The following is a 278,251-nucleotide window of genomic DNA, read 5'->3' on the forward strand; positions in this document are numbered from 1 at the left end:
ATCATAGATAGCTCCAACATTTCTAAGATTAAGCCCTTGACAGAGAGAGATGAGGGCTTTTCAAATTTCGCCTTACACTTCGAAAACTATCTCTGCGACTTTTCAAATACATAGCATTTTCCCTTTTCATAAAAAAGTGATCCTCATGTTCTTGATAACCTTTGCTTTCTTCCGACAACAACACAAAGTTTGTCCTTGTATTACTTTTAAGTTAAAAAAAAAGAACTTTTGAGGGAAATATTCCAGCAATTGCGGGTTAAAATGCGGTCTATATCCAATTAATAAATATTTTAATAAGTCAGTCAGTCGTTTCAATAAATGACACCGATAGATACATTTTGAAAAATCTCTGTGTAAACCTGTGAGTACTCAAGTCGCGTCGATTACATTTTGAGATAATTGCAAATCTCGTTTATTATAATAATAGTTTTGCTCGCAAATCTTATCTGAAACAAGACAGATATTATCAAGCAGTTAAGCACAACAGACACACAAATATAATCATGAAAACGCATGCATGAGTGTTTATTAAAATATGTGAAAAAGAACGAGTTTTTGCGGCAACTCTCTCCAGCAGCTGTTCATATGTTTTTATTGGCACAAAATACAAATGAACAAGTAAATTAGTTTACATAAACTTTTATTTATAAACCTTCAAGCGGGGCGCTCTACATTTTATCCACATTGGCTGAACGAAATGAAATTAAAACGCAAATTATCAACTCTCACAAAAAGTTGTAAACTGATTCTTATCTAAATGTTTGCCATTTGCACAGTGCCACCAAGGTTTCTTTTCGTTTTACTATACTACTTATTCTAATAAGATTAAGATGCTTGAAATACATAAATAAATGTGCCAAACTTGAATCAAGATAAAAAGAGTGTCTCTGCCAAAAAAAAATATATGGCAGAAAAAGTGAACAAAGAAAAATTTTAATCAGTATGGCTTGTGGTGTGTCCAGAGAGATGAGAGTAGAACTTGATTTTGAGACAATTAGCACAGGTGTGCGGTTGAATTGTATACAACCAAGTTAATTTATTTTAAAGCGATAAAGCCAATTTACAAGATATAGGCGGAAATGCGTTTAACATGAAGTTAAATGAGCAACATTCGAAAGCAGCAGACATCTTCTTGTGACGCTGGGTAAATTAATAAATTTCAAGTTTTAACAAAAGATACTCAGGTAAAACTAAAGTTTTTTAAAAATTGAAAAAAAAAAAAATCGCAGAAACGCGCAGCAAAAAAGACGATGAATATACATTGTATACATTGAATGGAATGTAATAAATGAATATATTTATGGTTTTATGACAGTCACTTAACTCGACTAGACTGGACATCTAAAGAAATCCAGAATGCTACATTTGGTAAGCATAATTAATGTAAGCTTTTGAAGTCTTATAAACCAAATAATAAATGTTTATTAGGCTTCTATGAATAAATAAAAAAGAAGATATCATCAAACATCATTATTATCTATTTTAATGTAATAAAATGTCTGTTGAAAGCTAAGTTTTAAATTGTTTAAGGTGTAACCAAAATATTGCTGCAGTAATAACACTCATTACAAGGGTATAATAAAATAAATGACAGCACACTTATCTACAACGACCTACAAATATACAAATTATATCTATGTATTTGCTGGTAATATATGCGAGATTCGCCCGGCTGGATTACTTGTTGTTTTATCTTTAGATTTTCGTATTATTTTTGATGCGACGCGAAACGCATTTAACCGGTTCTCGCATGAACATCACAATAAATTAAGCCGGCCGCTATGGTTTCGGTGCCAAGCCATGTCGCATCGCTCACGTGCAAAAGATGCTGAACTGGACGGGTTTGGACTTGGATTGAAATCGTGAATCATCCGAAAAAATCCCATGGAGTCTTCTTACGCATTAACGTAGCTCCAGGTCGTATTAAACTCGCACTAGACGCGTGAACGCTGGGTAAATTAAAATCCCCCAACCTTGCATATGAACTAATCTCAAGAGTATTTCCGTTATTTAAAGCAATGAGACAGAATTAATTGATGTTGTGGTTTTAAGAACTCGAATTTGGAGGTGTGGTTCAAGTAACAATATATTTGTTACAGTAATTTATGCGAAAATGAGTGATGCCAAGTGTAATTTGCGTGGAAACTCACCCTTGTTGTGCTATTTGAAATTGAATGTGCAAATATTAAGCAAATTTTTATGAAACTGAAATTCGCGGGCTTTTACTAACAAATAGATGAACGCAGCCCTGAAAGTAAATTGCGCGCTCAGTGTGTTATTTTAATAGGTGGCAGCACTAGGCAGCACTCATGCGCGTTTCGTTTTTGCCGTATGGTCACTCTAGATAATAAAACGTAAACAAACGGAGCACGTGTACAATTGTTGCGGAGCTCGTCGTTTGAACAAATAATAAAATGGAGCTTTTTACAGTCAATCGGTAAGAAATAGTTTTAAAACCTCAACCAATCTATACTAATTACCTGATTTGGTAACAGTTACACCGAAGAAGATTTCAAAACCAAGCCAGCTGAGGCCGAAGACCAAATTTTAGAAAAGTTGCTGCAAAAAGCTGAAAAACGCAAAAGAAAGCAAAAAAAGGATAAGGTAGAAGAGCCATCGCAAGAAAGTGCCGAACACCAGACCATCAATGAAGATGTGCCGCAAACATTGGAAACGCGCAAAAGAAGGCAAAAAGATGATAATGCCGACAGTGCTTTTCAAGAACCAGAATCCGATCAGCCACTGGAACAGCAAGAAGCAGCAGATTCTGATAAACCAGCCGATGCAAGTTTTGAAGTAATTGGAGAAGATGTCGGCGCTACGAAACGACAAAAAGTTGAAATGGTGTTGCCCTCCTGGTTGGCACATCCGACTATTATTCCTGGTGATAGTTTGAAACGCGACGAGGATGCGACTGCCGATACCGACGAAGCTGCCCTTAAGAATCAGCCCTATCTGGATAAGCCAACACGTGATGCTCTTAAGCAAATGAAGATTAAGCGTCTGTTTCCCGTGCAACGCAGCGTAATACCTTGGATTCTGGATGCACATTCCAAGCCGGCGCCCTTCAGACCGCGCGATATTTGCGTTTCAGCGCCCACTGGCAGCGGTAAAACGTTGGCCTTCGCTATACCCATCGTACAGTTACTGATGAACCGGGTGAAGTGCAAGGTACGTGCCTTGGTAGTACTTCCTGTTGCCGAGCTTGCTATGCAGGTATACAAGGTGATCGCGTCACTTTGCAACAAAACCGAGCTAGAAGTATGCTTGCTCTCCAAGCAACATCGCCTCGAGGCGGAGCAAGAGGCGTTGGTAGAACTGTATAAGGGCGAATACTATTCAAAAGTGGACATTGTTGTGACTACACCAGGTTTGTGGAAAACACCTTATTTCTATTTCTCTTCTTATCTTAAATATCCCTCCAATTCAGGTCGTCTGGTGGATCATCTGCACGCCACAAAAGGTTTCTGCTTGAAAGAGCTTAAGTTTTTAGTCATAGATGAGGCTGATCGCATTATGGACGCCGTCTTTCAAAACTGGCTGTATCATTTAGATTCCCATGTGCGTGACACCGCCGACCAGTTACTGGCTGGACGCACAGCCCCCCTATGCCTCGCCGAGCTCAGGGAAAGCTATGGCAAGAAACCTCATAAGATGCTATTTTCAGCCACCTTGTCGCAGGATCCGGAAAAACTACAAAACTTGCGTCTCTTTCAACCGAAACTGTTCACCACGGTGCTTATACCTGCACCCACCACATTGGAGCCAAACGCATCTGCTTTGGTATCGACGCAGACCGAGGAACGCGGTCAATTCATTGGGAAGTACACCACGCCTGCTGAGCTGACGGAACAATACTGCATCACCGAACCACGTCTAAAGCCTTTGACGCTCTTCGCACTCATTAAGCAGAACAATTGGCAGCGCTTCCTCTGTTTCACAAACAGCAACGACACTTCAACACGTCTGGCATTTGTTCTGTCCCAGCTCAAGGAAAAAGGAGAGGACACTATTGCTGAACTTTCCGCTAACTTATCCGCCGCCAAGCGACGTGCTACCCTCGATGCTTTAATGCGTGGCAAGCTGCAGGGCATTATTTGCTCAGATGCCTTGGCGCGTGGCATTGATGTCTCCAATATCGACATAGTGGTCTCTTACGATGTGCCTCGCCATATTAAGACCTACATCCATCGAGTGGGTCGAACGGCGCGTGCCGGTCGTCCTGGTACTGCCATTACGCTGCTCACGCCCAAGGACCAACCGCAGTTTAGGAAAATGCTTAGCGAGGTGGGCAAGCCAGTTGGGGAAGAAATCACGGTGGATACCGAAGTAGAAACGGGATATGCACATTTATATCATACGGCTCTAGAGACGTTGCGCAAAACTCTGGAGGCAACCAAGAAAAGAGAGATTGTGAGCAAAACGCGCAACACACAGGCGGCAGCCAAACTACACAAGGATCCATCGCAGCTGACGCTGATGGAAAAACTTCAGCAGGTCACTGGCGTGCATACCAGCAAGCCGAAGCCGAAGGAGCCAAAAAGTCATCTAAAGATGCCCAAAAATAAACTCAAGCCGAATGCGAGTCAGCGTAAGATTGTTGAAGAATAACAACAGCAGCAATTGTAAATAACATAGTATACTCGTATATGTATGTATGTAGCTCTAAGTTTTTAACTGCTAGTAAAAAAATAAATTTGCATGCAGTTGAAGTCGCTTAAATATTCAATGTCGATATTCGTTCAATATTTTAAGCCAATGCAGTACGGATGTAATCAAGCGTTTTAAATATATATACATGGTCTAGATCAGAAGGGAGTAAGAAATGGAACAATATGTTGTTGGGCGACAAAAATGAATCTCTTTGGTAATGAATCCAGATGACTGTCAGTCGCCCCAAAGGCAACGAATTCCACGTCCAGCTTACAAACAAAACTATTAATGTATATGCTGAGGTAAAATGGATCTTCCAAGACTCCAGTTACTGACTCAAAGCCCTCCTTGATGCTAGTCCAAGATTGACTAAAATTTTATAACGTAGTGAAAAATAACATGAGAAAAAGATACAAATATTGTAGCCTATCTTTAATTTTAAAACTTTACAAGTTTTCTGATTGTGGTTCTTCCTTGGGAAAACTCTTTAATAGTAGAGATACTGCGATTTAAAATTGCATCCAACTTCAGACCAAAGCATATAGACATACTTGTATACGAATATAGAAGATCTGCAGTTTCGGTGGTATACTTTTTCCAAAATGTGCCTCTGATCTTTTTTTAGCTTTAATTGCTTGGGACTCCCATTCCTTTCTCCAACTCTAGAATGTTAACAAGTGTTAAGCTTGAGAACAACTGTTGCCGTGTGTGTGTGTGGCGCGTGCTTCCCCCAGATGATGTTATAGCAACAATTAAAAAAGTAAATAGCATCATCAGCAGCTTCTTATCAGCATTTACGTATATTTTGCTAATGAGACAACAGCAGCTATTTAAGAGGGGCCTACCCGATGCTGCCTCACAATCGCAAAGCAAATCCCGTGTACTGAGAATGGCGTTGGCAAGATTTCTAACGACTCTGATGCTAAGCAGCTTAGGTAATCAATCAAAGTGAAGCTAACCAACCGTTCGAATAGCTCTTAATGTCTGTATTTTCTTCAGCACTGACTACAATTAGCCATGCGCTGACCATCCAACCACGGAGTAGCTGGGGAGCTGCCTCGGCGCGAACTCCCTCCCGTATTCGAGGTGCCGTGGACTATGTTATCATACATCATTCGGACAATCCGGGCGGCTGCTCATCCTCTCAGCAGTGCCAGCGAATGATCAAATCCATACAGACAGATCACCAGGGAAGGCGTAGGTTCAGCGATATCGGTTACAACTTCATTGTGGCCGGCGATGGCAATGTGTATGAGGGTCGTGGTTTCGGACTACAGGGCTCCCATGCTCCCAACTATAATCGCAACAGCATTGGCATCGTCTTTCTGGGCAGTTTCGAAAGTCAAGCACCCTCGTCCCAAATGCTGCAGAATGCCAAGGATCTCATTGCCAAGGCCAAAGCTGATGGCTATCTGAAGGACAACTATACGTTGCTGGGCCATCGCCAAACCAAAGCCACTGCCTGTCCCGGCACTGCGCTCTACAATGAGATTAAAACCTGGCCCAAGTGGCGTAATTTGTAGGTCAAAGGCTACAGATAGGCAGCTGTATTATGAGATTAAATTTATTAGTTTTAGTTTCTATTTTAAATCAATGACTGATGAAGAAGAATTACGAAAGAATATCGCAGTTATGTGTAAATTATAATATTGTAAATATTTATTTTTTTAAACCAATGTATGTGTATTCAAATATTTCGTTGATTAAAAGTGGAAAAATAATGTAAAAGTTTCGGAAACTGCTGATCAAATTCCCTAAGCACTTTATATCCTTAAATTAAAGGACAGAGTCCGTTATCGTAGATTTATTGATTTGATTTAGCAATGCAGTTTCATACACAATATTATAATATTGTAATATTATAATATTGATTTGATGATGAATAATTCGTATACAATTCTATTTACGTTTTGCAGGTAAACCTTTTAATACACTGAAGAGGTTGGGTAATAAATTAATCATTGATTAAAAAATTACATCCACCATTGCTTAGAAAAAAAAACACTTTTTAAGTACGTTAAATATTTACTTATCCACCTGGATTACAAAATTTATGAAATTGCATACAAATTTAATTTAAATTTAACAATTTATGTTAATGACTATTCACAGCATGTGCCTATGGGTGTCTCTGCCAACGCGGCCATTTGCTGATCTCATCGAGCAACCGGCGTCCTGGACAAACAGTGCTCTTGGTCTGGCAATGCCCAAGAAGGACGAAGTTGGGTTGCACGGCCCGGCGCTGCTGAGCAATGCTGATGAGGGTGCGTGCTGCCTGCAACATCTGTCCTGGCGGCAAGGTAACTGAGCAAAAGCATAAACGGTGAGTTATTGCTGTGTCTTAGGTGTTATCTCTGATAACTTACCATGGTAATTGCCGATGAAGGCCACGCCTATGCTCATACTGTTGTATTTGGGGGCATGTTCGCCGCGTATGCCGAAGCCAAGACCCTCATAGATGCGTCCATCGCCTCCAATGAGAAAATTGTAGCCAATGTCGCGGAAACGGCGACTCCTGTGGTTGGCCTGAATGCTTCTCAGTATGGCCAGGCATTGTCCTGGATTATAGCAGGGAGGTGTCACCGTGTGGTGAAAGATAATGTAACGCGCTGGCGCATAAAGGCGTGGCAGTCGATGGGTCGGCAACCTTGTCCAAGTGGCGCGCGAAACGATCTGCCCGTATCCCCCACTGCACAGGCAGAGGAACACCACACAGAGTCCAAGGCAGAGCTGCAACTGCATTTTCTTTAAGCTTTGTAAGTTTAACACTGAGCCTTGGTAGCGCCCATTTATACCCCCAGACTACATGATTTGGCAGATGGTGCAAGCGGCGCTTGTTTACGCAGCTGCGCCTTAAAATCCATTCATTCCACTAATTGAAATATTAACAACAAAAAAATGATAAAGGCTTACAATGAATGAATTTTATTGTATAACCACAAAATAAACATAGAGACAAAAACATAAATCATAAGAGATATTAACTTTTACATTATGTACCCGTATGTATTTCAATTGTTCAGGTACATGGAGTTATTTGGAGATTCTTTAAAATTATACATAGAGATGGAAGGTACTCTTTGCTCTTTAATATTTTCCTTCGTTAGTTTCAGAATAACCCGACTTGCTGTACAAATCGCGAATGTTGTCTAAAAACAAGTTTAATCTTTAGAAACTTTTCGTTGTTTTTAAGACGATTAATCAGCACATTTGTTGGAGTTGCTTTAACCATGAAGAGTAAAAAGAAGGAATTCCCAAGTTTAATCTTTAGAAACTCTTCATTGTTTTTAAGCTAAAAGTAAATTCCATTTAACCATCAGCACATCAAAGCTGTTATTAAGCACAGTATAGATATCAAGAAGCCAGTGGTATAACTCTTTAGACCAAGAATAAGATATTTAAGCCCTTTGTACAATAGAATAAGCTTTAAGTTAGAGACTTTTATATTCCTGAAAAATAATATTAATTTTTTAATAAGTTTACTGAAAAAGATTGAAAATCCAGACAGTTCGACAACCTATGAGAGATTTACTTAGATGCTCAGCAAGGGCGCAGGCAGCTTTTACCAAAGGGGGGCCAAAAAAATAAAATATTTATTAAAAAATGCACGATGCATTTAAAAAATAATTTATGCATATGATCAATGAAAAAACTTCAACAAATCCAACCCAGTTCCATTCTAAGGCGAAATAGTGCGTTATAATAATGAACGTGTGGTCGACTTTGTATGGACAAATTTTTTGTAGGGGGGGGGGGGGGGGGGCAACGGCCTCCTGCCCCCTTTCCTACGCCCAGTTTTTCATTTTCAACTACAAACTGCAGGTGTTGTAAGAGTTTCAAAAGCTACGGATCTAGGCGATCGAACTACCGCTGGCTCTTCTTTATCTGGCTGATCATTTAGATGGACAAAAAGGCGTAGACAAAGGGGGCCGTTGCGCCCCAAAAAATTTCGCCATATGAACTCGACCAAACGTTCATTATTATGGCGCACTATTTAGCCTTAAAATGTAACTAAGTTGGAATTGTTGATATTTTTATATTAATCACATATTATTATTTTAACGCATCGTGCATTATTAAATCAAAATTTAAATTCTTTGGCCCACCCCTATGGAAAAAGCTGCCTACGCCCTTGGATGAAGCTTTAACTTCAAAATCACTCACATTATTAAGACCGCCTGATCATAATCATAGGCGGGATCTAAGTTCATTTAAGTATTATCGGGGACTCTCAACTTGTCTGCCAAAATATAAAAGGAAACCTTTTATAGATATTACAGATCTGAATATTAGTAGCCTTAAAAGTAATAATAATAATACTCACAAGTCACTGAACCGTTTGCATAACATGGCTTTAATTTTGTAATGCTAATGGACGCTGCCCTTGGACTGCACTTTGTGCAGCGTTTGTGCTCCCAAATGGGCAGCTAAAGCCATATGAGGGGCCTTCCAAAACGGGCGGAATTTGAATTTATTCGTTCAGTAATAGCAACAAAGGGATCAGTTTCGTATAAAAGGCGGACACACTGCAGCGAACTGGGCAGACATTGGAATCGCGGTGGCGTTGCTACAACGAGACGTTAATTCTGAAACTTCTACAACATGAAGCCCGTAAGTAGGGAAAGCCTATTAATAATTTATGATTTCTAACATCCAATTGTTTTTTTTTTTCTCTGCAGCACCAACTGCTACTTTTCAGCTACTTAGTGCTCACCACCGCGCTCTGCCAGGCCAGCGTTATTCCTGCCACTCCAATTGCTGGAACTCTTCCGCTTGCAACCAGCCATCAATTTGTCACACGCAACATCAATCGCATTCCCTATGTCCCAGTGGGGACGCCTTTACAACCGCCAACGGTGACCAAAACATATGTGCCATATCCCACGTATCCCACCTATCCAACGTATCCCACCTACCCCTATCCCGTATACTCTAGTTATCCAACAACTTACTATAAATACGGCGGTACTTATCCTTATTCGTATGGCTACTATCCCAACTATGGTTACGGCTACAGTTACTCAACGGGTGTCTGGTGAAAGCTCACAATTATTGGGTTGTAACGTCATTATAATATTCTACTAAACTATCATTATTCTCAGTGATAATAACTGAAATGTTTACAACTGATACCAAATATCCAGTATTTATCTATTGTACTATAAACTTACAAGTATAACGACATGCAGAATATATTTGTAACTCTTTTTAAAGAGTATTATATCAAGATTTGAATGCTTCATTTTTTATAATACTGACCTTCAATAACTCCCGTCTTTCTTCAGCAAAATCGGAATCATGTTAGTAAGGTCTATCTCAGATGGACTTAGGTTTTTGGTACTTACTTTGACAGCTTCCGCTTGAAGTTAAAACGCTTTGTCTTCCTAAGATGTTTCCTGCGTCTGATGTGCTTAGTGAGAAGTAATGTCTTCAGCTTGACAACATTTTAAAGTAAATAAATTCTTCCTACATCTTCAGATCTCTTCAGATTTTTCATGTCCCCAGCTTATTCGATTTTTTTGAATGCTTTGTATTGGTGGCAGTTTCTTATTTGCTTCAACTGCCGAGTATTCCATAATCCATAATCCTCTCAATTTTTCTTAAATAAAACTTCTTTAGACATTAGGCGGCATTTGGTAACGTAGAAAATAAAGTTTTCTAGGCTTTTTTTTATCGGAATAACAGACTAAAAATCGTTCTACAAATTGAAATATAATACAATTTATATTTTTAGAAAAGTGTGTTCTTAATTGTTTGATCAACTTTTCTGTAGACCTTAGTTAGATGTTTGTAATTAAGGCAATATTTCGGATATAAGTTGATCTAGAACTTTTCAGTTCGAAAAATGTGAACCATCCCAAGTAGTTACATTTTAACGTTTCCCTTCAAAATATAAGGTCGTTTAAAATAAAGAGTAAATGTAATGTTGTACGAAATATTTTGAATTACAAAATCTAAACTGAAGTACTTTTTATTTTATATACCTTTTTAATCTCCAAATCCTTGAGTGCATTGATTATTGAAAAATCTTTCAACAAGAAAGTTGCATTCGATTGCTTTAAAGCTCTATAAAGCGTTCTTTTCTGATTTATTTCCGATCAGTTTCACAAAATTGTCGAATTGGCGTACAATTCTTTATAACTAAAAAAATATAAATATACATCTAATTCTGTTTTTACACGGTAGATTGGTTCCAGAAACAACCGTGCAAAAAAAGACATTGATCAAGAAATTTTTAATTTTCAACCCGAGTTATTTCAAAATCGTGTGAAAAATGAACGTGTAAAAACAGAATTAGGCGCATACATAAATATAAAGAACTTTTTTCGTGTATTCATTAACTTTACAAAAGAGTTTTATAAAAAGTCATGTCTGCATTATTTTAATAATATCCTGCAGATTCTTTAGTTTCCTTTCTCAAACGTAAAACCGTAATATTTTCGGACGGCTTAACAATTCATATTGGAATATTATATAGTAGAAACGTAAAAAGAATAGCAAACATTTTACAATTTTGGTTAACCAAAGTTTTGTTTTTATTGGGAGAAGAAATCTGTTTAGCTTATAACTAATACCTCCTATTTAGAAGAAGAAGGGGGCAGGAGCGATTAGGCGCGCTGGCTGTATGAGTCTAGCAGGAGCAGGAAATGTCGGCACCGCTGCCAAGCCAGCAGGTGTGGCCACCAAACGAGCAGGAGGAGGAGCGAAGGCGGCATTGAACTGGTTGAAATAATCCAGACGTTGGCTGCTCGATATAGCCAGAGGTGCGGGAGCGAAGGGGCCGGGCGCAGTGTAGGCGGCGAAAGGAGCACCCGCTCCTGGAAAAGCGGCGAAAGGTGCGGCCGGTGGAAGGGCAGGCAGCAGGGCGGGCTTAGCCGACACACAAGACGCCAAGGCCAAGCACAAGAACAAAATCTAAAAAGGATATGTTCATAAATGAATGATTCCAACAATTGCCAGTGCCTTACCATTTTTTGCATTTCAGTGGAAACTTTCGAAGGAATTGTAGATTGTAGACCGAATACTGCCAGTCGTCGACTCCAAAAGCTGAATATGCTCCAGCAATGAATTTGCATTGTTTTTATAGCCAAGAAAATGCCACTATTGCTGGGCAACTGGGTCTCTATGCCGCTGCCAGAGTCAATGCATTTGGCAGGTAATTTGCACCCAAAGTTGTCACGCATTTGGATGCGAAATTAGTAGCTGGGCCAAATAATCCAAAGATAATTTGCATATTTGGTTGCATTGTTGTCTTTGTTACGTCATCGATGCACTTTTATGGTCGGCATCTGATTGATGGATATATTGGGGTTAGCTAAATGGCCTAATGAGGCATTGCCGAAAAAGCTGCAACAGGTGTCTTGGCAAAAAGCCAATGAAAGAGAGTGAAGGCAATGGAAACTAGAATTATCACTTATGTTTCGAAATTTGAGAATGTTTAGAGAAGATTAAAAATAATACAATTCCAGACCAATTGAGATGGAGTTAGATATCATTTTATATTTTATTTATTTATTTATTTTCTCCTGGCGCAGAGTTTGACTTTTCGATGAGGATGCCCGGCAACACTTGGCAGCAACTTGTGTCTATAGGTTTATAAATATTTCTTTTTATTTGGAAATTGTTTTTTTGTATAGGCCTTTTAACGGGTCTGACTACCAAGTGCAGTGATTCGGGGCATGGCTTCCCATTAAGTCAGAAACGTTGTTTAAATATTATTGTAATTTGATTAGATTTTTCCAACATAAACCATCCTGGCTTATAAGACTTTTTTATAACTTCTACTCTAAAGATTGTTTTGTTCCTAGAGCTGTGGATATTTCAAAATTAGCTACGTTTCGTAATCATGAGTTTGCAATGTAAAATAGGAATTTAGGTTGTTTGCATTTATAGAGTTTGTTCACGTTTTTGATAAATTAAACAAATATATTTCATTTTATTTAGGTATCTTTAATAATAGATATAATGTAATGTTAATAATAAAGCGATTTTTGATCTGTATTTGATCATTCAGTTATTCGTTTATTTAGCTGATCTATATATGTAGGCAAATAATACACTTATTTTTTCTTTTAAATAATTATGCGCACTGAAGTTGAATTAAACTAGTCATTTTGTTCTTGTAGCTATTGTAGTTTTAACGTATTCCTCTCCTGAAAGCCAGGCGTTCAGCTATGAGTGTGTATGTATGTATGTATGTGTGTGTGTGTGTATTTAATAGTTATGTATTGTAGTATGTATGCAAATATTATATGCACTTTGGATATACATATCGTTACGACATTTAGCATAGGCCTTGGTTAGTTGCTTTCGTTAGTTTCTCGAAGGGGAACCCCAATTAATGAAGATGAGTATTTTGGTTAGCTATGAGTACATGCTGAGTATCGATAACAAACGCCACACAGTATTAGTACTAAAAGGGTTAAAGTAATAAACTCTATTGGACAATTCCCCGATACTATACCCACACATCGTATCTGTGTGTGTGTACATTAAACACTAAACTTAGTGGATTGTTAATTAAATAACTAGTTGGGGCTTTCTATGCAGCCCACTATATACAATTGATGAGAAAACTATGTAAAATTATTAACTAGTACTGTTTGCTTACTTACAAAGTAATTGTTCGTTACATTTCTGCCTCGATGCTCTGATGCTTGTGGCAAGGCATTTGTCGACACTCAAAAGGATTCCGTGGATAAAAATATCTAACTAAGAATCACAGTGTATATAGTGCTGAGCGCGAACTCGGCTGATTGATAGAGACTTGAGGAATGTTGGTCAGCACAAAAGCATAATTAAAACGTTTTACGAGACGTTTTAGAACTGAACTTAGATTGTAGATTGTATGAGATTTCAATTAATTAAAAATAAAATATGCGTTGCTACAAATAATTGCCAATTCATCGACTATACTGAGTCGAGCTGCAGAAGGTTTAGATGGGTCCAAGTCGATAGCTGGAACTCCATTAATGCCTTACCACAAGACATCATAATCGTAGACATGTTCGGAAGAGGCTATAAGCAGACACTTGACAAAATCATCGAAGGTGCGTTTTAGTTTCCATTTCTTTGGCTTGCGCAGCAACTGCAGCTTCTGCCTAACCTGCGCTTTGGGCGTCAATTTGTTGGCCACGCCGGCGACATGCCAGGGGCTAGTGGAAGTCGATTTTGTTTGCTTTAGCGGCACATTGCAGTAATCGTGCTGTCTGATGTCCTTGTGCTGCTGCAGACGTTGCTCCTGATAGTAGTGGTTTAGGTTGGCCAGATAGAAGAAATCGCAGTCGTTAACCACATCTATTTCGGCATAGTTGCCATCACTTTCCCGGTCCATTGATGGCTTGTTGGCTGCTGCCGTGTTGCGAGCGTTCTTGGCAAAGAGTTGGTCAAATCACATGTTTTCATCAAATTTGGCAAAGTTGTTGTCCTCGGCCCACTGGAATTTATTGGAATTGCCATCGCTGCCACCATTACCAGCACCCTTGTCCCCAGCACCAGCCTCCTCTTCGGCGGTAGGCGATTTAAAGAACTCATCGTCCTCGAACGGATCCTCATTCTTTTTGGCAAATATATTAACCGATTCGGATTTCTTAATCAATTCCTGACGTTGCTGGAGCTTGCTGTTCCGTATATTCTGCTTCCTGCTCATGGCAGCGCTGGCCGGCGCCGCGGCGCCGTTGTTAGACGCTTGTGTCCATTGCTGCGTCGCCTCCTCCTTTTCAAATTCGAACGATGCCTTGGCAAAGTCATCTTCGAAAGCTGCGTCGTCGAACTGCGAGACCTTTACATTGTCGTCGAAGCGTAGTTTTTGGGTTATGGGAGGCGTCGACGTCTGTGGCGTTTCCATGTCAAAGCTCGGCGGTTGCTGCTGTTGTTGCTGCTGTTGGAGCTTTTCACGCTCTGAGAAATCATTGGAGAATCGGAAGAGCGACTTGGAAGTGCTGCCGCCGGCGACGCTGCTGCCGGACACCGGGCCAGCGGGCGTCGATGTGCAGCTCGAGGCCGTGCCAGCTGGGGCTGGTGGCGGCGAGCTCTGATTAAAGTCCGACTCGAAGCCATCGTCGAAGTTAAATTTGCCGCTGCTGCCGTTTCCATCGCCGGTCATCACCGCCGAGCTGCTGGCATTCGAGCGCGGTGTGGGCGTCTGCTCGTAGCTGTCCACGAAGCCATAGTCAGTGACACCGCTGCGTGTGCTGCCCGCATAACGCTTGACATCCATGCCCAAGGAACTCTTCAGTGCACTTAGTGGGGGCGGCGGAATCTTGCCCAGACCCTGGGCGTGCATCTGGCGACGTTCGCTTTCGAGCATGCGCTGATGCATTTCATGGCGTCGCCGGTTTAGGCGCTCAAATTTGTCCTCATCCGTCGGTGGCTCTTCTTCGTACTCCTCGTCGTCTACATAGTCCTCATCGTCATTGTCCTCATCGTTCTGACAAGCAACATAATTGTCCCTCACGCCGCGACCTCGGTGGCCGCAAGGAATATTGCCAACATTTGCCAAATCCTTGGCGCTGCGAGCTCGCGTCTTCTTGCGGAATCTACTAGAAAAGTGAGGGGAAAAAGATTTTATTTGGATTATATTTCAGGGATTAGTTTTTTTTTTGTTTTGGCTTACCTGCGATCCTTCTCGCCATCGGAAGGCGTTTGAGCCAAGGCTGCAGCGCGTCTACTTTCTGCCAAGCGACGTTCTGTCTCGGCCGCGCTCGAGGGACGTTTCCAGGATTTCTGGCCAGGCAACGAGGGCTCTGAAAATGTAGGGAAAAATATGTTTTTAATATTCTTCAAAAGATTATGTTGTGTTCACATACCCTCGCCATCCCAGGGACTGGATCCGCTGCTCTTACGCAGGCGAGGCTGTGCGCCAGCACCTCCGGCTACTTCGCTGCCGAGCTGACTCGGTCGTTGTAGACTCCGTGTGTCTAAGGACCGACCACCACGCGGTTGCTGCAACGGCGGCGGTTGCTGTGGGTGATGAAAATCGTTCTCCGAGTCGTGTTCAAAGTCGATGTCGCCGGTGGCGCGCAGCTTTGATGGTTTTCGCAGCGAGCGTGTTTTAAGCTCCGCAGTACTACCGCCTAAATAACGATCCCGATAATCCTCTCGGCTATCCAGACTGCCGTATACATCGCCACCACTGCCAAAGCTGCGACGTCGTCGTGTGGCGCTCTCAAAGGATTCAACACTTTCGCGATCGAACGATTTGCGTTCGCGTTCGTACATATAATCACCACGTCCCTTGTAGTCCATGGGTGAGCGCCGCCCGTCGTAGACATTCTCGTAGTCGGTGCGACGATTTAGTTTCTCGCCACGATATTCTCCGCCATAATCATCAAAATCGTAGTTGGGCCGTTGGTAATCACGATGGAGACGGTAGCCATAGGCACGGCGATCATAGCCAGCGCCACCAGCAGCTGGTCCGGGAACTGGATTGCCACGCTTATCATAGATGGGCGGGCCGTAGGTAGAGCGCTCGTAAGCACTGCGCTCAAAGGAGCGTGCCCGAACCCCCTGCTCTATTTCCTGCGGCGACCAAGTGTGATGGGCCGGATGATGGTACCAGCTGGGCGAATCTGCACGCGAAGGCGGCATTAGTGGAGGAAAACGATCGTCTTTGTATAACTTACCCAGTTCAAAGTTATCTCTGCTGCGGGACAGCACGTGCTTCAACTTGCGTTGCTGGTCTCGCCTAGTGGCATACTCTTCATCATAGCTACACACAGACAGATGATTAGGATTTAATGAAGGTTGAATTAATTTCGTATACTTACTCGTAGTCTTCGTCGCAAGAGTTCATGCGTCGTGCATGGCGCGTATAAAAGCCAAGCCGTTCGGGATGCGTGACCTGGGCCTGCATTCCGGGCGGCAGGCGTCGCTGCTGCTTTAGATATTCAGGCGTCTCATCATCCCATGGGCTAAGGTCACGGGATGAGGATGATGTCTGTTGGCGCTCCTTCTTTGGCCAGCGGCGACCACCCATGCTACCCGGCTGCTTCGACCAGCCCTCATCACGTGGATCCGATGAGCAGGGCGACTCTGCTGTGTCCTGTTGAGATGTGTTCGAAGGCGGTGGAGGCGGCAGATTCAGCGTATTGGAACGTACACTCGGCTTAAGAGTCTGACGTGCACGCTTCTCTGATGCCAGTTCGTAGGCCGCTGCCTTGGGGGAATCGAAGGTTGCCCACGAATCTTTGGCTGCTTTGGAAGCATCGCTGTCGCGATCTCCCATCTGCTTGGTGGCGGTGTCAATTAGCTGTGAAACAGCCGATAGATGCGAGGGTACGGGCGACACTTGAGCGCCATGTGGCTGAGGGGACTTATGGAGGGGTATGGGCGAGGTGCTAACATCGTTGAACTGCGAAGGAGTGTGCAGGGTATGTGGTCCTCGGGAGGGGGCCGAAGCGGCACCTGTAGAGTTAGCCGGGGAGGTGCGATCGCGAGAGTCTAATGACAAATTTGAAATGGCTCGTTGCATTAAATCATCAATTTCAATATCGTCCCTGGGGCCGATTATGCCGCTGGCAGAGGTAACCGTCAGGAATTTGTGATCCTGCTTGGTCAGCTTTGTAACATCGCTAATATCGTCAGCGTCGGGTTTCGAGTCAACCTTCTCACCGTCCAGTTGCTGTGTGGAGGCCGACAACTTTTCATATTGATCTTGAGCGCTGGTTACTTCAGCGTCCTTGTCATTGCTATCCAGACTACTCTCACCGCCCGCATCCTCGTCATCATCATCATCCACTGTTAGCGCCGATGAGGAGGGCTCTGCTGGGAAGCCTCGACTATCTACCAAGCCTCGCCTATCAGGACCAGTACTGCTTGCCCTATTATCCATGATCTGCCTGAGGTCCTGATCCTCGTTAAACTCATCACTAAACTCCGGAAAGTCCTGCATGAGATCCTTTTCTCGTGACGCTCCACCAGCGCTGCCAGACTGCTGCTTGTCAAACAAATTCTCAACGAGAATGATGTCGCGTAAGGCAGCATAGCGATCCTTGGCTTGTGCCACTACCTCCGTGATTTTGGTGTCAATCTTAGGCAGCGGTGGCTGTTCAACTTGCTGCTCTGGCGGGCTTATAAACCCATCTACGTCCAATTTCTCTTGTGGTACATTTCCAAGCTCTTCGGTGTCAGCCACTTAAATGGAAGAGAATATAATTGTTATGCATATGCTCGCTCAAAACCTTTGACGGTATTTTACTTTGAAATAGTAACTATTATTTACCCAATTTTTAAATTATCTCCCACAGAGACTGAAGCTATGATAACCTTTCTGATATGAATTTTAATGTTTAATTTTATCTTCTCAAGACTACGAATCAATTTTCACTTCTATTTCAATTTTCACCAGCTTAGCTCGCCTCAAGATACAGCTCACAGTTTTTCCCCATCGCGGGTTAGGTTAGAATTCAAGTGATTGGTTGCCCTTTAATACTGACAGGTTTGAAATGAATAGTTTACCTACATTACACCATATAACCTACAAATGGTGTTTGACTCTCCCAAAAGCAATTTTACTTTCTATTTCTCTAAGTAACTTAAATTTTTCTGTGGCTTTGAGAGAGTTGCGTAATTTTCGTTCTCTCTTTCCGGCCCAACGTAGTTTATATGAAACAATTTATTTAACAGTTGAAAGGTTTAATTACCTGGTGGAGGGGTCAAATCACCCATTAAGTCGGTATCCTGGTGTTGTTGTTGCAACTCCTGGTCGATGATCTCTCTGAATACGGCATAGCGGTCTGCGGGGGGAACGGCTGGCACTTGGCCGCGATTCTCCATACCGGGTGCTGTGGTTGCTGCAACGGGCGTTTCATTAAAGTTGGCGAAATTTGCCACAAAAGCATCCTGCGCGCCCGCCCCCATATCTTCGCCAAAGGTATCGTCAAACTTGGCCACAAAAGCGGTCTGCTGATCAAAGTTCACCTTGAAAACGGCTGAAGTGGGTGCAGTTGTAGAAGATGCGGCCGCGGGTATGGGACTAGCACTCGGCACCTGTCTGGGTAACGGACGCGCTTGCTCGGTGGATAGGTATTCGGAGAGGTAAGCAGTAAGCTCGACTAGTGTCATTGTGCTCAGCTTGGTTGTGGGCACATTCAGTTTAACGGCCAGTTCGTCAATCCCTAGTGTTAGCAGCTGGGTCAGTGTAATATCCGGTGCCAAAGCGGCAGCCTCGGCCTTCTCCCGTGCCTGCTGTGCCTGCATTATCTCGGCCTTGTTCTCGTATATATCTTGCGGTTTGCCCAACGACTGTTGACGTTGGGGTCGCGCGCGTGTCGAGCTTTGTATGGGCGGTGGCAACAAAGGTGGCACATCCGCGCTTCCCGCTCCAGCACCGCTCGCTGTATGGCCGACGGGCGCCAAATAGTCGTCCTCTGTGTGGCCAGGCTTCCGTGGCCGGCCGGGTCCAGGAAAGTAACCATCGGAACGGCCCACACGCCTCGAGGGCAATGGTATGGGCGGCACATCTGTGGCCGCCGCAGCCGCTGCTGCGCTACGACGCAGACTCGACGTAGTGTTGTTCAAGTATTCATAGCGGCCACCAGGAGCTGATGATGATGGCATCGCAGCTGGGGTCGTGTGCGGCCTTATAACAATGTCGCTAAATTGTTTTTTGGGCGGCAGCGGCGGCGGTTCGGAGTAGGGCGCCGAATCTGGTCGTGGCGGCGGTTCCGGTGCCGTCTCATTCTCGCTCAGCGAATCGCTCTCCTGCAGACGACGCATGTTAACGCTAGAGTTGTTGTCACGCTTTGAGAAACGTGCCTGTCCGAACAGATGGGGCATCTTCTTGTTACTAATGCTCGAAATGACATCAACCGTCTGTTGCTTCAAAGCTGCCCCGGGCGGCAGCGCAGCCAGTCCTGTGCCTCCACCTCCCGCCGTGGGTCGCGTGCGTACGGAGCTGGTAACTGCCTCCGTCATCTGTCGCTCTAGTCGAGAGATGTCAGCCTTCCAGGTGGCCGTTGTTGCTGGTGCTGGTGGTGGTGGCGTTGGTGATATGCCACTCCCACTTTCGGGCGGCAACTGAACTTGAAGCGGTCCATTGAAGCTATTGTTGCCACCAGTTGCAACTCCAGACTCTGCGACGGCCGACGTGGCGGCCGTATCAAACTCAAAGGCATCCAGTTTGGAGAACAAATCACCGTCTTGGAAGGGATCAGGATCGCTCTTTTTGCGCGTCGGTGAGAACGGATCTGTGTCGCGGGGCAGCAGCACGGGATCATCTAGGACGCTGCATGTCGTTGATGTTTGCTTGGCCGACGCACCCACTGGTTCTAGAGTATAATAGTTCACTTGTGGATTAGTGGGGTGTTTCAAATGGGACGACTTTAGAATAGCGGTGCTAAGCATAAGTTTTAATTTGGCCGCCGAGAACTCATCAGTAGACGTTTGGGAACTGGGAAGTGGGACCGTTTGGACCGAACTGGACAAGGACGAGATATTGGTCTGAGCTGGGGCACTGGAAGAGTTGGGTGGGTGGATAGTGGGGCTGGTGTTGGGCTTGGAACTGGAACTGGAGCTGGTGGTGATTAGTAGGTGCTGGCTTAGGCTTAGAGCAGTTGTTAGAGTGTTAGTAGCGGTGACATAAGTAGCAGAGGCGTTGATGGCATTAGCGTTTCCTGCGGTGCAAGTGCAAATAGTTTTGTTAGCTGTGTTAGTTTGGTTCAAGGCGTTATAGTTAGGATGTTGATATTGGCGATAATATCGATATTTGCAACATTTACAATTAATATTATAGTTTTTGAATATATACATATTTATGTACAGAGTGGTCGATGGTTTGGTACGAAAAATATACACACTAGGAATAAAGGCAGCCCAGAAACTTGTGGACTATTCAAATATTGACATATCGATATCAACCACCCTAAGCGGTAGCACCTGTTGCCGCAGTCGCAGTTGCCGTCGCTGCTGCAGCTGCTGCTGTACCTGGTGTGGATGTGGTGCCTTGGTTAGTAGTGGCGCACATATTCTGTGGCCTGGTGTTAGTAATCAGGCTGGTTGGAATGGTTGGAGCCTCCTCGAAGAGACACTCCTTGCTGAGGAATTCATCGACCGCCACTGCCGTTGCTGTGCTGTAATTAGCAGCGCCACCCTCGCCACCTGTAGCACCACCGAGTGCCTGACTACCGGTCAAATCTTTGAGCACTTTCTTGGGCGGATTCTTGAGCTCTTGGAAGAAGTATTTCTTATCGACATAGGGCCGTGTACGGCCAATGCCTAGCGGGTCCAGATCTGTAAAAGCATCTGCACATTTTGAGAGAGAGACTCGAGTCAGTGACACTGTGGTGGCTAGGCACGAGTACACAGCTCAAAAGTGCAAGCACGCACCAAATGAGAAAACAAACCAAAAATGTGAGGAAACTCAAGAAAACCATAACACAAAGTTAAATTCAATTAAAAGAACACGAAATGGTCCGCCACAAAAAATGTTGTAAATCGCAGCCAAGCTTCGATTGGGTGATTATATTTTTAAAAAGAAAAACCATACATGTTATGATTATATAGTCGAGTTCATTCGACTATACGATAACCTGTACCAAACAGTTATTTTATGAACACGAGTATACTGGCCTGCTTTCATTTCTAACTTCAATCAAATTTATAATGATTTGATTAGTTGAAGCAAGCTTAAAGTTTAAACTTAAACTAAGCGAATATTTGGTTGTCTTTTGTGGACCTTAGCAGCTATTTTGATATAGCTCGATCGCCATTTCAGACTTATATAAGCTAATACGGACTGACCGACGCAAATGACTTTATTGAAACCCAAAGTACAGGATATAAAAAGTACATTTTCATATCTGTCATGTTGTTAGTAGTAGTTGGTTACTTTATTAATAGTAAGGTACATATTTAATTAAAGTCGCATTCACACTGGACGAAATAAAGCAACAGATTGATATAAAGGTGCTGGTTTGAATCAAATTACAAAATAAATATTGGAAGTGGATGTGGCTTCTTAGTGTTAGACTAGCTGTTTTCAAACTAAAATTTAAGCCAATAACAATTGAATTAATATTGTATAACTAAATGTCCATAACATGCGGAATCGCCTTTTGTATACGTTAACTTTATCTTCCCCCTCTCCTACATCTCAATAAAAAACGTCGGAATCGTTCCTATGTTAACTGTAAGATAAGATTTTATTAAAACTTCAGAAGTTCCTTCTACCTGCTACATAAGGATGTCCTTTTCTTAATGTGGAATTACCATTGATTTAAAATTTTATAATTAAATGTCTATCGAAGTTACACTATTGGTTTTAGAAAATTGACTTTAAGAATATTTTTCTACCTACTTGTATATAGTCTGTGGCAAACATAAAGCAATGAACATACTATAATCATAGCTTGACAATGAAAAATAAACAAAAACTAAAACAAGAGCACGCACCCTCCCTAACCTTTAATCTGACCCCAGAATCGAGTGCCCAGTGTGAATGGCGGCTTTTCATTCATTAACAACAATGCCATATACTTGTTTGTATGTTGATATATATATATGTGTATAATGTACAAGTGTATATAGAAACATGTATGTATGCATGTATATCTACAACGTAATGAAATAAGCCACTCTGTCCACTCACCCGACATGGTTGCCGCTTGCGCTGAATCGCTCCCAGCCGCTGCAAATTCCGTGCCAGATAGCCCCAAACTGCTTAGCTCAACATCGGCGAGGGCGGAGGCCTCACTTAATTGCTGCGTGGGCGTCGATGTTGACTCGCTGGCGGCCAGGGGTGCCATAGGCAGACCGCCAGTTCCACCGGTGCCACTTAATGCGGCCAAGCCCATAACACCCATGGCAGTGGCCTTGGTGGTATCGAAAACATCACTCTGTTGCTCCAATTCGTGCAGCCAACTATCATCATCGTCTGCCTGGAGGGTGGCCGGCGAACCGCTGGCCCCGGGCGCAGGCGATAACAATGTCGACATGGCTTCGAGTGCGGAGCCACTTTCTGCTTTATTTGCAGGCTTGTGACGCGTGCGTCCCGAATCCGGTGGCGGTGGCAAGATATTGTATGACTAAAAGAGATATTTACAATCAGTATGTATCCCAGCTAGTGACAGTATGATTGCAACAAACCGGTACATAGATAAAGGAGTCGCCAAAGGGATCATCCTCGCTAGCTGATTTGCCCAAAGCAGCAGCAGACTGCCCAGCGGCCGACTCATTGGGTGTGATGCGCTCCATTTGTGTGATGCCACGCTGCAACGAAGTAAGCTCCTGTTCCAGATCAACCAGATCGGCGACAGATTCGGGCGACAGCTGCAAAGATTGGCAGTTGTTGGATGACATTTCTTTAAAATCCTATGCGTATCTTGGTTTTACCTCTTTGGCAGCTGCTCCGCTTGTCTTGGCCACGTCCAAGTTGACACCCAGACGCGTTTCACTGCTGACACCATTGGCGCTCGCACCCAAACTACCCAGCATGGTGAGCGTATGTGCGCTGCTTGTGCCCGTTCCGAGCTCACTGTGTCCGCCGGCCGACTTTAACGATGACAATGAGGCCAGCTGACTTGCATGATCGTGCAGTGTTTTTCCCTGGATTTGTTGGCGTGCCATCTCAATTTCCTTCTTTTTCAGCTCAAACACAACCTGGAAGAGATCGCGCATGGCCAGTACCACCTGGCTGGCAGCCTTGTCTGTTTTAATACCAAAGAAGCGATGCCCGCTATCGGGCGATCCAAAGATATAGCCAAAGGCACGCGAATCCGTCATGTCCTGGGCAATGAACGAGATCTTATGCACAGGATGATGGTACAGTGAGTCCCCTGTCTTCTCGTCCCGCAATCGTAACCCATCAATGGTCACGTGTATGGTGATGCGTTGCTTGTGCTCTCCGGCCGCGCGTATTGCCATCTTCAAGTCCTGCAACGCCTCCTGGCACATGCGATCGCCACGCGCTTCCCCCACCTCCAAGATGCCAATGAGCTTAGCCTTGAACTGCACGCCATCGCCAAAGAAACGGCCGGGATCATTGCGATCTATGGAGGAAATAAAAATATTGCATCAGCACTGTGTACGAAAATCCATAGATAGATATATCTATGTATGTATATATTGTATATAAGCAAGCAAACAAATGGTTTCTAGATAATTGCTAACGTTTTGCGTAGTTCGTCTCCTGTACACCAGATGATCCGCTACCGCCGCTGCCTCCACCTACAACAGAGCTGAACGTGCTGGCCAACGATAAATTCGACGATGCTGTGGATAGTTTGGACACGAGCGACTTGACCATTTTCCCTGCCAATACCCAATTGTGACTGCGTCAGAGTCAGCGTCAGAAGCGCACCCACAGTACCCGTCGGGTGTGTCAACAAAACAATCTAGTTACGAGATTCTAGATATTAATTTCTCTGTAGCATCCAGCTACTGGATAGCGCAGCTTCCGTCTCATGACGCCGCATCACCCGTTCGCGTGTGCAATTGTGTGTGTCTCACTTTCATGCCATTTCCATGCCGCAGACAAAGGCAAACAAACAAGCAAACAATATGATTTTCGCGTATTTCTTTAACTTGTTTGTGTATGTGGTTTTTTTTTAGACTTTTAATTTAATTCTGAATCGCGCAGCTGCGACGCATTGAATGACGAAACGAAACCGAAGCGATCGCGCTTCTGGAATGACAACAAACGAATGTATAGAATAGAACGATGCTGCTGCTCTGTTAATGCCTCCACTGGACCGAACCGAATTAACGTTGTGCGGGTGGCCGCGGTGGCGACGGCGCCGTTATTTGTAAAAATTTAAAAACAAACACAAAGACACAGACACACTTATAAACACACATGCACATGCGCACTGAAATTCCACTATTATTAAGCGCTTTTTCTTGCAGCAGATGCAAGAGCGGTGAGAGAGAAAGAAGAGCGAAAAAAAAAAATTTGTTGTCGTTGGTCGTCGCAAAAACAACAAAACTACGTATAGTACAACAAATACAACACTCGAGAAAGCAGCTGCACCGACAACACCACCTGCCGACGACTCGTTAGCTCTATTGTTGGGCGCACAACGACGTTCAGACGGTATTAGTGTATGGGCAGGTGAACGGCGTACGACTGATCGTGTATGCAATGCCTTCAGTCGATCGCCGATACAAAAATATTAATGTCTATCGATACTTACATTTACAAGGACTCGTCTTCTTTCGTAGCGTCTGCATGGTTGTTACAATGAATTGATTAGCATTCGTGTGATGACCTGTGACCTTGCGTATGGTGACGGCAGTTGTGGCTGCTTTATGGCAGCGTTGACCCTCCTTTTATTTATAAACCTATCACAGTTTAATTAATTTCCTTGCCGTGACTCGTCATTTGAACGAAGTCTGTCGTTAAATATATGGATTTTTAATGTGGGCTGCTTATTCATATGCTTTGTTTACACCCGACTTCTTCGTTATTGTTATTGGTATCTTCTTCTTTTACACTACAAAAGTGTAACGGGTGTACGTTGTGGGTTGTTGTTGTTGTTGCTTAGTTCGGTCGATAGTACGGGCCGGCATTTATCGTACTACAAATACACATCATAGATTATTGATTTTTCAATTGCCGTCGCATGGGCCTGCGTGTGTGTATGTTTGGCTGAATTTTTGCTGGCTAGTGATGCCTACTTTTCGGCGTTCCTAAGGCAGACTTTGTATTTGAAATCACGTATTCCGCGTAGTAACTGACTACGACTTAAGCGTTGAATAATCAATAAATTACGCTCATGCTTTTTGTAAGCCCTAATTTATGTTTGAATACCGCATGTGGTTGTTCCAAACTACTTCACATGAACAGGAAGGCGACTTAATTCCGTTTTGATTTAAGTTTATATGATGAAAGCCTTTTGAAACATCCTTTTTACATGTCTGGCAGACAAATGGTTCCAATTTGTTACACACACGAAATCCCAGAGACTGCGAAAAATTACCACGAAAATTACTACGAAAAATTACCATTTAAGCAGTTATTAACCCTATTTCGTCTATTTACAATTTTCAATAGGTGCACCTGGCATTCCAGTAGAAAATGTGTATTTTATTTGCTAATAGTTTGCGGTTTTTGTGATTTTTAAGCAATTTTTTATATCCGCCCACAATGCACGAAGTGCACACAAAAAAATTCGATAGTAAACTCCAAGGATACAAAGTGGTGGTGCCTTACTTGAAACGCCCTGTACAACCGGTATGAGTCATCTATCGATAAATTATTGGCGCGCACACTAATTTTAAAGTTTAAAACAACTGTATAATTACTATACTTGTTTAAGTAATATTCAAACAAAAACAAATTCAAAGCATATTTTAATTACCTACTTTCCACTTTATTTTTACTAACAACATTGTTTAAAATAAATTAAAGCCTTTCCTCCTCAGGTTTGCTGCCGGACCAAGTATCTATAACTCACACTATAATTTCGGACTATAATATACTACATTAAAGCACCTATTCTAAACATAAATTTCCTTTATTTTACATTTCATGAAATTACAAGAGCGGTAAGAAACGTTATAAATTCAAAAGCGACTAAACTGTTATACAGTGCGCATAGCTATTCGATGGTGCTCTCACCCCTATCATATCGATTGACGGCCGACTACCGATATATTGTGCTGCCAGACATATTGCAACCGCTCATAAGAAGTATTTCACTCGACCGCGGCGGACGTGCATTCTGTTGAGCGGAAGAGCAACGAATAAATTTAAAGTTGTTAATGCCAATTATTTAATGCAATAATAGCAATCATAATTGTGCTCAGCATTATTTAGAATCTGTACCGTTACAACCATTCGTGACCGGTGGCGTGCTTTTTAAGTGGAGTTTTTAGCAAAACGTGCGCGCGTCGCTTAACAATAGCAGCGCAACAGTTATTTTAAAAAATTTTTCCTTTGTGCAAAGGTATTATTAACAAAGTGCTAAACGTGGTTATAAAACAACGAGAAAAATTGATTAACAACCAAGCAAACCAGTTAGCAGCTGCCAAGTTTCAAATTTATACAATTCAAGCCACACTACGACAGAGGATTTCGTTTCGTAGTGTGAATATTCTCGGCCAGGCAACAACACACACAGCACAGCAATAGAAATAGTTACTTTTGGTCCATCATTTTGGTTAACAAACTAGCAATCGCTATGCGAAATTGAGCAGCGTCGCGTTATATATAGTGTACATGTGTTCTCAGTGAAATTTCCAAATTATAAGTTACATTGGAAAAGTGTAAATACAAAGAGTGAGTGCTTGCAGCCTATACCAACACATATACACAACACACACGTACACTAACACAACACACATACAAATAGTGGAGCAACAGCAACAAAATGAATAAAACCTGTGCGCGTTGTCAAAAGGTGGTTTATCCCATCGAGGAGCTAAAATGCTTGGATAAGGTAAGTTTCGATGCAGTTTAAATTGAACTAATTTGCGTAACAAGTAAATAGATGCCTACCAGATAAATGACAATAAGCCTTAATTCTTGTACATCCCAAATAGAATTGGCACCATTCTGTATGTATGTATGTGTGTATATTAGTATTTTCCAGTTTTGCTCCTTTGCTTTATGCCGCTGCTTCGCACTTGTTGCGCGCGTTAAAGCGAGACGGATATACATCCCACTCTACACTGTGCTCATGCGTAGCAATCCTACGCAGTGGCGCTCTTGATGTGGTTTTTGTTGTTCTTGTAATGCTGCGCCCACAACAACACCACCAGCAGCAGCACTAGCACTAACAAAAACAACAGCAGCATAGCTTGATAATTACAACAACAAAGGCAATAAAAAGCTGTTCGGCTAGTTTAATTTGCCAGCCTGCTCCTTGCTCATAAATTACATACCGATTTAGCTTGCAAAATGCAAAAGCGCACAACGCAAAGTAACGGCACAGTCCATACACACTGAATTGACGACAGTCGAACTTCTATATAACGTTATTCAGCTTTCTTTTCTCTTTTTAAATATATGTATGTAAATTCGTATTACAGAAATAAATGATCACTTTGGCATATTTTTAAAAAGTAAACATTATTCTTACGCATTCTCTTAAAATAATGTATTTTGCGATTTGGATTGACAATATGCTGATTATATAGTATGTACATACATACATTCTATTCTTCCTTTTGGGCTTATGCATGTTTATGCATATATGTATGTATCTACATATATATATTTTATTATTTATCAGGTATTCTACGAAAAGTTCAAGGAAATTACTCAAAATTTTGAAATATGAGTGTTGAACAGTTTTCTTACATTTTTTATTAATCTGGTTAAGAATTTTTTGTTAAAAGGTTGGGTTTTTAGCGAAGCATTGCTTTTCGATTGGTTTTATAAAGTACTTCGAATGTAGTTCACCATTTTCGTTCGTTCCAAATATGTTTGACTGTAAAAACTTGTATGCATGCGAACAAATGTGTGTGGGTGGGTGTGAGAATAAGTGAGTGGGTGAGGGTATTCCGAGTGCGGGGTACTGTCTGGCCCGTCTGTTCTGCTGCTTGCAACAAATTTTTCAATTTTCGCCAACTCAGGAAATTTAAAATTGCTTTTAATTCGTGTCGCTGTTATTTCCGCAAAACAGCAGCGCAGTCGCCGGCCCTCACTCTCCTCTCTTGAAATTTTGAGTACGCGTGAAGCTGGAGGTGGAGGTAGAGGAGTGGAACAGAGGCGCCTGCCAAGCGCATCTTTTGATCTTAGTAGCCCTTCTGCCCGCTAGCTGCTCGCGATTTGCGTAAAAAAACAACAAAAGTAACAGCAGCAAACCAAACCAATCCGTTGACCGACCTTGAGCGCATATTTTCGAGACCAGTTTCGCATTCATACACACACATACTCGGAGCCTAACACACTTGTGTTGGTCATGCGTTGCTTTCTTCGGCATCTCCGCCGCCACCCCTTTGGTCCGACTGTTGGTCAGTTTTGCTGATTATTGGTTTATTCTTGATTCCAGTTTATTTTTATTGAAGTGTTTTCCGTCCGTCCGACGGAATGACAAGCTCGACCGCTCGTCTGAGCCCGTTCTTTATTTGTTTTTTGCTGGGTTGTGTCTATTTTTGCTGTTGTTCTCAGTACCTCTTTTGTGTGTGTGTGTGTGTGTGTGTGTGTCATGTATGACTGATGTGCAAATGAAGCTCCAAAGTACATGAAAATCATGATGACCGAAGCAGCCTCAATTGAAGAAATTTCTATTGTGTTTTTCTGTTGTTGCTTTTACTACTGCTCTGAAATATTTCGATTTTGGCAAAGAACATTCGGGGCTTTCTGTTTAATCTTAGAACTATGTTTGTTCCATATGTATGGCTGATAACGCCATGACAAAGCACCAGTGTATGTACCTACAATACGTAAATAAACAATAGCAACGAGCGCACGTTTATCAATTGCAATAAACAAAGTTGTTGCTACTGTTGCCTCAAAGCCCCCTACGCCTCGTTCCACTTCCAACGACAAGTTCAATTCCTACAAGTAATTAGCATTCAGAATAGCATTTCGTGTATTGTAATCAGTTACAAAAGCAGTTGTTGTACATCAACCTTCACCCTATTTACAAAACCGAGGAAACCTCTAGATTTGTGTGTCTTTCTGTTTATCTACTAAGCGGAGTTATTTAATTATAGAGAAGAACTATAAAGACGCGTGCGCGCATTTTGTTGTTCTCGCTCTCAAACGTTTTCTTCTAATTATAGACATGATGGAGTAATGAAAACTATATTTAAAGTCTACGCAATGAAGTCAGTTATAAAATATGCATGGCCCTGTTCTTGTTAATGGAAATGTTGAAATACAAACACAGACAGTCTTACAAATATGTAAACTCGTACTATATTTATTTGCCTCACATGTCCGATAGACGACATGTGGCAGGCGTTGCATTTTCATTCTAGTCTCATGTTTGACTTCAAGCATTTTACTGTGGCTGGCTGGCATGGAACGGGGGGAAGGGGCCAAGAAGAGAACGACAGAGGAGTTTAATGGTGCAGATAGGGTGTGTCATAGTCTCATTGCTGTATTGCATTGATATTACATTTATGTATATTGTAAGGTGTGAGAAAGGAATGAAGTCATGTGTATACATACATATTTCAAAAGATCATGAAACAAATACATTCTGGGCGTGAGTCATTGCTGGATGGTTAAGAATGCGAGGCAATCGGGTATTCATACATATTTATTTGTTTTTTGTTTAGATTCCGAAGTTGTTGATTAAATCGGTCTTGTGCACCTGTAAGTCATAAGCAAGTCACATGAAAACGTTAAGTGCTATTCATGTATTAACTAAAAATAGGCACTGTAGTCCAGCTGTTATAGGCAGTCATTTTTGTTTTAGAATCTAGATATTTCGATTGTTTGAATATGTGTTAAGATGTTGGTCACTATGCAAGGGTAAGACGGGATGAAAGAATCTTATGCCCATGAAAGCAGAAGATGAAATAAAATTATATTTGTTTACGTTTTAATGTTGTTTGTCAATAATTGCTCCCAATATACCAAAACTGTACTTATCACATGTCCTTGCAGCTCAGCTTCTCTAAGTCGACCTTAGGACAAAAAACTAATTTTAATGATGGACCGGGGCAATATTCCAGCGCATCGTGGCTATGAAATACCCACATATAAATATATAAAATGAGACTTAGGAGCTTCGTCGCTGTTGTGTATTGGACATTAATATCTTTATTTGTAGTTTAACAGGAAAAAAAAACTTAAATATAGTGAACAGATATCAAGTCGGTGTCAGCAATTTATTTAATATCAATAAAAATGGACATTGATTTGATTAAATTGTTATCGCATTATCAATATAAATAATATTTCTTTTGCTTTTACTTTAAAATGGCTTTACATTCGAATAAATTTTGTTTATATAGATATTATAGATATTTTTAATTTCCTCACAACAATGAAAATCCAGAAATAGTTTCAATTGTTGCACCACCCTAATTTTCAATTGACTATTTGTGGTAAAAAAAAAAACTCTAAGTTTTACACGTGACACATCCTGATATAGAAATCGATACTCGTGACGGCAATAAACGAGCATTTTATACCAATTATCTTTGTCGTCCTCCCACTTCCACCGCCATGCCCCTTTACCTTAAAACATTTGTACACACGGTTCGGAACTTTGTCTTGTCTTCTACCGTTGTTGTTGTAAATAAAAAAATGCTTTTTAATACCAACGGCGACGCTGTGAGTAACGCCGGCGCTTTGTTAAGCGATTTTTGATACGAAACTTCACTCAACTTGTCGCAGCTTTTGGCAATTTCATTTAATTTTGTTGTTGTTGTTGTTGTATTTTTTCTGCCGTTTTCAATTTGCAAAAATTCACGAATGTGAATTTGACTTTTGCGCTTTGCTGTTTTGGTCGGGTTGCTGCCGCTGCCGCTTCCACTTCCACCATCCGTGGCATGACGATTATTTCATGCTCGAAATGAAAGTAAATGACCTCTTTGTTGTGAGTGTGAACGATGGAGTGGGGGAGAGTGAGAACTGCACAGTGGTTTTGCATTCAAATACATAAAGCTCCCATTTTAAGGCTAAATTGATGTCAATTAATTTTCCAAAGTTTCAAAATACTTGACGTACTGCAAAGGAAACATTAAGAGCTGACTACACCTCTGTAATCAAGTATGCTTCCAAATCTTAAAAACCTGCTTCCGTTGGCAAATTTGACCAAATTATTTGAAATCAAAATTGATTAGCTAACCAAGCCTGAAGCAAGAATTACCTCAGAGAGTAATTAGTGATACAAAATTGAAAAACTACCTCTGCATATTTGCTTTCCGAAAGAAATTTCATTTATCCATCTTGTTTTTACATAAGTCGATCGAATCTAGAATAAGACTTAATCACTTATTAAGGAATATATTTGGGCGGCCTACTGGGCTAGAGTTATTGAAAATCATTTATAATCGTTTCAACAATTTGTAAAATTTCATCATATTTTTGAACTTTTTGTTGCTGATAAAAATGCATTGTTTGGCTTAAAAATAAACACACACAAGTATTTTTGAATTGCCTCTATATATTTCCCGGCACTTTAGAGAAATTGTTCGTTTTCAAATGTATGGAATAGGAATGCAACTTTATTTAAGTGAAATTGTTTTGAAATTTTCAGCGCAATTTGTTTGCGCTTAAGGTCCACTGTGCGCTGCTCGACTCTGAATTGAATATGTTGTTGTCTTTGTGGACGTGGTGTGCTATGCTGTGCGCCAATTTTAGCCAAGAGCGTCGACAACGGCGGCATTTTGGCCAAATCGTGCCTAGTGTAGGCTCTCGTTCTCAAGGCACGAGTCATTTGAAGTTGAAGTTGAACTGGCTATAGCTAGCCTATATGGCTGTCTGGCTGGCACACAGTTTAAACTTGGGGCAACGAAGCGTCAAATCCAAGCAGCAGCAGCAGCAGCAGAAGCAGGCAACGACTCTCGTCTGTCGTCCATTTGACTCCGTTTGCCACTTACTCGCCCGGATCAGCGACAGCCAGCTGTCAGACGACTTTGTCGTCGGGTCCAAGTCGCATGTGTGTGGCACACATTTCGGGCCTGGCCTAATGCGAATGCGCTTGTTACCCCTATATACATACATACATACATATATATAAGTATGTACCATACGCTTGGTCTTTTGTTTAAAATTTTTATTCTTCCCTGCCTGTCGCTATCATTGGGGCGTTGTTGTTTTTGTTGCTTTTGGCCGCATGACAAATGACTACAGCAACAAACTCTAGCCCACCGCTTGACAGGCCAGGCTGAGTGTCTGACTAACCGACTAACTGTCTCTGTGTCTCCCTTTCTCTCTCTCTCTCTCTCTGTCTCTGTCTCTGCGCTTTCGTGCATATTTCCCCATTTTTCAATTTTAAGCATATTTGTGCGCTTTTGTTGAATTTCATTGGAAGTTTTTCTTTGTGGATGGCCTGCTGGTAGTTCCACGTGCCGCTGCGACACTTGAAAACGTTTCCGCTTTTGAACTTCGACTTCTTTCTTCTCCCTTGCTCTGTATTTCTCTGCCACCTTGGTGCGCCCTTTGACAGCATGTACTTCTCTACTTCTTTGTTGTTGTTGTTGTTGGCTGCCCACTTCAGTAGCAGCAACAGCTTCAATAACAGCAACAACAATAACAATACATAGTGTTGTTATACCCTGTACTTGACGCGTTAAAGGGTATACTAGAAAGTCTAAACGCCAAATGTACATACATATGTAATAGACAGAAGGAACTGTGGCAGACTCTATGTTATATACTACTTAATTATAAGTTTTGTTATAACTATCATCAACATTGGTGCGCAATATAATCGGCATAGGAATAATTAGTAGAATAAAGTTAATTTTAGTGCATAGCTGCAGCGGGGAAAAGGGTGTATACAGGGTATACAGGGTATTCATTAGTCGGGCTAGCACGACATTAACGTTCTACACGCCTTTATTTTACTCTTCACTGAACTCGACTCAAAAACTCAAGTTCACTTTAGCATGACAATCAATTTTTGTTGTATTTTTTCTTATGTACACCCCTCTTTATTTAAATTTTTATTTGTAAGAAAGAAAAAATATGATAAAACAATAACAAGAAGAAGACAGAAGAGAATGCAATTTCATAAACAATTCAAGCATGAAAATAAAAGTGGTCAGGCCTCTTTTATCTAAGCTTGTGCATCTTCCTTTGCTATTGGGCGGTGGTATTTCCTGTGACAGACCCTCTCTCTGTGTATGGGAACTATTTTCATTTCATAACATTATGCAACCGAGCAAGATTTTGCATGTCTTCCCAGCAGCCCAAGTAACTTTCGTCATGCCACAATTCCAGGGCGCTTTAATCAGAGCTCATCTAATTATTTGCTCCAATTTCATTCTTTCCAACCCGCTCATAATAATTAGCTTGTGCAGCTTCTGTAGCTTATATAGCCATGAACACAACGTAAGTTTGCCAATTTTTGTCTGTTTGCTAACTACAGTGGAGCTTTGATGTGGTTATTCTATTGTATTTAGATTTCTTTATTAAAAGAATAAAGTCTCAAATTTTATATATGTACATACGTGTTTAAATTATGTTTAAATTAGACAATGTGGCGTTAAAACGAATTCCAACTCTGATTAATTATTAAAATGAGGTGAAGTATATATTTCATGTCATCTTCTGAATGTAACCAACAGCCATAAACATTTCAAAAACTAATTTAATTAACTCCTGCTTCAAATTTCAAAAATAAATAATAATTATCAGTCAGATACGAAATGTATTGTTTCTTTAGGAAAAGATCAAGAGGTAATAAAACAAATTTTTAGAGCTAATTAATTTATGTTTGCATCACTTATATACCTTACTATAATACAGATATCTTTTATGTTCAGAGATGTTGTGTTTTTTTTTTTTTCTTCATTACAATAGGCCTGACTGTACACTGACTTACTTTGGCAACTTTGGAGCTAAAGCTTGCCAAAGAAAGTCCAAACATATTCCTTCTCTCTTCCTCTTCTCTTTTTCTTCTGCTTTTAGTGCGCAGAAAAAAATACTTTATTGTGTTTTATTTTTCCACTTACTAACTTAGATGTTTGTACTCGTAGATTTTGTCTTGTCTGTTGTTGTGTGCCCAATATTTGCATTAAAAATGAGATAAAAGTTGTTGGCAACTCAAATTGATTGAAAGTGGAAGTCGTCGATGTAAACTGACCGACTGAGTAACTGACTGACTGACTGACTGATTTTCTTGCTACACATTTATTATTGTTGGCTACCGGGTATTAGACATGCTTTCCCCCAATTAAGCATTCTTACATTCTTTTCTTTGTCTGCCCTATCTTCCAACCAAAGAATGGGCAACAATTTCGCTGTAATTAATTTGATGCACAAACTTTGACTAATGATCAAAAATATGAATAGCTACCAGGAAACTTGAGGCTTCTACCTGGCGGCATTTGCTTGCTTTGTAGTGCCACCTACCTTGCCGGACGCAGAGACGCGGCTTTCATTTTCCGGCAGACAGACGTTCTTCCATTATGTGGGTCAACACACTACCACTCGAATTTTGAATCTGTGGATCTTCACCCATTTCTTCATTGGTTGGCCGGCAACTTCTGTTTGTTAGCTACAAATTGTGCGAAGCTTCTTATTTTTTGAGCATTGTGCGCGCGTTTTAAGCATGAGCTTCTGAATCTCGGCTTCTTGACTCCCAGAGTCGGTTACCAGATCGTCAATTGCTATAACTTGCCGCGCTTTGTTTCCTGCCTCATTTGTGTATTGTTGCTGTTGTTGGGTCGTTTAATTGTTTGCCTTCATTTCTTTTGTTGTAAAATTTATGTTTATGTGCATTCGTTTGACACGCCCCTCCTCTCCCGCTCTCTTCCCCTCGGTGTCGCAGATTTTCTGGACGCCCCTTTGTCACTTGTAACAAGATGATGATGATGACGGCGGCAGCGGCGTCGACGATGTTGCATTTACTTGACTTGACCTCTTTGCCAGGCCGTGCCGGGCAACTGCTTTGTTTAAATTCAATTGATCTTTATTAACTCAACGAGCGGACAGACGGAGGGTCGGGTCGGGTCGGCTGGGAACGATCAGTAGGGTGGCGATGGCGGCGAGGGCCTGCACATCCATTCACTCGTCCACTCGTGTAATGCAGTTAAAATTGCTAAGGGGACTCTCGAAGTGCTGCTCGTTTTTTCCTCTTCTTTTCTCTTATTTTATTTTTTTCTCCATTTCGTTCCTTTTGTTTTCAAGCATTTGCATGACGTTGTCCAAACGACGAATCCCACATGTAGAAGCTCTGAAGCAGATGAAGCGACTGTGTGTGTAACTATGCATGTGTATCTATGTGTCTTTAGAATGCAACTGTATGTGTGTTCGATTGTTTATTTATAACGCTGCATCGCTGTCCAAAACGCTTACTCTAAGCGATGTTCAGATGACGGAATTAGTTCTATAAATTGCGTTTTAATAACTAGCTTTTTTCAATTTCTGTGAAAGACAATTTTTGAAAAGATTGTAGTCGTTTTTTATTTATTATTACTAGCGGCCCGGTACGTGCTTCGCTACGTAAAAAGTAAAATAACAATAAAATTTAATCAGATTCATTTATTCAAACAAAAAATATTTTATTAATTGCAAGCTATTTTAAAACTTCATCCAAAACATTTGGATAAATAATATTTTTTGTTTTTCCATTTTGAGCATGATAAACAAAGGGCTGGGGGTACCGACTCTGGAACAGGCAACATAAAGTTGGCCATGTGATGATTCCTCCAAATTCACATCACAATCCCTATCTGAAAAAAGTTTCAATTTGACAGCAAAATCCCCATTAACAAAATGATCCGCCATTTATTGAATTCATTTGTTACAAAAAATTGTGATAAATGAAGAACCCCTCTACCGATTTTGTTCAAACTTCACATAAACCATCTACTAAATACTCCGAACAAAGCCTAAACATTTGGTTTGGATAGGTGAGCCCGCTCTAGAGTTGTAAAATTACAACGAAAAGTGGAAGTGGTAGAAGATAGAATTTGTTGTTATTTTGTGTGTTTTTATTTAAAACAAGTAAAAAAGCTAAAGTCGGGTGTCCCGACTTTGAAATACTCTGTACATATGTTTACAATAATTATAGAAAATAAAAAAAATTAAGAAAATAAAAAAAAAAATTTGATCGATTTTACCTCTCTCGGTATTCGAACTCACGTAAAGGGTGTATAATTGCACATTTACATAGCAATTGCGTCTGTGTGAGTGTATGTATGCCTATGCGCATCAATTCGTGTCTGTGTAAGCATTTTCGCAGTCAACCAAACAGCAACATCAACAACAGCCGCGGGCAGCGCTTGAGCAGCGCTGCATCAGCAAATATATTTATGGCTATAACTTCTTGTTAAATCGGTCTATCATAATGAAATTTGGCATACGGACACATAATAACTAACTGAGGGTATTTCCAAAATTTTAGTTCGAAATTCCAAGAATTACGGGAGTTACGATTTGCGGGGTAGAGGGGGGAGGGAGGGGAATTCCAAAATATACATTTTCTGCGTATTCACATAAGGCATCTGGGACTAAAATTTGGTGTTCCTAGGTCTTATAGTCTCCGAGATATAGGCGATTATACGAATGGAAAATCGGGAAAACCCCCATAGGGGGGAAGTGGGGGGGAAAATCAAAAAAATAAAACAAACTCGTATAGAATACACACATAACGCATCTTCGTGCAAAATTTGGTGTCTCTATCTCTTATAGTCTCTGAGATCTAGGTGTTCATACGGACGGACAGACGGACAGACAGACAGACAGGGCTAGATCGACTCGTCTCGTCATGCTGATCAAGAATATATATACTTTGTGGGGTCTGCCACGCCTCCTTCTGCCTGTTACATTTTTCAGCTCCCGCAAACCTAATATACTCTTGTACATTTCATGTACAGAGTATAAAAACGATCCGGGTAATTCTAAACCAGAAAAGTAGATACTCTATACTAGATACGCCAAAAGAAGCATTCATTTAGAAACTTTCATCAAAGTTCGTTTATATTGCCATAATATTTTTAAATCGGGACTTATAAGTGTGTGTAATGCAGCCAACTTGTGCTAATAATTCGATTATCATTAGTTTACTATAATTAGAAATGTAATTTAAATTGTATGGATATATTTGTGTTATGCCGGTCAAACACTAAGAATTGGTATCCAAACCAAACGGAGCATTCAAAGGATTTTTTTTCGAAAAATCGTGTGAACCCAGTATGCTATTTCTGGGAAATGTACTCTCACAAGTTTCTTAAAAATCACTGTTTCCCCGTCTAAACGGTTCTTAAGTGTTCCTGGGTGTGCGTGTAGTTGAAGTGGTTGGCCGTTTGTGTTCCCCCGACTCTTGAGCTGCTGCCTTGCACTTGAGGTTTTCACGCTCACACACACTCACACAGACACAGACACACTCATATATACTACACTACATAGTTGTAGAAAACTGTAGCTACAAAAAGTACAGCACACAGCGGCAGTTGTCATCCAATATCTTATGGTCGTTTTACTATTAGTTTGCTCCAATTCTTGTTCTCGTTTACGTTTCGGTCTCGTTTCCTTCTTGTGTGCCACATTCGACTGTCGAAGTGCAGTTCCAGTTCCCTGAATACCGCCCTCAAACATGGCTCTCGCCATTTGTCACTTCATCAGCAAAAATTAATCATCTTCAATTCGCCTTTTTGTTGCTCATCTCGCCCCGACCCGGATCGGCTCCATGTCTTTCGTTTGCTTTGCACATTCAAAGCCGACCCCTTGCAAATGTCTTTCATTATTAAAATTGCCCCACTAGACCACAATTGTCATGTCACTACGTCGCTTCCCTGCCCCCCTCCAGCTCACCAGCTGTGCTCCAGATTTAGCCGCCTAGTCCTCATTGTATGTGTTGAGTTATTCAAATCTTGACTGCGGTCGCTGGCAAAGTTTCTTTATTTCTTCATCATGTTGGCTTGCTGGTGCTCCTCGGCTCCCAAATATTAATTGAGCGTGCAACTTTAAGTAGTTGGCATTAAAAGCTTTGCGCTGCTGCAAAACTAAACTAATTTTCTAACCAACCAAGTTGTGTGTGCGACACACTTTCAATGAAAAGCCATTAGCTATTGGAAAAACGCAACTAATTTGATTGACAGGGGCGGCATAGGGTGTGGCAGGCAGGCGTGCGGGCGGTCGGGCGGTCTGGCGGAAAAACTTTGTTCACAACTGCACTCTAATCGCATAACATCAAAGACAACGACGAGCAAACAACGAACGGCAAATGGCAAACAATGGCAACGGTGGCGACACACGAAAGATGCTCAGAGATAGACGGACCAACTTGTAGATACATAATTGCAAAAGATACATACAAACTCGCCGCTACTCTGCCTGCCTGCCTGCCTCTCTGACGGCTGATTGCGTGCATATTTGCAGTTGGACTTTGGTATATTGACTGGGGGAAGTACACACATACATACAATACTATATGGAGGGTAGTCCCAGGAAGAGGTGCCCGCAATTGAAATAGACAAAGTGACAGACTTTTGCGCAGCTCAGCTTTTGACGAGCTCATGTGTGTTGTGTGTGGAGCGAGTTTTTGACGTTTAATAAATTAAACAAATAAATGCAAAAAGTTGCACATCCAGCGAATGCGTGCTGTGCGTCACATGGATGGGAAGTGGAGACAGGGGCAGCAGCAGCTCTCTATTGACTTTGCTAATTGACTGCGGAGTTGCTTTTTTGAAGAGCAGAGCCACAGCGTTTAATTACCAAAAATAGCTTGAATAGGGTTGAAAAAACACTGAGGTGTGCTGCACACAAAAATAAATGAATAATAATTTGCGCATTTTATAATTTTAAACTTCTGCAGCAGCAATACCTAAGAGCTATATGTCATGTAGCTTTTAAAGTAACACAGTTAGATGTTGCTGACTTGATTTGATCGGCTGTTGATTGGGTTTTTTTATTAGGGACTTACTTTAGTTCCTTTTTCTGCTGCTGTAATAAGTTTTCTATCTTATTGTTGTACGTAAAAGGCAGCAAAGTAGTCATCAATTGAAGACTGTTCCTAGCCCGACTTCAACCCAAGAGCACAAATAAAACAATGAAACAAAACAGAATTGAGGAGGATCAAGAGGACGATAAAGATTTAAAAAGGAACATATACTGTCGACTCAACTATGCCCTAAATCTCCAGGTATTTCAACAGACAGGTGGTTGGTTATAGGGTATTCAAGTGTTAAATCACAGTGCGGCTATTTTACCCCCTCCTTCAGACCTTCAATAAATCGATTGATTTGTAGGTAAATTAGGGCCAGACAATATACTATGCATACATACAAGAATGGATATAATAATAATAATAATACTAACTATAGCACGACCCCATCATACTGTCCTACAATTCCTCTTGTTGCTCGGCATTAAGGACTTTTGGGTTAGTTCAACCTTCTGCCACATACAAGGCTGTAATTTTTTACTCAATTTAGGGGGTTTCCTATAATTTGTGGCAATGATTGACCCTTACATTCTTTACGCATACGTATCCCCTATACACTACCGAGCAATTTCTTATACCATATCATTCAATTATTTGCTTTGTGAAACTTATAGCGGCTTATGGAAATAGTTTTATTGTTAGACAAACAAAGCGCAGGGAGTCGGAGGCCAGACAAACGAGCCACTAAAGGAAGCGTACATATATCAGTGTTTTGCTTGATTCATTTTTTTTTTTTTTTTTTTGCATGTCAAAAGCAAATTGTTAGTGATTCCAATTTAAATATGTACATATCATCAGACAAACGGGCTATGACAGTCGAACGGACAGAGACACAGTGAGTGAGGCATGTGGGACACTTGCGCCCGATACGAGTGCATTTTTTCTGGAAAAAAAAAAAACAAACTGCCGCCAACGTTTGATGACGCCAACAATGATGGTGCTGGTGATGGTGATGGAGATGATGACGATAGCTGTGTAGTAGTTGTGGAGAAGAAGCGACAGCAGTAACTGCCACCGACCCACGTGTTGTGTGCTTGTAAGCGAAACCCACTTACACTGACAGCTGGTAGCTTTGTTGGCGTTGATGAAGAAGATGCAGATTATGATGGTAGGCGTGTGCAGAGCCACATATGTACATATGTAAGAGACGACTACTAACTAGTAGTAACCCGCTTGGCTCGACTCACGCATCCAGCTGATGAAGCGGAAGTGAAAGCGTCGACGTTGGTAGCGACTAATGGCATAGAATTAAGTCTCCTACTGAAATCATCCATGCCCCTAAAGAGCTCTTTTTTCCTTATTTTTTCCCCCTCCTGCTTTTTTGGCAAATGCGTATCTTGCCACATTCTTTGGCTTTAGCCAAGCCATGCAAAAATTAAGTTCAAGTTTGTTTTCAGCGTTGCTGCCGCCAACGCGCGTTTTGGCCAATTTAACACGCAGCCAAATATATTCCGACAATCTGCTTTGCAATTTTTTGCTATCTGTTTTTTTTTTTTTGTGTGCATTTATTTTGCACGCTCTAGTAAATTTCCAGCGAATTGCTCCAATTCCCGAATAATTGTTGTTTGTATGAATGCGTCGTTGTGGTTGTGTTGTTATTGTAAGTACTTGCTGTTGCTGTTTGTGGCGACCATCAAGGTCAAGGTGGTGTTTGAATGACCATATGCATGTAGAAGGGGGCTACCAGCTAGTATACTAAGTGTGAGTATGTTCAGTAGTAGTGAGTCATCTTCATGTTCCCCTCCTCCCATTGTTTTAGCCCACACTTGACAATGACGGCTATTGAGCAACTGGCGCCGACGTGAGGGGCATACAAATGCTCATGTACTCTACACTAACAGCTAATTAGAGATGGTTGTAAATAAGAATTTTTGCTCAAATAAAAAACCGTTATTTAGAATTATTATTGAGCAGCAATTTTAGGAACTCAACGCTGGATTTTTTTATATATGACTAACCACATATGCATGTTTGACTGTATGAACCTTTTGATCCCAGAAGATAGAATAATTGCTCTGAGTTTCAAGCAGGAAAACAAGTTTGCTTTTTATTTTAGATACATATTTGTATGTACATATGCAGATAAGGAACTGAAATTCTTTTGAAGATAAAAAAATAAGAAAGAAAAATAAGTATTCTAAAATAAATAATGTTGAGAATAATAAACTAAATACAAAATAAATTGCAGAATACAAAAATGTTATAACGCTTCCAAATCATAATAATAAACTAAAAATATTTGGAAAACTCGTTCTATATATTGTTTTATTTTCTGACGAATCTAGTTAATATTTATACCCAAAGAGTAATAGGAAGTTCAATTTCTTGTAAGTCTGTTAATTTAGAGGACTTCAGGAACAACAATATCTTTAATCACAAAGTTGGAATCTAAGCTGCTTATGAGCCGACTAAAAAATCAAAAATAAATTTTAAATGTACCTAATTTTATTATAAAGCCATAGTAGTGAGGAACGTTCTTCATAGTGATTGGGTTAATTCACAAAAAATCGTACAGCTCTTCTATTGAAGTCATAGTCACGAAACTACACACGTGCTCGCCAAGCAATCGAGCCCCGCCCATCTCTATACTCTAAGTTTGTCTGGCTATTTGTCTAGTTGGCCAGCTAGCGTGAGTCGATCAGATACAGATATGGGTACATTCAAGTCCGTTACGAGTCGCACAATTGTCATTGCCTTATATGGACTTTAGACACACACACATACATACACATACACACGTTAACACTCACTCTCTCACATGCCATAATTGTCATTGTTATCAACGATGCTGATGAGCGTTAAGTAAGCCGCAAATAGTTTTAATTGTTGCCTCATTGACGTGACTGGCCAAGTGAAGACTTGCCTGCCTGCCAGCCTGCCTGGATGGATGGCTAGTGGTGGGGTTTGCTTTGTAATGTAATAATTAAATACATGCTCGGCACAATATTTGTTGCTTGTTGTTCGTATTTGTTGTGTAATTTTCACTTTGTGTTATTTTTTGTTTCTACTTTGTTACTTTTTTTTTTTTAACTTTTTCTTTCAATGCATTTTCATATACATTCGTTCATTTGCAGCTGTAGCTTTTAATTTTCACACGCCGACTGAACTTTTCCACCAATTCACTACATTATGTATGCATGTGTGTGTGTGTGTGTGTGTTTGAATGTATGTGTTTATTTATTTGCCCTGCCTGTCGTTTAATTCCCATTCTTTATCGCGATCATAGTTACGGCATCTACAAGTTTCTAATTTGTTTGGCCAGCAGCTTTCTATTTCACTCAATTGAGTTTATAAGCTAATTAAAAGCACTTTGTTTATTTGATGAGTATGGATGGAAGTGGATGGGGTGGGTGGTAGCGGGTGTGAGAAGGGGGAGGGGGAGATGGATAGCATTATAGTGTAATAAATTGAATTTCGTAGATGCTCAAGTTGATTTGCTGTCGTCGTCCATTTAAAGTCATAAACTGACTGAATGAGTGTCTGACTGACTGAGTGAGTGAATGACTTGAAATGGTTTTGTCTGAAACTGGAACTGCTATTAGATTTTGCAATTATTGTGTATGTGCATGTATGTATATGGACATATATGATTATATACACTTAAATATGTATGTATGTCTGATATTTCGTGCCACTACTGTTGTTGTTATTGTTTCTGCTGCTGCCATTTTCCGTTTTGTTGTATCTCCACAATCATAAAGTTGGATAAAACAACTCGTGCGCCAGCCATGACGCAATCCCCAACACTTGAATAATGCTCTGCAAAATGTACGCGCTCACTCGCTTGAAATTAGATACTGCAAGCTCTCGAATTATTGCGGAAAAACCAAACGTGGAATTGTTTATATGTCTCTACATACGTGTATCTATTTGCGTATGAAATAACCTCACTATACCCAATGATCATTTTATTTGTGCGAAAATAAAAGTACTCAAAACATATTCAAAGATATTTCGAATATGTTCCATTTCACATAGATTATCTTTTGTTCATGTATCATTTTTTAAATGTCCTCAGATGTTTGCTATTTTTGAGATGAAAGAAAAGGAAGAAAGTGTAGGGAAGAATGCTCTGGAAATGCAAATATTCCAGAAAAGCCGAATATGATTTGTTTTGAAATTTTAAAAATTGTGTTTGAAAATGTCGCAATATTGAAAATTATGAAGACATTCATAAGTGTGTCCATTTCGTTTATAGAAAATTTGAACAACCTTAAACTACTTTCCTTCCTTTTTGTAACTAAATATTTTAGAGTACATTAGTACATTTTACTCTTCTTACTTACTTCTTTTCATTGTATAGGTATTTGGAACGAGTAAATCGTTAAAACCCCGCAAGGCCTACTCTTTTATAGCCAACTTTGTTGCACAAATCTTGTTTATGGCAGCTATGTGATATAGAGCATCAAATTTGATGAATCTTTATAATATGATACTTTCACCAAAATAACAATGTTAATCACAATAATAATATAACTGCTTCATACCTATGTTTATAGATAACCAGACTAGATAACGCGAATGCATTAATCGATAAAGTAATAAATACCAAATAAGCATAGAAAATATTGAAAATGTACTGAAACTGTTTCTGATTCATCAATAATAGACAGATTGAGTACATGATTGAGAATCAATAATATTCGAAAGATTTCCCTTTGAGAAAATATTGAAATCTATAAATACACTTCGAATTATTTGCTTTCACACTTCCTTTTTCAATTAGGAGGAGCATATATTATGATCTCAACATTTCAATAATATCATTCGATAAGAATTATGCATTGAAATCTATAAATACACATAGAATTCTTTGCTTTCACACTTCGTTTTCAATTAGGGGGAGCATATCTTACATTTCAGTAATATCATTCGATAAGAAGTATGCTTTGCCCACACACTGTGATTTCCGCACACATACTCGTATCTGGCGCATCATATCCATATCCCATAAATTCTTATTGTTGTTGTTTTCTTTTGGCTTCGCAATCACATTGCTGACTGATCTGATCGGGACAGCAAAAATAAATATCAGCAACGCACCCCATGGTTGATTAGAATGGAATCGGCTGGCTATAATTATTTTGCCGCACATATTTGCACGTACGCGTGGTACGAACATTATATGATTCGTAGATACAGATACAGATACAATTGAAAGGCATGGCAAATGCTAAAATTGAAGCTGACGCTGGCGTAATTCATTTGTTTATTAATTAATTGTATTATTATTATTTTTATTTATACGCCATTTTGCCATTGTTGTAAACAGTTAAGAGTGTGTTGAACGAAAACCAGCTGGGCTCAGCTGCTGCTGCGTGTTATTCTCGTATCTTTGCACTAGTGATTCTCTTTTTTTCATTTTTTGACTGCTCTTTTGCATCATCGAGAATGAAGAAAGAAAACAACATTACATGAACTAATGCGAATGACTCACTCGAAAGCAATGCCAGCAGCTCTGGGAATAAAAGACTTTACTGACTGCTGATTTTTAATGAATGACCACGGACTTGGTTGTGCGAAAAGAAGTTGGAATATGTACATATATTACATTGCTTCGTCGTCGCATCTATCTATGGGTGCCTCTTCTCTTTTTATTAATTTCTCACACAAAGACACAGCCAGAGACATTGCTTAGATACGCACGCAAAGAAGGCGCCCAATGCCAGAGCCCCAAGATACGGACAGTCTTAACCCGCCAGTCAACACTAAATCATGATAAATATCTCTAAAAAAAAAAAAAACAAAACAAAACGAAAGGCTAACGAATCTTTTTGCTGCTGTTTGCATTCGAGCTGGTGCTGCTGCTGCTGGCTGGCTTCTTGATAGCGCATAACGGTACTAGATATAGATACAAATAACAGCACTTAACCGCGGCTGTGGCAACAACAGCAGTAGCAGAAGCCACATGACATTCGCACCCAACTCCCTTTTTGCTGCCTGCTCCCAAGTCGTCCCAATTGTTGTTGGCGTTGTCATTAGCAACATGCTATGTGTGTTGTTGTTGTTGTTGCTATTGTTGCATGCAAATGGCCAAACGTTTTGTGGCACACAACGTCAAAGTTTAATTTCTGTAAACAACAAGCAAAAAAAAAGTAATAATAGCGAACAATAAAAACATTCCTGCTGCCGGCTGTCTCTTTGTCAATTCCATGAAGTTCTTCATTTCAGCTCCACCGAATTGTTAGTCAAAAGAAATGAATTGCCATAGAATTTCGACCATAACAATACGAATATCTGTAAAGTGGCATATTTCGTTCTGCCAGCTTATTGTCTTTTAGGGTATATTGTGCCAATTTTTTTAAATAAAACTAAAGATGACGGGCTACAGGAATGTTTACATATATACAACTTCTAAATGTTCAGACAAGTATTCTTTTATTTCAAAAATGAATAACTACTAGAATTCTAAGTGATTATCGGATTTAGATTTAGAAAGCTGATTAAAATATATATTGTTGTAATATTTAGATCAAGCTTTCTACAAAAATGCAGTAATTTTACGCAATTTCTTAAGCAATATTCAAAAAAGCTTTGAATGAATTATGAATATCGATTACGTATCGTTATCGTAGTTGACTTTACTAACTAGCCTCAAAGTACGGCAGAATATGTTAATGATACCAGCACCATATCTATGCAATAGAATTATTTTATATAATTGAATAGTTGAGTCATATTATTATAAAGTTATCAAAAGTTATATTATTTATCGAAATTGATTTGTCAAAAAGTCTAAATTTAAGCAAATTGATTAAATTTATCGAATTGAATTCGAGATACTATGCGACAAATTGGCTCGCGATAATTATTTATTTATTTATTTATAAAAGAGAAGGTTAACAGCATCGCGATAAAGATTGCGCCTGAGCTTGAATAATAACAAAAGAGGTGCTCTATACTTTTCTCCTCTTTTCTTTATACCTACAATTCTGCAGAAACTAACCGTAGCCCATAGGAATCTACTAAAAAAAACAAGTATTGTAGATAAACTATTTAAATAAATCGATTACAATTGACTTCAAAATTATAAAAAATTAATAACATAAATTAATAAATTATTACAATAATTTGCGATTTCTTTGGTTTTAAAAGTCCTTTGCTTCACCCTTAACACCTAACTATGAGTTTCACATTGACAAATTTAAAATTGAGGATGTGGGGTTCCCTCCTTAGAGCCCCTCTCTCTGAATCTTTCGTTTTTTGAATAAGTTAAATAAGCGGATTGAAAGTTTGTTAATATTTTGTGCAGGCTACAGAGACAGTTTTTTAGTAGATAATCGTCTTTGTATTCGATAAAGATTTATATTTATTGTAGCCATCTTGCTTCCACATGTTGAATAAGCAATATCGACTCCCATCATTCACAATTTCCAACAATAATGTGATTTATTAGCTTCTCGTGTTCAATTCAAATTAACACACTTTACCTCTAGCTTATGATTTATAGGTTAATCTGTAAATCGTTTGAGATACAATCAAAGCCAAATCTCGCTGCTGCACCACTTGGGATTATTTGCAGAGTGGTGCTCTCTTCCGGCACCACTTTCCCAGCCGCCAACCGTCCCGTTCAAGCAAACAACATTTGTAAGTGTTCGATGTTACAAATCGAAGGCGATCTGTTTGACACTTAACGCCATCGTTGTTTATAAATAGATTTTTACCGTTGTTGCTGTTTATTTGGCTCTGCCCTCATTTTTCATTTTGCTGGTCGCTCTTGTTTTTACTGTGGTTGTTGTTGTAACTGGCGGTAATCCAATCCAAAGGCACGCTTGTTGTTATTGTTGGCTGTGCTTTATGTTCGCTGGCTCATGCCAATTGTTTTTATGCGCTCGAGTGCCGCACTCGGCGTCGTGCCACAAAAGCCAGCGATAAAAAAAAATATATTTAAAAAGAACTGAACAGCAGCGAAAATTGAAGCGTTTTAAATGTTGAAAGCGTGCAAATTCGAACGCAAATTTAACACCTCGTCGTGGTTGACAAAAGGGGCGAAAAAGAACAAGAAAACACTGCCACATACGAGTATATCGTTGAGTCGCCGAATACTTTATGCCCTCATAAGCAGAAAAATTTACAAAATTAATGAGCGTATCCTTAGTTGAGTTAGGGCGGCCTCTACACGCCTACAACACATTCAAAAAAATTGGTTTATTATTGCTTCAACAAGTAAATTGTACTGGAATTGTGTTTTCTTTCCTTAAAATTGAACATATTTTGAAAAAATGCAACTTAAATAACATAAGCAAAGAACTACACGAGAACGGTTACAATCTCTGAAAATGTTTAATAATTTTGATATAAAAAATACCTGTACGGGCAGAATAACCGTTCCATTCGGGAGCGCAGAATTTAATCTAGTCGGCATGTTTCAAACATTAAATACACGTATACTATACATATAGTAGTATTTATCTCCAGTAAACAAAACAATCACAAAGGGATAGTAAAAAATATAATTCAAATTCTTCTTCTTGACTGATCGGGCTATGACCTGAAGTACATAAAGCATATTTATTACTTAGCCCAATAGGCCTAGGCTTTTATTTAAATTAAATAAATTAAGTAAATCAAACTCATCAATAGATGTATAGTTAATATTTGAGGCATTTGCAACTTTTGAGATTGTGACATTATTTAAAATAAGCATATTTATTTCCATATTTATTACCACGGCATTACTGGAAGATGTTGGCTGTTAAGCTCATTTTTAACGATTTCGGGTGGCCATTGTGTCGAATATACACGTAATTCTGTTTTTACACGTTCTTTTTTTCCACGGTTTTGATTTAACACGGTTTGAAAATTAAAATTTTTTTATATGGTTACACGTCCTTATTCCATTTAGCACGATTTAAAATAACATATGATCACTGTCTTTTTTATACGGTTTTTTTACACAACTTTTTCTGGAACTAATCTGTAAACCGTGTAAAAACAGAATTAGGTGTATTATAAACTGGCTTGTCTCAGGAATAATACCTAGAGCTCCCAAAATTGTTTTTTTTTTTTAATTAAAGAACTTACATTTCTGATAGAACATACTTTTATCACATGAGATAGACTTTATAAAGATCTCCAGTAAACATATGGTAGAATATAATTATATCACATGTAATAGACTTTATAAAGATCACTGTTAGATAAAGAATACATTCTCAGTGCTGCCTTTAAGTCTAAAAAATTGCATTTGCAAATCATTATGTGTTACAAATATCTGATTAAACCTGAAATACTCATTGCGGCGCGATATGAAAACAAAAGCATTTTAAACGTTTTGTAATTGAGCTGCAAATTGAAAAGCGAGCCAAAAGACCGCACGTAGGGCTTCAAAAGTGGGTTAAAGAGTCTGAGCATAGGAAATTGAATGCAGCCGTGCAGTGATTACCTCAACATGCGACACACACACCACAACACACAGACACACACATGCACACGCACACTCATACACGGTCCCATTGGTTTTTATTGCATTTTTGTGAAAGTAAAATTTGTGACCGGCCGACAACGGTGGTCAGCATCGACAACAGCAACAACCACGGTCGATTATGTTGGCACCAACTGAAAATGCAGTAGTTTAACTATGTAGGTGAGTGTGTGTGTGTGTGTGTGTGTGTGATCCAGTGCGTGTGTGTGTGTGAGTTACGCATGCGTCTCAAAGAAAGATGAAAGTTAGTTATGACGGGCGACTTAACGTCGCACAAAGCCAAGCCGTTCATTTATTTTACTTTTCTTACTGTTGCCGTTCTTCTTATTGTTGTTATATAGTTATTATTATTGTTATTGTTGTTGATTGTCTGCTGCCCTTCGCCCATAATTTGCCAGCTTGTCGCCGCCGTCGCCACCGTCGCCGCCGCCGCCGCGAGCAGCCAAAGCTCAAATGGCGGAAAAAATTGTTTCGCTTTCGACTTTCGGAGTGGAATGTGGTCGCCCCGCCTGTTGCTATTATTTACCGGCAATTAAATGCTTTTTTCCTATATATGTATATATATATTTTACACTTTTTAATTTGTGTCTTTTGAAAACGAGTTTGCAACGGGTGTTGAAATCACTTTATCGCGCTGCTGCTACTGCGGCAGCGGCTGCTGCTGCCTGCACGTCTCATTCACAACATTCTCTCACGTCGCGAGCTCTCGATTAGAGGTTGAAGCTAGTTGGGTGTGTGTCTAGATTGAGTTTATGTCTAAGCTGCTGCAAAACCAACAACAACATCAATTAACGCATATTTCTTGGCAGCGAGTACGCGGTTTTTGCTAATCCGCAGACAAGTTAATCGTTTGTTGACCTCCGCGTTGCCAGTGGAAGAAAAGACGTTGCCAAAGAGTCGACAGGCGTTGCATAAATTTGCATAAATGGAGATGCAGACTCAGACGCACCTTGATGGAGTCACATATCACGCCAATTCTCATCAGCGCTTATGGCCATGTTTGCCATTGCTGTATCCATCTGTCTGTCTTTCTGTCGTCTGTCTGTCTGTCTAGATAATTCCCTGTCTAACTATCCGCTCGGTGTCTGTGGTTGCTGTAAGTCGTTGGCCAAGATTTGTGGCTTGTTCTGCCTTCCTCCTCTGTGTTAGACACTGTAAATCATTGATTTAATATCTTAATGCGCTGCAGACGATTTGCCGTTTTAGATCTAGCAGGTTTTCCCTATCTGGTATTAGAACTACAATCTCTAGCTTTGAAAATTAAATTTAAATTTGAAACTACTTTCGGTTAGAAAAAAATTAAATTTTATTACTATTTTAGTAGATTTTAACGTTTTTGGTCATGTTTTTAATTTATTTTAACTATTAAAAGGCTTTTTCAGTTATTGGTCGTTTAAGCTTTGTTATAAGTATTTAATGAGACTTCTATTAATATATTCAATTCTTTTTATACTTTAGGGCCTCCAAAAAGTTTAATAATTCATGAGTTATTTATATAAGAAAACTTAGAAAACTATTTCAATGACGTGAGCCTTCTAGGAATTACACATTTATTATACATTTAATAACTATTTTGAATACTCAGTTCTTAAAGTTACCCTTAATTAGGGACTGAAATGTTAGATAGAAGGAGATAAAAAGTTATCTTCGTCTGCACCGAAGCTATATACTCTCCACTCTACCTTACAACAAAACTAGTTTCCTCCATGTTCCGGGACGCGATCTATACAGCCGTTTCTGGACTATTCTATTTTTCAGAAGAAGTATTAACTACTTACAAGTATATCGCTTTTAGTCATTCATGATCACCATTCGCAACCAAAACCATCAACATACTCAGAAGGCAATTGGATTTAGATTTAGATAAGCAAGTTGTTTTATAATAAAGCGACATAATTGGTCTCGATATAATAATATCTGTATCCGCCAAAAAGAAGCTTCTGTGCTAAGTCTTAATGAAGAATGATTAATAGGAACTGACAAATTTTAATTCGTCTTGCCGTATGTTGTTTTAACATGTAGTCTACTCTTCGTCCACCTGGGGGTAAGAAACTTACACACCAAAAACAATATAAAATTGCACTTTTCAGAATACTATTATGTAGTGGAAAATATGGATGCCTTCCACTTGTATAATGTGGTTGGCGAATGCTACAGAAAAAAGTTCTCAATTTTTCAATTTCCTCTTTTATTCTACGAGTACTATTCATCTAAGAGGGGAGGTTATTTGTATCTTGCCTATCCAACTATGCTAATCAACTATGCATTTTTAAATGCATCGACTATTTGTAAAACACGCTAAATAGATGCTTAATATAGCGCAAAGAACTTGCTTTAAGCCAAGAGCTCGGTGCTATTGAGTTTGTGTTTCAGCCGAATCCAATTATTATTAAAAATGTATGCCCAATTGCAGAGTTGCAGTTAGTTTTGGGACTGCAGGTTGCAGCTTGCAGCTTCTCGGTTGCCAGTTGATGCTGCAGAAATGCTTGACGGCCAATTTGCGAACGCCAACCACAACCATTTCAACAATTTGAACAATTTGCTCACAATTCTTAACACACATTTTCTTTTCTCTGCCTTCGTTTCAGACATGGCACAAAACGTGTTTCAAATGCACAGAATGCGGCATGGCGCTCAATATGAAAACCTACAAGGGCTACAACAAAATGCCATACTGCGAGGCGTAAGTATTTTTTTTACATTATTTTTTTTTTCTTCTTCTTCTTCTGCACTCCCACTATGTATTACGGACGAAGCTTATCTGCGTACACTCTTCATTCATAATGATGGATCAGGGGCGCATGCCTGTGGCGTGACTGGGCAGAGGCAGCCGGTGGCCAACCTTGATTTCTTCGTAGTAGCCGTGCAATCTTTCATTAGTGTATTTATCTTATCGCTCGTTCATTGTAAAAAAAATTGCCAGATAAAACCATATATACATGAACAGACTTAAATAAACACAACCAGCTTGGGCTCAGGCCAGTTCCCTGGAGAACTTTAATGAGCCGCAGCAGCTGTCCGTCCGTTTCACTTGTCACGTGCACGTTTCACTTTTTGCCCAAAACACCCACACAGACGGACCGACAGGAGGCATCAGGTGCGGAAATGCGCGCTGCTGTCATAGCGCGTGACCCAACCAATAGACCAGTGCATCATCCCCTCGCTGCCAGCAATGCAGCAACTTTGCCATGCGCTTTATTTCATTTCTACGTCCCTTTGTCTTTAGCACTGGCAGCGATTGTTCCTTTTCCTGTTGCCGCGGCTCCTGTCGCTGCTGCTGTTCTTGTTGTTGTGGTTGCTGTTGTTGCTTCGGTTGCTGCAGTGGCAAATGTGTGTCAGTGCGGAATGTGTTGCAACCTGCCGCGGACAGCTATTCCCAGCTATTCCCTCTACACTCAGAGAAATACAAGTACTTCCTTATCAATTGTATTATGAAGCTGAAGAGAAACAGAGAAGGGATAAAATATAATTAAAAATTAAAGGTGAAAAATCACTTGCCCCTTTGGGGGCAAGCTATGTCCTTCCTCCCAGCAGTGGTGATCAGTGATTCTGCCGGAGGTAGCTGAAAATAGAAGATTTTAGTGAGGGCAGAGGAGCCTCACTTGAGATTAAAAAAAAAAAAGTATTATAATTAGCGCATAATACTCGAAAAGAATTATGCATGGCATAAACACTGCATCTGTTAAGTAGAAGAGGCAAAAAGTTCCTTGTTGGCCTGAAAGGAATAGAAAAATTGATACGACCTAAAGCATAGAGTGATTCCTCCATCTCCGGTGAGCTGAAGAAGGCCAGTTAATAAGGAGAAGTCTACTGGAGTAGGACGGTAATCGCAGATTAGGATTCCAGTTTAGACCACGAAGAGCAAAAAGAAGAAATTGTTTCTGGACCGACTCAATTCGATCCTGATGCAATTTATACTGAGGACACCGAACCGGGGTGGTTAAATTCTCTGGACCATCGTTTAATAAAACCAAGAACACCCTTAGCTTTGTTAGCGATAGTGGAGATGTGAAGATTGAAATTCAATATGGGATCAAAAAGAACTCCAAGATCTTCAACTGTGAATATACGTTGCAATGGTCTGGACCGGATAAAAGTCATAAACTTGCATTTAGAACAGTTAAGTTAAATTAAGATTGGCAGGCTCCCTTGTTATTAGTGTATAATGAGGAATGAAATAAAATTCTAAATATTATCAACTTTTCTTCTGCTGCTTCAAGCGCTAAAAGCACGTTTTCAATTATAGAGAAAACTGCTTGCCCGGGAGTGTAAGGAAGTCTGCAGCATTGGTGCTATGCCTTTCTCTGCTTAGCAAAATATATAGTTAAACTATAGTATTTTCCGACTAGTGCATAACACCCCATTGCCTGCAGTTCAAGACAATTTGAAACAGTTCATTGACGGCGCTTGGTTGGGCATTGTTATGCAAGTGTTTTGCTGGCTTTTGTTGTCAACAACAGAAAACCACGAGGAAGCAACAGTGGCAACAATCTCCGGGAGCTTCGCACTACTATTGCTGCCCCACACTGCCGTGCCACACTAGTGGCATTAACCAGAGCCCCAGAGTATGATTCGCAGTGGGCATTGCTGCAGTGCGTGTGCCATTTGTTGGCCTTGAGCCAACTCCTGGGTAACGGGAGCCGTAAAGGCTCGATCTGTCCTATGCGTTGACAGTCGCTGCTAATGCAGATTTATTGGACTGACGCAGCGTCAGCGACGTTCAGCGGGAATAAAAATTCCATGTGGATTGAAATATGCGTCCGTTAGCTCCATTTTGAAACTGGCAATATTAGTGGCGACGATGGTGGCGCTGGGGAACGTCTCCGTTTTCTTCGATGATGTCATATGCCCCACACATGCATAAATTCTATGCAACGGCAGCAGCTGCCACACCCCTTCCGTTGAACGCCCGCTTGCCACTTTTACTTTTGCCCCACTCTTTGCAATCGTTGCGCCTCATCCCCCTGACATGCACCTATTACGTGACTCCACGTACTTGCAGCTACTTTGTTGTTCTTCCGATCCAACGATGACTATGCGAGTGTGTGTTTGTGTTCTTTGCTGGATTTTATAATTGCTTGAGAACTTTTTCGCTTTTTTTTCTCCTGTTTTCCCGCCTTTGCCGCATTTCTCTACATATAGTACGTATCTATGATTGTACAATATTCCGACTGTGTGCCTGCCCTGGCGCTTTGGGTCAGCATGTTGAAAAGTTTTCCTTGTCTCTGGTGGTGGAAATAGTGCATCAATTTTAAGTGGGGCCAGGAGCGATTATAATAAATTTTAAAGTTGATAATAGGGAGTGCCGTCGGAGACACGCAATTAAAGTGGCAAGGAACTCCTCGCAAACGGACGCTTGGGTTAACAAGTTGTCCTGAGATTGTAGAGCAAATTGTCGGTGTTTTCATTCTGACTTGTAAATGGAAATGCCATCAATTTATGGTGAAAATTATTGCCACACTTTCCCCAACTTAAGCCATGAAATAGGAATGCTGTCAAAATGTGAAATAGCAAACATTTATTGAAGCTTTAAATGAAGCTAATTAGAAAATTAAATTCATTTGTGGTTCAACGTTGGCTCATGAATGCAGTAGAGTTCATTGACCACAGAGAGAAATGTGAAGAAATATTTGTTGAATTTCATGTCAAGCCGAGTTTTTGCATCATTAGCTAAAAACAAAGACGACAGATGGATTTTGAGTGCGGAATTGTAAGGACAGATGTAAGGACAGTCAAAACCAATGCCAACTGTTTTGGAAAATATAATGTACATATATATCAAACCATTCTTTTACGTACTTATATTAAGAGCTTTACTCTTTATTTTTAATGCAGATAAAGAAAAAGTGACCTGTTCTTTACTTCCCGTATTTGAGATAAATGAAATGAAAGTGTCTTGTGTTTCCATTTACAAATACACCTAATTGTAATGTTTTTACACAGTTTTGATTTAACACTGTTTTAAAACTAAAAACTGTATATAATGTTACACGACTTTGTTCCATTTAGCACGATTCATTTTGCATATGATCAATCTCTTTTTTGTACACGACCTTTCTACCGTGTAAAAACAGAATTAGGTGTAGGTACTTTTTTAGAAAGTTTGAAAGAATATCCAAGAAAGTCTCAAAATATAATGAAATTTACACTGAAGTTGTTTCAAAGAAAAGATAATGAGTGTGCACTTTAAAATATTAATTATATGAGTTCATTATGTAGTTATTTTTCCTTTTGTTGGACTGACATTAAATAGCTAAAAATATTATAGATATAATTAACTAGATTTTTAAACGTTTTAAAAACTGACTTACATTTAATATATTTTTGAAATCATTTTTATTTTATGAAAACTATATACATATATAATAGACTGGCAGCGTTAATCAGATTGCTTAGTGGAAAAAAGTTCAACCTTATGTTGTGAGTATTAATTGACGTAGAGACTATAATCGCTAAATGGATCCATTCCGTCATATAGATATGTATAGTATGTGTTGTTACCATGGGAGGGGGAGGGAGGCTGTCAAGCTTCTATTTTTTTTTTTTTTTTTTTTTTTTTTTTTTTTTTTTTTTATTTGTTATTGTTCACAGCCCTAATTGTTCACAACCTTCCACTTAGAGTCCCGGAATCGCATCTGCGATTTATATGTATATATATATATTTGGAAATTGAAATCGAACCCTAATTTTGCCTACGTGCGGCTCGATTTAAAGAGAACTTGATAATATAGCGAGTTAAGCGGAATGGGCAAACAAATGACGGCTATTCATAAAAGAGGCACAACACACCCTTACCCCGCAATTTTCCTCTTCTCCCGCTCTCTGCACATGTGTGTGGCAACATATCCATTGCAGCAGCTGTCGCCCGTTTCGTCCATTTGGTCGCATTTAGTTGGAATTGAACTAGAAAACGATGTTTGCAATGTTGTGGCTGCAAAAATGTTGCTCGTTGGCGATGTCTGAGTGTGTGTGGCACATTTAGTTGCATTTCATTTTCTATGAAAACATATGTGAGACTGTGTGTCTGGGTGTGTGTGTGTGTGTGTGTGTGTGCCACATACTTATATCTGGCATTTATTTATTAACATAAAAACCCAGTGAACCATGGCCACCATATAATATACATACATACATACGTACTTACATATATTCAGCCAAAGTCGGCTGAGTTCAACTGTGCCACAACCGTCCATGCTGCTCACCGCTCCAAATTCCGTTGTCGTCGCTGCCATTGCCGTTATATGTTTTGTATTCGCTACCTAACTATCTGCCTCGGCTCCGCTCCTTCCTCCCTGGTCGTGGCAAGGGGGAGCAGCTTACCTCATTCACTTATTTTTCGCATTTATATGGAATATTTTTTTGAGCACTTCACAACATACCAATACATTTGTACGAGTGAATGGAATATTTTCCCTCTCTGCCGGCATCGTCGTTGGGTTACAGTTTTACTTTCATTTCGAAATGAGGCTTAAAAATTGGTCGTTGACAATATTTGCATAAGTCGCATTTTAAAAAATTGTGTGATGACTACTCATACACAATACACTATACTACATCGTATGTAAATTAGAAATCAGAAAGCTGTTAAAAACTGTATGCCGCAAATAATTTGCCCAGAAATTCTTCAAGTTACCTAATTTTGTATTACATCTCTTTTGTTTAAATAGTTTTCTAAAATAAAAAGCGTCTTTTAAATTAACTTTTCATAACATACTACATAAGTACTAATAAAATACCACCAGAATGTGTGCAAATTATTTGCCTGTCTGAACGTTAACTTATAGGTTTTTTTGTCTAAATAGAGATTTGTAAAAAATTATACATTATTAATTGGCTGCAATTTTAAAACCAGTATAAGACTGTGGTCAGACAATTGATCAAGTTTCTGAATTACATATTAAACCAGTTTTTTTTTTTTTTTTTTTTTTTTTTTTTTTTTTTTTTTATATATTCCTTTCCTGAAATAAGCATCGTATGTATTGGAAACCTATTCTGTTCAATAACAATGAATTCGTTCCGACTAATTGGTAATATAATTAAAACAATAGTAATAGTTTCTCTAAAAACATATCAATCCGGACCGATTATGTGAACCTCTTTGCAATTCACTTTTTCTGCCTTACATGCGAAGTATCTTTAACGAAAAGGTCGATAAACTATTGGCCTGTACAAACACAACTTTAGGAGTAATAGTTTTTTTTTTTTGAATCCTAGAAAGGCTGACCAAAAATATGCAACATTTTTCATGATACATTTTGTCTGTTCGAAATTCCATTGCATTGCTTAAGAATATCTGACGGAAAACGATCCTCAGAAAGATCTTAATCTAATCGAATCGAATCTAATGATACATTTTGTCTGTTCGAAATTCCATTGCATTGCTTAACAATATCTGACGGAAAAAGATCCTCAGAAAGATCTTAATCTAATCGAATAAGTATTTAGAAGAATTATGTAATGCCCTAAAATATTCAAAACTTCCGTTTAAAACTCGTATTATTATAGGTTCAACATAATTTTTATTTTTTTAGGGCACTCATTCAGTCTTGTATAATAAATTTCTGATGGGAGCATAAGTGCGATTGCGCAACATTTCATTTTGTGGCTGATTACTTAAGCCGCTGAAACAGCAATGCCGCCAAAACAAATGTTAAAAATCGAAAACAAAGGCGGCAACCGAAAACCTTTTCAATTACCCAAATGTATGTGTGACGCACATGGCTTTGCCTCTTTTTATGCTAAATACGCCCTAAAACAAAATAACACAAAAGACGAGACCCGTAAACCAATTTTGTTGGCACAATTGCGGGCATTTGCGTTTAGCTTTTGTTGCTTTGTTTTCATCCATACGATGGACAGGGAAATAAGCTGAAGCCGGGAGCTGGCATTGCAACTGGAATTGCTATTGGGAGTGTCATTTTTGTTGGGTTTCAGTTGGCGCCCCCCCCTCAACCCGCCTCCACTCATATCACATGGCCGAGACAACGGCTCGCGCTTAATGACCAAAAGCCGACGAATTTTCGAATTTTATGTCGGCTTTGATTGACTGCGTCGCGGATTATGCGCAATTCTGGTAATGTGTGCGTAATCGCCTTTTGACTGATTTAAATTCATTTGCTCCTCCTGCTTACGCAATTGTGTCAATTGATTTTTATTTTGCTTTTGTGGGTTGCTTCAGAAGTTTGCGCCGATTGGAAATTTCAAAATATACATATATAGTGCAGTAGTGCGATGGATGGATATATGTTATAAATATAAGAAAACTTTAACTTATACAATACGTTGAGGGATCATATATTATATTGAGATATAGCTTTTAAAACTACAATTATTAGAGAGCACCAAAACAAATGTTTTAAAACGCACTTATGTACATAGAAAAATGGATAAGATGAACTCGTGTTGCTCTGCTGAAATTTAGCAATTTTTGTTGGTTTGGTTCGTAACCTAAAATTACGATTACAAATAGGACAGACAGGAGGATACAATTCTGACCTTAAATTAGCCGCATAAGTATTACAACAGCTAAACAATTATTATTAGGACAGCAAAAGAAAGAATCAAAATGATTTCTAAACTTAAAACTCACAAAAAATTTGTATTAAAAAAAAATTAAATATGTATACAAGTTTTTTGCTATGATGTTCAGTTACTCTAGCATTATCACAAAGTCTTAATTTTCAAGCTAATATTCACAGACAGCGTTTACCAAAAAAGTGGAATTCAACAAACTTTTGCATTAGATATTTTTTTACATATACAAGTATGTATGTAAATCCATAAAAAAGGAATAGAGGAATTATATTTGCATATTTACGAATATTTGAATAAGAATCGGATTTTTCATGACAATTCTGAATATTTTTCAGCTTCGAAGCACACTAAACTTTTAAATGCTATGTATGTTTGTAACTGTCCCGCCCATAACGATCCACTCAAATATTTAAAACTGACAAACATTTAACAATTTGAATGCTTGAAAGTCTTTTAAATGGAAAAAGGCGTCGCTCTCAGTAAACTATAGAAAATGCGGCATTATGGATTTTATTAATGATACATATAGTAGTAGTATATGCAGACTATACATCGTTGCATATTCAATACGCCTTTATGTTGGAGCCGTTGCGCCAAAAGCGAACAACAACAACGACAGCAACAAAAACAAGAGAAATAAAAAAAAAAAGAATAGGAGCTGCCATGAAACTCAACACCAATCACATGCAAAAATGTTGACATCAATGAATGTGCGGCGGTTGGTTCGCCTCGCTCAGCCGCTGTCCAGTCGACGGTCGGCGGTTGGTACGCCTCTCCTCTGGTGGTCACTCCAAATTGCCACACATTGCAGCGAGCATCCGTTGCCGTTGTTGCATGCCACATCAACAGCAATTTTTGCTTAAATTATTTACAAAAAAATGAAAACAAAAGCAACAACAATGACAGCAAACTGTTCGTCATTGTGTGTGTGTGTGTATTGTTTACAAATAAATTAAAATTCTTTGATAACAAAATGTGCAACAAGAACAACAACAGCAACTATGCTTCATATATCTGCTGTCGTTGCCGCCTTTGCTGATCTATTGGGAACGTGCCGAGACATGTGCTGCCATCGTTGCAGCCGCCAATGCCGCCGCAGGCGCTTAAGCATTGTTATGTCATCATTACCAGCTACCAGCAACAACAACAACAACAACAACAGCAGCAACAATTGTCGTTGTCTGCAATGTGTGCCAACCTCTCTTGCCAATGCAGCAGCAATGCGGCGCTTTTGTGGTTGCTTTTGCTGGCCATAGTGTCCAGAGACCGTCCCCCCCACCCCATACGCATATCGAGCGATAAAGCAAAGCTAAGTAAAGCAATGCAAAAACCATGCCAACCTCTATGGCTGTTGTTGTTCTTCTTGTTGCTTTGTTTTCGTTGTTTTTGTCGCCGCGGACATTTGCAATAGAGACCTATATTCATACTCAAACATGTACATACATACATACAAGTATGTCCATGCATGGTTGTTGTGGTCAAATGAATGGTTAATGTGTTCAGGCATTAAACGGCCTTGTGCCACACACACACACACACACACACACATCAGCACACCTACAGCTGAGCGACCCCAAATGTGGCCGATATGGCTGGACAGGCCTTGTCAACTGCTGCCCTTTTCTCAATTACATTTTAATATCATGTCGTGCAATTTGTTTCATTATTTTAATACAGTCGAGCTCAAACTAATAGAAATTTCCCACAACTAATAACCAATAAATAAGCGTATTATTTAACTTGTCAGCGCAACAGTTTGGAATGTAATATATACATAGTTGTACATACATATACAGAAGCGCCACATTTGTTTTTGAAAACTCCCAAAGAATTCGTCGTCGCCACATAACTTCGAAAAATCTTATTTTTTCGAACTTCCCCTCCAAGCAACAGGTGACTGTCGACGCTCACATTTGACAGACTAATTCTGTAAAAATCCTGTAACGCACTATGTTAACTAAAAAACAAATATGCCATTTGCATAAACGCCAATTAGTTGTTGAAAAAATACAACACAAATGCATCTGATCCCACAAAAGAATGTTGCTTATTCAAAATTACATTTATTTTACATTTTTTCTAACATCATTTCGATTTTTTCGCATTTACGGGGTGTACTTCCATAAGTTTGACGAAAATTGCGTCCTATTGTAGCGATCTACGTTTTGCAAAAATTTGCATTTGAAATTAAATTCAGAAATTACAAAAATGTACTTACATTTTGTTTTCCTGTCCAGCCATTTGAATATACAAAAATGGCAGGACATTTAGTAATTTGCTAATTTAATAATATTTACGTAGGATATATTTTTGATGCAGATTGTTCAGAAAAACTATAAGGTTTATATTCCAATGATTATTTTTATTTGGAAAAATGTCTTAGTTAGTGGTTTTAATAAAAACTCCTAGAAAAGTAAACAAGATTTGAAACTTCCCAAAATCAATTTCTGTGTGTGTCCGTGAATTGGTTTTGAGGCGAAACTTGGGCGGAAGAGATTTCTGTGGCACTCCTGATAAGGTCAGAAGCTGCAGCAACACTTTCTATTGTACAGTAGTGCAGTCTGTTTCTTCACAAGTCTTTTCTTCTTCTTACATTTTAGTTTGTATTCATACAACAGGATCTGCAATGCTACGTCTTTCTAAACAAAGTATTCGATGGGAACATGCAGGCATATCCTATAAAAAAATTATTATAGTATTTGTAAATAGTAGTGGGCGAAGCATCGATCTAGAGTCTAGACACTCCTCCTTTATTCCTTTGAATAAAAGCCTAAATTTTAGTAACCAAATTTTCATGGAAGCCAGAAATTTGAACAAGAAATGGCAATTAAAATGTATTGTTAATTTTTTGCGAAAGTGTGCAATTTTCTTCTTTCTGCATTTCTATGCTTTTGACCATAGCTGTAGTACAAGTATTTGTTGCTTGTCTCTATACTCTAGAGTCTAGACTTAACCACCATTTGGTTAGCAGTGTATTTCTAATTGCTGATGTTGTTCTTGGCCGAGTCAGTTAACTGTTGGACAGCAGCTGCGTTTGATTAGAACTGGCGTATCAATTTTTGCATCATAAATTATTAAATAAGCCATTCATTCAAATCCAATTACCGTTACAATATTACGGAGCTCCCCCCGACACTAACTCGAGTCGAGTGGGTTCCATTGTCAAAAGCACCGCTGTTTGTTCCTCCGATATACTCAATATATGAGTTTATCAACCTCTTGCAATTGCAGTCCCCGTTGTCCACATGACCATATATACATACATATGTATATACTATATTTATTTATATGTAAACATGTATGTATGTATGTATGTATGTACTCCTATATATGGGTGCGTGTCTGTGCAGTTTTCGATATTGTTGTTCCCGTGGCCGTTGTCGCTGCCGTTGCCGTTGGCGCCGCTGTTGCTTTTATTGTTGTGGTTATCAGCTGCTGCCATCGCGCCGTAATCAATCGATTAGCCAACTGATAGGTTAAAGTACTGAAATATAAACAAAAGCACACACATACACGCATGCATATAAACATAAATACTTGTATAAGAGTATGAGATATGAAATATGTACATGTTTGCTCAATAAAACAACACATGAGATTGTTATTTTTGTGTGCAGATGCGCGGCTCTGTGTCTCTGATTTTGCCATAATTACGGGTATAGTGATGTATTAGTCTACGGGGATTCCTGGTATGAGTGAAGCTTTTAATATGCAACATTTTCCATATCTCCAATATAACTATTCATTAATGTGGGGCTTCAAAGTAATTGCAGAAATGTTTGATCAAAAACGGCTCATAGGCTAATAAGTCACTAACTGATTAAACGTATTAGTTCTTAGAATTCATCTATTCCAACTTTTTCTAAGATTTTCTTACATCATTTAAAGATGAGTAATAATATACTCATTTACATATAAATTGTAAATAAATAGCAATATGTGTGTATTGGAATACATACAACAATATAGAAATAGTAATTACCAAGAAAAAATATGATAATCTAAGGGGATGCAAAGGCATTTAAAAAAAAAAAAAAAAAAACGCTGTTCTAGTGAATCTTTGAGGAAACTCAAAATATTATTTTAATGAATTAATTATTATTTTGTTGTTAAAAGAAAAATTCTATTAAAATTACAATAATATCCAATATTTTTCAGAGACAAATGTAGTTAAACCTAAAAAAAATATAGGCTATCGAGAAATATGTAGTTTGGAATAATCCATACATCATTTTAACTTAAAAGATAATCGTATAATTGTGTTTCGATCATATAACTAATATACGAATTTGCTCTTATGGGGTTGCTACTATGGTTCACTATTGATTTATTATCTTTTCTAGCTCCCACAATTTTTTTTTATATTTTTTTGCAATGGTTGGCACTGCGATGCATCATTCCGTTAGTGGCTTCGGGGTAGAAACCATATTCGAACACTACCAAATTATTTCTGCAGCAAATCTGTTGTTTTATGCTGCCCCCTTTAATTGATAAAACAGTGTCGGGTCAAAAGGTTTTGATGCGAAATTTCAAACCAGATGATATACGGGCCCCGGGCTTGTATGTATTATTTGCAAACCCGTTTGCTTCAACTGCCAACCTCTGGGTCGACGCATTGTGCGAAAATGCCAACGAAATTTCAACTGCTAGTTGCGGTTGTTGTGCTGAGCTTTGGCGACGACGGACAGTTACCGGAGGCAACCACTCCATTCCTTCCACACACCCACTGCTATAACTTGTCTTGTCCAGCTTGGCATGCCACTCATGTTGCCATTTCTTCTCTCTATCTCCTCCCGTTGCAGACACATCCCGAAGGCCAAAGCAACAGCAATCGCAGATACGCCCGAACTGAAGCGCATTGCGGAGAACACAAAGATCCAATCGAATGTGAAATATCATGCGGACTTTGAGAAGGCCAAAGGCAAATTTACACAGGTCAGTGTTGCGGCTTGAACTCTACGGAGAGGAATCTCAACTGTGCATTATTATTAATTTTCATAAATTCCCTCTAATTGGCATGCACATTACTATTACTGGACGGACAGGTGGCAGACGACCCGGAAACGTTGCGCATCAAACAAAATACGAAGCACATATCGAATGTGGCGTATCACGGCGATCTGGAGAAGAAGGCCGCCATGGAGAAGCAGCGCGGCTCTGCCGAGGTCTCCGATAGCAGCAGTGAGTATCCCAATCTCTCTCTCCTCCCTCTATCCTCTATAGATATATAGATAGAAGGCTAACTGACGTCATTGCCGCAAAAGCTGCTTTCATATTAATTTAGTTAGTTGGCTAGTCAGCCGCTCAGTCAGCTAATTAGTCATAAGGTTTAGGTACATACTATCTACCTACCTCCTCCAATTGAAGCTTTATTGTTTGTTTTTCGGCTTGATTTAATGTTAAACATTTGTACATTTCACACGCACCACAGAACCACCGCGCACCACACCACACACGCATTTCCTTCCATTGTCAATAAATAAATTTAATTTCAATTTGTGCGTGATAATAATCTTAAATTGCGGCTGTCCGTTATGTGATATGTGACTAACTTCCATAGTTTAATCAAATAATATTATACAAAATTAATGCACATCGAAATCCTTACGCACAGTGGTGCACAGTTAATTTCTCTGTTTGCGTTGCAAATAAATGTAAATAAATTCAAGCGAAACATATATCGTAATATCTGTATGATATGCTTATGTACTTGAACCGTAGCTCAAACGTTCATAGACCGATTTTAAAGTCGTTGACTGAAATTATGACAAAAAATCCGAATTCGGTCACTCCAATTATTCTAATACTGATCTTGGAAATTTCAACTTTGATCCAGGAAATAGTAAAAACGTTATCTTTGTGCTATACATATTGGTGAATCTTTTAAATTGATAACTTTTTCTGAATAGAACGAACAGCTCATTTTTGTTTTTACTGATTTATTACACTTAAGGAATTTTAGTTTTTTTTAACTATGTGCTGTTACTTTTCAAAGACTATGACTTCATATATCGATGATCTAATCAATTAAGTAAACTTTAGTTAAGCTCTAACTCTGTTCAAGTCTTATTAGTGACTTACCACCTTCTATCCGTTTCCTTGGGCAAAAGAAGAGAAATATTTGCACAATGCCACAATATTTTCATGGGATAGTTTTCTTTGTCTATAGTATTAATTTTTTGTTTTGCAATCAAATACACTTTGCACCACTGTGTACCTATTTCATTTCTGCATCGCATACAGCTGCTACACACACATGTCATCATTAATATTGATTATATATGTATATGTATTCTTTTTGTTTCTTTTGTGCTATTATTGCGGATTTGAATTTTGTTTTGCCATTTTTGTACGTCATCACAAAACCAACAACAACAACAACAACACGAACAACAACAAATCATCATTATGTGTGTTTAATTAAACTATCGTTAAATGACAATAAATAAATAAAACACTCACATAAATAAAACACTCAAACCACACACACACACACATACACCAATCAATGCATCACAATCAACCATGTATGTGTGTATATTTAACCAACACTAACAATTGCAACAACAACAACAACAACCAACTACTACCTCTACAAAAACAACAACCACCTTGCGTTGCTGGGATATACTTGTATTTAATGCATATTAACAACGTTGAACGCAAAAAAAAAAAAGACGAATCGGAATATTTCTCTGAGCAATTGGCAGCTGAACAATTTTCGCAATATGCACCCACAGCCTCGCCGATACCACCGCCAACAGTGCAGCATCACCAGCAGCAGCAGCAACCACCACAACAACAACAACAACATCACCACTACCAGCAACAACAACAGAAGTTGTCGCCACCATCGCCAAATCACATACCACAACAACAACAACAACATCAACACTATCTGCAACAACAACACCAGACACTGCCACCGCCACCCATACAACACCAACAATACAATACAGCGGCAATTACGCCCACATATCAACACCAACAACAGCAACACCAACAGCAAAATCACAACAACCACCACAGGCAACAAGTGCAACAGCAACCGCTGCACGATCCATACGCACACTATCAGCAACCACAGGCGCTGCGTCAGCAACAACAACAACACCAGCAGCAACAGCAACAGCTGCAACAGCAGCAGCAACATGCTATTAAACAAACATCACATCTGTATCCCGCAGCACAATCCCAACAGCAGCAGCATCAGCAGCAGCAGCAGCAACAACATCAACAACAATTGCTCTTGCAACAGCAGCAACAACAACAGCCCTCGTCGGGCAACAGTTATAGTCAATTGCGTTCGGCAATTTTGCATAACTCACATCATCCCAGCGGCAATGCCACCGATCAATTCGATTCCATGCGTTCCTCCTCCACAATGCTGCCACCGCCTCAACAGCAACAGCAATTGCAGCAGCAGCAGCAACAGCAACTTCAACAGCAGCAGCAGCAACAACAACTGCAACAGCAGCAGCAGCAACAACAACTGCAACAGCAGCAACAACTTCTGCAGCAGCAGCAACAGCAGCCGGTCCATATTGCCAGCAGCGTTCTGAACAATAATGCGAGCAGCACCAACAATAATTCCGCCGCCTACCCACAACAGTCGCGCTCCAACACCAACAACATCACACCCTATGCCACCAGCAGTGCTAGTGGCACATCCATGTCTGCCAATGCCGCAGCAATCAGTGCCAAGCAGAGCGCCGGAAATGTGCAGCAACTTTATGCGGCCAGCAATTACAATTCGCAGACACCTTCGGAGGGTTCGCTGGCCTCCAAGGCACCACACACAACCAATGGCAGCAACCACGCCTTGCTCAACAACATGAATCCAGCGACAAGCACGATTAGTGCCAATGGTGGCTTCCATGCCGCACCGCCCTCCAACATGAGCGCGGCCAATAATATTGGAAAAATAGCCGACTACGATCCACTAACCGATGGACCACGTGCCATGCCCAGCACCGGACGTTCGAGCACTACCCTGGTCTACAGCTCCGAGCAGCGAGGCACAGGTGGTGGTAAGTAGTAGTCGAAGCTAGTTATGCTAGACACCAAACAGTATACAGTAGCATTCAAAATAGTTCAGTCCCAATCATGTTGTCATTCGAACTGTGTCCCTGTCTGCTATAACCTGTAAAGCAATGTGACAAATTGTCTGACTTAACACTCCCAAATACTTGTATTAGACAGAGTCAGTAACCACAAAGTCTTTCCCCCGCAGGAAACAGCATCTATCCGAAACGTATTGGTTCGGTTCAGGACATTGATCCCGCTAATGGCATTTACGGCTCGCTGAGCAGCGAACAGCTCTCCGCCCAGCAGAAGCAACAGCAATACTATCAGCAGGTCCAGCTGATGCAGCAGGAGCAGCAGCTGCGCCAACAGCCCTCCTACGACTCCTTGCAGGAGAAGACTTCACGCCAGAACGCACTGGTAAGTAACACAAGGCAGGAAGACGGTTAGACAGGAATAGTAGCACACAGCTCAGACAATGGGCGCGTTCACCAGGTTGTAGCGATTTCTGATTTCTGATTTATGTTTGTCGATTATTGATTGTGATCTGGTGACCGCTTGTGATGACTGTTTTACAAAAATATTGTGATTTTAGTATTTTCTGACAAAAAGTCGCAGTCGCAGGTAAAAATGTAGCTGTCACTGTGTTTTAGATAATTGGTCACATTATGCATTTGAGCATCATTATCCAAAAGAATTTGCAAATTTTCTGCAGGCAACTTTTTCATTATTGAACGCGCCTATTAATATTCTTTGCCAAAATCGGGCACATAATAATCCCAGAAATTTAAAAGCAAATGGAAAATATTTTAGCAGGCTTAGAAAAATATATTTCTGATATTTAAGGAAGTTGAATTTGAAAGTAAGCAGATTATTTATTTTTGAGACTTTTCCAGTAGCAAGTTGGAATCAAAAATCGGGAAATCATTAAATAGCTTGAAAGGAAATATTTATAGGTAGTTGAAATGCTCATATCACTACAGGAATATAGAATCGTTAGTCGTGAAATTATTATGATAACACACACAAACCCAACACTTATTGTTAAAATGGAAACCTATGATTTTTTTTCTTTTTTCTCTAATTAAAATGTAAAATGTTCATATTTTACTTATTTAGATGGATAAAAATATTTAATTAAATTACTACAAAATAATATTCAGGGCTATTTTCGATTGCGAATTATCTCAAAAGATTCGAAATTGTCAAGTAACGCAATTTATTTTATTTAGCATATATTTTGAGACCGAATAAATTGATCGATTTAGACTTAACTGTATTGATCAATTTCTAATTCAATTCATCTACAATACAAAAGCCCAAGGGGGTTCTACTATAGAGTATTTTATGATGGAAATTTTTGTATTCTCCCAAAATAATAAGCAGAGAAAATGCTAGCTATACTTTTCTATTACAATCCAGCACCTTCAAACTTATGATTAATGAATCTTTTTATAATTTACAGCGCGTTTATCGCGCCATCTACGACTACGAGGCGCAGGACGTCGACGAGGTCAGCTTTCGTGAGGGTGATGTCATCTTTGAGGTGGAGTCCATCGATTCCGGTTGGATGACCGGCCGCGTTGAGCGCACTGGCCAGACCGGCATGCTGCCTGCCAATTATGTGGAGCAGGCGGTTATATAATAGGGAATGTTCTACTACTGCTGCTGCCGCCAGCAGTTCGTGGTCATACTGATCTGCCTACTGTACATACTGTTCGTGCTAATCTTCTTCATCAACGTCTTTCTGGCGGACAGTAATTTACATGGCGCGGGCGGCAGAGCCGGCGGCGGCAGCAGCAGCATGGGAGGAGGCAGTCATCACCAGAATCCCTATGATAATATGCACGGCTACCATGGCAATCACCAATACAACAACTATCATCCACAAATGAATGCCAAACAGCAGCAGGACGCAACACGGAAGACTCCCAACCAGCAGCAAGTGGAGCAGGACATTTATTACTATTTCAATCATGTATTCAAGCGACGACGATGAAAAATTGAAGCCCGACCCAATCCGAACCGTTTCAGTATCGCGTTGTCAGACTCCAACATAGTATATAGTAGCTAACTATATAGAAAGCAGCAAAGAACAAGGTAGAACGTGTAAAAAGTGCAGCAGCAAATAATTGTAGAATTAATAGCCTAACACGCTGTTCTAATGGCGACCGTGCCAACCGGTTACTAAGACTATATAAAAAGGCAATATATCTGATTAAACCAACCAACCAACCAAGCAATAACTGCAAATACAAAATGAATATTTAGACCAATAATGGGTTTTTTGAATTGGATTTACACAGCTGATGGTCTGAAACTTACAATACAAGTACATGCCAAGTTTGCATTTATCTACAAAAAGGCAGCAGTCTATATGTATACTATTTATTGATCGATAAATATACAAACCTATAGTAGCGCTCTATCATCTAATCATGTTCTATACTAAACTAAAATTTCAATTCAATACAATGCAACTAAAAGTAAACTCTTAAACGTCGTACCAATCTTCAACTTGAGCTTGAAGCCAACAGCAATTGCTAGACAGAAATTTCAGCAATAGTATCTAATTAAATTAGATTAATAGAGTCTAGTATTTGTAAATGTAAGATATAAACTCTATTTGCTAAAAATGCACGCACTAAGAACGCAGCTAGCAACATTTATGCCTAGAAACGAGGAGGAAATTGTTAATTAGCAGAACTGCCAACTGGTTTTGCACTGAACCGCTCCAGAATCGAAAACTGCGGACTTTCGCTGATCCAGAAGCTAAAATCGAACCAATTATAATATTTATTTTTAAAATTATACAATCTTACGATTCTATTTCAAATCAATAAAATCAACGATACACAAAATATGAATTTTAGGTTCACCGTGAATTTCGACAGTAGCCTTCATGGAAATATATTCGGAACTTAAGCCTAGCACTTGGAAATGAATCAGAGCTACAATTTCGCTAAACCGAACTGCAACCATTACCCTGCTCGCATAAATGTTGAATTACGCTTTTTAAAAGCCTAATGCTAATGCGCTCTGGTAGATGTGGGCATATAGTATATCCCTACACTTTTGTCAATTTAAACAATATGTAAAAATAGGAACAATTCTTGTTGCATACTTTTTGAGGTGAGAGCTAAACAGCGCAAACTTCAGCTCTAGTATATACTTATATATATATATGTTTTTTCTTTAATTAATTGTTTTCATCTGTAGTATTAAATCTTTGTTTCGTTTCACAAATTGAAATCCTTGAAGTGCCTTTGATTTGCTAAAATGTTTTTTAGATAAAGAAAATTGAATAGGCTTACGCAAAAGGCAATTATACACAAATAATAATAGTTTATAGAAATATCTATATACACATACTTACATATACATAAATAATACTAAATGTTTAACACAATATGGATAATGAAAGTGAAAACGAATTTTAAGCAACTGCAGACTTAATTAAAACGTTGAAAGCCTACAATATTCTATATACATACTATAATTATTGTATACATATTGTGAAATGAAATGAATAACAAATTATATACACTAATTTATAATGCTGGATTTATTGTGATGGATGTTAGAAAGTGGTGAGAAAAGTCGCGTCATCAGTTGTAACTTAAACAAATATATACAAATATACTATTATTTAATGGTCATCTCCACACAGACAGACACACACATACATACACATAAATATTCAAATATGCTCACACTAAATAACGTAATTACTATCGTAAATATTAACGCTGCAATTGTATTATGAAATAAATATAAATAAATAAATATATATATGTATGCCTATTAACTAACCCGTAAACGGAACAATTACATTTATAAACAAAAGCTGAAGCAGCGCCAAAGGCTTCGATTTGAATGTGTTACAAATAAATAAAAAGAAAACTCAATGCATGCACTTTTTTCCTTAAATTTTTAATTCAATTTGCAATATATATGGCATCGATTCTTCGCCTACACACATATAGCATTTAAAAGTACAATAATAATAATGCAATACGCGTTTAAAATTTCAAATACTGTCGCTGGTGGGCATATCGGGCAATGCCGTGAACTTCTCCCGAGTGGTTTGGATCGTGTCTAGTATTATCGTTCTGGTGTTCAGCAACGATTCTTCGAAGAATTTGGCATCGTTGCGCTTCTCCTCAGTCAAATAATCAAGTTTCTCCGTTAGCATCGTTATCTTTTCCTGTGCCAGTTCCAATCTATATAAAATCCCTCACCCATTTAGCCGCCTGTTTAATACTTAAGGAGCAAATAACACTTACTGATTTTTAATGTCTTCAATTTTGGGCTCAGCCACACCCACAGAGTTGAGCGTGGATACTGATTGGCACTGCGATTGATTCTCGAAGGTGAATGAGCTGATGGAGCTACTGAGGGAAGTACGACTCAGAGAGTTGGCATAGTCGGCCATGCGTTGTGTGCGCTTCTTGCGATCAGATTGCACGTCCAGCTCCTTCTCCAATTCACCTTCAATGAGAATATCTACATATATCTAAAGCCTCCTTTTACAAATCTGTATATATATACTTACGTATTTTTCCTTCCATGCGACTGATGCGCGCCTTCTGTTTGCCCATTTGTTCTGCGGAGGCATCATTCTTCACACGTTCCGCCTCCAGTCGTTCGGTTAGTGTTTTATTCAGCAACATTAGCTGGTTCTTCTCTACCTCCAAGGCATCCAATATGCTCACGAATTCTTCCTAGAAAGTGATAAATTATACACTTAGAAAGTTAATACATTTACGTATATAGCAAGAAATGTTTATAATTTGTTAAACAATTTTTAAAAGAATATAGTCATAATAATTCGATTCTTTATAATGCAAATTTAAAATGCTTCCAATTATATCTCAAGAAAACCAAGAAGTACATGTTTCTTATTAAAATCTTTTAAGGGAAAGATTTGAAAATCATTTAAAGAACAACAAAGTATTCTACAAATTGCATCTCAAGATCATAAAGATTGGATCTTTAAAAAAAGATACACATAAAATTGTTTGTAGAATTCAAATGGTATTCTCTCGTTAAACTTAAATTCTTAAGATTATATATAAAGAGAATCAAGAAGGATATATTCTTTAAACAAGCAGATTTCAATTCAATTCAACTCTAAAAATATCTGAAGAGCATCTAAATTGCATTTCCATGCTATTTACACTCACCTTGCGAAACTCGCGACAAGAGAAGAGAAAGCCGCCAGACACGGAACGCAAATCAGTCTCCAGTTTCTTAACCATTTCTTGCAAGGTATCCACAAAGACCTCCTTTTGCTTCAGACTGGTCTCTAGCTCCAGATTTATTCCGGCCAACTCTTCCATTTGCCGCCTAGCTGCATCGCGTTCTTCAATAACTCGCGCCAAATCGTTGCGCACATCATCCAAACGATTCTCGTACTGATGGCGCTGACGATTCAATTTCTCATTCATGGTACATATATTGATGCCATTATAATCGGTCTGTTCTTCGAGCTCAGAAGAGCGATGCTTATACTTGACCATTTCATCATTGAGAGTCTTATTGCGCACCTTGAGCGCCAATGTTTTATTGCGCTGCTCCTCCAGTTGGGCCTGCAAGGCTGCAATTTCCTTCTCCAATGCCTCCACCTTGGCCTTGTGCAGGATCTCGCTTTTGCGTACGCCGGGCGTGAAGCGATCAAACGTGGCCACATTTGCATCACCACCGCCCAGACTTGCGTTGGCGCAGCGTGGCGTTGTTTTCGTAGTAACCAGATCCATGTCGGCGCCCACTGGTATAGGCACAAAATCGGAGCGGTCGGAGAGGCGGTCCTCGTACGATTCCAGGCGTGCCTTTAACTCCTGAACTTTTTGCTGCAATGAGAGAATTTGTTGAGCACGGCCACGCCAGTTGGCCTGATTGAGATTGGCAGCCAGAGTGTTGATGTTGAAGCTCTCCCCAATCTCATGTTGCAGGCACTTCTGTGCGAGCTTCAGCTGATTCTGCAGCTCGAGGTTTTTGTTGCGCGACTCAAACAGCTTCTGCTGCATGTTTGAAATCTTCAACTGCAGATCATCGGCGGCATTGCCTTTCTTTATCAGCTCCGAATGCTGGTGGGTCTTTTCCTCGTTGCTCTTAAGCTCCTTTTCCAGCTTATTGATCTGTGCATCCTTTTTGTTCAAGCGACTCTTCATCTGCACCAGCTCGGCGCGCATCTGACGGTTCTTCTTGCTTAGCTCAACAATCTTGGTGCTGGCTATGGAGGAATTGCAGCGCAACTCATCAATGGGTACGGAATTCAACACATCGTTTAGGGAATCGACTGATCGCTTGAGCGCTGTAATCTCCATATTTTTTTCACTTATGGCCTTTGCAAGCGTCTCATTTTCTTGCTCGAACTCGTGCAGCTTCTTGCGTAACTTTTTGCCCTCCGGCTTCGGCTGTCTAGGCTTCCCAGCAGTGGTTCCTACGACGACGTGTCCATCCAATTCCTTGTCCTCTCGCTTGCGCCTAGCTGATTTCTCAGTCTTATGTTCATCCTGTAAGCATTCGCTGTGCAAAACATCCATGAGTTGGTAAAGTTGTAATTAAAAAATAAATATTATTAAGATGAACAATATCTTTTACAGGCGCGCAAAATGTACATGTATGTGTAAGTGTTTTTATTATTTAATTTGGAGGCTGTTGTACATATGCTCTAGCAATTTTTATTTGTTCTTCAAGCATTTAACGTTTAAAGCAATGTCTGTGTTCACATACTAGATATATGTATATAGTTTGTTTCTGCCGTTACAAATCAAAGTAGACATAATTTTATACTTTGGATTAGGCACGACGGTTAATTCCAACAAAAAAGAACCAGCTGATGGTACACAATTGAATTTTTAAACCAATGCATTTTCAATTAGGAGTGAATTAAAAAAGAACGGGTTTTTCCCTCAATGACCACAAAAATGAGTCAGTTATTTGTTCACAACTGAATCGTTGTGATTTGAACACAGTGGCAACCGGCATTTACAAGAAGGTGGCAATGCTATCGTCTTTCGATAGCACCGATATACTTCGATAGATTTCTTACATCCCTAGTGACGTGTAAAACATTCACGGCGCAACAATTTACACGAAACCAAAGCGAAATGGACGGTTTTATGATGGTAAATATACAAATTTCACAATATATTATTACTTAAATTAACTCAACTTACTCCCGTTATATGTGCATTCGCTACTTTGCTCAACATACGGCCACGCAGGACATAATCAAAGGAATGTGTATTATGGACAATGATGGCAACAGAATTCTAGCAAAATATTACGACAAAAACATATTGTCGACGCTCAAGGAGCAGAAGGCGTTCGAAAAGAATCTGTTCAACAAGACACACCGTTCCAACACCGAAATCATAATGCTCGACGGCCTGACGTGCGTCTATAAGAGCAACGTGGATCTGTTTTTCTACGTCATGGGCAGTGCATACGAAAATGAGTTAATTTTGCTCTCTGTGCTCAACTGCCTGTATGACTCGATTAGCCTAATTCTAAAGAAGAATGTGGAGAAGCGCTTGGTGTTAGAAAGTTTGGAAATCATAATGCTGGCCTTCGACGAGATCTGTGACGGCGGGTGAGTACCATATAGAATAACAACGGATACGAATATCATACATAAAACCACACTTTTTCTTTCTGCAGCATTATTTTGGATGCAGACCCATCGTCCGTGGTGAAACGTGTTGATCTGCGCAACGACGATATACCCATTGCCGAACAGACTGTAGCGCAGGTAACTAACACACTAAATGGCATATTTTGGTAGTTGCACATCTCTTCCAGTCTCTCTATACTCTAATATTGTTTGTTGGTTTCAACAAACAAAATAGAACATTGAACATATTAAGCGCGCTCGGCTCGAACAAATTATTTGTATACATTTAGTATGTTGTGTGTAGTTTAATGTATGTGTATCTACTTTTTAGTTTATCTATTTTGACATTAAGTGACTCATTTTAAATGTGTATTTGGCAAGAATACTTTTACGCTCGTTATGAAATAAATGTTATCACAGCGTTTTGCTCATTCTTCTTATGAGATGTTTATTTTCTTTTCCGTTTTTTCTGTTATCTGAGGTACGTTCATGCTATTGATGATGTTTGTTATCTCTTCTTACAGGTGCTGCAATCGGCGCGCGAGCAGCTCAAATGGTCCATTCTGAAATGAGGGTAGTGCCCAGACCCGTAAAACTGTTACCATATTGTCGCAATACATTCGATTTTCTATGATATATAATATACATACACACATATATTTAAATAGTAAGCGCCGTTGATTTTTTGCATTTGTATATATATAGAAGGTCACGTTATAAACCTAAACAGGCCCATACTAATGTTTTTCAATGTTTATTTCCACACACACAAAACCTTGACAATGTAAAGTTGAGTGGGTTATGGTTACGTGCTTGGCGTCAAGAACTATGTATGTTTAGACTTTACAGCGCTGGGGAAAAGCAAGGGTTCTTTATGATCCTAAAAGCCTGATATCAATAGATTAAATGCGTAGTCTGCGAACGAACCCTTCACAATTAGCATTATGTATTACCTAGTGCCCCAGTGCTATGCAGTTTGATTTTGTAACTTTTATAGAATCAGTCAATTAGCAAGTGACTGCAACTGCTTTTGCGTTGTACTTATATTAGCAGTATCAGGGCATTTGTGGCAATAAATCTTACCAGCCAAAAGCCTATCAGTACTGGTAGCGTCAATAGCCTCCGATTAACTGATCTTACATATGTATATGTACTTCTCCCAGGCACTTGAATGTGGCAAGAACTTTATGATGGGGGTTATTATAAAATAATTTTCATTAAACCGGGACAAGAACGTTAAAGACCAAGTACAAGTAATTGCGAAGTAAAAATAACTATTGAATTTAAGTGCTGGTACTCATTCAAATATCTTTATTGTATTCTAAAACTCTTTATGGCAAGTACTATTAAGGTGATCTTCAAACCTTGTTAGTAGGGGAACTACAAGAAATACTGAACTTGGCTTAAAGGCTCAAATAAATTTCATTTTAATAACGCTGATTAGAATTCGCAATCTGCTTAGAACCGTGAAACTCTTGAAATTGTCTTTAATTTGAAAGAAGATTAATAGAAACATAAGCCACCAATTTATTTTTCATCCTTATATCAATGTTTCGGTCAAATATTGATTTGAAACACATACACATGTAAAATAACATATAGGCGCAAAAAAATAGTCACAATACATAAATTTGTTGTATTTGTATGTATTATCAGTGGAAAAAAAGGTTTTCTTGGAAATTTGCTTTACTACTTTTTTGTATTTCTTTTTATACCCTACAGTTAAGTGAAAGGGTTCATTGGGTTGGGTTGGCATGATTGTTATCTATCAAGGTGAATTTATGCCTGAGACTTTGTGTATAGTAGAAGCTGTCGCCTCTGATCTAGTCAGACTATTTTGTTATATTATTTTCTGCAGTTAAAAGGTCAGAGCTTGTTTTGTTTTTATTTCCAAAAGCTTCCAATATAACAAGCTTCGTCATTAACTTCGGCATGTTTGCTTAAATTGTTTTAACATAACCGCTTAATAGGTACCAAAACAAGATCTTTAATGGGATATAACTTTGCCATTTGTCTATAGATTTTATTGCTATACAAGTATATTGACTTTAAAAGTCAATATTGTGCCTAAAAATTAGTTCAAAAACATTTATTTGTAATATAATCTGCTATGTATGTCTCTTAAACTGTGAACTATTTTTACAAAGCATGAAGCTTCTTCGGGATTTAAATTATTTGCTTGCCTGCCTATATCCTAAGTATTATCGAAATTATATTTTCGAGCTACATTTAGGGGTTAACATTAGAGGGTATTTTAATTTGATGCTTTTCTAAATGAAATTTATGCACTGAATACTGATATCATATTTCCCGAACAATATTTGTATTTTGTTGTTATTCAATTAATAGTCTTAATATTTAATACAAAATAGACCTAAACATCTTCATCATAAATCAGGAAAGGATTGCTGATATAGATTTGATTTTGCTTTTGTTGACAAACTCTTCCACACGACCCCGCAATGTGTTCAAAAAAATCCGCGACGAATGCGAGCACACATAAATATTTAAATAAATTACGAGAATGAACATTATTTACTTTGAAGTCATTAATTCGGTTATTCACCGCTTAAGTTTCATTTAAAATGCATTTGTTTGTACTGCATTTGGTTATTGCTTGTACTTATTGGATTTTGTTTTTTTTTTTTTTTTTAAGTTAATTAAATTCTATTAAATGCACGTACATGAACAATTGGAGGTATTAAAAACTCAAGTTTCGATTTAGTTAAATCTTAATCTATCTGAAATAGCCTTAATATATTGATGCTGAAATATAAATACTGGCACACTTTTAATTGAAAACCAAGGCGTATAATTTGTGGGAGATATGTACTTCATTTGAAAGTGCCATATTTGATTTGAATACCATTAGGAATGACATAGGTATCTACTTAGATAGCCAGGCAAATAATTTGTAATTGAACTTGTTAAAGAACACTGCAGTCTAGACATTTCATATGTAAATGCAATTACGCCCACGAAACGGGGGTAGTATTCCAATTATAATTGAAGCCTAATTATTTACATATAGTACATAGGTAAACCCAATCAATCGTGTGAATCTCGTGACTGAATCTGCTTTGGCTATCACTCAATGGGAACACGCCACAGATAGATGTTCGCCACTCATTAATCAAGGGCTGTCAGCGTGGCTGAACGCGCTATGTCCCGGACTACTAATGGCGTACGATTATCTAAAACTTTATTTTTGTCATATCAAACCAATAACATAGGCATTGACTCCACAGCCCATGTAGCTTTTATCTACCAGTTGCATGCTGTCTGACATGACTTTTGTGGCTTGCATCACGTTTTTATTTCTGTTTTTGTATATCTGCCATTACGATTATATCTTCTTGTGCAAATATATATACACACACATGTATGTGTGTATGTGTATGTATGTAACTGTGTAGAATTTGTGTGCCTAAGCTCTGACTGATATTTAGTGATCACTAAACTGCTATTGTTGTGGCGAGCCTCTGCCACTCATGGATGACCAAAGTTAAGTGCAGTTGCGACGTTGGGGTTTATTGAGAGCGCCGCCCATTTTGAACACTTAACACATACAAGTACATATACATATGTACATACGTACATACATATATGCAAAAGCTTTTCGCACGTAACTATTTGTGTTTGAGGTACGACTTAAAGTGTATTATTTTTTGATACACTTCAACATCGGGTATGCATTAGGAACGTTTGTGCAGTCCATACTCGCATTCAGTCATATGAATTGCTTTCTTGTTACGGTTAAGTCACAAATCCTTTCTAAGCTACCAAAGGAAACTTACATGTGAGGTTTATAGCTTCTTGAAGTCCTCTGCGATTCTTAGTATACATACTATCAACATACAATATTTTGTGTTATAAAAACTATTTCATAGAAGCCTTGAACTAACTTAAATGTCTTTGAATTCTTAAACCATCTAATCTCCCTTCATCTGCATTATAACGATAAAACAGGATTACACATTTCAAATTTATTACCTAGTAAGAAGATAACAAACTATATTGAAGATAATCTCCAATGATTTGCAATATATATATTATATATTGGTTCTAAATGCATTTTGGATTATTAACACTCTTCTACATAGTCTTCTTAGACAACTAATAGCAAACTTTTGCTTCTTAATCTTTCATCATTAGCAACATAGAACTCTACTTGGAGTAGTTTATCTTCACTGCTAAGGCCGACTTAACTTTCCTGTTCCTTGTAGACCAACAAGGAATTATGGTTCGTTTATCTTGACTATGTGCATTATATGAATTATTAATCAATAGACAACACGACAACCGTTTGAAAATATCTCAAGATGATGATAGATGATCATCTGTGAGGAGTTTGAAAAACTTCCTGGGGCACATTTAGAACCACTATGAAAGAATGCCCGAAGATGATTAAAACAGATTTATTTTTTCTTTATTCATTTCAATCGTTAGAAGGACTATACAAAATAAATTCAAAAAGGAATGTAACGCTTGAAGGGTATTAAGTTTTCGCGAAACCGAATCTAACACTTTCTTTAAATTCCATTTTGTTTTCTTGTTAATATCATGCACGACTTTATCAATTTGGCTGGCTGATTAAAAGTTGCTCGGCATGATTAGCGCCACTTGCGTCCAAGCCCCTCCAGAACTTCTTTCTCTTGACCAGAAGCGATTAAATCGCTTGCCCATTAATATTTATGACAATGTATACCCCGATTTTGATTTATATAACATAAACACATGTATTTCAGCCCAAAGAGATTGCCACCGTCTTTTTCGGTTGTTGCTCTTGGCTTCGGCAATACCAAATAATGTTCAGTTGTTGACGTTGCGTCAACGCCGTCTCATTTGAAACGTCTCGTGATTTGGCTGAAAGTTCATATTATTTTGTATTCACGCAGACTTGCAAATATTTTTAAGTTATACACTTTGTTGCATTAACATCGACATCTAACAAAACAAGTGAATAAGTATACTCGGAAATGAATGGCGATTCGCTTTTTCGGTGCGTTACTTCTTTGAAAGACAGCAAAAACACTTATGGCATTAATTCCTTGTATTGTTTGTTAAACCAAATAGTTAAAATTCCAAAGCAATTGAAATTCCAATCACATAATAGTCACCTGCCTCTCTATCTGCCTGAAATATAAAATTAAAAAAAAAAAAACAAACAAATAAATTAGTCAAATTATTGTGAAATGTGTAGCAACAACATTGAATTGCAAACGACAATGACACTTGTCTCATTAAGATAAGAATCGGATAGCCATTACTAAATTACTAGTCAGTCAGCTGGTCCTTAAATCAACAATTATTATCCACACGTGGCTACACGTGGCTTTCCTAATCGTGCTGCAAATTTTGCATTACGATCCCCCTCAATTTCTTTAAAGTGCGATAAAAACTAGAGCTGATTTATTTTTATGGTGCAAAGGAAAATTTTCTTTTCAAGAGATAATATTTCGTTCGTCGATTTTGAGGGCCTAGCCCACCCACAAATGTGTATCAGTGATTTGGATTTCAATCCAGACGCAATGTAAATAAACAAATAAAATAATTGAATTTTATGGCCAGTTGGCAGAGTAAACCTCTATACCTTGTTGTTGGTGTGTTAATGGGAATGGGAGGGAATTTTTTGTTCACGTGCTCCCATTCGGATCGACGGCATGTACGATAAGTTCAATCCCCGGGAGGCTATCATCTCTTTCTGTGCAAACTTTACTTCACTGCCTTACTAACAAAGTGCATTTCAAAAATTTAATAGGGCTATACAACTGATAATAATGACAATCTGGTAATCTATGAATCATTACAATACTTAATGGAGGTATCATAAGTTAAGGTTTATTTTTTTAGCATTCGCAGGCTTTACGCAAAAGTAGATTGCTGTTTTCGTAGGACCCATAAAGTTTTATCAGAAACCCTACCGAGAGTTGAAGAAATTTTGATATTAAGAGTGTTTCGGATTTGATCAGAATGAAAGCGGGCAATAATCACAACAACGAATAATAGATGACTGTATTTAACTTCAGTTGACTATGAAATTTTCCGTCATTCTTCCGTGTTATTACTTAGGCAGCCATTCATGATAAAGCCAATTGATAGTTGCGAAAAAAATTTATGTATAATGTGTTTATTGACTTATGTACATATGTATGTATGCACATACCCGTATATACATATGTACTATATGTATCATATAAAACAAAATGAAAAAAGAACGGCCTTTATTTCGACTAATCGGCTTAAATTTAACTGAATTAGACTTCACAAAACAGGCAATTAGTCCAATTAAAAGTTATAGACCCAAATCGTATAAAATAATAATTTTTCTGCTAATCAAGCATTTTCTAAGCGATAATTTAAGCTACTGAGCCAAAATAGAGATTTCAAAGTCCTTAATACCATTTAAGTTAATTCCTTGATCTTCCTTTGCACATGTCAGCTTTCTAACAGTTGCTTAATAACAGCATCATTCACAATAGCAGTTGCAGTCACAATTTCAACCTCAATGTGTGGTTAACATTCGCAGTCTCACTAACAGAGGAAAATAACAGTTAAATTAACAGATGGAACAGGATCCATTGAAATTAACATATAAGACGAGAATCAATAATATTTATATGAAAACAATTATCAGTCACAGCTAAATTTATCGCACAAGAAATAAAATTATTTAATTCATACACTTAGCTGAGATTCTACATTTTGAGGACTCTAGAATGTAACAAGTTTTAAAATATTTTAAAGCCAAAACGATTCGTGAATCTTTTTGTTTCACCCTCGCGGTTGACAAGACTACGACGCCGCTTTCTACACGAAAGTTCAATGAGTCTTCGTTTTCTCAAGAACATAAACAAAAAGTTGAGCAGTGAAGTGGGGGGTAAGAGTGGGAATGGGAATTGCCGGTGACATTGCGCAGCATAACATAATTGTACATATATTGTCAGTGCCATCATGATTATGATTTTGTCGAGCTCTTGAACGTTCGTGAACCTACGCTGCTTGACAACCAACACAAACATATCCATTTATTAAAATGATTGTGATAAAGGGCCCCTCACAATAAATATTACGCATACGACACGTTGTCTGTAGTTGCTAAGTGCATTCGATCAGAGATTTATAAACGATGCCAAAGCTAGTGGTGCAACCTAAAATTGTGGTAACCAAGGCGCCTCGCTCTGTGTGTCATTCGAGGCGCTCGGTTACAACGATCGTATGTAGAACGAATGGTAAATAATTGTTTCCGTTCTTGTTTTTATTGTGATAAGAGCTCGGTTGGTAATATGGTAAAGTCAGGTATTTTAATTACATGTTTTTTGAAGTGTTTAGATTTTGTTTTGTATATGGCCGGGCACTTATTATTGTGACATTATTTGTTTACCTTCTCTACTATATGGCCGATGATATATAATAGAAGTACAGTGTAAAATAAAGGGCTGTCTATCAGCAGCTGCTCGTTCTGTTCTTTTTCATTGAGTAGCTCTTAATGTCCATTTGATAACTGGATAATGCACATTTAACTGCACAGAAATATAACGTTAATGTCGTTAATGTAGTCGTCTCCCTCTTCGCCATATTCATTGAAATAAAATATACTAAAATATAATAGTTGCTATGGCAGCAAAATGTTGTAATGCACCGAATTATATGATACTACGGGATAGCGTTAGTTATTAGTATACAAATTCGGTTGATTTATAAAGTAATATTTAAACAAAAAGATTATTCTATTGAATGTGATTTTTCCGCAGATTCCAGCACTTCAACAAACAAAAATTCCTAATAGTTATTGAAACTCTTAGTTTTGTTTTTATTTAATATAATAACAATTGAAAATATTATGGAAAAAAATCGCAATATTAAAATCATGATGGGCAATTTTTTAAAATAAAATCGATAACGCCTATTTGTTTAACTATTATCCATGCCACGCTTTGAAATAAAGAAAAAAAGTTTATTTTAAGTGGATTCGGAAATTGCACGTTTGGTTTTTAAATGATCGCTATTTTCTGATAGCTCTGAAACGCATTTATTTTAATGATAATTCATTTAATATTAATAATACAAAAGCAAAATGCTGAACTGCTTAAAACAAATGCTTTCTTGTTATCTTAACGGAAAATGGCATTACGAATTAAGTATATTTATATGTATTATGTCAAGGTATAATGATTAATGGCCTCCAAACTTATCTAACAAAATTGATAGATGAATATATACTTAAATAATAAAAATATATATAGAAAAAAAAAAATTGAGTGAAATACCAGAGAATAAACTGTAGGTACCATATTGATTTTGATATCCCAGAAGAGAAACTTTAAATCAGCAAAAAAGCTCTCAAATAATAATAAATATATCGAATAATTTCGATATTCTATTCACATAAAGAACAGTTTTGTGCCAAACATTTTGTTAGCTTTCTTCTTGAATGCAATTCTTCTGTTTGCGTTGGCAATTTATTGTCCAAGTGTTTAGTCTACAATATCCCTTAACCGTTCGGGCATAAAGCCAGAAATAAATTACAAGTACAGCTGTAATGTTCGCAGCTACCAGATCGAGTTGAAGTGCACCGGAGCCGCCAAGTTATGCTAAGTACTTGACAATGACAGGCGGAAATGTCACTGTCAGTCAGCAACATACATATACGAAGTGAGTCGAGCCTCTCGTGGAGTGTTTTCTTGAATATTTAGGTCTAGTATTATGTACTCTATGTTTGTATGCATATGTCAAAATTTGCAGCTACTCGCTGTTTATGACACGAATTGCGAATTTTGAACAACAAACACAAAAAGCAAGTAAGCCCAACCAAATCAGCCAGATTGTACAATAACTGATTTTTTTTTGGATTCCAGCTCCCTCTTGCTGTGTTGGCAGATAAGCTTTAACTACTCTCTCCCTCTCTCCCTCTCTCTCTCTCTTTCTCTGTGTGTATGATAAACCTAGGCATTTAGGCTCTCTCCGATTCGATTCGCTGCAGCTGGTATTCTCTGACCAGCTGGATGTACCGAGAGGGTTCAGATAGCACTTCCATAGCTCTATTTATTTACCTATGTATTGTAATCTTATCGCCGATTTTGAACATTCTTACTTTGTACACCCGTGTACAAGCAATTAACAAACGATTCGAGCCCGTGGCTTGTCAGCCAGTTAGCTGTTCAGTCGATTCGATTGGATGCCGTGCGGCCCAGCGCCCAAGTAGCTGACTGATACTATATATGTATACTATATGTATATATGTATACTCGTACTATTTAAGAAAACGGCTCGTTCGTTCGTGCTTTCAGTTTACTGAGACCATAAATCGACGTTAGACGTGCTCGTCGCACCACAAATAAAAAGCGCGCAGTGTACAAAAAGTGAACATAAAACTCAACCATTGACTCACACACATCAAAATATTATTGATGAGCTCAAGTGTTATCTAAACATAAGAAAATTGAAGCTTAACTGCACAATCAATCACTGCTCTAGACTAAGGAATTCAAACAATTCAAAACATTTTGCAAAACCTGAGAAAATATAGTGTATAGTGCTAGAAGTACAGAATTCAAAATCACAAAAAAGTGATTACAAAATAGATCGAATCGCCCAAAAAATGAAGCTAAGGTGAGAAACATTTTTTAAAAATCACTTTTAAATAAAAAGATGACATACGAATGCTACAAATTTTGTAAATATTTTACGATCTAAAAGTAAACTTCATCTCTCTATATAAGTAATCAACCAATTGAACTTTGAAACAATTGAAGGAAAAACTTAAGAAATTAACTTCATCTCTTCATATGAGTAATCAACCAATTGAACTTTGAAATAATTGGGGGAAAAAAACGTTAAAAATTTAAATGTCATTATTAAAAGTGCCTCTAGTTGTTGGCAGACATATTTATCAAGATATTGTTTGAATTGTTCCAAAAGTCATTTCAAATTATTTGCCATAAAGATAAATTTCGAATTTATCAGCGACCAAATGTGCAATTTTTTCTTGTTAGTACATACAGGAGTATATTGCAAAGAGATTCCCCCTATGGGGCACTCTTTTATCTTTAATTAATTTCGGAGAATTTTCATGTCTATAAAATATTATATAAAGCAACATATTCAATTGATTTCTACACTCTTTGAAAGATTATTATGTACAGTTGATAGAAAATCACCCTAATAGATCCCTTATATGATGTGCTAGACGAGACTAATCGGTGTCATAAGATTCAGTTGGAATCTTTTCAGTTGATATAGCTTTATTTTATTTTATTATTGGAGTCTGCAAGTAGAACCTATTTACTAAAATTCTCCATTTAAAAATACAAATTTGAAGTGAACATAACCGTTTTGGCGAAACTTTCGCGATAGCTTTTCAACGACTTAGAACAGGCGTTATAAGTAATCTATAATCTAGGGAACTTAGACGTTTTTTTTTCGTTGATAGTAAGTATAGTGGTTCAAACTATTATATGATATAGCTATGAAAGAAAAAACCCATCCCGCCATGAAAATGACATTCATTGCTTCTTGAGATAAGATTTCCTGCCATTCCCACTATACATTTTTGCGATATATTCAAATACTAAGGTCCTGATCCATCAGTTTTTATCAGTTTCTAGATCAATTCCGAATGCCAACGAAACTTCTCGTGTAACGTGTAATGGCTGAACAAAATTATAAATAGCATTTTATAGGAATTTCATTACAGATTAGGGAATCTAGTAGCACCTTTCCGTGTAATACTCATAGTTTCCGACAATGAAAACAGTTGCTAGGCATGTGTGGCAATAACAGAGGTCAATAGCTCTGTGAAGAGCCATAAAAGCGACCATATGACTGCAGAGGCCCATAATATTCGTACAATGCCAGTTAAAATCAAATAATCAATTACAGCTGTAAACATAAAGATAGCGCTAATATACGAATAGTATGTCAGCAGGCCGAGGCCTGGGGGTGCATTTTATGAATCTTGGGAATGTGGAATGTGGAAAATATGGGTAAACATAACTAGACGATATGACCGATAAACTGACTCGAATAGCATTTCCTTGAAATCCCAATTGCTTGGACAGGTTATGGTTCAATTGAAGACGCGCCCACTGCGATTCTCCGTATCAATGGAAAGTAATTTCGTTTCATTTATCAACAGCCCTAATATCATACTATGGGTTTCTGTTTAGCAGAAAAAACCATTTCATCATCATTTAGCGAGCGAGCAAAATGGTAAAGGAAATAAAATCGAAATGAGCGCCGCCAATTAACGACGCCAGTCGTTATTGATAAGTTCGGGGTGGCTCAAGTATTGAGGAATGGCAAGAGGGCCAACAATTGGCATATAAACTAAAACAACAATAGCAAGTTGCCTTCATTTTGGCAATCAGCGATTAAAATTTGGGCAATAAAAAAGTTTGGAGGCGCTAACTTGCATGAATGATTTCGAAAAATGATAAAACAAATCGCATGTACCATAGTATTTATATTTGCACATGTATTATTCAGAAACATATATACACATACATATGTAGTATGTACCGTGTAAGTGCAAAGTGCAGCTCTGTTTACTTAACTTCTTAAGTGCCTTCTGATAAAACCCTCGGTGTGTCGAACACAGCCAATTACTGCTCCAGATATTAAAAGGTGTAATTTATCGGTGGAACCAAAGTCGAATCAATAGGCACGAGTATAGTACTATATAGTATAGCCAATTAACGGTTAACACGCCAATGCCAAGAAAACGGTGACAACTAAACAAGAACCAATAGTGTTTGCCCAAAAAGACAAAACCCTAATTAATATTTGTGCCTGGAAAATTGCCAATTCATGTTAGACAAGCAGGAATGTAACAGTGGGGCATGCCAGACTAGAAGATACCCTGCACCCCAATTAGAATGTGAAATATATAAGATTTTACATAGACTTTCAAATGATGAAGGGGAATTATAATACGAAGAAACAATAATACTTTTTTGCCCGAAGAAAGACTTTTTAATATCTGTCAAAACCAGCTATCTTTGTAACGTCTTTATTGTATCGGATAATATTTAAATCAATGGTTTTAAGTTTTTCCCACTAAGCTTCTTCTTCGAAAGTTTTCCTTCGATTTTAATAAAGATAAGTAATGAAATAAATTTGATATGTGAGCAGACTAGGTGGAGCCTCATAATCAATTTAAGGCTTACCTTTGCAGATAAAGAGAATTCGAAACTCATACCCATAAACTTTAGAAAGGATTTCTTGCTGATCTGTAACTATACTAGAAGAGTACACATAATAAATTTTCGGGCTCCAGCTATTCAAAATGAGGAGATTTCAAAGCTCATACCAACAGACGTTTGAATGTATGAACATCGAAAGGGGGTTTTGGGTTTCATTATTCTCTATAGCTGGAGCGCACTTCAAATACTCTACTCTAGACGAAAGTAGCTACCGCTTTCGACTCAATTGGGATTGCGGCGCGTCGCGTTTTATCTATTACGCATACCCGGGAGTGGGGCGGGGGAGAGGGAGCGGGCGTATTGTCTTAATTAAATATGCACACATCAAGCCAATATAAATATATGCCGATCTATGACTATGAATGTGCGTTGGTTTTTAATTTAAAAGGCATAACAGTGCAAACATTTGCATTTACTTTGCCTATTTATAGGCCTGGACGCTCTTGACTTTTTCCTTAGAAGTCGTGCCTAAACAAATTTACCATCTTATCGCCATTCTTAATCCCCAAAACAATCCACAATTACAGACTCTTGCGCTGTTTGCGCCAATCGAAGCACCATCAGGCGAAAGACGAGTCTCAGACTCAATCAGCGAACCACAATATGGAGCGTCAACTGAAAGGATTGCAGGCCCACTTCAAGGAGACGGTCAAGATTCTGCTCCTCGGCACAGCTGAATCCGGCAAGACGACTATCATCAAGCAGATGCGCATATTGCACATCAATGGCTTTACTGACGAGTAAGTTGAGGAAATATTGATTGATTGCTGAAATGGGCAGCTAACTTATTTGGATTCTGCTCTGCGCCTTTCAGTGAACGTCGCGAGAAAATACCAGAGATATATCAGAATATACACGACTCCATCATCCAGCTGGTGAGACAAATGAGCATTCTGGGTCTACGATTCGGGAGCTGTACCAGCGAGAAGAGTGCTGCCTATATCCTCTCTCTAGAGAGCGAAGCGCCCGAGTATATGAATGAGGTGAGTGAGTGTTCATGATATGAATGGGTGGGTTGTTGGCCAACTGCTGAGTTTCTATCTGAGTTATTTATCTTATCCAAAAACAGAACAAAAACAAAAACAATAAACTGTAAACTGAAAATCCAAGTACGTTGCCATTCAAGTGGCAGTTGTAGTCTAGTATGCCATTAAATAGTCAAAGGCGCTTATCAAATGACTTTGACATGCTTGAGATTTGCGTCAGCACGTCAGACACGTTTCCACAAACGAAACGGAAGGGCGGGAGATACGGGATGACGAATTATGTATGAAGATTCCAACTGACCAACATTTCTTTCTTCGACTCTGTATAGACAAAAAAAAAAAAAGAAAAGATTTGTCAACTGTTATCTATCTGGCAGCGATTTTATTGGTGTTAATCTCTAATCAGGTATTATAACTCTATCAGAGTGTGTCTGTGTTTGGAAACTTTCCAACAAGAGTGTTTTTATTTATTTTTGTGTGTGTGTTTATTTTGTCGCAAACCGACACTTCCTGGGAGGCATGCGGTGCAGTATTTGTAGAACTTCAGGGGCGGCCTTTGCTCCACGTACGGCGCACGCTCCGCCGCTGATTCATCATCTGCCTGTTTATATTCCCATCATGCCCACGCGATAAGATAAATTTTGTGGCAGTCGCAGTTTGGGAATCTCTATAATGCCTATTATGAGTAATAAAACGCACAAAGAATATATGACCTGCCTCTCAAAGCTTTACATACATTTAAATAATATCGAACTCTCTCTCCCTATCTTTGCAGGAATACTGCGATCATGTCATGACATTGTGGAATGATGTGGGCATACGCGCTTGCTACGATCGCTCCAATGAGTTCCCACTGCTGGATAGTGCCAAATAGTAAGTAACACGATCACTGACTAATCCTTTGAATATCATTACTTACAATCGATCGCACTCTCTTTTTAATATTCTTCAGTTTTCTCGACAATTTTGCACGCATTTGCGATGTCGCCTACATACCCAGTACGGAGGATATCCTGCATAGTCGGAAGATTACGACAGGCATCTCACAAATATCCTTCCGCGTACAAATCCCAAAGAGCTTGGGCGGCGGCGAGCAGGAGTTTCGCATGTATGACGTAGGCGGTCAGCGGGATCAGCGGAATAAGTGGATTCAGGTGTTTGAAGGCATACAGGCCGTCCTCTTTCTGATCTCATGCAGCGAATTCGATCAGAATTTGCGTGAGGACTCCACACAAAATCGTCTGCAGGAGGCTCTCAAGCTGTTTCGTGCCGTCTGGCAAAATCGTTTCCTCTCCTCCGCTGGTCTTATTGTCTTCCTCAACAAGTACGACATTATGGAACGCAAGATACGCGCCGGCAAGCATATTGTCGACTACTTTCCCGAGTTCGAGGATTTCTGCAAGCGACCGCAGCAGGACAATTGCTTCGATGAGTGCGATTGGACGAAGATGTTTATCAAGCAAAAGCTAATCGATATTACACAGGAACCTTTTAAACGCACCTCGCGCCACCGCCATGTCGACTATACGCAGAGGGAGTGCTACTATCACTTCACCGTAGCCACAGATACGCGCTGCATTCGCGACGTTTTCAGTGATGTCCAACAGATGATCCTGACGGATAATTTAGCCGCCAGTTCTCTGCTGTGAGACGCTTATATTGTGTTTGGCCCTCCCGCCCCTCACAAATGATTTTCCTTTAAAAGCTGTGATCTAATTGCTAGGCTATATTTTGAGTTGTTAAGTTGTTTGAGCGAAAATAATTTAAGAGTTTAGAGTATAGAGCTATTCTTAGAATTATGTATAACCATCGTAGTTGCTATGAATAAATATAAGACAAAACTATCGACAAATGATTGCGGAATTTTTGTTGTTTATATTATTATTTTACAATTATTAGCTGATTTTGAAAATCAGCTTTGTTTTATTGCCTCAATTAAAATTTAATAATTAAGGCGGTTCATCATTTATATGCTTATTATTTTTGATTATTTTAAATATGTAACAGAACTTCAGATTTGATATTTGCCTTAAACTTCAAATTCAGTGGTGCCAATTCAATGTTGGTTTTGAATTTTTCAGTGTTGAGCAATTCGAGAAATTATCGATTTACTTGAATAGTATATTGTCGATAGCGATGGCGCTACCTTTTTACACTTATACTTTCGATAGAAAATCTATCGATAGCATGCCACCCCTAGTTGTGTCATATATATGGCTCACCGTTGCCACTGACTGTCACTGATACGCCGGCTGCTAAAGAGAGAGCAATTTGAAGAGAAGCGCGTGCGTTGTTCGTTGTCAATAAGAAAGTATTTGGCAGCATAATCACATTGCGAAAAAAGTAAATATGAGTTAAAAGTGTAGATATAAGATTAAACAACAATTGCACATCGTTTGTCTAAACAATTAATGAGTGTTCGTGCGTGTGCTGCTGTGTGATTATTACATATCGCTGTATGCGTGAAACTGCTAGTGTGGTGGCTGGTGGAGGCGCGGCCCCCAGCATAAAAACATGGCCTGCCCAGCCAATTTTTACTTTGCTGATTTTCCGTGTATTTCATATGTATTTTTTTTTGTATCGCTTTTGTGTACTTTATCGATTACGTTTACGTCGGCAAAAGCAGCAGCAGCATTAAATGAGATAGCGAAAGAGTGGGAAAGAATGAGAGATTGAAAGCAAGAAGACGAGAAGAGCGCGCCATCAGCTGCATTAAAAAAAAACATTAAAAATCATAAATACAATGCGCTAAATTCAGCGTCAAAATTTAAAATGAAGTGAATAAGAAATAGAAATTTTGAAAGCGCACGCTGCTGTGACGCTTGCTAAAATGTGCATGGCATTGTTGCTCGAACGTATAAAATATTAAAAAAAAAACCGGATATGTTAACTAAAAAGCTGGCTGGCTGCCGCAAGTGGAGCTTACACACAAAAACAACAACAAAATGAAATGAAATTGCTGCTGCGCGCTCGTGTGTGAGTGGAGAGTGAATGTGAATGAGTATATGGGTGTTGGATCGCGCGAAGGTGGAGTGGAAATGGCGGTCATACCCAACACACGAAAAAAGCAACAATAACAAAAATCAGCGCCGCCAATTTCACGTAGCAAAAGTGTCGCGTGTCTGGCATGCAATTAGGCATTCAAATAATTTCTTGTTGCCATGTTTGTGGTCACCACCACGACCACCCCTGGCCAACTAGCCGCTGGACTGTTGTTGTTGCTGCTGTTCTTATGTGCGTGTGTGTAGACATTTTAAGTGCGTGTGCGCGTTTTTTATACCCTTTACGCGAAGGGCAAAAGGGTATTATGAAATCGTTCAGTTCTTGCAACAGCTAAAAGTAGGCATGGCAGACCACAAAGTACCTGTATGTACATACATAAATAAATAAATATTTCTCTGCAAGGCGATGCGTTCCAGACATGTGCATCCGCCTGTATTAGCGCGAGGATCTGCGAAAGTATAAAAGCTAGAGCACTATAATTCTTGGCATAATAATACAAAAATTTAAATCATTTTCTTAAAAAATGTATTGCCTTATATTACAACCCTGAAGAAAGCCTTAGCCAAAAATTTAAATTATTTAAAAAAATAAATAAATAAATTAAAATAAAATAAAAAAATAAATCATTTTTAAAAATTGCTTTCTGGGCCGTATACAGTGTATTTAGAAGTCAGATGCGTGCGTTTCTAGCATCTGAAACGTTTTCCTTGGTGCTGTAATTTTTTCGCATTTTACTTTGTTTTATTTTTTGACCTCCTCTTCAGCGAGGCGCACGAGACTTGCCCCCTGACAACAACAACAACAACGGACAGCGGAATTGACGTATTGAGCGCATGAATGAATGAAAGACTGACGCATGCTTGTCTCTGTAACTATTTTTGTAGTTGGTGTTTAGAGCACGCGCTTTTCCATTAGACGCTAGGGGGATGAGAGGGTGGCGATTTTTTGTCGCCACACACATACATACATACAGGGTGCGCCATCTTTTATGTCGGTGTGTAAACATTGAATATCTTTGAAAATAAACAGCCGATTTTCAAGTATGAGATATTTTTATTTAATTTGGTTCTGTGCAATTTCTTGAACTGAGGTTTTGAACACTTGTCTACTCAAGTCAATCGGTCCACTAATGACAAAGTTATTCAATGTTTACATACCGACATAAAAGATGGCGCACCCTGTACATATCTACAAGCATCTCGAAAAATACCCCTCATTGTGTATTCGTGTATCTAAAATAGTTACAAATGGTTGTTAGCAGCAAGAGAGCGGCCATGAGGTACGCAATGCAGTCCGTCGCGAGGCTGGTGTGCAAAGCGGAAGTAAAACTCGCGCGCCATTCATAAAATACAGTGTTGCACATGTGTGGATGAGTGCGTCGAATGAATGTGTCTGCAAGTGTATGTGTTTTTGGCAAAATCAATGACCAAAGAGAGAGGACGAGAGAGTGTAGCGCTGCTGGAGGTCGCGAAGCCGTTTAAGACAGAAACTAAATTTCCAATTAAACCATAAATATTATTATTTTGATAAAAAAAAAAAACTTAGTTCCATATTTTAAAAGCGATCGCATTTGTGTTACTTTATTTGTTGTATCTAAAAATAAGAAATTAATTTTGGCGGTAAACTAAAGAAGTTATTTAAATATGGAGTTTGAGCAATTCAATTTAATTTACGCATTTTGATTTTGAAAGCTCCAGATCGATACTTCTACAAATACTCTTTAATACAGTCATAAAGACATAATGGGTATAATTTATAATCAGACTGATTTTTTGTCATTACATGAAAAATGTATTATTCTCCGCAAAATATTGTTCGTCTGCATAAACGTCGATGTCTTTAGAACCAGATGCGCTTGACACATCAAATCTATCATATGTACCCCTTTTGCCTATATGCAGATAATGCTTATTATATATACCTCAAAATATCGAAACTCTTTCTGTAATTCTACAAAAAACTTTAACAAATTTGGTGAAAAAATAAACAGTAGAGGAAAATGATAAGCTTAGATCATAATTTAATATCAAAGTTCATATAACAGACTGGAATAATTCATGATATACGTTATATTTGTGAGTGATTGTGTTTTGCATAAGTAATGTAAAATGATGAGTTGTGTGCAATATAAATAAAGACAATACCCGGATTTAAAAGTCTTACAACTATTCTAACTGAAGATACAAATATGTGCTTTTTTGCCTTTCTCGAATAAACAGCTAACAACAACACGCACCCTGACCTCTCACAGCCGCCAAATTTGTTGAGACGAGAGATCCCCCTTACCACCCTGCAACACTGATACACACACAACACACACACACACCTCGGCACAGACACACATACTCACACACAGAGGGAGGCACTTGAGAAGAGTGGGGCAGGCAACAAAATGATCAACATGGACATCAGCGTAACGCCCAACTATTCGTACATTTTCGACTTTGAGAATGACTTCATACACCAGCGCACACGCAAATGGATGGTCGAGAATTGGACCTGGGTGTTCTACTATTGTGGCATCTACATGCTGGTTATATTCGGCGGTCAGCACTTTATGCAAAATCGGCCGAGGTGAGTGTCTATAAACATTTATACATTTGTTGCCAATACCAGTGTATTCGTGCACTTTGTCGCGTGTATGTATGTTGTGCAACAGTAAACACATGTTAATGTTAACTGCAAATTGAAACGTGAAATTTGCATGCTTGCACAATTCATCAGTAAAGTTTAAAAGTCACTTTCTATTTTGTATACATGGTATATAATTTTCTGTATAATTTCGGGGCTGACATTGACAAAGTCTCTGTATGTCTGTTACTGTCAGTATGTGTGTCTTGCCCGTTGTAATGCTCGGCACATTTATTCAAAGAGACGTTTGTCTAAAAACCTTGAACCCTATGCATATGCAGATGTATATACATATGTATCTCTTCGTACCACCAGCTCGTCCCTCTCTGACGACCAGAGTGACTTATGAGTGGCTCTGTAGCTGTCGTTGTTGTTGTTCTATACGGCAGCTTGGCACATTGGCCACTGATTATTTAACTTTCACTTTGCGAATTCACTTGGCTCTCCGTTCACTGCTCTTTTGGCTAATTCGTGGCACGAGCCGCTTTCTTAAGCAGAGAAGATGGCTATATATTTATTTTGGTGTGCCGAAAAGCTGACTTTTGCCCAAAATTTGTCTTAAATCTTCCATAGACTGAAAGATATTTATACCTTGTATCCAAAGAACACAAAATTTATTTTTAATCAGTATGAAAAGACAAGCTGATGTAGCTAATTCCTACAAGCTAGAATAATAGTCCCAGAAAGAAGTTGGTGTTTTTTCCTGATTTCCTCATTTTAAATTCGAATTTAAATAAATATAATCATATACATATATTCAGGGGATCCTAAAGTATTTTCATACCCTGCAGCCGATGGGTATATTAGCTTTTCACAAAGTATGTAACAGAGATAAGAGGAACCATATCGGACCCATAAAGCAAATACGTGTACTTGTAAATTTTTAATTAGCAAGACGAGGCTACTGAATTTCGTCAATACTGTCTACAATTCCAAAACTTCATAAATAAAACTTTCTGATATACGTGTATAACTTAAAAACTTGATTTCTTGACATTTAAATGCAACTTATAACATTTCGTCGTTTTGACTCTATATGTTTTTAAGTTCTTGCCACTAATATAGTCTATGTATATAGGTCTCTTTAAACTTTCGAGGTTTTACTAATTTCAAACTTTGCTCACGTAGCTATCTTTGTCGCTAATTAAATTGACAAAAGTGTGTTTTTTCAATGTGCGGCCACCCACGCATCTAATTTGACTTTCATAACCAACGCGTCTGGAGTGTAAGGTACAGCCCGCTTTTTTTCTACAGATTGAGCAAAGCCCGCTGACATCATTATAATACAATGACGACATTCACACCAAAAGCAGCGGCGAGTGGCCTTACTTATGTACTAGCTTTTTACTTTTTTTTTTACTGTTAATACAAATAAAACGCCCCCGCAGTTGTTTGTTGTAATTAATGTTTACTTGCGTAATTATAGTTACGAGGCGTTCAGACCGCTCTACCCCAACTAAATCCTTCTTCTGCTCACGGCTAAGTCTGCATTTAAATGCACCTGAATTACCAATTTCCCGGCAAGTCTGTTTGGCAATTACACGAAATTCGCTGGCTCATTTGGGCCAATCAAGCCCGCCCTTTAGCCACAATGGAAGTGGATGCCACTTGTGGCTCCCCATTCCCATTTTGCAATTTCCCATTCCATTTGTATCTTTATATTTTGTTGTTGCGTGGGCCAATTGCGCTGAAATTGTTGCAATTTTGTTGATTACAACAACTGTCTGACAATTTGATTATCTATTCAGGCTGCCTTTTAGCCAAACGTTTTTCTAATTACGCTCATCATCTAAAACGTCAGCCACTTCATCATCGTCTTCAAATTGTTTCGGCGTAGGCTTCTGTCTCACCATATGTGGTGTTTTCTAAAAAAAAACACAAATACAAACGCACATAATATTAGACTTAAATATGTGGTATGTATAGTATGTGTGTGTTTGTTTCTGGAATCGAACAGGTGCGTCAGCGTGCTTTTAATTGATAGTATTCAGAGCCATTGGGGAGCGGAGTAAAAAAAAAACATTAAAAAGCATACGGAAAGTCCATTTATTATTTAAAAATAATCATGGAGTATGATTGATTTGTGACTCAAGTATACTTTTTAGTAAACACCCCAAATTTCTATCCATTTTGTATGCAAACTGGGAACTATAGAAAGCTATAGAAATATAGCGTCATCTAACTATGAGAACTACATGTGAATGAAAGAACATTTAACCACATTTTTAGTAACTTTTTTATATCTATCTTTAATTTATATTTACTGGGATAAAAAAAAAAGTACAGTTTTGGGTAATTGAAAAAATCAAAAAATCGTTCATCACTTTCTGGTGAAAATATTAAATTGTTTGAATTTTGTGCCTTTCGGAAACCATTTCTACCTGGATAACTATGATGCTATTCATAGAATAGTGTAATTATAATATTCTCAATAGCTATAGTATTTGTACTAGTAATGGTTAATTTAATTTGTATGCCCAAACTGTTTAATTGTCTAATATATGTGCATAGTGCTGATGGGGTGTTAGAGTTTCCACAAAAGCCATACATACCTTTTTATCAAATTATACTTTTTCTTTGTCTATATCGCCAGGAAAAAATTCTTGTTCGATTTAGTTTAAATGCCGGAAAAAACATTCCAATACTGATAATAGAAATATATAAAAAGCACATGCAATTTATTGGTGCACATAGATATTAATTGATAAAGTGGCAACACAAACAATTTAATCTATTAGTGAGTTATTAAATGTTAGGAAACGAAATTTCATCGAAGCTTCAAACTTAAACATAAACAATCACATTATTGTTTTTTATTCCCTGAAATTCCAATATTTTCCACCTAAACCTATGAAGTGGTCGAATAGACCTATTCAGAACAAACATGTGTGGATGATTTTATTTTTTCTAGTGCTCGCTTATCAATATATTTGATTAGGTTTTTTTTCTAGCCACCCGATAGTTGTTTGAAATAAGTATAGGCGCATTCATTTTTTCATAACTTGAGACGCAAGTTTTATGGCGTCTTCAATTTTCCATGCAATTTGTTTACATTTCTACTCTTGTACATACATACTCGTACATATGTATGTATATCTTCGAAGTGGCTTTGAACGGGCCCTAGCTGATTATTCAAAGTCTCCGAATTATGAGTAGATATCACTCATTGGGCATGTACTGTCCGGCTCAGATCCGCGTGATTGTGTGTCTCTCCTCTATAATTCGAGAATACTCGTAAATATAATGCGGTATTTTGTCTTTGAGCTTAAACGTTGCTTAAATATTTACGCAAGCGCTGCCGCTAAGAGGGGGAGAGGCGATAGATAGACAGATACTCGAAAACTGAGAGCTGAAAACTGAGACTTCAGATACTTATATGCCTATACCTACATTTGTACATACATAGGTGTGAATTATGAATAAGGCGCAACAAATTTTTTAAGGGCTGGGCGGAGACGCACGCGCTGCCATTATTCTAGAAGAGAGATTGCGATGACCGGGGGGGGAGGGGCTTTGAACACTTTTGTTGACCCCCCTGTCTGTCACATGTTAATGCAAAAACAAATCAATTAAGAATCTCACATTTATCTTTCTGTTTAAATTTATCACTTCGTTACGCTTGACCTTTGCCCGAACCAAACCCTGTCAACAGGGTTGCCACGTGTGCAAAAAAGTAAAGCTGGTACAGAAACAGAGCCGTTTCAGCTGTGATTTTTATTTCCCAACCGATTTGGTTTTTGATAAAACTTTATCAAGCTATCCCGGCATGTATTACATACATAGTAAAGCTGAGCGCGTGACAAAAACAGAACGCCTTCATGATCACGGACATTCACGAGATCGATAATTTGATTCCAAATTCAAGTACAAAGTAGCGGTGTAATAATAAATTCAACATGCAAAATTTTTGCATGATTGTTAAAATCCACGTTTAATTTATCGGTGTAAAATTACTCTTAGTGCTATAAGTTTATTGTTTATGAAGATATGCTAAAACAATTTTTTCTCCTGAGTTTTGTATAGTGCGTATGTATATTCTAAAGCTTCCATGAATCCGCTCACTTTATCATATAGTTGCCAAATCAACCAAAAAAAAAAACATTTATTTTCATAAATATAATTTAATCAACTCTGTTATTTATGGGTTTTCTGTAGAGCCTCTTTATTATTTGAATAAACTTTATCATATGGTTACCATAGAAATGACTGATAAAAAGAATTTTTAATTCAAGGTATTTTAGAGTGGGGCTGGAACCACTTTAACGCTCCACTCGTTTACAATTCGCCCGAATGCCGAGAGTAAACATTCGTTCATTAAAAAACAAAATGCGAAAGATAATCGAGCGCATTTCAGTGTCCGTCTTGCATTATTCATCTCACTTAAATGTCTAATTTGCTTGCACATCCAATAATGTAACCTGATTTAAATATATTGATATACCAAATGTCATGTGCTTTCAGAAGATACTAGATAGTAACAAATTACGACATTCTGAATCTTTGTGGTTCCGCGAAGTCGCACATTTAACGTTCACGACTATCACGACAATCACGCACTGCTCTAATACACACATCTATCTATATTTGTATACATACTACTTGTATATAGGTGCTATATACTGTACGCACTATCACGGCCACAACTAAGTACTATTAGAAATAAAAGTATTTCGCTCCAAATGCTTATCATAAATGAGAAATGTTGTGGCATAACGGCAGTTCGGTTTCGTTTATCGTCAAACTGCCGGGCCATGTGCTCAGTTGGCAGACTTTGGTAATTGCGTCTAAATTATATCATTTGCCATGATTCACCAGACATAGCGTACAGAAATCGCGATTGTTTATTGTTTTGTTTATGCATTTAACACTGCACTTCAGCAACTAATTTTAGTCGGTCTATTTAATTTCATATGCATTGCCCCATTATGATCAATTATCTGGACCCGACCCCAAGTCTTTACCTGCCACAACGTCCAACTAAATTGGCCACATTATTCAAACGCCCCAAAAAACACGTGCAACATGCATTTGCATATCTAAATTCTTTTGCTGGAATCGCTTTAAAGCAACGAGCAACGAAAATTAAATGAAAACACAAACCACAAAAAAGCACCTACAAATACACAGTGAGAGGGAGAGGGAGAGGGAGAGAAAGAGCGCCCAGGGGAGGTCTCACTCGCAAGAGCGACCAGAGACCAACGTCATGCGATTAGTGGGTGTGTCCTGCTGTTGGTGGGCAGTCGATTCGCGGCTGGCAACAAGATTCAGATGTAGAAATATGTAACTTTACAAAAGCAGCTAAAAAGGAAGCACATGTCGGCGCCACCGCACACGACATATTGCTCATACGCCCGGTTGTAATCCCCCAACCACAGGTCTGTTCAGCTGTAAAATCGAGTAGTTAGATGGCTGGAAAATGTTATATATATGTACATAAGAGTACTAAAATATGAAAAAAATTAGAATCAGATGGAGTGGGTTTATTTAACATACTATATTGATAACATATAGCCAATATGCCACAATATGTACCCTTGTTTCAAATAGGCTTCTTCACAGATTTGGCAAACAATATTCATTGAATACAAGACATTTAGATGTACAACATAAATAATATATAGTAGCGTTCAAGAATACATTCTATATACACGTATGCATAGTATAAATGATAAGTGGATTAACAGAATATACATATATATCATTATCTACCACCAGAAGTGTCGGTTGCTCCCCTCTTGATAATCATTTGTACCAAAAGTAATTGCACAGAATTCTTCTAATAAGTTCTTAAATCGCTTTTCAAACAAATATTTGTATTAGTAGCAGATATTACAAAAAAAAAAAAAACACCTAATATGAAATACCTTTTTCTTTCCTAATAAAAAAAAAATTTTAACCCAAAAAAGGGGTAATTTTAAATTTATTTCAGCGTAATATTCTTTATGAAATTATTATAGTTTAGAATTCCTGCATCTTAGTATTGTGTGTATTGCGCGTGGCGGTTAAAGCCACAACTGAATAAAATACTTAGTTTTTTTTTAGTAATAGATGGGGGCTTGAGCCCACTATTGACCATGGGGACAAAAGCAAACATGCGACACGCAAATGTTACCGTGGGACTAAGTGCTGGCGCCTTCCCGTTTAGAAATTTTAGAATGCAAACCAAAAAAAATTAGTCATTATTTATCAATGATACGCCTACGCCTTTACTGTTTGTTTTCAACCGTTCGAATACCGGTTTTACTCCAATAATCAACAATTTAATATCACTTGTTTACTGTATATGTCAAGGATAAATTTGATAGGTGTATCTACATTTGGGAAGAGCAATTTATGACTACCAATTCCATTTTTAAAACAATTTATGGTGTATGAAGACGGTCTACAAAATTGTATTACTTTTTTTAATGAATAAAACACCAGGTAAAAATCAAACCCTTACTCTTCAATAAGAGATTTATATTGTATTTATATTAATATATTTGTATTAAACGATGAAGGTATATTAGAGTACATTTTTATACGAATTTTTGTAGGAGAAATCTGAAATAGCATTATTGTTCTTATAATTAAAAGTGTGTGCCATTTTCTACGTATATCTTCTTGTTCAGACTTATTTTAGAACGTAAAATTGTGTGAGATTTCGGCTGCTTATCTCCTTTCCCTGCAGAGAGGATTATTAAAAAAAAAAAAATTGAATACTATAAGCAAGAAAATTGTATTTGAATTTCGCATCTCTTTGGATGATTAATGAAAATAACTCGTAGTCTGACCAATAAATAGGTTACTGACTGATAAAAAGTTCCAGATTTCAACTGCTTTTAATTGTACCATCTTTTGTGGTGGGTTGTTTAACATCAAGGATGTGTCAGGAATGGTGTCTTTCCATGCCAAGCTCCTTTATGTCACGGTCTTTCCACCGTTTCCTACTGTCATCCCATGTCTAGGATTCTGTCAGTTTTTAGATAAATCTGTGCATATAGTATATGGTATCATATTATATTTCTTACATATTAATCCATATGTGAAGTACTTTGTAACCTTGAGAACACACAAAAGCAATAATTTATCGACGACTTGTATATTCTAAACGATCTCAGAACCTCGGGGGAAGCCCAGCTTAGCATATTTTTTGATTTTACCGCAAGGTTAAATCATGATATACGTTGAATCTAAAGCTCACATTAAACTAACAAGGCATTATTTTTTTTAATTGCAGTACACTGTGCAAAACTTAATTTATTTTTATACCAACCACATGAGACTTTGTAACTATTTCTGTAAATTACGAACACGTGTATGTGTTTGTGTGTCTGCTTAGAATATGAAAAGGGTAGTGTACTTTTTTTTTCCAACGCTGTCACTGTCGACGCTGCTCACTCAGCAATGAAAATGTCCTTTAATGTTGGCACAGCACGCAAACAGGCGACGCTGGGTCCTCCCCTGCAGCGCCCCCTTTGCATGTTTTATCGAACTTTCAAGTTTCCTGGTATCTCTGTCTTTGATGCTTTTGAAATGAGCGCTCACAGATAGTTATACAAAAGTATAAAACAGAAAAACTCACATGTCTGTAGAGGGCTTGTATACTTATATGACCGTGTGTGTCTCTGTGTGTGTGTACACGTGTACATTTTTAAGGCATATAACAATAACGTGAATGGACACCACCCACTTAATTTATATAACGATAAATCGCATGATATTTATATTAAATTAGCGAACAAAAAGCTGCGACCATCGGCTAGGGGCAGGCCGCAGTTAAATAATTACAGCAAACACCTTGCAAATTGTAGGAAACTACATAAATATAGCCAACAACAAAAAAAAAATCATAGCTTTAGCTTCGCCGCAACTACAACACCCTTCATAAACAAAACTTAGTAAGCTAATGCGTGAAATAAGACATAGACTATTTGAACAAAGGGGTTAGATATTCTCTCAAGCGAAACTTTAATATCAAGTTAAAAGTTACTTATAGTATTCAATTAACTTTATAAATCATAAATTCTATAGTTGAGAAAAAGCATTGCTTTCAATATTTTTATTGAACAAATGTTTTGTACAGATTTGTGAATACCTTTCTTTGTTGTAAAAATATCGGCCATAGAACCAGCATAGAAGAGAAACAGGCCTTTCTTTGTCAGCTATACATAAAATAAACATTGGAGTTCAGCTTAAGCATAGCTTCCTAGCTCTTACTGTTTTGGCTGAGCATTGATTCCAATATCGTAAAAAGCGCAAAAATTAATCTCAAAATATACAAACCAAGTTAAAAGTTAATCGGATGAGAAATTAAAATTCAATGTGCTACGATTTTACATTGAAGTATGTTATATATATATATATAGATAGATATTTAACTAAAATTAAAACGATCTTCTATATATAAAAGTAAACATTTTTCTAACATATTAGAAATTCTATTTATGCCTGTACCTCAGTGAAGTCGTTTATATATGTTTAACTCTGCTGTAAAAACTAAAAGTACTCACTTTTGAAGAGTATAGAGACTACAATTGCAAGTAATATTTATTAAATAACAATTACAAGAGCGGCAATAGCGAAGCCACAACAAAAACACGTAAAATAATTAAAGCAACAATGGCAGTGACTAACAAGTCTGACAACAATTACTAGTGCAATACATACACGCACACGCACATAGCTCTATATACGAATGTATGTATCTAGTATCTACAATATAAGCCAATGTCTCTTATTTTCTGCCCTCAAAAGAGTGTCAAAATGTTTTTATAAAAAAAAGTGAAACTTTTACGCTTAAATTGACTTTGAATTTTTAATACAATTCCAAGAAACTAAAAAAGGCGCCACAATTTACCGTTAGCAATGACGCTGAGAGTGAACAGCATTGTTGTCGGTTTTGCTTTCGGGCCTACTTGTCAATATTTTTGTGGACAAGTGTTGACGACTCACCTGCAGCCAGAGATCACAGAGAGCGGCAGTGATGTTGACAGTAAGAGTTGTGAGAGAGAAAGAGAGAGAGAGAGAGAAGAAGGGAGATGAGAGCACGCGTTGAAAAGTGTGTCATTTAAATATTGACCACGACAACCAACAATGACAACGAATACAATCAAAGATGAAGCCGCAAATGGAATTTTGGGGCCAGTGCACGTGCTGAGTGGCTTAGTGAGTTTTGTAGTTGTTTTTTTTTTTTCTTTGATCTTCAATGAAGTTGGTAGCTGTTAGTTTCCCATACACTATATTTGTGTAGGGTCTTGCTGCATTTTTTAGCTGCCGCTCTCGCGCCACTCTCCCACAGCCCTCGCTCTAATACTCTGTTCGCACTTTCGTTTTCATTCATGTTTACTGGCTTACAGGTTGGCCTATTTGGGAACTTACATACATACATAAGCGTGCTATTGGCCATTGGCCCTGTCGCATCACAGCATCACGCCACTTTTTCCCTTTTTCACATTGTTTCTGATCCGCTCCAAAACGTGTTTTCTTTCATCTTATGCTATTATTTGAAGTTGTCTGAACAAGTCTCCGAAACTCTTAATTTAGTTTGTATTTTTGCAATGTCGTCAGACTTATCAAGAAGTCGAAAATTTCAGTAATTTTCGCATGATATAGCTTGCTTGAAACTGATTATTCACTCTAAAGGTCATACTTCCTTGTAAAGTGAGTCACTTAGTTAGTTAATGACTCGTAGGTGATAGGAAACGAGTCAATGAATTAATCATGCTTACTTTATTGTACGTAGCACCTATTGGAGAGCTCTTCAATAAAACTAATCAACCACTTAGAGCCTTTATTTTTTAAAGCTGAGACTAAAATGTTATTCTTTAGTGCACAATCTGAATCTTACAACTTATTGTCATTGGAAAAATCCGTGAGAAGTTAATACAGATGTTTAATAATCGTATATGTTGTATAGCTAGAATATAACTAGATTTTGTTTGCACACTCACAAAACCTAAGAGACGTGCTAATAACTCTAAACAACACTCAATGATCACAAAGTGTCGATATGGCTGCGATAAAATCATTGAATTAGCAAAACGCTGGTTTCCTAATTACAAAATTTACGACATTTATGTAGATAAAATTAAGTTGCAATGCAATGTTATTTAATAGGCATAATAAAACCAGTTGAAGTGTTATGTTTAAAGTAGAAAACGTTTTTGACACGCTAGCTAAAATAATGGTCTTCATTTTCAATTAAATTAAGCTATTGTGATACGAAAGCAGAGCAACATAACCTGTCTTTTGAAAATCTTGAAAAAATGTGGATTAGAAATCTGAAATACAGGTATGCTCATATAAAATATATGAAAAGCCCAACCAGTACATCAGTACAGAATTGTAGTGGAATTTAAATTGTATATTACATACTTTCTTTTAAACATGCACTCAACAAAAGAGAGAAAAATTCTTTAAAATTTGGATAAATCCGCATAAAAAATGTGGCAAAGAACCGAATTTGGGACTAAAGCAAAAAATTTCATCTAGGATGGGTTACCATAAGTAACGTACGTACCTTTGGGACTCTGAGAACTAGAGAATTAATCAATGAGGAAACAAAACTAATTTGGTTTGAAAACAGTCCCAAATTTTAAGCTAATCTCTTTTTAACATTGAATAAACTGCTTTAGTATATTTTAGTACTTTTAAAGTTAGTTAATACCTTTATAATTTATCCAAAATGTAGTCTATTCATCCATAATATCCCAAATCTTAGCAATACACATTTTTGGAGTTTACGGAATTAGAAATATGATAACAAAATGACTTATTTAGGTTTAGACAATGAGAGTATTTTTCAACAAAAACATGACCGAATGCTAAACTCAACTTTATGTATTCAAAAATCAATGAGGACTGCTGCTATGATCCAATATTTTAGAGTTGTCTTTGACATTACAAATGAAGAATTGTTAAATGGAAGTAAAAAAGCAAAACACCCATCTCCGATCCATTTGCGAATGTTAATGAACTTTGCGTATTCAAAGATGCTTGCGTAAGCCACGTCCACGTGGAACAGCGACTGAAATAAAAAATGGAAAAAGTCGGTTACCAAATTTGGTCAATGGCATCAAACAAATTTGTCTCGAAACAAAATGGCGAAACGTTTCAAATACATGCATAATTATAAGCAAATTAAAATTGGCAGTGGTAAAGCATAATGCTAAAAGTTAACGTAACCAAATCAAGGAAACTAAAAAATGTTGCAACTAAACACAAATCCAAAGCAAAACAAAATGCAAACACAAAAAAATAATCAAATTGAATGCATACACATAAAAATTTGAGACTAAGTTGCGAATTTGTTGTCAAAAGGCAATGCAAAAAATGTTTAGCTGCAATAGTTGGGGTACAAGTGCACACACACACACACACACACACACACATGCACAAGTCGCGTAGCATAAATCAAGTTTAAGACACAAAAATGGCTCAGGCTAAAACAGAAACAACAACGCAACAAAAATAATCAATTGGCCAACATTTTAATGTCGTTTGCTTACCGCTATTGTTGCTGTAGTCGTTCTTCTTGTTGTTGTTGTTGCTGTCATTTCAGTCGCCTTGCATAATCCGCACAGTGCCTGCCAACCTACCTCTCAGCCCGTGCTCCCCTCTTTCCCCACACTGGCAGTGTTTACATATTTTCGCGAAATCAGGTTTACTGCCAACTGTAAACTCTTTCTCTTGCTTTTCGCCGGCGGAGAGAGCTTACGTGCTAACTACTTGTATCTCTCTCTTTTTGTCTCTTCGATGTTACTTATGCAATATTCGCATACATATTTATTTCATTTACGAGCTGCCTTTTGGCCAAAAGTGAAAACTGGAATTTCGGTCCAGCCCTAGCGTCTTGCGAGAAAGTGTGTTAGTATCGTCGGTGGGATTTCATCACCATCTTTCCCACACCCGCACCCACATTCGCATCTCAACCCGTTGAGTTGACAACCTACAGACACAAGTCCCAGGGTCAACGTCGTAAACATAATTTGATTTCAAATGCACAAACATACTTACAATATTTATGCGCTTCGAATGGAATTACGACCCATATGGGATTTACTGTTTTCTGTGTTTAAGAAATTGAATGCTACAATTAAATATTTTCATTTACATATACTGTATTTGCGACTAATAGTATTCCGAACCACTTTCAATTGAAAACTCTAATGATATTGTCTATCCAAATTTGATTGACCTTGACTGACTTACTATATTATATTATTGAATATTCTTAGCTTATTGGACAGCACTACCCTATTAGACGTCATTATAGTATTGGCTATCCTTACACTATTTCTATATTATCAATTCAACATATTTCAATTTTTACTATCCTAATAAATGCGACTCGCTAACTTTATTTAAGTCATTGGGTTATCGTAATGACTCAAATCATAAATACACCTAACTCTGGTTTTACACGGTAGATTGGTTCCAGAAACAACCATGTAAAAAAAAAACATGCAAAAATAGGTGATTGGTTCCTTATCTCTAAAGAAATTTATATGCAATTTTTAATTTTCAAACCGTCTTATATTAAAACCCTGTGAAAACAGAATTAGGTGTACATACAAGTAGTTATCCCATTTCCTGACATCAGGATATTTTCAATAATGAAAAATGCATTGACCAATGGGCAGATCGCTACACCCAAAGCTGCCTTGGCATCCCAGCACGAAAGTAGTGTGCTGATTCTCCAAGGCCGCTCGTCGGGGACGACCTGTGCCCCTACAAAAATTGAGCTTCAAGGGACTCGGGCCGCACTGAGCTGCCCTCATCCCTCTGCCTTGAAGCCAAACTGCCAAGCGATTAGCAAGGCCGATTGGTTTTCCTTACTCATTAAATTTAGGCACGAGTTTTTCATAGCCATGAAACGCATACCCTTGCAGACGCTGCTCGAACCGTTTGAGAATTACTGGGAAAATTGTGTAAAAAAGCTTTTGCACAGGAATATATGCGAAGATTTTGTTGTGTGGGCATGCAACGCTTAATTATAGTTAATAACAGATATATTTTACTCTACTTAGACAATCCAGATGCTTGAATTAAATGTGCACATGCCTACAAAATACTACTTGTATCTCACATTTCCGCTCTCAAAGCTCTCAGTATCAGAGACAAACTTAGCTTAATTGCCCATTATAGTGAGTTTTATTTTTTTGTTGTTGCGTTCGTCTTATCTGCGATGCGACATTCGAGCGTGATGGCAAGCCATAAAGATGGCACCGACGTAGACCAGACATAAATGGCTTTGATGGCGATTCACCCGTAGGCATGCAAATCTAAAAACTTGCCACCACGAATCGCATGTGATTTTTGTGATTGTTTCAAAGCGAGTGCTGCTTTGCTTTAATGATAGGTAGTGGTGTCCAGCCTATTGTTTCGCTGATAACACCACAGTCTGCATAAATTCAACTAGTTTGAATAAAAACGGAACAACAATCCCCAACATCATCTATTATAATCTTTATAGTCAGTATACCAGCTTTTATTTTCATAACAAATGCATATACATTTTTATAAACCCCTTCTATTGTAGATTGACCCGAAAAGCCTGAATAATTTATTAATTCAATAGTTTCACAGAAAGAATGAACCTGCTTGATTATTTATTCAGTCTAATTTATGAGAATTTGCAATTTTGCAAACTTTGATTTGATTTTCATTAACAATTGCGCACAATTGTTGGCCCATGTGGCAATTATTCAATGAATGAAACGCTAGAACAGTTAACAACTAAAGCCATCTGGCTGAACATTCTATGGTTTCTCTAGTAAATAAGCATTCTTTGATATTAACTTTAAGCAAACTTTTATTTTTTTTATCACTTTTTGGGCTACATACAAAGACCTGAAAAGTCAGAAGAATGCATAGAATAGTAAGGTGTTTTTAAACAATAAATATTTATTCAAATTATTTTATGAAAGCTTTAAATTATAATAGTTTTAGCTCAAAAAAAAATTTGTGTGGCTTGGTAGTTTGTTTTTGTTAACAATTGCGCACATTTGTTAGCCCATTTGTGGCAATGAATGAAACGTTAGAACAGTTAACAATTAGAGCCACCTGCCCTGACATTCAATGGTTTGTTTAATAAAATATAAAAAAACACATTCTTTATTGTTTAACAAATGGCATTTCAATCAGCTATCTATTTTAGATTGCATTTGTCAAATACATATACTTTGATTTTAATTTCAATTTAAATATACGATTAAAACGAAAGGGAATTTACCTTTGACCTACCGCCTTAATTTCATTTCGTACAAATTACGAAGTCATAAAAATGTATTTTTTGAAATTAAATTAAGCATTAAATTCAAAAGTGGCATAGTAAAAACAGTTGGGTGGGTTTTAACGTAATAAACCATATGTAAATCACTCTGAAATTTGAGATCGTACCTGTTGTGATTACAGACTTTTAAAAGCGACAAAATGTTCCCAAAATATTGTAAAACTGACTGCAGCTGCAAACTAAAAATAAAAGGCACACAGACAGCTGTAATTCGCTGAGATTGAGGTCGAATATGATGATTGCTTCCTTGAAGCTTTTTTAATGCATGCCTAGACTATTAAACTGATCAATTTGTCGTGCCGTAATTTGTTTAAATTACCAGCCGATGTTAATCAAATGCTATAATAATGCAAACAAATGAAATGTAAAACAGCTTAAGCCCCACTTGACTTTTCCTTTTCCTATTACCGTACTTTCAATTAATTTCTTCTAGAACTTGTTGTATAATTAGACTAGAACTTCCGTTGACATCTGTGGCCACCTCGAATTCTCGCAAACATCGTAAAGCGTGCAAACTTTATGACAATGAATTTTTAGTTTATGACAAACACAATTAAACTGAAATGTTTTTTTGGCATTGGCAGTGATACCTTCTGACCCCTCCATCCCCGACGACTAGATAGTCTTGTGCTTAATACTATTTGCTCTTGTCAACGCTTTGAAGAAAGCCGAACGCGCGCTCGCTATGTTATCAATAGTCCAGACTCCCAGATGATCTATATGATCCCCACCAATCGGAATCTATGCAAATATACAAACAAACTAATAAAAACTTAAATAAAGGAAGATGGCATAAAAAAACACGCGCGCCTTGCCGTCATTTTATTAGACAAACGGTAATGGGTGGTAAATGGAATAGAAACTAATCGAAATCATACGGAACCGAAATTTTTATTATTCATGACTAATAGAATAAAATTACACATACAATTTTAAAGCGATGATAAGGTGCCATAAATCGAATTCCCAAAACTAACACCTGTAGATATCGGGGCAGACTAAATGAATGGGCCAGGTGGTCAATAATTGATTTTATTTACAGATTAGCGAAAACACTTTCAGGCTAGCCTGATTGGGAAGTCGTTGACTTGTTATTTCAAACAAATAAATAACTTATTATTATTTCTCTGTGAAAATAAAACTATATAACTTTTTTCTTGAGTCATGCGCCAACAGCTTTACTCAGTGGTTTTTTTTTTTATGCCGCCCGCTTTTTTTTTGCCAATTTCTTGGTTATGCCTCAGAATAGCGTATCGCATTAAGTTTAATTTAATTTAAAAACTCATTAAGTTACCAACATACAGAAATCCACAAAAAACACAAACACACAATGCCTCGTTAAAATGCAAAACATGTGGTGAAAACAAACCTTAAAATAAATGTGTAAGTTAAAATAAAATTTAACAAAATGAGCTGCTTATTAACGCAGTGTCATCGACACGTTTAACTGTTGAACAACATTAAATTTTAAACGTTTTTACACACTTTTTTAAGTAAGAGCATTAGATTTGTCATAACTTTAATACGATAGAACGAACAAAAAATGGTCTAAATAGGCTTATCTGGCATTTTGATTTTAATAGGAAACTACAAAACTTCTATAAAAAGTATATAGCAATAAAAAAACTAAAGAAATATGTGTTCCTCGAATTCTTTTCAATTGTTTATACAAGATTGCTTGCAATCCAATTATGCACTATTAATACAAAGAAGAACATGAAGTTGTTACCCAGAAACCAGTATTAATATATAATAATATTATTATAATAATATTAATTATAAATACTAGACGCAGAAAGAAAGAGAATGAAAAAAATTTAATGTTTAAAAATGTTTAATAAAAATTTGAAAACTTAAACCGCAGTCTGAAGAATGCAATTATATAGTTCAGCATATATTTCATCTAACTTAAAATATTTCCATAAACATAGTTTGCAAGTGTTTGTGTTGAGTTTAATGGAACTGAACCTTACTATAGAACTTTTTGTTCCATTCACTATCAATAGTATTTGAATGTACAAGATCAAGGCCTTAACATAATTATAGTCTAGATTTCCATTTACTGATCGCAATCTTTTGCCTTCATGAAGGGTAGTCAAAGGCATAGCTTTGTAGTCTAATTCGACTTGCTTGCCAACTAGGCCCTGCTTTTCCACTAGTATGCATAAATCAGGCGATTTTTGACGCGTATTCATAATCGCTGTATTGTGAGCGATGGCTCAGGAGAGGCGATCTGTGACAAATCTGATAACCAAATCGGCAAGCGATGACGCCAATCAAATGCATATGAGTTTTTGCTTATATTTTTTAATTAAAATGTCGCGCGCTTCTGACATGAATCCAGAATAGGTTTTTGATTGAATTTCTGAAATTATAATCAATATTTTTTAGTTCGCTGCCCTAGGGGCTTAACTAATTATGACCAGCTGGACGACAATTGCTTGAACCGGTCGATTGTAGATATTGTTAATAACAAATTTGCTTTGTCGTTTATTTACGACCTTTTCGTTGTTGGCATTGCGAACAAACACACACGCAAACACATACCTACCTATATTTATTTAAAGTTGTCAGAACCCCTCGATCTTTGACTAAGGTCCCCTGCTGCCTTCGCCCTTTCCCTGATCATTAAATAGCACTTGTTTTCGCACTGCCTTTGGCGAAATGCGTCAAAAGTTTGTTGATCTTAGCCAGCCTCCGTTGTTTTTGTTATCTTAACATTAACTTTTGAGTTTGCAATTTTTGCCTGTTTGTAAATGCAAATAAATGCAAGCTTATAACACATATTGTTTGCATATTTGAGAATTATTAAAAACATTATTTGTTTAGACCGTTTAACGTTTAACATTAGTGCGTATGTGTCAAGTGAAAATTGCAATTGAAAAAGCGTTTCTGGATTCTAGCTCGCTGATGTCAGCACAAAGACATAGAGGATTTACACATTTATTTAGAAAAGCTGACGTGATTTTTAGTCGCCTCAAAATAAATTAAACACCATCTAAAATTAAGCAAAAAATCGTGTTTTGTCGTAATTATTCCATACAAACTTTTTATCTGCACACGTGTACAATTTATTAACAAAATTGCAGTACTATTAATGGGGTTCATGGATTTAAATTCTGATGTTTGTTAAAATTTTAAAATTTTAATTTTTGAATTGGAAAAATAAACATTTTTTATTATCTTTATTATTCAGCTTTCATATTGCTGTGATTACAATGTCTGTTTTATCGTCTAAATTGCCGCTGAGGTGATTGAACTCTTTAGATAATCGATCTCATTTTCACGAGAGGCCTGTTTGCAAGCGTCTACCAACACTAAATAAAATATGCCATCCCTGAAATCGAATCAGCTGTTTTGTATCACTTTTGTGTTTAGTTAACGGTAAAATTTAATAACATGAAAATAAACTAAAAATGTAACAACTTAAACCCAAAAAAAAAACTAAAAATGCAACACAATTGGTGAAATCTATTTATTAAACTATATTTATTAATTTTGGGATGCCATTGTTAAAACATTAAAGTATCAACTGGCGGTACGTTAAATGCTGACGATCCCTTTTGATTCCTTTCCGATTCCAAAAAGAAGAAACACACTTCCTAAAGACCATTAACTTGATTTCATTAATAATATTAATAATATAAGTACGTACATATGTACATATGTGGATAATTATGTACGTAAAAGCTCTAAAAACATTCACTTAATGCCAATAAGCTAAGTTAAAACAAAATGTTTAATGCAAATTAGGCTTAAAAATATCTAACTTGGGATACCTTAACATAAAAAAAATTGTTCAACACACAGTGAACACCTTTTACTAAATTGTTTTAGCATGCAGCCAGGGCCAACTAAGAGGGGTGGGCGTAAAATAATAAAAAATGACAGGCCTCTTGAAACCCCCGTAATTGGGGACCCGCTCATTTTCACTTCCCTCTTGACCTGCCCGATTACAGTTAATATATTTTGCATTCGCCTTAAGGTAAAACATCTTGACAGGTACAAATGTATATTTAATATTAACAACGGCTATTAAAGGGACTATTCAATACAAAATTTATACATAAGGGCTTTGCATTTCTAAATTGCTCCTTTCGTTTTACATTGCAGATTTCAGTTACGCGGCCCACTGATAATATGGAGCACACTGCTGGCCATGTTCAGCATTATGGGCGCGTTCCGTACGGCGCCGGAACTGTTGCATGTGCTGCGCCACTATGGACTTTTCCACTCCGTTTGCGTTCCTAGGTGAGTGAGTGGTGTGAGATGATGGAATATTTTCAAGGTTGTGTCGGCAAAACACGCACTTCGCCATCGCGTTCGTCCGGTTGACCTTGCCTGAGAAACGCAGCAACGGTGAAATGCCTTTTGCAGTGACACTGAACTTGATCGAAACCTGATTCGGTTACCGATTCAAAATTAATTCCATATACTATACGCTTCACTTACAAAAAACACAGACATTAATTCGTTCTTCTCCTCTCTCTCTCTCTCACTCTTGTTTGTATCGGCAGCTATATCGAGCAAGATCGCGTTTGCGGCTTCTGGACCTGGCTATTTGTGCTCTCGAAACTGCCAGAATTGGGCGACACGATATTCATAGTGCTGCGCAAGCAGCCGCTGATCTTCCTGCATTGGTATCATCACATCACAGTGCTGATCTATTCGTGGTTCAGCTACACCGAATACACCTCATCGGCGCGCTGGTTCATTGTGATGAACTATTGTGTGCATTCGGTGATGTATTCGTACTACGCTCTGAAGGCGGCCCGCTTTAATCCGCCCCGCTTCATTGCCATGATCATCACGTCACTGCAGCTGACGCAAATGATCATTGGTTGTGCGATCAATGTGTGGGCCAACGGTTTCCTTAAGACGCACGGGGCCCAATCGTGCAACATCTCGCAGACGAACATCAATCTATCGATTGCCATGTACTTCAGCTATTTTGTGCTCTTCGCGCGCTTCTTCTACAAGGCGTACCTGTCGCCGGGCGGCAAGAAGAGTCGTCATATGGCTGCCTCCCTGGCTGCCCAAAATACCGCCAAACTCTCCGCCGGACCCAACGATGTCTCCAGCAAGTTTGTGGCCAGCGATGCGGCCGCGGCTTCTGCTGCCTATCTGCGCAAGGCCAAGGCGCAATAAATACACAAACGCACCACACACACCCACATCCACAAAAGGAATCACATCCAGACACATACACACATCTACAACTACTACTACTACATACCACAAGCCCATCCCTGTACTGCTAAGGACATTTATTTAATGATGCTGAGATGAGTAACGGTGGAAAAGTTGTTTTTTAATTTTAAACGACGCAAAAGGATACGGCCGGGAACACGGACACATACACGCACGCACGCACACACACACACACACACACACATAACACCTGCATAAAGGGAGGGGAGGGGGAGCGTTGGGAAAATTTATTTATAAGCATAAAGTTTCACACAAAAGCAACGTGCAGCGACAAATTTATAACAACTTTTTTTAAACTATGTTTGTAATTCTTACGACGTTTATACGAAGCCTGAAAATTGTAAATTCAAAACAAGCTCGATTTAACAAAAGAGAAACATAACTATCCTCAAAATTATGTTGTAAATTAACTCAGCGAACACAAATCTAAATTTGTTGAAATGCTAAGAAAGGCAAACAAGTAAAGTTGTAAGTGAAAAAGTTCTGTTCAAAGAAAAAAAAAACATTGTATCACTCTAAATTTGCTGTATTAGTTAAATAGACACTATTTTGTAGGTCTATGGACCGTTTATAAATGTTGCATAGTTCGATACTTAGTAACTTTATTGCCAATTGTGTTTTCTATTTTTTTGCCTCAGGTGGGGTTTTCACAACGCTCAACAAACAAGAACTATACAGAACCTCCGTAATGCTCGTGTTGCTCCAAAAATTTTGTTAGTAAATTCTCAAATTGTTTGTTTGTTTGCCAAAGTGCTGTGTAAACCGTTCAGTTTTGCATGGGAAAGCAAAAAAGACATACATATATGAAAAATATATAGTGTTCTCTATATATATATATAATTCTATTGTTTGAACGAGCAGCAAAACCGCAACAAATTTTAGATTCGTTTGCAAAAGTTTTAAATTTTTTCGTAGTTGGGTCGGAAACTTGTACTCTAAGTCTCTACACTTATATATATGTATGTATATTTATAACTCTAAATATATAAAATAGAAGCGAAATGGAAATGAATGAAATATTTTAAAGCATTACAACAAACTATAAGTTTAGTCTATAATGATCAAGCGCAAATTGTTATTGTAAAGTAATAAAATGTATGCTATTTTTGTTTAACATTAACAAACAAACAAAAAAAGTAAAGGGAGAAGCTGCATTTTGTTTTGGTTTCTTTTCTATGAACACTCACCTTCTTTTTACTGCTGCAGAACGAAAGAAAAAAATAGGATACGAAAAATATAAATATTTTTGAAATATACATTTTTGAATGGAGGAGGAAAACAAACACTAATGTAACGTAAATACCAAACCCTCAAGCGAAGAAATTCAAATGATTTATATTTGTAAGAAAAAACATAAACAAAAAGTCCTATTTGGAAAGATAATTAAGTGTAAATGATGTAAAAGAATAAGAGATGAATGCAGTAAAATGAAACTTTAATGCGAACATTAAATGAACATATTGCAATTTTAGTGTGAAAACCAAAAAAAAAAATAAATAAATAAAACATGATGAAAAGGTAATAACAACGGATTAATAAAATGTAACGGAAAAAGGATAAATGGTTTGCGTGTATTTTTTAATAGGAATCTTATTAGCATGTCAAAGGACTGACAACTGGTTGGTATTTTATGAAACTATTTGAAATTTCTGTAGATATATAGGAAAAATTTTAAAAGATCCCACTGTGTATTGAAACATTATTGCCAGAAATGATTGATTAGTATGATACAACAACTTATTCTTGGTAAACATGTGACCAATCAGATTGACATGTGGTCACTAATTTGATAATATAATGAAAGATCCGATAAGAATGTAGATCTTACAATTAAAGGTTATACAAAATTTTCTAATTTCACACTTTCTCTGTCTACTCGTAGCAAAAAAAAGTAAATAAAAATAATTTGGTAGGGAAAATTCCTGTCTTCGAATTATACTCACTAAATCGAAACATTTTTGTAAGAAATATTTGATTATTATAATGAGGGAATGGATAAGCCGTCAGATCTTACAATTCTCCGCCCAAATGTATTAAATATCAGATTAAGTTGGAAAACTTGACAACTCCTTGAAATATTCAGCATAAAGCGAATATTTAATAATATGATAATAAGCATAGAGTAAGTATTTAAATGAAATTTCATATTTAACAATTCCCCTGACAATCGCAGCAAATTCTGATTTTCTCGTAGATTCAAAACGTATTACTTATTAATTTAAATATTAAACAAATAGTAAACTATATTCTTTATTTTAAAGCATGAAAGAGTTGCATGGAAATAAAAATCTCACATTTCTGTCCATAGTTTCCCGACACTTTCTTTTTACATTTCCTCTTTTATTTCCATAGATAAGTCTATATTGGAAAAATAAGAAAATTCGAGTTACAATTTGAATACATCTTAGATGGCAAAACATTTATTATTTGGAAAATGCTTCACTACACAATTGGTAAGTATTTTATCTAAACATTTAAGTTGTTTTTATTGTGTTTTCTCAATTTGAATTGCTTCTGCAAAAAATTGATGCTCCACTAATGCCGAACCACTTAAATTTTAATGTAGACTAGATATATGTCTAAATACATTGGTACATATATATGTCTATATATATGCATTTATGCATGTGTGTGTGTGTAGAGAAACGCACGTTTCGAGACTCTAGGACCTAAAAATTCAATAGACAAAGACAATAGATTACAAAACCGACTAAGCTCTAAAACTTTACATATGTATTTAGTTTGGATTTCTTCAGTAGGTATGTATCTTGCCACAAGTACACCGTTATCTGTGTGCGTGTGTGTGATTAATGTGGGTGTTTTATGAAAGTTTTGTTATGAGGTGTGTGAGTCAGCGAGTATGTGTAGTTGATCGAAATAAAGAAATAGTATGTATCCAAATGTTTTTCATAAAGCATATATATTGAACAATTAATTCAAGTTCAACTCGTGTTTATAACAAAGTACAAAAAAAATATACCAAAACCAATTTCTTTTTGTCTTTTGAGCACAGTTGTGAATGTATTCTTTTAATATCATTGTTTTTTCAGAGGCTGTTGTGCTATTAATTTTAAAAATGTTCTGAATTGGTTTTCGCGGCATGATAGTGCGTTTTGAACGAAATTTTAATTACAATGGTCAATTTGCAGAAAAAAAATCAATAAATGATAGAACAATTTGGAGGAAAAAACGCGATGTCAATAATTTTGTAATATGCGTTTTAGTTTTTAATTTGTTCAAATTCTGCACTCATAGCTGTTTGTTTTGGTTGCTTGATTGATGGATTGACTGGTTAAGTGATTAGTTTATGTTGAAGTTTTGCTTAAACATTATCCCTCGTTCGTTCGCTTTAACTGCTTGGCCCGATTTTGTTTGGTTGCAGCCTCCCGATAGTACTTTATTTACGTCTACTGCTTACGGTGCTCCAGCCGGACTCATTTTGTTGGTGTTGTTGGTGTCTGGCGTTTCTTGTTGGAGGAGGAGCAGCGGCGGTAGACGCAGCAGCATCATCTCACTTTTTACCGGGAGGCGCTATTGGTTGGCCGCGCTCCTTGCCACGTAATTTTATGCCAAGCACCCGCTCCATTTTACCTAGTATCAAGTTATTGGGGATGCCGCGTCCAGCTTCATAATCGGTGACCACTTGCTGCTTCTCGCAAATTTTCTAAAAATCACCAATTTACAAATGTGTTGAATTGATATTTTCAGCGACAGAACGCTTGTGTCACTCACCGTGGCCAAATCCTTTTGGCTGAGGCCTTTGCCCTGGCGGCCCTGCATTATCAGTTTGCCGACATCGAGCGGAATTTTATCGTGGCGTAGTTCCTCAGTCTCACGGTCCAGCTTGGCAGTGTTCTTCGTAGTGACATGCTGCTTGTTGGTGCCCGCACCATCTGGGGATCGAATCAAAATAAATCAATATGAAATGCAATACTTCAGCCCCACGTTTATAGGTCAGCGGTGACTGAGGAAACTTGAGCGGTTTGGTTTGCTTCGGAGTGGTGAGGTGTGGTGGGCGGGTGGTAAGCAGCTCATTGCAAAAAGCTTTAAAGCACGCGAGTTACTGCCGGTTGTGAAAATGTAGAAGGCATTGCGAAATGCCATACATACATAATATGCACACACACAACCTAACAGTAAGTTTGTGAAAATAAAAACAAATGCCACGCAATATGTAGCATTGACTGCAGCAGTCCCCGCCGCCGACACTTTCTCATGTAATGGGGTCGGTCGGCAGCGGCAACGATGTTGTATACATTTGTCACTTACATTTTTGTTGGGTATCGACGGCAACTCCTTGGCGGCGAGCCTGGTTAACCGCCGACTCCGTCTTCATCGCAGAAGACTTTGGAGCCTTTTTCCTTAGCACAGTTACAGCGTCCCAGTCAGACATATTTATATTGAATTCACTTACGTTGCCTGCTTTGTTTAATATAATTTGTATTGTAATTCTACTTAGCAAATAACCTTGCACTGTGGAATTCGATTTTTCGGAATATTTATTATCGAATATGGCATGCTCTAAGCCAAGGAGAGTGCTGTGTAACGTAACAAAAATCCACTAGGCCGTTAGCATAAGGATAACACAGCGCGCCAAAGTCATATCATAGAATTAATTTAGTACACACCTAGAATAACATTGGCGCTGTTTAGAAACATTTAGAAAATAAGGCCGTCAGTTTGTGCGATAGCATGTAAACCGTTTTGATTTTTTAGAGTAAGTAATTCTAACTTCGACACCTGCTCATCTCTACTTATACACCTTTCAGCAGTGCTGGAAAAGAGCAGCTGTGAGAGATGAAAACATAATTTATCTATTGTGAATGAATTTTTCCAAAAGGTATTTTTGTTCAATCTTTATATAAGACCTTAAACTTGCAGTAAAGCTTCCCACAAAGAATCATTAAATTCGTCCAGAAATTAAGAAGATACCGTTTAATGTTTTCGATGTCTGTCAAATATCGATACATCGATATGTTGTATAAGCGAATCGGTTTGTATCGATATCCCTGCTTCTTTCAGCGCTAGCCATCAGTACCAAAAAATTTTCGTGCTTGTCAGTATCGTACGGGTGCGGGTGGTAATTTCGTATGTGTGTGTAATTGGAAAAATGCATAGATAACTTAGCTGAGCACAGTGAAAGGGAATGCTTTTTATTTAAATTAAAAGTATGTGCTATATGTAATTTGTACACAAAATATGTGAGAAACGCAGCGCCAAAAAGGCGAAAAGGAAAACGCTGCGGCGAGGAGCAAAACTCAGCCGCAGACAAAGTGCATTTTAGGGCGTGTTTGTAGCCCCCCACTTGTCTACTTGCGACAACGGCTGTCAGAGAGAAAAAGGCCACTGCCTACAAAAATTATTAAATTGGCGCTTGAAATTTGTTTAAAGGTCGTGCTCAGTTTGCAAAAGTCGAATGAAAAAGTAGCAAATTGTTGCCAATTTCACAACTTCCTTGGCTCCGTTTTTGTATACTCCAAATTGCGAAGTGAAGTAAAAGAGGCGAGAGGCAGAGAGCGTATCTCGTCAAAGAAAGAAAAGAGACGCAAAAAGAAATGTGTGTAGAGTGGAGCAAGATTTGTGTGCGTCGTCGTCGTCGAAGTAATACAAAGCAAAGACGATAAAAAGTGCATAAAATTGTTTATCATCATCATAAATTAAAGTTGCAAGAATTGTGCAAAAAAAATATAAGAATTAAATAAATTATAAAAACTGTTGCGCGAAAAACAGCAGCCAGCAACTAGCAGCTATCCATCAACCCACCCTCAGCGCCTGCTGCTCAGCTCCATCTCCATTTAGCTTTGTGTCACCGTATCCGTGTCCGTCTATTGTACAAGAGGGTACGTATACGTGCGTGTCGTGTTTGTGCGTTGATCTGCGTATGTTAAAAGCGACATGGGCGCGCAGCAGGGCAAGGAGCGCGGCTCACATTCGAGCGGTGGCCATGGAGGCACGGCCAGTTGCATTGGCGTCTCTGGCGGCAGTCCAGTGGCCGCATCTCCACACTGCATAAGCGTGGGCAGCGGCAATGCATTGGGCGCTGGCTCCACATTACGCGGCTCACGCATCAAATCGTCGGTGGGACATGGCAGCGGGGGCGGCGGCAGCAGCAGCCTCTCGCATCGAGGTGTCGGCAACTCGGGCGCTGTCCACGGTCATAAGGATAATCGCTGTCAGCCGACCGTGGGTCACAATGTGTTTACCGAACACAATGGTGAGTGTGGCTTTATTTTCACATTTCAAATTATATTCTACACACCCACGAGAACATAGAAATGCACTTACAAATAAACAGAATTTGTACATACATAGTTGTAGATACATAATGCTTTCGGCAAATATACAAACCGACATCCATTGTACATAATGCACCACATTTTCTTCATCACGCACTTCTATCTCTGTCTCTCGCTGCGTTCGCTCTCCATGTTACTTTCCAATTGAGCCAATTTCTTTTTTCATTGCTTCCGATTATCATAGAAGCGGAATGTGCGCCTGCTGTCATTGTTGTTGTTGCCTTGCCGGCTAGTTCCATTTGTGGTTGTTGTTATTGTGCACTTTTGTTTACAGCAGCAACACAACACAAGCAGGAGGGTAGGCGGGCAGGCAGGCAGGCAGGCGGCACACGCTCACGCACAAATAAATGCGAAGGCGAAGTCGCGTGGGCGGGCGCTGTGTGCCAGTTAAAGGGATACATTTAGCAGCAACAGCAATGCCAGCAATGGCAGCTCATTTTATAAATTGTTGCCGCTGGGGCGGACTCTCGACTTTTTCATCCATTAATGCGTTGTGGTACTGCCTGCTTCACTGTTGTTCTTGTTCTGCACCCTCTGCACAGTGGTTGATGCTATTGCCACCCCCGCAGCCAGCTCACCCATTTCACGCACTCACGCATTTTCATATAGTATGTATGCATGTATTAGTCGTCCTTCCGCTTCCCCGTATTTGTACAATACAAGTATTTTCCTTTATTATTTGGCTTGGCAAGTTGCAGCATTTCCCCTTTTATTTTGTGATGTCCGTATGCTTTTATTCCTGTAAGTAAGTATGTATGTTTGCCCTTTGCTAATAAATTTTTTACGAGTATGTCCTCAACATTGTCCTACCGCAAGGGCTCTATTTGTTTTCCTGCCTTTTTTTTCTAAATAAAGGGCAAATTATTAAAATCATAAATAAACACTTTTGCTCCCATGTACAAGATCAATTAAATTGTGTACAATTTGAAAGATTTTCATTAATGTTGTAATAAAATTTCGTTCGTTTATCCAGTCTCCCTAGAAGTACACACTTTTTCCAGCAATATACTTTAATTTCTACCTTCAATCTTCTATTGATTTTCTACAAATTCCGCAATTATCGCAGAAAGCCATTCTTACTGTGACTTGTAGATTTAGTTACATTCATAAAAACTGGATGTAGAAATTGATTTAACGAATGTCAGTAATGCCAAAGGGATGGCCAAGTCTAAGTTACATTTCACAAATTGTTAGCTCTGATTGGATATTAATTATATCTGTGTATGCTGTAAACTATTAAATGTGAGTTAATGATTTTAATTTCAGTTGCATGGCATCACCATATTTTAAAAAGCGACTCTATTAGGCTTCATAGACATAGAATAAACAAACTTGACAGATACAGAGAGCCTTCGAATAAGATATGAAAACCAGTTAGATAATTAGCTACTGATAAGGCATTACTTATTGGGCCGCATTGCTATCAAGTTCACTGACTCAAAGCTAATTTGATTACTTTTTTTTATACAATAGACATGGTGGATTGTAGAGCAACCCATATGTGGCTTATCACGAGTCTTTTTTTCGCAAGTTCAGCTGTTTTTTATTTTCTTTCTTGTGGAATCCACTTAATGGCTGTTCGTTTGCTCGTTCGGTCACTGCAATGTTTAACAAAATCCTACATACTATATACACACAATTAGCTGCTCAATATGTTTTACATGAGTCGTGTTGATAGTCATGCCCCGATAAATTAGTCGACAAGCCACGATTATAAAGTATGCGAATGCGAACTGTGAGTCACAGTTTGTTTTTGCAAATCCATAAATTCTTTGTATAAATGCGTCTTCCCGTGCATTGTTGCTATATCCATTAGCCCTAGGCATGTTCGCAGGCATTTCTCATGCTACCATGCATTCATGTCCCATGTATGACAAGATTTTCCAGTTCCGGACAATTTCCCAGTTATTTGCAAATTTTCAAACTACTATAACTATGAATATGTACGACTTTAAGGTGCAATTGCACATGCTTATACGAGTACTTATTGTTGTTCGCCATTTTGGCGCGTTCGTAACTCTCGCTGCTAATGTAATTACGAAATTACATTGTAAAACTGTATCTAGGTATAGATTACCTCCACAATTCCGACAACTACAGCACAGCAGTCACAGCAGCCGATCCCAGACAGACATGTTGTCTGCTTGACGAGTTCGCCAGACTGGCTGACTTTTGACTGGCAGTCGCGAACTCGGAATCAAAAATCACACAAGCGACAAACAAACTAACATGATTGACGAACATTGCACAGTGGGCCAAATAATGCAGAATAGTACTTGCATGTGGTATTGTTTGGATGCTTCCAGGAATGCTAAATCTAGTTCTCAGTTGGGCAATCTTGGCTTATACCGCTACTTAGTTCTTGTTGCAATGTTGGTATATGTTACCTATAAATAAATATTTAACAAACAATAATTCAGCTTATCTGTGGGGAGGTTTTGCCTCACTTGCGCTTATAAAAAGCAATTTAATTGAAGCATGTTAATCAGTCGAGCTGCTGTTTATTTATTTTCAACTTCAAGAGAAGAGGAACGATTGAAACAGCAAAATAATTTCCTTTTTCGATTTTAAAAGAATCGCGCAAACTTGCGGTGGTTTTTTATGAAAGAGTCTTATTAGCTTACGCTCTTCGTTAAAATTGGAATTTAAGCTTAAAAACTGAGCCCAATTTTGATAGATCACCAATGTGGAAGAGTTTCTGCCTATAACTGTATTGACAATCGAATATAATGTGCTTTACTAAGGTAGGAGTAGAAGTATGAATGTTGCAGAATTGCAGATGTATGTGTTTCTGGTAGGATCAAAAAGGTGTTTGTTGAACTTTGCGTACTCGTAGATGGTTCTTTTTTTGATTGATTAGGGAGTGTTAGTTGGGATTATATTTTTCGTACTTCTTTTTGAAGCTATAAGCTGTGTCGTGCCGTCTATTTGAGATTGGAATGTGGCACCCTCTTTGTGTTTTCATTATTAAGAATTGGACCCCACTGTTTCCCTTTGGCTATGTGTAGGCGTTGTTATAGGGCAGCCAATGCGGAATTTGAGTTCACTCAGAGTCGCACGACACGATGTAATTAGATACTTTTGGGGCACGAACGCAAACACAAACCGCACTCGCGGCGTTGCGGTGTTACGAAAAACGCTGGGAAAATTGCAATTCAATTGTTGTTGTTATTATTGTCGGGAACTACTGCTGTGCTGTGTGACTGCAAATGCTTTTCTCGCACTGCTTCAATGAACCTGCCAATACGTGTATTTCCACATACAGTAAAACCTTTGAACCATAGTCGAAGAAAGAATAATAATAATAATATTGTACATGAATACATAGGTATATTTTTAAAGGAGCCTTAAGCAAAAGATAAAAAAAAAATAAGAAAAAACGGAAAAGTTTCCATTTGCCTTCATAGAAAGTGTTTGAATGGAAACATTACTTCATATACATTTTATATTTGTAACAAAGGTAATAGGCATCTATGTATGCACAACAGAAAAATGTTGTGGAAAACAAAACAAAATAATATTAAACAAAAAAATAGTTTTTAAATAAACATTTTATGAAAACGCATTAAGAGTTCAACCCTATTTGCCAATGACCCCTCAAAGTCAGCCAAATCAAGGAGTTGGGCAAAAAAAGAAAGAAACTTTAGCTGTGCATGGCTAATAAAGCATGTTTGTACTGTAGATGCAGATGGAAATGAGGCACTTGCACCCGCTCTTCAGACACTAGACACACCCACTGGCGTTGTCTCAAAATAGCCTCAAGTGAGTGTTGCCCCAAAGTTGGTGTCGTCGTCATCATATGGCGTTTCCTTTTTGCCCCGGCAACGTCGTCATTGTCGTGTGTAAGCAAACATTGCCATGCCTTGGCTTGTTTTGGTCAAAAGTGTGAGTATTTGTCCACTCGTCGTGGTGTGGCTGTGCACGTATTGTAATCTAAACCGACGCCTCTACGTGCCAACGTCAATGGCCGCTAGCAGAAAACTTCACTTTGGAGCTGCTGCTGTAGCTGCTGACATGCAAGCGGAAAATTATGAGGCAAATGAACTTTTCCATACTAGCATGTATGTATGTATGTACAAGTATGTGTGAAGCTTTGGCTAATAGTCGCCACACGCACAGCCAAGTGGACAAGCAAACAGGTGAGAGCAACGTTGTTGTTGTTGCTAAGCTTTTCCAGGCTTCACTTTAAGGCAGAGAAACATTTCCTTTGTTTGTTTCGATTATGCATAAATATTTCTTCAATCGTTTTAATGGGTTTCATTGGCATAAACACAATCGCTGTCATAAAACGCTCAACCTCAAAGGCGCTGTCTCCACTTTGTTGCCATCTGCCCCCTCCATCCCGTCCACCCCCTCCCCCGCTGGTACGTATAGTTTACAGTCTTTGGACTCGGCAGGCATTTCTAAAATTAGCCAGCAATATCTTGTTGCTTTTTATAATTTTCTTCACTTTTACTTGGCTGGCAACTTTTGTGCCTTTGTGTGCTTCGTTGCAGCGTCATCGTACGCTTCCAGCGCCTGACTGCCTCCCTGCTTGCCACCTCCTCTCCTTTCCCCTCCCTCGACTCATCCACTGTGGCATTTCCTGGCGCATGGCACGCCAACCAACTCCCAAAGTGCTGTCATGGTTGCTCTTATTGTTTTTGTTGTTGTTTCTTCTCTAGTTGGCGTCGCCATTACATTTCATTTCCATTGCATTTTCATTTTTAGTGCTTGTACTTTGCATGTTTCAAATACATACATACATTTGTATGTATGTATATGTATGTGTGCATTACACACACACACACACACACTCACTCATCGCTGGCTGGGGCCAAAGGGCTGTCTCGATCAAGCTCGTAAATCCTTTTCGTGCCTCAAACTCCGTTTCGATGCACTTTGAAGTTATTTTTAGCTTAGCAATTTTTATAGATACTTACAAACAAATATTGTTCTCTCTCATATTTCGTTCCCATGCGCCGAGAAATCCAATAAGATTCAAACGATTGCCAACAGCTGTTCAACAGTCACATTTTAAACGCAATCGGTTATCGTCCAGCTGTTTGAAACTCGAACACATAATTGAGTTGTAAATAACGTTTTCTTTATTGGCATAGGTTTTGTATCTACAGCTAAAAGTTAAAAAAAAAGAAATATTTACGCTCTGAGTAATTTCTATGATCTCCTGATTTACTGAAAAAAAATTATTGGATTCGGTGGCTAGAAAGGCTCTAATTGCTATAGCATAAAAACTGTTGCTGAGAAAGTTAGGGAGGGCGATAAAGCTTAAAGCAAGTCGGAGAAAATGGAGTGCTTTACTGAGCTATTTATGCATAATTTTATTGCTTCGAGAATCGCTATTATGACATAAAATGACAGTATTTAATAGGTCTGTCTATTTCAGTTTATACGCCAGAGCGTGTAAGAATTGACGATTGAATTATAGTTGACATTATTAGGAAATCGTTTGATATTTTAGTGATGGTGATAAAGTAATTAAAAATTTAAAAAATAAAAGCTGATCAAATTGTTTGCGCAATAATTTGTTATCAATATATATTTATACAGATATTGTAATTATTTAAAATTAGAATAGAATTGCCCATTCAGAGCTTAACAATAAAATAAAACAAGGGAAATTAATTTTTATATGTATATATATGTACATAAAAACTTTTTCGAGTTGCTTAAATTCGTATATTGTACAAAATATCAAGAGAGCACTTTATCTAACCAGAGTTGTTGAGAAGTAGCTAAGTGTACTTATACGTAATCCAGAATTGAATATCCCAAGGAAACCAATTAACGCTCTTCGTGTCTCGGCTCTGCAATTCATCGTCATTACCAGGCACTTTAATTTATATAATTTTTTCATAATTCCCCAATTGGATTTCGCCAGAAGCAGCACATACTATACTATGTACATCCAAATACTATAAATACATATTTGTACAGCGGATGAGAAACAGTAGGAAGGTACCAGCATTTCATTTACTTGGCTATGTTCCCATTTCCCCCGCCTTGTTACCCACTTCAGAGGCTTGTCGCCAAACATGGAGGCCTTGGGGCGTGTGCGACCCATTGAAAATGGTTGTTTGCATAAATTAGCTGACGAAGCTGAGAAAAACGAATGGAAACGATGGGGAAACAACAAAAAAGGGAAAATAAACATAATTTGTAAATGCATAGCAGCAACAATAAGTAAAGTTTTGGGGAAATTGCAGCAACTAATTATAAGTACAAGGCAATGTGCCTCAAAGACCATTCTTCTCCCTCAAATGCTTGAATCGTGATTATTTGAGGCCATACATTTTGACGCCACTTGATTGATTGACGGAGCTTTATTTATTGCTAAGACTTGAGTGTGCGTATGTTTGTGTGTTTCTACGAAATTTGGTGTGTGCTTGTAAATAGGGGGACGCTTCAGTTTTTGCCCATCAGCCAACAAATTATTTATTTACACTTTGCTGTGCCGCCAACAAATCCACATACAAACATATACATACATTCATACAGCACCTATGTATGTACAAGTTTGCTTTTATTAAGTATGCCGGTCGGTCGGTCTGTTCCACACAACGAGATGGCAAGGTCGAAAGCATTGATGAGTATTGTGTCTGAATTCTGTTGTGCGAAAAATCAACAAACGAAACATTTCGCTTTTAATGCAAACACACAATATTTTATATTGTGACTGTTCAAGTGTAATATACTCGTATGTGCGTAAATTATAAATGAATGTACAGTGCAAGCTCGAATGAGTGAACTAACTAAAAATAATGATTACTTTCATTACAATTGAAGTCAAAATTTGATCGATCAAAGAACAAGTATTTCAATTGCACAATCCTAAAAGTGATCATTAAAAATTCTGTAAGCATAAAATATGACTAAGTTTGAAAATAATAAAAATTGCCTGAAAACAATTACATCTTCCTTTCAAACACGCTACTGATCAACCATCATATATCCGAGTAGATATTGGAGGTACACATTGAAATAAGTTATTTAGTTGACTATGTATACTTTCCATTATATACATATGATATAAGAAATGTAAGACTGTTGTCCCACCCACATAAATACTTCTATCTTTAAATATACAGTTTCACTATTGAATTAGTGTTTTCACTGTACAACTATTTATAATTTGCATAGTGGATTTTTTTTTTTTTTTTGTCAGATAAGCTTTTCCTGACTCACACACACACACTCATAAACAAATTACAGTTGTTGATCAGAACCCGTTATTGAGCACAATTATTTGTTGGACCGTTTTGTGATTGGTTAGTTAACTGTGGCGGCAAATCCATCAATGAGATGATAAACAGTGGGACATGGTTCCAGCTTCAAGCTGGCCAACAAATCAATATGATACTCGCATCTTGGCTCCACTCGAGCAACAAACACATATCACGTTCATAATTGCAACTGTATTAAGTTCTACCGCTCTCACTAGACATGTCACGTACAGCATTGGCCTGGCATGGTTATTATACTTATGCTTGACCAATCTACACACACACACACACATAGGTAGTACCTATAATATAGATATCTGCCTCTCACAAGTGGCACAATCATTGAAGGTGTCGTATGTCATACGACGGCGGCAACTGCCATAAATGTGATTGAATGCTGCTCGAGAAGCGAGCGAGATGCGAGAAACGAACGCACACAGACTAAAGTACGTATCATATATGAAATAATCAGGAAGAAAAGCTACCTACCTACATTCATACGTATGTATATTTGTATAAATGCAACTTAGATACTCGAGAACAGTGACAAAATTAACAAAAGATAAAAAAAATTATTTCACCAAGTGGTAGCACCTCAAGAGCTATCTAAACAAGTTAACTATCTGCATACAGAAAACTTGTTGACCAAATCTTATAATTGCTTAATTATATTATAATCAACCACAATCAAAATAGTATAATCGTCAACAAAATCGTATTCGTATTCGTCTGTATGAACACTTAAAACTTTTGAACAAAAGCAGCTAAGGACTGGAAACTTAGCATGTATACATATTTTATCCAAACGCTAGTCAGATTTATAACAAACTGCATATAGCCCCATTATGTTATATAGCTGCCCTAGGACCTATCAACGGAAAAATCAGTCTTTGTAAAATAACTTTTAACTATTAATTAGGATATATCAAACAAAACAAATTCTACAGAGTATTTTAGAGTCGGGCTTTAAGATTTTAAGCTTAATGTCATGAAGCTTTAAAACTCACCTTGTAACTACACCAAACAGTAAATACATTTATTTAAAGTTCATTATATACTCATAAAATAGATCCATAACCGTTTATAATAAGATAAAAAAAAACCATATGATATCATTTAAAATCAACGATAGGTAGCTACTTAAAATGTGATTTCCATGGAAATGGGCCGTAAATAGAAGTGCCTCAATTTCAAATCCACACCTTTTTTTAAGAAAGCAATAACAGTTATGTTTACGGCAACCGTAATAATCGATTTCATTTTGATATTCAAAAATTATAGAAAGTAAACATTTTGCATAGAAATAACATACCTTGCTTTGCTTTTGCAGATAAATGAAGCGTCAATAAAGAAAATTGTAGATGTGTATATTTTCGAATCAATGCAAAAAAGGTTATTATTTTTGAAAAAATGAAACATCAAATAAATAAAAGAAAAAGCATGACAAATGCGTCCAGTCTCAGAGCATCAGACTCAGTCGTTGCCATTGCAGTCGCCGGACAAAAGAAACCTGTTCGCCAATGCCATTGAGACGGTCATTCAAACAGCAAAATACACACACATTCACACACACTACTCACGTATGCACGTTGGTGTATAAGTGTTTAGAGTATTGGTGTCTTTTGATGACCATCTCGTCATCCACTCGTCCATTTTTGGTGCTCGTTTGCCAGAGTGGTCACTGAACCGTGCTGAACGAAATAAAAAAATTAAAAAAAATAAAAACGCTGCAAACATGAATAGGAAATTATGCCCAAACCAAATCGCCAGCAGCTGAGTGAAAAGCTCCAAAAGCAGAGACAGTTAATTTAAACTTCATAAATGTGGCCAATGTCTGCATGTGAGTGAAGTTTAAGATGGTTTTTTTTTACCGAACAATTAATATGAAATTTAATTAACTTAATTGCCGCCTAATGGCATATTTATGCCGTACCTCCAGTACAAAGCACCACATCACCACCACTTTCGTTTTTCAACCAGCCGACTGCCAGCAAAATGTTTTGCAATATAGCATATATATACTTGTATTGTTCTCTTTTTTTTTTGGTGTCTGTCAATTTTTACGACGTCTGATGGCATATTTAAACGACATCCACATCCGTGGCGCTGGCGTCGTTCATTATGGTCGTCAGTTGCGTGGGCTTCCTTTTTGCAATTACACTTGATTCCAAGAACCTAAAGACTGAGGCAGATTGCGTTGAATCAGCAGGCAGTTGTTGTTCTTATTCAGATACAATTGTTAAGCACTAGATGATACTTTACACCAACCAGCAGGGTAGAATCATGTTTAGCTAATGTATGTATGTACAGTATATGTGTTCAGATATACACGTACTATATGTGTACTTTTTTGTATGCAAAACATACCGCAAGTTGCACGTTTCACTTAAATTGTTTTTGATATGTTCAACAGTCGTGCCATTCGCGTTTCCCAGCAACGAGCGCCAGGCAGCATACATTTATTTTACAAGCTGCTTTGTAAGCCACACAGGACCTTTTCTAAAATAATAATAAAAAAACATTTCTTTTATTGAAATTATTTTCCTACTGCAAATGCTGTTAGAATATTTAAATCAACATATGTTGCAATTTTTGTTTTAAATCACTTAAGCGATTAGATCTCACATCGTAGAGCCTTTTATATAAACATTCTTTTTCTATGAGTAAATAACTTTAAGTAACTTTATTCCGAATATAATTAAGGAACCACTAAAAAAGATGGCCAAACAATTCGCAAGGCAGAAACTACAGGTAGAAAAATAAGGTTAAACAACTGAAATATAACTGAAATGGAAATAGAACAGGCTTAACTGTTTGTTGGGTCTTACCGAAAACATTTGAAGTCCAAGCTTATTTCTAGGATACACTCGTATTTTTATTATGTACATATGTACTGTTTATTCAGATTATATTACATATTATACATATTTTAAAAATTTCAGATTCAGTTATCTACGGTCTTTGGAGCACGTTTTGATATCTAGCCCTCACATTTACATACATAATTATAACACCTTTGATAAATAACTTATAATAATCTCGATAAATTAGATATTAAAGTTCTTTATTAAAGGTGTTATAATTAAGTATGTATGTATGTATGTATGTATGTATGCATGTATAAAGTTTCAGGTTTTCAAAAGTACTATAGTTCCGGGAATATAGTCTGTAAATGTGTGCAGAATCAACCCTCAATATATGGATAATACTTTGCCAAGGCCATACGTCATATTACAGAATAAACACTTCCCCTCAATTACACATCAAATTATTTTATATTGTTTGAAATATATCATTTCCCTCTCGTGATTCATACTCCATTTCCGTACACTCGTCCCCGCTCAAAATTTGTCGTAACATCAATAAACCAAATTGCTAAATTGCTACTCGTATTGAGTTAAAGATCAAAGTTTCACTTTACGTGATGTATTTTCGTTTTTTTCAACGTACATTTTGCTCAACCGTGTAATTACGGGCTCTCATAAAAAGCAGTGATGACACACACACACACACAGAGGCGAATAGAAACGACGTAATCAATTTAATCTAAGCACTCCCATATACTATTTTTGTGTACTACGTACATTATGTGGAGCCATACATTTTGAAATAATAATACAAGTGTACAGATCAAATAGGAAAAGCAATTTAATTGACTTACCTGTCCCGTCGTCATTGTCAATGGCGCTTTCCATTTATTACGTTTATGCTGGCATGAAAGCAGGAAATCTTTTAAGATATAGGCCGAAAACGGCAGCAAACACCAATACCTTTATTTTGAAGTTCACTTAAGGCTCGCATGCGTCTTCAGTGACATTCTGCTTTCAGTTATTGTCCTTACCTCCGTTTGGCTCCAAAAAATAAAACATACTCGTATAGCGTACACAGATAAGGCATATTTGTGCAAAATTTGGTCTCTCTTATAGTCTCTGAGACCAGGTGTTCATACGGACGAACAGATGGACAGGCAGGGCTTGATCGACTCATCTTGTCACGCTGATCAAGAATATATATACTTTGTGGGGTCTGCCACCTAATATACTCTTGTACATTTTATGTACAGAGTATAATAAAGAATATGAAACTTAGAAACTATAGAGTACCACTAGTAGAACTTTATACTAGGCTTCTGCACCGACCATTCCTACAAAAGTGTATTGATTTTAATGTAACTTTGGAATATTATCTTCTACGGATGATTTCTAATATATTTGCTATGCGTATAAATAAGACAAGTCTATGTATATAGCAAAATGGGTGGCCCTACCTTTTATGGTTCAAAAGTTCTCGATGTTCATACGGGCGGACATATCCATATCCTGTGAGGCCTCTCTCTGCCTCTTACTTACATTTGTCATTTAAACTTTCTACTATGTATAACCTTTCATATCAATAAGCCAGAATGCAGTTCAAAACAGTAGCTAATTTAATTTCCTGATCTCGAATTTGCGTGTGCTTGCTCGCATAAACATAACGCTGGTAATTGTAGCATAGGCTCAGGTGGAAACCGGAATTTCGGGTGCTGCAAGAGTGAAGCAACACAACAAGCCACATACAAGAGAAGCTGAACACACACTATAGTAACCGTGCCACTTGGGGGAGCTTTGGTGCTATATCTGGCTAATTGCTGCTAATAACAGGGACCGGTGCAAAAATTAAACCCGGTCGTAGCGAGTTGGCTAACTTTTCGGATGCCAAACTACCGCTTTCTTTCTCATTTGTTGTTAGGTGTTGCTCTCTTGTGGCGTCTAATTAAGTTTTATGGTCGCAATGTGGCTTAGAAGTTCCCATTCATTGCGCTGCTGTACATACATACATACGAATATGTGTGTACTTTAATTCTATTCTTCTATATGTATGTACTCGTATGTGTTGTTTAACTACGCAAAAAGCCAACATGTTCACTTAAAATGGTTCTCTCTTTCACATGCCCATTAATCTTGGCGAAATGTGTGCAAAAACCGCTTACGTAATTTGTCTTCATTTTATAACAAATGTATCATATTTGCGAATTACTCGAATAGACAAGTTCGCTGGCAAGTACCTGCTGAAATTTTCACTTTTCTCCTCAAATAATAAATAAATATCAAATGAAATTCGTTTTCACAGCAGATGATTTTCTGCCTGCCATATTACACACATTTTAAGCTTCAAGCTCTCCACAACATTTTCATTTACTTTTTTGGTTCGATTCGCTCGACCGCGACGCGCTTTTGAAAATCAAGCGTAGCCCCAGACTTTCAGGTATATTTTTAGCAAACAACTTTTAATTTCTTTCATGCACCTGAATAACTAACTGATTGACTTGCCGTTAATGCTACCATTTGTACAAATGTATATTGTATAACTTTTTGGGGGCATACATATACATACCTATTAATAAATACAGGAGTGTAGATGTGCATGTGTTTTCAATAAAATGTAATTGTTTATTTGATTGTACATAGAAATGGAAAGCACTAAACATTTTCAATCGCACAGGTGAAAGTTTAGCACTCATTTGTTGCAATTAAACTGATCAGGTCAATGAACGAATCAAATGAGATAAGTATATCTAAGTACAAATTATTTAAGGTTGAAAAATATTAAAGAAAATGTTTTTGAGACATTTAAAAATATTAAAAACAATTAGTTTTTAAACAATATACAACCCGAAAGTGTTATTAATGTAATAACAGAAAATATCAACTATGTCCATGAGAAATATCAAACTTATCTTGCAAAAATAGAAGTATTCAATTGAAAGCATTAATTCGATTCTATCAATTTTATAAAAAAAATTATTGAGAAACTAGTAAACACAGAGTATAATTAAAATATACAATTACAATGTTAAAGTTTTAAAAAGCAAGATAGAATGTTACAGACAAGGAAGCCCGACAAAGATTTTGACTTGTGGACAGTAGGACAAAATTTTAAAGCATGGGAAGGGGATAAACAATAAAAATAACACAAGTAAATTTCAAGATAATGAAGATGCTCCATGGGGTATAACCAGAAAATGTACGTATAACACGACCTGGATGTTTGACTGATGGTACCGCAACAGACACAGTTTGCTATTATGATTGAAAGATATTTAAGATAAAGATTTAAAGATATTTTTATTACTTCGTTCTTAAATCAGATGTACAACATGGTAACTATGGATGAATAAGAAATAAGAGCTTTTTGACTATTAAAATGCTAATCTTCGTTTTCTGTGATACACATACTGGCCATATTTTTAACTCGACTACAACAGTCTCAACTTTGTACATCAATTAGTTTTTAAGAAAGATAAAGGTCTTCCTTAATACTTCCGTATTTTCACATTCCACAATATCTGCATGTGAAAGTTTCCACATTTTCGCTTAAATTGAAGTCACTCAGTAGCCAGCATCATTTGGCTTTGTAAATTTGAAATAAATGAGCATGAAAATGTGAAGCTGACCCAAAAAAAAAAAAAAAAAAAAACCATAACAATCAAAATATCAACCTTTGTGCAACACTTTGTGTCTGCAAGCGCGCACAAAGAAAAACCAACTTGATTGTTTGTCATTTCTGTTTTCCCAGGCTGTGTGAAGAGAATAACTTCGGACATTGTTAGATCTTCAGCCTTTTGAAATCTTCACCCACAAACACACATAAGTACGTATCCGAATTGTGTGTGACCCTCGTTTGTGGGGCTTTACATATTTAAAATTTGCTTATCTCCAGTTTTATGGTCAAATGCTTTTTATCGCCTTTCAAATTTATTATCTGTAAAATACGCCCACGCGAATCAGAGAATGTTTCATTCATATGAATGCGGTCCAATGCGACAGAAATACAAATAAAAGATCAGAATGAATAGTCGAAAATACTTTAGAAATGCCATGCATTCTATCCATAAACAATAAAAAAAAAAAACAAACGTGCGGTCGCCGACAAACCGAATGACGAAAAAAATTACCCAGAGATATTCGACATATACAAATATACTCGTGCATAAGAGTATATGTGTGTTTATATGTAAAATACTGGGCCGTATTGTATGTATGTATGTATGTACATTTTTGTTTGGCTCCTCTGGCAGCAAAGAGCTGCCACTTGGCGTGGCACCGTGGTGAGAGTTTGATGTTTGACAAATGTTAGTAATTATTTTAAGCTTTTTATGCACTCTGCATGCATTAAGCAACTAAAATTCCCATCAATTCAAATTCTTATCCAACGCAATGCACTTTGTATCGTATCAGATGAGTGGAGTCGCTACAATCTAAATTCTAGTTGTATTGTATTGTGTCGAGTTCTTGCTGTCGCTTACTGTTTAAAGCCCCCGAACCTGGAGCAAATTTGAATTGTCCGTTTTAATGAATATTTTACATCAAACAGAACAAACTCAAGATCCTAGCTATCGGATTGTAAGCAAAAAGCTGATAAGTTGTCACGAAATGTCTATTATACTATGTTATTAAATAAAAACTCTCCCATACTTACACTTCATATTAAATAAATATAATAATAAATATAATTATCGATTCATAGAATTTATTAATAATGCATTTGAAGCACACAATTTAATAGATAATTAAAAAAAAAGAAATTAATTTATAAAATTAAAACTATTTTATTATGTAGTCATCAAAAATTTCAAGTGAAATTCGGCTTGGTAACAACGAAAGAAAAGCATTTTTAACTGCATAATATAATATAATATATTATATAATATAATATAATACGGTTATCTGAGCTGATTTTTATGCACACACCCAATACCTTCTGAAACACTTTACAAAAAAACTAACACCACTGTGCCCGCTATGTGATTCATACGGCCGAGGTGTGTTTCCCGTGTTTGACCAACGCTGCGTATGCCCGTTTATATATTCTTATTTGCATAGCAAAAGTAACAACAACAACAACGTTGGCGACAAATATGCATGCCAATGGTTTTTGGTCGTCTCTATTTCTGTCCGTCTGTCCCCGCCATAGTCTGCGACGTCAACAATTAAAAAGCCATTTCATTCACAAATGGATGGCACATGGCTTGAACAGACAGACAGAGTCGCCGTCGCTTGAGAGTCATTGCAGTTTTTACCTTGACCACAGCGAAGAAAGAAAATGAAAATAAAATAATAATAAATAAATAAATTGGTAGCCAACGCCCTTAGCCTACCATCGACACCGCCTACACCCGACCACAGCATATACAAGTAGAAATATGAATGCCAAAAGTAAATAAACTTTCAGTTTTCTTTTCTTTTTTTTATTTGTGCATTTTGCATTTTTTATTCGTTGGCACTGAGGCTTAGACCAGCCAGTGCCGCCCATCTTTAGCCAATTTGCAACGCTTTCCCATGTGCCCATAAAATGCCAAAGTGCTGGGGGAGAAGGCTTTTTTGTCTCGCTGGCATTTTATTGCTGCTACTACAGCTGGAGGACAAGGTTGCGAGGACACAGCCAGAGCATAGATTGTAGTTGTTGTTGTTGTTGCTGCAGCAGCCGCTGTGGCTGTGGCTGTGGCTGCACTTGTGGCACGGATGAGAGGCATACGGAATACCCAACGAACGACATGTGTCTGCGATCGATAAAGCATTCTCTACAATTTTCTAGTGCGCCAGACCCAAATGCCCAAATGCCAGTTGCCAGGCGGGGCGACATTGGCGATGGCATTCAATTAACTTGCTGTTGATGTTGCTGCTGATGCGATTTTGTGTCGGCCCAACGGCAAGCTGGCAAGCCACAAAATAAAATAAAACAAAAATGAAACTCTCGCTGCACTCATTATTGATTTTCCCCATCTGTGTACTCACTTCTTTAATATATATTTATTGCACTCACTTGATTTTCATCATCATCTTCCACACTCGCGCACAGTTCGTTGAGTCTGCGGGCCCAGCTCCCTGGACCATTGTGCAAAGCCAGCAGCACGTGGAGGGCGTGGTGTATACATACATATACATATACTATATATGTATGTGTGTGTCTGAAAGCCGACGTTTGCCTGCAGCGCTGCGTCACACGTCAAACGTCCTTTTGCCGTCCTTTCGGTCCAGTCATGATATGCGTATTTGCGCTCTGCAAACTTTGAATGGAATCCTTAGAAAAGTGGTAAAATTGCCAGCGGCTGCTCTTCGCTTATGTCTCGCGTCTGCTTTGGCCAAGGGTGGATTTCTTGTTGCTTATGGCAGCTTGTCGTGCACCCACAATGTCCCTTCTTGGCAGTCAGCCTTTAACCAACCCCGTACCCCCAACCCCCAGACTATGCATATCGCTCGGGGCTTCAGAAAAAAAGCGAACTTTCTTTTGTATTCGCGTCATCCTTACAACAACAATTTTCCCCTGTTATATGTTGCTCGCTCGTGTAGTTTTTCAAATAGAATTTTTCGCACTTTGACGGTTTTATGGCCTTCATGGGACCAGCCAGCAAGTACCCATTGCTCCTATACACCTTTCCTCTTTGGGTTATGCATTCCTAAATGCTGGGCAAGTGCGTGCCAAATGCAAACAAGGACATGTGCCCTAACTTACAGTGTTGACTTGTACAGGGAAGTTTAAAGGAAACTCTTATAGTATAGTGGTGGTATAAGTAGCCTTAGATAAATACATACATATATGTATACTTTGTTATATACTTAGGTTCGGGATAGAATTTTTTATATGTGATCGAGTGAAAATGTTCTCGATTGATTTGGGCATATATTATAAATTAGATTTCATGATTTATAACTTATTCACAAACAACACAAAATTCTCATATGAGTTACCTAATCAAATCACCAATAGCAATCATATTGATTATATAAAAGAATTTAAAATGGAGCTGTTCTCCGCGCTTCTCATACGAAGCACTCATATGTAGTGAGTTTTAGTTTTCTATCGATCACTAGAAGGATAGGGTATAGTATAAATGAAAATAAAAATAAATAAATATCATTTGGAAAAAGTGGGCCAACACCCGACCCCGATATAATCGCTCATTACCCATCAACCACAAATATATATCATTTTGAACGTATGGACTCCTATTATTGAATCAAAAAGAATATTTGCATAAAGTATTAGTATAGGAGAGACACAAAATTTGTAATTACTCAACCAGGAAGTGGCAGTAAAGTACAGAAGTGGTACAACAAGAACAACATCCTATACCAAGTCCATACCTATGTTAAGTCGCCCATTTTGAATTCCATAAAAATACGGCAGCGAGATTGGAGAAATCAGTATTAGTACAAGGTACTGAGTTGTTTTCAGCAGGACGTGATAGGAAGCTGTAAGCCAAGAGATAAACCCGCTACAACAGTCGCTCATCGTATCAGCGTGCATCTATCTATTGACTACTAGATACGGTCCAAATACTTTAATTAATATACTATCTTGAAATACATTTATTAGATATTATTGCGATTTTTTCAACTTGTAAGTCTTCATTATAACGTTGCATTGGTTCAAATACAGCTTGTGCTGTTGGATATAATCATAAAAATAAATAACAAACACTATGTTATATCCAATTTTGCAATACTTGTACGTTCTTATAGGAGTAGAAAACCAGTGGGTCAGAAAGGTCTGCCGATTACGCTAGAATTTGCTATTTGTAAACTCTTCCTACAAATATCCGGCCATTACGGTCTTATAAACTTGTAACTATGTACTTGCCACGATTTCATGTTTTTAATGATATTGGTAATGACCCCTTCAATGTTCTTAGCACCGATGGAAATAGCAGATGGGGAGACACTCTAGACATTTAAACAGTTCAGTGCCTAAGGATCAATGCCACAGAATTTATGCATTATTCTCACTTGCTTCATATTTAAGCACATAAAAAAACCAAAAACCTAGTTGGTTTGTATGTAGCGGAAGCCAGAAAAATGACTAATTAAATTTAACCCGTAAAAGTTGATTACTACTGAATGCTGACTGCGGGCTAACTGGCTAAATGAGGGACTGGCGGGCAACCCTTTTGGTCACAGCAGAAGCGAATGAAATCCGACAAGCGAAGACGAAGCCAACCAGTGCGAGTGCAGGGCATGACACAAAAGCCCTTGAGCTGAGACACAGAGACAACAACAACAACAACTAACTAACCCGAGACGTGCTCAAATGCAAAAGATACAAACGAGCCAAGTCAAAAACAGATGAACGAACTGTGTGTGTGTGTGTGTAGAGAACTAATGCAAGAGTGGATGAATGAACTGAATGAATGAATGATGATAAGAGAGTGAGCCGGCAAGTAAAATATTGAATGAAGTGTTTGTTGAAGTTGGCTTTAATGAATGAAGTTTGTTTTTCAAGCAGACGACAGCGAAACTTTTTCAAGATCTCCACTTCTTTTGCTCTTAATTTTTTTGTGACTTCATTTCTATAAATTAACCATTGAAGCTCATTAAGCTGACAGTTCGGTAACCAGTAATAAACTGTGTCTAACGAATCAAAATGGGACACGGGTAAACACATTAAGTTTGATGTGCGTCAATGAGAGTTGGCGACAGTTTAGTTGGAGGGAAGGACAAGCCACATGATAAAGACAACGCGTCAAAGAGCCATTAAATGTTTACTTGCCACAAAGTGGAAGTACATACATCTAAGGTTAGCTCTTCAGTAGCAATGTTGACAATGACAAACCGACGAGCGCTCGACACATGGCCAGCCTTTGGATTGCTGGCAAGCACTCAGAAAGACAAGCCGGCGCGTAAGATGGCGGCTTCAAGGACCTATTATTAATTTTTATACTCTGTACATTAAATGCATAAGAGTATATTAGGTTTGCGGGAAGTGAAAAATGTAACAGGCAGGAGGAGGCGTGACAGACCCCACAAAGTACATATATATGTATATTCTTGATCAGCATGACATGAGCCCTGTCTGTCTACCTGTCTGTGTAACCACCGATCTCAGGGACTAAAAGAGAGAGACGGCAAATTTTGCACAGAAATGCCTTTTGTGTGTACGCGTCGTCGGGAAACCCGACCACTTTTCCACTTGTTTTTAAATTAATTGAAGTCATCTAATTTTTATGTGTAACTAAATACACATATATTTGCGATTCTAATACCAAGTACCTAAGTGATATCACTTTTACCTTTTTTTAATTCATTGGCTTCATCCAAATTTAGTGAAATAATTGTGGAAATTAAATAAATATTATTGTAAAAAAATTGCAGCCCTCCTCTGCGATTCTCATACCAAGTACCCAAGTGAGCGAATTTCTAACTTTTTTTTTTTAATATTTATAGTGAAATAATTGTGGAAATTAAATAAATATTCTTGTAAAAAAAATTGCAGCCCTCCTCTGCGATTCTCATAGCAAGTACCTAAGTATAATCGATCAACAATATATTTTTTTTAATATTACATTTTCATTACTTTTTTTACATTTTTACAATTATTCTACACATAAGTGGGAGAGTATTTCAAAGTCGGACTGTAGCGTGTCCACTTGTTTTGTTTTTTTTTTTTTGTTTGTACCGCGCGCAATAGTCTATCCGGCCATCTATCTGATAGATATATGGTTTTGTAGATATAAACTATATATAGTTGCAAGAGCTGTGCCGTGAAAAGCAGACATGCAAAGTGCCCTTACAAGGCTTCAAATATGTATTGCGATTATCTTATAATGCAGTTTCTATTGAAACAATTTGAAGATCTAATCAGCATTATTATATAATGGAATAACAAAAGACCTTCACCTAAAACCAGAACATATTTCACTCTGCGAAATTAAATTGTATTTTATTTGGTCGTACATGAATCAGTAAAGCAGACTAAGGTGTACCATGGGCTTGTAAACTGGAGATATTGCAGGAACTATTGAATGCGATAATGCAGTGAACAAAATGAAATACTGTCTTTACAATTCGAATTAACGGCTTTTTTAATGCAGTCTTGTACTAGATTAGTAACTGCAAGCCGACGTTGTTTTCAAGCGTCCTTTCAAAAAAGGCGCTGTTTTTTAATTTTCAATCAAATGGGAACTGGTAAGCTACTCCAGAACATACAAATATATCGAAATCAACCCGAGTTCCATATTGCAGATGAGTTTATTGCAAACAATAAATCTCAAATTAGAATAAGATTTCCAACTATGATCTAATTTGTCTCATTAAGAATCCATTTTACATGCGAATTTCTATAAGTTTTGATACAACGCTCGATTTGTACTGAATACTTTATATTTGTAATAACAAAGAAATAACTTGTAAGAGGCGTTAGAAAATTAAGATTTAATGTCCAAATCTTTACTTCGAACTTATTCGGGGAAATCTATGTGATTACGAAATCGCAGATTTTCTCTCTCTGAATATTACAGCATGCCTTAATTTTTGCTGCACATTGCATTTTCTGAGCTGTTATGGTTTTGATGAATTTAGTTTGGGCCGCGACACCACGTATGTATGTATGTATGTACTCAGTGAGCCTCAGTGTGCCAGATACTCGTTCGCTTAGATGTAGATAAGCTGCAGTTTATTCTAATGCGCCACTCAAGCGCCAAGCGTCACCCACACTCGTTGGCCAGCCACGGAATTTTGCGTCATTTCATTTCACTTTAGAAGAAATCCCCCTAAGTATTGTATGGCACAAAAATCTCAGCGGCTTGCTCCAATTCTTGCTAATAACTTCCACAAGTATCTGTCGGATGTCAGCGCCTATACATACATAAGTATCTATGTAAAAGTGTGTGTGTGTGTGTGTGTGAGTGTGGTGGTTTCGCTGCTCGTTTGTACAATTTGAGGCTCGGAAAGGTCGTTGGCCCCATTTGGTTGCCACTAATAACAAAATCGCATTTTGTACGGCACCCACAAACTGGAATCGTTTGCCACTTTTTCAGTTTGTCGAATGTCAAAAGGGGTTTCGCCCTTTGACAACTGAGATTTCGTCGTTCCTAACGGGGTAGTACAAGTATTGTAAAATTTGTGTTGTCTCTGAGCATCCGCAAGATACTTTATATTAGAGACTCCAAGCAATTGCAGCATTTCATTCAATGTTGTTGTTGCTGCTTTTGCTGTTACTCTTCAGTTCTTGTTTGCAACTTGTTTGATGGCCGTCTAATTGGCCTGTACATTTCACACGGCTTCCAGTTCCCGACGCTTTCTTCTCGAGTACAATGTGTAACTACTTTTTTCTTCTTCTTTTTAATGTATGTACATATGTATATAGCGCTATTCTGTTTATGTCATTCATCCAACTGTAAATATTTCGTGTGCTCGTACATTTATATATAGTATTTATATATATACAAGTATATATATATATATGTATTTGGTCCATCATTTGCCTCATTGTACAAATTACCGCATCGCCTCTTATTCGACTCCGAGAGTCGTTATATAACAACCATGTACAATGATTTTCTCCATTCTTTCTCTCTCTCCGTCTATTCCTCTCTGCAGGTACCAAGCACAGCTCTTTTCGCGGCCATCCCAAATATCAGATGAACTTAGGTAAAAGAAATACTTTATATATGTACATACATAAATAATAAAAAAAATTATTGTACTATCATTGTTTATTTGGTTAGCTAGTAGAGATGTTCAATTGAAATGCAAGAGTTCACGAATTTAAGTTGAAGCTTTCAACAATTAAAATTGTACCATTTAATATGTAAATGATTCGTAGAAAATAAGAAACTCTGCTTAAAGAAAACAAATGTATTTATTGTAAACGTCATTGAGGGATGCATCATTTTTTCTGACTCAACTCAGTAATCTATAGATTGCTAATATGTACAACAAATAGCTTAATATTTCTAAGTAAAGGTTCTATATACTTGTATGTATTTTTTTTTTTATAACATTCCCAATGCTTCGCTCTACTCTAAAAATCAGTTGATGCTTATGACTCAGACAGCATAAAATTAGTAATACAAGCATTATGTTTGTTGCTCATAAAATTTAACTTTATTATCATAGACAAATACCTAATGTGCAGCCAAACACGATGCCAATAGAACTTAAAGCTGCGCTTTGGTGCGAGACGGTCGGACCACCATGAAAGCTGCTGAAAAACCTTACGTTTCCGCTTACACAACACACACACACACACACAGTCGAACATACATGCATGGGTATATAGTGAGATCTGGCTGTTTCTCCCTTTCTGTACATCTCATTCCCGTATTAATATTTCCTGTCGCGCGTGTATAAATTAACAATATGGGACGAGCGATTGAATTGCCACAGTAGACAACGACAACGAGGGAACCCTTCTCAAATAGTTCTCTATCATTGTTATTATTATTATCGCTTGGTTTTATGACTTTCGAAATCATAGCGCACCCACAGAGATGCGTTCAAGTCGGAAACTCTTCAAATATTTAAATCCACTTGAGGCGGGGCCTAAAACTTGAGCGCTAATAAAACTTGATGTATTCAAAATTGAAATTATTTCACAAAATATGTATGTAAGGCAGTCAATGTAGCGTTCGCGTCACATTTCACTGTGCCGGTTGCGTGTGCCGGCGGGGAAAGAGGGAAATCACGTCCAGCCACCTATTCGTGGGTGTCTGTGGTTGTGCGCAAAACGGAAGTTGCTGCTTTAAACCGTTGGAAAAAATGTAAATTTCTCAATTATTTCGATGCCAGTCCAGCCAAATGCAACACATTCAGCGACTGTGCAAATGCGGTGGCGTGTATTACTTATGTTGGTATCCGAAAGATACATTTGTCAAATAGTCGACGCCCCACAAAACACAAAAACAAAAAGTTAGACTGCCCTGAAACTTCCCAGCATTGAAGGCAACGTTCTTACTGTAATTTTATGCCACTTTATGCATAATTTATGTTCCCAAAGAAATTTAAAAGCAGACACCACACTTGGAAACGAGAGAGCCGGGAGAAAGAGTTGTTATTGCCCTGATCGCGCACTCCATAAATTGCCCGCATTCCTTTGTCATCCGTACATACGATGCGATGGGCGCAAAGAGCGACCTGTTTGCTGGCTCGACCCACTCGACCAACCAACCGACCGACCGACCGACCGCTGCTGCCTTGTCATTCCAGGCAAACGAAACGGGTTTGTCTTCCCAATGTTTTGCTTGACTTGCAGCTAAGAAACAAATACCAACGTTGCATTGTTCGCGTGACACGCGGAAAAGGTAATGACGGGGCATAGAATATGTGGTCGATGTCGAACTCCAACTGGTAGAGATGCGTCAAATTAATTTAAACCCCATCTCCACAATTGTTTACCCGGAAAATCGGTTGTTTAAAGCTTGGTGTAAGACAAACAACTCAGAGAGTTGCAGAGTTCTACTATTTATAAACCAAAGACCCTATTTAAACAGATATGATATTGAAATGATCTGCTGTATATTTGGTCCAGATTATATTTAGAGCAAACTAATGAAACTAACGGGACGTCTTTTTTTTCAAAAAGTTTTCAGAACTGCTCTTTAAAATCTATGTATAAGCTTCACAAGAGTTACCTAAAATGCACTACAAGTTGTACAATTCTAATAGCCCCTACCTTTTATACTTCTATCATTACAGAAGCGCTCTTGCAGTCTCGTCCTTTGCCACACATTCCTGCTGGCAGCACGGCAGCTAGCTTGCTGGCCGATGCTGCTGATATTCATGCAGCCGCTGCTGCACAAAGCCAGGATAGCGGCCTGTCGTCCCTGCACACTCAAAGTCACAGTCAAGGTCACAGTTCGGCAACGTCCGTCTTTGAGACTGCACATCGCTGGACCTCCAAGGAGAATCTGTTAGCGCCTGGACCCGAAGAGGATGACCCACAGCTATTCGTGGCTCTCTATGACTTTCAGGCCGGCGGAGAGAATCAGCTGAGTCTAAAAAAAGGCGAACAGGTGCGCATATTGTCATACAATAAGTCCGGTGAATGGTGCGAGGCACACTCCGACTCGGGCAATGTGGGCTGGGTACCATCCAACTATGTGACGCCGCTGAATTCGCTGGAAAAGCACTCCTGGTATCACGGACCCATTTCGCGTAATGCCGCCGAGTATTTGCTCAGTTCGGGCATCAATGGCAGTTTTCTGGTGCGCGAGAGTGAAAGTTCGCCCGGTCAGCGCAGCATCAGTCTGAGGTTAGTCTTAACACCATAGTATATAGTATAACAATCATAATATAATATTTAATACATCATAGATATGAGGGTCGCGTCTATCACTATCGCATCTCGGAGGATCCCGATGCCAAGGTCTTTGTCACACAGGAGGCAAAATTCAATACCCTGGCCGAACTGGTACACCATCATAGCGTGCCTCACGAGGGTCACGGCCTCATCACGCCGCTGCTGTATCCGGCCCCAAAGCAGAACAAACCCACTGTCTTCCCTCTAAGTCCGGAGCCGGACGAGTGGGAAATCTGTCGCACAGACATTATGATGAAACATAAGCTCGGCGGCGGCCAATACGGTGAAGTGTACGAAGCAATGTGGAAGCGTTACGGCAATACCGTAGCCGTCAAGACACTGAAAGAGGACACTATGGCGCTTAAAGACTTCCTTGAGGAGGCTGCCATCATGAAGGAGATGAAGCATCCCAATTTAGTGCAGCTAATCGGTACGTATTTGAATATATATGTATGTATATATCATTCATAAAGCCGTGCATTTAAAAATCTCTTTAAGCTTTAAGAAATATTAATTAACGTAATCTTGAACTGCTTTTGTCTTTACAGGTGTTTGCACTCGGGAGCCGCCATTCTACATCATCACCGAGTTCATGTCTCACGGCAATCTGCTGGACTTTTTGCGCTCCGCCGGTCGTGAGACCCTAGATGCCGTCGCTCTGCTCTACATGGCCACGCAGATAGCGTCCGGTATGAGTTATCTGGAGTCACGCAACTATATTCATCGTGATCTAGCGGCACGCAATTGTCTCGTCGGCGACAACAAGCTCGTTAAAGTCGCCGACTTTGGGCTGGCACGGCTGATGCGTGATGACACCTATACGGCGCATGCCGGCGCCAAATTTCCAATCAAATGGACCGCCCCCGAGGGACTGGCGTACAATAAGTTCAGCACGAAGTCGGATGTATGGGCGTTTGGCGTGCTCCTGTGGGAGATTGCCACATATGGCATGTCACCCTATCCGGGAATTGATCTCACAGATGTATACCATAAGCTAGAGAAGGGCTATCGCATGGAGCGACCGCCCGGATGCCCGCTTGAAGTGTACGATCTCATGCGCCAATGCTGGCAATGGGATGCGGCGGATCGGCCGACATTCAAGAGCATACATCATGCATTGGAGCACATGTTTCAGGTGGGTGAGGTGGAGGTTTGGGATGATGAAGAAGAAGATAATAATGATGATGATGAATACGATGGCGACGATGACGACGAGCGCGACATCGACGATAGAAATGAGCGCGGGCACCGTCACGGGCTCGGGCTCAGCCTCAGCAAAGGGCGCACGGGTCGCAATGGTGTCGATGTCTATGAAGACGATGGCATTGAGCTTTGATTTCAAACGCCTGAATCGGTCATGGAATGTGACGTCGACGCCAGGCGCAGGCGCCATCAATGTGATAGTAGTGATAGTAATAATGACGAACGTCGTCCACGTCTCGTTTTCTTCGATCTGCAGGAATCGTCCATCACCGAAGCGGTCGAGAAACAACTAAATGCAACGGCAACCACGGCACCTGCGGCCAACAATGCCACAGCATCGGCGTCGTCATCAGCGTCCGCCTCCTTGAGCCTGACACCGCAAATGGTCAAGAAAGGCCTGCCCAGTGGTAATGGTGGTGGTAGTAGTGGTGGCGGCGGCAGCGCCAGCTTAACAGCAGGTGGTCATCACGATCAGCAAGCGAGCACACCAATGTCTGGTAAACATCCACAATGCCATTCAGAGTCCATTATTCATTTTACTAACTAATCTCACATTTTACTGCCACCTAGAAACTGGTTCCAGTTCAACCAAGTTGAGCACCTTCTCCAGCCAAGGCAAGGGTAATGTTCAGATGCGTCGCACCACCAATAAGCAGGGAAAACAGGCACCAGCACCACCAAAGCGTACCAGGTATGAGACACCTATTACATAAATTGCCATACCACTTCCATTAATCTTAACCTGGTAACTTTCCAGCTTGCTCTCTAGCAGCCGGGACTCCACATATCGGGAGGAGGACGCACGCAATTTCATCGACGAGCTAAACTCCAATGGTAGTAGCAATGTTTTCAGCCAGACCCTCTGTAGAAATTTCAAAACCCAAACTACTCCAACCCAAACACAAATTCGAACACAACAACAGTATTCCATTAAGAAATCATCCTCTTGCAGTAGTTTCCTTTACGACATCCTATTTCGAGGTATTTGTCAATGGAGTAAGAATTCCTATTTTAATTATTCTTATGTTCGTTGTTTTGGTTGCCAATGATTTGTTTATAATCGCTATTGGATTCTATTTTTTAACGGTATTTTTGTGTTTTGTATTTTTGAATTGCTTGCTAGTTTAATTAATATTTATTATTAGTTTTAATTAAGTTTATATTATTTTTTAATATAAGTGCTTGCTTCATTCAGAGCTGGGTTTTTAAACTTTGAAAAATCTGGTGATGTAGAAAATTAATGTAAACTGTTAACTTTTTTCTTTCTTCATGCCCAACAAGGTTCTTTGATGTAAGCTTACTTTGTAGTGCCTGGAAATTGTTCTCTTTTTCGAATTGTATAGAATCTTACAGAATCGTAATTAGAAAGAAGAAGTTATAAACTTGCTAGTATAACAACAGCGTAGCACTTAATATATGTTAGAGCAAAACTTTTGTTCAATTGATTAGTTTTTCGGAATCGAATATTTGGAAACAATCAGGTCTAATAACATTATTTCAATTCAATCCAATAATTAAATAATTACTTTTTACTTGCTTGGGAATTAATTTTTAAAAGCTTACTAGAAAATGTATGAGGTTTATTTAAAGTATTTAACAACATTTTGTGCAACTAATTGTTTAAATTAAAATTGAATTAGACTCCGATTGTCAAATAATGAATCAAGATAATGTACTTTTTTATAACTAAACCTCTGGCATTAGAGCTAAGGGAGAAACTGAATTTTATGGAGAGATCAGATCTCAATATAGTAACCAAATGTGGTATTCGTAAGTTTTTTTTTTTATAATGGATCACTATATTCTGAATTTTGTTAAATCGAAAGTTTCAGTTCGTTGTAAGATTGTCGGAGAAGAGGAAAAGGCTACAGTGTATACAAGAATCTTGGTTATCTAATATTTATCGTTATTAATACTTTGAATTTTTTTGTACTTTACTTGGCACTCGTATGTACGTACTTATATTTTTGGTGTTTGTTTTTGTTCGGTGTGCTTCTCCATAAATCTTTTTTGTTTTTCATTGCGCTTTTATTTGTTACGCCTGACAAATATTGTGCCGAATAGGATTGTCGCATCCGGCTCTCCTCATTAACCCATCACATTTTTAAGCATCAAGGTGCTTTGCACAACAATTTGCATGCATGCACCAATCCTTAGAAATATATATTCGTACATTCTCATTGGTTGTTGTGTTTATCTTGCAGGTCTGACACGTGACATTAACAATCTGACGCAGCGCTATGATTCGGAGACGGACAACAATGCCGGGGATCCCGACACAGATGCCACTGGCGATAGTCTGGAACAGAATCTGACAACCGTTGCGCAGAACAAAATGCAACACTCGCTTCACGGTGGCGGCATTGGACCGCGTGCCTCACAACAGCACAGCTCTTTTAAACGTCCAACACCCGTCATGGGCAATCGCGGCCTAGAGACGCGACAAAGCAAACGTTCGCAGCACCATCCAGCCAGGGAGAATTGTCTGGTGGGCGGCAGTAATGCCAGTATAAATGGAAGCGGTGGCGTGCTGGCCAGTGGAGCACATCCCATTACCGTTGGCGCCTTGGAGGTGATGAATGTGAAACGTGTGGTAAACCGCTATGGCACTCTACCAAAACAGGCACGAATTGGCGCTTATCTCGACAGTTTGGAGGACACAAACGAACCATCAACGTCACCATCAGCCTCGTCTGCATTGGCCGCAGTTTTAGACCATCCGGCAGCTGCACGACCAACGCCGGCCATAGTTAACAACAAATTAGCCGGCGCCAACAGTGGCCCAACGGCACAACCACCGGCACCGCCGCAGCAAATGATTCGTAGCAACTCCTCGGGCGGTGTGACAATGCAAAACAATGCCGCCGCCAGTCTAAATAAGCTGCAACGCCATCGCACCACCACCGAGGGTACCATGATGACGTTCTCCTCCTTCCGTGCGACCAACTCGGCCAATTCGCCGAAGCGCAGTATTCAGCAACCGGCGTTGGCTAACTTAGAGTTCCCACCGCCTCCACCACCAGAAGAGTTTGAGGCTGCACCACCGGCAGCCGAGTGTGCCGCTCAAGCTCTACAGCTGCATCTGCAGGCGGCATTGCCCAATAGTAGCTCCAATGATGTGTCTAACACCGCACCCAGCGTCGAAGAGGCCAGCTCAAGATTCGGTGTGTCACTGCGTAAACGCGAACCCTCAACCGACTCGTGCAGCTCTCTGGGCACCCCGCCCGACGCGGCACCCGAAAAAAGCTTCAATCTCAAGGAGAAACTCATAACGGAAATTAAGGACCGTGGCAACCTAAACAACAAGGAGTCCACTAGCATGTCCAATGGCAGCTCCAGCGTCGATCCCGTCTCCCTACTGGTTACAGAACTGGCCGAGAGCATGAATCTTCCAAAACAACAACAACAGAAGCTGCCACCCAAGTCAAGTCCCGCCTATGAGGCCAATCAAACCAATGGCAACTCCAGTGGCACATTCAAGACGCAGCTCAAGAAAGTTGAGCCCAAAAAACTGGGCACATCCGGCCAGAAAACCGAACAGCCGAAATCCATAATTATTGACTACAAAGCGCATCTGCGCAAGGTGGAAAAGGAGCCAATTCAGGGTCAGGGAAACAAGGAGGAACGCAAGCCGAACAATGCCAACAATTCGACTGGCACGCTCCCACGCAAGGATGACAAAAAATTCTGCACAAGCACAAGCACACAAAAGACTGAAATTAAAATCGATGTGACCAACACAAATTCCAATTCCAATGCCAATTTAAATTCCAATGTCAGCGTGGATAGCGAAATGGGAGGAGGCGAGAGTAGCGGCGAAACCGGCAAGCGACGCAGCACAGGTAGTATTAATAGTTTAAAAAAGCTCTGGGAGCAGCCGAATGGCAGCGATTATGCCAGCACACAGTCATCATCTGTGTCTATGGCTATCAACGGTGGCGGTACGCAGCTATCGCCAAAATACGGACTAAAATCCGGTACCATGGTCACTACCCCAACCACCACAGCGTCGGTGTTAGGCAGCCAAAATAGAGCGCAAGTCTCGCCACGCAACGCGGCACACACCACAGGGGGCGGAAATTCGAAACCGTTCGGCGGCACCACCCAATTCAGCCATTCATTTAGCAACAAGCCACCGCCGGCTGCTCCACCACCACCGCCCCCCACAACCAACAATAGCACCAATAGCACTACCACAACCTCCACCATCAGCAGTAGCCATAGCACAAGTCTTAGCACCTGTCTGCCAAAGACATTACAACCAAAACAACAACAACAACAACATGTAACTGCAATAAAAACATCTCTTTCAACGCAACTCTTCACAGATGCCACCGATAGCCACTCCGAAGACACAGCCACTGAGGGCAACAGCAGTGGGTCAATGACGCGGGATAACGAGAACATGACGCAGTCCCTCTATGGCGAGCACTCGAGCAACAACGCCAACAACAAGCAGCTGACTACATCCATCATATCAAGCAGCAACAATAGCACAACATCCACCACCAACAATAGCAACAGCAACAAGCCTGCAGTCCCCCACAAGCCCACCAAACTGACCATTTATGCCACGCCTATTGCCAAAATAGCCGGGGTAAATGTTGGCAGTCTTGTCGATGGCTCCACCAGCAACAATTCCACTCAGATCTCGCGTGAGAGCATTCTGGATCTGGTCACACTGCTGGAGGGTTCGCTCAAGCATCCGGTGAATGCAATTTCGGCCTCACAGTGGCTGCAGCTCAGCGATAAGCTCAATATATTGCAAAATTCTTGCGTGATATTCGCAGACAACGAATCGATGCCACCGCACTCGAAATTCCACTTTCGTGAGCTTGTGACACGGGTGGAGACGCAATCGCAGAATCTGCGCACAGCTGGTAGCAAGAATGTGCAGGATAATGAGCGGCTGGTGGGTGAGGTCGGTCAGTCGCTCAAGCAGATCTCGAATGCCCTGCATAGGTAAATATTAAGAAGGGGGATGGATGCGCAAGGCAGCGGAGCTGATGGCGGCAAGGAATTGTGGCTAGATTCCGAGGGAAACTTTATTAAGCGGAAACAGTGACACCAACCAACACCAAGCACACTCAAATCAAACGCTCCCACCATCCCCCCGGGGTCCTGAGATCCCCCAAAACCAGCGAAGCGGACAGCATCATAAAAATGTCATTAATGCAACACAGCATAACTAAAACTAAATATATTCATACATATATACAGACACAATATATGTATCTAGTAGCATATAATAGCAAACTAAATGCGAAATAGTAAGGATACATATATATATAATATACATATATATCTAGTCATATGAACTGCGTCAACTAAAATTAAAAATGTGGAAGCTGTAGAGCGGAAACTGTAGAGTGGAATCTGTAGCGCGGAAACTGTAGAGTGGAAACTGTAATGTAGAAATTCTAGAGTGGAGCGTGACGTAAAGTACGGGACCTTCAAACTGAGTTGCAAAGCAAATTTGAACAAGATTTCTGAAAGACTTTTTGTTTTTGTTTATGGAATCTTTATGAAACTTTTGAATTTTTTTTCCTAATTGTAAATTATATTTCTCATATATTGTGTTTTATATATTTTTATTTGTTACAATAACCAAACCTATATAAGTACATATGCTAATCAAGCTTCGTTTTTACAACATAAAGACACACCCTACGATACACACATAGGCATAAAGACCTAAAATTATATTACAAATTTATATATTAACTATAAACACATACATACATGCATAAATATATTCATAGAATATTTCAATAAATCTAGTAATTAACACAATTGCATATACACACACATACTGAAGATATTTAAATATATACTAGTCGTAAAGTGTTTTCTTATAAATATTATAAATATACAACTCCCAATTATACAACATGTGCAAGCAAGATAAATCAAGTTATATACATACTTTTACAATTATTGAATGACCATTATATTCACATACATATGTATGCATGTGTGTGGTAGGTGTGAAGGCATAAAAACTCATTTTTCAACGTGTAGACTTTTGGTGTTTTAGCATTACGCATGTGTGTATGTACTCCATATAAATTACTACAAAAAATATTAATAATAGAAAGGCAAACTGACAAATATCAGGACAATTATTAAATTACTAGCAAAACCCAAAGATATTATTAACTAACTACACAGAAAAGATGTTAGTTGCAAAGACTAAAACGATTTCAATTGTTTTCTTTTTATGTTACAAGAATGAAACAACTATGCTTTTAAGAAATAAAAATTGTAATTATTATCTGATATTTTATGAATTTTAAACTACTTTTATACGTAAAAACAATAATTTACATACGCGTATTTTAATTTTTAACTTAGAGTCCGCTTGTAGATTCGAAAAAAAAAAACTAAATCTAAACATACGCTATATATTCTTATATACAAAAGCAAAAACCAAATAAAAACTTATTTGAATGAAATAAACAGAACCAGTGGAACCCTAAAGGGCGGGACCGAATGAACGAAGTGCTCGGGGGTCAAGCCAATGAAAATGAGAGAAAAAATAAAACGAAAAACAATTATGTTAAGTTTAAATTAGCTTGCAGTTAGCATTAAATTCTTCAACGCATATACTGAATTCAAATTCAAAATATCTCTGCTGCATGAAAAAATAATATGGAAAATATTGAAAAGATATGTATAACTTAAAAATAAATTATATGCATATACATGTTCATATAATGCTGTACTTTTTTCCCTCTTATTTGTAACGAAATACAGACATATCGAGGCATCTCGCATTTGTTAACATTTAACAATATTGCAACAATATTCTAGCTATCCATTTCGTAACGACGCACAGTAAGTTTACAAATGCTTTAACCGTATTAAAATCAATCTATCAGCAATAATAATTACTTGACCAGATGAGTGGATACCGAAAAATATCCATAAATGCTAAGCTTTCAAAAAAAAGATAAATTTACAAAGATCTGATAGCTTATTGGAAGCTGTGTATATCTACCTAAAGGAACGATATTTCGAAAAAGAGACCTTGCTCTAAAAATCCTCTATACAAGCCTGAAAAAATGTGCTTAGCGTATAGACGAGCATGCAAATCGACTGACTATGCCGTGTGAACTATATATCAAAATCGTTGATAAATTCAATTTGGATTGTCAGTACAATTTAAAAATAAAAAGGCACATTTAAACCAGTTTTATGTGTGTTATTTTACGCGTATTTCTTGATTGTATATTTAAATCTTTTTCAGCTATGTAGAAATTATTTATACATATATTATTAATAAGACGCAATCTTAAATTAAAATCAATTCGCGTGAACTAGGCATATTATGTAGTCCGAACTTGAGCAGAAAACGCATTTACGCTTTCACTTTCTCCAATTATTTTTTGAAAAGAAAATGAATTCATCTATCGGGGTGGAAAATCACTCTTCAGTGCAACGGTGGCGGTCGTTGTTTGCCAACACACTTGAAAATGCCAGCACAGCACGTTTTCCCGCACTGCACATTTATGGCATATTTAGGCTTTTATGTCTCGCAGGCGCTGTGTACACACTGAACCAACACTAAAGAGCTGAGCAAGAAAGACGAAATAATTAAATAATAGATTATTAGGGATAAATAACGATTGTTTTGTGTTTTCAAATAAATCGTTAGGCAACGAAATTAACGACCACAACGCCCCCAGTAGAGACTGAGTGCAAACCCATTGCCAGAAACCAGAACAAGACCAGCATTACAACAACATCATCAGCAGCAGCATATTAGAAAACCGACTGCAATGCCACTCTTTGGGAAAGCACAAAAGACGCCTGCTGAACTGGTGAAATCGCTAAAGGAAGCGATAAATGCGCTAGAAACTGGTGGTGACCGCAAGGTAGAAAAGGCACAGGAGGATGTCAGCAAGAATTTGGTTTCAATTAAGAACATGCTGTACGGCACCAGCGATTCTGAACCACCAGCGGATTATGTGGTCGCGCAGCTATCCCAGGAGCTGTACAACAGCAATCTATTGCTACTGCTCATACAGAATCTGCATCGCATAGACTTCGAAGGTAAAAAGCATGTGGCGCTGATATTTAACAATGTGCTGCGCCGACAAATTGGCACACGATCACCCACAGTGGAGTATATATGCACGAAGCCGGAAATACTGTTTACATTGATGGGCGGATACGAGGATGCGCATCCGGAAATTGCCCTCAATTCTGGAACAATGCTGCGTGAATGCGCACGATACGAAGCATTGGCAAAAATCATGCTCCATTCGGAGGAGTTTTTCAAGTTCTTCCGCTACGTGGAGGTGTCCACTTTTGACATCGCCTCCGATGCCTTTTCTACCTTTAAGGAGCTCCTGACACGCCACAAGCTGCTGTGTGCGGAATTCCTGGAGGCCAACTATGACAAGTTCTTTACGCAACACTACCAACGTTTGTTGAACTCGGACAACTATGTGACCCGACGTCAGAGTCTTAAACTACTCGGCGAGCTGTTGCTGGACCGGCACAACTTTACGGTGATGACACGGTATATATCAGAGCCGGAGAACTTGAAACTGATGATGAATATGCTCAAGGAGAAGTCACGCAACATACAATTCGAGGCGTTTCATGTCTTCAAAGTGTTTGTCGCGAATCCCAACAAACCGAAACCCATTCTGGACATCCTGCTGCGCAACCAAACGAAACTGGTCGATTTTCTCACCAATTTCCATACGGATCGCTCCGAGGACGAGCAATTCAATGACGAGAAGGCGTATCTGATCAAGCAGATAAAGGAGTTGAAGCCACTACCTGAGGCTTAGTGGGTGGCCAAAGCGGGTAACAGTGATGGGGGTGGCGACAGAGGAAGCAGAAGCAGAAGAACGAGTATTGGCTGAATGAGACGACGAATCGTTGGGATGGTTGGTTGGTTAAGAATGGTATTGTTTAACGAACGACAACGGACGTGTGAATAATATGTGTGTGGGCGTGTTCTCTTCACCTAAGGGCAAAGCAAATGCAAATATATTTTGTGACAGCAGAAGACTCAGCAGACAACGTTAACGACGACAGCAAGACAGCGAGACAGCGACGACAATGGCGACGACGATGACGACAACATTTGTGAGTAACTAAACAATAATTTAGACAAAGCAAACAAAATGATAACGATAAATAACGATAAAGCAAAACAAAATATTATATGTGTAATAGAGTAAAGGGGAAGACATAGCATGTTGCGAATTTAACTAAAAAGAAAACTAAAAAACAACGTACATACACACACTAAAGTTTAATTTTTTTTTGTAAAATCAGTTTATACATCTGTGTGTAGGCAAATGACCTCTCACCTCCCCCCACTGGCAGTACAACCCAAACACTAAACTCCATCACTCCAACGCCTAGTTAGCTTTCAATTATTTTCCTCGTTTGCTTTTCGACACACTGTTATCACTACTATTTTTCATTTGGTTTTTCTATTAAAATAGTTATTGTAATCAAATTTAGCGTTTTTGAAACGGCCCCCAGACAATGAAAATTAAACAAATAATAAATTAAAAGTAATGAGTTGACTTACAATTTAGACATTAGACATTTAAAATGTGCGCAGAAATTAACAGTAAATTATTATTATAAAACCTAACAAAACGAACGAAAAATTGATGAGAGAAATTATAATTCCACAAATAAATTCATCCAAAATACATATGACATAGACAAGCATACAACACAATCTTAATACACAACACACACATACGTACATAGTTAAAAGGGAAGTAAAACAACAATATAATTATAAATATAATAATAAAAACAATTATAATTTATATTATTCCCAAAATTAAAGATAAACAGCCAAAAAAAAACATATTTTGACTTGTTATTTAAAAAAAAAATAGGTGTTAAAAACGTTAGATTGTGTAAAGCCAATTTCACAATAAGTACAAAATATCTGGCCCACAATTTAAAAAACAACTCGAAAGCATGTTCTAAATTTGATTAGGGTGCCCCCTTTTCTTTGCGGGAAATAATTTCAAACTATATATCCAAACTTGTCTATTCTATTATATTTAATTTTAGATTTATTAAATCTAAATAACTTGCAAACAATACCACCAACAAAGGCCCATTAAAAAATATATATATATATTTTATATTATACTTTTTGTAACTAAATACTTAAATAGTATGCAGCCCTGGGCGCACAGCTGACTTTAGCGCGGCATCTCATCCCATGTTTCAACAGTCGAAAACGTACATATGTATGTACGTAATGTATATTTCTATAGTTGGACTATGACAAACAACACGCTTAAGAAATTTCGGGCAAATCATGAGATGTTTTCTAAAGCTGCTGACGAGTCCGTCATAAGTAACAGCAGTAGCAGTGATGATGAAAGTGGCATCGCAAACCCTCGGCTGCAGAGCATCTCGATTTCATTATCGGTTAAACGGAAGCTAAAACATAATAAATACAGACGCACAAGCGATTCGAGACACAAGCACGCCCACCAAATTTCCAGCAATAGTAGCGATGAGGAACAGGAGAACGAGATAATGACTAATTGCAGCACTACTCGAAGGGCCCAAGCAATATTCAGCAGACTGAATTCTTTGGGAAAGAAGGAACGTAAAGCAATACAAATGACAGGGACAAAATTTCAGCCATTGGCAGTTAGCGTGACACAAAGATTACCATTTCGCACAAAGGCGAAGCAAAGCGGTAACGTTGACATCAACAGCCCGCCAATTATTTTAGAGCCAGTTAACAGTCAACCCTTTGAAGACACACTAATTGAATGTTCACCAGCCACCTCGGTAGAGCTTGATGGGAACGTTGTGGCTCCACAGCAGCAGCCGCTGACAGAAATGGTTAAAAAAAGTACTCGAAGCACAAAATGCCGCTGCGTTAAAGGCGGATTGCTGGAAGAGTTCGAAGCTGAGTTGAAGAAGTTACGCATTGATCGACAGTGTCTGGCGAACCTTTCTGCAGCCGGCACCATTGCAACTGTAGTGGATTTATTTGAAACCTTTGGAGTAACGATAGCGCAGGTGCGCACGGAAGACATCAGCGCATCCACATTCAACGTAATAATCGACAAGAAATTGCTGGGAAGCAACGTTCATGTGGGTTCCACATTGCGAATATGCTGTGATGTGGTGCCTCTATTGATTCCACCATCTAGTAATAATATGGTCTATGTTCAGCCCCATAAAATATTTTTATTAGATTAATACAGTTCCTTTTCACTTAAAACTAAAAATAATTAAGTAATTAATTTAAAATTTCAGTTTCCGCTTAGCGTCGCTTTTTCTTTTCTAGCTTGCGTATTTTGTGAAAGCGTCGCGATGTACTCGCTGGTGTAGAATCGTTAATACTCCTGCTGTCATTAGTGTCCTCGCCTTCTGCCACTCCTTCGTTGCCGGTCATAAGGACTGCGGATGCCATGCAGACTACTTGAAAAATGCCGCCGATAAAAAGTCCGTACCGTACAATTATGCTAAATAAATCATCGTCTTCGTATTTATCCAGTGAGATTCCTAAATTTTCTGCTGCCATTCTGTCAATAAATTGAGGAACGTGCAAATTGTTGGGCCTTTATATTTTGTTTATATTTTATGTATGCGTGACAGGGTGATTCTTGCACACCACAGCTCAGCTGTTATAATTGCTACTGTCAAAAAGAAGAAGAATAATTTTTCGACTGCGGTTGTTTTTTTATTGTGCATTTGCATAATAATCTTGTTTCTAGTCACCAGAAAGCATTAAAAAGCAAAGCGTACCGGAAAAATGTCCTGTTTTCGTTTAGCCACTGCCGTCACACGACCGCTTCAGCTAAACAGCACCTCTCCTAATGCTTTCCGTCACGTTCAAATTGCACGCCGACAACTAACTACTTTCAGCAAAAAGAAAAGCGGAAATGGAACGTTCAAACTGGCATTGCTCGGGGCAGGTAAAATCATCTAAGAAGTTAAAGGATACACTTACTTAAAAATATGTTTTCCATCAAGCAGGAGTGGGGGCTGCAACGGGATCGATCTATACCATATATTCCAATATAAATGACAGAAATTCGCACAAGGAGCACGAACACATGCCACCCAAAGTTATTGGGGAGCTACCGGATGTGCGCATAACTAAACGCTTTGTAAACCCTAAGGATACTTCCGGACTGGAGATTGTGCTCTTTCAGTTTCAGACGTGTCCATTTTGCTGCAAAGTGCGAGCATACCTGGACTATATGGGTATCTCCTATTCTGTTGTCGAGGTAGATGCAGTCCTGCGGCAAGATATTAAATGGTCTTCTGTGAAGAAAGTTCCAATGGTTCTGATACGGCAGCGTGATGGCCAGTATGTGCAAATGAGCGATTCCAGTGCAATTATTTCACTTATAGCGACTTATCTAAATGACAACCGCAAGGACATTGGGGACTTAGCCCAGTTTTATCCCCAAATATCTTATTTCGATGATGATGGCAAGAAGAGGCAGGATATTTTAAACAAGTACTTCCTTATGTATCAGGACCGCACACCTAAGAACCTCACAAAAGAAATTGAAGAGTAAGTAGGAATGGAATGTCTGCAATCATATTGTTGAATGTACTTTATTATAATTTTCTACAGAAATGAACGAAAATGGCGCAACTGGGCTGACAATCATTTGGTACACCTTATATCTCCGAACTGTTACCAAACATTAGGTGAGAGCCTGGAAACTTTTGAATATTTCTCCCAGGCTGGAGAATGGGACATTCACTTTCCCAAATGGGAGCGTGACTTAATGGTCTATTGCGGTGCGGTTGCAATGTGGGGTATAAGTAAAATTTTAAAACGTCGACATGCACTTAGCGATGACGTCAGATCGCATATTTATGACGCATTAGATAAATGGACAAGGGAGCTACAGAAAAAAAAATCTAGGTTCATGGCAGGAAAGCAGCCGGGCTTATCTGATCTATCAGTGTATGGCGTTTTAAGCAGTATGGAGGGATGCCAAGCCTTTAAAGATTGCCTTCAAAATACTGGAATAGGTTAGTAGAATCTGGTTTTAGTTAATTTGATTTCTAAGCACACTATATTTTTAGGCAAATGGTTCTATGATGTCAAGGAAGTCGTGCAGAAAAACCGAGGACAATTACGCAGAGAACGTTTAGAAGGTATCGCGCCTATGTCTTAGGAAAACTTAAATATATACTTATTGTGAAAATACACCCAAAGTTTGTTAGACATACGTTATTTTCAATAAATCATTTCATAGTTCAAACTGACAGCATGAATCAATCACAGAAAAAACGCGTAAACTGAACTGCCCTGTGCGATAAATATGTAGTCGATAACGATTGCGCGGTGACACTTTGACAGCTGTAAAGCGACTGTCATTCCATAAAACGCCGCACGAATAAAACTTGCAAATCATTTTGGTACCGATATAAACCATATTTTCGTAAAATGAGTTTTCTTAGCATTGACCATTTCTCCGATTACAAAGTCCATGGAGCACAGCGTCCTGATTTTTCGCCTTACGAATCGAATGGCGGGTAAGTGTTTACAGCGTAATTGTTATTAGAAAATCAGAATCTTCATATAATTATTTGCCACTACAGCTCTATTGTTGCCATTGCTGGAGACGACTTCGCGGTGATTGCAGCAGATACGCGCCTTAGCAGCGGCTACAGCATCCATTCGCGCACTCAAACAAAGTTATTCCAGTTGTCACCTCTCACGGTGCTGGGGTCCACGGGCTGCTGGTGTGACACACTCTCGTTAACAAGTCTGATGAGAGTGCGCATGCAGATGTACGAGCACACTCATCTGAGGACTATGACCACTGACGCAGTGGCGCAAATGCTCTCCATTACCATGTACAACCGGCGTTTCTTCCCATACTATGTCTCCAACATATTGGCAGGCATCGACAAGAACGGCAAGGGCGTTGTATTTTCCTACGATCCAATTGGCCACTGCGAAAATGCAAAGTGTCGTGCTGGCGGCACTGCAGGACCTTTGTTACAGCCAGTGCTAGACAACCAAATTCAATTAAAAAATATGAACTTGGATGAGAAAGATAAGCCGATACTTACAAAAGAGCGCGCTGTTAGTGTGGCTTCGGACACATTCATTTCAGCTGCTGAGCGCGACATCTACACTGGTGATTTCGTTGAAATCAAAATTATTACCAAGGATGGTATTGAGTCTATGACAATAAACCTCCGCAAGGATTAGAAGGGCAACGTGGTTATGGGAATAACATAAACTTCGATCCTCATGTCTTTAATATACATACATATATGATTTCTGCAAATGAATATAATGGATCTGAATGGATTGTTTGTGTAGTGATGAAGCTATTTTAAAAATTAAAGTTTGATAAAGCTTCAAATTTTTGTCTAAATAAAATCGCCTCTACTTAAAATACCATTATGTAGTTTGTTTATTTTTGTCTTGCTTTCATATGTAAGTCATGCAAAGCTTTATAATTAAGGTCTGGGCACACTATGCTAGCAAAATTTTGTGATTTTTTCAACTCTTCAAAACTTATACAAAAAACAAAGTTTGATTATTCATGCAATTGAAATCATGCTTGGATGAATACAAAAACATAAAAAAAATGAAGTGGCATTTTTGCAACGTCTGAACGCACCCCAAGCAAATGGGATTTGTACGAAAACAAAAATCAATACTACACTGTTGTCAGATTCAAAAAATAAATACACTTCCATCACATTTGAAGAATAATCGCAATCTAGCTAATGACTAGCTTGATAGCAGCTGTCTCTTGGTCCCTGCACTTGGTTTTATTTGTTTTGGGTTTGATTACTGCCACATCCAGCGAAATGATTGCGGCCATTGTGAGGCCTGGCATCTTCAGGCATGTTATGTGCCGCAACAATCTATATCCGCGGAGCGGAGTGCTGCGTTATCCAGTGCCAGACGAGTTGGTGTATTGGTCGGAGGATTATGGAGAGTACTGTCCGCCATTTTATACAGCTCCTCACATAAATGGACAGGTCTGGGCAGACGCGCCGTTGCCCAGTGAAACCTTCAAACCACAATGGAATCAGTTAGATGGGAACGTAAATCGTGTCTCCTATCATGGGGCCTATCACATTAAGGATGGACTGCCACGAAATCCAATTGGACGGACTGGCATAAGCGGTCGCGGCTTATTGGGACGGTGGGGGCCTAATCATGCTGCCGATCCCATAGTGACTCGTTGGAAACGCAATGACAGTGGCGGCATGGTGAGCGATTCGAAGACCGGAAAGTAGGTAACACATATTATTCCACGCCGGACAGCTTTAAGACCAATTTTTGTTTAGGAATATTCTACAGATGGTGGCCATACAACGGCAAGATAACAAATTATGGGCCATTCCTGGCGGTATGGTGGATCCTGGCGAGAATGTTAGCGTCACTCTCAAGCGTGAATTCACCGAAGAGGCACTGAACTTCACCGATAAGGGCCTTATGGTGGAGGAGTTCTTCAAAAGTGGCGGTGTCCAGGTCTACAGTGGATATGTCGATGATTTTCGCAACACAGACAACGCCTGGATAGAAACAATGGCACTAAACTTCCACGACCAGGATGGTACCAAAGTTGGCCAATTGAACTTGACAGCCGGCGATGATGCAATGAATGTGCGTTGGACGGATATGGACGGATCCCTAAAGCTGCATGCTAACCATGCTGACATGGTCAAAGAAGTGGCCATCAGATTGAATGCCCACTGGTAAAATAAAAATGTCAATAGGTTATTTTTTTAAATCAACATAAACTTATAAGATCGCAATTAAACGTAAGATTAAATTATAATAACATACAGGGTGCGCCATCGTTTATGTCGGTATGTACAGGGTGCGCCATCTTTTATGTCGGTATGTAAATATTGAATAACTTTGTCATTAGTGTACCGATTGACTTGAGTAGACCAGTGTTGAAAACCTCAGTTCAGCACAATTTTAATCATGAATCGCTTCACTCCGAAAGAACGCTCTGAAATAGTGACGCTTTACATTGAAAACAGTCGTTCAGTTGTGTTAACTCAACGTGCATATCGTCGAAAATATCGCAACAAACAGGCACCATCTGACAACACTATTCGTCGTTTGTTCTCAAATTTTGTTGAGCACGGTACAGTGGAAGATCGCCCACATGTTGTTCATAAACGACCAATACGTTCCAATGAACTAATTGAAATGGTAAGAAAGAGTGTTGCCCAGGACCCAAATGTGTCGTATCGCCACCGTGCTCAGCATTTTAACGTCAGTGGAACCACTTTGCGGCGCATTTTAAAGGACGTGCAAGATGGAGCACCCTGTAGCGAAATGATGGCAGCCATTGTGAGGCCTGGCATCTTCAGACATGTTATGTGCCGCAACAATCTATATCCGCGGAGCGGAGTGCTGCGTTATCCAGTGCCAGACGAGTTGGTGTATTGGTCGGAGGATTATGGAGAGTACTGTCCGCCATTTTATACAGCTCCTCACATAAATGGACAGGTCTGGGCAGATGCGCCGTTGCCCAGTGAAACCTTCAAGCCACAATGGAATCAGTTAGATGGGAACGTAAATCGTGTCTCCTATCATGGGGCCTATCACATTAAGGATGGACTGCCACGAAATCCAATTGGACGGACTGGCATAAGCGGTCGCGGCTTATTGGGACGGTGGGGGCCTAATCATGCTGCCGATCCCATAGTTACTCGTTGGAAACGCAATGACAGTGGCGGCATGGTGAGCGATTCGAAGACCGGAAAGTAGGTAACGCATATTATTCCATACCGGACAGTTTTAAGATAAATTTTCGTTTAGGAATATTCTACAGATGGTGGCCATACAACGGCAAGATAACAAATTATGGGCTATTCCTGGCGGTATGGTGGATCCTGGCGAGAATGTTAGCGTCACACTCAAACGTGAATTCACCGAAGAGGCACTGAACTTCACCGATAAGGGCCTTATGGTGGAGGAGTTCTTTAAAAGTGGCGGTGTCCAAGTCTACAGTGGATATGTCGACGATTTCCGCAACACAGACAACGCCTGGATAGAAACAATGGCACTACATTTCCACGACCAGGATGGTACCAAAGTTGGCCAACTGAACTTGACAGCCGGCGATGATGCAATGAATGTGCGTTGGACAGATGTGGACGGATCCCTAAAGCTGCATGCTAACCATGCTGACATGGTCAAAGAAGTGGCCATCAGATTGAATGCCCACTGGTAAAATAAAAATTTCAATAGGTTATTTTTTTAAAATTAACATAACCTTATAAGTCGCAATTAAACATCTTTTCTCGTAAGATTAAATTATAATAACATATTTATACTTTTGCAGTTTAGGATAATTCTAAAATGTGCACCAGAAAGTCAGTGGTCGCTACTCCCCAAAATTTAGCATCTTATTCAGATATTTGAGAGACCATGTTGTTATTAAAACAGTGTTCAAACATTACGGAAAATCTAAAGCTACAGAACACATGTTTAGACATACATATGTATATATATATGATCAGGATAAAGACACGAATCGACATTTACGTCCATCCATTCGTACGAATACTTAAACTATTAAGGTCACCAAAATTGGTATGTCTTATACATATTACATTTTTTAATAGAACGAATGCTGTACGTGGGTCGCAAGATAGAATGAGATACACTTTTGCAGTCGACTTGGTACTTGGATTTACACTTACATAAATGAATCCAATTATTAATAAAGGGCATATATTCAAAGTTGAGTTTACTTTCCGTCGCCCAAAAATTTAAACACAATTAGCATATATTCGTTTTATTTATATTTCAAATCACGTTCGGTTCATATATTTTTCAATGAAATATCTGGGGTAGGTTATGTGCTAACAACAATTTTAAGTTCATAGCGAAAACTCAAAGAAACTAAGATAATTATCACACACGGTGCGCATCCTGTATGAATCACAATAAATTTAAAATAATGAAAATGAACGCATCCTTGGGGACAGCCGTCACAGTGCTGTGATGATAAAACAGAAAACACTGGAATTTAAAATACTTATGATTGTTTCTTCAGACTGAGAATAATGATTTGATTCACATTGACCCAACATAGCAAAGGCTGTAAAATAGTGCTAGTTAGTTTAGGATTCTCTAATTCCTATACGTGTGAATATGTGTGTATATGTTTTGCATATTTATAGAATAGAATATATAATTGTATATGCTGCTTACAGTGACTGCACAAAATTATAGACTTCGGGATTAGCATTGCTAACAGTATGAAATTTGGTCGGATAGTGTTCGCGTACTTCCTTAACAAAGGCCACGGCATTTTCGTTGCTCTCACGATCGGGCATATCCTTTTTATATAGCACATGTATGGTAACGGCGAGCATCTGCTCAATAAAATCGACGACTTGTGGACGAGCCTGCGAGTATAGAACACGGAACGCTCTCTGGACCATTTCGTTTTCATGCATATCCTCGCGCAGCGGCAAATTCGACATGAATACTGGTAGAACATGCACCAGCGGCACCATGGTGTGATTTGTTATAATGAGACGAGCAACAGCCCCACAAATGTTATCCAATGCTCCTGGATGTGTCTCCTTGGAAATGGCATCAGACAGTCCTTGCAGGACGAGTGGAAAGACGCTGTAAATAAATTACATTTTTGGTCAAAAACAGAAAAAATTTAAATTAAGGAATTCAATTTATTCAACCTATAACTTACTCGTAAGACTTTTGCTCTGCATATAGCACCAGTTCACCAATGCCAAAGAATGCGTTCTGACGTGCTATTGGGTCGGGATCAGTCATACCATCCATAAAGAGTGGATACATCACATCAAAGTAAACTACTACACAATTTCCCAAAGATTGAAATGAGTCTGCGAGTGCGCCATACACGAAGGCACGCTGATCAGGAGCATCGATTTTCTTGGCTTTGTTCTGCAAGTTTTTCGTTTATAGAACGACGTGGTTATAGGCTAGAACTAAGGTTCACACTTACCAGTTTGTTTAAATAGAACTGATTGACACGTCCAAAGTATAATGAGAATGTCTGAGGCTCCAGTGCACTGCCAAAGGCAGGCAACAAATTTCCAGCGTTTTCGATAAGCAATTCGTCGTATTCGCTCTCCTCCGGCTCGTCTTCGTCGCCAGTACCGGTCGGCTCGTTGAACTGGCATGCCATCTTGCTTAGTAACACATCACGAATGCACGCAAATATGGCCTCAGCTATTTCAGTTGTTGGCACAGCAGCACGACCCACATCTTTGAAGACATCGCAGAGTGTGTCTAGCAAATGAATGACCACACCCTGCTCCTCATCGAAGCGTGCAATGTGTGCAAACTTTGGCATAACAATCTCGCAAGCTCGTTTAACACCAGCAGCATCTCCCATTTTGTTTAGGGAGATGACAAACTCGCAGATCGCCTCAATGGCTGCACGGCGTACACCTTCCTGTAGATGATCGATCACTTTATAAACATTTTCAAAAGCCGTTTGTAGATATGGGGCAAAAGCGCTTCCAGTGTTGGCGGAAAATTCTTTCAGTACCAATATAGCCTCTTCCTTCTCGATGACAAAATCATTTTCCACCTGGTAGCCATCAAACTCGTCATCATCCTCGTCGTCGGTGTGCTCCAGATCGATGTCCTGATCAGCTGCGTCACCACCACCTCCAAAATTTTGAGTGACTTCGTCCTTAACATTGGGTAAAACATCCTCAGATGAAATTACAGTTTCGATCATACGATCCATTATCTTGGGGAAAACATTTGACATGGCATCACCTACAACGGTGGAAAGGGCGCCCATTAAGTTGTAAATACAGCGCCTGAAATCTGGGTCGTCGGGTCCATCCTCAAGCATCATGAGGCAATAGCTAATTGTATCGTTAGCTAAGGGCAAAAAGTTCTCCTTGCCAACAACACGCGCAATTGTGGCCAATGCATCAATAGACTGATTACGCAGCTGAGCGTGTTCCTCATCACAGTTCTTGACCATATAATTTTGCAGTATGCTCACTATTTTTGGGAAATACGGCATCAAATTCGCTTTGGCAGCCAATGCAGCACTTGCAATCGCTGAAAGCGCCAATTCGCGCACATGTATCGAATTGTGGGGATCGAGAGTGTCGAAAAGACTGGGGAATAAAGTAGAGTAGAAATTTGCATTAGTCGTGCAATAGACGCTTTAACAAATATGCTTTTGTTTTCAGTATACCGGTCCATCAAAAGCGGCAAATGAGGTTCAAGATCATTCTCAAGGTGTTCACAAAAAGTCTCTAGGGCATAAAACATGCGATCCATATGCTTTGGCTCCGGACGACCCATCTGAAAATGATTTAAAAAACATTATACAAAGTTTGTTAAGACTTAATAATATAATAACTTGTAACCACATCTAAGCGTGCACAATATGCATAAGAAATGAGAAAATAGTCCCTTAAAAACATTATATATAAACTACATAAGTAAATTATGATCGAGCGTAGTCGTTACCCTCCTTAACGATATTTGCGCAATTTAAATTATTAAAAAGGTTGGACAAGACAAATTTTAAAAAACTATGCTCAAAAGAAGCTTTTTTAAAAAAATAGAATAATTTTGAATAGTATAAAAAAATAAAAATAGATGAATAACATATATGCCATTATAAATATACATCATACACAGTTCCATGATATATATTGTACATATCGAAAAAATTATTTCGAACCATTCATATGGAACGGCAGATATCTTGAGATGAAATCCAAACCTGAGGCTGATCAGTTATTTTGTCGATAACAGGTGGAATGAAAGATATAGTGTTTACAATTTCTGACCTATCCTATTCAATAATCAATAAATTGTTTTACTAATTGAACATTAAAAGATTTATGGTTTTGTGATTCAATCTTTAAATATATGTACACCAATATGTGCTATCCTAGCTGAGTAAAAAAAAGGTGCAAAGGTTTATATATATATATATATAAAAAAACACTTTATCTAAGATAGACACCCTATATTTGCTTAAAAGCGATTTGCGTTTAATCTGCATGTGATCTATATACTGCATCGTATCTCTCCCAGGGACTAAATTCGATTCGTTGCTGTTTTGGTCAGCCTTAAGGCACATTATTGCAAGTTGAAGCGGCAGCGGCACAAACAAAATATAATTATATAGTAGTAATGGGGTTGCCTCAGTCAAAAAATACAATGCAATGAAATCAGCATACCTTCAGTTCGAGGACAAGCTGGTGTAAGAAATCAAACAGCACGGGTAGAATTTGTGGTGCATACTTCGATATTTCTGGCTGTAGATGCTCCGAGAACTGACCAAGTGCATAGAAGGCAGCAGTGCGGACTTGAGGCGAGTTATCGTTAATGCCACTATTGATAATATTGAGCATAACTGGCAAATATTTGGCACATACTGCCTCCGAGCAGCCTTCAGCAATGATGGCCATGCACAGAAAAGCTGCGCGCCGGCGCAAGACGTCTTGGCTTTGCAATGCCGGCTCCAACAATTGAAGCAATGGTGGTATTAGCTTCTCCGGTGACATATTTAGGGCCAATAGATCTAACGTCTGTGTGGCAGCCGAAACTGGGGTACAATTGCTCTCACCTGCAAATAGATCGTCTCCTACAAATGGAAAAAAATATATGTGAAAGGGCCCATTAAATAGTAGCTAAATGCAACACAATTTCATTGAACAAATATTTCCCTGGAAAAGAACTCACCATCTTCGCCATCTGCCTCGGAACACATCATTTCAAAAACAACATTAAGTATAGGCTCCAAAAGCTTTTGCTTGACAATCAACTTCTTTTTCAAGCGCACCATGTGACCAATGAACAACCCGACCTGCACACGTATTGCGTCATCAACTGATTTGTTACTTGCCGCATCTAGACAGAATTCGACTAGGGGCTTCACATGGTTGTTTAGCAACTTGGGCGTATATTCGGCAAGGGAATCCATTATTTCGAACACAATGGAAAATTCGTCGGCATTTCCTTTATAAGCGAATGCCTGCACAGCCTTTACAATTAAAGGCATGGCCCTCAGCACAAGTTGCTCAGCTTCCGTGTGGCCTATCACGAAAGGCACCAGATATGTCATTCCCAGCATTATCTGCGAAACGGTTGGTGTTGCCAAATCGCCTCTAGTCTCAGCCGCAATCAGAACAGTGGAGAACATCTGACAAATGGAAGGCATGTGGCTTATGAATTGGTCTGGTGCCGCATCTGTCAATGTGGCGAATATGGATGCGCCAAGTTCGCTTTCTTTTGGATCTGGTGAGTTGCAACGATCATATATAAAATTTAGCAATTCGCCCAGCCATGAATCTCTTTTTTCAGCCTCGTGACGCACCAAAGCTCCCACCAATTGAGCAATTGCAGTTTTCACAGCTTTCTCTTTTTCTTCGACTAACGCCTGAAGCATACCAGTCTTTATTCTAAAACCGGCAATGAAGGATAAAGGTTTTATTTGTTTAGATATAAGGAATGAAAAAATACAAACTTACGCTTCCTTTTGTGCACTCGGCACTAGCTGCCAAAATCGTAGTTTAGAAAGACGTTTCTTCAAAAGAACTGCGGCAAATTGTCGTATTTGTTTTTCGCGATTTGAGACCACAATTTCACAAAGTGCCTGCAAGGTTTGGGGATTCTCATACGCCTGATCCAATTGGGCAGTGGCCTATAAGCATAAAAATTTAGAAAAAACATCTTTAAGAATTTCTATGCAATGTGCTGTTGTATTGTTATTTTAGGGAAACAATTGAACAAACAGAAATTCTAAACACGAACGTATGAGTTGCATAGACATGATATATGTATGTATATATGTATGTACATACATTCATAGGCACATATCAAGCCCTAACTGCAAAATAAAAACCCTGTGCCAAAAAGCATCATTCTTCAAATTCTTGTTTGTTTCAAACTGTAACTATTAAAAAATCGTTTAAAATGTTTTCGGTTTTCAAATCATTTTTTATCGCAAGCTTAGAATAAAAGATAGGCGGGTCTTCCAAACAATTTCATTGTGGCCGCTACCTTATAGGCGCAAATTAATTTAATCATCAGAATTGCATACTTCAACATTAAGTTTAATGTATTTATTATACATATGTGAATGTACTGTATATACAAATGCAACTATATATAACACTACATTCGTTTAGAAATACGGATATAAGAATGATGCGCCAACGCGGCCTAAGTCTATATACTTCATCCATACAGATTTACATACTACAAGTATGTATGTATGTACATAAGGGCGTGCATGCGTATGGGCAGCGAGAGCCATTCGGGACGCTGGGCGCAAAAGGATACTATATGCATATACACATGTTGTGCTAGTTTTCATTTTCGAGTTCCCTTACCTGTCGTATACGGGCGTTGTCGGTGCACAACAATCCGTTGATAATCTTCTCCAGCTCGATATCCATTTTATTGTATTAAAATTTACCAACCAATCCCCGCGCAACTTGCCGGACACACGCGAATTGCGAAAATGTGCTTAAGAGTGCGGTATATCGATAGCGATAAGCACGTTTTTTAACCGCTAGGGATACCGAATAATAAAAACAGCACAAAAATATGTTTTTAGTGTTGAATATTAAACATCTATAGATAAACTAAAAACCGTATTACGAGTGCTACCGGAAAAAAACTAAAAGTGAATACGTTGTAAATGCTTACTTAAATGTAACCAAGTAAGGGTGTCCTTGCCCGATTCCTTTCATACAAACAAACATACGTATTTATACATATATTTGTCAGCACTGGTAATTGGACGCTAGCTCACGCGGAGTCACGCATACCATATTCGAAAAATCGGCGCTATTTTATTAATTTTTTTCGGCGTCAGCCTTTGTGTTGTTTGTGAATTAATAAATTGTTTGTTTGCAAAATGGATAAAAGCAAGGGTAATCATAGTGAGCTGGATCAGAATTCTTTGGGCATTTTGAGCATGGAGAACCTGAAAGGTAAAGATTTCCGACTCTGAAAAGCGCCAACTAAGTGGTTGTGCCTCTTAAATTTAAGTAATTTACAAATACTAAACAATCCGAAACATTGCTCTAGTTTTTGGTGATTTATCAAGCTTGGACAAAAGCTCCAGCAGTATTGGACCATCGAACCTCAGTGCGCGGCTTAAGGTAAGCACGGAAATGTTGTTTAAAAGCTACTCACACATAATTGAAATACCTTATCAGGCGGAACGCGCCCGCGCTTTGGAGACGCTGGAAAGGCCGCGTGCATCCCGAAGCCAAGTAATGGGCCGAAATAGCACGCTGTCTATGGTATCTGGCGCAAGGAGCATTAACATATCGGAGCTCATTACTGACGAAACAATTGATTTAAATAGCAGTGGCGGTGCTTCTTTTGCATCCATGCCTTGTCCAAAGGGATCAACAGTTTCATTTGAGCCAGCTGAAATCACTGGCCGTTCCACATTGTGCCAAACTGAAAACCAATCTTTTAGGCATAGTATATCGGTACAATCAAAAAAGAACATATCCGTTGCTGATATACTCAAGAGTTCATTTGTTGAGAAGGCGCGTCAGCTAGAGAAGAAATTACAAAATAATAGTGAGCAGGACCCAACAAATACCACTCTGAGCAGCATGACCGAATCGCTTAACTGCTCACACAGCTTGCCGCGCACGGCTGATATGTCCCAGCAAAGTAATCTGTCTTTAAATGGAGGTAACGGCTTCTCCTTCAGTTCTGCAGCTGCGCAGGAATTCAACCAAAGTGATTTTATTGCTGACGCCGATTTCGCACCAGGCGAATTGATGCAATCGAAACTGGTCTTGGGAGAGATTTCTTGGGCGCAGGAATTCACAGCCATGCCAACAGCCACACTTAGCAAACCAGCAATGGAAAAGGCCGCTGCACCTGCACAAATATATGACATAGAGACCTCCGTGTCCAAGTAAGTAACTTTTTTATGTTAATCATATTAAGTCGAATTTGTATAATATTATATGTAACTTTCATAGCTCTGTGATTGCGGGCGATCCAAATTTCTCGGTGGGTAACTTCTTTAGAACACGTTCGGAAAATATCTGGAATATTGTAAGCAACGAAACTCCAAACAACACGAATTTACCGCAGTCGCTCGTAGACCCAAACTCCACCATTGGAAGCGTAATGTCTGCCATCGTAGACCAAACACCAAAAGTGGATAACAAAACCTACACAAAATCGGAAAGCGCCAAACTCGAGACGAATATGTGGAAGAAAAAGCAACAAGAGAAAGTAAATAATGCCATACAGCCGAAAGAAAAGCGTTGGCCTTCATCCTCTGAGCTGCTAAGTCTTTCTGCGATAGATAGAGCTTTATGTAAGCGTTTATGCAGTTGGTTATAATTGTTAGTTTTAAAAATTCGTTTCTAAATTACAGGTGATTTGGACTTAAACACCGACACTTCTGCCATTGAAGTTGTTGATAAGCTCTGGGGGCGGGGCCATGCCGCCGCCACCTACGATGAGGAAGATAAGGAGAATTCTGTGCCGACGTTAGTCGTCGAGGAGTCGACGAATCGCAGCTCACATAAGCACACAGATACGATGGATTTCACAGATTCAGTTCTGAACTCGACTGACTTTATTCAACTCCAGCAGAGTATTTTAGTGCCACGCAAGCCGCTAAGCCCACTCTCTCAGCCGATGATAACGGTGACCGAAGCCAGCAAAGTTGATGCTAACGATGCTGAAGCTCACGAGGCAGATATTGATGAATGGCCATCGACGCCTGTAAAATCTCCTGGGCGCCGCATACGGCGAACGAAATCGCCAAATAGCGTCAGTCCACACCCAGGTCAAGATCTACAGCTGTTGCCCACAACTACTACAGATGATGATGATGCAGTGGATGAGGACAAGACACCAGTTAATTTAAAGCGCAACGTCTTGGCGAAGAGTCGCAATCCAACCTCGCTGAGCTCAACACGACTGGATGGTTGCGATGTCCTCCCATCGTCATCCACGGAGTGTGATTTTGGCATTTCACCTAGCCTAGCTCGCAGTTCCTCAACAACAAATGCCACACTAACAAGTCGAAATGCCTCTCCACTTTCATCGCCACGCAGTTGTCTATCTTCCTCACCAATGCTGGACAGCACTACGAGTTCCGATCGCCGAATGCTAATGGCGAGTGCGGCGCGTAAAATAAACTCATCGCCAGCTTCAAGTGAAGCGAACTCAACGAGTGGCGTAAGAACTGTCGTCAATGGCAGCCAATTGAGTGGAACCGGTCGCAGCATCTCGCGTTGCTCAAATTCCAGTGAGTTCAGCCATAGAGACGGAAAGCTTTTACCCTTAAAGGTCACCCACACGAGCTTGTGTTGGGGCAGCACCAAATTGAGGACTGATGTGCGCAAATCAATGCAAGTGAAGAATACGGCCGACAAACGATTGGTCATGCGTCTGGGCATTCAGGGGCCGGGATTTCAGCTCGTCAGCGGTGACTGTAACACCATTACACTACAGGCCATGGAATGTCGTACCATTAGCATAACATTTTGTCCAACTGTCTGCGGCGCAGCTAAAGGTGCTCTCTCTTTTTACGCACCTGTGGGCATGAATAATTCAAATGTGCCCACAATGGAGATTCCCCTATACGGCTATGGTGGTAATGCCTCCATTAGCATACAAGGCCTTCAAAAGGGTCCTGTGGGCGCCAGTTTCCTGACCATGGGTGATGTATGTGAGCTGTCATCGGGCCCCTTATTAGGCGCATTTAAATTTTATAACAAGGGACCACTGCCAGCATTTGCCGGTATATCTGTGGACTCGACGGTGCTGATGAAGCCGCGCTTATGTGAAACGTTTGAGATAAGCCCCAGCAAAGTGATTATACCACCGCACTCTGAAGCATTAGTGAAAATTGCATTTCGACCAAATCGTGAGGATATAAAAAACATTTTGAAGAAGTCGGCACAAGTACTAACATTAGCCAACATGCGTATTTTTTGCGGAGACGAGCCCAATAGACAGCGCATGCGCTCACTTGTACAGCGCATGAGTAACAAGCAGCGGGAGCAACTCACATCCTCGATGCTGGATAGCATTTGGAACCGTTTTCCAAATGAACAAACAATGCGCAATATTGCCAGTTTGTTGGAGCCACCAGAATTTATACTCGACTTGGTCACATCCGTCCGCATTATAGATGTCGCACTGACATTAAATCGTGATATTGATGAGTCGGCTGAAACGTCTTTAATGTATATGCCCGATGCCGAGGAGACTGTCTTGTTTCGCACAATTTGTGTAGCCAATTCCCCAACGCCAACCCAATGCAACATGCTGGAGCCTGTAGATGAACTGCTCGAGGCTGATACCACTTCACAGCCAGCACTGGATGATCGGCATTGGTTGGTTCAGCCCACTACAATAAAATTCGATTGGTCAGAAAGAGGGAATGGACACAACGTTATGTCCGTCGTTATTGAAAACTATTTTAAGTCACGTCAATATTTTGAAATCACCTGCAATGTGGGGGACATATTGCAGATCGAGCCCACAGAATGTTATGTAGCGCCAGAAGGCGGCCAAGCTGAGATTATGGTACGCTGCCCTGTTAAGCCAGAACGTGAAATCTTAAAAAAGGATGTTTTAATTGTGGTATCTATGGAGAATGAACAAATTAATGTGCCTGTAATTTTTAATATTTGATTATTTTTCTTCATTTAATTAAAAGTAAATTGCATTGTAATTTTAAGTTGTATTAGATGCCTGTTAAGCCAGCACGTGAAATATTAAGAAAGGATGTTTTCATTGTGGTATCTATGGAGAATGAAGAAATATGCCTGCTTTTTTTAATATTTAATTCTTTTTCTTTATTTCATTAAAAGTAAATTACATAGTAATTTTAAGTTGTATTAGATGTGTATGTTTCTTAAAAATATGTGTGAATAACAAGAAAGGAATACTAAAGTCAAGCGAGCTCAACTCTTAAATACTCTCTACCACCCCACAAAAAAACAAAAATTAATTTTAAAAAATTTGATTAATTTAATTACATAATTAATTAAATTTAAATAAAAATATTCAACACATGCATACACACATAAATGTTTATGTACAATTTCAACAGCATACATTTACTCAGAATCATGCGTATCCGTGCTTGTATGCTGTAAAGAAATAAATCAGCAATAAAGCAGCAACAGCTGTGGGCAGAGCTACAGGCAGAGCATGGACAGCGATATTATTTATGGCTATAACTTTCTTCAGAATTTACCTATCATGATGAAATTTGGCTTATGGACAGACCTCAAACTGGATGTATATGCCAAATTTAAGCTCAAAATTCCAAGAACGGGAGTAATGAAAAACAAATAGCGGGGGTAGTGGGTTGGTTAATGTTTCTTATTTTTAAAATTAACCAATTATTTGGCAGTGCATTGCGGTGCTGCAGCCCTGTGAATTTGCAGGAGAGTAACCGCTATTCCAATGTAACGAGTTCTTTGACCGTCATTTTTTACTAGTGCGATTGAAAAAAATTATTCTGTATATTTTTTATTCAAAATGGATCCATACAGCAGTGAATATACTGCACGAGGTCCGTATCATCAATTTATAAGTGAAGACCAAGTGTAAACAATTTTTTTGTTTTTGTTGTTTTTTTTAGTGCTGCAAAGTTGTGATTGTGAATGTGTTCTCATTTTCCGAGACTGTCTCCCACGAAATGAAGCTAGGACTATGGACTTGGACCCAAGCAATCGGAAACTGAACCTTCCATCCTTTAAGAAGAGATGAACAAAATGCTAAATTTTGTAGTATGCTTTTTCCTATGTAGATACCAACTATAAAAGTAGGCGCAACAGCCATAGACGCAATGAAGCATCGTCGTCAATTTCGTATACACGTCATAGAGAGCGTCAGGAAAAGCTGCCATATTTCATCGATGCCAAACGGGAGCATGATCGTCTGAGAAACCTGGAGAAAAGAACAAAACGCACATCAAAGTCTTCGCCAAAACGTGAAAAAGACGGCACTAGATCCAGATCACGTTCCAGAGAGAGAAGAACTCGTAGAACCTCATGCGATCGTCGTTATCAGGACAGAAATTCAAATCACAGAGTCTCAACAACCACTGAACGTCGACGTCGACGTAGCTATTCAAGAGATACATCCTCGCGAGACCGTTCGCCTCGTCGGCGCACACGTTCGCGTTCGCCCGCACCTCGCATTATAACAGTGCCAGTCCCGGTACCAGCCGCCGATTTTCCCTATGGTTATGTTAGTAGTTATCAATAGTAGTATTACTTTATTACTTTATATTTATTTCTAAACAGCATTTTAATGCCATGTATGCACCTGTGTCATTCCCCATACACCACCATCCGCCGTGGCATCAGTTTAGAGGACGCCTGCCGCCACCACCTAGTTACTTCGGAGCATATCGACCGCCTCTGATGTCCCATAGACACCGATCACGTCCATACAATCCTCGTTTTAGCTACAGAAATAATTATAGGCCGCCACCACCACCAAATTAACGTGCAACGCTCTAGTTCTCATATTAACAAATGTATTTACTTAACTGCTATATACATATGTACATTCGTGTGCTGTACAAAAACAAAAAGGAATAATGTAATGAATATGTACATACATATATAATTAAAACTAAAAAAGAAGACAACATAAATATTGCAATTATTTTAAAAATACAGTACAGGAAGGTAATGAAATAATTCACATGTGTACATAATTAGGAGTTTTTACAATTGAGTGGAACCGGTCGCAGCATCTCACGTAGTTCAAATTCCAGTGAGTTCAGCCATAAACACGAAAAGCTTTTACCCTTAAAGGTCACCCACACGAACTTGTGTTGGGGTAGCACCAAATTGAGGACTGTTGTGCGCAAATCGATGAAAGGGAAGAATACGTCCAACAAACGTTTGGTCATGCGTCTGGGCATTCAGGGGCCGGGATTTCAGCTCGTCAGTAGTGATTGTAACACTATTACTGGGGGCGCTAGTTTCCTGACCATGGGTGCTGTGTGTTAGCTGTCAGCGGGCCCCTTATTAGGCGCATTTAAATTTTATAACCAGCATTTGCCGGTATATCTGTGGACTCGACGGTGCTGATGAAGCCGCGCTTGAGATAAGCAGGAGAGTAACCGGTATTCCAATGTAACGAATTTTTTGACCGGCATTCCTTTAGGGATGTAAGTCGAAGGGAAGTAAAAAATAAATGCATGGTTAATGCATTGCAAAAAACATCGATGGAGCGATTTATTGAAAAATTAACTTTTCATAGAAAACAAAGGCTCATATTGAGGAGAAAATCACAGAAATTTTTCAAATCAAAAGAGGCTGTCGTAGTATTTTATTTTGATGAGCTCGTATGTTTTAATTAATAATTAACTAATTATATACAGTTTAAAAACAAATCAATCGGACACTTTGCAGTTACGCATTTTCAACATTTTAATGAAAACATCAAAAAATTTAAAATACGAATATATGTACCTTTTCCGGTAAACCATACAAAGAAATGTGACCACCCAACAAAACATGAAAAATGTTCGATGTTGGACAAACATCGATGGGTCGACGATGCATCGAAAGCAAAAAAAATCGATGTTTTCTTTCATCCCTACATTATTTACTAGTGCAATTGAAGAATATTATTGTTTTTTTTTTTATTTATTCAAAATGGACCCAGACAGCAGTGGATATACTGCACGAGGTCCGTATCATCAATTTGAAAGTGAAGACAAAAAGTGTAAACAATTTTGTTTTTGTTTTTAGTGCTGCAAATTCATATTTTTGACGACAAACAGGATAATGAAGTATCGTCGTCAACTTCGTATACACGTCATATAGAGCGCCTGGAAAAGCTGCCATATTTCATCGGTAACGCGAAACGGGAGAATGATCGTCTGAGAAACCTGGAGAAAAGAACAAAACGCACATCAAAGTCTCCGCCAAAACGTGAAAAAGTCGGCACTAGATCCAGATCACGTTCCAGAGAGAGAAGAACTCGTAGACCCTCATGCGATCGTCGTTATCAGGACAGGAATTCAAATCACAGAGGCTCAACAACCAGTGAAAGTCGACGTGGCTATTCAAGAGATACATCCTCACAAGACCGTTCGCCTCGTCGGGGCACACGTTCGCGTTCGGCCGCAGCTTGCATTATAACAGTGCCAGTCCCGGTGCCTGCCGCCGATTTTCCCTATGGTTATGTTAGTAGTTATCGATAGTAGTTATCCGCCGACTATGTTTACTTTATATTTATTTCTAAACAGCATGATCGTCTGAGAGACCTGGAGAAAAGAACAAAACGCACATCAAAGTCTCCGAAACGTGGAAAAGATAGCACTAGACACAGATCACGTTCCAGAGAGAGAACTCGTAGAACCTCTTGCGACCGTCGTTATCAGGACACGAATGCTAATCACAGAGGATCAACAACCAGTGAACGTCGACGTCGACGTAGCTATTCAAGAGATACATCCTCGCGAGATCGTTCGCCTCGTCGGCGCACACGTTCGCGTTCGCCCGCACCTCGCATTATAACAGTGCCAGTCCCGGTGGCAGCCGCTGATTTTCCCTTTGATTATGTTAGTAGTTATCGATAGTAGTTATCCGCCAACTATGTTGACTTTATATTTATTTCTAAACAGCATGATCATCTGAGAGACCTGGAGAAAAGAACTAGATCCAGATCACGTTCCAGAGAGAGAAGAACTCGTAGAACCTCATGCGGTCGTCGTTATCAGGACAGGAATGCTAATCAAAGAGGCTCAACAACCAGTGAACGTCGACGTAGCTATTCAAGAGATACATCTTCCCGAGACTGTTCGCCTCGTCGGCGCACACGTTGGCGTTCGCCCGCACCTCCCATAATAAGTGTGCCAGTCCCGGTGCCAGCCGCCGATCCCTATGGTTATGTTAGTAGTTATCGATAGTAGTTATCCGCCGACTATGTTTACTTTATATTTATTTCTAAACAGCTTTTTAATGCCATGTACGCACCTTTGTCATTCCCCATACACCACCATCCGCCGTGGGATCAGTTTAGAGGACGCCTGCCGCCACCACCTAGTTACTTCGGAGCATATTGACCGCCCCCGATGTCTCATAGACACCGATCACGTCCGAACAATCCTCGTTTTAGTTAATGAAATAATTATAGACGCTTTAGTTCTTAAATATTTAAAAATGTATTTACTCAACTGCTATATACATTCGTGTGTTGTACAAAAACAAAATGGAATAAAATAATAAATATGTATATATTTGAAACTAAAAAAGAAGACATACATATACAGATATTGCAATTATTTTAAAAATACAGTATAGGAAGGTAATGAAATAATTCACACGAAGACACTAGCATATTAACATCTACAAGTATGTACGTAATTAGGACTTTTTACAATAGAAACATTTACATAAATTTTGAAAATTACAACTAGGACTCTTAAAATTAATGCGCCACACTGAGCACTTTGTCAATAAATTATAAAAATAGATCATTTTTGTGACGCGCACCAATGGCTCGCATGCAGCTTAAATGCAGTACGAGATTGTTTCAGAAGTTCTTCTGTTAGAGCTCGACTCTGGGACGAAACTGCAACCGCAAAGGGGGATCTCTAAAACGCCAACGCGTCACGTATACAAATTTCAGCGTATGGTCTTTGCCTAAGAGCTCTTCGTTGCACAAAATGTCGATCTAATACAGATACAATTCGATTTGGTTAGTGGTCACGCTTGTTGCAATTATATTACTGCACTGTACTATACTCACTTCTCTGTACTTTTCGATTCCATTTAATATTTTCTTGGCGACAAGTTTTTTCAGGTGTGTTATTGTCGCCTGAGAGCTGCAACGTATGAAGCGCCGTTGCAAATTCTTAAAGTTATTGCTAATACACTCTAGGCACACGTTAACCTGTTCGTCCAAACGATGAAAATCGGATTCAGCATGCGCTTCCATGACCTTCTCGTTGTCCTCCTCGTGGTTCTGCGTTATATCCTTCGGGCACGGCATATTTCGGCTTTTGTAGAAGTCTCGCTCGCGTCGGGATTCATCTGTGTAAATTAATTGTTTAGCAATACGCTAGTGTTAAAATATGGGCACTTACCCTCTTGCAGTTTCGGCACCAATTTGTACACAATGTCCTGCATGGTGCGATCAAAGCTGATGTATTGCAGCGGGTGTGACTGGTGTATAATATTATCGCAGGTGGGGCATGTTTTCTTCTCCTCCAGATGCTTTACCAAGCAGCTCTTGCAGACTATCGGCCAAATAGGAATAACAAAAGAATACGAATATTATCTCTGTTGATTGGGGGGTGTAGCCGGTGCAGGTGCGGGATTCATTACTCACATGTGTGCAAGCACTCCGTCACTGTTGTCGCATCGATGAAATAGCCGCCGCAGATTTTACACGTAATGTGGGGATTGATAGTTTTTAGCTTAACCCGCCGCTCCATTTCCGTAGGTCAGTTTATTTGTTTGCACGATTAAACCGCCAACAATAACAGCAGAGTTTTTCTACTAAGTGGAAAACTATTTTATCTCGCTCTGCCAGCGCACCAAGAACGCTGCGTTTATTGCCCCCGCTGGTGCAGTTTATTGCGGGGTTTTACAATAAAATGGGACACAACGAAAATATACACACAAAGAAAACACGTAACATATTTGTGTTAACTTTAATTATTTACAATTGCACATTTCACAAAATGAAATTTAAACAAATAAAAGAAATCACGACAAAATTGTGTGTACGTGTTGGGGTTAGAGATTAGCGATGAGCCGAACAAGTGTAGCAGTGACTAAATTACGGGTACTTGATCTCCCCGGTCACGTTGGTTGATTGAATGCTGAATGCGAAAAGCAAATTGCCTTTACTTTGTTATGGAAATTCCGCAAACAAGTTCTTTAGATAAAAGGTTTTTTAAATATGTATAAATGTATAAAATATATTTATTATAATATAATATTTTATATATTTTTAATGTTTCTTTGTTGCTTATTCTATAAGAAAACCCTGACATAGTATTGGCTGTTATTTTTAAAGTGAAAGCGCTCCTCTCCAAGAGCGGTTGAAATTATGTACATACATACATATCAATGTATATATGTATGTATGTACATCTATTAAATGCGTTTAAAAACAAGTAATCGAATAATTTGCGTATTTACAAAAACAATTCAACAACTGAGAAACCAGAATTTTGCAAGTGTTTTTAAAATATATAAGTAATAATAAACGTAGAATTTGTACTTCAGTTACAGTTGTTGCCGTGCATCTCAATTCCTCATATCGAGTATTTATTGTCTGGACTTGAGTTACCCTGTTCGATGTGCAGCTGCAATTGTATTGATTTTTTACTTGTTGCTCGATTGTTGTTTATGTGTATTTAAGTTCCAGTTCTCCTTTTGAATAAATATTCGAATTATCACCCGCCTCGTATTACGTATGATCAGTGCCGGTTATTTTTATAATTAGTAAGCAAGCGAACTTAGCAGCATTACGAGTCATTCACATCTCGTTCTCAAAGTTGAAGTCGTTGTTGTCTCCGTGTTAAACTTGATTTTGATATCACGGCTAAATTCAAAGCTCTGTTTGAGTCATACAGCAAAGTCTTTAGTTCAGTTGAATCCCAACCGTGAAGCTGGCTACTTGTGGAGCAATCAAAAATCGCATAATGTCCGCTGGTCGAGTATTAGTTTACGGAGGAAAGGGCGCGCTAGGTGCAGCGTGTGTTGAACACTTTAAAAACAAAGACTACGTGAGTGTTACCTTTCACTTAATTGGCCTTATTACTCAAGAACAATGTTTGTTGAATTTTGTTGTTAATTTTGCAACCTTCAAACTTTAGTGGGTCGGCAGCATTGACTTGAGTGAAAACGAGAAGGCTGATGTGAGCATTGTGGTGCCTCGCGATAGCAATTGGGCGGAACAGGAGTCAGAAATTGTTGGCAAGGTGGGCGAAACTTTAAACGGTGAGAAACTCGATGCTGTGATCTGTGTGGCTGGTGGTTGGGCAGGAGGCAATGCTAAGAAAGGTACGTTTTAGTGGAGCTCGATGGGACTAGCATTATACGGGATTTTTTTCATTCATAGACTTGGCCAAAAATGCTGATCTGATGTGGCGTCAGAGCGTATGGACCTCTAGTATATCCGCAACAGTTGCCGCTCAACATTTAAAGGATGGTGGTCTGCTGGCGCTCACTGGTGCGAAGCCTGCCCTCGAAGGCACACCAGGCATGATTGGCTATGGAATGGCCAAGGCAGCGGTCCATCAGCTCACACGTTCTCTCGCTGGCGAAAATTCTGGTCTTCCAACGGATGCCATTGTCGTGGCTATTTTGCCAGTTACCTTGGATACGCCCATGAATCGAAAGTGGATGCCAAAAGCCGATTTCAGCACATGGACACCACTCACAGATGTTGCCGAGCTGTTTCAAAAATGGACACAGTCGCTGGATCGTCCGAAAACAGGGTCGCTGTTGCAACTCATCACAACGAATGGTGTTACAAAATTAGTAGCTGCAGAATAAGGCGACACAGATCAGACTAGATCCTGACTATTGGAAGCCCAATTTAAAAAATGATACGACTACAAATATAAATATCCATACTCATGTATATACATTTTGGCTTGGTGCTGAACAAAAACTATAAATAAACTTGTTTGTGGCTTAAGATTATTGTGTATGTTTATTGCTTACACCATTAGGATGTGGATAACCTTTTGAACTCGTACACGAAACGCACAGTGTGTATTGGCTGGCAGTTTTGGAGAAGCCATTTCGAAGCCTGCTTTCTAGCTAAGGTTTTTAGTGCTTAAAAATATAATCAAGAGTCTACCAAAAACATATGTAAAATAAAATAAATAAAAACATGTTGCCTGCTTTCCAAATTCTTTAATTATGTAAAAATGTTGGTGTTTATGAAAAAAAAGTTCAAAATGCGTGCAGGAGACGTGAATTGCTATTGGGGAAGAAGATATCGCTATCACTGACTGATCGTACCATTTCTCATATTTTTAATTATTTTATGTTTCAAAATTGCATTAGTGCTAATATATGTATTATATTTAGCGGTTTTCCAAAAATTATCATTGTAAAATTTTTGAAAATTTAGTTAAAACACTATTTAGTATTTAAACGTTCACTGTATTTGTACAAGTATTCCACAAGTTTTATTTTATATTGATTTAATCTGATTTTATTTTTATTATCAACAGCTTCCAATAGTTTTACGTTTTTTTCTTTTTCATTATTTTCATAAAAAGTACCATACCTGAAAAAAAAAAATTAATTTTTATTTTTTAAGTTCCACAATTCTACGCCCCTAAGTACTAACCAATAAAAACCACAATAACGAAGACTATCATTAGCCACAGCCAACATTTATAGGCCTTGCGCGAATGCTGTTCCAACTTTTCTGCCTCCTTGCCAAGTGAGTTGATATTCCTATCTGCCATACCCGTTGATCGAGACACCACTTCTGTATCGCGTCTTATTATACGATTCGCAGTCTCGGTCTGCTCCTTCAGGTTGCGTGTCAGTGAGAGCATGTGTTCGGTAATTTTCTCCTGAGCACTATTGTAATACTTGACAGCCTCGTTCATATTGTCAGTCGTCGTCGCTGCCGAGTTGGCCCCCAATGCATTATCGGGGCCACGTCGCCGCCGCAATGAGTCCCCATCTGTATAAATGCAATTATATCGTTAAATAATGCCGATTGAAATGGTAGCTACATGCAAGTCCCATGGCACCTTGTAGCAGATCCTTCCGCAGTTCATTGTATTGCTTAGTGTCCTGTATCTGGCGTATCTCCTTTAGTGCATTTTCGCCAGCTTCGTTGCTATTGCGAGCCCCTCCCGACGCATTGTTTTGGGTGTGGTCTGTGTAATTTGTGGCCAGCTTTAAAGCAGCTACTCGATCTGTGTAGCTCGGTATTTTAGCTGCACTTTGCGGGCTGTTTTATATACATATGTAAGGCATGACTTGGGGAAGGCTTCACAATCTTCAACGGCTTACTCACTCTTCCATTGCCACCAGCTCAGCAATCATTGTATCGAGGGACTTAATGAATTTTTGCAGGCGCCAAAAATTGTCTTCACTCTTAGCGAGCTCCTCACAGTTGGTAAGCAGTGTCCGAATGTTAACGTTCAATTTTGTAGCCATTTTAGCGATTTAAAACTAAAAAACATTAAACATATAGAGGACACGACGAACAACAAATATGATGGTAATGCCACTTCACCATAAAAGAGTCATTGTTTTCTTTTTCTATTGCAGTTTTAGCACGGCTAAAGGCAATATAAAACTGTGGCAACTCCGCCAGTCATGCTGGATGTTTGCTAGGCCGCTAACCGTTACAGCGCATTGAGCATTTGTCAGCCAGTATCAGAACTGTCAAATAGCTGTCATTTTGTATGCCCGTCTCTTTCTTTTTCCGGTCGCCGAAATGGTAAGCGACGGATTCTTTTCCAAAGGCAGAAAATAATTTGTAAACATCCAAAACACGAATGCGAAATATCTTTTGGCAGTCGGAGGATATTAAATTGAAGTCGTTAGCAACTAGATAGTAATGAAATTTTGTTTGGTTTGCAGGGTATTGATATCAGCCACAAGTACGATCGCAAGGTTCGCAGAACCGAGCCAAAATCACAGGATGTTTACCTGCGCTTGCTCGTCAAGGTGAGTGTGAAACTCTTAAATGAAATTAAACCAGAATCCAAAAATCGCATTAATTTTAATTTAATTTGCAGCTGTACCGCTTCCTGCAGCGACGCACCAACAAGAAGTTCAATCGCATCATTCTGAAGCGTTTGTTCATGAGCAAAATCAATAGGCCACCAATGTCGCTGCAGCGTGTCGTTCGGTTCTTCAATGTCGCCAAGCAGCCCGAATCCACCGTTGTGGTTGTTGGTAGCGTCACCAATGATGTGCGTCTTCTGAAGGTCCCTAAATTGACACTGTGTGCTCTGCATGTGACGGAGACGGCTCGCGAGCGTATCCTAAAGGCCGGCGGCGAGGTTTTGACTTTTGATCAGCTGGCATTGCGCTCGCCCACAGGCAAAAATACTTTGTTGCTGCAAGGAAAGCGTACCGCTCGTACTGCCTGCAAGCACTTCGGCAAGGCACCTGGTGTACCCCATTCGCACACCCGCCCCTATGTACGCTCTAAGGGACGTAAGTTCGAACGTGCTCGTGGTCGTCGCTCTAGCTGTGGCTACAAGAAGTAAGCAGTTAAAACTGGACCAGGACCCGTTTGTCACTTTTTGGTTAAGATATTGATTAAAAAAAGTCAGTCGGAATCGGTAATTGTGTTGTTGCACTCTCGTGGGCAATAAAGAATTTTTATTCCAAAAAGTGAAACGATATTTTATATACAAACTTAGTATAGATGCGTGCTCCAGTAATTAATAAGCGTCTGAAACGTTATATATACAAAATTCTTTAGTGTAGATGCGTGCTCCAGTAATTGATAAGCGGCTGATCCTGGGGCTGCACGCCGAGCACCTTTTTCAACTTGGTCTGGACACTTGTAGACTTCGCATGATTCAAGCATTTGACTTTGCTACAAAGAGGAGAATTCAGGCAACATAATTGGAAACCATAAACAATGCCACTTACTTCTTCCACTCCTCTATGTGTACTTTAGTCTGTTTATTGAGCACCAATTCAGTGAATGTTTTCTCCTCCACCGCCCTCTGCAACTTCACCATTAGATCCGGCACTGAAATGTGGAGATGAGCCTTTTAACTTGCTTTATAAATAGAAAGTGGCTTACTTACATTTTCTGGGCAGTTCGCCTTGCCACTTGACAGACACGTCGTGTCCATTGAGGTGCTCGTCCAAAAAATCGATGCGAAACACCGAACTGCTAGCAACAGGTACAGCTATATCATTCGACACTGAAATTATCTTGTACTCGGAGCTTATTGAATGCTGATGCTGTGCATCTATGCGCATCAAGTTGTGCATAGGTTCGGGGAGTAGTTTTTTAAGGCACATCATGAAGTTAAACGTGCGCTCAGGTGCGCCACGCACAATAATCTTGACGCCGGTGAGAGCGCAGTAGCAAACGTTAGCAAAGTCATCCTTGCGCACTACTTGCTTAATGTGCCGCAGCGAGAAGAACTCCTCCTGATCGTCAATGCTCTCCTCGTACTTCTCTATCATGGGCAGGGTGGAGCTGTTGTAGGTGAGGCGTTGGGCAGGTGGTCGGCCACTGCTTTGCGGTGGTAGCCAGGGCAGGTTGCCAAAGGTCACATGCTCCGTGAGGAATCGTGACCCAGCCAGCAGTATCCAGGCAAAATGGGAATGCAGCTGGGCGAAGACATTCTGCTCGCAGGTTAATTCCACCAATGAACGTGGCGTTGGCATTAGAAACTGGGCGCCTGACAAACGCCTTTGACGTGCCGAGTAATTGACCTCTTCTGCCTCCTTAGTCCGCTGGGCGGCAGCCTGCAACTCTGACGAGATTTTTTTCAGGTGCTCTGCCAGAAACGGTTTTATATTTAGCAAAAAGTATTTGTCCTTCATAAGCACAATAATCGAGAAGAGTTGATAAAAGCCGCGAGTCTGCAAATCGCACACTCGAAATGTATGGCTCAATACATGGCCGCGGGCTGAGTCCCCAAAGAATACGAATCCACCATCCTTATCCTTATTGGTGTTTATTTCGCAGCTAAGACTACGAACAGCCGCTTGCTTCACCAATGTCGCCACTTCCGGCAGCACAGATGTTTGCGTACTCAAAAAAGTAGCGCCACTCTCTGTGTCCTTACTGTAAATATTATTTCGTCCCGTTGTTGTAGTATAGTTGCAAGCTGAGCATTCCTTTTGACTATGTTGTTGTTGGTCTAGCTGGAGATCCTCGATTTTGGTATCTCGCAGCGTCTGTGTACAGAATATTGCGCATGGACCGTGCGCCTCGCAGAAGTGACAAAGAGCAATCACAGCATTCATAACGAATGGAGAGGGGGCTTACCAGCAGTTAGTCACGAGTTTGCGAAGCATACATACATACATATGTACGTAAATCTCTTCTTATTCCTTACAGTAAAATCCTTAAAGGGTCTTATCCATGAAACAGCACAACAGATGCATATTTGATTGGATCCTGCCTAAAACCGTTGCAATAACAATTGTTATCATTAGCAAAATCTTTGTAGGGATTTGCATTGTTCGATAAACTCAACTCACGAATATCGATTAGTATCGGAATGCTTTTGTGCATACTATATTAATACGTTTAATAATTGCAGTTTATTTACTGCAGAATAATTGACAAACATTACGTATTTAATTCACAGTTCATGTTATGGTTTCTAATAGAGTTTGAATGCCCTTTAATGTTCTCTCAGCAGGAATCACCGGTAAAGAGTTGACGTTCTAGTTCAATAGTTCACTGTTCCTCTTTGTTTATAGTTCCGAGCGCGATTTCCGTGTAGGCTTTGTATTGTTTAAATTTTGTCCATTATGGATGGGCAGAGTGTGGTACTATGTGAAATTGCAGATGAATGCACTGGTAGTTCAGTGGATTCGGACTTTGATTTTGGAAAAAAACAGTGGCGCTTAAAGGCATATCTGGCGGAAAAGGCAAAGACTGTGATCGAGTGCATCTTCAAATGTAAGATTATTTGCTGCGATTGTCCATCAGCTTTCCAATCTTAAATTCTTTATTTCCAGGCAGGGATGCTCGTACATCTAAGCTTCGCTTCAAAGCCGTTTCCCAGAGTTCGGCTGGAGAAGGATTGTTTTGTGCAACGACTCTTGTACTGGTTTACCATTGGTTTACCAAATGCAGAGCTCGTGCCATAGAGCTTGAAGTCGCGTCCAAGCTGTTTCCTATCATTTTTACAAACTACACTCCCAGTTTGGAGTTCGAGGTGGCAGAGCAACAGCACCAAAGAGTCCTACAAAGCTATGTAACCACAAAGCTATACGATGCACTCTATAACCGGCACCAGACTACATTCCAAGGAATGGATTCATCAATTTCAATTCCATCCAGTTTTAAGTCGACACTACGCCAATATCAGGAATGTACCGTCAAATGGATGCTTAGTAGAGAACAAGAAGCGACGGAGCTTCCAGCTTATTACGTTGTCTACAAATCCATTGATGGAAAAAGTGAAGTATTAAAGCACAAGTACTGCCTGCATTTCGATGCCTATACGGGAACACTGCCACAAATCTCCGTGCCTCCTGGTGGCATATTAGCCGATGAAATGGGTCTAGGTAAGACAGTAGAGCTGCTCGCATTGGTTATGCTTAATCCCAGACGCGATGTAAGCAACGCATACTGGTACAACCTGATAGACGAAATGCAAGACGAGATACCGCTGAAACGGAGGTGTGTTCAGGATGCTGAGTTGTGTATTTGCACAAAGAAACGGAAGCCCTCTGTGCAGTGCAGTCGTTGCCATTTATGGCAACACAAACACTGTGTTCGGCATAAAGATGAATTCAATGAAGATTCATACATGTGTCCGGAATGCTGGACAGAATTGGCAGTCACCGATCTGGTAGAATCCGGGGCTACAATTATTGTGTCGCCCAGTGCTATCAAAATGCAATGGTTTTATGAGATTAGCAGACACATATCTCCCCCGCCGATGGTTCTGCTCTATACAGGACTGCATTCTGGCAGTTGGATTAGTCCTCTGGAGTTGGCCAAATACGACATTGTGCTGACAGACTATAGCATATTGCGTAGCGAGATTTATCATACGAGGGATTACGTATCGGATCGCACAATGCGACACCAGCCCCGTTTTATGCGTCCCATCTCTCCACTGCTTATGGTGAAGTGGTGGCGAGTGTGCCTGGACGAGGCCCAAATGGTGGAGAGCAACACGTCACAGGTGGCTGAAATGGTGCGCAAATTGCCGGCAATTAATCGCTGGGCCGTCACAGGCACCCCTATTCAACGGTCCATTGACGATCTGGCGCCTCTCCTGCGATTTGTTGGCTTTGTCGACGGTTGTGAGCCTTTAGAAGCCTGGCAAACAGTCGCTAATTCGTTTTTGCTAAATCACAACACTGATGCCTTGATGGAGATTCTTCAGCCTTGCATGTGGCGCACATGCAAATCGAAGGTAGAGCATGAATTGGGCATTCCACCACAAACCGAGGTTGTCCATCGTCTCGAGCTCAGCAATGTTGAGTCCTTATACTATCGGGAGGAACACTTTAAGTGCTCGGATCAGTTTCTCGCCGCTGTGGCAAAGCACACCCGCTACAATCCCAACGACAACACGTCGCGCCTGGCCTCCATCTCACCGCAGCTGCTAAAATTGATTCTTAAACCATTTCTGCGCATACGCCAAACGTGTTCTGTGCCAGTCGTGCTCAACAACAATGTTTCTACAACGGAGTATCTAAATCCTCAAGAGCTTTTATCGCATTTAAAGGCCACCAACGAAGTGGAATGCAAATCTCAGCTGCGTACATGGGCTTCATCCTACAATGGCATGGCAGCTATTTTCTTCATAAGGAACAATTACCAGATGGCTGCTAAGTACTATAAGCTGGTCTTAAAATTGGCTCAAGATTACAATGAGGAACAAATTTCGTAAGTAGTATAGAAATTACTACGTAATGGTAAATCTTAAGTTACTTTAGATTTAATTAACAACTTACTACTAAGAACTAGAATTTTGGGTTAGAACTACAGTTTAGAATAATATATCATGCCAAAATATATACATATAAGATATATGATATATCTTTAAAAGTAAGTAAAAGCTATAGTCACGCATATTGGAGTATATTTTAAAACTAAATCCCAAAAATATTTGTTGTAGCAGCAAAGATATTTCTGATAAACACAACTGAACTTCACACCCACTTCCAGTAGGACTGCACGCAGATGTGCCTTTACATCCTTACTGTCTTCCATTTTCACTGCTCATTTTATATATAACCTCAGAAACCATCTCCCCAACCACAAATCTATGCATCTATCTGCGTAGAAAGATATATTAATTAAAAGTGGGATATCCTAATTAGATTTTAAATAATGAAATTTACTGCTATGTCTATAATATGGTTTAAAAATAAAGTCTATCTTCTTGTTGCTTACAGCGTGGACAGTGTGCTCCAAATACATGCACTCCATAACATAATACAGGCCACTAACTTGGCTCCCACCCAAGAAGGAATGAAAGATGAGGAGTTGGAAAAATACCAAACGCACTTGAAAAAGTTGGAATGGAAATATCTCGAGGATAATACGAAAGTGTTGAGGTCAGCCGGAGGAGCGTATGAGACAAAACTTGAGGACTTGGAGCGCTTAGAGCAAGAATTCTCCGCCAATATTATTGAGTTGTTAGCTACACTGATTACAGAAAGTACGGCATTTCACGATGCTTTATGGAATAGGACCCTCGATGTATTTATTCGTCAGAATGTTTCGACCGAGAAACTGCAAAATGTTTCATCAATGTCAGGCATAATATATATCATAGATACATGGTACCAAAAACTGCTAAAGCTCAAAAACAAACTGCGCAAGGAATTCCAGGATCTAAGCAGCATAATGAGCACGGCTTGTGGAGCCGTAGAGAAAGGAGATAGTTTGTCATTGGAAGTGACAAATTTCATTAGTAGTATCTCTGATTGCCACTTGGCAGATATTCTGGTAAGTGCATGTAGAATACAATTTTCAGATCAAAGCTAAAAATTATCTTTAATTTTTTTTATAGGAAGACAATCCCAAAATGACAAATGAAAAACCAAAGAAAAAGCGGTGTCGTTTGTGCACGATTAGGGATCAGATCAATCAGTTTGAGTGCCTGTTATTTGACAAAGAGCTGGAAAAGGAGGCCACTGTAACAGATGGTGTGGAAAAGCCCAGTGTTGAGATGACTCTCATCAAAGGTGTTTATAAGCCAGTTTAGTAATCTTTATGTTTGTTAATCAAAAGCTTTGTCTTTTACAGTAATCTTAATGTTTATACGCTCGAAAACTGAGTTCCACACATGGCAAACGGAGTGCAGCAATAAATTGGAGACACTGAATTGTTTACAAAATCTTAGCAAACTTCAGATTAAGTACTGGATCGAAGTTGAGTATGTGGTGAAGGCATTCGATGAGCTGGAAATGTGTAAAATGCGCATTTTGCTAACTGACAATCCGGATGAACAGTCTAACTATCGAGTTTTGGAGTGTCAGGTATCTTTAAACAACAAGTTTGCACACAAATTTATGTAATTTCATTAATATGCGTTGAAACTTCTAAAGAAATACGTTGTAGTATAGATATGTTTTTGCCTATTTAACAACATTATTCTTGATTCTTTTAAAAGGCAGTTAAATACATCACTAACAATAATTATTCCCATTTAAATTCAGTTGGATGAACTGATGGAGAACAATTTAGCAAATGTAAACGAAGCTCAATTAAATTTTACCCGTTTAGCTGGACGTCTCAAATATTTGAAGCATTTAAAAGAGGACACCAATGACAAAGTCTGTCCCATTTGTCAGACTCAGGATGATGATCGTGTAAGTAAAAACCCTTCAGACCATTAACTCCAAGCCTGTACAAGCCGTTTAATATTTTACATGTTTCAGTACGTTGTGCTTGTCTGCGGTCACTTTATATGCCAACATTGTCTAGATAAAATGAGGATGTCATCTAAGGAAACCATAAGTAAATGTCCAATATGTCGCCAGGAGTCTCCACAGTATGTTATTACAATCAAAATATTTGGAACTCTCCACAATCTCTCTTTTGACATATTACAGAATTTATTACGCGGCGCGGTCGGCTAAAACAAAGGCTCTGGCAGGAAATTTTTCGAGTAAAATAGCATATATTGTGAGAAAGGTGTTAAGTCTGAAGGCAGACAGTTCCGAGGAAAATAAAGCAAAAATATTAATATTCTCACAATGGCAATCTATCCTTAAGCACATTGCGCAGGCCTTGGGCCAAAATGATGTCGAATATCGCAACAAATGTACGAATCGCGATATTGAAGAATTTAAGGTTTGTTTTTAAATATTACGATTTTGTATTCGTTTGATTCGAAGTCCTAGTCGTTTTGTTATAGGATGCCAACCGTAATATTACTTGCTTGCTGATGCCTCTCTCTCGTGGCTCGAAAGGATTGAATCTAATTGAGGCGACGCATGTCTTTCTAGTCGAGCCCATTCTGAATCCAGGCGAAGAATTGCAAGCGATTGGACGCGTTCATCGGTTTGGTCAGACAAAGTAAGTTAAAAGTTATCTGGCACTATCAATCTAATAAATAACATTTACTATTTCCTGCGCCCTCTAAATATTGTAATTATATATTAAGGCATAAAGCTGCTACTAGGAATGAACCACATTTGGTTTATTAATATATTCAATCATAGCTGAAGTAACTCCATCGAATTACAGATACTAATCTGATGGAATATGATCTAAATTGATGTGTCAAAAGTGTTACCTTTTGAGATATTTATGTAATCTAAGAAATATATTTTAAAATATAGAGTGAATTGATTTTTATGTATATAAATGTATTTTAAACAGGCCCACAACTGTCCATCGCTTTATCGTTAATGGTACAATAGAAGAAAATATTCTGTCGCTGATTGCTTCGGCCGATGACAATAAGACTTTATCTACGCACTGGGACTTGGAGAATATGACACTTGAAAGCCTAAAGGAGCTGTTCAAACTTAAAGAAAACAAATAGTTTTGAGTAAGTGCCAATTAATTTTTCAAATTTCCACCTCTATTGATCATTCATCACTACCCATAGCTTAAGAAGTCAAAACTTCCGAATACTCCACGAAAATAGCCTGCCCGCACCTCACCGCTCTCAAACACTTCAAAATGATCTTCTTGTGATAATATTTATTTACAACGAATTAAGAAGAATTAATTACGAATCGAAACCTATGGAAAATACCATTACAATGGTATATTTCTATTGTAAGAACGCTCGATTATCATATCATATTTCACGATCTATATCAGCGGTGGGTACGAAATTTCAAATCGAGATCCCTACAACAAAAATTACCGCTAGACTTCTGAATAAATGCTACTGAAAATCGAGCAACGACACAGGAACTATGTGTATTTTGTTTTTGCATCAATCTGCTTGTGTGTCTGGCTGGCGACAACTACATGTATTTTCGCGCTCGATCTTTTGCTTGTGCGCCTGGCTGGCGCCACTTACTAAAACATAACGGAAAGATCCCTGGAAGCCCAAAGAGCCACTACGTGCCCATCGCTGATCTATATATCCAAAAGAAAAGACAGCAAATGGCTTAGGCCATTATACATACATATGTATCTTGTAAATCGTTGCAAAAGATATGTGGTGTTAGAATAGAAGGAGGGGTGGTAAATCCAATGTAATATTACAGAAATTATGAGAACAATCGCTATAGTCATATTACTATAGATAATATTGTCCTGTGCAACTTCTAAATTTCTTTCTTCATGTTTTGGTCTAGGAAGATATGAAATCAAATTGGAAGTGGAAAGTTTGTTACTATACCCACAGATCTAACAAAAGAATCACAGCCTACATGATATCTAAAAGCTATCAAATTAATTAAAGATTTGGGCTCCGAACCTTCAATTCACATGTGCCCTCAACTGATTCACTAATTTAGTCTTAGCGGAACATTTTAAGCATTACCAGAACAAGTGTGAAGTACTCTAAACAAATTGAAGTGTTTGTATGTATACTATATTTGTTATTTTGTTAACATATATATATTATGCACTTTATGCTTAAGTATATTTATTACTTAGTGTGTATATCATATCCATAGATTTTTTTGTATCTCTTAAGAATTATAATGATAATTCTCTTAAACGCATAGGCAGCGCAAACTGTACAAATGTAAGATCTTTTTCTTTCAAATAATTCCGGGAATTAACTGGGTGGCATATACCAATGGTGGCCTATTGCAGTTGAATTCTAATGTACCCCAGCCATGTTGTTAGTGTGCGAGATTCGACCGCGTACCCAGCCGATGCGATTGAGAGAATATCATTTATGTATATAAAGTATTGCTTTAAAAAAGCGTTGCTTGCTTTCCTCATCCACTACCCATAGAACCCTTATCGCACAAACAGAAATATTAAATTAGACTTAATAATTGTCAGAGCTTGACTCGCAAGATTCACACATGGTCTATTTTGAGGGCATCGAGGCTGGTTCCATCAGCGTGCGCTTTTTGAGCAAAGTACCCATCGTAGGAGCTTTGAGCTTTCTCGATTTCCTGTTGCTGTTGCAGTATTTGTAACTGCTCGTAGGCAGCCTCTTGAACCTTCCGGCGTTCTTCCTCCGCTTTGCGCTTTATCTCGTTCTCTTCAAACTGTTGAGCCTGCAATTCTGCAGAGGCGGCTGCCCGCTCTGCGGCTGCTTCCTGGTACTCATCATAAGAGTGCAAATTCTTGTCCGTTGCTTCGATTTTGTGCAGCGTCTGTAATTGCTCTTTTGCCGCTTCCGCAATTTCCTTTCGCTTCGCGTCTGCTTTGCGTCTAGCCTCCCGTTTTCTGCGCTCTTGCTCCTCCAACTCTTCGCGGGCGGCGTAGAACTTGGATGAGATGACAGGCGGCCTGTTCTCGTGCGTCCTTTGATGCCGCTTGAGCGCTGTCTCCTGACGGAAATGCGTGCCGCATGTCTTACACTCAAACGGTTTTTCGCCAGTGTGTATCCATTCGTGATGTCGAAGCGTTTGTGCTTTTGCAAAGCGTTTGGGACAAAAGCGGCAGGCGAAGTCCTTGACCTTTTCATGTATGATTTTGTAGTGACGTTTCATGTTGCCGATGTTGTTGAAGCCTTGGCCACAGCCGGGACAAATATGTTTACCCTCCTTTTTGGTAAAGTTCACTTGTGGTGACCAGGATGGGACCGATACTGAGGGTATGGGATTTACAGCGGTGCCCGCCAATTGAGAGATGTCAACACGTTGTACTCGACGAGGATCTTTTGGTATTGTAGCCACAGACTCGGCGCAAACCTTAAGCAACTCATCTGCGGCATTTTGAGAGAGACCTTCAGTCTCTACACTGGCAGGTATACCTTCCGGTGGATTGTCTGCCTGCTCGGTGGAGCCTTCGCCAAGCTCCACTTGCCGCTGCCGGTAAGTTTCAATAGCACGAAGAACGCGTTTCTCGTGCGTCTTCAAGTGTTTTGTTAAACTCTTTGGATAAAGGAATTTCTTGCCACACACCTTGCATTCGCAACGCTTCTCGCCTGTATGCGTCATCTCATGGATCTTACAAGCATGTGACTTGCCAAATGTTTTGCCACAGTATTGGCAAGCGTAGTTCTTGATCTTTTCGTGAACGATCTTAATGTGATTGGCCAGACTCTGTTTATTGTGCGAAGCATGCTCACAGATATGGCATTTGAACTTCTTCTCCTGGGTGTGGGTAAGGATGTGTGTGTTCCATTCTTGACGAGTGGTCTTGCCCACACCGCAGTAGGGACATACATAGTTTTTAATACCGGCATGTCGCATAAGGTGATCCTTAAGAGCGCTGTTAATAACGAATCGTTTACCGCAGATGTTGCATGGAAATGGTAGCTCCTTGCCATCGTGCTTGTACATGTGCTTTTTTAAGGCCATGGGGCAACGGAAAACCTTTTCGCATTCGGTGCAGGGGTAATCCCTTGGTGGCGCCGATGCCTTCGATATGTTGTGCACCTTCTTCATGTGGAAAGTCAACAGGCGAATGCGGGGGAATGTCTTGCCGCATCCTTCAACATTGCAAGCATGCACCTCGGATAGTTCCGTGTGCGCATGGTCAACGTGAAGGCGCAGCCCACCGGCAGTTGTAAAACCTTTTCTACACGTTTCCACCTTACACTGAAACGGCAGCAAATCATTGTGATGTTTCATGTGCTCCTCATATCTAATAGCTTTTTTGAATTTCTGATGACAAATGTGGCAATCAATGATACGATGCAAGTGGCGCTCAGCCGCCGGAATGCGTTTGCGCTTTGGTCTTTCTTTGTCATCATCGTCCTCATCGTCATCGGACTCGGAGCTAAAATCATTATCATCATCAGGAACTTTTTGCTTGGATTTTGTCTTGGATGCACCTTTGGGCTTAGAGCCCCGTAGGCGTTGCGCCAGCGGCATATCGTCATCACTACTGTTGGGCTCAAAATCCACATCGTTGTCATTGTCATTGTCACTTTCAAAAGAGGACTGTTCGTTGTCGAATATTTTGATTTCAAATGCTGCCTCATCATGCTTGACTTCGTTAAGCACGTCCTCGGCCTCTTTATCTACATGTTCCAACATCTTGAATACATCCTCCTCATTTTCAATTAACTCCATTTTATGGTTAAGCAGGGGATCGTAGTTAATTCGATCCTCATCTTCGGCCGCCAATTCTGCCTCATTAGCTACAACCGGGTCCATGACATCGAAGCTGCTAACTTGACAAGTGAATACATTGCTTGCGACCATTTCTTGAAACTTCTGCACAGAATCGACGCAAAGTTTCTGAAAATCGTGCATGTCGTTCAACCTGGTGTAACAATTGGAGCATAAATTTTTTGGAAATCCGTCTTGCTGCTCGACTGACAACGACGTGCACACACAGAGTTTTTTCGCCAGTCCAGGAACCAAAAAGAGGTCGTACGCAGCATCGTTTTGCAGGTACTTTAAACAAATGCGACACACCGTGTGTATGGAGTATGCACTCCCCACGTTCATGTTGCGGGATCAATGTTTATTAAAATACAATTTCGAAACAAATAGCCCAATCAGGGAAAAGTAATACGCGTCAGAGAAAAAAGAACGAGTACTATAAGCCGATTACTACCTACTCTATCGCTAGTCATTCACATCTCTAATCAAAAACAAATGTGCTTCAATAAAGAACTAACTAACTCATAGCTTTATTCTTATAAGCTGAAGGGGGATACAAAATAATACTAAATAATAGTTTAAACACATAGCATTGAACTTTGACGTTTTTCGGAATAAAAAAAAAACCAAGACAAGTTTTGGGCCCGGCCATAGCCCAGAGGCCCTTCTTAGGTGTTAATAGAGCAATGCCGGCTAGTTCATCGCATTCTCTTCTTGTGTGTAGGTTCCATCCCTAGCTTGCACAATTACCAACAGCTTCCATCTCTAGAAGTTTCAAAATAAACAAACAAGACTTAACATACATACAGAAGAAACACCCCTCGTGTTATCAAAACATGGCTTTCAGCGCGACCATGAGCCCGCCTCTAAATGTAATATATAAATACTATAGATGCATATATTTGTCTGCTACCGTACGCTCTCATAAGTTTTTTTTTTAAGGACCAGAAAACAATTTTATAATTTCTTTATTTTTTATTATATCGTTCTTTTTAGCAATGCTGTTTCATAATTCGTACATGTCTAGACATATATAAATGTTGGCTCGTAGGAACCCCAAACTAGGAGAAAATGTAAAATATAAGAGTTTTCAGCCGCGATTCTGCGTAATAAATTTAAAAACGAATTGGTGTTTGAAGTCATCCCTGCTAAAAAAAAACTGCCAAGAGAGGTGAATATCTCCTTCTCGTCTGGATTTATATGTATTTTTGCGTTACCCCATGGTAATTAAAAAGAGTCTTGCATACCACACTAATTTAAGGGTTTTATTAATAATATTTTATTTAAAAATCCCATTGCTTAAAGAACAGGCAATTAATTTATGTGTCAAAGTTTAATGAACTACATCTTATATCTAGCTGCCATAGAAACGATGTTCAATAAATGGCATGCTACGTAGACCCACATGACATTAGACTAAACTAATCACTTGAACCCCAACCGAAATTCCGGCACAATGAAGCTATAAACTTTAGATAGTAATTTTAAACTGGGATCTGCTCTGCGGTAGTTGCTTAAATGTTGCAATTCGCGAAATTTGAGCGACAATTTTAGCAATAGTACTTCAAGTGTTCAGTTTAGTATAATATTACAAAATGGGAATAGTAAAAACTTGGTGCAATATACATAGATAACACCATAACCATCGATGTGAATAATTATATAATAAAATTACACACTAATACATTCAGTTATTTTTTCTTCAATGTACAATATATTGTGTAATATAAATCAGCTTAAAAGCAGTTGCTGGTCTTCTTTTTTTTTAATATCGCATTCGGATCTGCTCTGAGTTTTCCAATTCTTAAGCGCATTCAAGTCGCTTGATTTTATATTAAAATGCTTATATTTTAGTACCAAAATTTTTCTTTTCCAATGGGGGGTAATGCACAAATAATAATTTTAAAATGTATTTTATAATCGAAAGTTATTTTGTGAAATGAGAAATATAAAGCTATATTTTACGTTATGATTTTTCAAATAAGAGATTTATTTATCAATTCGCAAGCGAAACTGGACCAGACCCGATTGAGAATAGAACAAAGAATTAGGTGGTGGCTTCACGACGGCGCTATTCATTAGGCTGTCGAGTTGGGCGTAACGCCTGTTATGCTTCAATATCCCTGATTACCTATTGATAGGCAACAAAGAGCATCCATCTTACGTCAGAAAGTTTTTGTGTATTTGTATAGGCGCGCGTACCTGGTAGTTCTTTGTTTGTTTCTATTGAGAACAAATATGATGTACTGAAGCTTGAAAAGAAAGTTAAAGTCTTACTTATGCATATACGTTGGAAAGCCCCTTGCAGTGATCAATTTAGACATGGTCCAGTTTGAAAGCATCGATGCTGGTTCCATCGGCCTGGACTTTTTGGGCAAAGTAACCGTCATAGGACGATTGCGCCTTCTCAATTTCCTGTTGTTTCTGCAGTTTCTGCAACTGTTCATAGGCGGCTTCCTGAATCTTACGCCGTTCTTCATCTGCCTTGCGCTTGGCCGCGTTCTCCTCCATCTGCAATTCTTGCAATTCTGCTGAAGCAGCAGCTCGTTCGGCGGCTGGGTCCTGGTATTCTGGATTGATGACGGCCGGTTCAGCGCGTTGCGTTTTTTGGCGAGCATGATAGTTCTCCTTAGTCTTTTCTGCACTTACTCTACGTCTTGTTGTACCCTTCTCATGTGTTTGGTAGTGCTTCTTTAAAGCTGTCTCCTGTCGGAAATGTTTGCCGCAAGTTTTGCATTCGAATGGCTTTTCGCCAGTGTGGATCCATTCATGATGTCGTAATATTTGTGCTTTAGAGAATCTCTTCGGGCAAAAGCGACATGCGAAATCTTTGACCTTTTGATGAATAATTTTGTAGTGTAGCTTCATGTTACCCAAGTTATTGAAGCCTCGTCCACATCCGGGACACATGTGTTGGCCCTCTTTCTTTGTGAAGTTGTTTTGAGGCCAAGACGGTACAGACACTGATGGTATGGGATTAACCGCTGTGCCCGCCAGTTGAGATATATCGACACGTTGAACACGGCGTGATTTCTTCTGTTTTGCTTCTGCAGCCGTAGGTAGAGGTGGCATAGGTTCCCCGCATATGTTGAACAATTCATTTGCAACATTTGGTACCATTGTCGACTCAGTGCCTCCCATATTTCCTGGAGCAGCAATTGTCGGATCTAGCGGCTGATTAACAAGCGTTTCCGGTGGTGGCAAATCACGCTTTTCGTGTGTCTTCAAATGTTTTGTCAAACTCTTGGCGCATAGGAAAACCCTACCACAGATCTTGCACTCGGAACATTTCTCGCCAGTGTGGCTTCTTTCGTGTATTTTGCAGGCATACGACTTGCCAAAAGGTTTGCCACAATATTGGCAGGAATAATTTTTGATTTTCTGATGTACTACCTTTATGTGGTTGGCCAAGCTCTGGCGATTGTGAGAAGCATGATCGCAAATGGTACATTTGAATTTTTTCTCCTGGGTATGCGTCAAAATATGAGCATTCCATTCCTGGCGTGTGGTCTTGCCTACGCCACAGTACGGACAGACATGGTTCTTGATACCGGCGTGCCGCATCAAATGATCCCTTAGAGCGCTGTTAATAACGAACCGTTTGCCGCAGATATTACATGGGAATGGTAGCTCCTTGCCATCGTGCTTGTACATGTGCTTCTTTAGTGCTGTAGGACAGCGGAAAACTGTTTGACATTCGGTGCAGGGGTAGTCTCTTGGTGGCGCGGATGCCTTCGATATGTTGTGCACCTTCTTCATGTGGAAAGTCAGCAAACGGATGCGGGGGAATGTCTTGTCACAACCTTCAACAGTACAGGGATGGACCTCGGAGAGTTCAGTATGTGCATGATCAACATGCAGGCGGAGGCCGCCGGCGGTTGTGAAACCCTTCTTACAAGTTTCCACTTTGCATTGAAATGGCAGCAGATCGTTGTGGTACTTCATGTGCTCCTCATATCGTATTGCTTTCTTGAACTTTTGATGACAAATGTGGCACTCGATGATGCGATGCAAGTGGCGCTCTGCTGCTGGAATACGCTTACGCTTTGGTTTCTCTTTGGGTCCACCATTTATTGTGCTATCCGATTCTGAGCTAGAACTATCGCTGTCGTCATCGAATACATCTTTCTTTTTAGACTTCGACTTTTGTGAGCCCATCGCTTTGTCTCGAAGGCGCTGCGCCAATGGCACATCATCATCACTGCTGTCCGGCTCAAAATCAACATCGCGATCATTGTCGTTGCCACTTTCATATGAGGAGTAATCGTCAAACATTTTCGTCTCAATCGGTGCCACCTCAACGTTCTTGACCTCCTTTTCTACTTCCTCGGCTTCCTTGTCGACGTCCTCCAGCATTTTAAAAACATCCTCCTCATTCTCGATCAATTCCATTTTATGATTTAGTAGTGGGTCGTAGTTTAATCGGTCCTCATCGTCGCCTGCCAAATCTCCATCCTGAGACGCACTTGGGTCTAGGACGTCAAAGTTGCAGGTAAAAGTATTTTTAGCAACCAGATCTTGAAATTTCTGTACCGAGTCCGCGCACAGTTTCTGAAAGTCATGCATGTCGTTCAGCCTGGTGTAGCAACTGGTGCAGAGGTTCTTCGGAAAGCCATCCTGCTGCTCCACCGACAGTGACGTGCACATACACAGCTTTTTGGCCAAGCCCGGAATCAAGAAGAGGTCGTATGTAGCATCGTTTTGCAGGTGGTTTAAACAAATGCGGCATATTGAATGAATGGAGTATTGACTCCCGTCCATCTTGCGTTAACAATTAATTCACACCTTTTAGTTTTAAAACAATGCTTTGTGTGTTAAAAAATAATTAATTTCTGTCGCAGAAAAGAACGAGTTCTCATAAAAGACGAGTACCAATAAAACAACATCCAAACGATTACCAGTTACTAGAGATGGTACCGACAGTTGAGTACTTGTACGAAGTACTCGAACTGAACTGCGACGTCTCTAGAAACGCGTAAACTTGTAATCATTTTGTTATTGTTAAAGGCTAAATTTTTATTTACGGACATGAGCACAGAGATTCCATACTCTGTAGACTCCATTTGCCGAATTTGCCTTCTGCACTTGGAGGCCAGCACTGTTTACGATCTGTTTTTGGTGCCCGATCTAGCCAAGAAGCTTACAAGTTTTACCTCATTGCCTGTGGAGTCGCAGGACGGTTTCCCCAGGAATTTGTGTAGTAACTGTTATAGCCGGCTTAATGAAATGTATGATTTTCATAAGATTTGCGTTCAATCTGTAAAACTCTTTAGAGATATGGTGGCCAACAACAGAGTTGTTGTCAGCACGGTCTTTGAACCCGTGGCGAACACCCAGGCGGAGCTGGATAAAGATGAACACAACAGCTATGATCCGCTGCTTAACCACAAGGCGGAGCTGATTGTAAACGAGGAAGAAGTTTTCAAAATGCTGGAGCATGTCAACAAAGAAGCTCAGCTGGTGGAACGTGATATTGTGGGTGGGCTTAAAGAAAAGAAAGTTTTTAGCGATGCATCCTCGCCGAATAGCGACAGTGAGGACGATATGCCATTGGCTCAGCGATTGGCTTTCAGTAATTTCGACAATGAATCAAGTTCAACGCTGGATGAGCCAAACAGAAAACCTAAACGGAAACGCATTCCCGCCGTAGAGCGCCACCTGCATCGAATTATAACTTGTCAAATTTGTCAGCAGAAATTCAAGAAGCAATTTAAATATGAAGAGCATATGAAACATCACAATGATCTCCTGCCGTACCAGTGCACAATGGAAGCGTGTAAAAAGGGATTCACAACTGCGGCCGCATTACGGCTTCATGTGGATTATGCGCATACGAAAAGTAGTGAGGAAATTCCGTGCACTGTAGAGGACTGTAAGTTGTTATTCCCACGCGTTCGATTGCTGACCATTCATCTTAAAAAGGTTCACAATTTGATCCGTACCAATGCTCCCCGCGTTTCCCAGTCCTGTAGTGAATGCGGCGTTCTCTTTCGTTGTCCTGTGGCTTTAAAAAAGCACATGTACAAGCACACTGGCCAAGAACTGCCGTATCCTTGTAATATCTGCGGCAAGGGCTTCCACATAAACAGCGCTTTAAAGAATCACCTTTTGCGTCATGCCGGCATCAAGAACTACGTGTGTCACTATTGCGGAGTGGGCAAGACCACACGCCAGGAGTGGAGCAAACACATCTTAACGCATACCCAGGAGAAAATGTTCAAGTGCCAGCTTTGCGAGCACGCCACGCACACGAAGCGTGCATTGGACAATCACATAAAAATAGTGCACGAAAAAGTTAGAAATTATGCCTGCCAGTATTGTGGGAAAACATTTGGGAAATCACATGCCTGCAAAATTCATGAGATGACCCACACCGGTGAGAAACGCTGCGAGTGCAAGGTGTGTGGCAAAAAATTTCTCTATACTGAGAGCCTGACAAAGCATCTAAAGATACATGAGAAAAGTGTGGAACGGGCCATAGAGACGTATCGTCAACGGCAAGTGGAGCTTTCTGGGGTATCCGTTGAAATGACTTCGAATGAAGCAAATAGCAGTAATGTCGATGCGAATGCGGCCGATCAACTTTTGAAGGTGTGTGCCGAATCCGTGGCGACCATACCGAAAGATCCTCGTCGCGTACAACGCGTCGATATATCTGAATTGGCTGGCACTGTGGTAAATCCTATACCATCGGTGTCTGTCCCCTCGGCCATTGCGCCCTCGCCGGTTAAGTTTGTTCAAAAGGAGGGCATGCACATGTGTCCAGACTGCAATCAGGGCTTCAATAATTTGGGAAATATGAAGCGCCATTACAAGAGTGTGCATGAGAAAGTCAAAGATTTCGAATGCCGCTTTTGTTCACGGCGCTTTGCTAATTCGCAATCTCTAAAGCAACACGAATGGATTCACACAGGTGAGAAGCCATATGCCTGCAAGGAATGTGGTACCAATTTTAGACAGGAGGCAGCTCTCATACGGCATCAAAAGGTGCACGATGAAAAGCCACCAAAACCACCGAAACCCCCCAAAGGAATAACCGAGAAAGATCGGGAAAGGGAACTTGCGAAAAGCGAAAGAAAACGTAAAGTCGAAGAGCGCCGAAAAGAAATCGCTGAAGCGGCCAAAGAGCAATTGGAGGATATGGCCAAGCAGAGAGCTCTTGAGAAAAATCAGAACACCTACGAGCAATATCAGAACCAGGCAGCGGCGTCAGCGTCATCCGAGCCTAATGAACATCCTTAAAAGGTGCCAGAGGAAAAGACATCACATGGAGGTAGGAAATAAGTACTTGAATGGATTCAAAGCTTAATGCAAGGCAAGCTTTATAGTTCCCAATGGCGTTTGAAATCCTGGAAAATCATATGCTGTATCACATCTATGACTGTTAAAGAAAGTAGCTACCTGTAAAATATAGAGTTCATAGAACTAGAAAACCTCAAATAAATTGACTTAGGAGAAATCAGAAATTTTTTTCAACTTGCTTGTTATATTTTGATGAGTTTATGTGTTTAATGATAGGTCGCGTGGACGAAATGATGATTTGATTTCCAAACGACCTGTGATGATTTATGAAATTATGCTACATGATTGCAAAGATGATGATGATAATTCGAAAAGGGTATATAAAAAGTTTACACTTAGCAAGATATTGCATAAATTGCGTTTTAACATAGCAAGAAGTTTTTAAATTTGATTTTAAAAAATTTTTGTTTAAAACTACGAAGAAAGTGCAATGAACGTTTCCCGTTGGCGGCATTCAAGGTGCCTCCGGAGTTTTTAAATTGTATTTGGACTTAATATTGTTGAGCTCTTCTTGCTTCTTGTCGACATCAACACGCTTAAACGCTTTGTTTGATTGATAATAGAGAACAACCAAATAGCGATTACACACATTAAATCCGGATAAATGGTCGCAAGCGTTTTTGGCATCGAAAATATCCTCGTAGACAACAAAGGCGGTGCCACGGGTCTCTGGTGTATTACCACTGTCGGTGGGGAAAAATAAAGCATATGGTTAACAATTACACAGAAATACTTGTATATACGTACTACGTATGTACATATGTAAATATACAGGTAACAATTAGAACTTACACTCGTATTTGGCGAATTGCACCAAACTTGCCAAATATGTCGTACATTTCGTCTGATGTTATTTTGTATGGCAAATTGCGCACATACAAGAGTCGGTTCACCTCAGGTGGCAAACGGATCTGTAAACGTTATTTTTATGCTAATTAGTCTGAAATATAATTTTGTTCGACTACCACTCACGTTATTGCGCTTGTTCATGTCTGGCTTTGGCCACAGCTGCTGTTAGAATGCGAGCAGTTCAAGTACTTTCACTTGACCGTCTGCTGTATACTTTGTTTGTTCGCGGGATGAATGTCCTGAAACGTGCTCCTTTGTTTAAAATTAATGTGTCTGCGTTTATCTGCTTCTCCCAAACCAAACAATATTCAATATAGAGATGGGAGCGCATGCATGTACTGTCAAAATATCGAATGGCGTGTTGAAAGAAATATCGATGTACGTTTGGATTGACAACTAAACATATTTATTATGTATACTAGTGGCTACATTTATAGGATTATCCCCACAAAAGAAGTCCAAATTATTTCTAACCCTTCGTATTAAATGCAGAATGTGCGTATGTATAGAACGAAAATAAAATCGATAGTTTTTTGCTGCTGAACGCAGCCAATTTTCAGCACAAGGAATAAAGCGATAACAAGCATTCATTGAAAGTTTCCACTCATCACTTGCGAAAACGGGTGAAAATTAAGGAAAATTGCGGATAATTTCAAGTCGACTTGAAATAGTTTTAAAGCACACTACGCACTGTGAAGGGTAAGTGTTCGCTGCAACAGGTGAATGCAGTTTCGCGATAAAATTGATTTTATAAGAATATAAAGAGTGGGGTTGCGAAAAGTCATGGCGGTGTGTCGGGCGGCTGGTTGAATGCTCAATTCCCAGATATCGTCTGATTCATCGTCGTCCTAATTCAATATAAAGAGTGCCCATAGAAGGAGTTACAAACGTAAAATTATCATATTATTGCATTTGCAATTAATGTGTATTTGTCTATTACATATGAAGATGGATACAGGCACGGTGGTGTATGTGGGTGTGTGTGCATGTGTAACTATGTGTGTATGTGTGTAGAGATGGCCTCGAACAAACGTGCCGTGCTACCCTTTAAGAGGGCATTCAACTTGTAGGTGCAATCAGAGCCCAGATAATTTATGGAATATTGGTGTCCGTGGACAGCAAGTGATTAGAGAACTCCACTTAATCTCTGTATTTACTTACCCGACAGCAACTATATAAATACATATATTGAAGATAGGACACAGGAAAAGGAAAAGACAGCAAAATGACGTGGGAACCACAGGCAGAAGGTCTCCAACAGATCATTGCGATTTTAAAGGAGTCTCAGTCACCAGACACAGCTACTCAAATGGCTGTGCAAATGGTAAGTGTAAATAAACAGAATTTTATATATGTGGTAATTTAAACTTCTCGTTTTTCCCCACTCTAGAAACTGGAGGAATTTAATCGATACCCAGACTTCAACAACTATTTGATCTACGTGCTGACTAAACTGAAAACAGAAGACGAGCCCACACGTTCATTAAGCGGTCTCATATTAAAAAATAACATACGTATGCATGGTAGCAGTTTGCAACCGGAGATTGTTGAATATATAAAGCACGAGTGTCTACAGGCGTTAGGCGATGCCTCTCCTTTGATCCGAGCAACTGTGGGCATATTAATCACAACTATTGCCAGCAATGGCGGCCTTCACAATTGGCCACAATTATTACCATCGTTGTGTGACATGCTTGATGCCCAGGACTTTAATGTCTGTGAGGGTGCGTTTAGTGCATTGCAAAAAATCTGCGAGGATTCGGCCGAAATCCTCGATTCAGCGGCACTTAACAGACCGTTGAACGTGATGATACCTAAATTCTTGCAATACTTTAAGCACAGCAGCCCCAAAATCCGCTCCCATGCCATCGCCTGCATCAATCAGTTCATTATTAATCGCTCACAGGCGTTGATGCTTCACATAGATACGTTCATTGAGAATTTATTTAACTTGTCATCTGACGAAGATCACGAGGTGCGCAAAAATGTTTGCCATGGCTTGGTCATGTTGCTCGAGGTGCGAATGGACAGACTTATGCCGCATATGTCGCAAATCATTGAGGTGGGTTGTTTAATTTCATTGCATTTTATAATACATTAACAATTTATTGTTATTTTTCTGTAGTATATGCTGCTACGAACACAGGATTCAGACGAAGGCGTTGCGCTGGAGGCCTCTGAGTTTTGGCTTTCGTTGGCGGAACAAAGCATTTGCAAAGATGTGCTTGCGCCATATTTGCCCCAATTAGCGCCTGTGTTGGTGCGCGGCATGAGATATTCCGAGATTGATATAATACTCTTGAAGGGAAATGTGGAGGAGGACGATATGGTGCCAGATCGCGAGGAGGACATACGTCCACGTTTTCACAAATCGCGCACACATACTGTGAAGTCGGGCGACACCAGCCAAGCGGCCGGCGATGACGAGGATGAGGATTTCGATGATGGTCTGGACGATGATAGTTCGCTATCTGAATGGAATTTACGCAAATGTAGTGCTGCCGCTTTGGATGTGTTGGCTAATGTATTCCATGAGGATTGCTTGCCAATTGTGTTGCCTATATTGAAGGACACGCTGTTCCATCAAGAATGGGTGATTAAGGAGAGTGGTGTACTTGCGTTAGGTGCCATTGCCGAGGGCTGCATGCAGGGCATGATTCAACATTTGCCGGAATTGATACCATATTTGATTAGTTGCCTATCGGACAAAAAAGCGCTGGTACGCTCGATCACTTGTTGGACGCTTTCTCGCTACGCCAATTGGGTGGTCAATCAGCCGCATGATCAATACTTGAAGCCACTGATGGAGGAGATGCTGAAACGCATTCTGGACTCGAATAAGCGAGTGCAGGAGGCTGCCTGCTCCTCATTTGCAACGCTCGAAGAAGAAGCTTGTACCGAGCTGGTACCATACTTGGAGTACATATTAAAGACACTGGTGTTTGCCTTCTCGAAGTATCAGCATAAGAATCTATTGATTTTGTACGATGCTGTGGGCACGCTTGCTGATTCTGTGGGCCATCATTTAAACAAGCCGCAGTACATTGACATTTTGATGCCACCGCTTATTGATAAATGGAACTTGCTTAAAGACGATGACAAAGATTTGTTCCCTCTATTGGAATGTCTGTCTAGCATTGCCACTGCCCTGCAGTCGGGCTTTCTTCCCTATTGTGACCCAGTCTATAGAAGATGTATATCGTTAATAGAGCAAACAATTAATCAGGAAATGGTAAGTGCTATATTAGCATATTGAATTGCGAAATAACAATGTGATTTCGTTGTAGTTGTGCAAACAAAACCAGACGTTCGAGCACCCGGACAAGGAGCGCATGATTGTCGCATTAGACTTGCTGTCTGGTTTAGCTGAGGGCTTGGATCGCCATATCGAAACCTTGGTGGCAAACAGCAACATCATGCATTTGCTCTATCAGTGCATGCAGGATGTGCAGACCGAGGTATGGCAACATATTGTAGCTTAAAACTTTGATAATGTTAATAAATTTGTTTATTGTTGGTTCTTAATAGGTGCGCCAATCTTCCTTTGCGCTGCTTGGAGACCTGACCAAGGCTTGCTTCCCACATGTGCATCCCTTTATGGGCGAATTCTTTCCCATACTAGGTCAGAACTTGAATCCAGATATAATTTCGGTTTGCAATAATGCCACATGGGCCATTGGTGAAATCTGTATGAAATTGGGTTCGTATCTGTTGTAGTATGATACTTGAGGAATATGTTTACTTATTAAATGTTTGATTAAAATTTATTTAGGTGAGGAAACTAAGCAGTATATACATCTGGTACTTAACGACCTGTTTATCATCATTAATCGGCCCAATACACCAAAAACCCTTTTGGAGAACACAGGTGAGCGATTAAATAATTTGGCATATTAATAATAGCAATCAATGTTTTCATAAGCTGTCTCTCGAATATGTGTACATTTGTATATACGTACATACATACGTATAAATACCATATAGATGTATGTGAAAGCGCGATAATTATGTTTACTCCTCTCAATATCTATACTTGTTTATTTAACCGTGTCAATCAGAGTGCATTGTTTTATGTTATTGCTGCAAGGTGTCGATCGCCAGTCGACGATTGCAGCAAGAATCAACAATCATGTACAAATACATACACATTTACATATATAGATAGTTAGCTTGCCGTAAATAAGTGTATGCTAAATTCGTTGTATGCAATTAATCCAATTGAATCAATCAATCAAACAAAGCAACAATATGTGTAATATAATTTATTAAGTTGATTTATTTATATTTTTCTGTTTTTTTAGCAATAACAATCGGTCGTCTAGGTTATGTGTGCCCAGTTGAAGTGGCTCCTTATTTGCCCGATTTTGTACGACAGTGGTGTGTAACACAATTTAAACTAGTTTTATTATTTTCTTACCCCATTTATCCTTTTTATTAAACTGACTGAAACGTTAAATTTTGCTTACACTCAAAACTACATACATTATTTCCTTACTTCCTCACAACTGATGCATTTTCTTTAACACAGTTTTATATTTGCGTATTCTTTTTTCTCAACATTTTTTTTTCGCTACATTTCAATGTTTGCCTTTTGAAATGGTATCTGGGGATATTTGTTAATATTTATGATTTGTCAAAAAACAGGTGCACATCGTTGCGTCACATACGAGACAATGACGAGAAAGACTCCGCTTTTCGTGGCATGTGCCACATGATAACTGTAAATCCGGCTGGCGTGGTGCCCGACTTTATATTCTTCTGCGATGCGATTGCCTCATGGGTGAACCCCCCACAAGACCTGCATCAGATGATACAGAAGGTTAGTGTGGAACTCAGATGAAATGGTTTTAAATTTATTGCTAATATAACATATTTTCATACAGATTCTCCATGGCTTCAAAACGCAAGTGGGTGAGGAGAATTGGCGCCGATTTGTTGAACAATTTCCGCCGAATTTAGCTGAACGATTGGTTGCTATGTACAACATTTAGAGCATACAGAGCACAGCAATCAAAATACCAGATCAGCCACTATTAAATCACTTTACTTAACCAGACAATTACAAATATGCAAGTAAGCGTATCTTCATTAACTTAAGTAGAAACGCAGAGATGTTTAAATAATGAGGTTCGATTGAATTCGAATGATACGATCATATTTGAATTTAAGCTTCTAAAGTAAACAAAAAATGTCGGTAATAATATAATGAACAAACCCTTACTCCCAAACTCTCACACACAACACATACCCATACACACACGCACATAAAAATATCTATAAACTACTCTCCATTACATAAATATCGATAAACGATGACCAGATACAAAGTTATATATTCGTTCATATTAAAGGGAAAGCAAGATAATGGATTTACTAGATTCGTGGCTTTGATTTTGTAATAGGGCCATTTGTCCAATACTTGTCTGACTGCTTCCAACTATATAGATACACACATATGTATTTATCAGAAAATATAGACAGGCACTTGTAGGTAGGTGTATAGGGTCTTACGCTCTATATGTTGAATATATAAAATCTTATGTCTTTTTCTTTGTGTATGCAGAAAGTATTTCTTGTAGTTGAGCTCATCTAACCCTAACGGCAATAAATTCAAATCTGTGTGTTCCGGCCGTACTTAACCGGGTTCTTAGTGCTACCTTACTAACAAAAAAAAAAAAGAAAAAAAAAACAGTAACTATCAATATACTTAGTCTCATACACGCATAAAGGGTTTTATAAATCAAATGTCTATGTCTAATCGTATTCCAACCAGCTACCAACCGATTCAGTTGAACTTGTTGAATTAGCAGTGCTTATTAAATAGGATACATACAGACCTAGTTGAATAAAAAACAAATCAAACCATTTTTCATTATGCATGCTGTAAAGTTAGAATCATTGTAAACATTAAAAAGGAGAAAACGTTATGAAAAATCGCCAAACAAAATGATATTGCGGTTCGTGTCGCGTATAATTAATTATAATAAAATATGAAAAAAAGGGAAATCAACGATTTAAAAAGAAAGCATTGGGCTACTTGTGAAATAAATCAAATCAAAATGAAATCAATCTCTAAAGAATTTTATCAAAAAGTTACAAATATATATCTATAAAGACTGATGTAAAACAAAAACTCCGTTCAAATCCATAGACATGCATAGATATTATTTACTTTTGGTTGTTTTTTGTGACTACAAATTGAATTATCTATATCTTTTCACAAATAACCCAATAACTTTCTTATATAACTGTCGTCGTTGTCGTCGTCGCGTTTCGGGTTCCTACGGTCTCGCGTTCGCGTTTAATCGTCGCTCGTTCGTTCGTTCGCTCGCGTCGGATATAAAATCTAATAAATGAAAAAACAAATAATATTTAAATAATAAAAATAAGTCCAACTGTTACTGATACAAATTTACTTATATACGATATGATATTCATATGCGCTATACAAATTAGATGAGTTTATTTTTTCGTTTTTAAATTACAAAAAGAAAAACAACTATTTGAGATTAGAATTCCGTTGGTTATGAATATGATGATCTTTAATTTTGTGCGATCCTTAAAGACCAATGGCTGATCACTTTTTAAAGTATTATTGTATAATTTGTATAGGAACACATGTTATTCATTTTAAAACTTTGCTATTATTTGTATAGGATGGTTTTTGCGTAATACATAATAATTTATGATGATTGTACAGAAATAAATTTAACAATTAGGTATAAAGTTTACTACTAAATGGGAAACAAAAGTCTTTGAAATCGTCGCGGAACAAACAACCACTCACTCAAAACTATAAGTACATATGTATGTATATGTAAAATCTAAGTAATAGTATTAATTATGCAAACTGTGTTTTTGTTTGTCTTTCATTTTTTCCGAAATGGGGGAACGTGTGATAATAAAGTAACTTCGGGTTCGTTCGTTCGCGTCGCGTTATACTAAAAACTAACAAATGAAGGGATTCTCGCCCCCAGGTCCCATATAATAACAATTATAAACTAAATATAATCAAATGAAATTAAATTAAAAAAATTGATTAAAATATAAATCGTGATTTCGTTGTACCTTAAACTGAATTCATCGCGGAATTCGGTCGCGTTCGCGTGCGTTTGTATCTCTCTCGGGTGATCTTAGTGATTAACGTTTAAGCAGTAAAGAAGCAACAAATAACTAAAAGGTGTGTTTAAACACTCATACCCACACACACATATATATATTTCTAGTTTACGAGAATAGGTTTTTGTTTTATGATCGTTTATAATCTTCATAACAAACATTGTAAGATTAAAAGTGTTAGGCCAAGATTAGGAAAAAGAATTAATAAAGTTATAGGAAGGAAGGAAGACAGATCAAGATTATTTAAATATAAATATAAAACAAAAATACACATATATTTTTTTTAAACACTAGTGTTGATGTAATTAAAAGCAGAACATTACTTTTTACTAACGAACTGTTTTTGTGTACACCATTAAAATTGATTTATTTTTTTGAAAAAGTAATGAAGTATAAAAATTATGTATTGTACTTGTATATTTTGGCATTCATTTTTAGTGAGAGTACGCCAATGTCTGCATACACACATACAAATACAACATTTATTGGAACTAACAAACAAACAAACAAACAAACACACACACACACACATAAATACACACAAACATACATAAGCCACGTAGACAAACTCTTGTAGATGCTTAGCACATCATAAGAGAACTCCTATAATCGATTTCAATTTAAATTCGCCACAAAGTCAGCTAATATACAAAATGTTACTTTATCTTCTGCGAATATCTGTTTAAATTGAATTTATGCATAACCTAACTTACCTATAGTATATTCATATACACAGAAGCATGTAATTAAATACGATAGATCCAAGCAAATCCTATATACATACATACATATATATATATATAAACAAAAATTTGAGCGCATGCATATGGGTCTAGTGTCGGAAATAATTCCAGCTTAAAGTTGGATGCACTTTAGAGAGGTTCTTAATGAACTTTCAAGCATATGCCAGCGCTTTTAACTTTCGTCTATAGAAGATATTTGTGTAAACTAAATGGAAAGTTAATAAAATAAATAGAAATAAATGTGTATAACAAATTACATGAAGTCTATTTTCATTTCTTGTGTAATATAAGGTGCGTTCCAAAGTAAACAGGACTAAGAGGAGCAAACAAATAGTTATCTTTAAATTTTTCCGAAAATGTGAAAGACATACGATTCTAAATCAGGCGAATCCGAGTATGGTTGATGGTTGATCCAAAAGTTTTGTTTAAAATTGACAACCCTTAAGAATATTTCAAGAGCTTCTTCATGCGGGATTTCATTTGTTTATATATGGGTAGACAAATAAGTTATAGGGTACCAACGGAGGTGGATGACCTATTAATTTGATGTTCTGCGTGTTAATATAGTATAGTCAGATGGTTAAGCCGATGTCCGAGAACTCGCCTTGTCGTGGTGGGGGATGCTTAATCTGTAACGATTCTCCAAGAACTTTGTGTCAAATAACTAGGGGTGCTCCATTTAGAATTGACCTTTCTATGTTAGTCGAATGGTTTACCATTCTTAATTAAAATTCTAACTTATGATTTGTTTAGTGCTCATATGTGTATATAGACCCAAAACTTGTCACCTTGATGTCGTAAACGTATGGTATATGGGAATACTTCGACACGAGTTAGTTTCTATGTTTTTCAAACCATTGTCCTGTCGCACTAAAATGCAAACAGATAAGTCTTGGTTTTTTGGTCGAATGCCTAATTTTAACATTTTTGGAAATGTGAAGTTCGACGACAGATTTTTTCGGGAGCAATATATATATTTTCAATAAGTTTATTAAAAATTATTTTCATTTTCTAGTTATCTTTGAAATGGAAACGGCATTCATAGTCGCTGGCTTATTGGAGAATGATATTTTACTTTATTTTTAGCAAAGAAACATATACAATTATTTAAGCAATAACAAATCAAGTAGAAATAATATAATGGCTGCAAGTTTAGTTTTTTTTTTGTTTTACGTTTTATATATTGGCACAAATTCTTACGTCTATTAAATCTTCGACTTGTAGTTTTCTGTAGATCCGTTTGCAAATAGGACCTCCAAGTTGTATGACCGACAGTCGATTTGTTCGATATTTGTTCGTTGAAAATCCTTTAGTTAAGATCATTTTTCGTCATCGTTCCACTCTGGCAGTAATAGTTCAAATCAAGTAATCAAGACATTTGTCCATTTGCGAATTTTTCATTTGTTATTTCTGATTAGCTCTTGACATTAGTTAAGGGGGCAAACGCCTTGCCAAATATCTCCAAAGATCAAATTCGGCGTTACTCTCACATCACGTTTGTTAATAACAACATTTCTGATGCACCCCTTAAATGTCTGCTTCGTTTTAATGCCTGGGGCCTTTTGGAAGGCATGATGGCCGCCCATAAATAGAGGTCGATTTGTTTTTGTCATGGCCGAGCTTTCATTGCCCACTCCTGGGAGCGAGCTTACGAAGTCAACCGCAATGGTTATTACGAACTTAGACTTGATAGCTTGGACGTTACGCCACTTGCCATCGCAGAAACTGCCGTTGTCCGGCAATGTGTAGTTTGTGAAAATTATGCTCCTGGTATCGGACTTCACCGTGAAGAACAACGTGTTGTCTACCAGTTCGAGTATAAGATAGGAATTCTTTCCATGAACGGAGAAAAGTAGACCGTTTGGTTCGCGTGGCCGGAAGTCGAAGCTAATGGCGATTTCAGTTCCCACAGAGAAGCGATCAAATAGCTTAACATATCCAGTTGGCTTATGGAAAAAGACTCCGTTTTCTACCTGATCGGAGCATGGTACTACATTATAATTTGTCGGCTCAGTCTCCAGATGTTTGCTGTTGAACTTAATGTCACGGAGGCAGCCATTGTAGAAGGAAGTGTTGCCTCCAAAATGAGTAAGACGTTTCACATCTGACTCGACAAATCTGTCAACGCCGCCCACAAAGATCGGATATTGTACCATAAATGGACGTGTGTTCCGCTCTTCCAGAGTTACAAAATCCTTCTGTTCTTTTTGATCAATAATGAGACTTATTTTGGTGTTTGTACGCACGGCCTCCACCGTATGCCACTGGCCATCGTTTAATTCGAACTCACTGCTGATGTTTGCGTTAATGGGACCGATGCTCATCTGATGGAAAATATAGCCGTCTAGCAAATAGACAGCAATGAAGTCATTGTGTGCCTCGTCTGCCGCGTAGAAGAGCAAGCCATTTGGATATTCGGTTCGGAATGAGATGCCTATATCGTAATGTTTGCGGATTTTGACTGGAAGAGATTTAATTTCCAAACGCTGTTCCCGTAGAGAATAGAAACGGTAGCCGGCTTCGACGAAGTCAACGTCGTAGTTGGGATTGACGGGTAAGGTGCAACGCTCATCGGTCGGCTGATTTAGTATCGGCGGTGCTTTAGCAATTAACGGCCTTTGCGTTGTTCCCAAAGGTGGAAGGGGTTTATCATCGACGGGTAATGGGGCGATAACAGGGCTCTCTGTTGTAGTTGTTGTTGTCGTTGTTGTAGTAGTCGTTGTCGTTGTTGTTGTTGTTGTTTTCACGGGTGGCCTGTTATTGGGCTCATATTGCGGCGGTTTAAACGGATCACCGTGGGGCACAAGTTCGTTTATTCCGCTGGAATAATAATGACTTAATTCTTCGGGATCGTAAGCTGGAAAATAGGGCAAAACTTTAAAAAAGAATTTTTTAAAGAGATTAATATTTTATTACCTAGAATTTCCTGCGGACAGCTGTTGATGTTGCCATTTCTCTTTTCAGCGCTGTCGGCAAAGTTAATTATTTCATGATTCACGGTTACATCCTTAATGCAACCAACAAAGTGCACCCGTGTTGAAAGTGCCCCCTTGGGCGGTATGTAGTTATCGGGCAGGCCGCCAAAGAATACGTCCCCACTTTGAATGTACAGTGGCTCCGGAGCTGTAGGCAGCCTGCAGTATACAATTGATTTATTATTATTGAATATGTAGTTGCCAAAAAAATGTGAAATTCTTACCGCCTGTCATCTTGGTCATCAATTGATAGACGCAGTTGGTCACCATTATGGAGAACTGTAACCACATGTTCTTCCCCGTCGTTGTACTGATGCTGAGCAGAGACCAATTCACTGCCCTGACTACGCAGCTTTAGGTAACCATTGTCCAACGTTAAGCCGATATTGGAGCTCTGGTCATGATTAGCTGCATAGAAGAGCACTCCATCGCGTTGACGAGTCTTAAAGCTCAACACCACATTCAGATTGTTGTCCGAGGAAATGTTGGCGGCACGTAGATAGCCGTGATCTAATGGTGCAAAGGACAACACTGTCGAGTACTTATTGGGACAGCCCTCCGAGATACCCGTGCTGTTAACGTGCTCTGTCAAATCAATTTGATGTCCCGAAATGGTTACATCGTCAATGCATCCATCGAAGTTCTGGGCGACAATTTCGGAGTGGTTACGTTTTCCTGGCAAGCCACCAAAATACATTCGATGCACTTTAGGCATTTCCTCATCGGAACCTGGAGGGGCCTCTTCTTGCATCATCAGAGCATCGTCAACCTTAAGCAAGCCGCGACGGCCCTCACGTACGGCCGCGACGCGATGCCAATTGTTGTCGTTGTAGCGATTCTGGGTTACGGAAGTGAATAGGCCATTGCCCAGCTTGAAGCGGAAGTACACTGCACCGTCAACCAACTCAATAGACATAAAGTGTTTGCCACGGCCGTAGAAGAACATAAGACCGTCCGGGGCATCCGGAGCAGCTTTAAATCTAAACTGGATGTCAGAGCGCGATTTAAAGTTGTGTGGCGTGGCTTTTAGTTGCACAAAGCCATTGCCATTAAAACGTAGACCCGTCACAGGCATTTGATCTTCAAGCAGTACGTCTCGTTCCCGAGCGCCTTGCCTGTTGTCGTCAGCGTATACAAAGTTCCACAAACCGACTGGCTCATCGCCAATTCGTAAATCCTCGATGGCGCCCTGGAAAGAGTTCGTGCGAATGTCCTCGGGCGGTGTGAAAACTGAATCATCCGAGTAGCCACCCACAAAGAGGCGACTGTTACGGTCAACATGCAGTACACTGTTCGGTCCCTCTAAAATGCCTTCTTTCACGTGTTCCTGTTTGGTGCCATTCTGAAGTTCCTCGCGTATTATCAATTTAGCTTTGCGTCCCACGCGATCCACAACTACCTGGTACCATTTGCCATCTGCCACATACTTTTCATTAGTTATCCGTTCTGGGCCGTTGCCCAGATCCATGGTCAATATTGGGTAGCCATTAACAACTTCAAGGGCCATGAAATCTTCGTTCTTGATGGGAGTTGTCTGACTGTTTGTTTTGTTATGGTTTCCCAGATACAATAAAAAGCCGTCGGGTTTCTCCGTCTTGAAGAAGGCGGAAACCTTCGTTTTTGTAGCCAAAAGAGGCGTTTTTTCCGGTGTCTTTAGTTCTAGCACTGTGTTGGGCTCGAACTGTACGCCGACCTTGATACTATTGGCCAGTGTTCGGGCTGTGTCTATCTGACGCTTAAGGTGCTCGATGTCATTACTTAGCTGTTGACTCATCTCACCGACCTTCTGCTGCTGTTCAGTTATACCGTCTGCCAGTTCGTTGAGAGTGGGTATGGAGGATTGAACAATATCTAACTGATTGTTTGCTTGCGAAACATCTTTCCTGGCTATTTCGACATCCTTGGAAATGTTGCGCGCCTTCTCCAGCTCTTTTGGCGTTTGCTTGCTCACGGGCTCCAAAATTTCCAGCACGTCCTTTAGTATATCCAATGCATCGGTGGCATTGCTGTTCGAGTTTTTCCACATATCTCTCTGGGTTTCGGCTGGTAGGTTCTTAATTTTCAAGTTGGTTTCCTTCAGTAGCTGCTCTGTTTTCTCATTCAAGTTGGAGATTTCCTGCACTTTGCTTGCGGAAGCATTCAAGCGTGGCTCCAGATCGCTTTGTACCTTTTGCAATGCGTTTCGTGCTTTTTGCAACAGATCGGTGGACTCTGAGTTGCCATTTAATGCGCGCTCCCCAATACCTTCCGTAATTTTTGTTGCATTACCCGCCGCAAAGCCGGCATCCTTGGTAAATTGTTGGGCACTAGTCACAGCGTCTGCAATATCGGAATAAGCTCTGGCCGCCCTTACGGCTGGATAGGAACTTGCTGTCATATTATTATAGTTTTCAGTCAAGCTTTGGGCACGAGCTGTCAGGTCATTCGCATGGGCCTCCGCCTCTCCGGCTAGTTGTGCCGCTTCTTTGTATTCCATCTCTTGATCGGGAAAATATTTGTCCACACGTTCGTTCACGTTGTTTAGCTCATCCAAAGCGCTTTTTAGCTCCTCGACCTGCTTGTTGATATGCGACAAAGTCAATGCACTATTAATCAGAAAGTTTCCAGCTTCTTTTATATTTGTTTCGGCCTCCTTTTGCTGTTCAGAGACGGTATCAAATTTGGAGTTGTCGTAGGCTCGCTTATTCGCCTTATTCAGGAGATCCACATCGTCTGCTTGCAACTGCGCTTCTTTACTCCATCCATACAAATCTTCCAATTTGTCACTAAAATCGCCAATATCGTTTTTCAGCGCGTTAAGAGTTTTATTTTGTTGCTTGATCGGACTGACAAGATTATCAACTTTCTCAAATACTTCATGGGCGTCGTTCAGCAGTTTCTCATTGGGAGTAACCTCAATTTTGGTTTCATTAATTAGTTGCAAAATGCCCTGAGCCTGTATCAAAGCTGCATCGATCTTCGTGCTTGCAGTAGCTTCTAGATTTTGAGACAAATCTTCAACGGCAGCAATGGCATCTCTGGCCTCTGACACGCTGTTCTCAGCATCTTTGCGAATGTCGGTAACGTTGGCTAGAAGCACGCTTGTGCGGCGACGAACATCCTTGGCAGTATCCACTGTTGTGTTGACCAGCTTAGCATAGGCTTTGGTTGCTGCCTCCAACTCGCTATTTTTTTTACGAGAGGGGTCTAAGTTGACACTCTTTGGATCGAGAGCAGACACCTTTGGTAATAACGACTCTGCCATTTCATCGTAGTAATTTAGCTTTTGGCTCGTGAAGAAAGACTTAGTTACTGTGTGGAAGTCATGCAAAACACCATCAATCTGATTGCGCATGCGATCGGTTACATCAAGAAGCGCGTGGTGACACGAGTTGCATTCCTCACAACCATCATCCTTAATCAATACCCAGCGATGCGGACAGGCATCGCAGCGTTCGCCTATTACTCCTGGTAAGCACTCACATTGGCCGGTATACGGATTACAGCCATAGCCGCGCGAGTAGCCCTCGTTGCACCGACATGGCGTGCATCCATTTTGGCTGTAGTTCCAATGGTCCGAAGCACAACGGTCGCATTGTCGTCCGGTAACGCCGGGCTTACACAAACATTTCCCAGTATGGTCGTCGCACTGAGTCGAATTGGAAGCCACGCCACAATCACAGGGTCGGCATCCGAGTCCGGAACTAAAGCCATAATGGTCGGGCTTGCATCTGTCACACCGCTCTCCAATCACATTGTCATGGCACTTGCAGTCACCAATAAACGGATCACACTTATATGTTCCCAATTCATCACAGTCGCAACTCTGACAATTCTTTAGCTCCACAGCGTCACCGTAGAAACCTGGCGCACAGAGATTGCAGGCTGCTCCCGAAGTGTTGTTCAAGCACCGTAAACACTCGCCTGTACGCGTGTCACAAGCCCCCACTTCATCGGGATTGATGTTTCCGGAACAATCACAAGGCTTGCAGGTGTCTCCTTGGTTCTCTGGTTGGCCATAAAATCCATTCGCACACGCTTCGCAACGTGGTCCTGTGTAGCCAGGTCGACATTCGCAATGAATCTCACTGCCGGACTCTGAGATTTCGCAGCCAGTAGCAAAGTTATTGGACTCGAAGGGCAGAGGGCAAGCGCAGATCATACAGTCATGGGGCGTACCAAATGTTGAGTTTCCGTAATAGCCTTCGATGCACATCTCACAATGCTCGCCTCGCGTTGAGTGCTGACAGTCTTTACAAATGCCAGTGGCGCAATCGCAAGTCTCGGCATGACCGTTGCACTCGCAGGGAATGCAGTAACCACCATAGGGTCCATTTGGATCGCGGTAGTATCCGGGAGCACAGTCCTCACAAGAGTGGCCAGCATAGCCGGGTGGGCAATGGCATTGTTCGACTGCCAAGAACTGATAGACACCGGTGCCATCAGCGTCTTCATCGGCCAAGGTAAGATACACATCCGATAGCTGAGTAACCAGAGTTTGCTCCCAATAGTTTGCACGTATAAATATTGACTTCAGATCGCGGAGTGCCATCATGAATTCTGCACGCGAGACGGGCTTGCCATCTATTTTCTGGAAGTTAGATTCCACCATTTGTAGGCGGTTCTTAAATGGCAAATTGCTGGCAGGCTGCTCATAGCTTTGATGCAACAGTATGCTATCCTTACTCAATAAAATCACATCGGGGGCTACAATGGACTTGCCCGTAAAGCCACTGGTAAAATAAAGTGTATAGGCAAGATCTCCACCGTAGGCGGAAATATGACTGTTCTGGTTCAGTAGATAGTCCAGTACACCAAAGTAAGCAACGCGCTGATCGTTCATGTCACGCACCGAAAAGTCTGCTTGCAGCATGGTCTCGTTGATTATCAGCTCCTCCGATGAAATATCCCAGATTTCAAATTCAATTGACTTAGCATTGAATTCGGCTGAATTAACGGAAACCTTCTTAAACAGGCTTACATTGTAGACCCGCAAATAGGCGCTGTCGCAACGCGAAGTTTTGCCAAAGCAGAAGCAGGTGGTGCAGCCTTCAGGATTATTAGCCTGTAGATTGTAAGTTCCATCGATGCACTGGTCACAGTCTCGACCAACCACGTTCTTTTTGCAGAAACAGCTCCCGTCGATTTTGTCGCACACTTCCGCCTCAGTTCCTGGCTTGTGGCAAGTGCATTGCTCACAACGTGGGAAATTGAAGAAGCCATTGGTGCACACATCGCAAGCGCGTCCTTCGATATTCGGACGGCATTCACAGGATCCGTTGAACATATCGCACTGACCATTACCGTTCGCAATTCCCTGATAGTTGCAGTTGCAATCCTCACAACCGATTACCTGATGGAAACCGTAGGTGTTCGGTCGGCAAGTATCGCACAAAGCGCCAATCACATTTGGAGGGCACATGCACTCTCCAGTTGTGGGCTCGCACATAGCCGTGCTGGGACAGTCGCAAATTTTGCAGTCGGGGAAGCCATAGTATCCGGTACGACACGCACCGCATTGACGTTCAATTACGTTGGGCCTGCACGGGCACTGTCCACCGAACGGGTGACACTCAAAGCTTGTAGAGCCAGCATAATTGCAATTGCAGGATAGGGCGCCGTCGTTGTAGCCTGCTGTCAGGGAAAAGACTGCTTTCTTGCAGAACTCAGATGCGTTATGCGTGATGTAAAAGTGATCTTGGCCACAATCCCTAATGAACTCTTTGGTCTGATCAAATGTTTCTTCCACCAATAGGTTGTCATTGAACTGATCAACGGGAACAACAACCAGACGATCCAACCAAACTCCTTGAGGACGATTGTTCTGTAAGATTACAATTTCATTGATTTAATCGTAATTGTTTCATGTGCCATCATAGCGATACGTACCATAATTGTAAATTTGAAGTCCTCTTCAATGTCAAACCACCAGTCCTCGCCACTGGGGCGAATTACTCCACGGCAGCCGGAGCTCGAAGGGCAGTGAAGAATGTCGAATTTGCCGTCGTATTGGTTTTTACCAGCTGTCAGAGTATACAACACCTGGTATTTGGGATGATGGGGTTGATAGTATTTCACAAGTATGACATAGCGTCCAGGCTCCAAAACCTTCGATCTGTAGACCAGGATCGTTGTTTTAAATGGATAAGATACACATGTATATGGATTTAACAATTGATACTTACTCCACAGCAATCGTTGCGTCTTGTTTACTATCTAGGTAGACCAGTTTGACGCTCTCATCGAGCACAGCATATGGGGGTTTATTTTCCGCGATACGATCGTCATGGTCGGTTTCGAACTCTATTTTCTTGGAGTCCGGCACTGATCGGAATTTCGGTGTCGCGCACTTTCGTTCGTGCATTACACAAACTGAGCTGGGATTTATATAGTCGGTAGACCACTGCTCCACTGGTATAGCTGTAACTGAGATGATTCCAATGCGATAAACAGCATCGTCCAAGTTCGCCTGCAAGTCAATATGTATAGAATATGAATACATATACATACTTGTATAGTATATTATGAATTGTACACAAAATTATTGATTACTTACGTAAATCGTAACTGGCTTTAGCTCATCCTTGTTTATGTAGAACACTTTCTCACGGCTGAACTCGTCGATGATAGGAATGCGACAGGGTGTAGAGTATAGGCAGGGATAAAGCAGCGTTGAGTCACGGTTATCTTCGTCACCCAGTCTAATATTTATGTAGTAGGTGTTGGAGTGGTTCCGATCGCTGATATAATCAATTACAAAAATATATCGGCCACTGTGTGGCACGTCCACAATATAATTGAGTTCACTTTGATCATCGGTCAGCAAAGGTATATCTCCCTCGTGGCTCAAGATTTCTAGGTGCTCATGATCTCTGTAGAATTCAGTGGGCTTAATTGGTTTGTTGTTCGAATCGACGACAAACGGTGCGGTGGCTGGCTGAAAACTGTAAATTTAAACAATACAAGTATATTAGTGCCATAACTGTTACTTTCCTATACTACTATATATGTATAGTACTTATATGAAATACTTAAGTCAATACATACTCTTCTACGGATGGATATTTGTAGTGGCGACAGAGCTCCATGTTGCCCAGCTCACAAGGATTGTCAATGTGACGAGTCAAGATAGATGCCTCATAGTATGCAGCTGGCAAAAGAACGAAATAGTCGAGCATTACATTCTTCTTAGTGTTGGTAATGAATGTGTATCTTCCTGGATCGAGGACTACGGCTGCTGGCTTGTTGCCCTTATCACCCGATACAGTAACAAATATTGGCTCAGAGGTGGGACGTAGCAACACTTTGACCCTGAAAAGAAAATATGAAATCGAAATTATTTTGATAACCATTACAAAAAACTTGCTACTCACTTCTGGTCCACTTCAAGTGGATTCTCTGACTGGATTAGTATGCTGGCTGTGACGTTATGCTCATTCGGGTTCACATAACGTATGACGATGCGATAAAGCGAGGACTTGATGACAGTCAGCTCGTTGCGTACTTCGCCCTGTATGTCATTGAACACGGCATAGCCCTTGCTGCTGAAGCCAGGGAATATATTTTCGTCATACTGATAGCGGACCTGAGTGCCGGATGCTGTCGAGCCATCTTCGTACTCGTACTGGAATTGGTGAAGTGTTGGGAAATAGTGGGTGCTCAGCGGTTGTGTGCAGGCCAGGCCTGTAACACGGGGATGGCATTTACACTGGCCCGACTTCTTGTCACATTCACTATGCCTTGCTCCCCCCACATCACAGTTACAGTCCCTGCAGCCGAACAGCGAAGTGCCGTCCAGATCGAAGGTTCCATCGCGGCATTCGTCGCAACGACGTCCGTGCGTGTTTGGCTTACATGTGCACTGGCCGGATTTGGATGCGCAGGTGTCCAAAGCGGCGATGGTACCATCCGTTAGGCAATCGCACAATTCACAAGCATCGGGATTACTGATGTTCAGATTCCAGTAAAGCGGCTTGCACTCGTTGCAAATTCGACCTGTGACGCGTTCCTTGCACTGGCATAGTTCACCCACGGGCACAGAGCCGCAGCCAGCGAACTTATCGATGACCCCAGCAGGATCGCAATTGCAGCCCTCGCAGGCCGGGAAATTGTAGAAACTTTCGGCGCACTTACTGCACTGGCGTCCATTAAAGTTGGGCAAGCAGAGGCATTGGCCATCAGTGTCACAAGTAATACCCTCGGAGCCATGTTCATCGCAATTGCAAGCTGTAAGAATTTGGAAGTTATTTTTATTAAAATTGGAACCGGATCGCTCGCTTATGCCCATTCAGAATTTCACTTTTATAAGCCAAACAATTTTGAATTAGCAATCTGTACAATCCTAATCAAAATAATTGCAACATCAATGTCTGTATTCTGCTAACTGGCAGATCCAAAGGTATTTATAAAAAAACTAATGGCGCAGCTTAATAGCTTCTTCATTTTTATAGAAGAAAGCGAAACATTGCAAACTTTAGATGTATCCTTATTCCTTTCCTTGACAAAAGTGTACCTACGACTTCATTTGATTTCATTCTTCGAGCTGTGCATCGCCAATAGAACGGTACGTCCCCGTTTCTTAAAGCTCTCTATTCTCATATCCTTTTGAAGCTTGCTGAGAACTATAAAGAAATTTCCACCGATTTGCGAAAATTTACACTTAAAGTACAGAATTGAGAACAAAATGAAGTAAACTTTTAAATCTTGACAAGTTCACTGTACAGATAATATTAAAAAACTATAAGAACAATGGCAGTGTTGAGAATAAGCCCTGAAGTTCTTGATGGTAGAGATTTATCTTTTATTTTGAAAGAAGTGGTCAAAAATCCAAAGATCATTTTCATAGCCTATGGTGGAAGGGTATATCCACCCTATGAATAGGTAATATGTATGTACATAGATATATTCTTGATCAGCATGAAGAATGATCTAGAAAAATCCTGCCTGGTTCTCAATTAATACTGCTCCTTATTCCGAATTAAGTTCTAGAGGTCTAAATTTTATGAAAAATGTAGTAATTAATGCAGTATTTAATTAGTTTAGAATTTGTATTTCTATTCTAAAAGTGTTAAAGCTTTATTTTCAACTTACGCAAGCATTCGGGATAGTTGAAGAATCCAGCACTACAGAGGGTACACTGTTTGCCCGCGAAATTGGAAAGACAGTTGCACTTGCCGGAATTGTCGCACGTGATGGCCGGACTTCCTGTTGAGGAGCAGTTGCAGGGCTGACAGTCTGGATAGTTGTAATAGCCGGGCAGACATTGATCGCAGCGTGGTCCACCGAATCCTTCGCGACAAATACACTGACCAGAATTCTTGTTGCAGATCTCTGACTCTGTACCCTGTATATCGCAGTCACAGTCTAAAATTTCAGAATGTATTTGCAGGGTGATCAAAAGGATGACGGATTCCGAACATACATTGACACTTCGGGTAGTTGAAGTAACCGTCCTTGCAGGTCTCGCAACGCTCGCCACCAAAGCTGCTCAGGCATTTGCATTGGCCTGTCTTTAGATCGCAGTCGTTGCTAATAGAACCGATCTGGTTGCACTCGCAGGGCTTGCACTCGGGGAAGGCATAGTATCCTTCGGCGCACTGCTTACAGAATGTGCCAGCAAAGTTGATCTTGCAAGGACATTCGCCGTTGACGGCCTCGCAGTGATAGCCATTGGTGCCATTCAAATTGCACTCACATTCGCGACAATTTGGATACGAATAGTAGCCATAGGCACAAGAGTCACAGTTGGGAGGCTGGAAGGCCACTTTGCACTCACAGCGTCCAGTCTCTTCCTCACAGTGTCCCGTCGAATAGAAGTGGTCACAGTTGCAAGCTAATCGGGACAATCAAAGTTTGTTTCAGTTGTGGTCCTTTGCCAGCTAAATTTCTACCTACGTGAGCAGACATCCGTCTCGTTCCAGTACTTGCCCTTGGGACGATAAAACTTTGGCACACACTGATTGCAATTGGTGCCCATGGTGTTGTGCTGGCAATTGAGGCACTTGCCACCGCCATCGAAATGGCCATGGATGTCTAGCGAAAGTCCCTTGCGGTCCAATTCCTCATCGTATTCGCATTCATTGGTGTGACCGTGGCAGTTGCAAGCTACGAGAAGGATGATGATGTTCAAAACTCAATGTTTAGAAAACAATTTCGGGCACTTACGTTCGCAGTTAAAGGGACGGGCGTTGGTGTTCTGGCGCCACTTCTTCTGCTGGAAACCGGGACAGCATTCGTTGCACTGAATACCGCAGGTGTGGTGCTGGCAGCGGCACGCAAGTATCCGAACCGGGCTCCTTGGATCCTTAACGTCACAGGTGTCAGCATGGCCATTGCACATGCAGCGACCACCAATCGAAATGTCCTTGATGGAGTAGAAGTAACGACGTGTCACGGTTGGATCCTGGCGAGCCACAGACATCAGATGACCCAGAAGATTCTTGGTCCTCAACAGACGTATGCGCACATTCGTAGCACGCGTCCATTCCTGCAGTACTGTCGAGTTAAAGTAGTTGGTGGACGAAGGACGTTCGTTTAAAAGCATAACAGGTATTTCGCCATTCTCCAGCGGCACAATTTTCGAATATTCTGTGGTGCAGATGACATCATCGTCCCGTGTGATGGGCTTGTACGTATCCTTGCCGAAATAGGTCTCACAATCGGCAGGCGTGTCCGAGAAGTGCTGCCATGGCGTCCACGTCTTGCCATAATCCGTTGATTTCTCCAAGGTCCAAAGGCCTGGACGTGGCGAGTTGCCCATACGTATGAATAGGTAAGCGACGTGGAATTCCTACAGCAAACATATAATTATTTCATAACAATTGATTTAGGGAATTATACATAGTCTTGTTTAGTTCAAGATGTGTTCATACTATGCTAAGAAAAAATTAATTTAAACTATAGTTGTTGGACCCAGCACATTCATTAAAGTTGATTCGAATAGTAAACACACAACATTTATACAAAAGCAAATGTTTAATGTAGAAATATGTGGATATACACTCTGGGACAAAAAAATAAGTACACATCCCTTATATTCAATTTTTTATCTCTTTTTGACAAATATAATATAACAATTATTTAAATTCTTATTAAATTGCACAAAATAATTGTTAAATAAAATTCCAACTAACATTCAATTGATATCAAAATGTTATTAAAGTATATGTATATTTTAAGAAAACAGTGCAAAAAATTCTTTAAATTGAAACACGGTTGTATTTTATTTTAGATTCGTTGAATGTCTCTATAGCTATATCGCCAAGCTACATTAATTCTCGTTTTTCAAAACTTCGCCTCAAGCGGCAATAGATCGAATCTTTGATTGTAATACTTATTATATTCGCCAATCTGGTTTCCGGTTTCTTTGTCCGCTTTCAAACGATGCTTATAATGAAAGTACAAGGTGTAGAACTTTAAAGCCATGCCAGCGCTACAGTTTGAAAGCCCCACCAACCCTTTTCCCTGCTACACCCATTAACCAAAAATGTAATACTGTACCAATGGTTCCTAGGGAAGCTAAATGATAAAGAAACTCGATTTTGGTTAAACTTTACATTATAGTGAACCACTATAGAACTTAAAAATAATAAATTTGGTTCTGATATCGAAATAAACAGAAATTTGTGTTTATATTATATCTTATCTTATCTTCCTTATTCTATTTTTGCACGGATCGGTCATATGGCAGCTTTAAAAAACTGCAGCTATGTATATATGGTTTGCAAGTTTAAGGTCCGTAGTTGTTAAGGCTCAAAAGATATCGGTGTTCATACGGACAGACATTATTCCTATTATACTCGTATATTTATACATTTTACTTCGGGTGCAGGGTATGCAAATATTGGAGTAGCTCTTATAAGTTAAATTCAATGTTGGTGTACTTATTATGCTGGCCATCTGTGTATGCATAAGTACGAATATGTTCATATTCATGTACGCCATACATCCACAAAGTCGGCGGCATGAGATCATTGTTAAGAATTATCTCCAAACGAAAAAGCGGTCTCTAGCGCACTAAATTTATTTGCGGCCGCTCAATGTTTATTTTTCCGTATACCCTATACGCTACAAATGGGTATATACATTTCATTAGACTTTATAGGCTAAATTGCAATGATTATAATCGAATCGAATTTGATCAAATATTAAACGAGACCGATATGCTTTTTTATTTTTCATGCGAATATCAAACGTTTATGGAATTTTACTTTCTTTAGCTTGTTGCAGAGTATACCGTGTTCGATTATTCCTTACCAAATGTTAAATGTTTGCTTTTTAATTTGAAGTCAATTGAAAACAAACTATGTGAACATGTATATGAATTCGTTGACTGCTTATGTGTTTATGTATTTTTGGTTGCTTTATTTATTTATTCACAATTGCTTTGATTTTGTACGGCTTATTTACCTCTTTGAATGGACTTGAAAAGGGAATTGGTATACATACACGTATGCTGTTGTATATATATTGCAAAGATATGTATGTATAGAGAAATAAAAAAATTGCAGGTGCATTGCTCGTTGGTACTTTTTAATTTAACAAGACTCTACTGTTTTTTGTATTGTTACCTCTAATGGGAAATATTAGAAAAATTTATATTTGAATCTGTTCAAGATCTGTTTCAGTCGATTTTCTTATGAACTGCAACCAACTTTATACATATATTTACTATCAAAATCAAATACTTATATACAAAATTTAAATACGTTACTCGGATAGCTCCGGTACCATATCAATCATTCACATATATTGAATATAATTAAATATTTTGAAATATCTTTGGTTTTAAAGTTAAAGCTCGATTGCATATGGGGTGAAATGCGATGGAGAACAGCTTTTAATGAATCAAAAACTTCTTTTTTGTTACCATTATAAGATCATTAGCCATTAAATTGGGCAATAGACGCATTTCCCACACCTCTATTGTTTAAATGAGCAATCAGATTCGCAAATTTTGTTCGATTGTTACAGCTGAACAAATCACATTTTCGCAAATATTTTCAGAGACCAACTTAAGTCGTGGCTCGACATACTCGTAGTCTTCTCTATTTATGTAAAGCAGACGACGTTACAGCGCAAGACCTACTGCATCTGCCTCTGTCTCTGTAGTTTAAACAATTATTCATGGCAAGCCGTTAATTAACTGTTGCGACAATGTAGGCAGCGCTTTTGTAAAACATCATATTGAAGACAACGGCGGTCCACAAGCTCATATGCGTCTGTTAGATTGCATTTCAAATGCCCAACACTTTGCTCAGCATTATTCGTATTCTATGAGCTCATTTCTTAACTTCATTAAAAAGGCTTCTTTGGCGATAGCAGCAAGCAACGCGCTTCCGTTGCAACGATAAGCGAAGAGCATTATGACCCCATCGCTTTATTTATTAAAAAAAAAACGCACGACTGTGATAAGTGTGGGCTGTGTCCCGAATACGGTCTTCTATATACATACATATAGTATAAACAATATGTACAATAGTTTTGTAGTCTGACTTATCAGCGAACACTACATAGAATTTCATTCGCTTCATGAACTCAGTTATGTTGCAGACTCAAGGAATTATATTTTATTTCACATTTTGTTGCTGCTTATCTCAGACGCAAGTAAAAATAGCTCGAGAGAGATTTTTAGGTTCAGTAATTCTAATGCTTTCTGCGCTTCATTAAATAAATAATCAAATATTAGAGTTACTTTTCAAATTGAAATAACTTTAAATTTTCTCTTTCTAAAATGTATCTCCAGCAAGAATTACATAATTATCTCAAAATGTGTTTTTAAATATTTAATACTTAAAACACAACTATTATACACAACAACTTTTTGTAAATCATACGTTTATACTATCAGATGTAAGTATATCCCTTAACACCATTCAATATTTATGCTGGACATATTCTAAATGAAGACTTTACGACCAAAAGGAAATGAATCTGCTTTCAAGATCTATACTTTAAACGTTTCGTCTATCAATATCAAGAATTAAAATAAACAAGAATTTCGGCCTTACCACAACTACAAGTATTAGTTATATGGTATTCCAATTGGTGAGCATACAAGTATTATGTATTTGCCACTCCGATCAGAATTTTTGCAAAGTCTTAAGTTATTGTGATGTTTATTTTAAGGAACATAAAGTATAGATATGGTATAGATAACTATATTTTCTTCAAATTTTTGGACCCTTAAAGTTTTCATGGCATACCCTTTACTTGTAAAAGCATGCATAGGGTATAAGGCAAAAGTCGTCGCCCTGGGTTTGTTGTTTCTATGTCACTTTTTTTCCATCTCCAAGACTTGGGCATGAAAACTGAAACTACAGAATGGTATGTGCTACATATGTATAGCATGTACACATACACACATACTTTGTAGTACATACAGACCAGAACAAGCTGATAACCCACAACATTGAAGGGGCAAAAAGTGTGAGCTCTGTGCACAGAAAGAAAAAATTCAACAGCTCAGCATATTGTGTCTTTCAGGCGAAGGCATGAAGGCAACGGCGTTGAGGTCGAAAATGAAATGAAAACACATTAAAAAATTTTTAATTTTATGAGCCTGTCTGGCCAAACCAGCGACGCCGTCGTTGGTAAGTGCAACATAAAAGACTGAGAGCTGCTGCAGATACGGCATCGATCGTTGGAACCCATAGGAACTTGCCACAGACACATACACACACACACACACACACAAACATGCTGCATAAACATACAAACATGTGTGTCTTTCTTTCAGGTCTCAATTCAATTTTAACTCCAAACTGCGCAAGTGTGTGTGTGTGTGCAACTTTCAGATACAGCTCTGAAATATATACACCTTTCTTTTCTGTTCTTCTCAGCTGCTGCTGCTGCTGCTGCTGCTTCTGCTTACCTGTTCAAAATTGATGGTTAGGTTGACTTCGTTGAATTTCATGCCGCGCGACAAAGGCGGACTCTGCCACCAGGCCTCGGTACCATCGATGGCATTCTCTGGCGGATGATTCTTCTCCGGAATGCTGGGATCGCAATAATCGCAGACCTAAAAAATATCAATCAAATAACACATAGCAAACACATGTTTCAAAACAAAACTAACTTCAATCATTGCTATAAATAACATTCAAATTGGAAATTCTCAACACATGGCGCTCAAAGCAACTCGAAATGCAACACAAAATTTAGAATTCAACTTTTTCTGTGTATACATCAATACAAACATACATACATATACATATATATATATATATATATATACTTGTACATATGTTTTTAAGTATTTACTTGTGTGTGTATAGTTAACAAAAAGAAAAAATAAATGCAATCGTCAAAAATAGAAAATATGTACACACAAATCTTGTAATATTTGGAGCATCTCTTTAAATTACAGTTTTTCGACATGTTCTATCAATCTTTAGCTATAAAATCGTACCTGTCCCTGAATGACCGAATAATCGATGTGATCGTTCTCCGTATTGGCACCAACAAGCTTACAGTAGAGCTCAGGACCATCGGTGTCCTCGCCACACGTGGCTGTTGCGTAGATTTTGCGTCCGGTAGCCAAATTAAAATATGGCGGCGTTAGCTCAGCAATGCTCGGCTGCGGCATGCAGAGCATGGCGATAAGGCACAAAGCCAAGGCCACGCCCATAGCACAAAATGGAGCCGGTCGAAGCCCCATAGTGGCACACACACTCACACAGGCAAACGCGCGGATGAAAAAAGTCCTTCGTTTGCAGTCCTTTTGTTCACTTCCGGTTTTGAGGCTCACTTAATCCACTGTTTACTAGTTTTAAATTTCTTTCACCACACTTTTTCGCTTCACTTATTTATTTTTTAATTTTTTCCAGAGCCCATCCAACCGCACTGGATGGCTCGTCGCGAGCAACTGAACGCACTGCAGCGAGAAGTTTTCCTTGGCGTCCGAAAAATATCTTTCAGCTCGCACAACTACCGATCAGTCGCTGTGTTCGTCGGTCGGTCGCTCGGTCGGGCGATCCGGCGATCGGACGTCTCGTCGGCTGTTCGGTTCGTCGTCGTAGTCGTTGTCGTCTCGCCGGCTATCCCAGCCCCATTTACTCGCTTATTTATTACTTCATCGCTTAAGCAGCTGACAGATAACGATTTTGCCGGCTTTGTTTTGATTTCGTTGTTTGTTTATTTTGTCGATTCCCTCTGTGCACTTCATGTGCTGCTCTTATCTCCCACTCATTCTGCTCTCTCTCTCTCCCGCTGTCTCTTCGAAAAAGCCGGCCGGCGTTTTTATGCTCTTTGGCTCCAAGTTGAATCGTAATCGGGCGCAGTAATCTTGGCGCGATGATGTTTGTAACCTCTCGCGATTAACCAGTTTTTGTTCGAACGGAAATTTTATTTGCGCAATCAAAATATATTGGAATTGATCGGTCGCCTTAAGTCATCTTTTAGGCGTCAATTTTTTTCGACTTTAACCTTTTGCATCGAAACAATTCTACTGTTAAATTAAAATAAAAGTAAGTGTTTATTTCAATTACTTAATATATTCGATTAGAATATATGTAGTAAGATCGTATTTGTACATAGTCGAGTGTACTTTAATTTTTTGCCAAACAAAGCGAAAAATACAGCTTAGTATTTATGGGTATTCTTTTAAATTCTTTTTTTTGTCTATTATTAGGTAAATATTTCATAATCAGCTTTTGATCATAACATGTTGTTGTTTTATAATATAACTAGGAAAAATCATGTATGTATTCCTGTCCTTCCTCTAATATTTATGATATAATCCATAATATGGAAAATTTCCAAAGTTGCGTGCAGTAAATAGAGCTAGATTTTGATTATGGCTTGGATGACTTGGAAACACATAATAAAAATGTATCCAATATTGGCGTTTCTGAGTGATACCAAGACGCTTGAAATATAAAAATATATTTGCAAAGGATTCTAATCAATCTTTAAAATCAATCATGCATTACAAGTAATATTTTAATTTCTCCTGTTTTTGGTATTATATAGAAAACAAGCGATTTCAAAATGCTGGAATCTAAAGTACTATAACATATTAGAACACTTATACAATAAGGAATAGAAAATTAAGAGCTGTTCAGCTAAAATAATACAACATAAAAATAATTTTGATATCAAATGTGTACCTATTTTTTGAAACTTTACAATGTACAACAACATTTTTATTACATTTATAAAGCGTAATTGTAATAGTAAATGTTTTCTTTTTTCTTAGATTGTGCAACATTTTGACTCTATGGCCGTAAACCTCAATTAAAAACGGCAAAAAAGAAAAAAACTGAGACTGGTGGTCCATTGAATAAGGCCTCGGACCACATGCAGTATTTAAGAATCGAAGGTGAATAACGGCTACGATATCTAATTGGAAATCACTGAAGCTTAGCTAAACCGACATACAAACTAGCCAGTAAAAGAGCCAAACTTGAAATTTGTTGCTCCAGCAATCAAAAGAGACAGACCAACTGTGGCAGTCACCAAAGCTAAGTATATGGTGTGGCAACACCGCGCTTTGAAAATCACGATCAAAAATGTGTGCAAAATTCATGACCAATCCGCGCCACATGTTGCAGTTGCAGCCCACTGCTCGAAGCTTTTTGGAAGCCCTCCTCAAAAACTGGTTGTTAATTCCCCAAAATGCAATGACAAAATTAATTACTCTGATAAAGATAAAAATGAGTGTCAGCCAACCGGCCTGGCAGCCGAAATTCTGTGGCCTCAATTGGCCGGTCGGTCGCTGCTTGTGGCCAAAAATATTGTGCAAGCTTGCTTAAAATACAGCAGCCGCCTTGTGGATGTAAACGAGTTCTAATGACGTAATCAGCACTTGCTATTTATGTTTTTATTTGATTTGATTTTTTTTTTTAAATTTTTTTTATTTGCAAATCACGCAGTCCGCCTTAGTGACTGGCGAAAAAACGGCTAAACATATCGCAAGTAGCATGCATGTAAAGTGATTTCGACATCAACGAAAAGTTCTTTAAACCGGCAGCCACAAAGTCGTCGTTTCCATTGCCCACACACTCAAGACTTGCCGGATTTCTGCCGTTCACCGACTTGCTGCCCCGAAGCGGCGTCGCGTCTAGATACTTATTCGTCGTTGCATTTTTAATTTCGTACTCAATTCGGTTCTAAGACTCGGCGCGTGTGCATCGACGGAAATCGCAAGTGAGCTGCAGTGTCATGGTGCTGTTGAAAGTCGTCAAATATCTTGTTGGTTAGTAGATACAGTAATCTGCAAGATAAGTGTAAAAAACAGGAAACCAATTCGAAATGTTATTGGATTAGAATAGATAAATAGATTGGATACAACATACCCGCTGCGATTGTTTAATTCGACAGCTTAGGAAGCAAATTTAATTTCAGCTTGAAGAATGTGTTCAAATAATATCACTAGTAAAAATAGCATCATTGTTTGTAGTTTCATTAAAAAATATATAAAATAGACATATTTATGTACATGTATGTATGTATTGGATGCGCACTAAGTTCATTTAAATAAAGTGTTGTTGCTTTTTGTTTCTATTTAAGTAAAAACATGATGTGTTCACGTTTTCAAATTTGAAATCAAAACGTACATAGCAAATGAGAAATAATAAAACAACAATTGAACAAATTGTTGAAATTATTCAGAAATGAAAAGGAACGTTGGAGAAGTGTAAGCCAAATGAGTGAACGAACTGACTAATACTGCTCATAAGTTATGAAAATAACAATTAAATTAATTAAATTCAAATGCCATTCAACACATATATACATACTTGTATAATGTGTATACAATATTGTAGAAATTCGGCTCATTGCTGAGCTAAAGATCTTACATAAAGCTTTTGACTCAAATTTATTCAGCTGGAATCGCTTTGTTTTCAAATTTTGTGTGACTAAAAATATCATGAAAGGAATTTATTTCATTAAAACAGCTAGTACTTACACTTTTTATATTTTAAATATAGAACTTTAATAGTAAGTTATGTCTTTATTCGATTCGTAGGCAGATTTGTCTTAAAATACATAATAAGGCTCTTGCTGTCAAAGCAATTTCGTGGCTCAGTAAAATCCCTCTGAATAGAAAGTTATTTTAAAGCCACGATTACTGATCATATTTGTCATTATTCGTTCCTTATTCTTATTGAATTGCAATATTTGTACACTAATATTTCATTTAATAACATTTTCAGGAATTTCTATAAATAATTTTAAAGAACTATAATTTGGAACGCACTTTAATGAATAATGATAACCAGTAATTTATAAATCAGGAGGCGTATCAGAACCCATACATATTCGTACATAAATGTATGATCAGCATGAGGAGACTAATTGATATATATATATATATATATATATATATATATATATATATACTATATATAGACATGTCCGTCCGCATGAGCACCGATAAATTTTTAATCAAAACAGCTATGAACATCAAACTTTTTATGTAGACTTGTCCTATCCACACGCAGATCAAGTTTATTACTAACTATAGGATATATTACATTCCAATTTTATATAAGACCGATCATTGTATACCCATGGGACATTATTTGTTTATAAACATATCTTAAGAAAATGTGGCATTTTATGATAATTTGATGTTTCCAAATTGGCTTACTATATCACAAAGCAGTTATAGGTGTACGAAATTTTCTGTTTGTTTTGATATCGTAATATAATTTGGAATTTTAGACCGGTATTACAAAGTTTGTTTCATCTGATTAGCTGTACTTTAGTTTAGAATCTCTTTTAATGTGGTGTTTATAGTTATTGTCTTCATTGCTTTATATATTAATCTTAGTTTTTTTCGCATAAAACTATTGATATATCTTTGAAAGACATTTATTGGTATCTTTTTTTTTACTTTCATGATCCTTCGAAGGCTGCGTTGTGCGCGTCTGCAATGAGATGTCGCAGAATATGAGTTCGCTGAATAAAATGTTTAAGAATCAGTTAATTGAGACTTATTAGAAAAGTAACAAGCACACACTCGTTTCTACTCTCACACATTCATTAACAGATTTTCAATGGTTAGCCTTTAAATAATTTGTATTCAATTTTTAGCGCGTTCGTCGCCTAAGTCTTTTGATTGTGAACCAATAAAGAGTTTTCTATAAAAACATTTCCCAAAATGAGTTTACTTTTGAATGGGAGTATAAGAGCATATTTTTTGTTGAATTGGAAGACGAAACTGCAATATTCAACCTTGATATATGAGCTCGAAAAGTTGCACTTATTTTTAACAGTCTGCCAGTCGTGGCGTCTCAATGGCGCACAATGTACGCTTTGGGCCAAGTCCGTGCTTGTGCAATCGGCCGATGCGGACTGACTGGCTCGTAGAATGAAGTTTGAATGCAAGCTAACGCGAAACGAATTCAAGTTGAATCTGAATTGGGCAATGCATCCATTCCACGGTCGTTTGTTCGCTTGACAACCATTCACGATTTCACTTGCAGCTTCGCTGGGCGCTGCCAATCTTGAAGTTTGTCATTCAATTGTTTGTGAAAGAATTAATTTGTGGATTCCCGTTTCCATGGAAAACCCTTCTACTATTTATAGTTTTCGCGTAACACAAGTTGTAGGCCGTGAATGTGGCGTTAAGGAATTTGTCTAGCAAGTGTTGTCGCACTCCAAGTGCCAACTTGCCATAATTTTAAAGCAAATATTGAACAATTAAAAGCCATCTCCAAAATTCTCGTACGCACTGAATGAAATCTACACACGAACTGAGAGCGTTTAGCTTTCGGTTGAGCTAAGCGTCGTCAGAGTTTTGACGTCGTCATCTGAGCATCAATACTATGTCACCAATTATAATCGGCTTAGCGATATAAACAAAACGAAGCAAAAACAAGGCATAAGCTGTGATAAAAATCCCCTTTTAGCTGGACCGTCCGAAGTGGGAATGAAGACGTCATATTGTTTGCCTACGGCATTGTATATATACATATATATATCAACATCGACGTACGAGTATATACTCGTGTAAAGGTGTCATCAGCAGCATGATTTTGTGAATATTTAAGTTGTGGAAAAATTTTAATTAAGAAGGCACGTCACATTTCTTTTATCGCATTTGCATGCCCGTTAGTTTAAAAATAACACACTTTTTCTCAATATTTTCAGACAATCAATGAAGTCTGTATGTGCGTCAATGAAGTTAAATGAAATCAATTGTAGTAAAAATATTGTACATGTGTGTTATCAAATAAATAAATCAAATTTGTATTAAAAAGCAAATTTATTAATGATTTAATGTGAAGAGTGGCGACTGCAGTTTTTAGGCCACGATTGTTAATTATATATAATTAACAATTATTTTTTATAAGCTAAGATTTTAGTATTTAATAAGGTTTCGATTAACTTAGATGTCCGATTCCCAAATACCAGAATAGTTATGAGCCTCGCAAATCTTTTAAATACTGATTTTATAATTATTGTTGTTGTTGTTTTGAAAATCTTTTATAAAGTTAGCAGTTAACGAATCGTACATTTATGGAATATGGTACAAATGTATTACATATATGTAATTATATGTATATAAATAAAAATATTATTTTAAAGATGGGGCAGTACAACGTCATAATTTTTTGCTTTCTGACGAAAGTAGAACAAATTAGTAAATTATGAAAAAATGCTTTAGTTGCTTGTAAAAAACACTATTGGTTACAGGGTTTTGAACAGACTTTTTCAACTTTCAATTCCATTATTCAGGAAAAAGTACACATGAAAATAAAGCCTTCATGTAAAAGTCCAACATGTGCTAGGGATTGAGGAGGTTTTTCAAATTATATCCAGAAGATATTAATTTTTAAATATATTAAATAAATAAAAGTTTCTATTAAATACAAGTGATTGAATAGTCTCTTTACGATGCTTTTGACCCACAAAACTATATTCTTATAGTGATAGAAAAATTGTGATGATGCGATAAAGCCGATATACAAGTACTTGTATATTCGATAATGTAGAGCCTCTGTATACACTATAACATAAATTAGACTGCTAAAAACTTGGAAAAAGTTGGTCCAGCTACAAATTATTTTGTAAATAAGTATTAATGTAAATAAATAAATTATATTAACCACTATTTCCGCAGGATCTTGACAATCTATATCATTTTGTACTTTTGTACTTAAATTTTAAATTATTTAAAATTATAATTTACCATCTTAGATCTTAAAGGTTTAATAAAATGTGATCCGTTTCGATATTCTCAAAATCTCTTTTTTGTTGGATTGTAGTTTAAAAGTTTTTAATGCTGTTAAGTCTATGATGACTACTTAGGCGAGCTAGATAATTAAATAATTTATCACACTGTCGATTAGATCAATTTTTATATTCTTATAGTATATATATATATAGTGCTGATTGATCTGAATGTTGATCTTCTGTAGGGTTTTTAGATTTCTGTTTAAATAAGGTGAAGAAAATCACAATAAGCCGAATTGTTTAGTGTTCTGGGGAAATAAGATTAGATTGTTCAGTCTAACTAGGGCACGCATACTCGTTCGACAGCCATTATCACACCAAAAATTGTAATGAGAATCGACCGATGCATGTAAAAAGATTGCGGAAATTATCTCAGATTGCCCGAAAAACCAATTAACATGTGTTTATTACGTCGGAGAAGAGTTTTTGTTTTCTTTTTTAAATATAGGTAATCAAGGTTAACAAACAACTTGATTGCTTTAACGAGATGTTTACACTTTATCTAAAAATAAGTGCATTATCTTACAAGCCTCCTGCCAAAGTGCAATGCGCTGCTCACAAAGGACATCATGGAGGCGAGCATAGAATGTGCATGCTTGGAAGCTTCACTGGTCGGTCCTTCGCTTTTTTGAAGTGCATTGTTAGGGTTCTCAGACGTGGCCGTCGGCTCTTCCGCGCTGCTGAAGATTCGATCCACCTCTGGAATAATCCTGCGATCCAGCTCACTGCTTATCTCGTTGAAGCGGTCATCCTCCCTACTCAGCTCGTCGAGGGGCAGAGCTTGGCACAGGCAGTTGAACGCTTGAAATATACATAATTATAATTTTGAAAGTTTTGATAGCTATTCGTATAACTTACTAGTTAGACAAAGCAGTAGACATGTAAAATAGAAGGCCAGTCCTTTGGGTTGAAACATTTTGAATACGCGCTCGCACAATGGTTGACCAATTTAAACTGAATCTTGAGACACTTTCTTGATGACTCTTATATGCAATTGATTAAAACGGAAGACTGCAGACGATCTACGTGATATTTTGCCGAAATGTAGTGCAACACGGTTAGCTCACGTTCTACCAAAATTTATTTAGACTACATTTTTTTGTTGATTTACTTTTGTGTTATTAATTGTATTAAGCATGCTTAGAACTACATAGCCATAACCGTATACTGATTCATTGTAATGATTGCTCGAAGAGTTTGACAGGTTTCCGATGTTCGTCATATTGTGTTGGGCGTTTGGTCTAATCGATGTGATTCTGATTTACATCTCGGCTGTTTGTCTTCCCAACCGTTGGCCAGTGTATTGTGGCATTCCACTTATAGATGTCATATGCATTATCCAGTTCCGCATCGGCCAGACGCTCATCCGGCACAGCCGGCGTATTCTTGTACAGTTCCTCGAGGTGTTCTTGACTTACTGCCAAGCCCGCATGTACATGTAGCGCTACAATAGTGATGGTTGGTTAAAAAGAGGGGGTCTCTAATGTAAAGCTATACTCACCGCAAATGAGTCCCAGACATATGGTCAGCATTATCGTTTGCGTTACACTCATAGCTTTGAAATCGATACGTCTGCGACGAGTGATTAACACTGACACCGAGAGTGTGGACGAATCCACATCTTATATATAAATGTGTGCTTCTGTTGGGCCCCTTCTGATTGGCGCTAACCAAAGCCAATGGGACCCGTGTAGAGCCAAGAGTATGCAAAAGAGCAATGCCAAAAATAAATCGCGTGAAAGAAGCAAACGCAAATTTCAAAAGCCAACAAAGGCTCGAGGCGTCGCGTCGCTGTGTCTCGTCGCACGTGATTTTTAGGTGCGTGCGATCGTGTCTGGTTGGAACCGGTCTTGGGTTGGGGCTGTTGGTGTCATTAGTTTGTCTTTAGTTAGTCGTTGGTGACAGCCACATACTTATTAGAAATTTTAATTAATACACTCAAACATGCATACAATACGTTTATTCATGTAGCTTAAATCTACTGTAAAGCTTTTTCGTTGCCAAAAAAGATGGTCCAGCGCTCGTACCCCTCCTCGCATAAGTATGTCTCCATTTCGCAATATACGTCACTGGAGTCACTATAATCTGCAACACGTTCGCTTTAATCGCACTATAAATATATTTCCCTACCAGCAATATTTACCTTTGTGCTCCCGACAAGCTGCTATCTCCATATGGCATTTTGATACGAATTTACGTATGCAGCCCTCCTTCTCCTCAAACACACAAACGGCACTCGTGGCGGTCGCATTGCGACACTGTTCCTGCAGTGGACATGACTTGGAAGCGATGGTGTAGTCTATTTAATAGTTTAATTAGACATTCGATAAGATTCCCTTTCCCAGTCAATTAAATAAATCACTCACACAACACTAAACAAAGGCAGCTGAAGAATAATATTAATTTGATGTACATGGCTTAAGGAATACAAAAAATATCCGAACCAAGTGCTATGCAGAACACAATCCAACTGAATTGCTTTCAAAGAATAGGTATTTATCAAAAGCTTTAATGTGTGGTGATAAGATAAAAATTAATTGCCGCATTATAAATCCCCCGATACAACTGATATGTATTAGATAATAGTCCAAGGGGACGGTCAGTTACAGTTCATAATGAACTCGAACAAAGCGTTGCATAACTTGCGGCGGCGACTTAATGTCGCAACAGTGAACATTTCCATTGCCTACTTCAGGGGGACAATTCCTCTGAAACATTATTTTATTCTTTGGATAAAGGGCGCCTGCTGGGACGGTGAAGGAAAGCGAGAAGAATAGTGAGAAAGACAGATTTGTGTTAATTATAAATGTTAAATTGTAATTAAGACTAAACACCTAGTTTAAGTTGTATTTGTATTTAACTAGAAGTTTAATGTAAGTTATAAATATAACAGTATTATTAAAAACAAAAAAAAGTTGTGTAAAGTGCAACCAGAAATATGCTCGTAACAGTGTGAATTCCAAATGAAAATTTTATTACATTTTATAAACTATCCGTTCACTCATTACATCTAAAAACATACTTTATATCTAATTAGGTAGATAAGGTTTTATTTTCTGAACTCTGTTAACTGATAATAGAAACAAATTTATGGGCCACTTTTTTGTGATTAAATGAAATAAAATTGAACAAATTTGTTTGTTCTTTGTTATGTTTTCTGCCAAAATTGTCGATTAGATTAGAAAAAAACACCTATTCTGTGTGTAGAAATTAGCAAACAAAAGTTAATTACTGACCCGAAGCAGTGATATCAGAGATAACTGTGATTCATTGTCATATTTTATAAATAGCAATACTTTCAAAAGTTTGTACATTCAGTCACAGATAATAGACTTGGCTGTCTTCTCCATGATCAAGCAATATATTTATCTTTTATTTTAATAGTACATATTAGTAGAGCTGTAGCGATAATACTCTTTTCGAACTAAAAATATATATTTATTCAAACAAGTTATATAAAAATGGAACTGTCCTAAGGAACTTTAAAAGAACAAAACAAAATAATAATGTTTTCATGCGAAAGAGAATGTCAAATTTTAATGGACAGAAAGAAAGATGCAGGAAGGAAATTTCGCAGCTAGTGGTGGTAGTGCCTATCTGTATAAATCTGGAACTAAATGATTTAAATACTTTTAAGAAATACAACATGAGTGATCTCCCTCGTTTTAGAATGCAATATTCATAAATTTTTATTTCTATCCACGGTCACAAGCCAAGAAAATTATAATTATTTTACAATTGGAATGAGTTTAAAAATGTAAGCTAGTGTTTCGCGATAATTATAGATCACAATAAATATATATATTTCAATTCAAGTCAGCCTGGTCGGCATCTTTCTTCTTAGAAATGCTTTTAAAATGAACATCGTTAATATGATGATAAAGTGGTCCGATTTGATGGACAGGTATACTATTTGCATGCAATAGCTTTTAGCTGTGAGTAGATTAGTAATTAAATCACATAGAGGTACGGAAGGACAATTGGATTAGCATTATTATCGTCAATCTGTTCTGCTTTATAAAAACTTGATTAAAGTTGGTTGTCACCCATTTTGCTTATTCTTACAGTTAAATTAAAGTTGTATAATTGACAATAAAACGACTGTCAGAAAAAGAGGAATGAACTAATGATTGATTGGCTGCACATTCTAATAACTGAATTCCAATGCGGTCATATATTTCTGAGAGATGTATATTTATTGAACTAATTTGTACATTAAAAATTCAAAGCTTCCAATGTTAACAAAATGTGGCCTCATGCTGTATAGTATAATCCATTATTTCAAGAACAACAAACTATTGAATGTGCTTAATAGCCCTATCCTATGTTTATAACGTTTTCGTTTGGCTACGATACAGCTTGGCATAGATGCCGTTTTTGGCCAAGAGCTGCGCATGCGTGCCGTGCTCAATAATATTTCCACAGTGCATTACACAGATAACATCGGCTCTCTGCACTGTGGTCAAGCGATGAGCGATAACCAGAGAGGTGCGACCAGAGCAGGCTTCGTCTAGGGCGCTCTGCACCACCTGAAATTGAAAACAGCGGGTGTCTACCATTCAATGCCATCTGAATCGAAATGAAATTCAATTACCCTTTCGCTCTGAAAATCTAGTGCAGAGGTGGCCTCATCTAGTAGCAAGACTTTGGGATTGCGGACCAGAGCGCGTGCTATGGCAATGCGCTGTTTCTGGCCACCGGACAGCTGAGTGCCCTTGGAGCCCAGCACAGTGTCGTATTGGGCTGGCAGTGTCATAATAAAATCGTGGGCATTGGCCATCTTAGCCGCATCAATGATTTGTTGCATGGGAACAGCACGTGCGGTATCTCCATAGCCAATGTTCTCGGCAATGGTTTTCTCGAACAGCGATGGTTCCTGCGAAACAATGCCCAGACGACGTCGTAGAGTTTTCAGTTCCATATCATGGTGTATGCTCTCCTGGTCGATTAGCTGTAATGATTATTTAAATGTTGCTCTTAAATTACTTATTTAATTGTGAGAAGTCTTACAATTGAGCCTTCATCGGGATCATAGTAGCGTTGGAGTAACTGCACGCATGTGGATTTGCCAGAGCCCGATGGTCCCACCAGGGCCACTGTTTTACCCTGCAGTACGTCCAGATTGAAGTCGCTCAGCACCTTGTGATCGGGTCGGGAGGGATAGCTAAAGTTAATATTCCGATAGCTGACACCTTGTTCCGCCACATTGGATTTGTAGTGCGCTACGTTTCCGTTGTGTGGCAGCCCCACTCCCATTGGAGATTGTATGAGTGGCTTTCGATCAATAATCTCATACATTCGTGTCGCGGAAAGAAGGGCCGCATTGAAAGCCGGCGTGAAAGCTAATGATTGAGCTAAAATAAAAAGGCCATAGAGCATGGTGTTGGCGATTCTGTAAAGCCGAAGGTGTGCTTAGTTTAAGATTTGTGAGACGAACGAATTCCCCACTTACTTCATAATGTCCTCGAACTTAATTTTACCTTCGGCGCACATATAACCGCCATAAGTTAGTGTTACGGCATAGCCAAAGAACATGATGGCCATGCCCAAAGAGTTAACGAGACCGCGATATCTTAGGCGACTTTTGATTTGCAGATAATAGCGTTCTACTTCAGCGTCATAGGCTTTTATTAGCTCCTCTTCCCGACGTAATGCCGCTACTGTGCGTATTTGTGCGATCGTCTCTGTAGCTATGCGGCTCGTCTCTTCCAGCAATTGTTTCTCCTTCAAGGTGGACTTCTCACCAAACTTGGCCTCAAACACAATCGACGCCACCATAAAGGGGGCCGTGCTCATACAAATGAGAGCCAGCTCCCACGAATAATAGAAGGCTATGGTCAAGCTGCATATAAAGTTGGTAAAGGCCTGTATGATGTTACTTAGTGGGAATCCGATGGCATTTTGCACGCTGGCTGCATCTCCAGCTAAACGAGCCGACAGTGCGCCAACGCTGTTCTCCTTCTCGTCAAACCAGGCAATCTCCTGTTGCATAATGGAATCGAATGTCGTAGAGCTGGAAAAGTAATAACACATGTAATACGAATAAGAAAAATGAAATAGAACGGTCAACTGCTAGGACTTGACGGTCCATTATACGAAACATGTCTAATGGTTCAATGCATTATACAACTATTATCTAAAATAATAAATCAAAAACAACGTATTTTAAATTAATTGATTTAAATAAAAAAAGTATTTGAAACAAAGTGAAATCTTCATCATTCAAGTGTGCCATGCTCAATTTAATGTTGAACCATATTTAATTTTAATATGCGCCCACTTCAAATAACAAATAGTTAAGTTTATTCCATTTCATACAAATTGGAATATTTTTCTTAACTTTTGTTTGAAGTTTTTTATAGTTTATTTAAATAGAATAGAAATATACTACATTTTGATATTTTTAAAAGATAATTCGCATAAATTCAAATGTAAAATATACACAAACATTGAATCCAATATAATACAAGTGTATTCATCAAATAACAAATAGTTAAATTTATTGTATTTCATACAAATTGGAATATTTTTCTTAACTTTTATTTGAAGTTTTTTATAGTTGATTTAAATAGAATGGAAATATATTTCATTTTAATACTTTTAAAAGTTAATTCGAATAATTTCAAAGGTAAAATATACTCAAACACTGAATCGAATACAATACAAGTGTATTCAATCAGCTATTCCTCAATTTAATTTAAGTATTGATCTAAACTTTAAGAAAAGTTCGCAAATTACTTTATATTTAAAATGTTGTACAAGTAATATGCATTTAAAAAATAAATAATTATTAAAATGAATTAATATATACTGTTGTTTGAAAAGTAGACACAGAAAAGGGGACAAATATTTTATTATCACAAAAAAGAAACCTTTGGCGAAAATTAAATCCATTTTAACTCAAAATTGAACTCTGCTTACTTTATATTTAAAACACACTGTGGTGAAAAATTGATGATAAAAATGTTTAAATCCAGGTATAAAGAAACGTAAATAAATTATAAATATACGTGTGTTTTTTTATGAGTGTATTATCTCTCTGCACAAATGGCAAACTTATTTCAAGATCAAAATCAAATAAACCCTGCTGAAAGCTTCCATCTATACTTAGTACTTATAAATAAAGTAAATCGAAACATAAGTATTTGGAAACACTCACCGCATGCGCGTCGTCAGCCAAACCCCAGTTAGGTTAAAGAAGTACGTCTGTATAAAGCAAACAGTACCCGCACAAATGCCAATAACAACGCTTACAATAGACATGGCCGAGCTACGATCTAGGACCCGCTCATCGGTAGGCTCAGCCAGCGAGCCATAAAGTTCGGCCAGAACAATGGAGAAGGCTGGTTGGGTGCAGCCGTAAAGGCCAGCGCAAATGGCGCCTATAACCAGGAAACTCCACTCAGGTCGCGCCCAACTGACTATGCGAAAGAAGATCCGTACATAGCTACTACTCTCCTTCTTTGCCTGCTTGGCTTCCTGTAATTCTTCGTTTTTGGTCATCCCGTTAAGGCGCTGCATCTGGAATTCGGCGTTTTTGTCAATCGACTTTAATGCGTTGAACGTATGCTGCTCCATATCGTGTGAGGCCTTGCGATCTTTTAATACGACTGCCTCATCTAATTCGCTAAGCACTTCATTCGGCGTGTCCTCATAATCATGAAATGTGATCATCTTATGGTAGCTGCCCTCCAATTTCATGAGCTCCGTATGGGTGCCGTGCTCCAAGGCCTTGCCATCCTCTATGTAGACGATTCGATGGGCTTGTCTAATCGCTGAGAGACGATGTGACACCACAAGTGTGGTGCGTCCCTTGCAAGCTCTGTCTAAGGCTTCCTGCACTAGTTTCTCGGCATGATAGTCCAATGCAGATGTGGCTTCGTCCAGCAGCAAAATCTTGGGCTGTTGTATCAAAGCACGTGCTATGGCAATACGTTGTCGCTGGCCACCGGATAGTTGGACACCCTTTTCACTGATGTGCGTGTCATAGCCCTGAAATAGAGGCACGATTAATAGAGCAAGAGGTGACCGAAATTCCTTTTACCTTATGGAATGCAATGATAAAGTCATGAGCATTCGCTGCCTTGGCCGCATCTTCAACCTCTTTCTGCGTAGCATCTGGTTTGCCGTGCCTTATGTTCTCTCCTGCAGGTAAAAAACAAGTGGAAATTCTAAAGTCGGGTGCAATACTCTGTACATATGTGTAGAATAATAATAAAATTTTTAAAAATTAAAAAAAAGTAACGCCTTGTGTACACAAACTCACGGAAGAATTGTTTGAGTTGAAGAATTGGAAGAATTGCAGCGACACCAGCAGCTGCGGGCGGTTATCACATTTACGTAACTTCCGGCCTATCATGATGAAACTAGACAAACGGACACATAACCACTAACTCAACGTGCTTGCCAAATTTCAAGACAATATTCTAATCCCAAAAAAAAAAATGTTAGAAAAGCCATCACTTATTTAATTAAAAAATAACTATGATATAAGTTAGAAATGCCATCAATTATGAAAATCGCGGAGGAGGGCGGCTGTTTTCACAAATATATTTCTTTAATTTTCCCAAATATTTCACTAACTAATTAATTTCAAAAAAATAATTTCAAAGTTGCCATTTCTTAGGTACTGGGTATGAGAATCGCGGAGCAGGGCGGGCGTTCTCACAAATTTATTTATTTAACTTCCACAGTTATTTCACTAACAAATTAATCAAAAAAAAAACCAAAATAAAAGTTAAAAATGCCATCACTTAGGTACTTGGTATGAGAATCGTGGAGGAGGGCTGCAATTTTTCACAAATATATTTATTTAATTCCTAGAATTATTTTAGTAAAATTGAATGACTCCAATTAATTAAAAAAAGTTTGTAAATTCCATCATTTAGGTACTTGGTATACTATAAGAATTGCAAATATATTTATTTAATTTCCACATTAAATTTAGATGACTCTAATTAATTTAAAAATAGGCGGAAAAGCTAAAGTCGGGACTTTGTCTTTAACTAAGTGTCCCTAGGTCGTATAGTCTCTGAGATAAAGGTGGATTCCAGGGGCCATAAAAAATAGAACAAACTCGTACAGCGTACACACATGAGACATCTTTGTGCAAAACAGCTCTTATAGTCTAGCTCTTATAGTCTCTGAGATCCAGTTTTTCATACGGACAGACAGACAGACAGACAGGGCTAGATCGACTCGTCTTGTCATGCTGATGAAGAATGTATATTCTTTGTGGAGTCTGGGACGCCTTCAGCCTGTTTTCACTTTCGGCAAAGCTAATATATTTTTCTACATTTCATGTACAGAGTATAACCTTTCACTTACCAATAGTTCCCTGAAATAGCACTGGTTCCTGACCCACTACGGCAATGTTGGAGCGCATCCAGCCAATGTTGTATTTGCGCACATCTTCGTCGTCTAAGAGGACCTGACCGAATACCGGATCATAGAAGCGTTGCAGTAGTTGTACGCACGTTGATTTCCCACAACCTGAGGCTCCGACCAGCGCGACAGTCTGGCCCGGCTCGACGACAAGATTCAGGCCACGCAGCACGATAACATCTTCGCGTGCTGGATAACGAAAGAACACATCACGAAACTCGATGCGACCTTTAAGGCCATTGTTAAGTATTTTGCCCGATTTTGAGAGCGGATCAATCAGTGGCGTTCGATCGATTACATCATATATGGCTACAGCCGAGCCACGTGCCATGGCGAACGACTCCAGAAAGGGAGAAGTACGGGAGATATGCTGAGCACTCACAATGATGCCCGCTATGACAATCATTACGACGGCAGGTGTGTAGTCTCGATCCTCCACCGCGGAGTCTCGATCGTATAGAATCAAATTGGCGCCATACCAAAAGGCACCCGCTCCACAAATGAACATCATGGCCTTCAAAACTGTGTCGTTTAAGCCCGACACGACACCCCTCCATTTGCCAGCCTTAAGTGCCGGTCGCAACAGATTATCGTAGCGTGTGGACTCCGAGCGTTCTCCGCCAAAAGCGACCACAGTGCGTATGGCTCCGATGACTTCTTCCACAACGGAACTGGCACGTACATAGGAACTCTGTTCCCTGGCGGTTAACTTGCTCTGGTACTAAGGTAAAGGAGTAGGTGCTTATTCTATTAGTCATCAAAATTCTGCTTTTCTGATTTTACTTACATGTGCTACCACCGAGTTAACTATCATAGTAATGGGAATGTAAGCACACACCGCCAGTGCCAGCTTCCATCCGAAAATAAAGGATATGAGTATGCTTATCGTTACATCGCACACAATCTCCACAAAGTGTCCCACATTCTCGGAAATTCCATTACGAATCTTCTCCATGTTACTAGGAAATGAAGAAGACTGATATAGTGTAGCCAAATATATAATTATCCACAACTTACTCTGTTATGCGAACGGAAAAATTTTGATCCTTCGCAATGTCATGCCATCCTATTTCTTGCCTCAGTGTGGCCTTAAAGAACTCACGGCGCATGCGCACCGTCAAATTCAGAGCTAAATGGTTAAAAATGTCTACATAGGCGATACCAGATAGCAACATAAGTAATGAATCCATAGTCATAAGAATGCCAAATGAAATGGAGTCCTTGCGTAGCTCTGCCATATTATCCTCATAGGTGGCATTAGTGCTGCGATTGATCAAAAATATCAGCCTATATCTCTGACGCTACGAGGGCTGCCTTTTATATTGCGAGAATAGAGAGCAAAAACAAAGATATTTGATCAAAAACGGTTATATTGTCTTTCTAAATACTATCTAGATCAGCACATTAGATTGAAACAAATTTTGAAGCTCTTTATATTGATATAAAAAGAAGTCATTGTGTTTCAAATCGGGGCTGTAAGGAAAATTACATTTTTAAATGGGATGTTGGAAAGGATGATTGAGGGCTGGCATAGTCGAGAAGCAATCACCCTATAAACAGTTTTTGTGAACAAACATATCCTCTTGATGGGCATATTGTCATGTAGTCATGTATAGGATATATGCTAAGTGCTGGAAGTGCCCAAGGATGGTTCTACCTCACGTTATCCTGCATTAGTAACCTATGCACAGCATCGAATGTTTCTGGCACATCAACCGTTCTTGGATGAGACTCGAACTGGACGAACCTCGCCAGGAGCGAAGGAGCCGTGGACACGGCAGAATTCACTGTACCAGCGTTTCCTAGCTTCATTATCTTAAGTCAAAGTTTGTTCATTCACGTACTCTAGTTTAAATAAATTACGTCAAATGCTTTTTTTTCTATTTGGCGAGGTAATCTATTTAAGTGACTTGTAGGAAAACAAAAGGTGCGTAATACGAACACGTTCTGAGTTTGTTTTACGCTTATAGTAAGAGGCTTAGGCTTTACGATGCAAATGTAAAATTTGATCTGGCTATCCTAGATTTTATCATTCCCGAGATATAAAAGGCAACCTACGTAGACTTCCACAAACTTACAGAATTGTTCCGCCGCCAAATATTGGCAAAGCTATGGTGGTTGAGCTGGTGCCTACACCCAGTGTCCTGTCAATAAACATGGCCACCAGTTCGCTGTATAGCACGATGGCAATGGGAAAGACAAGGGAGCGCAATAAAGCCGCTATAAAGGCGCACAACACGAGCAGATAATCGGTCCAGCTGGCATATCGATAGAGCTCGAGATAACTAACCGAGCGATGCGCTGGCTTTTGTTTCTTAAGATCCTTTGTTTCCCTCGATCCATCATCATCCACATCGCTGTTTGCTGTCATTATATGGAACTTGCACTTGACTTTTATAGTTCAGTTATTCAGTTTAACCGCAACTTTCGAACACATGCACACACATTGACCCACGGGGTTAATTAACAATTGTCGAGCGTTCGAAGATCGCGCATCAAAATCTCAGCTGTTAATACAAATTTTCAACTATCAACTGGCTTCGTCGAAGAACTGCGCTTTAAAGTTTCAATAATTTGTGTTCCCCACTAATTATTTTGCATTATGTATTGGGATTTTAGTTTTGTTTGTGCAATTGAGAGCGGATCGCGGTGCTAAGACTTTTCTGGCGTGTGTTCCCACTCTGAAATGTGACGATCAACTGTGGTGTCTGGGGCACTTGTCGCCGCATTTTATCATTTCTATTGCCATAAAGAGAGCGCACATCCATTGAGGTTTGTTGAAATTTTATGGGGTTTGTTTCTGGATAGTTTTGCACACTCTCTTGTGCCATTTTCAAATTTATTAATATCAATTGAATTGATTTTCTCAAGGTTCTAAACGTGACTCGGCGGAAAACTAATGTATAGCTGTCTGTCTGCAAGCAAAGACTGCAGCTTGACTTTGTAGAAGGTGGGGAAACGAACATAGTTATTGGTATGCATAGTATATACTATCCGCAAGAGGTCAGCTGAGTAAATTTACGCAATTTGCCAAGAATTCCTAGGTGATGAAGGAAGTACAGTATAATATGGTAATAAGCTCTATGTAGTTGTATAAGATAGTAGCTCTCTGGCCAAACATATGTATGTATCGTTCTGCCATTCTTCTGTGAAACGTCTTTCAATCTTCATCACTCAATCGAATTTCTCTCAAGGGAAAGAGCAAGTCATACATTTTTAAGACCCATCATTAAGTGAGCAAACAATTTTATTCTAGATAATAACGCCATCGACACTGGTGCTAGCGATATTAGAGAGCAATCTTAGATTAGATATTCGGATGTAGACTGAAATATCTAACACCTAAATCGTAATCAAATATTTTATCTCTCACGAAGACCATAAAAACTCGATGTCTATAAAATCAGCAGAAATTGTATGTAGCGCTTTATTGAAAATTGTACAAGAATGAAAAACAAACACGTGTGGAACGGGAAACAGAGCCAGAGAGTATTTCTGTATTTTAACTTATTGGTTCCATGATTTTCAACTAAGAGCACAGAAAACCGTTTAACAAAAGAGTTGTAATTGAAGCTGTTTTGAAAAATCTGAATAAACTTAAATGAACTGAAAAAATAAAACCCATTGTGTGAGTGCAGAATTTGGCGAATTGGGGTCCACCCTCAATGATCTCTTTGCGTTTTGTGGAGCTTGGCGTAGATGCCACCTTTGGAAATCAATTGTAAATGGGTGCCCTGCTCCGCTACCCGACCATCTTGAATGACGCAAATAACATCGGCATTCTGCACGGTCGACAAACGATGTGCAATGACAATGCAAGTACGTCCCGAGCAGGCCGAGTCCAAAGCCTGCTGCACCAACTGTTCGCTCTGCAAATCCAATGCCGAGGTGGCTTCATCCAGCAGCAAGATCTTTGGATTGCGAACGAGAGCACGTGCGATGGCAATGCGTTGTTTCTGGCCGCCCGATAATTGTGTGCCACGAGCACCCATCTTAGTCTCATAACCATTTGGCAGTCCCATGATGAACGAGTGTGCATTGGCGCTTTTGGCGGCGGCAATAATCTCAGTCATGGGCACAGTGCGATGGTTGTCTCCATAGGCAATGTTCTCAGCGATGGTGCGCTCAAAGAGTGAGGGTTCCTGGGCCACAAGGCCAAGTCGGCTGCGCACTCCATCCAAGGTTAAGTCTTGTTGTATATCATCATGATCAATGTGCTGGTCATTACATAAGAGAGAGAGAGAGAGAGAGAGAGAGAGAGAGAGAGAGAGAGAGAGAGAGAGAGAGAGAGAGAGAGAGACAAATTAAGTAAGTTAGTTAGTCAGGAGGTGCTGGTATCGCCAACACTTACAATAGTTCCCTCATCAGGATCGTAATAGCGCTGCAACAGCTGCACGCAAGTCGATTTGCCACAACCGGAGTGCCCGACTAGGGCAACAGTTTTGCCTTGCAGGACCTCCAGATCAAGCTCGTTGAGTACTTTAACGTCCGGACGCGTGGGATAGCGGAATTTAATGTCGCGATAGCGCACACCTTCGAAGAGATTTAGTTGCTTGGCCAGCGTGTTTTTGATAGTACCCATGGGCGAAATAATGCGTGGAGTACGATCCAGAATCTTAAAAAGCCGGTGACCAGCCACAAGGGCTGCGGTAAAGGCAGGCGTGAAGGCTAACGATTGAGCCAGCATCATTGAGCCGTAGAGTAATGTCTCAGATACTCTGTGGAAGGTCGAGCCTTAGTTATGTGTTAAATGAAAGTAAAAGAGTCTAATGGCTTACTTAATAATGTCCTGGAAAGGCACCTGTCCTTCTGAGACTAAGACACCACCATAGCAGAGCGCCACCGCATAGGCAAAGAATGCGGATGCCTGCATGGTGGAGTTGAGAACGCCGCGCCAACGCAGCTTCTGTCGTATAAGACCCTCAACGCGGTACACCTCCTCGCTATACTGCTTAATGACTTCAGCCTCACGGCGCAGACCGGCAATGGTGCGCACATTTGCAATGGACTCCGTCGCAATTCGAGAGGCCTCCTCGAGCACTTGCTTCTCGCGTATCATGGCATTCGACATCATTCTGCAAGGTTAATGTGATTGTTAAATAAAAGAAGACTGCCTGAGAGCTCCTTACTTGGCTTCCAGTATGACGGAGCCTACAATGATGGGACAATTGGCCAGACAGAGCAAGGCCAGCTTCCAATTGTAGTAGAAGGAAACCGATACACCGGCTACGAAGTTGGACAAGGCCTGAATCATACCGCTCAGGGGATATCCAATGGCTCCCTGTACTCCTGCTGCGTCACCAGATAGGCGTGCCGAGAGTGCACCTACGGAGTTTTTCTCGTCATCAAACCAGCCAATCTCTTGACTCACCATCGACTTGAATGCCAGAGCTCGCATACGTGTCGTCAGCCAGACGCCAGCATAGTTGAAGAGATATGTTTGCAGGAAACAGACTATACCGGTAAGAAATGCCACTCCCAGACATGCCCACGACAGAACGGCTGTGCGACTTAGTGCCACCCTTTCGTCTTGTTCTGCAAGTGCCCCATAAAACTCTCCGAAAATAATCGAAAATGCTGGATAAGTACATCCCACGGCAATGGCACTGATAGCACCAAGAACAAGATAGCACCATTCGGGACGGGCGAGTCGCATAATGCGTCCAAAGATCATGAAGAAGTTGGGTTTCTGCTCTTTTACTTCCCCTTGTTGGACATTACTGGTTTTGCTGGGCTTAATAATGGGCTCATCGAATTGGACGCTATTCTTTTGATTCTTTTCAAAGTTTAATGGACTGGTCTCGAAGGATTTCTCGTATACTGCCAGGCTATTCCCTAAGAATAACGAATTAATAAAGTAGAGTACGACTTGAATTTGTAAGAGTAGCTTACGCTTTGCCTCATCTATATCTTCTTCCTTTTCGACCTCTTCTGGCATTTTAATATCGCCAGCATGCACCATATCATAGTAGGCACCTTCCAAAGTCATTAGGTCCTCGTGAGAACCCTCCTCAAGAACCTTGCCGTCGTGTAAGAAGACAATTTTATCCGCGCCGCGTATGGCGGATAGTCTATGGGAAACCACTACCGTAGTTCGGCCTTTGCTAGCCAGATCTAGAGCCTGCTGCACCAGCTTCTCCGATTGGTAGTCCAAGGCTGAGGTGGCCTCGTCAAGTAACAATATCTTAGGGTTTTGTATAAGCGCTCGTGCAATAGCAATGCGTTGCTTTTGGCCTCCAGAAAGTTGAGAGCCACGCTCACCAATCATCGTTTGATAGCTCTGGAAGAGATAGCGGATTTTGGATACACAGTTTCCCCCTTGAAATTAGAGGCAACTTACTTCCGGCAAGCTACAGATGAATTCGTGGGCACCGGCCTGAGTGGCTGCTGCCTCTATTTCCCTTTGAGAGGCATTGGGTTTGCCATAACTAATATTTTGTGCTGCGAATAAAAGTCATATGAATTGAATTCTTAAATAGACGAAGAAACTCCCACCTATTGTGCCCAAAAAGAGAACTGGTTCTTGGCCAACGACGGCAATGTTGGAGCGCAGCCACTGAATGTTGTACTTGCGTATGTCGAGATCGTCCAGTAGAACGGAACCAAACACTGGATCATAGAAGCGTTGAAGCAATTGCATGCACGTTGACTTTCCGCAGCCGGAAGAACCAACCAAAGCAACCGTTTGGCCCGCTCTAATCTTAATATTTAAGCCACGATGCACAATGACTTCTGGTCGTGACGGATAGCGAAAGAAGACATCCTGGAATTCAATATCACCGCGCAGTCCGTAGTTCAACAGTTTGCCATCGGTGGACAAAGGATCAATCTTAGAAGGTAGATCAATGACCTTAAAAATATTGGCAGCACAGCCGCGTGCAGTCGCGAATGATTCGAGGAAGGGCGAGGTCCTAGCTATATTGTCCGCACCCACAATGATGCCAAAGAACGCCTATAAAAATATTGAGTGATTGAATTCTACACTCTACTTACAATCACTCTACTTACAATCATAAGAATTGCTGGAGTATATTCTTTATCTTCGACATAGCGATCGTCGATAATGAGGTTGACGCCATACCAGAAGGCGCCAGCGCAGGAAAAGAATAGCATGGACTTGAGGACGGCGTCGCTGAAGCCGGAGAAGGCGCCCTTCCACTGACTCGCCTTTCGGGCTGGCACTAAGAAGTTCTCAAAGCGTTCCACCTCTTGCTTTTCACCGCCAAACGAGACCACGGTCCGTATAGAGTTGAAAACCTCTTCGACCAGATTGCCAGCTCCTGCATAGGACTCTTGTTCGCGTGCGGTCAGCCTGCCTTGGTACTGAGAAGGGTTGTGTGTTAGCTAAGATACTAGGCGAGTAACCCCAACCATTATCGTTATTACCTTCGCCACATAGTAGTTAAGCACAATCACTAGCGGTATATAGGCACTAACTGCCAGTGTCAGTTTCCAGCCATAGGCAAAGGAAATGGCCACCGTGATGATGAAGCCCACGATTAGATAAAGAAAATGTCCAACCTTCTCAGATATTCCATCTCGTATCTTTTCAATGTCACTATGAATAGAAGACGAGTTATACTGAAATGGATTAATATAATAGCTTTAAGCTTTGACTTACTCCGTCATGCTTTGGGCAAAGTTCTGTTTGGTGGCCAAGTCATGCCAGCCAATGTCCTGACGCATGACTGCCTCGAAGAGTTTTATTCGCATACGCGTCACCTGCCGCAGGGCGACAAAATTGAAAATATCTACCGAGAAAATGCCCGATATGAACATGACTATCGATGCGATTGTAAGCAGTATGCCATAAGATATGGAATCGTCATATAGGGCGTCATTGTTTTCCTCCCGTGTGGCATTCGTGCTGCAAGGACATGGGTTAGGTGCAAGGCTGTTGTTGCTAAGTTGTCGGGACATACAGTATTTTGCCGCCGCCAAAGAGCGGTAAAGCATGAACCTTAGAGCTGGTTCCGATTTGCATGGCACGGTCCACTAGCATGGCCGTGAATTCACTATAAACGATGACGATGGCGGGCAGCGTGAGAGCCTTAATGCAGCACATGATGAAGCCGAAGAAGAGCCATAATAGCTCCATGTAGGTGGAGAATCGGAAAAGCTGCCAGAAGCTGGTGGGTGGTGTCGGCTCCAAGCCAGCCGCTATAGGTGTCTCCTCCATTGATTTGCCATCCGTAGTGGTAGTCGACGCCTCGTCGCGTTCCATTCTGCAGCTGTCAAGTGTTTAATTTAATTCAATACTTGCTTGTCAATCTATAGGCCAAACAGTCCAAAAAAACGAGCAAGATTTTAAAGCATAACTACAACAACAACAACAACAACAATAACAAGAATAAGAAGTAGACACTCGCTTGCTCGAAAAGGTTAATTCAATTAGATGACACTGAGGCGCATTGCCTTCGGACAGCCGCCACATATTTATCTTGACCCGCGGGGTTAACGAATGAGGTGCCATCCACCACATACATATTATACAGATTTTCGCTTTATAGCATATAGAACACATATACATACTCCACTAATGGACAACACAAATAACATTTGAGCTGCCATCACATATCCTTCAATTGAATTATTTTCCACACCTTACACTCTATCCTTGCGTCTCCGACTCGACCTCTATACTCCTATGTAGCACTATTCAAAATATCCGAAATTCGCGCTGCCGTTACTGTTATCGCTCGATCGCCAACTGATCGCAACTGACGGCTGCTCGGCCATAGAAGCCCATTTAAATTTCTCTATAGTTTGATCTGTTGAGCATATTGGTGCGTTCCAGCTTTAATTGAACTTGCTCTTGCTCGCCAGAGCATTGAGAAAACGACTACTGACGACTACTAATTGGGTACGAGTGAATAGGAATATGCAAATAATTGATAAAAAATAAACTTAAATTCAATACCTTAACATTATGTTACGCACTTCTTGTCCTCCAATTATATGGTATATAAAACAAGAGAGAACGCTACAGTCCAGCAAGCCCGACAGTGAAATATCCTGTACCCAGGTAAACTTCCGACACTGCGGTACATGCGCCCAAAAAAAGCAAAAAGAGGAAGAAGAAGAGCGAACTTGTTGCTGCAGTTTGGGAGGGAATTTGTTTCGCGAATAACTTTTCTTAGAGTTGACCGAATTGGATAAAATTTTAAACAACAGTAGATAATAATATATATATATATATATATATATATATATATATATATATATATATATATATATATATATATATATATATATATATATATATATATATATATATAATATATAAATGATATGTGCAAAGTTTGGTTATTGTAACTTTTGAAATGTGGACGCTATTGACGAAATTCTGTAGCGGGAGAAATTCCAAAAAATAAAATAATCTCGTCCTTTGTCGGACCTAGGAGAATCTGGATACCAACTTTGGTTGTTCCAGCTTTTATAGTTTCCGAGATTCTTGCGTTCATCCAGACAGACGGACGGACAGACGGACGAACGTACATGTCTAGATCGATTTCTCTCGTCATGCTGGTTCAGAATATATACACTTTATGGGGTCGGAGATGCTTCCTTCTGCATAGTACATACTTTGCACAAACCTAATATACCCTTTTTACCCTACGGGTACAGGGTATAAAAATGTATGGTACGGTCAATCATTAATTCAATCGATAGCTCAAGCAGAAGAGTTTTTGATCCAACAAATACATACAGGAACTTAATTTGTCGTTAGGGCATTACGAAATTTATGCAAATAGTTGATCAAATATGAACTTAAATTAAATCCTTTAACATTAATTTAGGCAATTCTTCACCTCCAATTATGTGGTATTTAAAATAATATATGGTACGGTCAATTCAATCGATAGCTCAAGCAGAAGAGTTTTTGATCCAACAAATACATACAGGAGCTTAATTTGTCGTTAGGGCATTACGAAGTTTAGGTTTGTTATTGATTTATTTAGAAAACATATGTTTTAAACAAACACATAATGCCATTTAGCTAGTTATATCGCTATTCAAAATGTAGTTAAAGTAGAAGGAGAAATTGTGGAGTGTTAGAGAGTTTTTTCAATGTTTTCGAGTTTATTTGTTGTAGTTACAAGCATATAAGTATATGATCAGCATACAAATCTGTCCGTGCTGCTCCAACCACCTGAAGCTGTTGAAACTTTGCACCGATACTGCTTTTTAACGGACAGAGGTAATGTATCTATCTACATACTATATCAAATAGCCAATTTACAATTAATTTTTGTATCAAGAACTTGTTTATTTCTAAAGATATGGTCGCCTTATTGCATCCATGTATTAAGTGTAAGTAATTATAAGTATTAAATACTTTCTAATGAAAAACTGTACGGTAGCTCGGGAGCAGGGAAGAATGCTGTTGTAATAATCAGCGAAGCATTTAGAGCTTCGGCACAGATAAGAATAAGTTCTTCGGCCATTTAAAATTATGTGAGTCCGATTTTATTTACATATACAACTATGTATATGTATTGAATTGGGGATTTTATTATTACTAGTACTTAAAGTACTAGCTTCAAGAAAAAGCTAATAAGTTGTAGTTTTTGATTTGATTAATAATTGGTTATAATTGGTCGGACATTTTTGGGAAAGTATGATCTGAAGATATTTCACAAGATATTTGAAGACGATGCATCGCCCAAGAGCTATGCCAAATATTAAATAAATTACAAATGGAAACATGTCCTTAATTGGAGGTATTTAATTCGAATATATTTTGTCTAATTTAATAAACAAAAGTACCAGAAAGTAGCTAGCATACAATGTGTGATCAAAAACAAACTATTAAATAAATTAAAAATGTAAACATGCCCCTAATTTGTGGTAACTAACTAGATAATTGGAAAATATTTGTTCTATTTGTTCATGTCTGTAGGCGGCCTTCTCGGACTTAGCCATCAAAAGCAGATGGACCTATATCTCACAATTATGATAGTTATATAGAGTAGATATATGTATATGTTCTCATAACAATAGCAAGCGATTTAACACTCCAATGAAATCGAAAAATTGTATCCAGAAAAACGAAACACTTTGAACTAAAAACCTGGAAGAGATGACAGAAATGGAAATGTCAAACACGGGAACTTATTGTTCGACCCTCGTAGTTACATTTATGGGAACGCATTGGCTTCTTAGTTTTAATGCTTTATTGAATCATAAAATTGATATTATGTATATTACATTTGACCTTTTGTTTATGCATAAATATAGTATAGTTTTTTCATAATTAAAGAGATGTGTAAACTGAATATTATATTTACTTAAAAATGTAAGCCTACAAATATTGATAAAAATCGCATATCACATATGGTGTTGGATTATATATACACTACCTATACGATAGAGATTCAGATCTATATATATGAATGTATAATATATGTATACTCTACTTTATTGATATGGCAAGTGCCACAACAATTTGAATTGCAATTAAAATAAGGTAACATATAGCATTCTAGAGATTTAAATACACACCTATGTACATACTCGTATATACAGCATAAGAAGACGGCTTGCAGCTAATTGTACACTTCAATCTATTCTATATACATTATTCAGTTTATTTTAAAAATATATTACACATAAATCTCTCTAGACATGTAACTTATGGTCTTTAATCTTGAAAGCCCCGAGTTTGCATCGAGCTTCTGGAAATTGTTGATAAAAAGTTGTCAAACCTCTTGCTGCATATCTTAAGTATAAATCTTTTCTAGTCGGAACTGGTCCGAAGTTAGTTTTCAAGAGTAAGATTAAAACTTAAATAGCAATTTAATGGACAAACGAACATTTCTTTTTATCCATTTCGGTAGACTAGGTAAGTGCTAAATATATGTATGTATGTATACAGAGGCTTCGGCATTATATATTTACTTTTCTAAATATTTAAAATATGCTTAAGAGCAATACTATATAATGGAAATGCTAAGCTATTGAAATTGAAGAACCGCTGAACTGAACTTCTTCGCTATATGCTGGTTGCCAGCTGGTTGGCACTTCTCGAAGCGAATTGTATGCTCTGTGAGGTAAATAATAATATCTTGTGAGTGGTTCTGGGTGGCGCAGTGCCATACTTAGCGTTAAATTCAATTAATTTAATTACTAAACTGATACTGATACTTATTATTTAGTTGTAATTATCATCCTCACACATAGACCTCACCGGTTTTGGGCTCAGGCTTGTGTTTTGCGAGTGTGGAGGGTGCCGAGGAGGCGGCTGCTGTGGCGCCTGTGGCAGCTGCCTCTTTGCTGCTCTTTGGCAGCTGAACTGACGTGTTCACCGTCTCTGTCGGTCCCGCCGAGCGCACCGAGGAGCGATGCTGGAAGGCAGCATCCTGCAGGTTTAGACTGACATTGAAGCTATTGTTGCGCGATATATTTGCGTTCCCATTCAGCGGCTTGACGGAGAGCAGGGCAGTGGTTGTGATGCCATTGCCACTGCTGGAGCCGCTGTTGCTGTGCCCGTCTGGAGCGTCGCCGGCGCTGTTGTTGCCCGTCAGCTCGACAATGGAGAGCGAGGAGGGTGAGCGCTGTATGGAGAGCGAAACGGGTATGGTGGTGAGGACATCGTTAGCGTCATAGCCGGTCGCTGTTGTGGTAATGGTCGGCAGCTGAGCATTGGCCGTTATGGGGAGTATGCTGAGTGTGCCGGTTGGTATCGTGTCCACCACACTGTTGGACACGGTGAATGGAAAGGAGAGGGTTGTGATATTGGTCGTTGCTGGTATTGCTGGAAGGTAAAAGCAGATTTTTAGTTACTCTTCCCATTATAAATATGGGGCTTAACTTACTTGCAGCGCTGACGAATCCATCGTTTATGGCTCCTGGGAGTACGGCCTGCGCCAGAGCCGCTGTCGTCGGATGGCCTGGAATCAGAGTGTTATTCGACGATGAACTATCCATTTCTTTGATCGGCGACAGCAGCAAGGTGCCCAGCACTTGTCCGCTGTCCTGGTGCAGATTGGTGCCGCTGCCGGTGCTCGTGTAGGGATACATGCCGGGTGTGCTTTGGGTGCTCAGCTGTTGTGGCGCCATTATGACAGCACTGGTGGCTACTGGTGCGATTTGTGGTTGCAGTACTTGGTGGTGCAAATAAATGAACTACTACTTACCCGTATTGGCGCCAATCTCCTTCGTCACCTCCGGTGTAGGTATGCGTGGCCGGGTCTTTGCCGCATTCATATTCAAGCCATTGAGCTTGGAATCTGTGAAGATTTGATTTGATTTTTGATATCAGTCAGTTATTGTGGAGTATTTCTCAATCAATCTTCTTAAATGTGGGTTTTCTTAGCATAAGAAAAAGTAAGGCTTAATAAGCAAACGTACGATTCCATCAACTCGAGATCACCCTTTCGTTGGTTCTAGAACTCGTCAACAGCATTGAAACACTTTTGAGTCATTAATTGCTGTAAACATATTCTAAAGAAGTTCTTTTCAAGGTATATTGTATATTCTTGTAGCTCCTGGAATTTATCTAGTAGAATATATATAACGTAGTATTCCATCAAATTAGCAGATGTCTTACATTCGATTCCATCTATTGGAGAACATCCTTGTTTTTTATAGATTTCGTCAACAGCATTGGAACACTTTTGAGTCACTAATTACTGTAAACATATTCTAAATATATTCTATGAATTTTACTACTTTTCGTGCTATTTAAATTTTAAAATCGTCCAATGTAAAAAAGTTCAACGCTAGATGTGGCATTGATTATGTTCTCATAGTGATCAAGAAACTAATGGAGCTTATACTTGTAGAAATAATTTTAACAATTAAAACATACATTTAAAGTAAGTCTAATTTTTGCAGTTTCATCAATTGTTGATTACCTATTATTAGATTATTATTATTAAAGTTACGGCTTCTCCCTCTCTCTCCTTTATACAATTGTTAATATTTCAATTGAAATTTATATATTATTTTGGGAGCCTGAATAGGAATAGTGGGAACTTCTTTAGAAATTATATAGAAGCTGAATCAAGACATCCATTTTAAATTTAAAATTTATAACGTACTCTTATAAATTATCCTTAAATGATATTTTGAACATTATTTTTTTTAATATTACTCAAAATTTGCAACCTGACTGCTAACTGGCTTGTAAGCTAATTATCGAACTCTAAACGAGAAAATAATGCCGAGGATAAACAAAATTTTTTACAAAAAAGTCTTCAAAATGTTTTAAGTAAGTTATATAACTTAAGACATTGTAGCTGTTTAAAGAGTATGAGACTTTATTGAATGTAATTGACTGACTTAAAAAGAAATGCCGCTTATTTTCCAATTAATGAAACTTTTATTAATTGTCTGTTCGATAAGCAGATGTTCCTAAGAACATTTCTTCATTTACTTAACACTTAAGTATCAAAGATTGAAACTGGATTAAAAACTTGAATCAAAACTTAAAGCATATTCTTTTAGAATATTGTATGCCTTAAATTTAAGGTTAACTCTGTACAATAAACATTGTATATTAATATTATTTTTTATGTTATTTATTTTCTGACTTAATTTTCAGGCTACTATAATGAAAGTACACCTAATTCTGTTTTTACACGGTGGATTAGTTCCTAAAAGACATTGATCATATGTAAAATGAATCGTGCTAAATGGAATAATGGAATAATTAATATATAAAATTTTTAATAATCAAACCGTGTTAAATCAGATTCGTGCAAAAAAGTCCGTGTAAAAACAGAATTAGGTGTAATTGGAAGTTCGTCTGTGCTCTATAAGCTTTATTTCTCAACCGCAAGCTTAAGGCCTCATTTCTTAAGTTTATCTTTTTACAGAATTACAGATAACTATAAACTATTTAAAACTTAGATTTGTTTCGAATCTAAATCATCATCATTAAAGAACTTATATGCCGAGTTAAGCCGAGTTAAGTTCTGTAAGCTTATTTTATGGATAAGCATCCTTAATCCGAATTAAACCGAATTAAAGATTAATGTCTATACTTACTTTGCTTGATGAGTTGGCGCTGGGCGCGCAGGGACTTGCGATGCACAAACTTCTCGTAGAGACTTGGCTTGCCCTGACCCTGCTGCAGACCCCCCTGCTGTTGTTGTTGTTGCAGCTGTTGTTGTTGCAATATGGTGAGGGGCAGGCCTGATTCGGGACTAGAATACACGGAGTTGAGGCGATTGCGATTGAAGGGCAGGCCGCCCGAGGAGTATGCCGTCGACTGACTACGCATGCTGCCCATGCGCGAGAGTTGACGGACGAGCCAATTGTTCTTGCGGCGCTCCACCATAGGCGTGTCCACGCTCTCCTATAAAGTGAATCGCGTATTCAAAAATAATGCAATTTTTTCCAATGAAGTTAACTCACATAGTCCGCATAGACATCGTCGCTGAGCATACGTTTGCCACCTCCGGTGGCCATAATGTTCGCATACATGGCATCCTCCTTCTTTATTTTGTATTTCTCCGCCGAACCCTTGGGCTCGTCCCGCCGATAGTTCTCGGAGGCCACTGTGTAGGGCAGTTCGTTGGGCACCACACACTCCCAGTACTGATCGCGCAGCAACTCGGGATGCTCTTCGTGCATTTCATCGACAATCATGTAGGCAGCCTGCAAAGTGTGAAAGGGGGACATCAGCACGTGGCGAGCAATCAAAAGTGGAGCAGATATCGCCAATGGCATGGAACGTGTGCGCAATTGAAAATGTGATTTGGATACTATACTATACACCTGCTTTCCAGTAGCACTTCGCGTGCTCATCAAACAAAAAAAAAAAATACCTCACACACATACACTCAAAAAAAAAACAACCTAATTACATCACAACAAACGAAGCGCAGAAATCAAAAATCGACCGGTGGCTGCCCACGGGCTGGACATTTGTAGAGACAAAAGAAAAAGTGAAATTGCTAATCATTTTTAATTGTTTCATAATTTGCGCATTCAACCCACACCCACACCCACACCCACAAACATGGGGTGTTCAATAAATTCATTTTGTGGTCATTTGTGCGCTGCTCTGTTTCCAATTTTTAGGTTTCGCCACTTTTTGTTGCGATAAAAATGTCACGTTTAGGCGTTTAGACCACAAATGCATGCCACACTCATGGCAGGCATTAACCCATTGTGTGCTGATAATATTTTGCTCCCCAGTTCTATTTGTTTCGAAAACTAGTTCTGTTTGTTTTCAAAAACATGTACATACTGCTGGTATCAATGCAAAATGTGCCTCCAAAATACCCAAAGATAAACCTCTTCAGGAGGTTTGTAGTTTTTTTTTTTTTTTTTTTTTAAAGCCAAACCTGTTTTGAGTTTGTGTATATTTGTTTGTGTTTCTGTTGCGTTCGCTGTTGTTGTTGTTGCAGGCTTTGTAAATAATTGCAACCAGCAGAGACCTAAGCATACAGATATACCGTACATACATACCCGTATATATAAATACTCGTTTGTATATTCAAACGAACATACATACTCGCATACACGCACAACCACACACAGAAGCAAGTTCACAAAAAAACGTTGAAGCGAAAAAAAAAAAACGGTTAAAGAAAAAACAAAAGCACAGCATTCGAAAAAGTCAGACGTACTAATGGTATACCTTGCCAAATCCATATATACTTGTACATAGAAAAAGTTAATTACTTAACAGGGCTTAGCTTCCCCTCATAGCTGCTAGAATCTGTTTCCAGAGATCTAAGATTAATGTTTGGAAATTTATCAAAAATGTGTGATGCAAATAGCTTCTCGAAAGGGAATACTGACGAGCGAATATTGCCATTTGTTTTCTATTTATCCTTAAAGTATAAAGGCCATGTTTCCCCCCGATAACAGCTGATGCTGGATCGAAGCCCCATTTAATCTTGTATCTTGCAAGATGCCATGAACTAATTTAATAATTGTCCTTTTAGGACAGATCCTAAATAAAGCAACATAAAAAAAAAAATAAAATCATGAAAAACATTTATCCTCAAAGTACAAAAAAAATGTTTAAAAAATAAAGATTTGTCATACAATCTTTGGAGCTCCTTTTTCCGCTTTGGAATGGGAATTTTCCCGGAAAAAGAAACCGTCTTTTAAGCTAATTAAGAGATAAATCATCTCATTAGAGAATCATAAAAAGGGGCACAAAATAATACTAGCAATAATATAATACAATAAAATAATAATAGCAAAGAAAATCTAGCAAGAGAGAAAAAAAATAAAAGGTAGTGTTATTGTTAATAACAAAATAAACGAATGATTAATGATAATAAGAACAATTGGAACAAATCTAACTATGTACTAGTTTTATTACAAAAAAAAAAAAAAAAAAAAAAAAAACAAAATGAAAATAAATAAATTTAATTGATCGAATTAAAATAAAAGAAATAAATAAATGCGTTGTTATTTTGGAATATGATATTAATGTTATCATGTATGTGAGGTTAATACAGTCCCTTGTTTCAATAGCTAACTGAACCTAGTGCTTCTGATGACATATACAAAAAGTTGTAAGAACATAATTTAGCTTGAATATTGAAGATTTTATATAACGCTGACGTAATCCTAATTTCGATTCATGATAAAAAAATGTCAGAGTTATAATATTTAATAACTGTCTAACCTAGGACAGATTTTAAATAAAGATTATAATATAGTACCTCGCAAACAATTACTATATTAAAAGTTTACGGCAAGTTTTATTAGCCTTGTTTTCTTTTATATGCCACCAGCTCATGGTATATGATGGCCTTTCAAGGTCACCAAATTGCACAGAAAAAAACGCATTTTCCACAGGCTATAGCCTGATTGGTTAAAAGTATTAACCATTTCCTTATGACCATATTATCAGTGCTGCTGTTCATAGCTCGTGGCAAACCAATTTTGTAGTTCCCATGTGGTTGCTTTGACTTGAGTCAACCTAATTTCAAAATACCAAAAATAAATAGATATTTGCACAGACACACGAGTAGTATGTGTTTTGCCTCTTTTGTTAGTTACAAAATAAATAGGTAAATAAACAAGAGAGGTGGCAAAATAAATACCTATCTACACACTCGTACTTGTATGTTTGTACGACAACGATTATATATGTATATATATATGCCATAATAACAACTTGGCAAATTAAAATTTTTAATCATAATTAAAAAAACAAACTTCTCCAAATTACTCTTTTCTTTACTCATTTGTGTTACGAGCACTTCGTACTCTTTGTATACTATATTTGCGTGATTTGTTGCGAATTTTTTCAAGGTTCGACTAATCACAGAGCGTGTACATTGTAAGATTTTTCTGCAAGCGCGAGTTCGTTTTGATTTGTTTGCTGGTTTGCTGGAAACATGACTCGGCAGTTTTTGCAACTGTGTTAATGACAATTTTTGTGTTTAATTTTATTGCCAAATTCATTTGTGTCTAACTCAGTCGAATTGAAGCAACAAAGCGTTTTAATTTTTGAAGCATGAATGTCTATATACACTTTTAAAGAATTTGGTGGACAATATTCAGCTACTATATTCTTAGTAGTAATTTTCATCGCCTAGGATTATTAAAACGAAGGGCAACGCACAGTAAAGAGGACTTTTCAAAAATCAACATTCCTTCGAAATTTTTTGATAAGCGAATGGAAAGGATTCATCATGAAGTCAAAACAAGGCCGTAACGTCTTGGAGATGAAACAATTCTGAAACTAAGCGTTAAAGTGCCAAACGGAAATACTCAGATGAGCCAAACCCGAAAAAAGACGTTTAAAGTAAAAATCAAGATGCTTTGTTTTAACGACTCAAAAGAGGTCGTTCCACCTGACAAAAAGGTAATGCTGTGTTTTATGTTAGAGATACACATATCGTGGAAAGAAGATAATGCGCCGTCTCATTGGACAACCCTTGTTACTTATTATTATACACTTCTTCAATGAATCAATAAATCTCTTTGGGAAATTGAATTTTCCCATAGCGGCTGAAAGGCGTTTTGAAGAAATGCCAGCAGACGGCCTAAAACCTTCGTTCGAAATGCATCTTGATTGTGAAGAATGTTGCATTGAGTCGGCAATATCACTTCTGTATTCTTATTTTTTAATAGTTTTAAAGGCTAAGAACTGCTCTTGCAGTAAGAAAATCATTATCAATATAATTAAAATTATAACTTTCACGGACTTTAAAAAAAATAGATGAAGTTTAAAAATACCATAGTATTTTTTATTGTACAGCTACTTATCAACTCAATTGATTTGATAAAAAGAAAGCAGATTAAGTGATCTTAATATTTATTTGCCTTCGAGTTTGTGCGCTTTTAAGAAATAAACTAGTCGTACAAATTTTTAGAACTCGAACAAATGATTAAAGATCCTATAAACATAATTTTTCTCATCTAATATTATTGTTTAAATATAAACATGTTATTGGCAATGTTTAAATATAATGTCAAGTGCTAGAAGACGATTCCCAAGAATAAAATGAATATCACACAATTTTTGGAAAACAGGAACAGAAGCACTTGAAAGTATGTAAAAACAGCCGCTACAGAAAATATACCCTGCTAAGTGTGTTTTAAAAATAGGAACATAAGGCTTGAGTTTTGAAGAATGAAGTTTTTTACATTTTCGAATTCTGCAAATTAAGTGGTGTTTAAGTTCGATTAATTATTTTGTATACTTTTTATTTATTTAATATAAATTTGAACTTGGCACTTGGTTTCTAGATATTTTTAAAAAACCCTCTATACGATTTGGCAGGCACTACCGATTTGCAACTTCATTGTCTTGGCTAGGAAACTCTTACGACAAATATAATACCCCCAGCTAGGGTATCAACATGACAAGAAGTTTGGACTAATTCTGGCTTGGGGTGCGAGGGTATTTTTGCATTTTGCTGCTGTTGTTAATAATAATTAACAATAATGGCAATTTGAAGAACTATTCAGCATTATTGTGCGATCTGTCATCTCTGTCAAAGCAAAGGCAGTAGTGGCTTAGAGAAATGATTGCGCGGCGCTGATTTATGTGCTCTCTTAAGTTTTATGTCTATGTCACGTATACGCCATGTAGCACTTGTTGTTTAGTAATAAATATATTTTAATACTCGCACCGAGCTGCGTTACGTCTTTAGCTTGAATTGCATAAACAATTGCATGCCAAAACAATGGAATCACAATATTTTTTAGAGAATACACTTAATGCATCCATTGAACTCACCTTGATGTGGCGATCTATGAGCCAATTAAGTTCGATGTCGTCGTCATCTTCGCCAAAGGGATTTATTAGCACCTCGGCAACTTTTAGCCAGCCGACATAGAAAGCGAACTGCGAATGAAATACGAGCGTGTTAATTGAATTAGATAGGATCGGAGGCTAGCACACATTAAACTCTATAATTAATTAGCAATAAAACGAGAAAATAATGTAATTGAATAAATTACTTAAATCTAAGAATAGGTAGCTGCGAATGCATTTGCGTGTACAAGTACGAATACTCGTAGTTACTTAAAACAAAAGTTGCCGGGGGAAAGTTTTCCATTCACTTTTGGTTGTTGTTAGTGTTGTTTTGTTTCTAGCAGCAACAAAAATTAACAGTTATTAATGACAGCCCCTAAACAGCGTTGAAAAACACTTGTCGCTGATTTTTATCTAACAAATGCCGCAAAAAGCAGCAAAAACAATGCAAAAACAATGCAAAAATTTCAATATATTATTTTGAACGTGACGCTACGTGCGAAGACGACGACGATGACGACGGCGACGACGGCGACGATTCGCTTACATAACAAGCCACAGCTCGAAACACTTGAAAATCTGTTAAAGACAAAGGCAAATGGAAAACCGAAACCGCACCAGCGACAAGAGACAAGAGACGGCGCAGCCATAGCTGCCGATATCTCGATACACTCGTGCATGCAGTATACGGACAAATACTACATACATACATATAGTACATACATATATATATATATATATATATATATATATATACAGATCGTGGGCATATCGCTAGCCAACACCGCAGCTGCAGGGCACAGTGGGTAGACATTACACTTTGCGGTGACCCACCATCGGCATCGACAACTCATTTGCGTTTTATTTTTGTTAATGAGCCGATAACCGCAATGTTTTTAATTTTTGCAAAACGCTGAATCGTTGCATATCTAGCTTGACTTATTGCCGCCGTTAAAGCGAAACGTTTAAATAAAATTGCTTCCATTTTAATTATCTTATTTCTATTATTGTACATTGCTTACCTGCAGCACAGTGAAGAATGGGAAATACAGGTCGGGATCCTCGCGCCCAGTACGATCCAATACGTTTGGCAACATTTGGCGGCCCAGCAGGGCAGCTATGAAATAGGTGTAGAGTACCAGCGTAACAACCTGAAAATCAGCAGCGAATCATTAATATGATCTGCCCACGAATTTTCAAGAATCTCTCAGTTTTTAAAACAAAATTGTTTAACAAATTAGCTCCATGTGTACTTTCATTAGTATTATTAAATAAAAGTATTCGTGACTAACGTGATAAAAACTATGCTGGGAGAAAAACTTTCGTGACTGCGAATAATGAGTTAGATAGAATGATGTTACGTGCATATGTATACCTCCAGTAACATTCCGAACTGATATTGATTGTTATACAAAACAATTTTGGAATATTTAAAGCAAAGTTATTGTTTCTTTGAGCAACGGAGTTTAGTTTAATATACCAGGATTTTTTCTTTTCAGCCATTAAATGCAGCATAAAATATTTATAGAAGAACCGACTGCATTTTGTGCTAAGAGCAAATGGCTTTATATTCTTAAAAGAAGTAATTATAGATCAACTTGTTTAACTATTAAATAATTGAAATTTATAGTGACATGTTGGAAAACATATAATTAACTTTGAGATCAAGGATGTCTTCTCGTTTCAGATTTTTATCAAAGTTGTCGGAATGTCCCCATAGCAAAGGAATAAAAGCCGATTAATGCACATAATATTTTGTTAAAGCTGAAATCGATTTTATGAACAAATCTGACATGTTCCGAAGAGCCTCTTCTAGTCTTTTAATAAACACAGTAGAATAAGCTGCCAAGATAGACTTGAATCCGAAGAAAAGTCTTAGAAGTCATGAATTTGTACATTTAAAAACAACAAACTTTCCGTTTATTACTTAATATGAGGATTAATATGCTGCATTTGAGTTAAAACTGAAATCTTATCTTATTATCGTGTTTTCCCAAATCTAAGTAAGAAGCTGCTAATAAAGACTTGAATCTGAAGAAAAGTTTTAGACTTCAAGACTTAGTCTTACATTTAAAAACAACAAACTTTTTGTTTATTACTTAATATGCTGCATTTGAGTTAAAACTGAAATCTTATCTTACTACCATGTTTTCCCAAATCTAAGTAAGAAGCTGCTAAGAAAGACTTGAAACTGCAGAGAACTCTCAGAAGCCATGAAGTCTTTCCTACAAAGACACCAAACTTTTTGTTTATTACTTAATATGCTGAATTTGAGTTAAAACTGAAATCTTATCTTACTACCATGTTTTCCCAAATCTAAGTAAGAAGCTGCTAAGAAAGACTTGAATCTGAAGAAAAGTTTTAGACTTCAAGACTTAGTCTTACATTTAAAAACAACAAACTTTTTGTTTATTACTTAATATGCTGCATTTGAGTTAAAACTGAAATCTTATCTTACTACCATGTTTTCCCAAATCGAAATAAGAAACCTGATTTCAAATTTGCATACACATCTACAAAATATTAAAACCATCGGGGTCTGTTATAAATATTTTCAAGGTTTAATTGTTGTCTCAAATATTTATGCTAATTATTAATGAAATGAAAATCTTTGGAATGTTCAGTTGGAATATAATGAACTCACCTGTGTGTAGACTAGCGGCACGCATACCGTATCGTAGCCGATCAATCCACCTAGTCGTCGTCTGATGTCCGATAACTCAACGAGAATGGTTTGGACGATGTGATCGGAGGCAATCAGTCCATCTTTGCGGGCGCGATTGATAATGTTTGTCGCCCAGACGAGTGGCATCCAGTATTTGGACATGGGACTCTTCTGGTTGAGCGCTTCGAATATTTTCATCTCAGACTCGTGCATAAGACCCGCATCGACCAGGTGCTGGGTGGTTGGAAAACGTCGTTTGACGCGCAAGGAAATGCGCTGCAGAGTGATGACATAGGCAAGGACCATATAGCGCATAATGTTGCGACGCATCAGCCGACCCGTTTCATTCTATATCCACAATTTCAGATAATGGTTTTCAGAATTGAGTGGAAGTATGATTTACTTACATTAACGCCACCGTTGGAGTTGGGAATAGCTGCACTGATGAAGAGGGCCAACGTATCGGGCCAGGGCAGCAATCTGTATTGTTCCCACCAGCGCTTCACGATCAGACTCACATAGAAGCCGAGCACAAAGGACATGGGAATGCTCTCACTCTGTTGGCTAAAGTACAGACGAATCTTGTTGAAGATGCTGAATAGGATGGTTGGGAGATTGTGTCGATTAGAGTCTGGTTGGATTTTATGGGAGGCAATCAAATACTTACGCCTGCTGATTGGGCGTTAAGCCAAATCTGTAGATCACATTTATGGTGTAATATAAACACAAATAGGCAATTAATTCACGCCACACTAATTTGTAAACGCTGCCGCGCCATCTGTTCCATTCAGGTGCGAATTAAGAAAATAGCGGGTGGAAGAGAGTTTCCGATTATTAGAATGAATGATATTTTTTAATGATTACAGAATTTATTATTATTTCTTTTTATCAATGAGTCTTTGTAATGGTGGCTGAATTTATTCTAGCTAACCAGTTTCCACACAACCTAACTGGTCTAAGCCCGCAATAGTACTTCCCCATTGGGCTTTCAATTGATCGCATCGCATTTCATAGTTTTTATTTGTGATACTCGTTGCCTAATGGTTGGCTCGTTTTGCCACTTTTTATATGAAATTAATATTATTATTGTCTTGCGTGTCAATTCTAATGAATTTCATTTTTGTTTTTTATTTTTGTATACTATAGTATATTTGGGACTTACGAACAACTCCGCCATGGCGCAAGTTCGCATAGCCTCGATTCTACTTGTACGTATAGTATATATTCGATCGAAAATGAAACTGGAATGGCAGCTCTTTGTCAAATGTCAGTTATTCGCTTCATTTGATTATTTGTTTTCATCAAGGTTTCGTGTGAATGAACTTTGTGCTCCATAATAATTGATACATTGTGTATCTATTCTAACTAAGTTATTAGCGAGACTCTATTCACATTATTAATATCAATAATATTTCTCGGCGCGATAGCAGGTTAGGCTAGTTTCAAGAATTAGCTCTAAGGAATTTCTACACATAATATAACTTGTTTTCAGCTCAGATTAATTACTTTCTAGATGCCTAGGAGTTATTAACATTTTAAATGAGACATTTGAAGATTGATGAAGATTCTTCAATAATCGAAGAGAGAACACTAATTATAAACAATTTAATGAAATGAAATATACCTGTACTCGTATTCCCGAAAGAGTGCAAATTCTATATATCTGATTGAGCGTAACACCTTAAGGAAATTATTATTAGCAGCTGGGGATTTTTTTCTTTGGGAAACTGGAAACTCCATGTTCTTTCGTCGAACCCACCATCTAGTCTAAGCCTAATTTTAGACTAAGGGCCTATCTAAGGTAGCCTAAGATACATTTGAATTAGGTCTGCTTTTAGGAACAGTTAAAATGAAACTTACAAGATTAATATAACTAAAATAGGAGCTCTGTGAACTGCTTAACTGGGTGACATCCAGCTTTAACAATCTAGAACTGCAATAAAGTAAAAGCCTCTTCTTCTCTAAGGCTAAGTAATCCCATTCCATAGGAGAAAGAGATAAATTGCTTTTAGCACAGACAGTTAGTGTTTTGATCTAAATCTGCCGTTCTGACTAACCTCCCAACCTGGCTCCAAACTCCACTTACACACAACTGAGTCTAGTAGTATAGTATATCTTTAAGTCGAGCTGATGCCATGCAAATTTTTACAGTTCATAGTTCATTAAAACAAATGCGGAAAACTTTAAATCGACACGTCTCCTCTGTCCGCCCGAATCGAATTGGTTCTCTGCGCACACCCACCAACAAACCCATTCAACTGTCCACGGGGTGGAGCGAGGGTGCGGGGGGCGTGGGGGGGGTGGTTACTACGACGTGTGGTTGAGCCAAACTCGATTGGACAGCTCAGCTCTAGCTGCAAAACTGGCTGACTGGCTAACTGGCTGACTGGCTGTTTGGCTGCACGCCATCACCAGACTGGGCCCTGTTACGACTGACTGCATATTTGAAACTATTTGTGCGAGCTGCGGCTAAAAATAGCAAAAACAATCTACCAGCTCCACAGACTGCTACAATATGTATGTACGATCGTATGTGATGCTAATTACATATATACATACATACATACATATTTCTGAGAATATTGGTCGCCAATTTGTAAGTACCTGCGACTCTCTATGAGCCAACAACGACTAATGATGACTAATTTTAAGCGTTCCCCGTATTTCCCCGCCTACCGTACATATTTTATTCCATTTACTAACTAGATGTTGACCCACTTGAAATTATACATTAGTCTGGAAAAAATTATACATTTCCGTTTAAACGCATAGGTACATACATAGATGAGGAATGTGAAATTTTAGATAAACATTTAACTTTTAAGCCATTTTACCTCCCCTAATATTTGAATGTGAATGATTGATCACGGGTTTCGCTTGTTAATTCAGATAATTACCTTACTCTTATTTCCAGTCAAAAAATCTCCTCTGCAGCCCCAATATTATTTTTAAGAGCGAAGGTTCAACTAAACATGGTTCCCATGATCTTTTAAACCTTAAACAAATTCTGTTCTATCAACGGTATTCTCTTCTCCAATTTTAAAAGGCAATTACGATTTGACTGAAAATTAATGCACACTTTTGAGATTAATACATCGAAATGCTGTGATGGAGTTGAAGTTTCTCTATAAAATAGAGCGAAGTTGTCTATCGAATTATTGCGAATTTTCTTCTGAATTATTTCTTAAAATACATTTTTCAATTATTACTGATTTCACTGAGGAATATACAATAATTCAAATAAATATATTACGTTTTACGAATAGATTAATAAGTACTTCATTTCAGTTCCACTAAGCTGAAGGGTGTTTGGAAACTGGTATTATATACACTCGATTTATGTGTGTACGTTTCAGCCCCCAAACTACAGCGATACACCCACTGTTTAATATTTTTCTCACAGTTTCTATTGTGAGTTAATTAATTGTTTACTTACTTCCATAAGATTTTCCAAAAGCAGCCAAAACTACTGCCATTTGGCACTTCACCGGCATAGGAGACAGTCATTATATGTAGATGTGCTGATTTGTTAACGTCTTAATTAGAGGTTATAGTTTAAGTTGTTGTTGTTGTTGTTGTTGCTACACTTGTTTTGATATGTAATGCGCATGCGAGCAATTATTATGCACATGCATGTAGATATGTATTCATGTATTGGATTAAAATAAACAACAACAATGCGCTACGCCGGCGCTAGGTCGAGTCCAATATTGGCGAGGCTAAGTCGGGCGGTTTCTGATTTTGTTTTGTGCGTTCCGAAAGTGTGCGATTTTATGTTGACGTCGCGTCATTGAGGGCAGCGGGCGATGTGGCGCTGGCAGCGGGAGCGGCAGCGTCAGCGACATCGACGTCGACGACGCCGCATTGACGTCGACAAAGTCGCCGGAGAGTTTGGGGGTCTCGTCTCTGCTAATGGCCTAATTGTTGTTGTTATGTGGATGTTGTTGTGGTTGTGGTTGTTTTTGTAGCATTCACTGTTACATTAAAAATCAGGCGCCCGGTCGATCGTTGCAGGTGAATGCTAAGTCTTCTATCGAAGCGCATTAAAAGAGAGTGGGAGAAGAGAGGGAGAAAAGAGTGCATGCACACACACACACACATCCATTGTAAGTTAAGGCACTAACACAATTGCATGTTGAATTTATGTATGTATGTAAACAATAAAAATCAAATTCCATCACGTTTCTCAGAGTCGTACGGCAGTTTTGTTGTTGCCGCTGTTGTTATTGTTATTGTCGCTGCTGTTTTCCATTTTATTTATTTTATTGTATTGTATTGAATACAATTTCATGGCTTTTTATGCATTTTCGAATTGGTGATAAGCGAGTTTCGGTGAAATGCAAAATTTATGACATGTAAGCGTAATTACGAAAAGCTGTGTGTTTGTAAAACCGCAGAGCAAATGCGCAAAAATATGGCAATAATTCTGGCAGGAACATATTTAATATGAAGCTTTTATTTGCACGAAATCAGATTTGTTATTTATTTATTGCCGTATTTTATTTTACGTACACCTGCAGATGATTAAACAATTTTTAATTCACCCTATTACGTATTAATGTGATATTAATTATAAAAGTTACAACATTTAAAGTCCAGTTTTCTGGCTCATTAACTCTCAACAATACTCTCTCTATACCCTAATATGAACAAAAAAAAATACAGACTATATATTGTTGCCAATGAAATTATATACAAACATCTTTACATATTTTAAATTATGTTACCGACTTTTCGGAATACTACCAGAACTGAGATTAGTAAATATTTGATTGACTAATTTGATTTGTCAGTCCTTGAGTATCTAGAAAAATTCATTGTATTTTAACTTTAAAAAAAAAAACGCACAGCTATGTGAAATTTAGATTGGTCGAGATTTAACAGCATGTGGGAAAAATATTTTTCAACTGGAAACACTTTTTATAGAATGGATGATCTACAGATGCTATTTTTTTTTTTTTTAGTCAAAAGAATGCATTTTTGTCGCCAATTTAAAAAGTTCTATTCATTGTATTTTATATTTTATACTTTTCGATTTAAACAATTTTATTATTATTTAAAAATAAACATAAAACAAAGATCTTTGCGAGCATTTAAGTAAAAAATCATAGAAAACGAGGACGCTTTTTCTATGATTCCCTATTTAATATTCTAAATGAGAATGTCTCTTAGTTTTAATATGGCTTCCTTACATTATAGTTTTTATTTTAAACTATATATTTTGTTTTGTAAAGGAATCACTTATTTAGTGACCAATCAATCATATTTTCTTGCAGTTTTTAATAAGTAATATTATTATTATTCTTTTAAGATTATTTAATTACTGTTTGCTCTCGTTGTGAAATATAATTCGTTAAATATTTCTATAATTGTTTAATTACTAAAGTCTTTGAGGGATAGCTTGTCTCAAATAATACCCTTTTTAATGCTTGATAAAAACTGTTCAATGAAGAATATTTTTACATATATTCGTAGTAGTTATGCAAATATTTCTGTAATAAGCACATGCTTGCGTCCTACTTTAGGTTTTTTTCAAAAAAAAAAAAAAAACACATCTACTATAAATATTTTAAAATATTTTCTTATTATTTTGAATGGCTCTCGAAAAGTTCACCTTGGACTCTTATCGCAATTATGGCTTTCTTGTTACTTTATGTTTCACTTCTCATTACACAAAAACTTGTTCGGTGCTTCAAAAAATTATACTGTCAGGATTTCCCCAGATACACACACACACACACATACGAGTGTGTACTTGGAAATATTGGGTGCGTTTCTCATGTCTCATCACAAATCTCGCAGGGGGCTGGCTGGCTTTTAAGTTGTTATGCAGAAAAACCTTGAGTTTCGAACTTTTTCTTCTCAGAGTCTTCGCAGAGTCAGCGTTGTTGGCAATTTTTACCGCTTCCCGCTTTGTCGGCGTTGTGTTTACTTTTTGTTTTGATTTTGATTCATTTTTGGCTTATTTTTGTTGTTGTTGTTGTTAGGGGGAATTAAAGATCATCGAGGCCGGGGTCCGGACCGGTGCGTTTTGATTAATCGCTTGGCTTTGACTTCGCTAGATTGATCACATTTGCTTATTGAGATTATTAGTATTGTGCTTTTATGGTTAATTATAGAGGTTTGTTTGCTGTTTTATGTTTATTGATTATTGCCTTGTGCGCTGTAAGCTGGCGCTTCAATAAAACATATCGAATCAACATATTTCTGGTTTTAAGCTCCGTTGACTTTATTTAAAACGAGGTGACGGGGACATTATGAACCTGTTCCGCATCGGGCAGCCCCGTTGACAAAAGCCCTCTCGATTTCTTGTTTTTTTTTTTTTTTGCAAATGTTCTTTTTACACTTAAACGGAACGCGAGGAACGCGACTGCCTTTAAAGCCGCAAATATTTGTACAAGATATACGCAAGTTTAATATTCATTTTTTGGAACGGGTTTCCAAGCAATTTTCACTTTAGCGCGATAATTTTGTACACAAACACGCGATCCGACGGCGAGAGAAGCGCTAGAATATTATGTCTTATAAATATCAAGCTCCAGCTAAGAACGAACCGGTTCTCTTGGCTCTAGGCTGCCTGCTCCTTGTTTTCAGATTCTGCTACAGCCTGCGGCTCACACAGTAGTGTAACCTTAGCAGTTAGTCACGCCGATTCTAAATTATATAGCTGGACCCAACTGGCATTAACTCCCACTTGCCCATGGCATACATACATACATACTATATTTCTACGAAATGCTGTCGCTCGATTCATGCTACGCTGCAGTTCGTGGTCTAGGGTTTTGCAACAGCGCTGTGGCATATCCCCGGCCGACACCAATAACAACAATTGGAATTAGAAACAGAAAATTCTATTGTGCAATGCGAAGGCATAGCAATAACAATTTTTAAACAAAAGACAGATGTTTTGAATGGCACAATCGAGAGGTGCGAAAACGAAAATTAACTATTTCTACATGAAAAATGCAAATGTGTCTGTCAATGTACCTATTTGTTGGAGTGGAATTTTACGAGATGAACTCAACATTTACCCAGAATCAATGTTGCACAGCTAATATGTGTGTATACGGAAATCCGATTGGAAGACGGAAGACTATATACATATACACCTAATTCTGTTTTTACACGGTAGGTTGGTTTCAGAAACAACCGTGTAAAAAAGACATTGATCATATGCAAAAGTAAGTGATTAGTTCCTTATCTCTAAAGAAATATGTATATATATATATGTTGTATCAAAATCGGTTAAAAAAAAGACCGTGTGAAAACAGAATGAGGTGTATAGGCATTATAACTGGCACAGTCAATAACTATTAAATGGTCACCTTCCTTACAATATCAATATAGAATAATTTTAAGAAATTGTTATGGCTCCTCGGGGTTAAGTCGTTGGGTACTTATGGTGCTAGTAGTTTGATAGACCATAGGATTTTAAGTGTATCCAACAAATCCAAGAACGTAGAATTCATTACCTAAAAATGTTTATTATCGATAGCATTATCGGTACAAAAATGATGAAAAACTGTGCAGCATATAACTTCGTTGAGGTGTAAAAAAAACTTGGTGTTTTCAATACGATTCTGAAACCAGCTTATTAAATTTTAGAATATTAAACAAAACTTATAAATCCTAGATTTGCTCAAGATATCTTTATAACTGAATTAGACACCCTATTAAGAGTTATTTGTGCATCGATGGCAGCTACTCGTACTCTCGTCATAATAAAAGGCTATATATTTGGATTAAACTTGCTCAGCATATGGATGAGACAAGTATATATATAGCAAGTTTGCTGGCCTTAGCTGTTATAGATCAAAATTTCTCGATAATTATACAAACGGGCAGATGGAAGGCGAAAGAATCTATGTCCTACTTAGTCATGGGCTATGCCAAGTCTCGCTTAGCCTGTTACATATATTTGAGTTTCTAGCTCATCTCTAAATCTTCGGAAACAGGGGATTAAAGATGTCAACAAATATTTTTGGGGAATTTCTTGATTTTTAAGGCAATTCCGGTCGATCTTCTAGTAAATTAATATGCAGACATTTAATGGGTGAATAATGAGCATAAACTTATTTCGTATTTATTTATGCGTATTATTTATGCGTAAATGATTGCAATAACAAAAGAAATTTAAAAAAAAAGAAAATCAAAATATAGCAAATACTCGTACTTCTTTCAAGCCACTAAGTTTTTCTTGTATTTTTAGCTTATCTCTCCAATTATACTCGTACATAGGCTGGGGCTTAACCTTGCCCTATTTTTTTAAATAATTCTTTGTGCGTAGATTTTTAAACATACCCCAATAACCCCTGAAAAATGTCCGCAGTTTGGACACTGGAGACAAACTGGACGGACAGCGGATATCAAAGCTGTCTTGAGTTCTGACAAAATGCTCAACGAGTTTACAAACAAGCCAGTAGCCGAGCAAACAAATAGTCGCAGCATCCCCGATTACACGACAAAACCAACAACATTTCTCGCGATAAGAGAATCAACAACAGTTGCATAAAAGAGTCGCAAGAAAGAAACTGCGGAAAAGACAGCGCAAGGTGATCGAAGAAGAGACAAAGGCGAAGAAGACGAAGAAGAAGAGGTGGAAGACGAAGAGTGGCCGACGTTGATGGGTGACGAATTTAATCCAAACAAGCCAAACGTTTCACTTTCTTTGACGTATGTAAGTCTGTTTTGTAAGTACACATACATACATATACTATACATATATAGCATGCATGTATGTATGTATGTGCATGTATGTGTTTATAGCAATTTGAGGGCGGCTGGCTGATCGCATAAAATAAAACCAATTTGTTGACTTAATGAGTCAAAATGTGGCGAGCGGCTAGACTTATAAGGCAGCCGCCTGTCATTTCTGTCGTTTTCATTTCATTTTCATTTCCACCTTTCGCATTTTCACCCCCCAGCCATGGCATTGGCGTGATTCTTGGGCCCATCAGTTAATGGCATTGAGTGCAAGAGTTCTACGAGGTGGGAGTTTTAAATTCAATTAGCACACAATGGTACATACATACATAAATATGTACATATGTATGGCCTATGGTGTGTATTTGTAGAATCTGTTATTGAGTCGCTGGTTGTCTCGCATAGTTTGTTATTTTTCATAAAACCATTAAATATTATGAATTTATTTGTACACATTTTCGAAGTGTTTGTATAAATTGGCGTATAAATACAATATAATTAACAATTACGATATTGTTTTATTAATTGCATTCTTTTTTCTCTTTGTAGATATTTTGCTATTTAATTTGACGTGCTTGTGTGAAAGGCTTAAAAAAAAAAAAAAAAAAAAAAAAAAAAAAAAAAATGGTTTGTGATTGTTAATTTGGTAATACATTAATTAATGTAGGTATTTAAATTAAAAAGAATTCATTTTGTGTTTGAAATTATATTTAGAAAGATCTTTTGATTCTTGAAATTACAAAACGTTGAAAATTCTTATCAATTATAAAGTTTTGCTCGCGTTTTCACCAAAAATGCAAGTTCTGTAAACTTTTTACAGGCTTTCTATTTGCATTTCCCGGAAATGCAAGCGCGGTTAATTGTCATGTCGAAAAAATTTAGGAACTACAATTGAACAACAAAATTGAAGGGCAGTGCATGATAGAGTTTTGAGAAGTAGAACTCGATGGGAATGGGGTAAAATAATATTACGAGAATCAAGTGAAAGCAATCTTTTTAAAAGTCTCTACAGAGAATTTTCAATCAGTAGGTTATAATTGAGTGAATTGCGAATACCTGACAAAATTATATAAATCTTCATATAAAATGTTATTTATATATTCTCATAATATTATATTATTAAAATTTCTCCTTACTTTATTATTCTATATATTGAATTTTCATAATTCTGATAACAGTAATTTCAATGGTAACCAAATATTTAACTCGAAAATGTTAGGCGATAAAAAACTAAAAAGTAAAATTTTTTTGTCATTCATTTATTTCTTGAATAGCTTGTGGCGTCTCTGGGAAGAACAGTTGTACAGAAGGGAAATAACCGGATGATTTATTAGTTTATCTCTTATCACCTTTTATTATTTACAAAAAAAAATTTTTTTTTTAGTTGCCCATCCCAAAAGAAAAGATGTCAATGACACGTAAAGTTCTAAATCGAATTGTTTTGTCTGTAGCTGAATAATAATAAAGTATATGTGGTTTTAACAACATATATATATTTTAAAGCAAACAAATTTTTTTTTCGATTACAGCTTTATAATGAAAAATTTTAAGACACATTTTCGCAGATGCTTTTTATGTTTTTTTTTTTATGTGTTATCGAATTAAGCTCATCTGAATAGATGCAGTTTTAAAGTTTCAAAGCAACAGCAATTCCAGACTCTACGTTACTTGAAAACTTTTTAACAATTGTGAGATAAATATAATGCGAGCTCTGTTCTGAACATGTTGTACTTCTGTATTGATGCTATTGGCATTACATTTTTTTTTTAAAGCGTTAATTGCTTAATTATTAAATTATAGCCGCGTCCATATTTGTCACATCCCCCATTTAATGCACAATTGTGAAATGTGGGCTGCTCTATTGGAGAACTGCAACCATTTTTGGCCTGCAGTCTAGTCAGCCATTTATGAAGTCGGAGCCACGCGCTGGCGTTTGCGCGCGCGCACTCTTCGATTAAAGATACTCAGATATCCAATAGATACACGACCATTCGTCGGATCGATACGAATGCGTGTATCTTTGTATATCTGTGGTGATTAGACTGTGCGAGAGCTGGAGCGGAGAGTGTGTCTGACATAGGGGAGGAGTGGGGAATGGGGGCATGGGAAGTGGAGAGACGAGGCAGACAACGAGCCAGACAGGTAAGCGAGGGGAAGACAGAGGCAGCACAGCAGCCGCAACAACGAGCTGCCAGCAAACGTGGAATGGCAGGTAGTATGTATTTAAACAGCTCGAGCTTGCCAGCTAGATCGTACGATTTATGCCATTGTAAATATACATTTTTAGTAGAAACACACACACACACACACATGACAAACAAGTGTGAATATTCATGTATATAGGTCTGTAAATATGTACATATGTATGTATGTAAGCATTTCTAATGTGCAATATGAAAGCAAATAGCTTGCGATTTTGGTAAGCCCTACTTAGGATTTTTCACTTGCCACCATATACATAGTTAGTATGTATCTTTAAATATTTTTCACATATTTGCTTTTAAATATTTCATTCATTGGTTACACAGCAACCAGCAGCGCAACAGCAACAACGGCAACACATCTGTTTTTTTTTTTTGTTGTTTTTTGGTCTTTTTGTGACCAACAGCCGGGCAGAAAATGAATTGTTCCGCACGATCAACGAACGAGCCAACCAAACGAATTGAACGAATAAGCGAACAAAGCGGCTTGAAATCGAATATACTTAGTATTTCAACGTACCGACGGGGCTAGCTTTAAGCTGACGGCGACAACTTGACGGTTCGAAAAACTCAACTAAACTGCGCTCAACAATCCGCAGCAGGCAGCTCTTAACTCACTTTTTTAACCGTTCAAAAAAAGTTTAGTTGGCAACAGGTAGTAGCAAGCTCTGGCTTCATTGTGTTTGTGAGTGCGAGCTGTAGGTGTGTGTGTGTGTGTATGTGTATGTATATCCCATGGCTTTCAAGTAGAAACGATGTGGCTTGTGCTTTTGTTGTATTGGTTTAGTTAGCGAGCATCAGCTGATTCGTTGTAAGCCGAAAATCCGTCAAAGAGAGC

The 278,251-nt window shown here is 38.8% G+C and overlaps 43 protein-coding genes and 1 non-coding gene across 61 annotated transcripts; 24 read left to right on the forward strand and 20 right to left on the reverse strand.

Annotated features, from left to right (window-relative positions):
- The first annotated feature begins 2,353 nt into the window (after nt 1-2,353).
- On the forward strand, nt 2,354-4,660 carry LOC115632479 (probable ATP-dependent RNA helicase Dbp73D). Its single transcript, XM_030529653.1, has 3 exons — nt 2,354-2,437; nt 2,496-3,370; nt 3,431-4,660. Exons 1-3 carry the CDS (start codon nt 2,415-2,417, stop codon nt 4,609-4,611), a joined length of 2,079 nt encoding a protein of 692 aa, XP_030385513.1. The 5' UTR covers nt 2,354-2,414; the 3' UTR covers nt 4,612-4,660.
- Nucleotides 4,661-5,527: 867 nt separating this feature from the next.
- LOC115632531 (peptidoglycan-recognition protein SB1) lies at nt 5,528-6,381 on the forward strand. Its single transcript, XM_030529727.1, has 2 exons — nt 5,528-5,588; nt 5,653-6,381. The coding sequence occupies exons 1-2, from the start codon at nt 5,543-5,545 to the stop codon at nt 6,174-6,176; spliced, it is 570 nt and encodes a 189-aa protein (XP_030385587.1). The 5' UTR covers nt 5,528-5,542; the 3' UTR covers nt 6,177-6,381.
- Nucleotides 6,382-6,772: 391 nt separating this feature from the next.
- On the reverse strand, nt 6,773-7,395 carry LOC115632860 (peptidoglycan-recognition protein SB2). Its single transcript, XM_030530122.1, has 2 exons — nt 7,020-7,395; nt 6,773-6,957 (listed from the first exon to the last, which is right to left on the reverse strand). Exons 1-2 carry the CDS (start codon nt 7,393-7,395, stop codon nt 6,773-6,775), a joined length of 561 nt encoding a protein of 186 aa, XP_030385982.1.
- Nucleotides 7,396-9,148: 1,753 nt separating this feature from the next.
- On the forward strand, nt 9,149-9,702 carry LOC115633010. Its single transcript, XM_030530335.1, has 2 exons — nt 9,149-9,264; nt 9,333-9,702. The coding sequence occupies exons 1-2, from the start codon at nt 9,256-9,258 to the stop codon at nt 9,690-9,692; spliced, it is 369 nt and encodes a 122-aa protein (XP_030386195.1). The 5' UTR covers nt 9,149-9,255; the 3' UTR covers nt 9,693-9,702.
- A 1,533-nt stretch (nt 9,703-11,235) lies between these two features.
- Nucleotides 11,236-11,633, reverse strand: LOC115632778. The gene is made up of 2 exons (XM_030530027.1): nt 11,622-11,633; nt 11,236-11,568 (listed from the first exon to the last, which is right to left on the reverse strand). Exons 1-2 carry the CDS (start codon nt 11,631-11,633, stop codon nt 11,236-11,238), a joined length of 345 nt encoding a protein of 114 aa, XP_030385887.1.
- Nucleotides 11,634-12,624: 991 nt separating this feature from the next.
- Nucleotides 12,625-24,569, reverse strand: LOC115633171 (protein disabled). The gene is made up of 10 exons (XM_030530583.1): nt 23,761-24,569; nt 22,984-23,639; nt 22,738-22,920; nt 22,241-22,676; nt 18,297-19,922; nt 16,422-17,787; nt 16,278-16,363; nt 15,462-16,223; nt 15,269-15,398; nt 12,625-15,191 (listed from the first exon to the last, which is right to left on the reverse strand). The coding sequence occupies exons 1-10, from the start codon at nt 23,894-23,896 to the stop codon at nt 14,045-14,047; spliced, it is 6,528 nt and encodes a 2,175-aa protein (XP_030386443.1). The 5' UTR covers nt 23,897-24,569; the 3' UTR covers nt 12,625-14,044.
- Nucleotides 24,570-26,302: 1,733 nt separating this feature from the next.
- LOC115632275 (LIM and SH3 domain protein Lasp) lies at nt 26,303-67,765 on the forward strand. Of its 3 annotated transcripts, none has more exons than XM_030529358.1 (7): nt 26,303-27,029; nt 51,126-51,220; nt 62,874-63,006; nt 63,117-63,252; nt 64,749-66,101; nt 66,305-66,516; nt 67,562-67,765. In XM_030529358.1, the coding sequence occupies exons 1-7, from the start codon at nt 26,961-26,963 to the stop codon at nt 67,739-67,741; spliced, it is 2,178 nt and encodes a 725-aa protein (XP_030385218.1). In that variant the 5' UTR covers nt 26,303-26,960; the 3' UTR covers nt 67,742-67,765. The 3 variants fall into 3 exon arrangements, with proteins under 3 accessions (XP_030385218.1, XP_030385219.1, XP_030385220.1); XM_030529359.1 differs by having other exon boundaries at nt 26,304-27,029; nt 64,812-66,101; XM_030529360.1 differs by having other exon boundaries at nt 26,308-27,029; nt 65,259-66,101.
- On the forward strand, nt 67,719-68,957 carry LOC115632276. Its single transcript, XM_030529361.1, has one exon. It carries the CDS (start codon nt 67,748-67,750, stop codon nt 68,093-68,095), a length of 348 nt encoding a protein of 115 aa, XP_030385221.1. The 5' UTR covers nt 67,719-67,747; the 3' UTR covers nt 68,096-68,957.
- A 1,053-nt stretch (nt 68,958-70,010) lies between these two features.
- Nucleotides 70,011-72,772, reverse strand: LOC115632741 (coiled-coil domain-containing protein 13). The gene is made up of 4 exons (XM_030529988.1): nt 71,283-72,772; nt 70,652-70,820; nt 70,383-70,587; nt 70,011-70,319 (listed from the first exon to the last, which is right to left on the reverse strand). The coding sequence occupies exons 1-4, from the start codon at nt 72,642-72,644 to the stop codon at nt 70,127-70,129; spliced, it is 1,929 nt and encodes a 642-aa protein (XP_030385848.1). The 5' UTR covers nt 72,645-72,772; the 3' UTR covers nt 70,011-70,126.
- Nucleotides 72,773-73,149: 377 nt separating this feature from the next.
- Nucleotides 73,150-74,454, forward strand: LOC115632538 (coatomer subunit zeta-1). Its single transcript, XM_030529745.1, has 4 exons — nt 73,150-73,229; nt 73,329-73,696; nt 73,765-73,855; nt 74,242-74,454. Exons 1-4 carry the CDS (start codon nt 73,212-73,214, stop codon nt 74,287-74,289), a joined length of 525 nt encoding a protein of 174 aa, XP_030385605.1. The 5' UTR covers nt 73,150-73,211; the 3' UTR covers nt 74,290-74,454.
- An 8,773-nt stretch (nt 74,455-83,227) lies between these two features.
- LOC115632866 (guanine nucleotide-binding protein G(f) subunit alpha) lies at nt 83,228-88,719 on the forward strand. Its single transcript, XM_030530129.1, has 5 exons — nt 83,228-83,329; nt 86,448-86,660; nt 86,735-86,903; nt 87,682-87,779; nt 87,859-88,719. The coding sequence occupies exons 1-5, from the start codon at nt 83,319-83,321 to the stop codon at nt 88,553-88,555; spliced, it is 1,188 nt and encodes a 395-aa protein (XP_030385989.1). The 5' UTR covers nt 83,228-83,318; the 3' UTR covers nt 88,556-88,719.
- Nucleotides 88,720-89,127: 408 nt separating this feature from the next.
- LOC115632489 (elongation of very long chain fatty acids protein 6) lies at nt 89,128-113,587 on the forward strand. The gene is made up of 4 exons (XM_030529666.1): nt 89,128-89,249; nt 92,129-92,483; nt 110,929-111,066; nt 111,333-113,587. The coding sequence occupies exons 2-4, from the start codon at nt 92,302-92,304 to the stop codon at nt 111,961-111,963; spliced, it is 951 nt and encodes a 316-aa protein (XP_030385526.1). The 5' UTR covers nt 89,128-89,249; nt 92,129-92,301; the 3' UTR covers nt 111,964-113,587.
- On the reverse strand, nt 105,157-105,376 carry LOC115633173. The gene has a single exon (XR_003996323.1). It is a non-coding gene; the product is annotated as a U12 minor spliceosomal RNA (small nuclear RNA).
- A 1,150-nt stretch (nt 113,588-114,737) lies between the features above and the next one.
- Nucleotides 114,738-116,472, reverse strand: LOC115632444 (endothelial differentiation-related factor 1 homolog). Its single transcript, XM_030529590.1, has 3 exons — nt 116,296-116,472; nt 115,759-115,919; nt 114,738-115,690 (listed from the first exon to the last, which is right to left on the reverse strand). The coding sequence occupies exons 1-3, from the start codon at nt 116,417-116,419 to the stop codon at nt 115,538-115,540; spliced, it is 438 nt and encodes a 145-aa protein (XP_030385450.1). The 5' UTR covers nt 116,420-116,472; the 3' UTR covers nt 114,738-115,537.
- Nucleotides 116,473-117,089: 617 nt separating this feature from the next.
- On the forward strand, nt 117,090-149,979 carry LOC115632298 (tyrosine-protein kinase Abl). 8 transcript variants are annotated; one of them, XM_030529397.1, is made up of 10 exons: nt 117,090-118,240; nt 139,900-139,950; nt 141,997-142,552; nt 142,615-143,030; nt 143,149-143,735; nt 144,060-144,300; nt 144,374-144,494; nt 144,561-144,784; nt 146,008-147,811; nt 147,929-149,979. In XM_030529397.1, exons 1-10 carry the CDS (start codon nt 117,922-117,924, stop codon nt 148,767-148,769), a joined length of 5,160 nt encoding a protein of 1,719 aa, XP_030385257.1. In that variant the 5' UTR covers nt 117,090-117,921; the 3' UTR covers nt 148,770-149,979. The 8 variants fall into 8 exon arrangements, with proteins under 8 accessions (XP_030385257.1, XP_030385253.1, XP_030385259.1 ...); XM_030529393.1 differs by having other exon boundaries at nt 146,008-147,645; nt 148,132-149,979; XM_030529399.1 differs by having other exon boundaries at nt 144,561-144,637.
- A 1,385-nt stretch (nt 149,980-151,364) lies between these two features.
- On the forward strand, nt 151,365-153,345 carry LOC115632302 (protein Mo25). The gene has a single exon (XM_030529404.1). The coding sequence runs from the start codon at nt 151,585-151,587 to the stop codon at nt 152,605-152,607; it is 1,023 nt and encodes a 340-aa protein (XP_030385264.1). The 5' UTR covers nt 151,365-151,584; the 3' UTR covers nt 152,608-153,345.
- Nucleotides 153,346-154,069: 724 nt separating this feature from the next.
- LOC115632303 lies at nt 154,070-155,120 on the forward strand. The gene has a single exon (XM_030529405.1). It carries the CDS (start codon nt 154,082-154,084, stop codon nt 155,018-155,020), a length of 939 nt encoding a protein of 312 aa, XP_030385265.1. The 5' UTR covers nt 154,070-154,081; the 3' UTR covers nt 155,021-155,120.
- A 381-nt stretch (nt 155,121-155,501) lies between these two features.
- Nucleotides 155,502-157,050, forward strand: LOC115632300 (prostaglandin E synthase 2). Its single transcript, XM_030529401.1, has 4 exons — nt 155,502-155,739; nt 155,801-156,347; nt 156,411-156,817; nt 156,872-157,050. Exons 1-4 carry the CDS (start codon nt 155,577-155,579, stop codon nt 156,961-156,963), a joined length of 1,209 nt encoding a protein of 402 aa, XP_030385261.1. The 5' UTR covers nt 155,502-155,576; the 3' UTR covers nt 156,964-157,050.
- Nucleotides 157,051-157,165: 115 nt separating this feature from the next.
- On the forward strand, nt 157,166-158,166 carry LOC115632305 (proteasome subunit beta type-1). The gene is made up of 2 exons (XM_030529407.1): nt 157,166-157,324; nt 157,391-158,166. The coding sequence occupies exons 1-2, from the start codon at nt 157,236-157,238 to the stop codon at nt 158,007-158,009; spliced, it is 708 nt and encodes a 235-aa protein (XP_030385267.1). The 5' UTR covers nt 157,166-157,235; the 3' UTR covers nt 158,010-158,166.
- A 149-nt stretch (nt 158,167-158,315) lies between these two features.
- Nucleotides 158,316-159,607, forward strand: LOC115632304 (ADP-ribose pyrophosphatase, mitochondrial). The gene is made up of 2 exons (XM_030529406.1): nt 158,316-159,051; nt 159,107-159,607. Exons 1-2 carry the CDS (start codon nt 158,537-158,539, stop codon nt 159,519-159,521), a joined length of 930 nt encoding a protein of 309 aa, XP_030385266.1. The 5' UTR covers nt 158,316-158,536; the 3' UTR covers nt 159,522-159,607.
- Nucleotides 159,608-159,655: 48 nt separating this feature from the next.
- LOC115632301 (ADP-ribose pyrophosphatase, mitochondrial-like) lies at nt 159,656-161,099 on the forward strand. Its single transcript, XM_030529403.1, has 2 exons — nt 159,656-160,543; nt 160,599-161,099. The coding sequence occupies exons 1-2, from the start codon at nt 159,753-159,755 to the stop codon at nt 161,011-161,013; spliced, it is 1,206 nt and encodes a 401-aa protein (XP_030385263.1). The 5' UTR covers nt 159,656-159,752; the 3' UTR covers nt 161,014-161,099.
- A 465-nt stretch (nt 161,100-161,564) lies between these two features.
- LOC115633103 (importin-4-like) lies at nt 161,565-167,355 on the reverse strand. 2 transcript variants are annotated; one of them, XM_030530484.1, is made up of 9 exons: nt 167,156-167,355; nt 166,292-166,464; nt 165,504-166,222; nt 164,999-165,405; nt 163,999-164,108; nt 162,781-163,918; nt 162,502-162,719; nt 162,000-162,422; nt 161,565-161,886 (listed from the first exon to the last, which is right to left on the reverse strand). In XM_030530484.1, exons 1-9 carry the CDS (start codon nt 167,219-167,221, stop codon nt 161,862-161,864), a joined length of 3,279 nt encoding a protein of 1,092 aa, XP_030386344.1. In that variant the 5' UTR covers nt 167,222-167,355; the 3' UTR covers nt 161,565-161,861. The 2 variants fall into 2 exon arrangements, with proteins under 2 accessions (XP_030386344.1, XP_030386346.1); XM_030530486.1 differs by having other exon boundaries at nt 161,565-162,422.
- A 121-nt stretch (nt 167,356-167,476) lies between these two features.
- LOC115633102 lies at nt 167,477-171,498 on the forward strand. Its single transcript, XM_030530483.1, has 5 exons — nt 167,477-167,761; nt 167,859-167,932; nt 167,990-168,711; nt 168,779-169,122; nt 169,183-171,498. The coding sequence occupies exons 1-5, from the start codon at nt 167,686-167,688 to the stop codon at nt 171,456-171,458; spliced, it is 3,492 nt and encodes a 1,163-aa protein (XP_030386343.1). The 5' UTR covers nt 167,477-167,685; the 3' UTR covers nt 171,459-171,498.
- A 750-nt stretch (nt 171,499-172,248) lies between these two features.
- On the forward strand, nt 172,249-173,332 carry LOC115632162 (female-specific protein transformer). Of its 2 annotated transcripts, XM_030529189.1 has the most exons (3): nt 172,295-172,347; nt 172,585-173,027; nt 173,084-173,332. In XM_030529189.1, exons 1-3 carry the CDS (start codon nt 172,314-172,316, stop codon nt 173,285-173,287), a joined length of 681 nt encoding a protein of 226 aa, XP_030385049.1. In that variant the 5' UTR covers nt 172,295-172,313; the 3' UTR covers nt 173,288-173,332. The 2 variants fall into 2 exon arrangements, 1 of the variants encoding a protein (XP_030385049.1); XR_003996272.1 differs by lacking the exon at nt 173,084-173,332 and having other exon boundaries at nt 172,249-172,347; nt 172,417-172,712.
- A 1,090-nt stretch (nt 173,333-174,422) lies between these two features.
- On the forward strand, nt 174,423-175,997 carry LOC115632161 (serine/arginine repetitive matrix protein 2-like). The gene is made up of 5 exons (XM_030529188.1): nt 174,423-174,485; nt 174,548-174,984; nt 175,048-175,362; nt 175,426-175,692; nt 175,756-175,997. Exons 1-5 carry the CDS (start codon nt 174,452-174,454, stop codon nt 175,864-175,866), a joined length of 1,164 nt encoding a protein of 387 aa, XP_030385048.1. The 5' UTR covers nt 174,423-174,451; the 3' UTR covers nt 175,867-175,997.
- Nucleotides 175,998-176,018: 21 nt separating this feature from the next.
- LOC115632163 (polycomb group RING finger protein 3) lies at nt 176,019-177,535 on the reverse strand. The gene is made up of 4 exons (XM_030529190.1): nt 177,135-177,535; nt 176,890-177,042; nt 176,553-176,836; nt 176,019-176,477 (listed from the first exon to the last, which is right to left on the reverse strand). Exons 1-4 carry the CDS (start codon nt 177,238-177,240, stop codon nt 176,352-176,354), a joined length of 669 nt encoding a protein of 222 aa, XP_030385050.1. The 5' UTR covers nt 177,241-177,535; the 3' UTR covers nt 176,019-176,351.
- Nucleotides 177,536-178,190: 655 nt separating this feature from the next.
- Nucleotides 178,191-179,461, forward strand: LOC115632537 (dihydropteridine reductase). The gene is made up of 3 exons (XM_030529744.1): nt 178,191-178,542; nt 178,633-178,819; nt 178,878-179,461. Exons 1-3 carry the CDS (start codon nt 178,459-178,461, stop codon nt 179,312-179,314), a joined length of 708 nt encoding a protein of 235 aa, XP_030385604.1. The 5' UTR covers nt 178,191-178,458; the 3' UTR covers nt 179,315-179,461.
- Nucleotides 179,462-179,911: 450 nt separating this feature from the next.
- Nucleotides 179,912-180,991, reverse strand: LOC115632857 (vesicle transport protein USE1). Its single transcript, XM_030530117.1, has 4 exons — nt 180,807-180,991; nt 180,538-180,740; nt 180,123-180,467; nt 179,912-180,059 (listed from the first exon to the last, which is right to left on the reverse strand). The coding sequence occupies exons 1-4, from the start codon at nt 180,947-180,949 to the stop codon at nt 180,016-180,018; spliced, it is 735 nt and encodes a 244-aa protein (XP_030385977.1). The 5' UTR covers nt 180,950-180,991; the 3' UTR covers nt 179,912-180,015.
- A 226-nt stretch (nt 180,992-181,217) lies between these two features.
- On the forward strand, nt 181,218-182,146 carry LOC115633149 (60S ribosomal protein L18). The gene is made up of 3 exons (XM_030530559.1): nt 181,218-181,235; nt 181,379-181,465; nt 181,537-182,146. Exons 1-3 carry the CDS (start codon nt 181,233-181,235, stop codon nt 182,011-182,013), a joined length of 567 nt encoding a protein of 188 aa, XP_030386419.1. The 5' UTR covers nt 181,218-181,232; the 3' UTR covers nt 182,014-182,146.
- Nucleotides 182,093-183,900, reverse strand: LOC115633148 (folliculin). Its single transcript, XM_030530558.1, has 3 exons — nt 182,566-183,900; nt 182,405-182,507; nt 182,093-182,348 (listed from the first exon to the last, which is right to left on the reverse strand). The coding sequence occupies exons 1-3, from the start codon at nt 183,740-183,742 to the stop codon at nt 182,228-182,230; spliced, it is 1,401 nt and encodes a 466-aa protein (XP_030386418.1). The 5' UTR covers nt 183,743-183,900; the 3' UTR covers nt 182,093-182,227.
- A 229-nt stretch (nt 183,901-184,129) lies between these two features.
- On the forward strand, nt 184,130-190,299 carry LOC115632386 (E3 ubiquitin-protein ligase SHPRH). The gene is made up of 11 exons (XM_030529515.1): nt 184,130-184,406; nt 184,466-186,353; nt 186,866-187,421; nt 187,486-187,660; nt 187,722-187,954; nt 188,135-188,287; nt 188,357-188,469; nt 188,531-188,771; nt 188,836-188,996; nt 189,303-189,474; nt 189,535-190,299. Exons 1-10 carry the CDS (start codon nt 184,256-184,258, stop codon nt 189,466-189,468), a joined length of 3,837 nt encoding a protein of 1,278 aa, XP_030385375.1. The 5' UTR covers nt 184,130-184,255; the 3' UTR covers nt 189,469-189,474; nt 189,535-190,299.
- A 155-nt stretch (nt 190,300-190,454) lies between these two features.
- LOC115632142 (zinc finger protein 225-like) lies at nt 190,455-193,515 on the reverse strand. The gene has a single exon (XM_030529158.1). The coding sequence runs from the start codon at nt 193,466-193,468 to the stop codon at nt 190,916-190,918; it is 2,553 nt and encodes an 850-aa protein (XP_030385018.1). The 5' UTR covers nt 193,469-193,515; the 3' UTR covers nt 190,455-190,915.
- A 1,885-nt stretch (nt 193,516-195,400) lies between these two features.
- LOC115632815 (zinc finger protein 234) lies at nt 195,401-197,975 on the reverse strand. Its single transcript, XM_030530067.1, has one exon. The coding sequence runs from the start codon at nt 197,882-197,884 to the stop codon at nt 195,440-195,442; it is 2,445 nt and encodes an 814-aa protein (XP_030385927.1). The 5' UTR covers nt 197,885-197,975; the 3' UTR covers nt 195,401-195,439.
- A 132-nt stretch (nt 197,976-198,107) lies between these two features.
- On the forward strand, nt 198,108-200,589 carry LOC115632117 (zinc finger protein 2 homolog). The gene has a single exon (XM_030529119.1). The coding sequence runs from the start codon at nt 198,152-198,154 to the stop codon at nt 200,363-200,365; it is 2,214 nt and encodes a 737-aa protein (XP_030384979.1). The 5' UTR covers nt 198,108-198,151; the 3' UTR covers nt 200,366-200,589.
- Nucleotides 200,583-201,571, reverse strand: LOC115632118 (splicing factor 3B subunit 6). The gene is made up of 3 exons (XM_030529120.1): nt 201,398-201,571; nt 201,218-201,336; nt 200,583-201,108 (listed from the first exon to the last, which is right to left on the reverse strand). The coding sequence occupies exons 1-3, from the start codon at nt 201,413-201,415 to the stop codon at nt 200,880-200,882; spliced, it is 366 nt and encodes a 121-aa protein (XP_030384980.1). The 5' UTR covers nt 201,416-201,571; the 3' UTR covers nt 200,583-200,879.
- A 277-nt stretch (nt 201,572-201,848) lies between these two features.
- On the forward strand, nt 201,849-209,392 carry LOC115632297 (transportin-1-like). Of its 2 annotated transcripts, none has more exons than XM_030529392.1 (10): nt 201,849-201,973; nt 202,443-202,598; nt 202,665-203,336; nt 203,400-204,506; nt 204,562-204,732; nt 204,803-204,974; nt 205,047-205,142; nt 205,576-205,651; nt 205,919-206,093; nt 206,158-209,392. In XM_030529392.1, the coding sequence occupies exons 2-10, from the start codon at nt 202,500-202,502 to the stop codon at nt 206,263-206,265; spliced, it is 2,676 nt and encodes an 891-aa protein (XP_030385252.1). In that variant the 5' UTR covers nt 201,849-201,973; nt 202,443-202,499; the 3' UTR covers nt 206,266-209,392. The 2 variants fall into 2 exon arrangements, with proteins under 2 accessions (XP_030385252.1, XP_030385251.1); XM_030529391.1 differs by having other exon boundaries at nt 201,866-201,973; nt 202,469-202,598; nt 206,158-206,300.
- Nucleotides 209,393-210,189: 797 nt separating this feature from the next.
- On the reverse strand, nt 210,190-227,887 carry LOC115633070 (laminin subunit alpha). The gene is made up of 14 exons (XM_030530440.1): nt 227,500-227,887; nt 226,963-227,109; nt 222,255-222,879; nt 221,985-222,194; nt 221,512-221,922; nt 221,181-221,453; nt 219,464-220,316; nt 219,138-219,401; nt 218,647-219,034; nt 218,276-218,559; nt 217,980-218,205; nt 212,336-217,914; nt 212,053-212,270; nt 210,190-211,993 (listed from the first exon to the last, which is right to left on the reverse strand). The coding sequence occupies exons 1-14, from the start codon at nt 227,746-227,748 to the stop codon at nt 210,564-210,566; spliced, it is 11,157 nt and encodes a 3,718-aa protein (XP_030386300.1). The 5' UTR covers nt 227,749-227,887; the 3' UTR covers nt 210,190-210,563.
- Nucleotides 227,888-230,139: 2,252 nt separating this feature from the next.
- Nucleotides 230,140-232,066, forward strand: LOC115633052. Its single transcript, XM_030530398.1, has 2 exons — nt 230,140-230,286; nt 231,949-232,066. Exons 1-2 carry the CDS (start codon nt 230,253-230,255, stop codon nt 232,035-232,037), a joined length of 123 nt encoding a protein of 40 aa, XP_030386258.1. The 5' UTR covers nt 230,140-230,252; the 3' UTR covers nt 232,038-232,066.
- A 2,586-nt stretch (nt 232,067-234,652) lies between these two features.
- LOC115632934 lies at nt 234,653-235,313 on the reverse strand. The gene is made up of 2 exons (XM_030530227.1): nt 235,134-235,313; nt 234,653-235,076 (listed from the first exon to the last, which is right to left on the reverse strand). Exons 1-2 carry the CDS (start codon nt 235,189-235,191, stop codon nt 234,793-234,795), a joined length of 342 nt encoding a protein of 113 aa, XP_030386087.1. The 5' UTR covers nt 235,192-235,313; the 3' UTR covers nt 234,653-234,792.
- A 171-nt stretch (nt 235,314-235,484) lies between these two features.
- Nucleotides 235,485-235,876, reverse strand: LOC115632935. Its single transcript, XM_030530228.1, has 2 exons — nt 235,777-235,876; nt 235,485-235,719 (listed from the first exon to the last, which is right to left on the reverse strand). Exons 1-2 carry the CDS (start codon nt 235,826-235,828, stop codon nt 235,517-235,519), a joined length of 255 nt encoding a protein of 84 aa, XP_030386088.1. The 5' UTR covers nt 235,829-235,876; the 3' UTR covers nt 235,485-235,516.
- A 142-nt stretch (nt 235,877-236,018) lies between these two features.
- Nucleotides 236,019-236,725, reverse strand: LOC115632995. Its single transcript, XM_030530315.1, has 3 exons — nt 236,642-236,725; nt 236,419-236,574; nt 236,019-236,360 (listed from the first exon to the last, which is right to left on the reverse strand). The coding sequence occupies exons 1-3, from the start codon at nt 236,688-236,690 to the stop codon at nt 236,254-236,256; spliced, it is 312 nt and encodes a 103-aa protein (XP_030386175.1). The 5' UTR covers nt 236,691-236,725; the 3' UTR covers nt 236,019-236,253.
- A 1,766-nt stretch (nt 236,726-238,491) lies between these two features.
- Nucleotides 238,492-246,350, reverse strand: LOC115632169 (multidrug resistance protein homolog 65). The gene is made up of 10 exons (XM_030529197.1): nt 245,738-246,350; nt 244,677-244,922; nt 244,447-244,618; nt 243,603-244,380; nt 242,320-242,420; nt 241,435-242,267; nt 239,728-240,288; nt 239,286-239,667; nt 238,870-239,226; nt 238,492-238,804 (listed from the first exon to the last, which is right to left on the reverse strand). The coding sequence occupies exons 1-10, from the start codon at nt 246,028-246,030 to the stop codon at nt 238,604-238,606; spliced, it is 3,924 nt and encodes a 1,307-aa protein (XP_030385057.1). The 5' UTR covers nt 246,031-246,350; the 3' UTR covers nt 238,492-238,603.
- Nucleotides 246,351-247,127: 777 nt separating this feature from the next.
- On the reverse strand, nt 247,128-252,365 carry LOC115632269 (multidrug resistance protein homolog 65). 2 transcript variants are annotated; one of them, XM_030529350.1, is made up of 12 exons: nt 252,263-252,365; nt 251,582-251,890; nt 251,281-251,526; nt 251,046-251,217; nt 250,668-250,982; nt 250,155-250,611; nt 250,000-250,100; nt 249,552-249,939; nt 248,789-249,494; nt 248,438-248,734; nt 248,011-248,377; nt 247,322-247,876 (listed from the first exon to the last, which is right to left on the reverse strand). In XM_030529350.1, the coding sequence occupies exons 2-12, from the start codon at nt 251,881-251,883 to the stop codon at nt 247,322-247,324; spliced, it is 3,906 nt and encodes a 1,301-aa protein (XP_030385210.1). In that variant the 5' UTR covers nt 251,884-251,890; nt 252,263-252,365. The 2 variants fall into 2 exon arrangements, with proteins under 2 accessions (XP_030385209.1, XP_030385210.1); XM_030529349.1 differs by having other exon boundaries at nt 247,128-247,876; nt 248,789-249,939.
- Nucleotides 252,366-255,524: 3,159 nt separating this feature from the next.
- Nucleotides 255,525-270,258, reverse strand: LOC115632250 (bestrophin homolog 1). 5 transcript variants are annotated; one of them, XM_030529317.1, is made up of 12 exons: nt 268,370-268,415; nt 268,134-268,315; nt 267,177-267,287; nt 266,917-267,103; nt 266,489-266,857; nt 264,867-264,995; nt 263,827-263,934; nt 259,023-259,265; nt 258,654-258,963; nt 256,799-256,891; nt 256,478-256,552; nt 255,525-256,416 (listed from the first exon to the last, which is right to left on the reverse strand). In XM_030529317.1, exons 2-12 carry the CDS (start codon nt 268,247-268,249, stop codon nt 255,833-255,835), a joined length of 2,325 nt encoding a protein of 774 aa, XP_030385177.1. In that variant the 5' UTR covers nt 268,250-268,315; nt 268,370-268,415; the 3' UTR covers nt 255,525-255,832. The 5 variants fall into 5 exon arrangements, with proteins under 5 accessions (XP_030385177.1, XP_030385174.1, XP_030385173.1 ...); XM_030529314.1 differs by having other exon boundaries at nt 256,478-256,738; XM_030529313.1 differs by having other exon boundaries at nt 256,478-256,741.
- Between the last annotated feature and the right edge of the window lie 7,993 nt (nt 270,259-278,251).

This window comes from Scaptodrosophila lebanonensis, unplaced genomic scaffold (assembly GCF_003285725.1).
Source record: "Scaptodrosophila lebanonensis strain 11010-0011.00,11010-0021.00 unplaced genomic scaffold, SlebRS2 tig00001415-arrow-pilon, whole genome shotgun sequence".
Taxonomy (NCBI): Eukaryota; Metazoa; Arthropoda; class Insecta; order Diptera; family Drosophilidae; genus Scaptodrosophila; species Scaptodrosophila lebanonensis.

Coding starts and splice junctions, on each gene's coding strand:
- LOC115632142 (XM_030529158.1), bottom strand. CDS start 193,468: ATGAACGTGGGGAGTGCATACTCCATACACACGGTGTGTCGCATTTGT.
- LOC115633102 (XM_030530483.1), top strand. CDS start 167,686: ATGGATAAAAGCAAGGGTAATCATAGTGAGCTGGATCAGAATTCTTTG. Junction 167,762..167,858: donor GAGCATGGAGAACCTGAAAG/GTAAAGATTTCC, acceptor ACATTGCTCTAG/TTTTTGGTGATTTATCAAGC. Junction 169,123..169,182: donor TGCGATAGATAGAGCTTTAT/GTAAGCGTTTAT, acceptor TCTAAATTACAG/GTGATTTGGACTTAAACACC.
- LOC115632162 (XM_030529189.1), top strand. CDS start 172,314: ATGGATCCATACAGCAGTGAATATACTGCACGAG. Junction 172,348..172,584: donor CAGTGAATATACTGCACGAG/GTCCGTATCATC, acceptor TTTCCTATGTAG/ATACCAACTATAAAAGTAGG. Junction 173,028..173,083: donor CCGATTTTCCCTATGGTTAT/GTTAGTAGTTAT, acceptor ATTTCTAAACAG/CATTTTAATGCCATGTATGC.
- LOC115632118 (XM_030529120.1), bottom strand. Junction 201,109..201,217: donor GCAATTCGCCAAATACGAGT/GTAAGTTCTAAT, acceptor CCCCACCGACAG/TGGTAATACACCAGAGACCC.
- LOC115632298 (XM_030529397.1), top strand. CDS start 117,922: ATGGGCGCGCAGCAGGGCAAGGAGCGCGGCTCACATTCGAGCGGTGGC. Junction 118,241..139,899: donor TGTGTTTACCGAACACAATG/GTGAGTGTGGCT, acceptor TCCTCTCTGCAG/GTACCAAGCACAGCTCTTTT. Junction 143,031..143,148: donor CAATTTAGTGCAGCTAATCG/GTACGTATTTGA, acceptor TTGTCTTTACAG/GTGTTTGCACTCGGGAGCCG.
- LOC115632300 (XM_030529401.1), top strand. CDS start 155,577: ATGTCCTGTTTTCGTTTAGCCACTGCCGTCACACGACCGCTTCAGCTA. Junction 156,348..156,410: donor CTCACAAAAGAAATTGAAGA/GTAAGTAGGAAT, acceptor AATTTTCTACAG/AAATGAACGAAAATGGCGCA. Junction 156,818..156,871: donor CCTTCAAAATACTGGAATAG/GTTAGTAGAATC, acceptor CTATATTTTTAG/GCAAATGGTTCTATGATGTC.
- LOC115633103 (XM_030530484.1), bottom strand. CDS start 167,221: ATGGATATCGAGCTGGAGAAGATTATCAACGGATTGTTGTGCACCGAC. Junction 162,423..162,501: donor GCAGAGCAAAAGTCTTACGA/GTAAGTTATAGG, acceptor ATTTATTTACAG/CGTCTTTCCACTCGTCCTGC. Junction 161,887..161,999: donor TATAATTTTGTGCAGTCACT/GTAAGCAGCATA, acceptor ACTATTTTACAG/CCTTTGCTATGTTGGGTCAA.
- LOC115632857 (XM_030530117.1), bottom strand. CDS start 180,949: ATGGCTACAAAATTGAACGTTAACATTCGGACACTGCTTACCAACTGT. Junction 180,468..180,537: donor GCGGAAGGATCTGCTACAAG/GTGCCATGGGAC, acceptor GCATTTATACAG/ATGGGGACTCATTGCGGCGG. Junction 180,060..180,122: donor CGTTATTGTGGTTTTTATTG/GTTAGTACTTAG, acceptor TTTTTTTTTCAG/GTATGGTACTTTTTATGAAA.
- LOC115632305 (XM_030529407.1), top strand. CDS start 157,236: ATGAGTTTTCTTAGCATTGACCATTTCTCCGATTACAAAGTCCATGGA. Junction 157,325..157,390: donor CCTTACGAATCGAATGGCGG/GTAAGTGTTTAC, acceptor TTGCCACTACAG/CTCTATTGTTGCCATTGCTG.
- LOC115632934 (XM_030530227.1), bottom strand. CDS start 235,191: ATGTTTCAACCCAAAGGACTGGCCTTCTATTTTACATGTCTACTGCTT. Junction 235,077..235,133: donor TCTACTGCTTTGTCTAACTA/GTAAGTTATACG, acceptor GTATATTTCAAG/CGTTCAACTGCCTGTGCCAA.
- LOC115633171 (XM_030530583.1), bottom strand. CDS start 23,896: ATGGTCAAGTCGCTCGTGTCCAAACTATCCACAGCATCGTCGAATTTA. Junction 23,640..23,760: donor GGAGACGAACTACGCAAAAC/GTTAGCAATTAT, acceptor TTTCCTCCATAG/ATCGCAATGATCCCGGCCGT. Junction 15,399..15,461: donor CAGTCCCTGGGATGGCGAGG/GTATGTGAACAC, acceptor CTACATTTTCAG/AGCCCTCGTTGCCTGGCCAG.
- LOC115632302 (XM_030529404.1), top strand. CDS start 151,585: ATGCCACTCTTTGGGAAAGCACAAAAGACGCCTGCTGAACTGGTGAAA.
- LOC115632303 (XM_030529405.1), top strand. CDS start 154,082: ATGACAAACAACACGCTTAAGAAATTTCGGGCAAATCATGAGATGTTT.
- LOC115632275 (XM_030529358.1), top strand. CDS start 26,961: ATGAATAAAACCTGTGCGCGTTGTCAAAAGGTGGTTTATCCCATCGAG. Junction 66,102..66,304: donor GCAGCGAGGCACAGGTGGTG/GTAAGTAGTAGT, acceptor TTTCCCCCGCAG/GAAACAGCATCTATCCGAAA. Junction 66,517..67,561: donor CTTCACGCCAGAACGCACTG/GTAAGTAACACA, acceptor TATAATTTACAG/CGCGTTTATCGCGCCATCTA.
- LOC115632538 (XM_030529745.1), top strand. Junction 73,697..73,764: donor GACGAGATCTGTGACGGCGG/GTGAGTACCATA, acceptor TTCTTTCTGCAG/CATTATTTTGGATGCAGACC. Junction 73,856..74,241: donor CCGAACAGACTGTAGCGCAG/GTAACTAACACA, acceptor CTCTTCTTACAG/GTGCTGCAATCGGCGCGCGA.
- LOC115632161 (XM_030529188.1), top strand. CDS start 174,452: ATGGACCCAGACAGCAGTGGATATACTGCACGAG. Junction 174,486..174,547: donor CAGTGGATATACTGCACGAG/GTCCGTATCATC, acceptor TTTTGTTTTTAG/TGCTGCAAATTCATATTTTT. Junction 175,363..175,425: donor CTGATTTTCCCTTTGATTAT/GTTAGTAGTTAT, acceptor ATTTCTAAACAG/CATGATCATCTGAGAGACCT.
- LOC115633148 (XM_030530558.1), bottom strand. CDS start 183,742: ATGAATGCTGTGATTGCTCTTTGTCACTTCTGCGAGGCGCACGGTCCA. Junction 182,508..182,565: donor AGGCGAACTGCCCAGAAAAT/GTAAGTAAGCCA, acceptor TCCACATTTCAG/TGCCGGATCTAATGGTGAAG. Junction 182,349..182,404: donor CACATAGAGGAGTGGAAGAA/GTAAGTGGCATT, acceptor TCCTCTTTGTAG/CAAAGTCAAATGCTTGAATC.
- LOC115632537 (XM_030529744.1), top strand. CDS start 178,459: ATGTCCGCTGGTCGAGTATTAGTTTACGGAGGAAAGGGCGCGCTAGGT. Junction 178,543..178,632: donor ACTTTAAAAACAAAGACTAC/GTGAGTGTTACC, acceptor TTCAAACTTTAG/TGGGTCGGCAGCATTGACTT. Junction 178,820..178,877: donor AGGAGGCAATGCTAAGAAAG/GTACGTTTTAGT, acceptor TTTCATTCATAG/ACTTGGCCAAAAATGCTGAT.
- LOC115633052 (XM_030530398.1), top strand. CDS start 230,253: ATGGTGCTGTTGAAAGTCGTCAAATATCTTGTTG. Junction 230,287..231,948: donor AGTCGTCAAATATCTTGTTG/GTTAGTAGATAC, acceptor GATCCTTCGAAG/GCTGCGTTGTGCGCGTCTGC.
- LOC115632304 (XM_030529406.1), top strand. CDS start 158,537: ATGACTAGCTTGATAGCAGCTGTCTCTTGGTCCCTGCACTTGGTTTTA. Junction 159,052..159,106: donor AGCGATTCGAAGACCGGAAA/GTAGGTAACACA, acceptor ATTTTTGTTTAG/GAATATTCTACAGATGGTGG.
- LOC115632250 (XM_030529313.1), bottom strand. CDS start 268,249: ATGGAGTTTCCAGTTTCCCAAAGAAAAAAATCCCCAGCTGCTAATAAT. Junction 256,742..256,798: donor GGAGATTGGCGCCAATACGG/GTAAGTAGTAGT, acceptor AAATCGCACCAG/TAGCCACCAGTGCTGTCATA. Junction 256,417..256,477: donor TGGATTCGTCAGCGCTGCAA/GTAAGTTAAGCC, acceptor TTTACCTTCCAG/CAATACCAGCAACGACCAAT.
- LOC115632169 (XM_030529197.1), bottom strand. CDS start 246,030: ATGACAGCAAACAGCGATGTGGATGATGATGGATCGAGGGAAACAAAG. Junction 239,227..239,285: donor ATCCCGATGAAGGCTCAATT/GTAAGACTTCTC, acceptor TAATCATTACAG/CTAATCGACCAGGAGAGCAT. Junction 238,805..238,869: donor TAGATTTTCAGAGCGAAAGG/GTAATTGAATTT, acceptor TTTCAATTTCAG/GTGGTGCAGAGCGCCCTAGA.
- LOC115632531 (XM_030529727.1), top strand. CDS start 5,543: ATGGCGTTGGCAAGATTTCTAACGACTCTGATGCTAAGCAGCTTAG. Junction 5,589..5,652: donor TCTGATGCTAAGCAGCTTAG/GTAATCAATCAA, acceptor TATTTTCTTCAG/CACTGACTACAATTAGCCAT.
- LOC115632276 (XM_030529361.1), top strand. CDS start 67,748: ATGTTCTACTACTGCTGCTGCCGCCAGCAGTTCGTGGTCATACTGATC.
- LOC115632444 (XM_030529590.1), bottom strand. CDS start 116,419: ATGTCTGACTGGGACGCTGTAACTGTGCTAAGGAAAAAGGCTCCAAAG. Junction 115,920..116,295: donor CGTCGATACCCAACAAAAAT/GTAAGTGACAAA, acceptor TTCGATCCCCAG/ATGGTGCGGGCACCAACAAG. Junction 115,691..115,758: donor GCCAAAAGGATTTGGCCACG/GTGAGTGACACA, acceptor GGTGATTTTTAG/AAAATTTGCGAGAAGCAGCA.
- LOC115632479 (XM_030529653.1), top strand. CDS start 2,415: ATGGAGCTTTTTACAGTCAATCG. Junction 2,438..2,495: donor GAGCTTTTTACAGTCAATCG/GTAAGAAATAGT, acceptor ATTTGGTAACAG/TTACACCGAAGAAGATTTCA. Junction 3,371..3,430: donor CATTGTTGTGACTACACCAG/GTTTGTGGAAAA, acceptor CCTCCAATTCAG/GTCGTCTGGTGGATCATCTG.
- LOC115632866 (XM_030530129.1), top strand. Junction 86,661..86,734: donor ATCAATGGCTTTACTGACGA/GTAAGTTGAGGA, acceptor TGCGCCTTTCAG/TGAACGTCGCGAGAAAATAC. Junction 86,904..87,681: donor CGCCCGAGTATATGAATGAG/GTGAGTGAGTGT, acceptor CTATCTTTGCAG/GAATACTGCGATCATGTCAT.
- LOC115633070 (XM_030530440.1), bottom strand. CDS start 227,748: ATGGGGCTTCGACCGGCTCCATTTTGTGCTATGGGCGTGGCCTTGGCT. Junction 221,923..221,984: donor CGAGACGGATGTCTGCTCAC/GTAGGTAGAAAT, acceptor TGTCCCGATTAG/CTTGCAACTGTGACCACTTC. Junction 221,454..221,511: donor CAACTACCCGAAGTGTCAAT/GTATGTTCGGAA, acceptor CTGAAATTTTAG/ACTGTGACTGCGATATACAG.
- LOC115632386 (XM_030529515.1), top strand. CDS start 184,256: ATGGATGGGCAGAGTGTGGTACTATGTGAAATTGCAGATGAATGCACT. Junction 184,407..184,465: donor GATCGAGTGCATCTTCAAAT/GTAAGATTATTT, acceptor CTTTATTTCCAG/GCAGGGATGCTCGTACATCT. Junction 188,288..188,356: donor AGACTCAGGATGATGATCGT/GTAAGTAAAAAC, acceptor TACATGTTTCAG/TACGTTGTGCTTGTCTGCGG.
- LOC115632489 (XM_030529666.1), top strand. CDS start 92,302: ATGATCAACATGGACATCAGCGTAACGCCCAACTATTCGTACATTTTC. Junction 92,484..110,928: donor TTTATGCAAAATCGGCCGAG/GTGAGTGTCTAT, acceptor TTTACATTGCAG/ATTTCAGTTACGCGGCCCAC. Junction 111,067..111,332: donor CACTCCGTTTGCGTTCCTAG/GTGAGTGAGTGG, acceptor TTGTATCGGCAG/CTATATCGAGCAAGATCGCG.
- LOC115632117 (XM_030529119.1), top strand. CDS start 198,152: ATGAGCACAGAGATTCCATACTCTGTAGACTCCATTTGCCGAATTTGC.
- LOC115632163 (XM_030529190.1), bottom strand. CDS start 177,240: ATGGAGCGGCGGGTTAAGCTAAAAACTATCAATCCCCACATTACGTGT. Junction 177,043..177,134: donor GACGGAGTGCTTGCACACAT/GTGAGTAATGAA, acceptor TTTGGCCGATAG/TCTGCAAGAGCTGCTTGGTA. Junction 176,478..176,552: donor GAATCGAAAAGTACAGAGAA/GTGAGTATAGTA, acceptor TATCTGTATTAG/ATCGACATTTTGTGCAACGA.
- LOC115632935 (XM_030530228.1), bottom strand. CDS start 235,828: ATGAGTGTAACGCAAACGATAATGCTGACCATATGTCTGGGACTCATT. Junction 235,720..235,776: donor ATGTCTGGGACTCATTTGCG/GTGAGTATAGCT, acceptor TCACTATTGTAG/CGCTACATGTACATGCGGGC.
- LOC115632815 (XM_030530067.1), bottom strand. CDS start 197,884: ATGGACGGGAGTCAATACTCCATTCATTCAATATGCCGCATTTGTTTA.
- LOC115632301 (XM_030529403.1), top strand. CDS start 159,753: ATGAATCGCTTCACTCCGAAAGAACGCTCTGAAATAGTGACGCTTTAC. Junction 160,544..160,598: donor AGCGATTCGAAGACCGGAAA/GTAGGTAACGCA, acceptor ATTTTCGTTTAG/GAATATTCTACAGATGGTGG.
- LOC115632995 (XM_030530315.1), bottom strand. CDS start 236,690: ATGTACATCAAATTAATATTATTCTTCAGCTGCCTTTGTTTAGTGTTG. Junction 236,575..236,641: donor CTGCCTTTGTTTAGTGTTGT/GTGAGTGATTTA, acceptor ACTATTAAATAG/ACTACACCATCGCTTCCAAG. Junction 236,361..236,418: donor AGCTTGTCGGGAGCACAAAG/GTAAATATTGCT, acceptor AACGTGTTGCAG/ATTATAGTGACTCCAGTGAC.
- LOC115632860 (XM_030530122.1), bottom strand. CDS start 7,395: ATGCAGTTGCAGCTCTGCCTTGGACTCTGTGTGGTGTTCCTCTGCCTG. Junction 6,958..7,019: donor CTTCATCGGCAATTACCATG/GTAAGTTATCAG, acceptor GCTTTTGCTCAG/TTACCTTGCCGCCAGGACAG.
- LOC115632269 (XM_030529349.1), bottom strand. CDS start 251,883: ATGGAACGCGACGAGGCGTCGACTACCACTACGGATGGCAAATCAATG. Junction 248,735..248,788: donor TCCGTCATACTGGAAGCCAA/GTAAGGAGCTCT, acceptor TTAACCTTGCAG/AATGATGTCGAATGCCATGA. Junction 247,877..248,010: donor ATCCTGATGAGGGAACTATT/GTAAGTGTTGGC, acceptor TGTAATGACCAG/CACATTGATCATGATGATAT.
- LOC115632741 (XM_030529988.1), bottom strand. CDS start 72,644: ATGGATGTTTTGCACAGCGAATGCTTACAGGATGAACATAAGACTGAG. Junction 70,821..71,282: donor CTTGTCGCGAGTTTCGCAAG/GTGAGTGTAAAT, acceptor ATCACTTTCTAG/GAAGAATTCGTGAGCATATT. Junction 70,588..70,651: donor TCGCATGGAAGGAAAAATAC/GTAAGTATATAT, acceptor TTCTCATTGAAG/GTGAATTGGAGAAGGAGCTG.
- LOC115632297 (XM_030529392.1), top strand. CDS start 202,500: ATGACGTGGGAACCACAGGCAGAAGGTCTCCAACAGATCATTGCGATT. Junction 204,733..204,802: donor TGCAGGATGTGCAGACCGAG/GTATGGCAACAT, acceptor GGTTCTTAATAG/GTGCGCCAATCTTCCTTTGC. Junction 205,143..205,575: donor AACCCTTTTGGAGAACACAG/GTGAGCGATTAA, acceptor CTGTTTTTTTAG/CAATAACAATCGGTCGTCTA.
- LOC115633149 (XM_030530559.1), top strand. Junction 181,466..181,536: donor ACCTGCGCTTGCTCGTCAAG/GTGAGTGTGAAA, acceptor TTTAATTTGCAG/CTGTACCGCTTCCTGCAGCG.